Raw genomic sequence first — 279,120 nt, 5'->3', positions numbered from 1 at the left:
TTCCCTGTTGAAATTCCCTCCTCCTGTGGCCACCGCATCTCTTGGTCCCCATCCACTCCAGACCCTTCCTCTCAATCTCTTCTGTGGGCTTCTTTTCCAACATTTTTGAGCCACACTTCCCAGGATGTTCTTGCTGAGTGACCGCAGACAGGTGTGGCTCCGACATGGACAGCTGCCTGCGTCTATCAGGAGGATTTGGACTCCGCTTCAAGTACTGGCAACCTGAAAAGCAGCTGGTGGACCAAGGTGGAGGCTTTATTTTCTTAGGTGAAGGATGTTTCCAAGTTCATGCTCAACATCAACAGTGAAGGACTCACTCATGCACTGTGGGGAGGAGGAGACGGTGGGCGCAGTCTCAGCTCATGTCATGTTGCCCCTTAGCCTCAAAGAAGGCTGGGAGAGGAGGTTTTTCTACCTGGCACCTTGCCATCCTAAGCAAATGTAAGGTATTGCTAGGAAGGAAGAAGGGGACAGTAGGTGCTGGGTAGGGGCACTCTGGCAGAACTTTTTTCAAGAGTTGTCATGGTAGAGTGCATGCAAAAGGCCCTGGGTTCAATCCCCAGCACTGCAAAAAAAAAAAAAAAAAATCATAGAAAAAGTACATGGAATAAAGTTTAAAAAAAAAAGAAAAAAGATCATGAAGAGCCCACCCTGGCTTACAGGAACACTAGAGATGTTTACCACCCCGTGAAGTTGCTGGGACACAGAGACAGGCAATGCCACACCCCAGGGACATCCAAGACTTCCCTGGGCCTCCGAGTCCCCATCTCCCATTGCCATATTTCCTCCAAGTATGGCCAGGGGTCCCACTGCATGAGGAGCATGAGGAGGGGGTTACCAGGAGAGGTGCAGCAGTGGTCACTGTCATCCCCGTTTGGAGCTGCTGGTCCTGTGTCCTGGCAGGTGTTGGCTATGCGATAACCAGCAGACACTATGGGCCCTGCAGGGCTCTGTCACTATCCCGGTGTGAGAGCCTGGCACAGATTGCTTTCATTTACATTATAGTGACTATATTACTAGCACTGCTTCAGTGTTCGGGTTTCACGACCAACTTGGGCAGTGGAGGGTGCAGAACAGTGTCAGACCAGAAGAGAGAGCTGGTGCTGCAGGATGCAGGCCTGGCATGGCTCACTTTGGGTCCCGGAGGCTGTTCCGCTGCCTGATCCTAAAGAGCAAGGGGAGGGAGCAGGAGACTTCTCTGGAGCATATTCGCTGTTCATGCCACAGGGAGCCAGATGGGCTGCCGTTTTACACCTCCCCCTCATCACCTGGACGTGCCCATTCCCCACCTCTCTGCAGCCTGCCTCTCCTACACTGCTGCCTGCTGGCCACCTCCGGCTGCCTGCTGGCCAGCTCCCTCTGCTCCTCCCACAAGTGCTGCAAAGACAGCACGTTCTAATCTGGACTCTTCATCTTGTCCTCCCCTAACTTTCCGTTCTTCCTCCCATGTCGTCCTCAAAGCCAGGGAGATGTGGTTTAGCTGCTGGCGTTTATTCCCTTTAAGAGCCCAGCCTTTCCTGGCCGTCCACCCCTTCCCCCTGGGTCTCTGTGGTGCAGGGTGGAGCTCCCGGCTGGGGCCCAGTCAGTCAGCACAGCTTCAGTGATTGGCTCAGGAGTGAGCACGTGACCGAAGCTGGTCCAATCAGAGCCGCCCTCGGAACTTTCCTGGGCCTGCCCAGGCTCTTGTTTGCTTTTGTTGGATTTGAACCTGGAGGGACAGAGCTCGGGAGGTGCTGGCTGCCATCTTGAGACGCGGTGGAAGAACCACCAAGGATGGCGTCAGTACCGGGTGCCCGAGCCAACAGGGCGAGGGAACTCAGGGTGACCTGGTTTGCGGCCCTGGATCCCAGGGTGCCTGAGACCCACCCTCAGGTGTTCAAGCGTAGGAACCACTGCGCCCCCCTTTATCTCATTTGAAAGGTCAAATTGATTAGGTTTCCAGCCCCTGGGGACTAAAAGTTGCTGTGTCACTGAGGGCAGCACCATTTATTTAAGAACCCAAGGCCCACCCCTCAGCTCGCTGTCCACCCACCCAAGGGTCCGGAAACGCTCTCAGGTCTGCCACCATCTCTTTACCAGGCCCCTGTCCACTATGCCCATTGCTACTAGCTGGGTTCAGGACTGTATCCTCCCTTGCCTGAGCCATGGACGGTGACCATAAGTGGCCTCTTCAGACTTGAGGTCTCCATCTCTCCCTCCCCCCAGCCTGGTCCTTCTAAAAGCAGAGCTGTCCCTGGCACAGCGCTCACTGCTTCGCAGCTCATATGTTCAAGGAAGGACCTTGGTGGCCTTGTCTCCAGCTCAGCCTGTGGCCTCGCCTCCTGGCCCCTCCATCCAGCACCTGCATGTCCCTGATAGAGGGGAAGGTCTCACTTCTTCCCCTTCTTGGAGCCTCAGTTTTCCATTCTGTCATCTGGGGACAGAGCCTGACCTGTCTGCCTTACCAGGGTTGTTATAGGTATCAAAGGAAAAGCAACGGAGTGTGTAAAAGATCTGTTAGACCACGAAGTGCTCTTTGGAGGGGTGTCAGGATGCCATCAGTGACTCATGTTCCGAGATCTCCTGGTGTGCAACACTCCCAACCATGTTGTGAGGAATGAGGGTTCCCAGGTCCAGAGCTCTGGGAATTCATGGTCCCTGTGGGGTCCATGGGTGAGCTGACATGTTTCGATGCCCCTAAGCACACAGACTGATGCTCCAAGCAACAGTCTTTCAATTGCTGATGACAAAAACCCAACTCAAACTGGATTTAAAATGGAATTTATTGTCACAAAGAAGTAAAAAGGGCTTCAGGCCCATAGTTGCATCCAGGATTCCAAGTCAAGGGCTTGGTCTCTTTTTCTTTCTGCTTCCCTCTGCTGGATTCATGCTGAGGCAGGCTCCCCATTCCAAAAAGTGACCCCGGAAGCTCCAAGTTTCTGCCATTCTTATAGCTAGCAATCTCAATCTTTTCAGTAAAAATTTGGGAATTGAGTTTCACTAGGATTTGGGGAGATTAAAGACCCATCCTGGATCCTTCACTGTGGTGAAGGACACTAGATGGACATGAGTTCCATTTCAGTCCTGAGCTGGAATGGAGTCAGCACTGGCTGACCGGGAGTGGGGAGAGGTAGCTGAGTGGAACAGGGAGGAGGGATGGATGCCAAGAAACTAATTAAATGCCTGGGCAGGGTGAGTGGGAAACCATGAGGTTGGGGGAGTTCATCCTCGGGGTGCCTTTCCTCCTCTTTGGTGCTGTCCTCCACCAAGGCACATTCGCTCAGAGTGGCACTGAACTGCTTAGAGGTGCCCCACCTGCAGACTGTCAGTTGGGGGAAGGAGCCAGGAGGTCAGGCCCAGCTCAGCCCAGCAAGCCGGCATTACAGAATGGTGGGAGGAGGCTGCGAAGTCCTGGCCGTCCTCTGGACCCCCTCCCTGATGCCAGCTGCCTGGCTGTAGCTAATTCCAGAGGAGGGCCAGTTGGAAGACGAGGCTGAGGCAGCTGGCTGTGAGAGGAAGGGGTCCAGGTGGGGCTCAGGAAAACTGAGGGTTAGGCTGAGCTGGGTGGTAACTCACGTTGGGATCGGCTCTAACTGGACCACTTTGGCAGTGTGCCATCTGAGCCCAGACTCATGCTTAGAAGGGCCCCTTGGAGTTTAATGGTCCGCTGTTATGCCCTGAGATTCTTCATACTCTTAAACAAGAAGCCCCGATATTCATTCAGCACTAAGCTCCAAGAGTTACGTAGGTGGTTCTGGTCTCGGTCTCCCCTTCTGGGTGGGAGGTGATGGCGTGGAGGACCATGGGGTTCGCAGTAGACCCTACTGATGGCAGAAGCTGCAGGTCAGTTAGCTATTCTGGGACTCTTGGTAGGTCACCTAGAAAACTGCCCAGTGTTGCCACCGTGTCTCCTCCTCCTCCAAAGAAGCCCCTGTCCCTGGAGAAGGGGCAGAGGAGCTAGAGCTGGGACCCGCATCAAGGACACCAGATTTTCCCTTGTCGCTGTCTGTCTGGCCCCTTGCCACTCAAAGTGTGGGCCATGAATCATCAACCTGGGCGTCCACTGAGCCTGCTAGAAGTGCAGAGTCTTCACCCTCCCCCTCAGACCTACTGATCTGCATTTTAGCATAAGTCTGAGATGCTCTGAGGAACCTGCCCCAGCTTATTCCCTGGGCCTCAGCACTGGGGCATACTGCACCCAGGTGCCAATGAAAACGCAGAGCTGGAGAAATACAGGTGTACTCACTAGGTCTACCATGACAAGTATCCCAGACCCAGTGTCTTAAACAACAGAAATTGGTTTCCTCACAATTTTGTGGCAGAAGTCCAGGATCAAGGTCATGATAGGGCTGGTTTCTTCTGAGGCCTCTCTGTATGGCTGGTGGGTGCACCTTCTATCTCATGATCACGTGGGCTTCTCTCTGTTCTTCCTGGTGTCCCGATGGCCTCTTTTATGACGACTGGATGAAGGTTCCCAGGGAACCCACTTAACTTACTGACCTCTGTAAAGAGCCTATATACAAACAGTCACATTCTGAGGTTCTGGTGGTTGGGACCGCACTGTATAAATTTGGATGTACATAAACAGGATGTACATAAAAATGCGACAGAGAGCAGGATCCTTTGAGCACCTACCCTGTGCCAGGTTTGGAGCCAGGCATTCTGCAGATTTTCCTCACTTAATCTCCAAACAACTCAGACAGATCTAAGGGGAGCCAGGAACACTGTTAAGGTCCCTTTGTGTGTCCGGAAATGTATATAGGTCACTTCACTGAGTCCCCACTGAAAAGTCTCACCCTCACAGACATGGAAACTGAGGCCCAGAGATGGGGAGGATGAGCTTGAGGCTATTTAGGGCTGGAAACTGGGCTCAGGTATCTGCTCCCCAAGTTCATCTCTCTCCCTCTACCTCCGCAGTGCTCCTTGGGAATAGCCATCATACAAGTCACATGACCCGTGACATCCTAGGAATGGGAGGGTCTTTAATTGTGAAAAATAAAAAATAAAAAAAATAAAAAACAGTGGAAAACATACAAAGGCACCTGCTGTCCTGGCTCAGAAGTGCTTTTGTTTCTCTGTGTTCTCATGAGGGGTGGTCCCCAGCACAGTACCCCAGGTGCATGCAGTCTGGCCAGCTCCAGCCATGTGTTCTGGATGTCAGCCTTCACGATCGCAGCTCTGGGGACACGCATGTAACACCACAGATACGCTGAACTGGGGTCAACTCAGACTCCAGATCTTCTGTGAACAGCTGCCCAGTCTTATCAGAAGGGGCCTGACCCCTCAAGCTTCCAAGAGCAGCCTCATCCTGCTCAGTGGGACTTTTGTGTAAGAAATGAACTGCACTGGGTTCAAGCCATGATTATTTGTGTTGCTCTGCTCAGCCCTGTTGCAGCCCAACCCATGAACTTCCTCAAGGCACTTTAATTCAAAGAGGCAAGTAGAGGGTCGGGTGAACAGGAAAGCATAGAATTTGCAAAGACCCTGAAGAGAGCTTTTTTCTCTCTGCTGTTTCCCTTCTCTTTTTCCATTTCTCCCTTTTTTTCCACCCAGTCTGTAAACATTTATTGTCTTCCTCTTATCTACCTGGCTGGATACTGAGATCATTAGAGTGTACCACCTGCTGGAGAGAGAGAGAGAGAGAGAGAGAGAGAGAGAGAGAGAGAGAGAGAGAGAGAGAGAGAGAGAGAGGAAGAAAAAGAAAGAAAGGAAGGAAGGAAGAAAGAAAGAAAGAAAGAAAGAAACAACTATTCTCCAAGTCCATGTTCCAAGATCTCCGTGGAGGCCTTGACAGGTGTTGACAGATGGGTGTCACCAAAGAAGCAGCTACACTGGCCTGGGAACCCAGGAGGGCGGGAATCTGGGGGCTACCACTTGAGCTGATCCAGAATGGGTTAGAGGTTTTCAGAAAGAGACAGCAAGGAAGGACATTCCAAGCAGAGCAGATTGCGCATGCCACACCTCGGGAGTGAGCAAGAGCTTGGAGCATGGGGACCTGTGGGCTTGGGTCACCTCATTGGGCTTGGGTTGGTGGGCATGGCAGGGGAGGGTCAGGGAGGGACTGTGATGGCAGTGAGGGCTGGAAAAGGGAGCTGCTCAAGGATTTGCATTGCTGCAGAGTGCCACGCCAGAGTTCGCCTTCCTTCTGAGGAGGGCTGAGCAAGGAGAAACAACTGCTTTGCAAACAAACACCTCTTGTATTTATTTCCTCTGTTTCCTCGCATCTCCCAGCTTTTCTCCCCTGAATACGATGCCTCCTGGTTTCACTTAATTTCCACAGGAAACTAGAAAGAGCAACATCCAACAAATTCCCCCTAACTTGCTCCAGATTTCCAAGGTCAAGAATATGGCCCCTGAGGGGGGCCATCGTCAGAGGCGATGGCCTCAGAATTGGTGGGCTTGTGACAAGCTCCTTGTGGCAACAGGGTCCCCACTTCAGTTCCCTGCACACTACAGATGTTCAGCAGGGATTCTGCTGGGAGCATAATTAGTGGCTAAGGCAGCCCCTGGAGAGGGGAGCCTGGGCCTGTTCCCACGGGCTCCTGCCCAGCACGACAGTGCTCCTGAGTTTCATATTCCTGGGAGAGGGGGCGGCTGGGCAAGTCCTCCAAGTCCCCAGCTGCTGTTTCTGCGCGGAAGGCTGCCCTGGCTCTCCTCACATGGCCTTGGGACTTTGGCCTCCCAGCCATAGGGACGTTCCTTGTTTTGTTCACAGCTGCACAATCACAGGAGGCAGCTTGGAGCTGACCTAAGGACTGGCTTCTGGTTCTTGGGAAAGCAGCTCCTCTCCCTGAGCCTCAGTTTCCTCATCTGTAGGATGGCCCGGTGGCTCTAAGGTGGTACACAGACTCAGGAGATAAGCAGATGAGGCCTGAGTCCTCCCTGAGCCACTTGGTGACTGCATGGTCCTGGGCAGGTCCCTAACCTTGCTGGCCAACAAGTTCTCATCAGTCCATGAGGATGAGGGACCAGGTAGCCTCAGGTTTTAGGGCCTGGTGATGACAGGAGCATCCCCTCCACCAGGATGCTGAGGTCTTACGTCCTCTCTTATGACAAAAGAGTTTGAAGCTCTTGCCTGTGGGAACTAAGCAGGGTGAGTGCAAAAGATCCAGCCTTTACCCACTGCCCAGTCCCTGTCCCCAGTCTCCACAGAGCAAAAGAATATTCTTCTACAGTGTAACTGGTTGGCTCCTTAGAGGTCCCCAGGGCCTGTGGGATCCTGAACATGCTCTTCCCTCTCACTTATTCTGGCTCCTTGCAGACCATAAACAGTCCACGTGTGGCCTTCACGGGACCCTGCCCCAGGGGCCGCACTGAGGGCTGGTTAGGGTCAGAGTCGGGTGGGGTTTAGCTTCTCTAGAGTGTCCATCTGCTTCCCAGGCCTCCATCCAGGGGGAAAAAAGGGTGTCAGTACAGGGTAGTGTCAGTCCCCAGGACCCCCTTTGAAGGTGCTGCCTCTAGCCACTGGCCCCCCTAGGGCAGTTCCTGCCTCTTCCAGCTTTCCAATGGCTCTTTCCCCTCTTTCGAACGTGAGTGTCCCCTTGCCTCTGTCTGCGTGGCTTTCCCAACATCCCGTTGGTCTCCTGCCCTTGTCTCTCCCAGCCCCTGGCTCTGTCTCTTCAGAGAACCCACCATATTTGTGACTACACGTGAATCTTGTACTTTCCCATTTGTCACCGGCTCTTGCAGTGAGTTATAAGTGTGAGGAGGCCAGAGGTTGCAGCCTGGCCTTGCCTTGCCAAGTACAGCACCCGGAGCACAGTTGGCTCTTTATAAATAATTGTTGAATACACGAGCGAATGACTGAGTCACCACAAAGCCTGTGGGGCATATGCGAACTTTGGGGCCAACATCGTGGGTACAGACCCTGCCCTGCTCTGGGCTTTGGAGGACAAGCTATTTTCCCCCCATTCCTGGGGCAGAGGATGACCATCAGCCCCCTGGGGATGAAGCATTTCTGAGAGGTCAAGGAAGAGGAGGATTATGATGTGCCTGTTGGACTTGACCATGGAAGGTCACATGACCTTGAGCAGTTCTGAAGAAGTAGAAAACCAGGCTGCAAGGGAGTGAGCAAGGAGTCCAGGAAGTGGGACTATCGACTATCTCTAGACACCAGCCCAGGGATGGGAGGGGAGATGACATTCGCTATTTCTGGCCAAGCAGGATCACATCAAAATTAATTTGGGAAAGTTTCTGAATAATAAAAGTGATTCATCTGTGGGATGATTAGCAAAATAAGGGATCTCAAAGGCCAGTGGACTCCAACACTGCTCTCTTATTCAATTGAGGAGGTGCCTGAGGCTCAGAGAGGGGAGAGCACATGGTGGGTGAGAAACCGGCCATGTTTGAACTCAGGCTTCTGTCTGCCCAGCTCAGAGCTCTCTTTCCATATTCCATTTCTTTCTTTCCTTTGTCCTTTCTAAACAGCCTTTACTGGCTCCAGGAAATGGAAAGGATAGTTATTTTTAGTTTATTCAAAATGAAAAAAATGGGTAATGGGGTTTTCTTCCCCTGTATATCAAATCCAAAGTGCGTCTTATGTAAGAGCTCAATGGCTGAAAAATGGCTTCACAGGAGGAACAAAGATTCCTTTGAATATTAACAGCTCCAGGGGGAGCCCCCCAATTGGCCCAAAGGACTGGGCTCAGCTCTCCTCACCTCCCCGACTGAGAATGCTGGGCAGTGCTGCACGCGTGAGCGTGTGTTGTGTTTGTGCATGGGTGTGAGTGCACAGGTGAGCACACAGTGGTGCAGAGCAGGGCCCCTCAGTGGAGAGATTTCCAGGGCACCCTGAACCTGAACCTTCTCGATGCTGATTATGGTGACTCTCAGTAACTGGTGTACTTACAGCATCAGATGTGCCATCTCAGTCATTTCTAAGTGCTCAGGGCAGGAGCCTTAAGCGCGTTCACATGGGCATGCAACCACCGCCACCATCCCTTTCCGAAACTCATCTTGCAAGACTGAAGCTCAAACCATTAGCAATAATTCCCCCTTCCCGTCTCCCCCACCCCTACCACCACCATTACAGTTTCTGTCTCTGTGGGTTTGGCCACTCTGGCTCCCTCCTTTCAGTAAGTGGGGTCTCACGGCATTCCTCCTTCTGGGACGAGCTTGTCATACTTGGGGGGTGCTCTCTGTGCTCCAACCCCACCGCTAGGAACTATCTGCTGACAGGGCAAGCGTCCCTGGGAAGAAAGCACTTCACACTTTGTCGTCACTTTCTCTTTCATGCCAATCAGTGATTTCTCAGGAGCAGGTTGTGATGGGGGAGGGGTGGCCCTGATTGAAGGCCCTGTTTGACAAAGGGTGGGAAGAAGGAGAGACATTAATGACAGAGGGGTAAAATCATCCTGCCCTGCCACCACCAGCATGGAGACTTCGTGTAGAGTCCCATTCTTAGGACTCAAATGTCCCAATCCCCTAGGTGCACAAGCCATCCGCCGTGATAGTGCATGCTCTCATGCTGTCTTATTTCCTCACCACCAGAGGAACAAGGTGTGGCGTAATTGTTGACCCTCCAAGTGTTGGCTTTATGACTGATGATCACGGGCGTCAGAGGCCAGTAGCTTCCTTAGACTACAGAACAATGGACAATATATTACGGAAGGACTTGCATTCAGCTTCCTGTCTACAATGGGAGGCTTAGGTTTCAGAATCCTGGACCAATTCAATATACCACATATTCCAAAATTCAAGAGATTTCTTCTTCTATTTACTGGAGTCTTCCATATCCTACTGAGTTTTTTCGTGGTTGGAGTATTCATGAAAACAGAGCTGCTGGACTGTCTGATGGATTAAAATTCTTTTAGAGAAGAAGTCAGTGGGGACTGGATGTCTTCCTGTTGATGAACTTTTTAAAGACTGTACCCATCACCCATCCTCTACTATGAAATGTGGAAAAGAATGAAGGGCAACAGTAAAAGAAGTATCAAATGAAAGCAGGAAACATATTAAAGCATGGACCAGAACTTTCTTGGTACTGGAGACAGTTTATCACAGTATTTTTTCCTACTGACCCATCTGATGTACCAACAAAGTTAAGTGGCTTGTTTGTATTAGTTTCTCATTTCTTAAATATTTTGCACTTCTAAAATTACAATATTGGATAAAGCGATTATTTTTTACAACTCCCTTGACATTTTTTGGAGATATTTCTAATGTTCAGAAATTAATGGCTGAAAGATCCCATAAAACTCCAGAACTCTGGTCTGCTGATCAGCTTCCTTGATGGTGATCTGCCTGTGCCTTTAAACAGTGTGTGTGCTAGCATGTCATTTCATGTATGGATGCAAGACTGTTTCTGCTACAGTGAGATGTATGAAGGGAGAAATTAATGATTTTTCTAAATAAGAAAATCATCCTGCCTGAAAAAATATTGTTGGGATCATTACAAATGAACCTAAGGGACAGCCACTAGTTTCATAAGGGACTCCTGCTAAATTTATGTCTCTGGGTCTGTTGACCTCATGTCTTGCTCTTGACTTGAGTCCCTGGGGCATTGTAACTGAGAGGCCCTCTAATGACAACTAGCAATACTCATAATAACTCTCTAAAACTCGGGTTTCCATCTTCAATTTAGGATGCTCTTTTATCTCTATTATTTTATTTGATTAAAATGACAGTAGCATTTGAAATCATGCAGGTGGGGAAACTGAGGCTCAGTGGGCTGAAGGGCTGCTCAGAGCACCTGTTCACTTACTGCTTAGGGTTATAGAATCACTTGTGATGGCACCAGGTGAAGAACCCACGTCTTTAGTCCAGAGCTCTCACCCGGCTCGGCGGTGTGCTGGCATTTATTAATGTCAAATATCTAAGGGGAGCTTGCACATGCCGGGTTCTCTCCCACCTCCTGCTCAACCTCAGACCTGACCCTTCTCCAAGGGTGATGCGTCATCATCCAGATGCTCAAATTATCTGGGAGTCATCCTTGACATTTCCCTCTCTCCTCTTCCTTAGCCAATCTTCAATCAAGCCCTGGGGTTTCAAATTCCTAAGAACCACTTCTTTGCAGTTCTGGACCCTCACAGTGCAGGCCTCTCTCTCTCTCACCTGGAGCATACCTTTCCTATTCTGTTGCTTCTGTGATTTCTCAGGAAATGTGGATTTGAGCAGGTGACACAAGTTTCTGTGTTGTAGGATTTCTTAGAGCCTTTGGCGTGCTAATAATAGGGTGACTTGCCAGTGTTGGGAGTGTGCATTTGGCATGTCCCAAACCTTCTTGATCATTCCTGCACCCTGTGCTCTTTGCCTGTCCTGTCTCATCTGTTCTCCACATGGAAGCCACACAGACCTTTACCAGATGCCAAGCCCAATGTGCCCCCGCTCCCCTGCTCCTTCCATACTGGCCTTTCCGTTTCTGACATGTCCTAAGATGTATCAATTGTCCCCACCCTCCAGGTCCCCTTTGTCAGGTGGGTGCACCCACTCCTGGCCACAGCAGTGTCTGCTGCTGAATCTCACGGCACCCATTTCTGGGGAGCCATCTCACCAGGGAGGTCACAGTTCCCCAAGCTCCAATGCTTAACTTGAGGGGTGTGTTCATAAAAGATCACCCCACCCTTGCTCCAGCAGAGAAACCACTGTGCAATGCGTGCTCCCTAGCCAGCCATGCAAGGGCACAGGGGTAGACTTGCCAGGAGACCACATTCTTGCTTGGTCCCCTCCCCTGCCCTTTTCTGCCTCCCCCATTACTTGAAAGTTTTTCCACTTCCATGTGCCAGACTGTGTGTCTCAGAAACTCTACCTAAGGTAAGCGACATATCTCAGCCATCAGAGCTCCCCTAAGGGTTGTCACGCACTGGAGAGACCAAGTCTATTTCTGTGTATTACTTCATCCCCCATGCCCGATAGAGGTTCAAGATGCCACATGAAGGAAAGTTAGAAACACCACAGATATTCAGAGTGCACATGAAAAATATTTGTAAAATATGGCAGGCAGCAAGTTAATATCTAAAATATGTTAAAGTTTTTTCAAATAAGAAGAGGCAGACATCATAACACAGAAAGAGTCCACCAACAAACCACCCACACACAAAAGGAGATGAGCCTTCAGTCTTTGGGAAAGTTTGTTTCTTAAATAATAACAAATTAAAACAAAAGTGAAAGAACATTTTATTTTTCCTGACTATTGAGCTGCCAAAGGTTGACTTTTGTAAAAATATCATCATCCTAGAGAGGAGGAAAGGAGCCAGGGATTCCTATCTGTGCTGATGGGGAGATAAGTCCGCACCACCCTGACGATATGGTTCCCCAGGACGGAGTTGGTCTCTGTTTTCCCCCTCACCCCAGTGACCAGAACCCAATGCACTTGGGTACTCAACCAACGTTTCTCAAACAAATGAAAGACCAATTTGGCAATATAGATCACAAACCTTTAAGTTTTTCATATCCTTTCATTTAGTAATTCTGCTTCCTAATGAAACCCTTAGAGATCAGGACAAAGATATTTGTTTGTGTAAGAGTGTTCCTCACATTCATTTATAAACTCAGAAAACTGGAAACAACTTATGTGTCCACAGGCTGGCCACCAGTTTAATTATAGCACATCCACAAGAAAAAGTCAGATATAATTGATAAAAATGACATATTTGAAGAATATTGGGCTACACGATTATGCTATTGACAAATAATAAATGAAAGAACTTAAGACTATATACAGCATAATTTCAATTTTTTATAAAAAAATCACAATTACTAATTGTGAGTTGTTGGTTGTTTTTTTTTTTTTCAGTTTTTATTTGTTTTCTTTTTTTCCCCTAAATGTCAACATGAACAGGCATTACTTTTGTAGTCAGAAAAAAGAAGGTTTTGAAAAGAAAGCATGGCTAATCACGAAATTGAGACCAGCCAGGAAAAGTGGTAATAACTTGTAAAAGTATTTTTCTTATTAATGCTTCATAATAGATCATTTTATGATGGCTTAAAGAACACACCTCCTTATTAAATTGGCTTTATTTAGACAACAATGAAGATTAAGTTTTGTGCCATTAGAGACACTTGGGTTGTTCTCATGTTCTTAGGGTATATTTTTCCATGACCTGGAAAATCTTAAAACACTGGCTCCATTTTAAAAAATAAAATTTCGCAACTCCTTTGACTGGAATTGATTTCTCCTGTGGCTCCAGGGCCTGTAAAAGGCATTAGGATGCGACATGGCATTGACCTTTATTCTTCTCCCTGGGCAGAGAATTTCCCTATGACTGGCTCAGGATTTCCAAGAGGAAGGCAATTAAATGACGAAGTACAATTGCAGGGGTGCTCGGCTCTGGGCTTATCGTGATTAGGAGGAAGTGGATGTCTAGAGGTTCCAAATTTAGAGCATAGAAAAGAGCCAGATGTTTGAGACTATGACAAACATTAACCCATTGGAACTTTTGCACCACTGGTGCTTCTTGGTTTGTCACCTTGATGCACAGCAAAGGTGTGGATTCCTCTTCCAGGAAATCTGTCCCAGCTTCCATGTCCACAGAAGCCCATTTTCCTGCTAGTACTGGAAGGGGCCCAGGCACTCCCCTCCTGGAATCTTTGCTGGCTTCTGCAAAGCTTCCATTCTGTAATCCTGGGATCCCAAGGCTGGTGGTCCACGCTCTTCATGACCTCCCCCTGTCTCCTCTCCTGCAGTTCATCCCCACTGCCTGAGAGAGCAGCACTTAAGGCAGCAAGCTCCAGGGGCTGGACACAGACATGGCCCCTGCCTGCAGGAAAGGACAGACCAGAGCCAGTCAGGAATGCAGCACGCATGCTCTTCCCTACCTGGTAGAGGTCTGGTTTGAGGCCCAGACGGGGTTCTGACTAGCTGCATGAACTTGGAAGAGTTATGCACTGCCTCTTGGCCTCAGCCATCTCATCTGTCAAGGGGGGTGATATTGATGTTAACACTCTCAGACCCAGAAGGTGAGCTTTCCATTATTTGGTGCATGCAAAGCAGCCTGCAGGGTGCCTGCAGCGCAGTCAGTGCTTACACCATGTTGACTCCTATTTCATTTATTCATTTGCTTGGGAGAACGTCTCTGAGCTCTGACTAGGTGCTGTGCATTGTGCCAAGGGCTGCCAACCCAGATGGGGATGAAGCACAGTCCCTTTCCCTGATTCCAAGAAACTCGTATTTTAGGGATGGAGACTTAAGAGGGAACAGAACAATGCAACACAGCTCTGGCTCCTTGTTCCAGAAACCTGGTGTCCTCTCCTTGCTCCAAATATCATGCACCTGCCTGCCTTGGCTCCATGTGCCTAAAAGCCTTTCCCTCCTCCTCAGCCATTGGAAACTTTCAAAACACAGCTTAAATGTCATCAGCTGGACATGGTGAAGCCTTCCCAGACCCCTGGGCCAGAATTGTGAAGGTGCCTGTGTCCCCATGATGCTCTGCATGAGTGTGCTGACTCAGCTGCCCCTCTGTCATGGCCACCATGGGGACATCCATCTCCCAATAGACTAGGAGCTCCTCAGAGTCAGATTTTGTGCTTGACTGATCTCCATGTTCCAGTGTCCAGCACAGGGTTAAGCACACTGTAGATGCTTAAGAAGAGCTCGTTGGTTTTTCAATGGATGGAGGGATGGATAGATGCTTGGATGTCATCATAGAAGCCATTGCTGTGACATTAGTGAGGCTCCCTCTCCATCATGATATTTTATGAAAAAATTTGCACTGCTGATAGCTGGGTTCTACTAATTCCATCTGCAGCCATGAGCAAGGTGGAGGTTGCTTTGTCAGGGAGAAGTTGCCTGCTCGAAGGGCTGTCCTGAGCATGGCTTTCAAACATCAGCATTGTCAGGGGCAACCTGAAAGAGTAGGACCCTTCTGCTGATGCTGGTCTCAGGCCGTTCCATTTGCTTTTCACTGTGTGGGAGACCATTTAATTGAAAGCAAAGTTTCTGAGGCCAACGTTGCAACAGACATAATTGAATGTAAAACCACATGTGCTTTGGAAATTGGGACACAGAAATTTAATTTTAGTTTCCTCACTTATTTGTTGGGTGATCTAGGGATGGCTCCTTCTCCTCTCTGGACCTCATCCATGAGATGCTAACAGCAGGAAGGGAACAGGTTTGGTTGAACTGACTAATATCTAAGGTTCCTTCTGGCTCTGATATGCCATGCCTTTAACTTCCAGGATTGATGGAAGGCTATCTGATTCCGTCTTGCTTGAAAGTGATGTGGATGGAGTTCTGAGAGAGGTTCTCAGTCCTCCTGAGGTCAAGGTCATGGTTTAGAAATTAAAATGCTCTGAAAATCACAGATGGCCAACTCCACCCACTGAGGGTCAGCTCATTCTTGCTGAAAATTGCAAACTAAAAACAGACTTTCTCTGACTTGTGTGGGGGAGGCATAGCTAGATCTAACCTGGGTGGTGGGTGCACAAGGTGGTGCATCCTCACGGGAGGTCCATAGCTGGCACCCTCATCATAATGTGAGAGGCACGTCTTTGGCTAGCCCACTCTGGCCTTTGAGTGGGTCTTGCTCAGGTTCTGTGCCTTACTGATACCCTAAGGGGTCCCTTTAACTCACTATTTTATAGAGACCATGTCTGGGTAGTTGAGGAGAGCTGAAGGCCACTCTCAGTAGTGACTTGCAATTTATACTTTTGGAAGAAAATTGAGATATAATCCACATTCTGTAAATTTTGTTCTAATAAAGGATACAATTTAATGACTAGCTTCTAGTATATTCACAAGGATCCCTGCTGTCAAATTCCTAAATGTTTTCATCACCCAAAAGAAATCCTCTCTACTTAAGTAGTTATTTCCTATTCTATTCTCCCACCCCCAGCACTGGAGAGCCAATAAGCTACTTTCTGTTTCGGTGGATTTGCTTTTTCTGGACTTTTCATATAAATGGAATTATATAACATGTTTTATTGGGTCTGGTTTTTCTCATGTAGCACCACGTTTTCAAGGCTCATCCATGCTGACCATGTTTCTTGAACAATTAAAAACCGTATATGCTTATTGACCTTCAAATAGTGTCAGGTAGAACCACAGTTGTGAGCTGGGTGTGATCTCTCAGATCTTCCTTAGTTTGTTATTTACAGTTCAATTTTGGCCTATTCAGAACTATACACGTGTTTGAAATTAAGAGTAAGATTCATCAATTTTTTTTTTTTTTTTTGGTACTGGGGATTAAACCTGGGAGCACTTAACTACAAAACCACATCCCCAGCCCATTTTTCTTTTTTTTTTTTTGGAGACAGAATCTCAGTAAGTTGCTTATTTTTAATTTTTAATTTCACTTTTGCTGACAGGTTAAAAAGTCTCAATCACCTATACATATTTTCTTGTGATACTTTCGCAGCTTCATTTTTTAAAAACCATTTGTAGTTTAAATTCACGTGGAATTTGTGAATGGTGAAAGACAAATACCTAATTTTTGTTTTTTCTCATATGGTTGACAAGTTGCACCACCATACAATTTTTTTTTTTCTCATAGATTTAAAAACAACAGCAGTGGCATGCATTCTTTTGGATCTGTAGTTGGGATTATTTCTGGCCTTTCCTTTCTGCACTAATCGTTCAGTCTTTTATTCAGCCACTAACATACTCTTTTTTGTTTAATTTTTCCAATGATTTTAATTAAGTATACATGATAGTATAATGCGATTATGCACTTTGATATATCATACATAAATGGGGTATAATTTCTTGTTACTTTGAGACACAGTTTAATATAGTTACAATGAGTTCATATCAATACTCATTCTTTAAAATCCCTGATTATTATTACATGTATATGATTCTAACTTTGCTTTACTTGTCAATGTGATATTTTTATTTTGTATAATATGTATGATTCTCAAGGGCATGCCCCCAGTGACCTACTTCCTCCAGCCATACCTCACCTACCTACAGTTACCACCTAGTAATCCATTTACATTACTGATACATTAAATGGATTAATCCACTTATAAGGTCACAATGCTCATAATCCAATCATTGCTACATGAACTTGAATGGGATCCTGACTAATATTGCCCCTAACTTAATTTTTGTGCTTGGTTGTCTGGATCAGGATTTACAGGACAGTGTCAGTAGCATCAGTGAGAGTGGCCGTCATTCTGTCTACCGACAGTGATGGGAAAGAATGCTGCTGGTATGTCACCATATTAAGCATCCTGCTGAACTGGGTTTTACATGCGGTACATTGGTCACTTTAAGGAAATACTCTTCTTTCCTCCTCTCTTGATGACAACAGTGATCATAATGATGCTGGTGGAATGTTGAGTTTTCTCAACAGATTCTTGTCATCCATCAAAAATAATTATATGGCGCTTCTGCTTTGATATGCTGACATGATGGATCATCACCCTAACAGGTCCTTCTAGTGTTGAAACAAATGTTCACCTTCAGTTTCCTTTCTGTCTCCTCTGATTTCTTCTCTACATAGGAGCTCTGTTAGGGCTCTCAGCTGGCTCTCTCCTCAACTTTTCTTGCACCCTTTTAATCTCTTTAACTATGGCTCCTGAGTTCTGGGAGAATAGCTTACATTTGTCTTCCGACTTTTTGCTCTTTCGAGTGTGGGTCAGAAACCAAGCAGCCTCAGCATCCCCTGAGAGATTGTTCAAAAGTTCTTGGAGCCCACCCCAGACCAACAGAATTGACATCTGCATTCTAGGAAGATTCCTGGGTGATTCACATGCACAGTAAAACAAGAGAGGAGCTGGGAGAGTCTGATGGAAGGGGGAGCCTTTCTAGGTTCCCAGCCATGGTACAGACTCTGTCCCGCGACACCCAGCTTATGACAGCAGGTTGATTATTCCAGTGGGAATTTGGAAGCAGAGGCAGATCAACTCAAGGCTTTAGACCACCATCTGGGACTTGAACCTATGGGTTCCCTAGCAGAACACGAGGAAGGGCAGCCAGCCACTGTGTGTGAAGACATGAAATCAAAACAACAGTCCAAAGGTCACCAACATCTCCACTGAGCATTGTTAGTCCAAGAAAGAATCCTTCTGTTACATTTCTGAAGGGCCACCCTGTTTCTCCCAGCAGGTCTCACCCACACTCATTTCTTTGACAAATTGATAACTGATATCTACACGAAAGCCTCTTGTGGTGAGCTGACTGATAAATGAAGAGATCTGGCAGAGTGGTTTGATGTTACAAGAAACTTCTGAGGCCATTGAGGAAAGGGACATGCCCTGCCCCAGCATTGTGCCTGGGGTAGAAGGGGGTTTTCACAGACCCAATCACACGAGTCTTTCCATGTGGAGACAGATATTCTGCTAAGAGAAAATCAAACTTTTTATATCCAGTTCTCGTCAGTCATGGCAAGAAAACATCTTGAGAAGGCACAGAACGCTATGGAAATGGTTCCAAAGAAAAACAATCTTTAGGACCAATTGGCTCATTCCTTATTTATTGCCACCAAGCCCTTTATTCCCTGGAGAATGTTGAAACAATACCAGTGGGTAGCTCTCATTGCGGAGTTGGAAAACATCCTACCTTTTAAAATGGTTTTGTGAAGTTGTTGTCTCAACAGGAAATTCTTGCCATTGTCACATATTCTTCTTGTTTATTATTAGTAATAATAACTCTTTGCATCATTGTTGGCTCTAGACCTTAAAAAGCTTTTCCATACAAAGTGGCTCATTGGTCTTTCTTGACAGCCCCATGGTCTAAGCGGGGCAGGCAGGAATTGATGTGCCCACTACATAGGTGGTGGAACGGAGGCTTGGGGGAATTCCTGGACTCTCTCAAGGGCACACAGACAGCACACGGCAGCTGCCAGCTTTGACTTATATTTCCGTCCTGCAGGGGAGATTTTGAAACTCTTGCCAAGTGCCTTTGATGCTTAAGTTCCCCAGCCTAGTCATTTGGCCTTTCTGCCCTGCTTATGCACATACCAAGGATCATAATCCCTGTTCTAAGACCATCCCCAGAGTTTGATGCAAAGATGCAGTGTGTAACTTGTGGAGGTCGCCTTCTTCAGCTTGCATTCTGGTGGTTTCGAGCTCAGGCTCCCTGTGCACCGTCTGTGTGACTCTATCCCTATTAGCCACACACCTTTGTTAAACTTCCTCTGGGAATGTATGGTGGCCGGAAATAAGGCATGGATCATTTTAAATCAGGAGCAACTATTTATGTCCCCTTTTATTTCCTAAATATGATTCATCTCACCTGATGGGGAAGGGGAAGGCATCTTATGTCTGCCTCTCTGCAATCTATGCTTTGACTCATCTGTCTGTGTGGAACAATCCCATATTTCCCCCCACTGTTCTGTTTTATTTCCCAGCTCAATGCCCTTTCTCATGTTCTCTCTACTAAAATAGCCTCACTTTCCCCACCTTCTCCACCTTCCCTCCCCTTCTCATCCTTAAGGAGACCCAGATTAAAAGTGATTCCTTTGGAGCATCTTTCAGACCCAAAGTTAGAAATACCTGAGCTCATCCAGGCGCAGTGGTGCATGCCTGTGATCCCAGTGCCTAGGGAGGCTGAGGCAGGAGGATCACAACTTAAGCCTCAGCAACTTAATGAGGCCCTAAGCAACTTAGACCCTGTCTCAAAATAAAATATAAAAAGGGCTGGGGATGTTACTCAATGGTTAAACACCCCTGGGTTCCATCCCTGGTACCAAGAAAGAAAGAAAGAAAAGAAAAGAAATACCTGGGCTCTCAAGCCTCGTCAAATGTCTCTCTGCCATCCTGAGGGAGGATAGAAGAAGCAAAAATGAAAAAGGATCAAAGGAAGGGCAAGGAAAATACAACTTCTGAAAGGCTCGTGTTAAGTTCCTCATACCTTCCCTCCCAAGCCAGTTCTCTCTCACGGGTCTGTCATTTCCAAATTTCCCAGAAATTTGCAAGTCTTCAAGTTACTGGAAATAGACCCTCTTGTGAAAATTGCCCTGTGCACTGTTAGTTAGCCCAGGAATACATGTGTTTTTAGACTATATTGAGCAAAGGGAAATACAAAATCTATGACATGGGGTGCTTTTTCAGTGTTATCTATTGATCAGATAACGGAGAAGTCATCACCTAAGGATCTTGAGGATTGCTAGACCACTATAAACTCTCTTGTGATCACCAGACTCATGTAGTCCCCACGCACCTTCCCATGCCTGCCCCTCATCAAAATTTCTTTCAAAGAGGAGCCCATGAACCCCAGAAGCATCTCTTACTCTTGATATGGTGTTCTCCCTTGAATGCGTATTCCTTGTTTTCCTAAGTAAATCTCTACGCTTCAATATCTTCCCTATGGTGTTTGTCAAGGACCCCATGGTCCTGAGTTGAGGTCTCCTCTGTGGGGCCTCCTTGGACACCTCTGGTGATGGATGATACCATTGATCTATCACAGTCTGAAATGAATGTCATATAGCCCCGTGTATCCTGGGAATTTCAGCTAGGTTCAGAGTTGCTTTGGGGCAGGAATGCACACCTATTCTTCTTTATATTGCTGTAGCTTGGAAACTCCCAACCCATAAGAATTCACTAATTCCACCACCTGATGTTTCATTGGAATTTAAAAAAGAAGATATCACTTTCGTTTCTCAGTCTAGGTATTAGGAAAGTCTTAAAGGGGACTATTCAAACTAGGCACGAGTTATATGTCATAACCAGTCATTGTAAAGGACAGGAATACAACTGAACTTGATTCATTAATTCATCTCAGCTTCTGTTCCTTTATGTCTCCCAGGTGAGAACCACATCAGTGCAGAGTTGCTTTATCAACATCCTCTGTGACTTTGTCTAGGACAAGTCTGCCCAGAGGGATTCTGAGTTTTCTTTGATACCAGGACATTTTTTTCTCCAGCTCCCTTCACCATTTGGAATTTAATATTCAATGACCTAAGCTGTACATTAGAGTCACTTAGGAAACTTTAAAAAATACTGGTGTGGATTTTGCATGAAGCTCCTGTAAGCCTTTCACTGGGAATGCAGAGGGTAAAACGCAGAGTCCTGATAGGAAACGGCTACTGGAAGACAGTGAGCCCAGCAGATTCTGATAGTGTCCACTGTGCTGACAGGTGTCGAAATTGTGACTAGATACAGCTCATTGAATCCTCTGGACATTCTGATGAGACCCAAGAAAAGCCCTTTAGAATAAAGCTAGCAAAACCCAAAACCATGATGCTCCTTAAAGAAAGATAATATAATCCAGACTTTTTCCACAATTTTTTATTGGTACATTATAGTTTTACGTAATGGTGGGATTTGTTGTTACATATTCATTCATGCACACAATATAATAATATAATTTAGCCAATATCACTCCCCAGCACTCCCCCCTCCCTCCCCACCCACTCCTTGGTCCCTTTCCTCTACTGATTTGATTTTCATGAAATTCGCCCCCATCTTTGTTTTCCTTTTTCCTCTCTAGCTTCTGCATATGAGAGAAAACATACAACTCTTAACCTGAGTTTGACTTATTTCATTTAACATTGTGGTCTCTAGTTCCACCCATTTTCCTGTAAATGCCATAATTTCATTTAAGGCTGAATAAGACTCCATTGTGTATATAGACCACATTTTCTTTTCTTTTTTTCTTTTTTTTATATAGTTGTAAATGGACAACATGCCCTTATTTGTTTAGTTTTTTTTTTTTACAAAAGTTCTTTATTTAGTTGTAGATAGACACAATATCTTTATTTTTGTTTATTTATTTTTATGTGGTGCTTAGGATCGAACCCAGGGCCTCACACATGCTAGGCAAGTGCTTGTCACTGAGCTACAACCCTAGCCTCCACATTTTCTTTATCCACTCATCTATTGATGGACATCTAGGCTGGTTCCATAGTGTGGCTATTGCAAATTGTGCTCCTATAAACATGGGTGTGCATGTATCCTTGTAGTAAATGGCTTTAATTCTTCAGGATAAATACTGAGGAGTGGTGTAGCTGGGTCAAATGGTGGTTCCATGTCTAGTCTTTTGAGGAAACTAATTCATACTGATTTCCATAGTGTTTGTACTAATTCACAATCCCACAAACAGTATAAAAGTGTTCTTTTTCTCCACATCCTCTCCAGTATTTATTATTATCTGTATTCTTGATGACTGCCATTCTGACTGGTGTGAGATGAAATCACAGTGTAGTTTCGATTTGCATTTCCTTAATTGCTAATGATATTGAACTTTTTTCATGTAGTTATTGGCCAAGTATAGTTGTTCTTTTGAAAAGTGTCTGTTTAATCTATTTGCCATTTACTAATTAGTTTGTTTGATTTTTTTGGTGTAAAGTTTTTGAGTTCTTTATATATGCTAGATATTAATCCTCTGTCAGAAGAGTAGCTAGCAAAGATTTTTCTCCCATCTATAGGTTCTTTTCAAATTACTAATTGTTTCTTTTGCTGTAGTTTTTAAATTTAATACATCCCATTTACTAACTCTTGGTATTAATTCCTAAGCTTTAGGTGTCCTTTTGAGAACAAGAGCCTAAAAGCTGGAGTATTGACACTATATTTTTTCTAGGAGTTGCAAAGTTTCTGGACTAATTCCCTAAGTCTTTGATCCATTCTGAGTTGATTTTTGTGCATTGTCAGAGACACGGATCTAGTTTTATCTTTCTACATATTCTTCTGCATATTCACTCAACTACATAATCAGTTGTCCCAGCACCATTTGTTTAAAAGGCTGTCTTTTTCCAATGTATGTTTTTGGCACCTTTTTCAAGGGTCAGATGGCTGTATCTGTGTGTTTGTCTCTGTGTCTTTTATTCTGTACCACTGGTCTCTGTTTCTGTTTTTATTCCAGTACCATACACTTTTGTTATTAATGCAAGCAGTAAAAAAGAAACCAAATAGAAATTCTAGAAATTAAAAAAAAATCTGAAAAATTTAAAAATTCACTAAATTGGATGAAAACAGATTAGACATTGCAAAAAGAATGTCAAGCAATGGAAAAGGTAAGTACCATACAGTTTTTGTTATTGTAGCTCTGTAGTATAATTTGAAGTCAGGTTATTGTGATGCCTCCAACAATGCTTTTTTGGCTTAGGATTGCTTTGTCTATTCTGGGTCTTTTAATTGTCCAAATGAATTTTAGGACTATTTTTTCTAGTTCTGTGAAGAGTGTCATTGGTATTTTGGTGGGGATTGCATCAAATCTGTATATTGCTTTTGGTAGCATGGCCATTTTAACAATATTCATTCTGCCTATCCAAGAACATGAGATGTCTTTACATCTTCTGAGGTCTTCTTCAATTTTTTTCTTCAATGTTCTATAGTTGACATTGTACAGGTCTTTCATGTCCTTGGTTAGATTTATTCCGGGGTATTTTATTTTATTTTTTGAGGCTATCATGAGTGGAATTATCTTCCTGATATCCTTCTCAGCAGATTCACTGTTAGTACATAGGAAAGCTATTGATTTTTGTATGTTATACAATCCAGATTTTCAAAAGAGTATCTGCAGATATGATACAGATATAGAATTAGCATATGAGGACTTTAAAACAGCTTTATCAATGTTTATTGATTTAAAGGAAGAGATGAACATAATGGGTGAACAAATGGAGGAACCTCAACAGAGAAATGCAAGCGATAAAAAAGGAAACAAATAGAAAGTCTAGAAATAAAACAAAATATCTGAAAACTTTAAAAATTCACTAAATTGGATTAAAGCAGATTAGACACTGCAAAAAGAATGTAGAACATTGGAAAAGGTAAATATGTGGGTACATTAACAGATTTTTTTTTCTTGGTACCCCAGCCAGGTGATCCACACCATCATCAAAAGTCATGCACTATGTTGATAGTACATATCCTTGATATGAAATAGTGAGAATGGCATTTCATCTCTGTGGTTTTCCTCCCCCAAACCCATAAGCCCAGTCTAATTCTGAGAAAAACATCAGACAAATCCCAAATGAAGGAATTCCTACAAAACACCTGACTAATACTTCTCGAAATTGTCAAGGAGGACAAGGAAAAATATCAAAAACAAGGAAGGACTGAGAGATTATCAGAACAAAGAGGAACCCACAGAGACATAACAACTGAATATGATGCAATATTGGGGGTTGGAATTCTGGAACAGCAAAAGGATGTTAGGTGAGAACTGAGTAAAGAATGGACCCACGTTAAACATGATTGTAACAAATGTACCCTACTAATATAGATGTTAATGGTGAGGGAAACTGAAAGCAGGATGTAGTTAATTTCAAAATAAAAAGTTGAAGAAAATAAATAACAATAAGAACAAGTACCGTCAAGCATGCAGAGCAACTGGAACCCTCCCTCACTGCTGGTAGGAATATGAACCGGGAGAGTTTGGAAGACAGTCTGGAAGTTTCTTGCCAAGTTAGGCATAGGCTTGTCATGTAACCCAGCAATTTCGCTCTTGAGTTTTTAGCCAAGAGAAATGAAAAAACTCATATTTTTCCTGTGAATGTTATTGGGGCTTTATCAGAAGCACCACAAATGGGAAGCAACCAAAAGGCCCATTAACTACTGAATGAATAAATAAACTGTGAACGTCCACTGTGTTGGTCAGGTTTGCACATCGGTGACCAAAATACCCTACAAGAACAACTTAGAGGAGGAAAAGCTTATTTCAGCTCACAGCGGGCCGACTCCATGGTTCTGGGCCTGGGGTGAGGTCAGACATTATGGTGGAAAGGCCTGGCAGAGGGGAACGGCTCAGTCCCGACAGCCAGGAAGCCAAGGGAGAGAGACAGAGGAGTCACTGTAAAATGACCTCAACGGCACACCCCCAATAACCTACTTCAAGCCACACCCTACCTGCCCACGGTTACTACCCAGTTAATCCATTCAAGTGGATTAATCCACTGGTTAGGGTATAGCTTTCATAATCTACTCATTTCACCTCTGAACAGTTTTGGGGGGAACACATAATACCCATAATGAAATACAACTAGGCAATAAAAAAAGAGAATGAACTACATCGTACAAAACATGGGTGAATCTCAAAAGCATAATGCAAAGTAAAATCCGTAAGATACTAAAGAGTTCATACCATATTGTTTTATGTATGTGCAAGTCTAGAACAAGCAAGAGTACTAAGAAAAAACAGAGCATTTGGCTGTGTTTTGAACTCTGAGGTCTGAGGATGAAGATTGTTAGGAGAAGCCAGAAGGGAACTTTCTTTTTTTTTTTTTCTTTTTTAGTTTTCGGTGGACACAACATCTTTGTTTGTATGTGGTGCTGAGGATCAAACCTGGGCCGCACGCATGCCAGGCGAGCACGCTACCGCTTGAACCACATCCCCAGCCCCAGAAGGGAACTTTCTAAACGTCATGGAAATATTCCGTAACTTGATAGGGTTGTGGGATACATGAGGGAATGCACTGTAATTCACATCAAGATGTTTACCTAAACTATGCCTTTCAAATGTATGTGAAGGATATCTCCATTTTTGGGGAGGAGTACCAGGGATTAAACTGAGGGGCATTTGACCACAGAGCCACATCCCCAGCCTTATTTTGTATTTTATTTAGAGACAGGGTCTCACTGAGTTGCTTTGTGCCTCACTTTTGAAATCGCCATCCTCCTGCCTCAGCCTCCGAGCCGATGGAATTATAGGCATGCACCACCATGCTCCTTTGCTGGATATCTCCATTTTTTAAAGAGAAGGTCAAATGGATGATACTTGGGATTCTGATTCTAATGGTTGCAGATGTAGCTTCTGGGTTGTTTTTTGCCGCAGTCCTGCTGCAGCAAAATAACCGGGGGGTGACGAACAACTTGTGTAGATTGATACAGCAGGAGTGGAAACCGTTTATTGTAGGACAGGAGCGGTATTTATACATTCCACACAGCTTATCTTAATTAGCATAAACTAGATACATCAGTCAACCAATAAGGAATCTCCACACTTAATGGCTCGCTGGTGTTACTTCACAAACCACTCCCTCTGGCATTTTGCCAGGTGCCATTTAGACTTGTTTACAGACTCTAACAGTTTTTCTGTTTTAAGCTCCCATAGTCAGGGATAAACACCACTGCTATAGGGATTTGACAAAGGATGGGGTCCTTCATTGTTCCTGTTTGCCGTGTAGATGCTTCTTTGACTTTGATGTGTGGAACCTGGAAGTAGATGCATGGATTTACGTGCCTCCTTGATGACCAAGGGATGGATGGCTTAGCTCATTGACAAGTGCAGAGATGCCAAAAGGCCCAGGAAGAAGGTAGGAACAGCCCCCAAAGAATCCTTCCAGCTCATCCCTATCTGCTGCTTCTGAGAATGGCTCTGCTTATTCAGAGAGTGGATTGTTACATTGCCAGGAAAAGGAAACTGAGTGGGGCAGAGGAGGTTTTGTTATGGAGCAGGGCGATTCTCACTCCATATAGGATTGGGGGAGATTGTTTATTCCTCTTCTGTTGGTATCACACAGACAGTGAAGTTCCTGGATTCTGCCTGGTCTGAATCCTGATCTTGTCCTCTTGGTGACTTTACAGAGACTGTAATGACAGGGAGAAGAGGGTACATCTCTGTGCAGAGCACATGCTTTGCATTCTGCTGAGAATTTTGCTTTTCACCCTGTACTATACAATTTTCTTGTTAGCAATTTTTCCTCCTTTGAAGCTGACAAGCATCCCATTAATATTTCAGGGGGAAAAAAAGAGCTTTTCTTAAAACTCTATCCAACATTAATAAAACTGCATAACAAAAACCCAAATGATAAATTATAACAGTTATTCCATGAATGCTCTATGTTTGATATTTATTTTGGAATACATGGCCAAGGTTCTGGAAGGGTCTCATTAGTAACTAAAACTTTCACTCTTAACAATTTCATCTGGGGTGTGCTAATAAATAAATGCATGAACTTAAATCCTCCCAGTGAAATGAAGTTTGCAGGTCATCTAGCCCAGCTCCATGGAGTGCCTGAATCACTAAGTGCTGCCCAGGTTTTTGCAGCCCTCTGACAACAGGGAGCCTCTTAGAACAGCCCAATACATCTCGGAACAGTTCCTACCGAATGCTTTTCCTGGCATGGAGCCATTACCTGCCTTCTAGCTCTTAAGTACAGAGAATGTCAGAACCTGCATCCTGATGGCTTTCACAAGCCTTCACTGCAATAAGTTCAACATCTCTTGTTGATTAAGATGTGCCTCCTGTGATGGGGGTCTGTCTGGACCCCCCATACCCTGAAACACGCTGGCTTTCTCTCTCCCACCTGAGTCCTGCGTCCTGGTCCATTTGCCTTTAAATCTATTCAGATCCAACACAATTGTTGGAAGCCCAGTGGCTTAGCACTCCACTCCCTCTGCGCCTTGCCTAGGCTGAGTGCTATGCAGAGGGCAGGAGGAGGTCAGGTTTGTCTGTGTCAGAAAGAGAAGTCTTCTCCACTAAAGCCACCAGGACAAGGCAAGGCTTGATATTCTGCAGGAGAGACAGTGTCCTATCCCCACCCTCTGGACTCCTCACCATTTCCCATGCTCTGGTCTTGTACGGCTGCAACTTTGGCTAAAATAGACAAATCTGGAAGTTTTGGGCATGGTTAGGGTCGGCTGCTCACCAAATATTTGATGAATGCACTTCAGTTGACTAGGTCCCTATATTCCAATTCCCACTTTCAGGGAGCGAAACTGATTGGCCCAGGCTGGATCAGAGATCCACTCCTAGTTAAATCAGCTGTCAGCAGAAGGGGCAGGGTGACCTGGCATAAAAAGCCACACTTTCTGAGCTAAGAACAAGGAAAGTTCTATAAAATGTGAATGTGGTTGGGAATGACAGGCAGCACAGGCAACACCCAGAATACACAGGAATACATGAGCAGCATGTAAGAGCCATCCGTTGGATCCTGAAAGATGGGAGTTGTCTCCATTTATAGCAGGGGAGACAGATTAGAGGGGTGAAGTGGCCTTTCCAAGGTTTCTACTTGTTAATGGCAAGGTCAGGGTTCAATTTGAGTCTGCCTCTCTGCCTCTGTTTTTTCTCAAGTCTTTCTGGGACTCATTTACTCATCCACTTTCTTGTTTATTCAAGGAGAATTGACTCCAGCCCTGACCTTGGGCCTGGCATTGCGTGAGGCCCTGGGAACAGCAGTTGGTCACGTAGACATGCCTGGGGACCCTCTAGAGCAGAGGGGAAGGTTCTTGCCCTGCAAAAATTCATGGTTTCCTTGGGGACGGGAGACCTACCGATAACACAAGTTCAGGTGTGGTGGCATGAGATGACCCCAGGAGGGACCTATACTGCCAGGGTTGCAGGAAATGAGAGGAGCAAGATCTGTGTGAGGACTAGTGTGGCTGGAGAAGATGGAACTCCAGTAGGTGTCCAAGGAAGGGGGAGAAGGAAGGGAGGAAGGACATCAAGACAGGTAGAGTGTTGGGTTGATTCTGCCTTCTGAGCATCTTTCATGTACGTCCCACTTTTCTCTGTCCCCACTGGGCCTTCCCCTGGTCTGGTCACCCAGCGTCCCTCCTCTGGACATGGCCTGGACATGCGTCCACACTAGATCTGCCTCCTTCTTGTCTTGTTCCCCACCAATGGATTCATATGGTCACTTATTGAAATCGTAAGAGACTTCCAACACAGGGGAGATGACGCCAGGGCCAGCCAGGGGAGCCAGCGTTCTGATTCAGCGGACAAGAACATCCCGCCATGGAGCTTCAGTTCCATCTTTCACAAAGATATTGTCCTTTCATCAACGTGTCCACCCTGTTCCTTCATCCTCTCTCTCCAGAGTGAATGTCAAAGCTGATGTGATTTATTCCCCTTTCTGCTGATGCTATAGGCACAGACTCTGTGCGGTCCTCTGTGCATTTTAGTTGGTATTGGGCCTATCCGTGAGGTTCATGTCTGTGCACCTTGCTTTCCCGCCCTCACTACTCATTGTGGGTTTCAGATTGATCCTTGATACCTGGAGCAGTTCGTGGATTTACCTTCTCTCTAGTATCCCATGTCACGAGCAAACCACAGATTTCACACCCATCCCCGTGTAGATACCTCGATGGGCTGTTTCCTTCCACCCCGGCACCCTTGCACCTGGTGCTTCATGAACATCCTCACATGAGCCTCTTTAGACACAGGTAGGTGACTTTTCTAGGGTAGAAATCGATAAACAGAGTTGTTGGGTGCTGACGTCTGAATGTTTGTGCCGCCTTCAAATTCACCTGTTGAACCTTAACCTCAAGGTGGTGATGCTAGAAGGTGGTAGGATCTGTGGGAAGAAATTAGGTCACAGAGGCTCTGCCTTCATGAATGAGACGCGTGCCTTTATAAACGAGGCCCAGAGGGGACTCATCTACTCTTCTCTCCACGTGGGGATGCAGAAGAGGATGTCATCTAAGGAGGAAGCTCTCGCAGACACAGAATCGGCTGCACTTTGCATCGGGACTTCCAGCCTCAAGGACTGTGAAAGATAAATTTCTGTCCGTTGAGCTTGCAGTGTTTTGTTATAGCATCTGCATGGCCTAAGGCACTGGGGCAAAAATACACGGATCTTCAACATTATTAGGCATCATCAGAGGTGTTCAAAATGGGAATGCCAGGTTCAATGCACATCCCTTTCATAAATGTGAATATAGGAGTTGCAGTCAAGGTAGGTTAAAGAAATAAGAAGGTAGGAAGGAGACATAAAGGAAGGGCTTAAATTCAGAAGTTCCACCTACTTTCCCAGGCCAGTCACTCCCCAAGCCCATCTCTTTTCCAGTCCAGTTACTCCCAAATTCCTGGGAAATCTGTAGATCTGCCTGTGCATGTTAACTTATCCCCCAGTAAGTAGATTAAACAAAGAGAGATATGATATCTCAAGGAACCTATAACTTAGAGGACTTTCCAGCACTCTCTACAGATTAGATAATTAAGACCATGTCAGTCCCAGGATCCAGAGGTTGACCAGACCACCAGTCCCTGTGTTGAGATCACCAGACTGATGTCATTCCTGCATGCCTCCTCATACCCACCCCGACCAAACTTCCTGTAAAAGAAAAGCTGGGAACCCTCAAAGGCGTCTCTCACTCTGGAGATGGCCTGTGTTCCCCCATTTCTAGATGATCCTCTGTCTGTGCCTGATGGGTGCTGAAATTCTCCTCCATCAGGCCTGCCAAGAACCCCACTGGTCCTGAGTCTAGGTCTCCTTTCTCTCTGGGAACTCCTTGGATCCTTCTTTGGAGGAATCTCTTCTCCAGTGACACAGTGGCTCCCCATTCTCATGTCTATTTGGCATTGCCAATCTTCTTCTTCTTTTTTTTTTTAAGTCAGATTCTTCCCACCATGGCCGATAGAGAGGTCTTTCTAAAATGCACACCTGACTGCCCTGGTCCCTGCTTAGGACCACTCCCATGGGCCCTCACGGCTCTCTGTAAAATACCCAGACTTCTGTGTGGCCACAAGCTCTGTGTGAGTCAGTTCCTGCCTCCTCTGTCCCTTCCTGTACCCCAATTTGCACCAGTGCATACGCATGAGCAGGCGCGCACGCACACACACACACACACACAAAATATTGTCCAGCCAAACCAACCATGTTTATTTTCCCTAATCTACCCCCCTTCTCTTCTTGCCCGGCTTGGAATGAGCTGCTCTCCTGCCTGGGACATGCTAGCCTTCTCCTTCAGAGGTCCACCCCATCAGCCCTCAGCTTTCAGCTGGGGTCTTCACTAGGAAGCCCTGGCAGGTACCCGGCTGGAGGGAGGTGCATCTCCTCAGTGCCCAGTACCCTTCACCTGCAGCATCACCAGTCTCAGGACTCTGTTTTGTAATTGCCTGTTTCCTTGCCCCACTGGACAGTGGACACCCTGAGAGCAGGCCCTGTGTGCCAGCCTATTTACGAGGTGAATTTGTTTGATAGTGGACAGGCAGGAGGTGGGCCTGGACACAGCAGAGGCGGTGAGATGGCGAGCAGTTGAAATCAGGCTGTGCTGTCACCTCGGAACCCCAACGTCCAGGGGAAGAAACTGAGGCTTGTTGAAGCTGCTGCCCTGTCTGAGTCCCAGGTCTGGGAGAGGGAGCCGGCTGTGCCCCAGTCTCCTGACTGTGCGGTACTTAGCTGCACTGTGTGGGGAGGAGCCAGCAGAGAGGGAGAGAGCTGGGCTCCAGGGAGGGAAGGCTGTGCCAGGCAGGCGCCTCGGGATCGGGGATGCAGGAGAGGGCTTGGCCCTGCAGACGAGAGGGGCCAGGAAGGAACCCGCCCTGGGCTAGACTCGAGAGCAGGCATCGGCTCTGGCTGCCCTGGGAGCCCTCTCTGGGCAGGGACAGGCCTGTGGGAAGAAGCAGCATCTCCCTCAATGCCCAGCCCACCCAAGTGCCTCTTTCTGTGGACATCAGGCCAGCGATTTCCTCAGAACTCCTCCAGCAGCAGGGAGACCAGAGTCAAGGGCAATGGAGAAGAAATCATGGGCTAATGCAAACCAGCAGGGGCTGGCCCAGGACTCCTCCTGCCAATGGAGCTGGGGAGCACTGAGGCTGGGCCCGGAGCTGGGGCCATCAGCCATATAGGGGAGACCTCGTCGGGATCGGCAGAGCCACCCCGGTCTCTTTAACAGAATTGCTTCTGCCTCCCTTCCCCAGTCTTCCCCATCCCTTTCACATGGTATTCTAAATTCTGAAGAGAAACTTCCGGTAATGCCCCCTCCTTTCCTCAACTCATGGGGATTAACTTGCAGAAAGGAAAATGCAGGTGCTGGCCTCAGATAGTTGAGACTGGATCCATCTTGGTGAGGAAGAAAGGGAGGGAAAAGCTGGTACAGTGGCAAGTGCCTGTAGTCAGGAGGCTGAGGCAGGAGGACCACAAGTTGGAGGCCAGTCTCAGCAATGTAGTGAGACCTTGTCTTAAAATAAAAAATAAATAAAAGGGGCTGAGGGTGTAGCTCAGTGGTAGAGCATGCATGGGTTCAATTCCCAGTACAAAAACAAAACAAAACAAAACAAAAAAACAAAACAGAGAAAAGAAAAGGAGAGGAAAATAGGGCTCTGTCCCATAGGACCAGTTCAGGCCAGGCTCTGTCAATCTTGGCCTGGGTGGTCGGCTTTCCTGCAGACCAGGGTCCACTCCCTAAACATCAATGAGGGCTCTCAGCAGGTCTGAGACCCCCACCTCTGAGAGCTCCCTGCTTTGACTGCTTCCTGACTGCTTTTCCCTAGAATGCAGATGGAAAGTACTTGAAAGCCATTTCCGTTTCTGGCATTTTTCCAGAACTCTCCTGGGGAGGTGTGGGCGGGGGAGCAGTCAGCAGCCTGGACAGACTGCCGCCTTGGCTAAGGTTCTTCAAGGTAGGCAGCAGTGGGCGGGCCTTACCCTGGAGCAGGCCTCCCTCCCCCTCCCTCCCCTCCCTCCCCCTCCCTCCCCCTCCCTCCCCCTCCCTCCCTTCCTTTCTCCCCCACTTCCTCTTTTTTTTCCTTACACACACACACACACACACACACACAGACCCCCTGAGCCCACACCCTTGCTGTGCTGGACTCTCAGGCCTGGCCCACACAGAGCTCCTCCTGAGTGCCCCCGAGGACACCTCCTTGCACAGGTAGCATTTCTCTAAGCAGGGAAAGCACAGCCACATGCCAGCCCTGGCAACAGCTCACCTGTGGGGCATGTGTTGACCACCAAGCCCAGCCTCACGGGTGTGCCAAATGGGGAAAATGAAGATGCAGGTCCTTCTCTTGAAGCTGTTACAGGGTCCATGGATGGGTCTTGACCTGCAATAAGCTCTCTCACGGCCAGGACAGTCTCCTGCCCAGGGAGCAGGGTCACATCTGCTCTCTCATCTGGGCCATACAACGGCCCCGGCAGGGCTGCTGGGCAGAGGTGTTTTGCCTTTCTGGTGAGGGCACTGGAGCTCAGAGAGGTCCAAGCGTTGCTCCTAGGGATCACACCTGGAAGGCTGAGCCAGGGTCTGTCCCCTTCCACCAACAATCCTCCTTGAAGGAACTCCAGAGCTTTTAATTTAGGACAAGATCCTACATCAGCTTTTAAATTTAGAGATGAAATTAAGTGACTTGGAAGTAGACATCAGCCACAAAAGGGAAAAATTAAGGTAAAAACAAAAGTGACCATTAAATCAATAAAAATGGACTGTCCTTCTCTGGTGTCCTCCTGTCCTGTCTCTGAACTCCAAGTTGGACAGTGCTTCCTCTCCAAAGCCTTCCCTGACCCCCCGGAGCAACCCACACTAGATTGCCATTCACTCAACCGCAGGCCCCTGTGGTCCTGCTGCTGTGGGGACAGACCTGCTGGGACACAGTAGTAGCCTTAGGCAGTGAAGTCATCCTGTCAGTGACTTGAGGGGATCCTGTTCAATGTCACAGTCATGGGTCCCAAGTCTGGTGCCAAGGTTGAAGCCGTAGTCTCTGCTGGTCCAGGGAGAGGCCCACAGTGGGTGGGGAAGTGACCAGGAGAGTAGGAATGGGCACATGGAAGTTCTAGACTGGTGGGCAGCTTTGGGGAAGTCTGGTAGCCAGGGTAATCACCACAGCCTGGGGTCTGACATCAAGACTCACATCTTCTGGGGGTTAGGGTTCAGGGACTTAGGATAATCTAAGGAAATAGGTTTCGAGGCTGGGGTAGTGTTAGGAATGAGTCGAGTCTTTCCTCTGGAGGCCCAGCTTCCAGATCTTCTGGGCTAAGTCTTCTGACCATCCCAAGGGAAGGGAGGGCCCAGGATCTGGGAAGACTGGGAGCTGGGAGCTGGGAGCTGGGCAAGACATTGAACAGCCTCAATGTCTTCCCTCCCGAAAGGCAGAAGAATTGAGTGGTTAAAATACAAAGAACAAAAACACAATGTTTGATTTAGAAGTTCCCAGAACCCTGACTCTAGAGTCAAGGGGATCCCCACTTCCCTATGGAGCTTGATCACTGTGGGGGAGGAGACCACCCCTCTCTCTGTGCAGAACAACCCCATTTCTGTTCCTGCCCAGCTGCCCTGGCTCATCTCTCTGACCCCAAAGCTAGGCTGATGTCCAAAAGGTCTATTGAGAAACCAAGCTTACGTCTTACCAAACCGTTGGGATTTTACTCTCTGGGTAAAAGTGACCAGGCTATGGCCACTGTGGTTCCTTTGAAGGCATGAATCCTACCCATGGCCAGCATAAGGAGAGTGCAGGCTGTCCTGTCACCCACAGCAAGGAGCACCGGCCCTCTCATTGGCCTGCGAGCCAGCACCATGAAAAGGCCACCTTGTCATATGATTGAAGAAATGAAGAAGGAAACTAGTGGTTTACTGAGAACCTGCCGTGTCACACCTGGTCTGGGGGCTTATTGATTGTTCTGTTCACATGCAGAGGACAGCCAGAGACATACGGCATTCCAGCCTCAGTCTCTGTATGAGATACCCAGAAAGGTTGGTGTGGCCTTTTCAGAACCAGGATGGTCACACCGAGGCCTCTGGAGCTGGCCTGGCCAAAGCCCCTCCTTCATCCCAGTCTCCCAGGTTGATGTCAGTTTGACATCTGGTGTGTTGGCCCTGGGATCAAGTGAGCATCTGGTTGATAAGAGATCGATGCTGCTGTTTCTGTGAGAGGATAACCATGAATCAAACCTAGAGTTGGCCGGGGCTGTGCAGGTCTCCCTGTGGAAGGAGCCAGCCAGAGCAGAGGGCTGCAGGGCTTTGATGAACACTATCAGCTGCAAACTCCTGTGAAACAAGCAGATCACAAATCCAGAGGTTTGAATAACAGCCCCCTCTGCCAGATGGCCGCAGGAGCCTTGCCAGGGAGAAAAAATGCTCTCCCGCCCTGAATTTCCTCTTTGTTCTGGACCCTGCTCTCTCTGGACATCATCGGCCCACCCCCAGGCTGTCATGAGCCAGCCACCCAGATAGGGTCTTGGGTTCAGGAGCTTAAGGCAGTTTCCCCAGATCAGGATTTGGGGACAGGGAATCAGGCAAAGAAGCAGCTTTTTTGTCCAGTGTGAGTCACCATGGGCCGGACGAAGCCCACAGCTGTCTGCATCTGGACCTGGAATGCAGGGACAAGGAGGACACTCCCACGGAGCCCTGGACTCTCGTGGGTATAGAACAGGAAGTCATGAGCAGGGCCGCCCTGCAGGGAGCAGGCCTGCTGGATGCCTCAAGCTTCTGCAGTAAGTCTTGCTGTTTGACCCAGTGGGAGCTGAATGCTAGCTTGTTGCCACTTGGAATTGCAGCCAGGTCCTGGGTAAATGGTGGTGAGAGTGTCCTGTCAAACTCCACCTCCCTGGGGCTCTAAGGAGGGCATCCACTTAAGAGCAAGGCCACTGTGGCGCTCATGACCTTGGACAGCTTACTTGACCTCTCTGAGCCTTCTTCACTGAGTTGTAATGGAAATAATAAAGACATTACGTTTTCAATGCATGTAACACAGTATCTGGCACACACCAGTCCTTGAATAAGCACTAGTTCGTCCCTCCCTCCCTCCTAGACCTCTGGTCCAGAGCCTTTTGATACCAAGGATTTCTTTGTTACCAAAATGCCTTCGCTGATCCACGATTCAATCTTTCATTCTGGGCCTCTGATACTTGCTCTTTTTCATTTTCCCTGAGTGAGTTCCCATCTCTTCTATCATTGTTTTAGCTACTCTGTTTGCCCATATGTATTTGGATTTGCTAAGCTACCACAGGTTCTATTTGGAAGTAGGTGAGGCTGAGTATAACTGCCATGGCATTTCAGCTGATCTAACTTATGAGTTTGTTTTAGAACTTTCTTCCCCCTGCAAGATATAATGCTACTTTCAATAATTCGTCACAACAAGAAACAAATTTATTAGCAGATGTAGATTTAAAAGTGTTTAAAATGTGTGTCAGGATGGGCTGGGTTTTGCTGCAGTAACAAACAATTCCTAAAAATGAATGGCTTAAAATGGCAAAGGTTGTTTCTCACTCATGCTCAACGTCACTTGTAGGTTGCCTGGGCTTCTGTCCACACTTGTCTCTCTTAGAAACTCAAAGTATCCTTTCTGGAATGTTGTTTGTTGGTCACTGCAGAAAAGGGAGGAGAAGGTGGAGAATTACTTGGCAGCACTTCATTGCTTCTGTCCAGGAGTAACTCATCACTTCCCATTTCATAGGCCAAAGTGGGACCTATAATTCTATTGTGTGCTCAGGTGGAAAAAAAATCAGAAACAATGCACAACACTAAGGTCAACCACATATGCTTTAAAAAGAACAGAGGAAACTCTGGGCAAGCAAACACTTAGGAATCTTCCCCCACCCCCATTCACCCCTAGGGATTTGCTAGATATTTTAAAAATAGAAGATGCTCAAGCATTTACATGGGGAATTTTCCTTTGTTTCCCCCTTTAGTCTATTTCAGTGGTCCTCAATTTCCAGTGTGCATAGGAATTACATTTGACATTGCATGTCATTATATGTACAATCCTAAAAGGTTTTCAAGACATTTTGAACATAGCAGATTTCCTGTATGTGCTAAACTTAGACCTAATCATTCCCGTAGGATGTAACTCTTCAGTATTCCGTTGATGCCAGTTCCTGGCTTTAATTGTCCCAACACTTTATCTGTACTTCATTTAAAACCTGAGGGGCCATTCTGTCTCTGAATTCAATTGTAATTAATATTTACTTGATCTTTCCTATGTAATCACAATTAGAGCATAATAATCATTGATAATATGAGTTTATAACAACTAGCTTTTATCCAAAACTCTAAATCATCTTCTGCATACATTTTCTTACTTAATAATTCTCACCAGCACCCCAAGGAGTTGATTTATTAATGGAACACTTCCACTGTCAGATAGGCTAAGTGACTTGCTTAAGGACACACAATAACAATGTGTTAAAGTCAGATTTTGAGCCTATTTCTGTCTGGCATCAAATTCTATGGCTTTCCCATTATCCCAGGCAGACTTTGGATTTGAATGAGATGGTCCTGTTTGGAAAGGGAGTTTGAAGAAATGAAGTTTGCTCTGGAAATCTGTGGAAAGCACAAGAGAGAAGGCAAGGATCAGGCCCCTTAGGCCCCTCCCCCCGCTGCCATCCCTGCCAGGGATGGCATTGAGCCCAGTAGAATCCGCGGGGATTAATTGGGCACACAACATTCTAGGAGCTGGACATTCAGGAATTTCCTGCTAATTAGGCATTTATTCACGGAATAAACATTTCCTTGAAGAGCTCTTAGTAGCCGTCCGATATCATGGCCCTACCACAGTTTGGTCTCAAGAGGCAGGATGCCAGTTAGTCCAGGATACAGAACAGTGTGAAGCACACAGTCCCATGTGACTCTCGTGTGTAAGTATGTACAAGTGTAAGCGTGTGAGTTGTAAATTGTGTCTGCATGGCCTCAGTATTGGTTTAGCCTTTCTCTACTGTAAGGTCACCAGATAAAACACAGGATGCCCGGTTACATTGGAATCTCAGATGAACAACAGTTTATTTTTTGGTATAACTATGTTCCACGCAACATTTGGGATATATTTCTGCTAAAAAAGATCATTCATCTGAAATGGAAACGTAACTGGACGTCTTGTGCTTTCACTCCCTGAAACTGGCTACTGTATGCGCGTGCGTGTCCATGTCCCTGGCTCGACTTGTTTATATCCGGGGGGCCCCCGAGCATGTGTATGTTTGTGCCCATGTGTCTCTGGGTGTTTCTGGGGGTCTGTGTGCACATGAGCCTGGCTGATAAGGAGTCAGCTAACGGTTAGGAACCAACGACTCTGCCACCCGAAGCTCTTCTGCCAAAGCTGCTAGAGCAAGAGAGGTCAGGATGGCCTCGAATTGGGGCTTTCTTCCTAGCCCTGTGCCTGACATGTAATAAATGCTCTCTGGGGATTTATGGCATAAATAAATGCATGTGTGAAGGAGAGAAATGGGAACACAGGAGGAGGAGAAGAAGAGGGGAAGAGAGAAGTCTAGGAGCAGGGCTGACCCCAGTTATTTGGGGAACACTTGAGTTTGAGGTGGCAGTGGGACTTCAGGTTCTGCAGACCCCTGGCCACACGGCTAGCTCAGAAAAGAGGTCCAGGCTGGAAGAACAGGTTCAGAGAGTGTGAGTGGGTGGGAAAAGGAGCAAGCCCACAGCTGAGCAGCAAGGGTCAGATCCCTAGAGGATACAGAGAGGAAGGGGAAGGCAGTGGCCAGAAAGGAGGCCAGCAGGAGCAACATTTAAGACTGAAGGGGTTCTAAGAAGGTCAGTGGTTCTTACAGGCCTGGGAACCCCAAAGGAGCAGGTGGTTTTCAGAACTTCAAACAGGTACTGGCCAAGTGGGTTAGTCTGAAGCATGGGTACATTCTCTGGGTTCCCAACTGTGCTCCTGCAAACTCTGGATCATGGAGAAGTGGAAGAAGATGGGAAGAGGGCCCAGGACAGCTGGGGTGGGGATAGGGGAGTCCAGGGGCTCAGGGCAGCTGCTCTGTACCACTAGAACAGAAGCATGTAAATGTTTTAACAAGTGGGACAGCTGTATAGGGGCGTCCCGGTTGCCCCTGGAGACCACAGTGTTGATTTTATTCTTGGCTGTAGATCTGCGTTAAATTAGTGTCAGGCAACGAGTCAATGACAATACAGACCAAGTCCTACCAGAAGGCCTGGCATATCATAGGGACCCAATAAATGTGTTTTCCAACCTTCTTTTCAGAGAGTAAAGAAGCCTCCATCTTCCCAAAAAATCTCCTCTCCTGGGCACAAAGTTTCATTTCAGTGAATCACATTTCCTTTTTCTTGGGAAGACCTGTCTTTTCTGCCACTGAATTCCTGGGAATTTCAAAGACACCGGGGCCTGAGAGCTTGCTGTGGGTCACGGGACAGTTGGAGCCCAAGTGAACAATGGCAATCCCAGGGGACAGCTCCAGCCAGCGTCGTCCCTCTCACAGCCTCCCCTTCCTTCCGACATGGCCTTGTCATCTGTCAGGAACCCGGGGCTTCTCCTGGATCTGGCACACGGTATGCGCTGTGTAAATGTTTGCTGTGATTATTTTTGTTATTACTGTCCCTGGGCCTGGTGTTTCCTGAAACTGAATCATTTCTGGACTCCAAAGTTTATTTTATTTTATTTTATCCAAGCCTCAAGCTAACACCTCAACGGCCCTGGATTCCCAAAGCAGGGAAGACCAGTTCCAACACAATCTCTTTCCTGTGATTTTTAAACATCGCACTGCGGGGGATGGTGGGCTTGCTTCAAGAGCTCACTTAGCCTACGTAAACATTCGGTCTGTGGGTATACACAGTTCCAGTGCGCACCTTCTTCTAGGTATCGGGCCTCAGACAGGGTCTCTCGGCTGCTGTGTGTCTTTAGTCATTGACTTGTTCACCTGGTAATTCCCACTGAACTATAAACGTGGGTAGGACTTCTTGCCTGTTTTGTTCACTGTTACAAACCCAGTGACAGAACAGAACCTGTCACGTTGCAAACACTCAGTACATATTTGCTGAATGAATGAATGGGCATCTTATCTGTGCCAAAATGCCTGGAGACAGAGGTGGACACGGCCAAGTCCATGAGCTTGTGGTCTCTAGAACATGCCCACTCCATCCCGCCCCCCCCATCAACACAACTGCCCTTGAGGCAGGGGCACCCCCTGCAGTGATCAGTGGAGCCTTGTGGGAGGAGTGACACTTCCATGGGGTGTCCCAGATGAGGTGGCATCTCATCTGCCTTGACTTCAGCGTCAAGAGTCTGCGGAAGGGAAACAGAAGGAGGCAAGATCAGTGGCGGGCAAGCTTGGCACGGCAGAGGACGATCCAGCTGGCCAGGTGTGTCGGGCAGGTCACAGAGCAGAAGCTCCGGAAGAGCAGGCTCTGTGCCTCGCTAGGTCACTGTGCACAGCATCTGGCACATAGTAGGCTCTCGGTTTATTGTTGATTAACAGAATGAATGAATGAATGACATGAGAATGGAAAGAAAAGATGGGGCTAGAAGTCATTTGGGAGGTTCTTTTTGAGACTAGGATGGGTTTCTTTGCCTCCGTCCACTTTGGACTGTAGATGCTTCTGCTTGGGAGGAACCTTGGGTCCAACCTTCTCACCTCCACACCACTCCACCATGGGAGCGTGGAATTTTGACCGGGTTGATGCTTAGGGATGGAGCTCCCTCCCTCCCACATACCTGGTTCCTTCTCATATGGATCTGGCTGTTAGAACAGGCCGCCATCAGTTAACTGCACAGGAGAAGAAGGGTGGCAGAGAGACAGCTCTGAGCTTGAAGCCTGAAGACCTAGGCGTGGCTGGCTGCTGGCCCTGTGGCTGATCAGCTCTGCATGCCTGGACGGGGCAGTGTGGTCAGTGAGCACAAGCACGGTCTCTCACATTGGCCAGAACTGAAGTTCCTTGACATCTCTCTCTGTGCCTCAACTTCCTTTTCTATGAAATGGGGGTAGTAATAGTTTCCGCTTCTTAGCACTCTGGCGAGGGTTAGCTGAGTGGTACCTGCCAAATTCTTACTACCTTACTTGATAAATCAGTGCCTGCTCCGTGAAAGTTAGCGGTGGATTTCAGCATGGTCGTCTTTCTAGATCTGTTTCTTTCTCTGTGTCTTGCCTTGTGTGTCTCAGGGAGCAGGGAGAGCACAGATGGGGAGCGTCCACAGAGGTGAGGATTCGGTGCCCTTCCATCTGCGCTGGCCTCTGCTGCGGGAGACCCACCAGTCTGGCTAACCCCCCACTGGCTCCACCCCACTCAGATCCTGGGGTTTTTTCCTCCCTTTGGTAGCTGGGTTTCAGGTCCTTGACTTTGACCTACAAGACATATATTTAAAGCAGGCCTGCAAAGGAAGGCAAAGGGAAGAAGAGGAAACAGTCATGGTTCTTCCTTCATCAGCTCCTGGGAGGGCTCAGGACTCACTCTTGGCCTCTCCTGCCCTTTGGCAGAGGGGCTCGCCCTGCCTTTGAAACTACCACTTCCTTCCCTCCCGGCCTTCTCAGATCAGAGAGGTGGGGGAGGCGTGGAGGTCCTGTTCCGGGAGGCTCTGATGGGGGCTCCAGCTTTCCTCTGATGGGCGCCTCCCCTTGGGGCGCCAGCCCTGCAAGACAGGACTCCTGTGCGCCTCCTCCTGTGGTCCACCTTGGACTCCCCACAGGCCCAGCTGTGCTGACCACGCGGGGTTCTTTTAAGAGGCTTGGCTGACCGTCAGCATAGCTGAGATGTCCCAAGACCTACGGTGTCTGAACTGGAAGAAGATTTAAGATGCTCTGGGCCAGTGGTTCCTAGGGTGGGGCCCCCTAATGCAGGCATGGGGTGGGGGTGAAGGAGGCGGGGGTGGTCCTTAGGCGATTTCCAGTTCTTTCGAAAGCCTGAAAGAAATGTCTATAGCTCCTGGGGGAAGCCTCTTTCCTAAAATTACCAGGTGTCTCTCCTTTCCCCTGCGATCAGCTCAGGGTTGTCCTCTGCACCCTGGTGTCACTGGCAACAATAACAGCTTCCCGCTGAGCTTAGCATGCGGGAGAGCAGGCGAGGCCCTTGGCACACACTGCAGACTCCAGCCCATTGATTTCAATCCAGTAACATGGAGGCGTTGCTGATCTCTGTTTTGCAGGTGGAGAAACTAAGGGTCAAGGGTTTGGCACTTTACCCAAGGCCTTGCACCCAGCAGTCTGCTTTCCCTGCCCGAACCCTCATTGACTGAAGGGGGGTCTCCCCGAAGGCCAGCTGTGGGTCTGAATACCACTGAAGGGGCAAACATGTTCATCATTATTCAGGAAAGGGGATTTGGTAGGGCAATTTTGGGGTCCAAGTGTTACCTGTAGGAAGAATGATAAACGGGTGGTAGAATAGTTGAGGACCAGCCATCCGTTTTGGAGAGCTAAGGACCAGAGGGTGAGGCTCATGCGCATAGTCATCCTGTGAATTGACAACCGGGACAAGAACTTGTTCACTTCAAGTGGGCTCCTGGGGCCCGACTCCAGAGGGCCTCTGTCTAGCCAGGAAGAGGGCAGTAGTGTTCTGTGCCCAGCCGATGGCATATACCTGCAGGCCAGCCTGGCAGGATCTTTGATTCCCCCTGTCCCAGCAGGCCACTCCCTGACAAGGGTCAGACCACACATCATGACTAATTTTCCACGGGTTCCCACCTAGCTCCCACCAGCTGCACGGTGCCTTGGCCTTGCCAGACCACAAGAGCCTTTCCAAGATGACAAGGTCAGCAGTATTCGTCTTCAGCAACTCTTCCTTCACCCCTCTGTGACTTCCAATCCCATGCTGTGTGTGCACTTTATCATTTGCTTTCACATCTTGCATTTTACAGAATTCGAGACCCAATTCAGAGAATTGGATGGGTACCTTGTTCAAGGTCACACACTCAGATAAGAAATGTTGGAGACAGAGGCTGGATCTGGCTCTGCCTGTCCTGTTAACCACTGCCTGTTCAATTCACAATAGCAAGACTGTGGAACCAACCTAGATGCCCTTCAATAGATGAATGGATAAAAAAAATGTGGCGTTTATACACAATGGAGTATTACTCTGCATTAAAAAATGACAAAATCATAGAATTTACAGGGAAATGGATGGCATTAGAGCAGATTATGCTAAGTGAAGCTAGCCAATCCCTAAAAAACAAATGTCAAATGTCTTCTTTGATATAAGGAGAGTAACTAAGAACAGAGTAGGGTCGAAGAGCATGAGAAGAAGATTAACATTAAACAGGGATGAGAGGTGGGAGGGAAAGGGAGAGAGAAGGGAAATTGCATGGAAATGGAAGGAGACCCTCAGAGTTATACAAAAGTACATACAAGAGGAAGTGAGGGGAAAGGGAAAAATAATACAAGGGGGGACAAATGAATGTCAGTAGATGGGGCAGAGAGAGAAGAGGGGAGGGGAGGGGAGGGGAGGGGGGATAGTAGAGGATAGGAAAGGCAGCAGAACACAACAGACACTAGTATGGCAATATGTAAATCAATGGATGTGTAACTGATGTGATTCTGCAATCTGTATATGGGGTAAAAATGGGAGCTCATAACCCACTTGAATCAAAGTGTGAAATATGATATATCAAGAACTATGTAATGTTTTGAACAGCCAACAATAAAAAATTAAAAAAAAAAACAAAACAAAAAAAGAACTTCAGAGAGCAGCTATGGGTCAGGGGCCAAGCTGGGTCCTGCAGATAATTTTAAATATAAGTAACAGCATCACATTGACTGTCACTTTATTCCTGCAGTGACAAATACAGGCATCTAAATTAACTGTATTAACCAAGACTGCAAGCCTTCATTCTGAGAGCTCGTGACATCACATGGTAAAAGACACAGATGTTCAGTTCAGGAGTGGTTTAGGTCCCAGACCCATAACTTTCTCACTGTGACCCTGGAAGGAAAGGACTGGTCACCACCAAAACCTCTGCGTGTATACAATGGGGAGAATAGTACCTACCTTGCTTGCTATGAAAACAAGTCTGTCATATGTAAGTTTCTTTATAAAAGCTTAAGGAGCATGAATGCAACTGTTATATACAAGGACGAATCTTCATAAGCTGCTAAGGCAAGGGGAATTCACGTTTATACACCAATGATTGTTAAGTGCTTCCTAAGTCATTTACATGACTCACTCTATTCATGTAAACAAGAACTGGGTGGAGGGCTGGTACCATTATCACTCCCATTTCACAGATGAAGAAACTGGGCCAGGTGCTGTGGCACATGCTTGTAATTTCAGGAACTCAGGAAGCTGAGGCAGGAGGATCTCAAGTTCAAGGCCAGCTTCAGGAACTTAGCAAGACCCTCAGCAAATTAGCAAGACCCTGTTTCTAAATAAAAAATAAAAAGGACCGGGGTATAGCTCAGTGATAAAGTGCCCTTGGGTTCAATCCCTAGTACCATAAAACAAAAACAACAAAAGAAACAGAGACCCCCAAGATTTTAAATAACAGGTGGCAAATCACAAAAACAGGCTATGAAATTTGGTCATTTAGCACCACCAGGTAAACTTTCTCTCTCTCTCTCTCTCTTTTTTTTTTTTTTTTTTGGTACCAGGTATTGAGCCCAGGGGTACTTAACCACTGAGCCTCATAGGCAGTCCTTTTTTTCTTTTGTGTATTTTATTTAGAGACAGGGTCTCTCTAAGTTGCTTTGGGCCTCACTAAGTTGCTGAGCTGGCTTTGAACCTGCGATCCTCCTGTCTCAGCCTCCAGAGCCGCTGATGGAGCAGGTTGAGGGTGGGGTCTGAGAATATGATTTCTTAGAAGTTTCCAAGTGCTGCTGCTGGATCGGGGACCACTCTGCGCATGGCTGGCTGCAAAGAGGCTTGGCTGTGCTCTGCAGGTGTATGTTATGCTGCTGGAGAAGTGTGGAAGTGGACAGTGAGGCCAAGGCCATTTCTCCTTCAGAAACCACATAAGAGAAGATGCTTCAGGTGCCTGCCTGTGTAGGAAGGCCCTGCAGCGCCTGAATCCTTGTGGCTGTGGCCATTCAGGCCCTTTCCTAGAGTGGCCAAGGGAGGAGAGGCCATCTGTCTAGGGAGGATGCAGGGAACACATCCACAGAATGCTTCCCCGGCTCCTGTTGGTCAGCCTGTCCTTTCAGGCTTCCCACACTCCCAGATTGCAGGAAATGGTCTATGAATAGAGAGATAATGCCCAGCTTTGGAAAACAGAGAGCCCAGGCCAAGAATATGTCAATTTAGTCAAACTTAATTAAAAAATTATATTTTTGAACATAAATAAGAACATGGTGTCTGGAAGAGCAGAATCATTTCAGAAAACAGGGGTCCAGCCAAAAACAGGAGCCACAGGTAGAAGAGAGAGGAAAGTCAAGGCAAATGGTTATCCAGCCGTGGTTGAAAAGACAATGCTTTGTCCACTAAACTGCCTTTATATCTTTGTCCAAACTCAGTTGTCCATACCCAGAAGAGCCAAAGCAATGTTGAAAAAGAAGAAAAATTGGAGGACACATATTTCACGAGTTAAATTTTACTACAAATCTACAGTAATCAAGACTATGTGGTACTGGCAGAAACACAGACATTTATACCAGTGGAATAGAACTTGAGAGTCCAGAAATCAAACTTCACATTTATGATCAATAGGTTTTCTGCAGTGGTACCAAGATCATTCAATGTGCAGAAAACAAGGTCTTCAGCAAACAGTATTGAGACCATGAGATGTCCCTGTGCAAAAGGATGAAACCTGACCCTTGCCTCACCTAACAAATTAACTCATACAGTCGGAGGCCCAAACACAGGGGCTAACACTAGACAACGCAGAGAAGAAAACCTTGGTGATGCCGAATCCAGCGATGAGCCCACCTTGGGCTTATTTGGTTCTGGTTTAGCTTCTCTCAGCAGTGTTTGTAGTTTTCAATACAGGTGTTTTGCATCTTTTGCTAGATTTATATGTAAGCATTTCATATTCTTGTTATAAATGGCATTTTTTAAAATTTCATTTTCCAATTTTTGGTTTTGCTAGCATGGAGAAATAAAATTGATTTCTGCATATTGATCCAGTATCCTGAAGCCTCACTAAATACATTTATTGGCTCCAGTAGCTCCTCTGTGGATTCCACTGGATTTTCTCCATCGACTGTCTGAAGACTTTGACTCCACAGCTCTACTGAGCCGAGGCCCTTGAGATGGACGAAACCTCAAGTTACTCAATAAGTGGTAGCTGCCATGTACTGAGCACTTTTTATTTCACTTAAATTTTTTTCTTTTTCTGAACATCAACAATGTAATTTCACTACAGTTACAATTTTGGAAAATTATCTGGGCCTCAAAACCACCTCAGCCTCTCTGTCCAGCCTCTATCATCTCCCAGTGCTGTCTGCACTTCTCCCAGGACTTAGGACTTGGGCGGGGGGAAGGGTACAGGAAATAATGAAAATGTACCTGGGATGAAAGTCCTGGGGGCTGCCTGAGGATGCTCAAAGGCTGAGGTATAGCCGCCTCTCTCTACCTTGTCTCCCAAGCTCCCTGCTGCTTTCTTCATCTGGGAGATTTGAATATCCAGAGGACCTTAAGTATTTTCACACCAAATTACATCACAGTAAATATTATAAAATGCTTTCCTTTAGCTTCGTTCTAAGTGTGCATGTTAAGCTCAAGCTGTTAAAATGTGGAAAATTAAATGGGCGCCACCATCCCTTCCTGGCCACCAGCCCTCCCTCTACCCAACACTCTGGGCTAGTGCTTCTGTCCCCACAGTTCTCCAAGGCGAAGAGCAGCAGGAACGACAACAAAAAGCCATCCTAAACAAGGTGGCCAGTCCCCGCATCTCTGTGTTCCCAACCCCCAGTTTTCACAGAGGGCCCCTCAGGGGTCTGGGAGTGTGACTTTAGGATCTTCATCTGTCTCTATCCCAACTTCTTCAAAGAACTGCTTCTTGCTCTTCGGGTAGCCTTCAAGGATGGCATCAGACAGCTCTGTTGCCGCCCTCTTCCGCTCCCTCCACCCGGACAGTATTTCTGCCTCTCTCTGTAGACCTGCTCTTTCTCTTCTGGAGTCACATGGTTGGTGGCAGCTTTGATGTTCTCCCATCTCTCTAGGTAGCCAGCACACTCCTCCTTAAACTCCTGGACCTCTCTGCACCTTCCACTTTGTCAGGGCACTAGTTAACTCCATGTGGTGGCCAATCTGCTGCAAGCTCAGCACCTTGGCAGTGAGGTCAGCATCACTCATCACATCAAACTGGCTCTGATCTGCAAAATAGACCTTCTGCTTCCCCTTCATCTTCTCCTTGATCTTGCCTTGTTGGATCAGCTACTCCAGCGCCTTACCACCGCTGCCTTGCCCAGAGCATGTTCCCTCTACAGGTTCCCGAACACATCCTGGCGCTATAGGGCCGCTTCTGCTCCTGCAGGTACTTCAGGAGGATGCCCGGGGCTGAGGAGAGAGACATATGCCGGTGACATAGTGACACTCCCCCGAATCCTACCGAGCACTTTTGTAACACCAAGAACCAGGGCTAGCACAATGAAAGCTATTATTCTGTACAATTAAAATGCCCTAATTAAAAAAAGAAAGAAACATAAAGGTAAGCCTGTTATTTTAAACTACAAAACTAAATATGATTTCAAAAATCTAAACAATTATAACAACACAAAGAATCAGGGCAGAGATGGGGGTGAAAGGAGTGAGCCATATGGATGCAGAATGTAAGGGGGTAACCATGACAACCTTTGCCCCAGCCCTGCAAAGAGCACTGCTAAAGGCTTCCCTTGCATTCACTCCTGTGGACCTCAACACAGCCGCAGAGTGGTAGGGGCTGCTGTCACTCTTCCTTTACAGGTGAGGAAACGGGCTCAGAATGGTGAAGGGACTGGCCAGGCCGTGAGTGGCAGAGCTGCATCTGAAGCGGCACCTACCTATTCGTGCTGGTTGTGTATCCTTCCTCCTCTGTTCTCACCTCTGGTGAATCAGAATCACCTGGAGGGTTGGGCCCCATCTCAGAATTTCTGGACAGGACAATTTGCATTTCTACAAATTCCCGGGGGATGCTGGTCCAGGCGGATGCTTGGAGGGCCACTATACTGAAGGCTTGTTTCCTCCTCCATGAAGATGGTAAAAGTAAAAGAGAAATCTAAAAAGATGCCACCAGATCCCTCTAGCTTGTGAAAAATAAAAATTAAAAAGAAGTGGAAGCATCAATTTCTCAAGACTGGACTAAGTGCCAGCGTCACCTCCCAGTATTGGAGCCCCAGCCCCATTCCAGACGCCATCCGCAGAATCAGCAAGCGGCTGTGACTTGAATAGGGGAAGGAACTGACCATAGTGGGAAACTCTGTCAGGACTTACTCATCTGAAAAGAATGTCTGACATTTATTCTGAAAGCTGTCTTTCTGTCAACCCTCAATCCTTGTAGTTCAAAATGGTAGTTTTTCCCTACACATATTTCAATATGCTTCAAGTGCTTTCTCATTTATTCTAAGATATCTGTATCAGAGGGACATGGTACCCTCAGATTTTAAAAGACTTTGGACAAAGCCTTCTGCAAAAAAAAACCAGAGCAGGGAAAATGATCAGCACAGAACTATTCAACATGTTTTTACAGAGAGCCCAGTTAAACCAGGTGTGGCCAAATCCCCATTTTAAGCATGTGACAGCATTGCACAGTTGACCTCAGTGTCCAAGGGGCTAAATTTTCCTTTAATCTCCCAAATCTTTGACATCCTCTAAGACATCCCGCCTCCATAACCAGCTGCATCTGGCCATGGGAAAAAGCTGACTTGATTAATTCACTTCGTCTTTATTGGGAGTATTGCAAAGTCTCCATTCAGGAATTCTCCATCCTGCTATGCCTTGAAGTCTCCCAGGTAGAGTGGACTAGAGGTGACTCCAGGGCCTGCCAGAGTTCAGCACCTCTGCATCAGGGCCAGTGACTTCTTGGGGAGTCACACAGCCCTCCTCCTGGTCTTTCTGAAAAGGGCCGCACCTATTAACGATGCTGGTGCATCCAGAATGTTCCTTCCTAGAGTGAGACTTTTCCTTAGAATGGGGCACAGCTGCCTCCTGGGGCTCTAATCAGAATGGGAAAGGGACTCCTATTGGTTAAAGGTCTTCCAGGGTTCGTCTATTCCTCCCATGTTCCCAATCCCTATCCCACTATGAATCAGCCTCCTTATATCAAAGAAAATATTCAGCATTTGGTTTTTTGGGATTGGCTAACTTCACTTAACATTATCCTCTTTAACTCCATCCATTTACCTGCAAATGTCATGATTTTATTCTCTTTTATTGCTGAGTGATATTCCATTGTGTATATATGCCACATTTTTTAAATGCATTCATCTACTGAAGGGCATCTAGGTTGGCTCCACAGTTTAGCTATTGTAAATTGTGCTGCTATAAACATTGATGTGGCTGTGTCCCTGTAGTATGCTCTAGATAGGGCAGAAGGGTTGGAGGGGAAGGAAGGGGGCATGGGGTAATTAATGATAGTGGAATGTGATGATCATTACTATCCAATTTACATGTATGAAGACACAAATTGGTGTGAATATACTATGTATACAACCAGAGATATGAAAAATTGTGCTCTATATATGCAATAAGAATTGTAATGCATTCTGCTGTCATATATAAATTTTATTAAAATTACATTAGAAAAAAAAAAAAAGGTCTTCGAGGTACCAGCCTGGTTTCATCAGCTTCACCAGCCTAAGTGGAGGACACATTCAGAGAGGTGAAACAAGTTGCCCAAGGACACTCAGGTGTGAGGACAAAGCCAGGTTTTCTCCCTTCCTCCTTGGGGAAAGTGGAAGGAGTCCCTGTCACTCCACTGCTTGCTGCCTCCAGGCAAGGGTAGCCTCTTCCTTCTCATTCCCCTTTCACACATCCTTCCTGGAACCCCACTTAGTCCCACCCCTGCCCTTTCTCCAGCCTCTGGCCCCAGTGTGTCCCCAGGTTCTGCCTGCGATTCTGCCACGTGGCTTGCTAAGCTGTCTGTGCTGAAGGTGCCAGTTACACTCTAGGGGGCCTAGTGGGCTCCTAGCTCACACTCCCTGGGCTGCCTTCTTTCCTGGGGAAGAGCTGTCCCCTGGGGAAAGGGGTCCACCAAGCTACTTGCCTGCAGAGGAAATGGAAGAAGACCCCTTTAGCCCTTGGAACTATTGGAGCCTGAGCCACTGGACCTGGGCAGTGAGGTGCTTGGTGGTCTTGCTGTTCAGGAAGGGAGAGGGGAAGTCCTTAAGTGCCTTCCGCAGATGGCACATCAGGAGAGGGTACAGGAAGTAGCATGTCCAGGAGAAATTAATAACCCTGGGCAGGAAAGTGGGACCCTGGGTTTCCCTCCCAGTTATACCACCAACCAATTGATTTTGTAGGTGCAGCCTTTCTGGACTGTATGTGTGAGACAAAGCCGTGGGACTAGGGCACATTTTCTAGTTACAGGTTCATAAGGATCATGCTTCTCCAGTATCAGTGGGCGGTAGGGGACTGACCACTCCTAGTTTGCAGATCTAAGCACTGGGAGTCCCCTGCTCCAGGAAGCCTCTTGGTCTCTGGGAAAGCAGGAAGAGCTGGCCACTCTGACAGCTGCTGTCTTCTGGTATGGACATGTTTGGCATATGACAACGAGAGCCGAGACGGCAGTGGGCCAGGGGTGTTGTAGTAACCCCAGACCCTGCTGAGAATCCGGCAGGTGGACTCCCCTAGAGGCCCAGCCTACCTCTGTACTTCCTGTGGTCCTTGAAGTTGACTCCTGTGTCTGTCCTCTGCCCCTGCCCCTGTGCCTGGCCTGTGACCTGTCCATGACTTCCTCAGGTTCAGAGGCCCTCACTTGTTCAGCTAAAGGTGGGGGACAGGTCATCTCTTGTATCAACACTCCCCAGGGTACACTGTCAGGTAGAGGATGACAGAGGCCCTATTGGGCTCCTCTCTGGGACTCTGGCATCAGCTCCCCTTCCCCAGGCACTTGGCCAATAGCCACCAGGTCTTGTGCTTCCCCCCTCCCCACAGACCTGGACAGGCCTGGGCACTGGGTGACCTGCTGACAGTTGTGGCGGGGCATGCACAGTTCGGGGTGGAGCTCAGGCCCTGTTGATGCTCCTGGTCTGCACAGCACCCAGCAACCATCCTGCCCGGCAGAGTGGCTTCACGGGGCTTCTCAGTGGAGATGCACACACTGTGGAAGGGTAAGGTCTTTGTCCCAGCTGATGGCTGAGGAAACGGAGGCTCTGAGAAGTACAGAGGGCCTGGCTGGGCCCAGGACCAGCTCTCCTGCCTGTAAGGACCTGCTCAGGGTGCTAAGACCCTTGCCACTCAGACTTTCCTTGTCCCCACGTCTTCACCCGTCCTTTCCACACCACCATCAAAGCCATCCTTCCAAGGCACTGCCTGGCTTGTCCCTTCATTAAATAGCCTTGAAGGACATGGTGGTGGGGGGGGGACCCTAAACTACCCTTTATTATGGGAATTTTAAAAGAAATACAGACCAGAACAGCCTAATGCCACACCATTGCCCACAATCACCCAGCTCTTAAACCAGCTCCTTCTCTCATTTCATGCTGACCCCACCCACAGCACCCCTCTACCACACTTTTTTAAGCAAATCCTAGAAATCATACCATTTAATCTGTAAAAATGTTTATATTTATCTTTAAAAGATGAGGACTTATGAAATGCTACTGGTAGTACCTTTAACAAGACAAACAATATGAACAAAAGTCCTGAGTTCAAGTGTTCTTTTATGTCCCTTCAACATTGTCATTAGATCTCACCAGTTTCGGGGCTGGGATTGTGGCTCAGCGGTAGAGCGCTCGCCTAGCAGGACGGGACCCGGGTTTCATCTTCAGCACCACATAAACATAAAGGCATTGTGTTGTGTCCATCTACACCTAAAACAAAACAAAAAAACTCACTTGTTTGGACTAGGTCTGAAATAGTTGATTTGTTTCTTAAATTTTTTAATTTCTTTTTTAATATCTATTTTTTTCATTGTAATTGGACACAATACTTTTATTTTATTTATTAATTTTTATGTGGTGCTGAGGATCGAAATGCAGGGCCCTGCACACGCTAGGCGAGTGCTCTACCGCTGAGCCACAACCCCAGCCCTTAAATTTCTTTTAACCTCCAGATTCTTCTCCTCTATTTTTTTTTTCATTGCAATTTATTAGTTGAATAAACTGGTCATCTAGCCTGCAGAGTTAGTGTCCCCACAGTTCAGATTTTGCTGTGTGCATCCTCTGTGGTATTGGTTAACGTGTTTCTCCATGCCTTGTATATTTAAGAACACTCACCTCGCTCTGATTTGAATATGGCTTGTGCTCTCAAAAACTCATGTGGAAATTTAATCTCCATTATGAGATATAAAGATGGGACCTGATGGGACCTTTTGCAGATGACCAGAGCTCTGCCCTCATGAATAGACTAATCCATTCGTGTAGTTGATGGATGGACAGGTTTGTGGTTTATCTTGAGAGTGGATCTGCTGTGAAAGCCAGTTGGGCCAGGCAAGCACTTCCTGTCTCATCCTGAGATGCCCCGCCCCTTCTCAGCACTCTGCCAGCAAGAAGGCCATCACCAGATGTAGCCCCTTGACCTTGGACCAGAACCATAAGCCAAAATAAACCTCTTGTCTTTAAAATTCACCCTGTCTGTGCTGCTGTGCTATTAACACAGAAAGACAGACTAAGACAGTCCCAACGTCATTATCTGATTAAATTATTTTTATTCCTGCCTGTTCCCTTGTGGTTCCTGGTTACACACACATAACCTTTTTTTTTTTAATACTGTACTATAAATACATGTTTCTGTATAGAACTTTCATTGTAAACATTCTTAATAGCCACTTATTCTTCCAGAGTGATGTTAAGCCTGGATACTGTCTGACTATTTCAGGATTTGTCTTGTCTGTCACTATGATAGGTACAGTAAATCTTCCATGTCTCTGGTATAATTATTTCCTTAGGAGGGATGCCCAGGAGTGAGATTATGGGGCCCAAGTGGATGAGTGATTTTATGCATTCTATGCATATTAATGAGGTGAATCCTCAAAATGCCGACTGGTTTGCAGTCACGGGCAACGAACACACCAACCCTATCTCTGTGCTTTTATCTGCACTGGGTCACATGTCCACACTGCCCCTCCCTGCAATTTGCCCCTGATTTAATGCATGCAAAATGATCATGGGGTAGATCCAAGATGATCCCAAATTCTTTGCTGTCTCTTTCATTGAGAGGTGGAGTCTAGTTCCCCTTGAACCTGGGCTGGCCTTAGTGACTGGCTTGACCAATGGTGTATGGCAGAAGTGAGGTTCAGAGACTTTTGGTCTAGGTTGCAGGAAGCATTGCAACCGCTGCCCAGGTCTCTGGGGATGCTTGCTCCAGGGGGTAACAGCTACCACAAAAGAGACCTGGCCCTGGGGGAGACTGCAAGCTAGGAGGCCCACTGTATGGGCCAAGACCAACAGCATTCTTAAGACACTTCATAATAAAATGGGCAATTTCTCTTCTAAACTTATTCTAAACTCTTTTAATAATATTTCTTCTGCTTAAAACATGAATAGATCTATTGCTAACTTTTTAGGGATTCCAACTTTATTTTTAAAGAAAGTAGAAGATACAATAACATTAAAGAAATTTGAAAACAAGGTAAAAATCCATATGCCTACCATTCTGACATACTGACAACTATATTTCTATGTTTCCTTGCTGTTTTTACAACTCATGTGTTTAAATATTTTTCTAGACTTTTGCACCTAATATTTTATCAGAAGCCATTTGTATGATCCTTCATAAGTAGCATACCCATCATTTTTAATGGCTATAGAAATTTCTTCAGGGTTTATACTAACAACCCTTCTTCCCTTTTTCGATATTTGGGTTGATTCCAGTTTTGCACTAAGCTGCTCTTTGATGGATAGTTTTTTGCGTATGGCTTTTTCCATATTTCAGGGTATTTTCTTAGGCTAGTTTCCCAGAAGGGGATTATTGAGTCAAAGCATATGAGCATTTTTATGGCTTCAAAGTATCTTTTGAAGAGGGTAGGTGTTCCATTTCATGAGGTCCCCAAATGTAAAAGAGGAAATCTGGCTTACAAAAAAAAAATCCCCTGCTACACATATATGTTAATATTTGGGCACAGGGCTGTTCTGATAATTTTCTAAGTAGTTAAAGCATGCCCTGTGGAACTAAACAAATATAAAAAGTTGCTTCTCATTTTGTTTTCAAGGAGTCTTTTCTGAGATGATTCACACGTCTACGCTCTTCTGAGGAGTCCATGAAGTCAGCTCTGCCGTTTCCTCTTGATTCACAGACCACAGGTATCCAGGAGGAGGGGGTTCTGAGGGATTGACCCCAGTCAAGCTGCAGGACACTCATATCACTCAGTAATGTACTGGGATTTCTTCAGACTCAACTTGCTGTTACAAACTTGCATCTCCCACAGAAACCCCTGTGACTTCTTATGGAAAGTGGAGACCTCTTGAGTGGCTTTTCTTGTTTTACCTGAAAAGCAAGGCAGGAGATCCAAAAAGCTTGTGCGCTTTTCTGAGGTGGGCAGGTGACATGGAACTAGAATGGCACATGAATGTGAGGCCAGAAAACTCAAGTTCAAGTTCATGCTGTACCCCTGAACAGCGTCTGAGCTTGGGAAAGATGGCTGCCTTCCACCTGAGTCCCAGTCTCCTCACCTCTGGAATGGGATAATAGCACATGTCCCCAGGGTTCTTATGATGACCCCATGGGGTACGTGGTCAGGACACTATAAAGGTCCCTACTGTGTGGGCTGGTGAATTTTCATTTCGATCATAAGAACAGAGGCCACAGCAAAGTTAAGGTTTTATTTTGTTGGCTTGTTGGTGGGGAAACAGGAAATCTCCTGAGTCATTAGGATCAGGAGCCCTGGAGTGGTGGGGGTGGCACTGCGGGCAGGTCTGGTCTGGCTCTTCCAAGGCACCAGGGTCCTGGCAGAGGGAATATGGAAAACACTGAGTCCCCAAATCCAGGAATCAGGAAGCCTATGGTCAAGACAGGGAGGAACAACCCTGAAGGGGTGGAGGCAGCCCATGTTCTCAGACAGTGGTGTCTTTTTAACCATTCGACAGTAATGTGGTAGAAACAGGAGGAAGCAGTTGAAAGAAGAGATCAGACTTTTATGACTGCAGCCTAATTGGCCAAGGAATGGTCAAAGGGCTCTCCCCCGACCAGTGTCACAGGCCCCACCCTGGACCCTGGCTCTGTTCCTGTGCTGCTTCTGCTCTGTTAGAACCTGGCTATCCTGTGGCTGGAGGCAGGAGCCAGGCTGCCCATCTGGCACGAGGTGCCAGGCCGAGGTCAGTGAAGGAAAAAATACTCACCAACTGCGCTTTGGCTTCCTTCAGGGTCCTTGCTCCACCCGTCCACCCTCACAGGGGCTAGTTTCTCTGTCCACCATGATGCAGGAGTCTTAAAGGGGTAGGACCCACCCCTCCCCAACATGGGGAAAAGCAAATACGTGGCAGGGCCCGGGGAAGACCAGGAATTCGGGGATGCCCAACTGTTTCTCTCTCTGTTCCATCATCTGGTTTTGGGAAAGAGACCATGAAAGGTTTAGCTCACTAGAGGTCATGGGGCTTTCTCTTTAGCCCTGAGATTTTTCAAAGTCAAGCAGCACTCCTGGGAGCAGACAGTTTTCCTGGTGCGATTCCCCCACGTACCCACCACAGGACTGACCAAGGGTTTTGAAATACCTTGATATGGGTAGTTGCCAACTTGTGGGTCATGAAATCTATTGAATGAGTCTTGATCAACTTTTTTTTTTCCCTCTCTCTTTTAACAAAATGGAACAGAACAGAGTGGTGGAAAATGTCTGAGTTCATGGCATGTAGAAAGGGCAAATATTGCTACATGGAACTTTTGTTTCCGATGTGTGTGTTTATGGGATTGTATGATCAAGGGTCACGGTCAAAAAAAGATTGAAAGCTACAATCTGAGAACATTTCTCAGGGTGCACCATTGGCAACTTTGTTGGGATATTTCCTTGTTGAGTGGGCTGCATCTGACAGTGCAGAATTTAGCACCCTTGCTCGGCCAAATGCCAGTAGCATTTTCCTTCATTGGGACACAAGAAGTTCCCCTTAAGCCCATATTTCTAAATACCCCCTCAGAATGCTGCTGACCAGCTGTGAAGCCTTGAACCTGCAGGATGGAGGGTGGAAGCTACAGCTGTTGCTGTTGAAGCAGCTCTGCCTGCACTTCCCAGCTGCTTCCAACATCCAGCAGGCAGGAGGCAGGAGGGCAGGCAAGGGGTACAAAGCCGGGCTGTTCAACCAGCCACTCTCAAGAGAAAGGTGTGGCCCTGCCATCAAGGATCAGTCAGTGATGCAACGTTTATCTCTTTGGACAGATTTCACATCCTGCCTTCTCTGGCTTATCTCCAGAACGTATTTATCAACTCTTATCTTTCCAGAGACAAAAATAGCACTCACGTGTTGGGCTTCTGTAGATGCTGCACTCCTTGTTACAGACCCTGGGGGAGGGCAGCCATTGTGAGGGCACTGATGGGCGGAAGGCAGGCAGCCCACAGGTGAGGGGTTTTGCCCATGCCCTCCTCAACTGGTCTCCTGGGCAAGTCTAATAGTCCCTGGGGGATTCCTCAACTCTTATTTCTTTAAATTAAATAAAATTGCAGCAGAGAGCCTCTGATTGGTTTGGCCTTGGGATCAAGTGCAAAGGCCTTTCTACTTTTGGGGCTGCTTTCTCTCCAAAGTCTTGGATCCTAACGGTCCTAATCTAACGGAACACATTTTTTCTCCCTCTTTCAAGGGTGTGGCAAGTGGGAAAATTCATGCCAGAGCCGTCTTGGCAGTTTGTCTGAGCTGGAAGCTGCAAAGGCATCATTGTGGGGTTAGCATTGGAAACGGGAAAGTGTTCTTAGGCAAGAAATTCCAAGACAGAGTTCAGCAACCAGGTGCCACAAGAAACACAGATGTGAAACTTCAGGCCAGGGGCCACAACGCTTCAGTGTGCAAGAGAAGGACTAAATCCCGGCTCCTCAGGCCTTCCCACAGACATTCTGATTTGGTAGGTGCTGGGCAGAGACTAGGAATCTGCTTTTTACCTTCTTTCCACAAAGTGTTTGGAGGTAGGTGGGCCACCTGTTGAAATGAACCATGGCTAAACAATGCCGTCTGAAGGGTGGCACCTGGTAAGGCAGTGCTTAGCACACAGTACTTAGGACAGGTCATGAGCATGAAGCATCCATTCCCTGTTCTCCTGGTTTGTAATGGTCTTGACTCTGAACATCCCAGGACTGGACAAAGAATACTGGACCCGAGTCAGGACACTTGGCTGTGGCTTTCCCCTGGATTCACCATGACCCTGGACAAGCCCCTCCCTCCTGCTCTCCCTTTGTTTGAGCAAAATAGAGCTGGGCTTGAGGCTCTCTTGGCCAGATTTGATATTCTGTGAAGCTCCAAGTTCTCTTCAGCATTTAAGCCAGTTCTCAGGAAGCTTGCCCCGACGCTGTGCTCTGGTCTCTAGGAAGCTCAGCTGTGGCTCATCATAGCCTCCTACATGTGCAACCTTTGTTAAGTTCCACTCACCAAGACACGGAATTCAACTCAGTCGATCCCATGAGCCTCTGTTTTCACCAAGCGGCCATGCGTTTGGTCAACCCCAGTGAAAACCTTGCTGTCATTGCTGGGGACAGGGTCTCCCCACTGCTGGGCTGTAGATACCTCCAACTGAGTATGAGGCCTGATTTCCCTGGTCTGGGGCTACCTCCCCACCCCGGAAATGTTTCCCTGGGTGCTTCATCATATAGAACCTCTGGCCTCACACTCTCCTGATGGCCCTGATTCTCTCACTTCTCCATCCTAACCTCAGTTTCCCCCAAATGGAGCCTGAGATAGAGTGCTCTGTGCTACCAAGTTCCAGGCTGGGTGAGGTGGTGCATGTCTGTAATCCCAGCTGCTTGGGAGGTTGAGGCAGGAGAATCATATGAGTTCAAAGCCAGCCTTAGTGACTTGGTGAGACCCTAAGACTGTCTTCAAATAAAATATCAAAAGGGCTGGGGATGTGGCTCAGTGGTTAACCTTCTCTGGGTTCAATTCCAGGTACCAAAAAAAAAAAAAAAAAAAAGAGTCAAGTTCCAGGAAGAAGGCAGGAGGATGGGGCAGGGGAAAAGGAAGAGCAGTTAAGTATTTAATACACACATGTTCACATTCTTGTGGGACTGCCTCTTGAGAAGCTGCTTCTCAGCAGAGTTCAACTGGGGAGGAAGGGAGGGATACTCTTTATCCATCATATCCATCTCCCATTGTTCAAAAGTTTGCTGCATCTTATTTCCTTTGCGAGGGTCTTATGTGTGGACACTAAATGAACCCTGCAGCAGGTGGTGCCTCAGGATGGGTGAGAAGCCTGAAGCAGGAGGGAGAGGGAGACACCGGGTATTCCCTAAGGCACTGCCTGTGGTAGCCATGGCTGGTCAGAGGCTGTACTGATTGATCTCTGCAGCAACATCTGTCGCAAGGACGGCCACTTGAAGGTAGGTAATGTGGAGGAGACGTGAAGTGGTGCACTGGACCTGTGGATTTGCTTTCCAGTTTCTGTTACCTGCAATCCACTCTGGTGCAAAACATCAAATGGAAAAGCCCAGAAATAGACAATGCAGAAGTTTGAAATTGTGTGTTTGTCTGAGTACGGCGTTCTCCGCACTTCATCTCATCATGTAGGCTGTGTATCATCCACATCTTCACAGGAAGGAGGGGGAGTACCTTCAATAGGATATTTTGAGAGAGAGAGAGAGAGAGAGAGAGAGAGAGAGAGAGAGAGAGAGATCATATATTTTTACTACAGTAAGTTGTTATGATCTTTTTATCATTGAGTAATTGTAATCTCTTCCTATGCCTCATGTATGGATTAAAATTTTAATCATAGTTATGTATTTATAGGAAAAACAGCATATGTAGGGTTCAGTTCCATCTGCAGCTTCAGGTATTCACTGGGGGCCTTGGACTATAGCCATGTGGATGAGGCGGGACCCCTCTTTCAATTCTGTGAGAACACAATGTCCTCATCATTTTCTAAGGGGAGAGGTATAAGTTCAATAGCCAGAGTTCCTTTCAAGTTCACAGCCAACTGAAATCTCTGAACAGCAACAAAGTAAAACAAGCTACAGTTCCCTCCCTCCCAGGGTAGCTGCTCCCACCTCCTTCCCCTCCACCATTCCAGAGTGGCTTTGTTCTTGGCCAGAGCTGTGGATGATCTGTCCGGCTTGGCCAGATGAGGTGCTCTGGACTTTTGCCCCTTTAAGGGTCTGGTCTCTTAGTTTCTTTGATTGCTTCTTGTATTCATTTGCCATCAGTTATGAGATACAGGAGCATGAAGCAATACCCCAGGACCCTCCCTGGATTCTAGGCATAGCCTCTCTGCCCATGGAAAGTAGCTGCCACTGTGGCTCCTGGTGGCTCACTGTCCCCATAATACAATCACTCCTTTTTTGCCTACTTATTTATGAGGAGCCTCAAGGGACATGGGAGTGGTTATAGCTTCAAGCTTAGTGGCCTTACTTTGTCTCTTGGGAAAGTTCTGCTGGACCCCAGCAGCTCTACCCAGCAAGAGCACAAAGCTTCAGGGGATCACTGGGGGAGTGAAAGGGCTCACTCCCATCCTACCCTTTGGTTTCCAGACCCAAGTACGGTTGGCTCTTTGTATCTATGGGTTCTATGTATGAGGATTCAACCAACTTCAGATTAAAAATTTTTGGAAAAAAATTCTGTCTATAATTGAACATGTACAGACTATTTTCTGGTCATTATTCCCTAAATAGTATAGTGGAAAAACTATTTATACAGATTTTACATTGTAAATATAATTAGTATTTAAGTAAACTGGAAATGATTTAAAATATATGGGAAGATGTGCATAAATTATATGCAAATATTAAGCTGTTTTACATAAAGGACTCGAACATTCCTGGATTTTGGTATCCATGGAAGTCCTAGAACCAATCCTCCATGGATATGAAGGGACGACTATACTCTAGTTATTGGAGACACAGCCGCAAGTATTGGCATCAGCCACTGTACCTAGCCCATTCTGGAGGAGGTGCCACAACTCTGCATCAGGTTGTCCCTAAGCTGTGCCCTAGGTGAACCTTTCATAGGTCTTTCCACCATCCTACCAAGCACTAGCTATTCCTGGATGGTACATGCTCAAACCATCGGATTCCTCGGTCATTCACCCTTTATCACTCTTCCTCTGAGACAGTGTGGTATGGAAACTATGTGGGTAATGCAGGCATTCTGCAGGTCTCAGGATGGTGGCACTGGCAAAAGCACTTGGTCAGGGAAGGCAAACCATTTTTAGGTTGATGCTGATCACTCAGAACAGAATCTGAGGAAGCCAACCTGTCACCAAGTGGTGGGCGGGTCTTTCTGAGGAGTGGTGCCGTATGGAGGGCTCAGTGACAGCTCCACATATGGCAGGTTTGGTGCATTCAGCAATGTCAGCAGCTAGATCTGCTTTAGAGGGATGGGGTTCATAGTATTGGGCATTTGCTTAACATGTACCCAATGCTGTCACTGTTTAAGGCTGCTCCATGTCAGCCCTGGGGTAGCCAGGGAGAGAGACTGACTGACGTCCACGGGATGGGTCATCCTGTCCACCTCTGTGGCTCAGAGTCTTCAGTCAGCACTAGAGATGCAGAGACTAGTACATTTGGGGCTCATTTCCATAGGTCTATCCATATCACTTTTTTTTTTGGTCAGCTTTTTTGCTGCTGTGACTAAAAGATCCGACTAGAACAATTGTAGGAGGAAAAGGCTATTTTAGGGCTCCTGGTTTCAGAGGTCTCAGTCCATAGTCCATTCCTTGGGGATCCAGATGAGGCAGAAGAACATGGAGGAAGAGTGTGGTGGAGGGAAGCTGCTCACGTGATGATCAGGAAGCAGAGAGAGAGGTCTCCACTGGTCAGATACAAATATATACCCCCAAACCAACCTCAATTCCCACCTCCTCCAGCCACACCCCATCACTTCAGTTACCACTCAGTTAATCCCTATCTGGGTTAAGGCTCTTACAAACCCAACCATTTCTCCTCTGAACCTTCTTTCATTGTCTCACACGTGGGCTTTTGGGGGAGACCTCACATTCAAACCATAACACTCTTCCCTAGATTTCCTCTTCCTGTATCATCCAATGTATTCTCCAGGCCCCTGATCAACATTCAAGACCTGTGTCTATTGCTCAGACATCTACATATATCTAAATGTTCCACTCCTCCCCTCTTAAAAGAGGCTGACCAGGCACAGCACTCAGTTGTACCCAATGGAAGGAGTTCTCTTCCCCACTGTGCTTTAGGGTCACCCTGAGAGGCTGCAAAGCATCAATAGTCCATCTTCACCCAGCACCAACATATGGCACCAATCCAACTGTGACGCAGCCTGAGTTTTCGCTTCTCTGTGCACTAGTTGTAGGAAACCACCCTCCACGCCATAAGTGTGAAGTACGGGTATAAAGCAACTGATGACATGGAAGTTTGAACCACCTGTTCACATAATTTGCATGTGCCTTCTAGACCTGTTTAGGTCTGCTCTCCAATATCTAACTGGGGTAGATATACTGAGCTTCCTGCAAAACCCTTACAGTAGCAACTTGACTTGTAGTATCTGGTTAAAAAAAAAAAAAGTCAAATGGAAATCCTTGGGACTATCTCTTCCCCATGACTTCAAGATAGTAGATCAGAAACAATACCACCTCCCAGGAAGTACTTCAGAGAAGAGAGACACCACCAAGACTTAAATGGTGCAGGAGCCAAATGGATTGTGGGAGATGATAGTGGATACCATAAACTTGGCCAGATGGTAGCATAAAGTGCAGCTGGCATGCCAGATGTAATATCTTCAGTGGAATATATCAACATAGCCTTCTGCACATGGGATGCAACACCATCTGGCAAATACAACCTGAGGAAGATTTAAAAAACAATGTGCTTTTACGCCAGGGGCAATGGCACACATTTATAATCCCAGCAACTCGGGAGGCTGAGGGAGAAGGATTGCAAGTTCAAGGGCAGCCTCAGGAACTTATCGAGGCCCTAAGCAACTTAGTGAGACCCTGTCTCAAAATAAAAAATAAAAAGAGCTGAGGATGTAGTTTGGTGGTAAAATATCCCTGGGTTCAATTCCCAGTATCATAAATAAATAACAAATGCACTGTTATGTGCAAAGGACAGTAGTTCATATTCACTATTTTACCCTAGGTTATGTTATCCCCAGAATTATAATAGAGTCCATAGGGGACTTGTCCTTCTGACACACCACAGAATATAAGGCTGGTGACAGCATGCTAATTGGAGCCAGTGAGGTGGAAGTGACAGCTACCTCTGTTAAGATACTCCATTAGGATGTGTGTGTCCAAGGGTGGAAACTCCATCCCCTCCCTCATACTGGGCTACTCAGACAGCAGCATCTGGAGCAAAGTCTTAGGTGCCTGTGTTGTTTTAGGGACCACGATCCTAGGGAGCAGAGGTGAAGGGAAGGGAGGGAAAGAAAGGAAGGAGGAAGAGCCCATAAGAGGCAAGAGATGTGCGCGATGGTTTAGGAGATGCCTTAGTTTACTTTCTGGAGCACTGCATTTGAAGAGGAAGGAGGAAAATGTATTTCCTGGGTTCCACTGGCTGAGAACTTGTCCCAGGTAGTGTAACTGTGCTGCACTTCCAGGTTGCTAGCTCATGGGTGCTGAGCAGACTGAGGATGTCACACCTAAGCATCTGCAGGAGGTCCTGGGGTGGAAGTCAGGAGGTGCAATGAGGGCATAAGGCAAAGGCTGTGAACTGAGCCCGCCTGAAGTTGGTGAATGTCCAGGTAGAGTTGGTTGCAAGGAGGGAACTGGGGTTAGAATAAGTGGCCAAAGACTCTGAAGCCAGGGGATGCTGTAAGAATCTGAAATGGTCATCTCAATTTGGAGTCAAGGAGTCCACCAAGAGCACTTCCTTTGGTCAGTTTTCTTAAGAAACACTGGGAAGAAAGTGGCAATAAGAGGCAGCCATCGCATGTCTGTGTGTTTTTAAGAGCTGAGCAAGGGAGCCAAGGGCTTTGTCTACCGACTTCTGCCCAAGCTGCTGCTTGGGTGGGGATGGGAGAGGCATTAATTCCCTGGCACTCCTGGTCTGCTGTGTTGGTGGGCAGAGCAGGCTCCAGGTAAAGCTCCCAGCTCCAGACCCTCCCTGTCCACCCTCAATACCAGCTAGAAGATGGCCACCCTGCACATAAATGACTGAACAGGGTACTGACCATGGAACCCTGTCTCCTGATTTTCCTTTCCCCTGTGGATTGTTAGATTTTCAAATCCATCATCCTCTATTATGCTGAACAAATCAAGTGTCTTCAGCCTGTGGCCCTCCTTGGCATAACCGAACACATCGAGGTGTCATCAGTGCAAAAGGAAGCAGTGCCTCTGACTTATACCCCTAGGCCCCCCTGCAGAAGCTGAAATATGACTTCAGAGGCTGCTCAGCACCCCAGAGGAGCAACCTGGGAGTGCAGAGCCATTATACTCTATGGGGTGAATCTTTAGGCAGTTGTGGGTTTAAACTTCATTGTTTTCTCTTGATTATCCAAGAAACAGAAAATAAAATTCTTTGCTAATTCTAATAAATTCTTTTCTAGTCAGCTGGTGAAGTCTGTTCTCCCTTTTCTGCTCATTAAATCAGACATTAAGGCAAGCTTTGGGTATCTCCTGTGAACTTTCTCTTCACGACTCCACTGAGAAGTATTATATCCCATGAGCTGAAGAAACTCAAGTTCAGAATGACATGTACTAATTCTTGGTAACTTCTTTCCAAACCAAGTTTGGGATGCTTCTTACAGATTTCTGTGTCCATTCCAACTGCTCTGAGACAGTCTGGGGAGTGTTTTTGGATGCAGAATTTTCTGGGATGTTTGGATGGATTATAGGAAAATGGAACGGCCTATTCATTTGGTGGAGTCCGGGAAGATCTGGAACATAAAATCCCTCGTCTACACGTCTCGGTCTCACAGATTGTACTGCACCATGGTAAACAATTTAGACTAGCTTGGGTATGACATGAAGCTTCCTCTTAGCCATTTCTACAACTTCACATTGAATTGCAGGAAATCACTTAAGCCCTCACACCACTGTCTGGCAGGAGGTGCAATGCCTCGCTTGGCTTCCTGCCCCATCCCTCCCACGCCTGCAGCTGGGACCAGTTTCACCCTCTCTCTCCTTCAGCTCCCAGCCCCAGACCCTCCCTGTCCACCATCCATACCAGCTCATAATTCCCACTTCCAGGCAAAACTACAAAATGAGAACCCTTCTTGCCTATGGACATGACTGGAGGTACACGAAAGAGGTTCAAAACCAACGGTGCTAACATGCATCTATTTCTAGTCCCTTCTAGGGGAGAAATGAGTTTCAGGAACTTAGATTCCAGTGAATTAAGTATTAAATACTTAAGCAGAACCAACAAACTATGAAATGTGCACATAGGACTTTGCTGCAGGAGAAGTAAAGCAATCTGCGACCTGATCCACGTGTATCTCAGACTGATAAATTGGACCACAAATCGGGTCCACCAATTTAAATGCAGATATACTTCATTCTTCAGGTAGCATACATTATTGAGGTGGGCAGGTTTATTTCTAAATGGCATGTTTGTTTTCATACCTTTCAAGGCAGATATACTTTGTATATTAAACATGTAGAAATACGTCCTTCCCCATCTTTCTTTAAATATGACTTAGAAACGTCCCTATATCTTTCATTTACCCATTTTTAACAGGGACATGAGCTGTCAGTCTATGCCAGTTTTTTCTTTCTTATAAGCAAAGACACAGTGCAAGTGTGGCTGAATGGCAATTGATATTAGCTTTGGTGCTGGGAACCTTAGAGAGTGGTGGGGACTATGGCAAACTGAAAAGTGTGGCCTGAACTTAGGCAGCAGTCCCTAATCAATGCCAGTCAATTATCAGTGCAGGGAACCCAGGCCCCATATTGCTGTGTTTCCCAACATTTTGAAAAGAAGTAAGAAGTATGGACTTGAAAGTGTAATTTCCTAATATTACTAATTTAATTTGGAGTTTGATGCCAGGCAAATCAAATAAAACATATCTGTGGGCAACACTGGGTCCATGGCCACTAGTTTGCAGTCTCTGGTTTTAACTGTCATACAGAACTACAGAACAGCTGTGTAGTCACAGTTGATGTGGCTTTTCCCTAACAATATGGTAAAATTGTTCTAAGAAAGTCAATTGTATTCCTAATTGACAGGGTACTTTACAAGCAATAGAGAAATATACAACTAAGGAGGCCAGTTCTCTATGGTTAGTGATTGATAATAAGGTTATATCCGTCACAGAATGACCGCAAGTGGGACAGAATTAATTGAAGAAAATGCAAACAGATTTTTTTTGTTAGAATGCATTTCGCCTTCCGTTACCTCGAGGTGGGACTATTCTAGAGTTGCTTTGGCTCCAGATGCCTCAGTTTCTCAGAAGCTTTTTCTGCCTGGCTTCCTTCCCTGCTTCCCCTCCCCCAGGCCACAGCCCTGATCATCCCCAGCACCAGTAACAGAATCTAACATCCAGTGGGCATTGTCCTGGGCCAGGCACTCTGATAAACGCTGTATATTTCAGTAACACCTCCAATCTTCCCACCAACCTAGGGGGAGGGAAACTTTTCTATTCCATTTTACAGATCTGCCCATGTTTCCTGAAGTAGCAGCTAGGATTCAGTCCAGACACAGTGACCCCAACTTGTGAGCCCAAGCTCAGAATTCCTACTCTGCTGTCTCTTGTTTGTTAGAGGGTCTTTCTCTTACAGTGACAGGGACTCACTATCTTATAAGGATTTTCTCAGTGTATGTGAAACTGCAACATTCGAAGACCTTTTTCATCCTTTTTTTTTTTTTTTTTTTTTTCAAATTAGTCTCCTTCCTTGACAATCCATCACTCACTGGGTAGATGAGGCCTCTCTGGGCCTCAGTTTCTCCATCAATAAAATGGAGACAGGTGGGAAGTGGCTGGATCAGGTTTCTTCGGGCTCAATCCATAGTAAATATTCTAGGAATCCAAAATGCTGAGGGAAGGCCAACTGTTGCACGTGACCCTTCAAGTTCTTCTATATATCACGAATGTACCTCAAGAAGGCCACTCCTGGGCATCCAAATGGGTTAATGGGGTAGGTGTGACTGGTGGGGCACAACTGTCAGGAGCTCCATGCAGCTATGCGACCTCGCTCATTCGCTCTGCCTGTGAGCCTCAGTCTCCTCATCTGTCATGTAAGACCATCCCAATGATTCCGGCTTCTCTGGGTTGCTGAGACGAAAGGAAGAGCTTTGTCCGTGGGCAGCCCCAACTGGGACAGGCTTGAGGGCGGGCGAGGGGCGGCGCGTCCCACTTGCCCGGAGCAGGCGGGCGCGGGGCTGTCCTCGCAGGTTACATAAGGCCGCTGGCTGGAGGCGGTGGCAGGGAGCACGCGTCCGTGGGGGGAAAGGGGCGTGGGGAGCGCGGTGCTGCTGGGATCCCGGGGCGTGAGTGCGCCGCCGCTGCCCGAGGTAGGGCGCGGCGGAGTCGGGTTTCAGAGCGCCGGCGACTGCGGGCGCGGGCGACTCAGGGCGCGGGCGACTCAGGGCGCGGGCCCGGATCCTGCCCGCCGCCGCCGAGCGCCGCCTTTGTTCCCTGCAGGAAGGGCGAGCGCGGCGGCCAGCGCTCAGCGCCCCTCGTTCTCCGCCAAGCTCGGTCACTCTGCCCGTCCGCCGCGCTTCTTCAGGGGCTCCGCAGACACGCGCGATGGCGCCAAGGTGGGACCCGCTTCCCCGCGCCGAAGCGCCCTCCGACCAGACCGCCCGCTTCACCGAGTCTCCCTCGGCCACTTATTGCAGGAGGAATGGGCAGTGCTGGCGCGTGCTGTTGCTGCTCTCCATCTCCGCGCTCCTCTCCGCTGTCACCCAGACAGGCGCCTCGACGGGTAAGCGACTCACCCGGAGGGTGGCACTAGCTGCCTCCGCGCCCTGGGGAAGTTGGTTTGGGCGGCGGGCACGGCTGCGGTGCGCTCTTCATTCCTGGACATAAAAGGGAGTCCTTGCCACTATGCGCGCCCTGGCGGTCCTACCCGCGGCTTTCTCAGGACAGTGTGCGGGTTCTAGCCGCAAAGGCGGTCCCTGGCAGCCCCGGCGGTAGAGCACTGAAGGGGCTCCCGAGGTGTCTGATCTAGGCGTGGTCCCGCCAATCTTCGACCGAGAGGGACTTTGGAAGCAGTTTGCTAGCGCCAAGGCAACAGTTAGCCTCCGTGCACCCAGCGCACGCTCTCAGGTTGTGCGCTCTGGCTGGCTTATTGGAAAGGCAGGACGGTGCCTTTTTGTACACAGGTGCGGAAGCCTGAGCACCAACAGGGACACTTGGCGCCTTTGCAGCGCCAGAAACAACGGAACTGAATTGTTTCTCATGCTTACTTTAGCTTTTAGTTACCTAGCAGGGTTTCACATTTATTGTGGGCAGTGGCACCATGGATGATGGAAAGAGCTGTGGGCTGGAACCAGGGAACCTTGTCCCTTCTGTTCCCTGGGCTTTAGTTTCCTGATTCAGAGGTGGTTGGCTGAGCAGTGGAGTCTGAGGTTAGATGGTTAACTGGGTTGAGTCGGTTTAAGGTCAGATTGCCTGGGTGTGAATTGTGGCTCAGCTGCAACTTTGGGAATGGATTTCACCTCTCTGTGCCTCGGTTTTCTTATCTAAAAAGGAGGAATAGTTAGACGGTCCTGCCTCCTGGAGATGCCATGAGGATTCAGGGAAAAACTAGACGTAATGTGTCTTCCTTGCTGCTGGTACATGTGAGGCACACAATCAGTGGTAGAACTTCCTATCTGCTTGATAGAACTGCTTGATCCTTGCAGTAACTGTGTTTGGAAAGCAATGCAGAAGTTTTTGCAGCATTGAAATAGGCTCTAGAAGTGGCTGGTCTGAAAGCTAGAACTTGAATTCAGGTCTCCAGACTCCTAATCCTCCTTAGCCACTTCCCCAGGCATTTCAACAGGAGAATCCATCTCTCAACGTGACTTCTGACCCCTTTTGGATTTAGAGGATTAGTATACAGCCCTGATTGAATAGGGATTGAGAAGACTATGAAATAACTCCTGGTCCCCTGGTGGAGTGGATGTCCTTGGTTAACTCTTTGTATTTGAAGAAGCCTGGACAGCTCAGACTTGACTCCCAGGGAGCGAGACTCAAAGGCGATGATAGCTTTTCCTGCCAGAGCATCAAGTTTTTTTTTTTTTCCAGATCAAAGGGCAGCTGGAGCATAGTTTTGGCTTCTCGGCTCCCTGGCCCATGTTGGAACGCTGCAATTTTGCATGTGCTACAGGGCACTGCCAACTCAGTGATAGAGGGCAGCTTTTGGATTCTGTGGTCTTTTGAGAACTTTGCTGTAACTCCTACTTCCCCCAAAGGAAGAGGGTTCTGGGGAAGGGAACTGATGTTTCTTTCTCCTCCTGAGTTTGTAGCCTGGTGCCCTGATGTCAGATCAGGATTGTTTTTTCTAACTAGGAGGAAGTCCTGTTCCCATCCATAACCTAGAGAGGGAGGGCCAGCAACTCCTCAGGAGGGCCATTTACAACCAATGCTAGTCAGTGTTCCTTGTGGAATCTGAAACCAGTTCCTGGAAATGTGAACTCTCCAAAGTTTGCCGCAGTTCCATGTGGCAATGCTTACAAAACACGGTCCGTCCAGGTAGAGTGGGAACGTGTTCCTGTTTCATTCCTCCACTTCTCACGATCCCTCCAGGAGATGGGCACTGAGGACTCTTACTACTTCCGTTCTTCAGATGAACACACCAAAGTCCAAAGTCACAAGGCTTCCAAGCATCTGGGGTAGAATTGGAATGAGAGAGTGTGATTTCATTGCCCTTGCTGAATACCATCCTAGTATTCAGTTAGAGCAGATTCACAGATGGAAGGACCTTGCAGGGCCCCACAGTCTCTAGTGAACCCCATAATCAGAGTGTCCTAATTGTAGCATGAGCTCATTGCATCTGCATGGCTATTGTGCAGTCTGCTCCACCAGCTTACTGGATCTGCCGCCTGGTAGTGCTGAGAAGTTGGGTTCCATCTTATAGATGGCTTTCAGGGAGTCTATTCAGCAACACAGAGGGGGTGATGCACAGATCCCTGTACAACAGTTCAGATGGACCTTCCAGGCATTACACTAAGTGAAAGAAGCCAGGCATACACTGGGTATTGTCAGAGTCCCATTTATACAAAATTTCTAAAAGGGCAACGCTGCAGAAATGGAAACCACCAGCAGCTGCCTGGGCCAGAGACAGAAGCAGGGACTGGCTGCAAATGAGCATCAGGAACTTTCTGGAGAAATATCCTAACACTGGACTGGGGTGGTGGTTGGACAACTGTATACATTTACAAAAGTTCACCTAACAGGACAATTAAAATGAGTGAATTTCAGGGAGGGTGTACTGTGCCTCACTGAAAAAGAGTTATAGAAACAGAAGAAAGCATTTCCCCAGGTACCAGGGCACCCAGGCTCCAGCCTTGGACACACCCGGCCCACCAGGGGCCACTTGCAAGCTGCCGGCTCAGAGTGCACTGCCTCTCCTGAGTTCTGGCTGGAAAGGTCAGGTCCACCTGTATCTCTAGGTCTCCAACTCAGTTGTCCCCAGCATCCCTGAATGTCCTTGTGGGCCCAGGGTAAGTCTCCCCTGTTAGGGACAGAACACAGGCATGGGGTGATTCACAGACAATGGAGCTGTTGAAAAAAAATGGATACTCGTAAACTTCCTGTTTTTCCTTCCTCACCTCAACCCCATTTAAATTTCAAGCACTGGGAAGCTCGGGTTTCATCACACACTACCTCTGTGAACTCAGATGAGTTTCACCTGAATCTCAGTTTTCCTGTCTATAAAATGGGGAGGCAAGATTCACTCCTGTCTGTTTTCCTTCTAATTTAAAACATGGGAAAACAACAACCTTTGCCTAGTGTGAGCTCTAACTTACTCTGCATAGTTTAGTTCAACAAATACAAACTGAACACCCATTTTGCCAACCTGCATGCTGACCGGGGACAGAAAGGAGTTGGGCACAGATCTGCCCTGAGGTGCTTATAATGCATAGGCAGAAATTTAGGGTATCAGACAACAGTCCTGGAACCCTTCACATTCAACATCCATCCCATCCTGTGTGCACCCAATCCCATCCCCTTACACATTCCTGTTTAAAGAGACCTCTTGCAGTGGGGTGTCACCACATGACCCCTGTGTTCCTAATGGGTCAGGACTGGGCTACCAGACAGCATTATCCCTTCCTTTCCCTGTGAAGGCACAATGTCATTGGAACGCCTGTTATTTTGGAAGATGAGCCATGGTTGGGGAAGGGATGGTGTGGTTATAAGTAATTTGTTCCTGCCATCAAGTGCTGATATGTATAAGTTATTTGCTTCTCTTTAAAATATCAAACCATTGAGAAAAGTTCTTGCTAAAAGTACAGCTCTTTTATTATCACAGAATGAACCTAAAACCCAGGTCAGGAAGCGGGCTAGCCCCCAGGCTCTGTGAGGCCCTGTACTGAGATTTTTCCCTCCCTCCTCTCAGAGGTAAATCTCACCTTGCCATCACTTACTTGCATTTAATAAATAACTTTACTACGTAAGTATGTCTCCTTAAATTCTGAAGTTCTTTTTACTTGGTTTTAAACGTTTTACGGGAAGGATATATTCTTTGATATCTGTTTCCTTCACTGACTATTAAGATTTTGGAGATTTATTCATGTCATCGTATGTGGCTGCAGTTAGTTTATTTTCATTGTTGTATAATATTCCATTCTGTGAATACATCAAATATTTTTTAATCCATTTTTTCTCCAGCAACATTTGGGGTGTTGCCACTTTTGGCTAATGTGACAGTACGGCTGTGAACATTCTTGTTTGTCTCTGGTGCACATGTATATCAGTTCTGAACCTAGGAGGAGAGTGCTGGGTCATAGGGTGTCCATACCCTTTCACGGAGCGGCAGTACCAGTATGTTCTCTCTGTGGCTGTGCCAACACACGTGGCCACCAAGAAATGAGAGTCCCCATTCTTCACCTCCTCTCCAGTGCTTGGTCTTGGCACTGAAGTTAATTTCAGCATTTCTGGAGGGTACATACAAAAATCTTACTATACCCTTAATTTACATTTTCCTGATTATTAAGTCGATCCTATGTTAATGGACCATTTTGACATCCTAACTTACTTATTTTATGAGAGGAAATTCATGATGGAAGATTGATTATTTTAAAGTGTAAAATTCATTGGCATTTAGTGTGTTTATGCAATCACCATTTCTATCAACTTCCAAAAAACATTTTTGTCATTCCAAAAAGAAGCTGCATACCCATGAAGGAGTCACTCTCCCTCTTTGCTCTACTCCCGGCTCCCAGCAACCACGAAACTGTTTTCTGTCCTCATAGATTTGCCCAGTCTGAATATTTATACAACATGTGACCCTTATGGTCTGGCTTCTTTCACTGAGCATAACGTTTCAAGGTGAATCCATTGTGTGTGTGAGGTTTTCATTGCCATGACCAAAATATCTGACTTGGAGGAGGAAAGGTTTATTTGGACTCCCAATTTCAGGGGTTCAGTCCATGGTTGGCCAGGTGCATTGCTCTGGGCCGGAGGTGAGGCAAAGCATCATGGCAGCCAGGAAGCAGAGAGAGGGGAAAGAGGGTACAGGGAAGATGAACCCTTCCAGGTCATGCAGCCAGTGACCCACCTTCCCAACCCTGCCCACCTGCCTACAGTTACCATCTAGTTAGTCCATTCAGACTAAAATGGAGCTGGGCGTGGTGGTACATGCCAGTAATCCCAGCAGTTTGAGAGGCTGAGGCAGGAGGATCACAAATTCAAAGCTAGCCTCAGCAATTTAGTGAGGCACTTAACAACTGAGCAAGAGCCTGTCTCTAAATAAAAATATTTTTAAAAAAGGGTTGGGGGTGCTGGGGTTGTAGCTCAGTGGTAGAGCATTTACCTCTCGTGTGTGAGGCGCTGGGTTTGATCCTCAGCACCACATAAAAATAAATAAGAAAATAAAATAAAGATATTGTGTCCATCTACAACTAAAAAGTATTTTTTAAAAACGGGCTGGGGGTGTGGCTCAGTGGTTAAGTGCCCCTGGGTTCTATCCTTAGTACCAAAAAAATAAAAGTAAAAATAAAAACCCCACAAAATCAAAATGGACTAATTAGGTTACAACTTTCATAATCTCTCCTTTCACCTCTGAATACTCCTGCATTAACACAGGAGCTTTGGAGGTCACCTCATATCCGAACCTGGCCCCCGAAAGCTCCATTTCACAATGCAAAATGCATCTAGTCCATCTCCAATAGTCTCATGATCTTAACAGTTCCAGCATTGCCCAAAAGTCCGAGTCCAAAGCAAGTTACAGGCTGGGTGCCATGGTGCACATCTGAAATCCCATCAGATGGGAGGCTGAGATAGGAAGATTGCGAGTTCAAAGCCATCCTCAGCAAAAGCAAGGTGCTAAGCAACTCAGTGCGACCCTGTCTCTAAATACAATACAAAATAGGGCTGGGGATGTGGCTCAGTGGTTGGGTGCACCTGAGTTCAATCCCGGGTTCCCACCACCAAGTTACATATATCCAGTATGCAGTGGCACAGAGTAAACATTCTCAGACCAAAAGAAAAGGGAAGAGTATGAACACAGATAAAAGGGTTGGCACCAGGGAAAGACCTAAGTCCAGCTGTGCAAACAAGTCCCTTAGCTCCACATCCAGCAGCTGGGGCACATGGCATCTGATGTGAGCTCCAAAGGGCTGGGCAGCCCTGCCCCCTCCGCCTTGCCCATTGCAGCCCACATGGCCTTTGTCTTAGGCTGACTCTCCCACAGCTTTCCTTGGCAGACAGTCCATGTGGCTGGCATTTCTCAGTCCCAGGGGTCTTCACTGCAGCTTTGGCTTCCTCCTCATAGATTCACACGTTGCCTTCTCTGGGGCTTTCTGCAGGGATTCCCACCCTGCTACACTGTGCCTGGCCTCCCAGTCTAAATTGTGAAATCTAGGAGGAAGCCTCCGTGACCCCTTAACTCCAGCGTTTTCCTTCTTGCAGAACAAGCATGATGTGAACGATGCTGAGGTCTGCCACCGATTTGAGCAGTAGCTGGGCCCCCTTGGACTATGGCTGCGATGGCCTCTGAGTGCCTGGGCAGCTGAGCATAATGAAACACATCTTAGGAAAACAACTTTGTAGGCCCCCCTGTGTGAGAAGAGTGCCCTCATAGTCATTTCTCAAAGGAATTTTTACTTTACACCCTTGAGCCTGTGATGGCTGTGGTCTTGCCAATTCCTGGGATGCTCTGTCTCTATGCAAAGTATTTAGCATCACTTTAGTAGCTATAATTTCTTCACATCTTCCTTGACCCAAGTTTTACTTGTACTTTTCTGGCCAAATTGCAAGTTTTAAAAATCTGTCTGTCCTGGTTTTCACAGTGAACCTGGCCTAAAGCTGAGAGCAATATCCATGCCACTGCCTGAATACTGTGCTGCTTTGAAACCTCCTCAGCCAGATTAATTAGTCTATAATCTTTAAATTTGGCCTCATACAAAGTCTTAGGGAATAGACAAAAATGTTGAAAATGTACAGTTCCTTGCAGAATGCAACATGAATGACTTCTAGTTCAGTTTCCAAGAGTCTTCATTTGCCTGGGAAACTTCATGCGCAATCTTTACTGTCCACATTCCTACTGGTATTCTAACCTTCTGAGCTCCCACCAGAACCACCTGCTAAGCTCCGCTGACAACATATTAAGGCTTCTCCAGCCTGTGTCTCCAAACTTTTCCAAACTCCTCCCACAAACCAGTTCCAAAGATTTCTAATCTACACGACTCCTAGTCTCAGCAACAATCCCACCTCTCTATACCAGTTTCTGTGTGTTGGGTTTCAATTGTTGTGACCAAGATACTTGATAAGAACAAGTTAGAGGAGGAAAAGTTTATTTTAGCTCACGGTTTCAGAGTTTTATTTCATGGTTGGCTGGTTCTGTTGCTCTGGGCTGGAGGAATGGCAAAAGGGTGGAGGAAAGCTGCTTGTCTCCTGGTGCTCAGGAAGCAGAAAGAGAGAAGGAAGGGGCCATAGGGAAGAGGACCCCCTCCAGAACACCCCTAGTGATCCATCTTCTCCAGCCATACCCCTCCTGCCTACAGTTACTACCCGGTTAGTTCATTCAAACTTGGATGAACTGATTAGGCTACAGCTGCCACAGTCTAGTCATTTAACCTCGGAATATTTCTGTATTAACAGGATCTTTTGGGGGATGCCTCTTAACCAACCCATAGTGTCCATGTTATATCATGTATCAACGCATTGTTTCTTTTATGACTGTATAAATATTCCTTCGTTTATATATACCACATTTTGTTTTTCATTCATCCATTGATGAATATTTGGGTTGTTTGTACCATTTGGCTGTTGTGAACAGTGCTGCCATGAACATCTGTGTTCTAACATCTGCTTAAGTGCCTGTTTTTAGTTCTTTAGATAGATATGTAGGAGTGCAATTTCTGGATCACATGGTGATTTTTTTGTTTACATTTTTTTAGAAACCCCCAGACCGTTACCCGCAGTGGCCGCACCATTTTACATTTATACCAGCATTGTATGAGGCATCTCATTTTTCATGTATCACTAATACTTGGTATTTTAGAACTTTTTCATCGTTGCCATGTTAGTGCGTGTGAAGTGGCATCTCATTGTGGTTTTGCCTCTCATAACTAATGACATCAATCACCTTTTGAAGAGCTTGCTGGTCCTTTGTACATCTTCTTTGTAGAAATCCTGATTTAAACTTAGACATATGAATCAGAGCAGTTCAGAATTTTCCTGTAATAATGTCTCCTCTGGCCGTTGGCAGTCTGATAGGTGGGTAGGCGTGACACCTGAGAGCTCACATCATGGACCTTCAGTCTCCATCACCCAAAGGACATTGTCCAGCACTGAGCATGAACTTTGGCCATTTTGTCATTATTATAAACAGTGCTGCTGGGAACCTCTTCAGACAAATGGCCTTTGTTTTCTTTTTTGTTTCCTTTGGCTATACTCCTCAAATGGACTCACCAAACAACAGAGCTAGTTGGAAAGTTCTTATTTTATATTCAAATGGATCTTTGTTGATACAGGTTTAATTGTGCGACTTCCTAGTTTAATTGCCCTGTCTGGGCTATCATTGGTCCTAGGATGGAGTGCTGCAGATTCTCTCCTCCACTAATGCTGAGCCCTGCTTGATGGGGGCTCATACCAAGCCACTGGCAGGTTTCTGAAGGAGGCATGTGATGTCCAACTCCCACTCTTTGGACCGGCCAGTTTCTTTCAGAACACGCCCCTCCCCTGTCTACCTGGCAACCCCCTTTCATCCTTTGGGATGGTGTTCTAAGAAGCATTCCTCCTCTCCCCGGTTTATTGGTGCCTGCTAGTCATAGGGTTATTCAAATGGTGCAGTGACCATTGATGACTCCTGTGTCTCCAGTGTTGCATGGGAAGTTCCGTGAGGCAGGGACTGGGTCTTATCCAAATCTGAATCCCAGAAGCTAGCAAAGGGCCTGGCGCAAAGTGGGCACTCAGCAGACTTTTTCAGTGAATCAAAGAAGGGATGAATGGGTTCGTCTAGCCTGTGGTTTAATGTGCCCACTTACTACATCCTCTGCGGTGTATAAGTCATCCCAACTCTTCCACGGCTCTGCAACTGTGGAGTGACCATGGCCGAGTCATCGGAGAACATCATGGGCTTTTAGTTTTCTTTAATAGCTTAATAAGTAGGTAGGCTGGAATTTACACTACTGTTACTTTGCTCCTTATTATATTAATTGTTTAAACAACTTATTTTCTAGATTATACTCATCTTATTCCTAATAGCTTACACTTTGTCAAAGGTGGCACAGGTGGCATTAGCTAAATGCATAAGCTTGTTTTCTAGTCTTAGTGTCTATGGCTTGATTCCTTTAAAATGGACCATAGATTAAGATACAACCTGAAGTCAGTTCTTCTTCAAGGTAGTCCCCAGTAGTCTCAAAAGTACCAAATAAATGTGAACTATTTGCTCCTCATTGTTATTTATTATATCAATTTTTTAAAAAAATTTAATTTGTAGATGAACCTTTGTTTTATTTATTTATTTTGATGTGGTGCTGAGGATCGAACCCAGTGCCTCACACATGCTAGGCAAGCGCTCTACCACTGAGCCACAACCCCAGCCCCTATTATATCAATTTTTAATTTAATGATATAAACTTAATTCCATAATCCCTATATCACAAGTCACTTTCTTATGTTTGTACAATGTGCTTAAGTCCTTATAGTTTTGATGATTATTGTTTTGTATTGTGCTTTAAAGCCTGGTAAGAGGTCAGCCCTGCCTCCTTCTGCAGAATATTGATTTGTCATCATGTACTAGTGGAGGTAGGCGGGTGAGTGTTGGAAAGAGGGGGGCAATCTTACAGTAAGGCTCAGTGTAAGACATTAATGTCCACTGAGGAGAATAGATGAGCAAATAAGTCTTCAAAGTCAGAGCACAGATTATGGGGCCTGAGCTGCAGGCCATACCGGGCCCAGGGGAGCTGAGATGGTATAAGAGGTTTTGGAGGAACCATGTTTGCCAGCCGATCACCTTCCTCTGCTCCACCCCAGCTAGAGAGAGAAATAGTCTAGGGTGAGGACAGAATCTGGGAGAAAGTCCAGACTTCTTCCTGGGCACCTAAGGAGAAGACACAGTGCATCGCTCCTCATCTCCAAGAGAACCCCACTCAGCCCGGCCCTAACCAAGTCATCCCAACCCAACTCAGCCAACCCAACCCAACCCAACTCAGTTTAACCCAACCCAACCCAACCTAATCCAGTTCAATCCAGTTCACATGCTTTGCGTGCCATGGGTGATTTAATGGATTGGACAGGGCAGAAGACTCTCCTGAGGGCCCTGGTATCTCTCTCAAATGACCAAAACCCTCTGACTTCAAAGGTTGGTGAGCCCTTTCCTGGATTTGGAGAATGTGGCCAGAGTCTGACTCACAGCAAGCAGCCTGGCCTTAGGCCTCTGTAGGAGTCATCCCTTTCATTGCAGAGGGACTCAAATGTGGCCCAGCTTAAAAGTCCCATCCCATACCAACTGGGAGATCTTTTGCAACTAGCCTCCTCCTGAAGAGGACTTCTTCAGAATGCTCTGTCCCCTTCTGTGGTGTGGTTGCTTTCTTCGATATCTGTCTTCCTTCCATATTTCCTGGCTCCCTGCTCTCTCTGGGGCTCCCTGAGCGACACTGGACCCCGTGTCCACCTGGAGGGACTCACAACCCAGCAGGGAGGTAGGTGCCTCAGCTGGCTTACATGCCAGGAAGCTTGTCCCAAATGTGCATGCAAGCCTGGGCGCTGCTTGGGTAGGGACGTCCACTTCCACCCCAGATGAGGGAGATGTTAGGACATAAGTAGCCTTCAAAGGAGAAGATTCATTTTTTTAATATCATTAATTTTTTTTTTAGAAAACTAATGCACAATCACTATAAAAACCTAGGGCAAAAAATAAAGGAATTTGGAAAGATTACATATTATCCTGTAACTCAGCAATAAACAAACCCTGCTAACATTTGGTGAAATGTGTTCCATGTTTACTTTCCAGATCTAAGTACGCACATATATTAGAAGATGAATAGATCATTCTGTACATTATATTTTGACCGACTTTTCCCCTAGAAACTTCTTCTGGAACATTCAATAATCTTCTCCAATGTTCTTTGAAAGTAAAATAGTATGGCATTGTATGCTTATCCCATAACTAAATGAGTCCTCTTTGAGACCTGTTGGCCATTTCTTCTTGTTCACTGTTGTAAACCCTATAGTGATGACCATATTCTTATGGCTCTGTACTTGACCATGACCACAATTATTTCCTAGTGCAAATTCACGGCTGTTGCTTCTCTAACTCAGAAGGAGAAATGACAACAGCTGCTCCCCACTGTGGCCTTGGTGGAATGGGCCTGCAGATTCTTCCTCCCTGCACCCCTCCATTCATTTTGTGTGCACTTGGTGGTGAGGGTGGGAGGAATGAGGTTTTTTTTTTCAGGAAATTAGAATGTGAGCACTCAGTCCCAGGGACCCTGCTGGTTGTCGTCCTGGAAACACCCTGGGGACTGTGAAGGAGCCATGCCCGTGCTCTCCTCTTTAGGAGTCTATACTCACCCAAGGTGAGGTGCAGCACCCGGGGTTTTCAAGACTCCTGGCTCAATTCTCAGGTGCAGCTGGGTTGAGAACAACCCAGCCCAGTCCAGAGGCTTCCTCTTAAAGGTGGTGGTCCTGAGTCCCAGAGGTGGAGCATGCCCATCCACGTCCCAACACAGGTGGAAGACCTGGCACCCAGGGAGAGGCTTCAGGAATGTTGCTCATGCCCCTGAGCTCTGGGATTCAGGGACCTGAGTTCAAATCTCTGCTCTGCCACTTCCCTATGAGTGATCTGGGACCAGTTACCTCTCTTATCCTTTTCTTCTTAGTTGTAAAACAGGTCAGTATTTACTATTTGTGAGGATTGATGAGACGAGCATCAGGCTTGCCATTGGTGACTAGTTTTTTTTAAAAATTATTTGTTCTTTTTAAATATACATGACAATAGAGTGTATTTTGACCTATTATACATACATGGAGTATAACTTCCCATTCTTGAGGTTGAACATGTGGAGTTGCACTGGCCGTGTATTCATATATGAACATAGGAAAGTTATGTCCAATTCATTCTACTGTCTTTCCTATTCCCATCCCCCTCCCCTCCCTTCATTCCCCTTTGTCTAATCCAATGAACTTTTATTCCCTACCTCCATTGTGTGTTAGCATCTGCATATCAGAGAGAACATTCAGCCTTTGGTTTTTTGGGTTTGCCTTATTTCACTTAATGTGATAGCTTCCAGTTCATCTATTTACTAGAAAATGCCATAATTTCATTCTTCTTTAAGGCTGAGTAATATTCCATTGTGTATATGTGCCACATTTTATTTATCCATTCATCTGTTAAAGGGCACCTACATTGGTTCCATAGCTTAGCTATTGTGAATCGACCTGCTATAAACATTGATGTGGCTGTGTCACTATAGAATACTGATTTTAAGTCCTTTGGGTATATACTGAAGAGTGAGATAACAGGGTGGTTCCATTCCAAGTTTTCTGAGGAATCTCCATACTGCTTTCCATAGTGGTTGTACCAATTTGTAGTTCCACCAGCAATGTATGAGTGTAACTTTTTCCTACATCCTGGCCAATATTTATTGTTACTTGTATTCTTGATAATTGCCAATCTGACTGAGTCAGATAGAATCTCAGTGTAGTTTTAATTTGCATTTCTCTAATTGTTAGAGATGGTGAACCTTTTTTCATATATTTGTTGACCATTCATGTCTTCTTCTGTGAAGTGTCTGTTCAGTTCCTTTGACCATTTATTGATTGTATTTTTTGGCATTAAGTTCTTCGAGTGATTGGTATATCCTGGAGATTAATGCTCTATCTGAGGTGAAGGTGAAAAAGATTTTCTCCCACTCTTTGGGCTCTCTGTTCACATTCTTGATTTTTTTCTTTTGCTATGTAGAAGCTTTTTAGTTTGATACCATCCCATTTATTGATTCTTGATTTTACTTCTGTGCTTTGGGAGTTTTGTTGAGGAAGTCAGTTCCTGAGCCGACATGATGGAGCGTCGGTGACCAGTTTAATGCTTCACTCCTTCCCTGAGCCCACATCATTGTGGGTTCCTTGAGGGCAGGAGCCCTGCTTTATTTATCCATGTTTCCACAGCGTCCGACATGGCACCAAATGGACACAATGAGCATTTGAATACGTTCATGAATGAATCATTCAAAGCCTGGGACTGTGGAGATCTTAGTGAAAACCCAGCATTATGAACCCTTGGCCGTGGTGAAGCCTATGTGTGCCTCTGGCCCCCACTGGAAGACCACCCCGCAGCCATCCCCCATGGTGGCTGATGGTGGGCACAGAGGGGATGGGAGCAGGGGCTTCTATGACAGATACATTGGGAATTAGAGTATGTTTCATGAAAAAGATAATAATAGGTAAGCTTTTCCCACGCTGGGAAGTTGGAACCATTGCATCCAGTGGAACAGAGGGGCAGAGATCCCAGCTATGGCAGGCTTAACCTAAATTCATGCCGTTTGGACAACATCACACCCTGAACTCTCGAAGTCGGCTCAGCCAGCTGCTTCTCCACCTCTGGCCACAGCAGCAGTGCTGGCTAATCCTAACTTTATTGTCCAGAGAGGGACAGTGACTAGCTCAAGATCATGGTGCAAGTTGGCAGCAGAGCCAGGACTAGAGCCAGGTGTCCTGACACCCAGACCGCTGCTGTGATGCCCAGAGAGCCTCACATGGACCTAAGAAAATACCACAGATATGCTTTGTGCTAATGATATAGTGCTTTCGACATTTTAAACATACTTCAGTTATATGTAGGTAGGTACATGTTTCGAATACATGCATATCAATTATATGTATATATGTCTGTGTGTGCATTTGATATATCTAACTAACAACAGCCCAGTGAAGTGAAGTCCAGTTACAAATTGACGACAGCAGGCAGGTCTGTGTCCCGGGCTCTGTTCTCTCCACTGTACAGCCCCCGCGGTGCAGCCTCAGTCATCTTGTGCCTTCTTCAGCTGTGGTCCATGGACCAGCAGCATCCGCATCACCTGGGAACTCAGTAGAAATGCAGTGTCTCCGGCCTCACCCCCACCCCCACCCAGACCCAATAAATCAGGATCTGCGTTCTCAGGAGATCCCTGGTGATTCGCATGCATGTTGATGTTTGAACCAGCTCTGGTTATGTTGCCTCTGCTTGAAACCCTTCCCATGATAACCACCTGTGTTAGGCAGAGTAATGGCCCTCCAAGGTGTCTGCCTGCATCCCATTCCTCAGGACCTGTGACCACATCAAGCTACATGGCAAAGGGGAAGTGGGGTTACAGGTCGACTGAAGGTCGACAATCCGCCGACCTCTAAAGGGAGAATTTCCCTGGATTATCGGGTTGGGCCCAGTGCAGTCTCAAGGGTCCTTCAAGTGGAAGAGGGAGCCGAGGAGGAGGTGGGGCAGCCACAGAGAAGGGCCTGACCAGCTGGCTTTGCAGCTGGTGGAAGGGGCCAGGAGCCGAGGGGTGAGGGCAGGCTCCAGAAGCTGGAAAAAGCGAGGGAACAGATTTTTCCCTTCATGCTTCCAGAAAGCACAGTCTGTTGACATCTTGATTTTTATCCCAGAAAGACCTGTGTTGGAATTTCAGCCTCCAAAACTGTAAGATAATAAATCTGTGTTGATCTGAGCAACGGAGTGTGTGATAATTTACTATAGCAGCAATCAAAGATGAAGACAGCTCTCGAGGCAGCGTTTGGGGCCCTCGGAAGTCCCACTGAGTGCTGATCTGGCCTCCTCTCTCAGGATATCCCCTAACGCCCTGATCTCACACCAGCAGGGCCTATGGAGCCCTTCCCCTGGGCATCCAGATTCCCTATTCTCTGTATCCCCAGCACCGGGCACTGTGTCCAGCCTGTGGGCTGTAGTCAGACAATGCTTGTTGAAGGAATAACCCGTGAAACCCTGCTACATTCAGGTCACCACCAGCCCAGGAGAACTGCCCCCACCCCCGCCCTGCCCAACACCACCATGTGGTGGCCATAGGGAGGGACATGGGGCAGACTCATCTGGAGCCTGTGTTTTGACATTTTCCTTTCTCTTCTTCTACTTTGGACAAATTTATAAAACTCTCTGGCTTCAGTTTTCCTATCTGGGAAACAAAGAGGCCTGACCAAGTGAACCCTAAAATCACTGTTAGCCAGAACATTCTCGAACATCTGATCAGGTTCCATTTGCTGAATTTCGTGGCTGAGGGCTTGAACTCGGCAGTGCTCAGCCCTGGTCCCTGGTCATCCTGCTCTGAACACGTCCTTCACTGGCAGCCCATTCTTGAATTGGGACATTAAACTGCCCAACAACTGTGTATATTTGGTACAAAACAGAGGCTCCAGCTGCCCTGTCTAGTTAAAATGCCAAATTACTCACTCTCCCACAGAAAGAAAAAAGGGGGACCAAAAAAGAAACCGTTTCTCACTGCAGAGATTTTCCATGTGACACATTTTCTAATTTTACTTCAGGTTAAACTGTCTATAGTAGATGGCTCCCTTTCAGGGTCTCCCCCTCCCCTCGTTGGCCATGAGCTTCCAGTTTGAGAAGTGGAATCGTTCTGGTTTGTTGAGTACACACAAGTGTGGGCTGATACCAATTATCCCTGCACGTCTTCATTTTCTCTGCTCAAAGATGCACAGCTTAGTGGTCAGGAGTTCTTGGTTTTAAGGCTGGCCACGGGGCTCTGGCCAAGGCACTTCCGCTCTCAAGGCACACAGTCTGCAAAGGGAGGAGCAAGTTGGCTGACCCGAGACGGTGCGGCTGCGTTGGAAGAAGTGGTTGCTGGGCCATTTCTAAGGGTGGTTCTGTTTGAGATGGTACTGGGATCGTGTGCAGCTGAGTTCATGTCTGCCTGCAGCTTTGGCAGTCTGTGCACGTCGCTCTGGTGCGTGGAATGAGTGAGACATTTTTAGCACCTGTAGAGAGTACTGTAGCTTTGATTTAAAGGCACGAATTCTGCTTCTGCACTGTCTGTCACATGCAGTCCTTCCCTTCCATCCCCTGCCCCACCTGGGTTCAGTCTGTGCCAGGTCTCTCTACTGGGTTGTCTGAGCGCTTCCCTTGTTAGTAGGACCTCTTCTCTCTCTGACCTCTGGCACAACTTCCCACTGCAGTCAGAGAAGCTCATCTAAAACACAGGTCCCCACATACCTCGTCCCCTCTTCAAACCCTTCCGTGCTTTCCATTACAGCACAGAAATTTCCCCACTCTTGGGGCTGGAGTCAAGGTCTCCTCTGCTCTCACATCCCTCCCATGCCCAGGCTCCAGCCACACGAACTACTTGCTGCCTCTGGATTTACCATTTCATGTTCCAGTCTAATCCACATCCACCTCTCCCCCTTTATAGACTTGCTCCTCAAACTGGCCCCCGAACCAACAGCACACCAGCAGCACCCAAGAGCTTGTTAGGAATGGAGGGTGCCCGGTCCTGTCCCAGGCCTGCAGCACCAGAATATGGACTTAGCCACTCCTAGGTGAGGGGGTTGACCTCCTTGGTGAGCTGCAGTGCTCTGTGACCTGGGGGTGGGGAGCCAGGCAGAGCTGGTTTGGTTGTAGGCTCCCCAGGTACGAGGTGGCGACCTTGGGTGATTTACTAATCCCCTTGAAGCTTCCCTTTCTTCATCTCTAAGAGTGGGGATAATAATAATGCCTAGCTGAGACCCCCCTGAGCTCTCAGCATAGTGCCCGGCCCATGGTCAGCCCTCAGTAGCATAATGGCCACAGTCACCAGGTTCAATGTCAATGTCATCAATGCCATCCCTAGGCCCTCCTGTGGCTTTCTCAGTTTTGCTTGTACCTTTCCATTAGGGGGTCTGTCCAAGGACCAGAAGGTTAGAGTCATTGACCTTCCAGTGCAGCGAGATAAACAGCCCCAATCTGGTATGGGAAGGACTTTGCCAGGTGGGTGAGTGGGATAAAAATAATAGAATTCCAGTTTCTGGCTGTAGTAGAAATGACCGTGTTGCCTGTTACATCCAGGTTGGGTTTTCATTTGTCTATTTGTTTTACTCACTTTTACTTGATAAACATTTATTGACTGCCTACTGGTTACAAGGCAAGATGTGATGTGGTGGGCATAAATGGTGACCAAGACCAGCTTGGTTTCTGCTGTCTAAGGGGGATGGCAACACTAAATGAAGATTTGTACCAAAAACAAACAAGAAAAAACAAAACACCTCCATATATTAACTGGCAAATGGTATTGTGGGGGAGTATTGTGGGGGTTAAGAAAGCAGGGACACTCTCATCTGTACTGGGTGTCAGGAAAGTCTCCCTGAGGAGAGACATTGAAAATGATATTGGAGGGGTGAATTGATTTAGCCAGGAAAGTGGGTACGGCTGGTGGTTTGGCAGAGGAACGGATTGTTTCAGATGAGGAGCACAATGGGGAGAAGGTTAAGGAAGCAGCTCGAGAGGGGTCAGAGGTGGGGATCAATGGGACAAAAGCAAGAACTCCATACAATAGCTGCTGTCCCTCGCTTGGCCCTGGGGGCCTCGGTGCCATGGACCCCCGTGTGGTATTCACAGTCCAGGGGTGCACCAGCTGAGGATTCTGCTGAAGGACAAGACAGAGTAGGACTCTGGGTTCCACTACCTGTCCTGTTCCTCTACCTATCAGAGTGAATTGTTTCCAGGTGAGAGCAAAGGCCCCTCCTACGTATGGCTGAAGAGAAGGGAACCTGAGAGACTCAGCAAAGGTTAAGGAAGCAGAGCCCAAAGTGAGGCCAAAGCCAGCAGTAGGAGCCTCTGACCCACCCAGAGCCTGGTAGGTCAACCCAGCTGCCTGTCAAGAAGCAGCGAATGGCATGTGAGAAAGAGTTTTCAAGACCCGCCCTCTGCAGTGAGGCTCAGTCAGTCCAGGTTTCAGAGCTGCCTCTGGGTGCCATGATGGGGTTGGACCAGTGCTGATGGGATAGGACTTTTTTTATTCTTTGGTTGTCTCCGGGTCTCTGTATTGAGAACGTATATCCATAAACAATGCCGACTGCTCCTGCCAAGGAATAGGAATGAGAGCTTGGGAGGACTATGTCTGGTGGGAAGGCTTCAGATGTTTGTCCTTGGGGAGCCATTCCTTTAGAGATGGTTTCACAAGTGGGATCCAAGTGGTGCATGACCCTCCTCCTGCCCGAGCCGCTCCTTTCAAGACCTGCTTCTCAAACTGGGCCGCGCTCTCGGTTCTTGGCTGTGTGACAGCAGCCTGCAAAGAGCCACATTGTTTATTTCCTGGAGCGTCTATTTCACTCAGCGGTTGGTAAGTTGGGGTGAGGAGACCAGTAACAACTGGGGAATAGTCTAGAACGTTTTTACCTTATTAAAAGCACATATACACGCACATTATGAAGTGAAAACTGAAGCCCTTCCAAGCACTTTGATTCAATCTGCAGGCTCCTGTGGGGCTCCTTGACTGGGCTCAGGCCTGCAGGTAGAGGGACCCTCTCCGATGGTGGATGCTTTCGTGGGGATGGTGTCACCTGCAAGAGGGAGGGGACTTGTCTTTCTCTGTCCTTGGTGAATCCCCAGGACCTGTCATCCATCCGGTGCTCAATAAATACTTGCTGCCTGGGTAGCGTTGTGTATGTTGATGGCTACAAGAAGCTTGCCTTTCTCCATCTGTGTTTACCTTTCCAGGAATAAGTGCGTGGGGCTGCTCAAGATGGGAAACTTGGGTGGAATGTTAAAAATGCTGCTCATGCATATGCATGTGGGAGATGGGCAGTCTTGCTGAAGTTCAAGATTTCTAAGAATCGCCCTTTAGAGGCAGCCTCCCACCCAGTGTGGTCCGTGCTGCATAGTGGCTCCTGTGGGTGAAGGCAGAGTTCACCAGTAATGCATCCTGCACAGCTGGGTTCCCAGGCCTCACTTCTCACGGGCCTGCAAGTGCCAGCACCTTACTTCCATCAGAACCCACTGATAACTTGAGGACAGAAAATGCTGGACTTTGGGGAGCATCTGTTCCAGCTGTCCTAGATAACAGATGGGAAGATGGAGGTGCAGAGGGAACGGGGGCTTGTTGAGGTGTGTGGTTTAAGACCTGGGTCTAGGACTCTGCAGATGTCTGGTGCATCACATCACTCTGAAATTCCTGAGTACACTTAACCATAGCCGTGTTGTCACCTCTGCCCTCTTCAAGGATGGACCTGGCAGTATATGGCTAGAGATGAGCTTTGAAGTCATCAGAAGGACTTCAAAACCCAGTTCTGCCACTTACAGCTATGTGACCTGGGCGCATGCTCAGAAAGAGCATTGATTTCCTCATCTGGACAGAAGGGTGGTAGAAGTCCTGCCTCTCTGGACCCTAGAAGATGCTCAGCAAGGAATTTGGAGGAGTGATCTGGGTGGATCCTGAGAGCTACAAGTGTTGAGTCATGTGAACAGTCCCAAAGACTGGGACCTCAAACTGCTGCATTACTGGGGTGCTTTTAAATATACATCTTGGGGTTTCTGATTAGGGTGGGGGCCAGATGCCAGTATTCTAAAGCCCCTAGTGGTTCTGTTGTGCAGCCAGGATGCAGAGCTCAGTCCTAGGCAATCCACACTGTGGAAGCAGGACCACATCTCCTGTTCACCCCAAGTCTGCAGCACCAGTGGTGCCAGGCGCATGACAACCATTTGGTACTTGATAATCATTTGTAAATGAACGAACAAAGGAGCAGGATGTGCTCAGAACCTGACATTCACCTTGCACTGCAATCCTGACAACTGGTTATTGCCATCTCTGTGTCCAGATGAGAAAACCTAAGCTCAGAGAAGTTACAGAATGTGTTGAAGGTCACTTACCTAGTAAGAGTTCCAGCAGGGACTTGTTTGAGGTGATGTTGGTGCCCAATTCTGTGTCCTTTTCCAGCACCTGGCTGGGAAACATTGGTCCTCCTTGGGTCCCTCCAAGGTCACTCTCTCCCAGTTTTTAGTCTATTCCAGTAAGGAGGTGTGTCCTGGATTCTCACTTTGAAAGGTCCGATTCCCTCACTTTATTCTGGAGGCCTCAGGCTCTTCCTCCAGCAAACATTTGGAGACTGACAAGCTGCACTTTCATCTACATTAAACAGGAGTCAGCCTGTCTCAAAATAAAGACTTGAGGGTCACCATCTGTTCTAGTGGTTTCCTTAAACTCAAATCCCATTTCTGAGCCAAGTTGCAGACCTCTTTGCATAACTGAGCCAGAGATTTTGTAGGAAGATGCAGCAGTGGGTTTGATAACAATGGTGGAACAAATTTCTTACGTTGTTTGTGCTCGCCTGCTCAGCAGCATCAAGTCACCACAGGTGGGCCACAGGTACCTGCTTCAGGCTCAAGTGCCTTCATTCCTGCAGCGGGCACCCAGTACGCACCAGCGTGCACCAGGCACGGCGCGAGGTACCTTCCCATACTTCGCTTCTTAGGGGTCATGAGTGGGCGTGACTTGGAGAGTTGGGGACATGATATGCTGTGGGCAGTTGGGATACAGATATTTCCATCAGTCTGGGCCCCAGTCTTCTTATCTGGGGGCCATTGGTTCTGGTGTTTTCTGACGTTCTTCCTGGCTCTGAAGGTTACCCTGCTTCTTCATTGGCCTTGGTCAGTGTAGGCACAATTTCATGGTGACTGCTGAAGCCATGAGCTCATTCTGCCCCCGCTGCTTGTCTGCCCTGGCTGGATTCACAGGAGCACATCTGTTGGGATGCCCTGGGCAGTTCCCAGGGCAGCTCGATTTTCCCCCGGGGCATAACATGCCAAGTGCTGAGAGACTGCAGGTCGGCGTGGCTGCTCGGTTGCCAAACTCCCGCCTGCGCTCCACATTCCTAGACGCCCAGTCCCACCCTCTCCTTGGCAAGGACAGGGAAGGGGCCCAACTGCCAGGGGGCAGTCGCTTGAGGTGAAGTGGTGATTGCTCCTAAAATGGTCAGCTGGAGCCCTCCTTAGAAGTTTCCCAAGGTGCCTTATTGCCTGGAGCATAAATTTTAGTCTCCTGGGCGTGACATCTGAGTCTCCCCACTATCCGACTCATCTCCTAAGTGAAGGAGTGAATAAGAATAGAAAGGCTAGGCAGATGGTGCACGCCTATGATCCCAGCCACTTGGGAGGCTGAGTCAGGAGGATCATCACAAGCTTGAGGCCAGACTCAGCAGCTTAGTGAGGCCCTAAGCAACTTGGTGAGTTCCTGTCTTTAAATAAAAAATAAAAAGTGCTGGGGGTGTGGTTCAGTGGTAAAGTGCCCTTGGCTTCAATTCTTATGCAAAAAAGAAAATAAAGAAGAAATCAAGAAAGAATAGAAGGAGCTGGGAAGTCCCCGCCAGTTAACAGCTTATAGCCTTGAACTCCTTCATCCTCAGTGCACTCATCTGGAAGATGGAATAGCTAAAGCTCCCCCTGCCCACCCCTTATGCGCCTAAGTGCTCAGCTCAGAGCTTGGCCTGTTGCTAGTTGAGCATCTCTGTCTGTCTATCTGGACCCACAATTCCCTCCTCCCTGCTCTAATGCGGGTGGTTATCTATGGATCTCGCTTCTCCTACTCTGGAAACCGTTCCCATATTCCTGGGGGAGTGCCTTGTGCTCACCTCTCCAAGCCTTGCAGGCCCATCTCAGGTCCTACCCAGAACTTCCAGTGAGCAGGCAGCCCCTGGAGCCTTTTGCCTGTGCTTTGCTCATGGCCTCAATCTCAGGCCACCTTTTCTAAGACTCCGTATGTTGGTGTCTGTTTCCCTCCACTACGTTGAGAGCTCGTCACAGAACAAATTCCTCATCTTCTCCATCTCCCAGAGTCCTGACCAGGCCAAGTCCAGACAAGGTTGGCTCATGGATACTGGATGTGGAAAGGCCAGATTGAGACCAGGACACAGTGACAGATGGGGAGTCCACTGTGCTGTGACTGTGTTTCCAAGGGTCTAGGATCACATCAATGACAGCTGCCTTGGGACCTGTGGATATCTTAAGATATTTTATTGACCACGTAGTATCAACCATGCCAAAGAATTCAAGAAGCACCCAGGGTGTTTCACTTAGAGACGTAATGAGAGAAAGCTCCAGAATGGCAATGCCTTTTCAAGCTCCTCTCACCACTCCATGACCCTCCCACGCAGGGCCTCCATGGGGGTGGGGCCTCGCTCATGCAGGAGGACCCAGAACCTCCCTATTAGGCGGCTGGGGCCTGGAGTGTTGGCCTATCCCATCCCATCCTCCCCAGTGCCCCTAGCTCAGGCTCTAATACCCGGATAGGCCCTGAGCAGACTTCCTGGGGCCTCCAGCCAAACCTCAAGAACCTAACAGTGTGTCACAGAGAAGGGGAAGCATCTGTTATTCACATGCCCCACTGGGCCCTTGTTTCAGGGAGGGGACAGCGGAGGCGGCTGGAAGGCTGCGTGTGGAGGAGAGGCACACCCAGCTCAGTGGCGGCTAAGAGCTGGGTGTTCAAAGACCTCCTGCTTAAGGGTCAGCTAAAAGGGTAGGACTGTCGCCTCCAAAGAGTCAACGTCAGACCTCTGTGTGGCTGTTCACATCACACTAACCAAGAGAATGTTATACCCCAACGGTGGATTGGACGAGAGCAAGGCCGTGAAGTACATGTGACGCTCAGGGGTACTGAGGATTACTGTGACTGTTCCTGGCAGCCGGGAGAGTTCTTTGTGATTGCTATTAATACATGTGTTGCTCTGAGATGGGCCTAAATCAGCCTTGTCCGGAACCCATTGGTGTAAATCCATTCATTTACACAATGGGCATCATTCATTCCTCCGTTAATTCATTCATTCACTCATTCATCGAGTGCTCTGCATTCTCCAACCCTGGGTCAGGGGCCCATGGTAGAGAGCTGAGGGTGAAGCTGGGAGTTGCAGAGACAAGACAGAATGTGCTCCTGTCCCCTGAATGGCTTGCAGGCCAGAGGGAAACGCTGACAAGTGGACAGATACGAACAGAGTAGCTGGAGACTGGGCCTCTGGAGGACTAGGCGGGGGGAGTTGTTCCTGGGGAGATGATGTGACCCGTTTGTAGACACACAGAAGGTGTCCTGTGGAGAAAGGGAGGCCACCAGACGCACATTCCAGTGGCGATGTGGGCCTCCCCTGGTGTCCTCCCATTCCTGAGACTAAGGCAAAGCAAGAGGAGATTGGGGTGACTGCAGGCCTCTCCTGGAAGGTGTGGGACCATTTTGCCAAGTGTGCTACTAAGGAACACACGGGAATGGGCGCAGCACTGGTTCAGACCACAGCTTCCTTCCAACTGCACAGCCCGTGCTCAACTGCCCAGGCCCCGTGGATGGAGCTCCAAGTCCCTCTACCCACTTACCTCTAGGTATGGCCTTGGACAGGCTTCCTTACTGACCAGTGTCCTTCCCTCTCAGTAGAGGCCACTTGGCGGCCTTCCTCTGGCCCCTGGGCATTCCTATTTCCTGTCCATGGGACATCAGCCTGGCTGGAAAGTCACTTAATTGCTGGGTTGCAACCACAGGGAAGCCCCATCTTTCCTATCTAGACCTGTGTCCCTCTCTGGGTCTGTCCTCTGGTAGAAGCAGATGGAGTCCTGCCGCTGAGCGCTGGACCTGGTCTGTGCCCCCTACAGTAGTCTTCTCTGCTGCTGGCTGCCAGTCCTGCTCCATGACTGCCCGTAATTGGTGGTAGGATGGCAACTTAGCCCCAACAGCGGAACAGCCTCAAACAAGTGTGCTTCAGAGACACCTGCAGGGTTGGCTCACACAGGATGCTGGGTCTAGCCGAGTGTCTTTTATTTATTTATTTATTTTTTGGTACTGGGGTTTAGGGGTTGAAACCAGGGGCACTTAATCACTAAGCCACATCCAGCCCTTTTTTTATTTTTTTATTTTGAGACAGAGTTTTGCTAACTTGCTTAGGGCCTTGCTAACTTGACAAAGCTGGCCTCAAACTTGCAATCCTCCTGCCTCCACCTCCCATGCTGCTGGGATTACAGGTATGCACCACTGTGCCTTGCTCATTCCAGAGTATCTGATGGAAATCTGGAGAAGACCTGAAGATTTGTGTCTCCAATAAGTTCCCAGCTGCTGTTGCTGGTCCAGATCAGGCGCTTGGAGAGCCACTGGTGTCATGGATAAGCATATGGGCTGTGGGGTTTGAACCCAGGCTGTCAGGATTCAGATCCTGCCTTCTGCCACTTACTGTGTGACCTGATCTCTGTGTGCCTTATTCTCTATAAAAAAAAAAGAGGTCATAATAACACATTCTTTTGGGTTATTGTGAATATGGAATGACCCAACCTCAGTAACTCACATGCAGTAGTGCTTGGCACCCTAAGCATTCAGGGACTGTATTAGTTTCTTGGTGCTGCTATAACAAATTGCCTCGAACTGAGCAGCTTAAAACAATACTTTATTCTTGTGCAGCTGTCTGAAATCTAGGTGTCAGCAGGGCCACCCTTCCTCCTGGGGCTCCAGGGAGAAGCCATTCCTAGTAGCTTCTGGTGGCTGCCAGGCACTCTTTGGCTGTGGTTGCCTTACTCTAACATCTACCTCTGTGGGCCTGTGCCTTCTCCTCTTCTGTCACATCCCCGTGTGTTCCTTAGTAGCACAGTTGGCATTGGATTTAGGGTCCAACCAGTGAATCCAGGATAATCTCTTTATCTGAATGTCTTTAACTTTTATCTGCAGAGGCTACTGGGATAAGGTAACATCTGTGGGTTCCAGGGATTAGGGTATGGGCAAGTGTTTTGGGGCTTACCACTGAGCCCACTCTGGGAAACATGGGCTGTTATTGAATTGGTGTTTCTTCCAGCAGCTACCCAAGCTTCCAGCCTTTGAGGCAGAAAGAGAAGCTGATTTCCAGGTTCCAGTGGCTGTTTTTTACTTATGACAACTCATTCCCAGGCAGGGGCGGGAAATTCTGCTTCTGAAGCCACATTATAGCATTTCCTCCTGTTCAAATTTCACTCATCTGAGAAAACCACTCCCATCCCCGGACCCCTGACCGGAGCCCTCTGTCCATGCTGATTTTCACAGTCACAACTATATTTGATTCTCATGGCAGTCTAGCAGGGGAGGTTGTAGCCCACTTTGTTGGAGGTGAGAAGACTGAGAACCAGAGGGAAAGCTGCACGAAGCTCTTTCATAGTGATTCCGGGCAGCAGCTCACGGAGGAAATCGAATGGATGATAAGGCAACCACAACCGCTGGGATGGATGAAATGTCTGTTTGGGCTGGACCCCGTGCTCAGGGTTTTCTGTCTCTTGTCTCGGGTCTTTCTCAAAACTCTCTTCTGAAGTAGGCGGTTTATTCCGTTGTCACAAATGTAGAAACAAGACCAGAGGCTGAAGTGTCTTGTCTGAAGTTGCACAGTTTTGAAAGGCAGAGCCAGGGTTTGAATCCAGAGTTAGTTGAATCTATGATACCAGGCTGCTCAAAGATTCTCCTCTGACAACCCCTGCCCCCCAAAAAAAGATGAGATCAGTGGCTGCCCGGCGGGTCAGGACTACAGCCTCCTGTCCTCCCAGACTGCCTTGCTGTCAGCAGAGCCTGCTCTGAGATGGCAGGGAGGTGCTGAGGGTGGATGCTGGAGTCACAGGGAGACAGGGGCCAGGCAATGAGAACTGAGATGGGACCAGGGTCACCAAGAGCTGGGACCATCAGGCCACGCTTCCTGGATTTAAATTCCCTGGTTCTGAAATTGGATAGCTGTGTGTCACTGGGCAAGTTATTTAACTTCTCTGTGTCCCATTTCCTCATCTGGGAACCAGGAATGGTAGCAGTGGGGTTGTTGTGGAGAATCAGGAGCTCATCAGCATCACTTGGGGTGCTCGTGCAATGCTTGGGCCATGAGTGAACCAACTGAATCAGTATCTCAGGGCTTGGGGCCAAGGCTTCACTACTGAGAGCACTGCCCCGGGGGAGTGTGCTGTGTGGCTGGAGTTGAGAAACAGCGCTATGCAGGTGAATCCCTCTGTGCCCAGGATGGAGTGGGGGCTCAGACACATGAGCTGTGCTGTGCTCTCACTTGTGCAACCTCGAGGCTGGCATTTATTGAGCACCTGCAGATGTCAGCTGCGTGTACTCGCTTGCATGCCCTTGCTTGGGTTGTTTCCAAGGGATTGGGCTAGTAGGGCTCAACGCTTTGTGACCCCAAGTCTGATATTCTGAAGAGGAGGCCTCACCCACAAGGGAGAGAAGAGGGGGAAATGCAGAACCCCCCCCCAGAGCAGCCAAAGCCTCGTGTGTGGGGAGGGCGACCGGAGATCCCAGTCTTTCAGGGGATGGCGAGGCAGGACAGGAGCATCCCCCCCACCCCGTGTGGACCTGCCTCCAGTGCCCCAGCTTCACACCCGTACCCTGGGAGGCTTGCAGGGATTGCCAATTGTTCCTGTTTAGCAGCAGACCTGTCACTGACCCCAATATATTAAACAAGTTAGGTCTGAGTGCTTGCGTGTGAGTGTGCGCACAAGTGTCTGTGGTGTGAGTGTGTGTTGGCATGTGAGAAAGGATCCATGAACAAATGCAGGAGAGCGTGGGAGTAGATAACACGGGTGTGGCTCTGTAGTGTGCAAGTGTGTGTGTGTGTGTGTGTGTGTGTGTGTGTGTGTGTGAGAGTGCCATGAGTGGATGGGGAGTGTGAATCTGTGTATGTAAGAGTGCTGGTGTGCATGAATAGCTGTATCCATGTGTGAATGTGTGTGTATTTGTGAGTGAGAGTGTGGATCTGTATGAATGGAGTGTGTGTGTGTGTGTGTGTGTGCATGTGTGTGAGGGAACTGAGTGGCTGGGCTTCTCCCTGGTGACCTGCGTGATGCCCCCTTCTCCCCATCTCTGCCCTGGAAAATGCCCTTTGAAACCCTGCTGTCCTGATGTCCGTACCGGCCCTGCCTGCCCTCCTGGCTGGCCGTCTGGGTCCCCTTCGAATGCAGAGCCCGATGGTTTTCAGGAGCCGAGGGCTGCGGTGGCCGCTCTGGGCAGGCCTCCGTCTGTTCCCCAGCTCACGAGCCCCCACAGGCCCCCTCTCCTCCAAGCCGTTGGAAATGTGTTTTTCTCTCAGAGCCCTGAGCTGCGCCCTCCAGAGCTGGGTGGTGACTCATTTCAGTTGATGTCATCCTTGGGAGTCAAGGCCCTCAACGCACTCAAAGAGTCTTTGTTCCCCAAATGGAAAAGGAAAGTCCAGAAACGGAGAGGAGTTCATCCCAGAACTCTTCCCCATGCCCATGGCTCTCTTGCCTGCCCACACCTGCTGGACTTCATGATGCCCCTTGGTCTACATGGTCCCTGGGACAGCTCTGTACCCAGGTTCCCAGATCAGAGGTTTGGGGTCCTGCAGTAAGGCAGCAGGACCCTCTCACCCTTCCTGAGGTTCAGATGTGGCTGTTGTGCTGGGCTGACTTCCAGGACTGAGGGGTGTGTGTGTGTGTGTGTGTGTTGCGGGTGGTGAGCACCAGGTCACAGCACGAGGGAGTCATGCCTCACCATCTCCAGGCCACACTCGGCCCCTTGCTCTCTGGCTCCATGTGTCTGATTATATTCTGCTGTGGCTTACAGGTGGAGGCTGGACTGGGATGGGGTGAGTTGAGAACTTGCCCTTGCCCCGCCCCTAGTCAGCACCCAGTCACATTAACTAGGCTCAACACTATGGACCAAGTGCTTACTACACCCAGGTCCCATGCTCAGAGTCACCTCGGGTGACCCAGGTTCTATTGCTGTTTGCCACTGTGCAGGGTGGGCGTCTCCAGCAGAGATGAAATGTCTTGCTCAGGGTCACACAGCCACTCAGTGGCAGAGCCAGGCCTCCAAGTCCAGGCCTGTCTGATGCTAAAGCCCAGGGACTTAACCAAGACAGGGCATCAGAATCACAGAGGACACTCTGGTTCCAGAGGGCCAGGCAGGAGAGGCAGACTTTGGACTTTTTAAAAGCTGGGTGACTTGGCTACGTGCCTAGAACCAGAACCTTCACTCCATGTCGTCCTGCCTATTCTCTTTTGAATCCTGACTCCAATCACCTGCTAACCTTGTGGTCATAGAATGTAATTTAACTTCTCCAAGCCTCAGCTTTCTAACTGTAAAATAGGGATAACAGTGTTATCTACCCCATTAAGAGCCAAACTCAAGGATGAGCTGATCCATGGCAAGCTCTCTGAACAGTGCTTGGCATGAAGCAAGCCCACAGCAACCTTCAGCCACAGATGCTATTGTTTCTTGTCATTTGATTCATTCATAGGTCCTCTTTGTCAGGCCCCACACTGGCAACTGAGAGCTGAGTTGGCATAGTCGATGCCCAGGAACCCTTTTGGAATCAGGAGAGGACAGACAAATGAGGGTGTGCAGGTGGGAGGATGGGTGGGCTCTGGGGACACAGAGGTGGCAAGTGCACCTGAGAGAGCCACAGGGAAGGTCTGGGAGGTAGTGGGCTGGCCAGGCAGAGCCCAGCTTTGGGTCTTCAGTGTTGGCCCTGCACCAAGGCTCTGAGTGGGTTTCATTGCCTCTCTGGGACTTGATTCTCATGACTGAAAATGAGAGAATGATCTTTGCTTTGCTTCCCTCCTGGCCGAAGGAGCAGGTGAGAGGATGCTTTGGAAACTGGAAAGGGTGCTGCACAGGTGAGACCTTCTCCCAGTGCCTTCCAGCCGTTGGCCAAGGAGGCCAAGCTGCAGCCCTGGACCTCAGCTCCAGGCCCCTCTACGACATGCTCTCCTTGGCTTAGGAAGGGGTCTGAGAAAGAGAAAGAGAGCCCGAGAGTAGGAGAGCAGAGAGAGAGAGAGAGAGAGAGAGAGAGAGCGCTCACACAGTAACTTCATTGAACATGAAAATTCCTATGCTATATATGAAAACCGGAAAAGGGAAGGAGGCGTTCTAAGTTTACATGTAGAAAAATGCTCTTCTGTAATTCAGAAAAATGGGGTCTTTGATTGTTGCCCGGCCAGGTCTCCTTTCTAAGTTGGTCCAGGATTTTTCCCTGGCAAGGAAATAGTTCTTTTTCTAAGATATGCTTTGGGTGGTAGGTTTTTCTAAGAACCTCCTGCTCTGTGCTGGGTCAGACTGATGCCGTGTAGTGTGAAATGTGCTGTGTTCATTCCCCTCCGGAAGGGGGGTCAGGTAGCACCACGAGCCCCTGGAGACTCCAGCCCTGGTGGCACTGAGGTTGCTCACAGGCAGAACGTGATGACATTTTCCTGGGCATGGCATTCCCTGTCCCTGGCCAGGCCACGTTGTCCTGAGATGAGGAACTCTGTGGGGAGGGTTGGGTTTGGCCTGGTCCTCGTTGGAGTCATTCCTTCCAGGCCTGAAGGCTGTGGGCCGAAGGAACAGGCCATCCTGAGTGGCTAGAAAAACTGGGACGCAGATGGGAGATGAGGAGGATGGAGAACTGGAGGCTCTCAGACTGGCAAGGGCCTTGGGAAAACATTCAGTTCCAGGTTCTGGCTTTATAGATACTGAACCCGAGGCTTCCAGAGAAAAGCACATGGCAAACTGGTGGCAGAGTGTGCCCTGTGCCTCATGTGAGAAGCCATGCTGAGGCTGACTGTGTATGGTCCCAGAGGGCAGAGCTAGGCCCAGCTGGGTGAGTGGGAGACATGGGGAAACTGCCTTAGTTAATCAGGAGAAGGAGCTCCTCCAGCTTCAGATTGGTGGGGTCTTCAACATGGGATGGACAAGCAGACCCAGCTGACCTTTGATGAGTGTGCACGGGAGGAGACTTCCCTCTGTGTCACCATCTGTGGCTTGCTGAATTCCCAGCTTCCTGTCTCTCTAGATAGGTGAGAGGAAGGGAAGCCACATGCCAAGAGTCTGATGTAGGCACACTCAGAGTCCTCAGGGGCCACCTTTCTGGAGAAGTGTCCAAAGGGAAAGGAAAGAAGAATTTCCTGCTCCCAGGCAGGACAGCTGAGGAGGGGCAAAGGGCGGGGCTCTGGGCTTCTCCTGAGGCTCCTGGCTCACGCTGGGGAGGGTTATTGAAGACTGCCTTTCTTCCCTGGGGGCTGAGTGCAGGGAATTTCAGAGAGGCCCTGCTGAGGTTCCCAGGACAGTCACCCTATATACTTAGCCTCTGGCTCCAGCCCCAGGCCACAGCCAGCATGGGTTTTTCAGGACCTGGAGATGCAGCCCCCGGAGAGAAACATCGTGAGGCCGACTGAGGGTCCTGTGGGTTTTCCTGGGTAGGGGTGCCAGGGGAGTGGTGTGGGGAGGAGCGCCTTTGGCCTACCCAGGCATCCCACCTAGGGAAAAAAGGGCCGGGCAGGCATTTGGGTTCAAGGCCTGACTTAGCCACAGCCCACCGCATGACCTCAGACCTGCTCCCTTGGGTCCCTTCCAGACCTCTGACCATCTGTTGCTGGAATCTCGGTTCCCCAGTTTGCCCTGGCAAGTGGCAGTGCCCCTCAGCCCAGCAGAAGCCTTCCCGTGGGGGGGCGGAGGCGCAGTTCCCAGAGAGACCGCTGGGGGCCGCTGTCGCGCGGTGGCGGTCGTCCCCCTCCCTAGTGCTGGGTCGTCGGGGCTCTCCGCGCCCTCCTTGGCCCGGAGTCAGGGGGACGCTCCCTAGCCTCTTGGGTCCTTAAATGTTGACAAGCGCGAGCTCTGGGCTTGGGTCCCAGACGATCATCTGTGGGATGCAGCTTTTCAGAATTCCCTGCGGAGACAAGGCTCCAAAGCCCAGGCCAGCCCTGGGCCCAGCTTCAGGACCCCACAGATGGAAAAGCTGACCCAGCCCATTCATCGCCCGGAGGGGGAAACCGAGGCCGGATGAGGAAGGGGGGACACCAGGTGTCCGGAGCCTGTGGCAGAGAGGCGGAGAGGCCGGCATCCCGTTCTCCACCTCCTCCTCTGGCCAGGTCGCTGTTTTCCCTGTGGGAGGAGAACCTGAACCCAGCCCTGTTTGTTTCTTCATTTGCTAGGAGTCTGTTCTGGTTTCCATGGAAACTGAGTTTGGACCCTTGGGAGGAAAGTCGCACCCTGCAGGGACTGCTCAGATTTTCCTCTGCCTGGTCCACCTCTAAAGCTGTCCGATGTCTCCTCCCTGTGCCTGGGGAGGGGCCACCCTGAAATTGTCTGAACTAAAGATTCCAGGGGTTGGCGGGAGGGAGCTGGTGAAGTCCAGGTTGAGTGCATCTGTCTCCTTTCTTTGAGGCCACATTGCTGGGTGCCTGCCCCTGCCAGGCTTTTATTCGGGTCTTTAGAGGAGGGGCTGTGCCTGTGGTTGTGGGGCTCCCATGCATTGTGGTGCCCTGAGAAGCAGGGCAGGGGGGCAGGGGGGGCGGGACTCATCAATGAGAAGATGGGGGAGTGTGGTATCAATAGGAGGAATAGTGTGAGTGAAAACAAACAGGGATGGAGTGGAGACGAGGAGATGGAGCAGAGGCTTCATAGGATTTTTACCTGATGCTGAAGGTGCTAGGGGGCCTTTGAAGGCTTCGACTGCTGTCACCTAGAAGTGAGCCTGGTAGCACACGCCAGGTTCAGCTCCATAACTCCAGCACTACCAGAGGCACGTGTTGTTGGGGCTTTATTAGTGTCGTCAAATTCCTGACTTAAAGGAGTTGAACATTCCTGACTTGAATTATGTTATATATTAATGAAGTGAAAGAATAAGACTGGGATCATCTTTAGCCCCAGGAGGTATCTGAAGGTCATGAAGATACACAGAATGTCACAGAGGACTCAACTCTGAGGGTCCTTCTTGTTTAATCCTGAGCAGATGGAGAAACTGAGATCAGAGAAAGGAGCAGTTTGCCCAAGAGCACAGATAGAGTCAATGGCAGAACTGGGACTTGAACTTGAGTCCTGTCTCTCTTGCTTGAGACTCTCTCACGGCCCATGGCTGTGTGCCTCCTGGGAGATGGGAGGCAGCCTGGATCCCCAGGTGATGAATGAGCACGCAGTAATGTCGTTGTTGGGGGCAGGGTTGGAGCCTGACCTCACTGACCTTAACCAGGGCCTCGGACTCTGAACCTGAAGTTAATTCAGTTCAGCCACTCAACACTCAGGATCAGAGCCCCGGTGCTGCGGAGACAGGCAGGGGTGGCTCCCAACTCCAACACTCAAGGAGCTCCAAGGATGTTGGGGGTCTGACCCCCTATGATGTGATGTGATGCATGCTACATAGAATCAGGGCAGTGTGCTGGAAGGAGGATGTCCAGCTAACAGGAGGGGGAATCCTGGAAGGCTTATGGAGGAGGTGATGACAGTGAAGCTAGGTCTATGGAGCAGTTCCCCAGGAGGAAGGAACAGCACACACAAAAGGTTGGAGGTGGGAAAGGCTAAGATTCACTCAGCATCCTTTCAGTTTTCTGGTATGACAATTGTATGGAGAAACAGAAGATGATAATAGTGAGAGAGATGGTAGCTACCATTCGTTGGGCACTGTGTGTGCTAAGCAGTGTGCTGAACATTTTAGGTATCCTATTGTATTCAAGGCACACAGCTGTCCTATGAGGTAGGCCCTCTCCATGACAGTCTCCACCAGCAGTGTCCTCTGGCCTCCAGGTCTTGCCCCCCGCCAAGATGGCGGGCTGTCTTCCCACCAGCTGTGCTCTCCACCCTCCCCATCCTCCCCAGCACAGAGCCATCCCAGGACAAGCTCATGGCCCTAGTTGCTGGGCTTGTTTCTCTTGGCTCCCCGGCTTCTTCTTGCCTCTCTGGTGGCCGCCTGAGCAGGTGGCCCTTCTGCTGGAGGCCAAGGGGAAATGAGCCAGCAGGCCCAGGCCAGCCTGAGCAGGGGTCACTCCAGGCCAGGGGTCGCTCCTGCTCCTTGCATACTGCACCATGGGACTGTGCCTGTGGATGGAGCCAGGGTCTGGAGCTGGCGTGGGCTTCCTCTAGATCCGAGGCTCAGCTCCCTCGTTGGAGCCAGAGGAAACAAGGCCTGCGGCCCAGTGCCTGCCCACTTGTCCTCCTGGAATGTCTGGGGCCTGGGCACAGGGACAGAAGGGTCAGGAAGGCTTTGCAGACTTTAGTTTGTAAAGTTTATATCTTTATATCGAATCACAAACCAATCAGTAAAATTTGTGGAACACTTGCACTTCCCACCCGTCTTCTTTTCAGATCCCCCGTGGCCAGGAAGCCTCCACCCCAGGGCTGTATATTTGGCGAAGGGCAGAGGCTGGGCCTTAACCCTAAGAGCATTCTCCTCTGCATCCTGACTCCATTGCTCACTCTCCAGCTGGCCCAGGGCTGGTACCTGGAAGGGCCAGAGTGGCCAGGGCTGGTGGGAGAGTAGCAGCTCTGGGGATTTGTGATTCCTAGTCCCTGTCTACCCTGGCTCTTCTGTTCTAGACCTGGCTGGGTCTCCTGGTCAGGCATTTCTCTCCCTGATCATCAGCTTCCTTGTCTACAAAACAAGGATGTTGGATAAACTTTTTTTTTTTTTAACACCAACTCCTGGGAATAGGAATTCCCAGAGTTGCCACCTGTATGTGTCCTGGGCAGCCCTGGGCAGCCTTCTGAGTGGGACCCCATCAGCTCTTTCTCCACTGTGTCTCCAGAATCATCACCTGGCCCTAGAATCCCTAGGGACACCTCTTGGAAACAAGCCACAGGATGTGAACCGCAGACTCTTTTGCCCCAAGTGATCTAGGAATGTTCCAGACCCGGAGCATCCCACCAGAAAGGGGATAGGGGTTTCCCTCCTATTCTCCATAGAAGAGGCAGGAACAGGAGGAAACACTGTTTACTGGATCAGATAAGGAAAAAGAAAGCAGAGCAGTTGGTAAGGTGCTCGTGGCTTTTGTTTTTATCTGTAAACTATGGAGGAGAAAAATAAATCTCAGTAGGATATTTGCTCCCCACTTCCATTTTTTTTCTTTCTTTCTATACAAAGATGTGCTATATCCAAGTGAGCAAAACAAAAAGAATAGCTTTTTAAATTTTTAAAAGCAGACACAAGGAGTTTATGTCTTAAAATAAGCTGTTGTCTTTATTTCTCATGCCACATAGAGGGTGTAATATTGAAAAAGATGAAAGGGCATCGTTAGAAGAAAGTCGCCTATCCCGCGGCCACCAGCCCCCTCCTTGGAGACCATCTCTAGCCCATTTCTTGAGCATCCTTCTTGAGATATTCTAATACATGCACAGTCACGCATCGCTGAATGACAGGGTGCATTCTGAGAAACTCGTCCTTAGTCAGTGTTGTCCTTGTGGGAACGGCAAAGTGTGAGCTTAAATTAAGATGGCCATGATCACCAGGCAACACCATCTCAGGGGACCACCCGCCTATGTGCAGCTGGTAGTTACCCAGACTGTTGTTACACACTGTGTGACTGTATTTACATCTATTTTACACACTTACATATTTAATATATACTTTATATATCTAGGTAACTGGTAGCAATTCTCTTCTGTACCTTGTTATTTTTGTCTGTGTTTACTTAATTCTTCTTGTTGATTGCTTCATATTAATACACAAGGAGTCACATCGTTTGAAAGGCAGCATTATATTTCATTGTATGACTATATTGTAAATTATTATTTACTTAACCATTCCATGAAATGGGCATTTTAGGTGAATTTTAAACCTTACTGGGGATGGAGCTCATTGGCAGAGCTCTTGATGAGCATGGGTTCAATCCCCAGCAAATAAATAAACAAAACAACAACAATAATAATGCTTCAGTGAATATTCTTATGTGATGCATTTTATTTCCTTAATGGAACTTTGTTTAAAAATTCACAGAAGTATTAACTTGTTGGTCAAAGAATACGTGTACATTTGTAATTTTGATAAGTGTTGTCTCATTGTCTCCTCCACATTGATTTTTATGCTCCTGATAGCAATCAATAGCAGTGAATGAGACAGCCTCCTATTGCCTGTCCTTAGCAGCCTAGGATGTTATCCAACGTTATGATTTGTGCCAATCTGATAGGGAAAATGGTCTCTTTTGTAATCTTAATATATATTGTTCTCATTATTTCTTCTCAATATATGAGGTCAAATATTTCCATATATTTAAAAGCCCTGTTTATTTCTTTTACTGTGGAGAGGATCAATCACCTATTCTTTGCCTATTTTTCTGTTGGATTGCTGCTCTCTTGCTCATTCATTTGCTTTGTATATGTAGGGAAATGACAGTTTGTGGTTGTTGTTTGTTTGTTTGTTTGGTCTGATATATGTGGCAAATGCTTTTCCCAAGTTTTGGATTTTATTTGACATTGTGGAAATTATCATTAGTATTATTATTTGCTATGCATAAATTTATTTCTATATGGTCAAACTTAACCAAATTTATCAGTGCTTTAACTTATGCCTTTTGGAGTTTGGTTCTTAAAACCAAATTACTTAAAATTAATTTCTGTTTTAAAGCAAGTTGTGAGCTGGAAAGGACAAGCTTTCAGTGAGAATCACATTTGAGTTCATGGCCAATAGACCTTTCCTCTCTATTAATCTTTGGTGTTAGTGTTTTATAAAATGAGGGGACTGGGGTGGGATTGTGGCTCAGTGGTAGAGCGCTTGCCTAGCATGCGTGAGGCACTGGGTTTGATCCCGGCACCACATAAAAATAAAACAAAATAAAGGTATAAAGGTATCGTGTCCATCTACAACTGAACAAAATGTTTTTTAAAAAATGAGGGGACTGAATTTTTTCATCCATCTGTCTGTCCATCCGTCCATCCATCATTCCATCCACTTGTTCATCCATTCGTCTGCACTGGACTGGGTACTAGGAGCACAGAGATGAATACTGCGGTCCTTGTCCTCATGGTTTAAGGAACAGAGGAACAAGTGACCCAGCAGGGCCATGCAGTGTGCTGAGAGCTGTGACAGAGGACCCGAAGTGCACCCAGGGAGCCCCTAGTGCAGTTCCAGGAGAGGGCGTGGGTGTGGGAGGTGAGACGAGGATTACGGGGGGAGGGGGGGAGGCCTGGGTTGAGTCTTGAATGATGAATGGAGTTTTTCTGGCAAAATAACTGGGTCGGTGGTGTGGGCAGCAGAGGGGAAGGCGTTTGTGGTAGAAGTGGAGGACCTGTGACAGCACGGGGTGCTCCAGGGACCAAGTGGAGGCACCTTGGAGGGCAGGGAGAATGCTGGGTCCAGACCACAAAGGGTCTCAAGCCATGTGGCAGCCCTGTGAGCCCTGACCCAGAGGGCCTTGGGTAGCCACAGAAGGCTTCTAAGAAGGGCACTGATGTGTCCTCTTTTGCTGAGGAGGGAGTAATCATTTTCCTCTATTATGAAATCTTTTCCATTAAATGTATAGTACTATGAAACTGGGCACAGTGGTGCATGCCTGTAATCCCAGCAGCTCAGGAGGCTGACGCAAGAGGACCGCAAGTTCAAAGCCAGCCTCAGCAAAAGCGAGGCACTAAGCAATTCAGTGAGACTCTGTCTCTAAATAAAATATAAAATAGGGCTAGGGATGTGGCTCAGTAGTTGAGTGCCCCTGAGTTCAATCCCTGTACCAAAAAAAAAAAAAAAAAGATATATCATGAATATTTCTTCGGAACATCACCTCATTCAAAAAGTAAGTGTCATCATTGCAGTTGAAAAGCCCCACGGACCTCTCCTAAGTGGCATCTTTCTGCCTCCCTAAATGTTGGCGAGAACGTGTTGCTAGTGGGTACATAAAATGGTGCAGTTGCTCCAGAGAACAGCCCAGTGGCATTCTGTGGGGTGGCAGGTGCACATGCCCACGTCATCCAGTAATCCACCTCCAGGTGGGGAATTACCTGCACAGGTAAGCAGAAGGAGATAAGCATGAAGAAGTCTGTAGCAATATTGTTTGTAATAGTGGTGGAAAGTCATGCAATCCTTTGTAGCTTATTTATTCCATAGAATTCTGTTGTGAAACTAGAAGACCAGAGCCACGTGTGTCAACAAGGAAATACAATGTTGAGTGAAAAAAAAAAAAAAGCAAGATCCAGAAGGATACACACAGCACGCCAACACTTTTGTGAAGTTTAGAAATATGCAAAGCGGTTCACATTCTGTTAGAGACACATCCTCATGTAGTAAACACCCAAGCAAAGGATAAACGCCAAGTCCCCGAGAGTATGGCTACACTGGGACCTCAGCAGAGGGGTGGGACAGGAGGTAACACACCAGAGGATCCACTGAGTGTTTTCTTCCTTAAGAGGACTAGTGGCCATGCTTGTTCCTCATCGTAGTTTTTTTTTTATTGGTGTATTATAGTTGTACATACTGATGGGATTTGTTGTTACATACTCATAATGCACACAATACACAACATATAACTTCATAACATTTAAAAAAAATTTTTCTACATTTAGCTCAGTATTTTCCCAAGTTGTCATCTCAACACGTAATCAGTATAAAAATTACTAATGGGGTGTTTTACATTCCTTTTTCTGAATGAACTCTTTGAAATCCAATTTGCTTTTTGTACTTACTGCATCTCACAGTTAAGAGTACCTCATTTCAAGCACTCAGTAGCCACATGTGGCTAGTGGCTACCATGCTGGACAGGGCAGGACCAACACATGTTAGGGAGAGGTTTATCAGGGACCTCTGAGATTCCTTAATGAATCTGAAAGTTGGAAGAGGAGGACAACCATGATTTTACCTATATCCACTATTTTCTGAGCATGTGCCATGCATAAGCGCTTTGTATTATCTCATTTAACCCTCACAACTCTGTAAGCTAATTATGTTTTTTATGATAAAATACACATAAGCTTTTGCCATTTTAACCGTTTTTAAGTGCCTCTGATTATTCTTTGTTATTTGTATTGACAAAAACGCTTCATGATAATTGTATCTGTATGTCACACCTTTTCTGTGGGTGTTATGGGGTGGGGGTGGGACACAGTAGTAGGGTGCCTCTCTCCCCTCCTGTGGGAACATGTGTGACCTCCATGGGGAATTAGAGTTCTTGGACCCCTTGGGGATGCCGTTCCCTCCTCTTTGCTGCTCCAGGTCCTCAGCTTAGCAGGCAGACAAGCTGGAGCCCCACACAGAACCCTGCAGAGACCCCTCCTCTCAGTGAGGCTGTAGCAGTAAACCAAGAGAAACTCTGCAGCCACTGCTGCAAGACCTCTTGCTGCTCAGCTGTGCAGCCTGGTCATTTCCTCTTCCTACGCCTCAGTTCCTCATCTGTAAAATGGGACAATGGCAGTTAGCTCCCAGGCTGCTGTGGAAAGTAAAAGTAAAGACACAGTAGTTATTACTCTTTATGGGGAGCTCAAGGGCAGAGGCAGGCTCCATCTCAGCACAGAGTAGGTGACAATCCCTGCCCACCCACCTCCTGGAGTCACTGAGAAGATGTAATAAAAAAGAAAGCGTAGTGAGTGTTTATTGTGTCCCTACTGGTTTTGTCGGGGGTTGCGTGGATGGCCTGTATCTTTGGAGACCATACCCAGGTCACACAGCTAGTTAGCTGTGTCCAATAAGATCATGACAAGGTGGCAAACTAGAAACAAGCTTGATTGCACAGGTAGGGCCTGACTTGGCGGTGTCCTGAAGTGGGTTTGGTCTTTTCTGAATGTCAACCTATCCAGTCCCCAGAGGACACTCAGGGGACACTCTGGCCTCTGGCTGTAGCCCAGGTAGCCAGCAGGTAATTCTGCCCTGCCCTCTGGCTTCCAGGGCAGGACACGGCTGGACTCCGATCCTTGCACTCCCGAGGCCTCCTCCCCAGGTCGAATCCTCGGATATGGCTCTGCTTCCAAGGTCAAGCGTGTCGCTTGCCCTTCTTTGTGGCTGCAGCGGACTTGTGTACCTCTCCCTAGGACCTGCCTTCCCATCTCACTGGGGCTCCTTGGAGAGAAGCTCAGGAGTATGTGGGCCAGCCTGCAGCCTTCTCCCGGCACCATGGTTGTATGGACGAGGACTCACCTGAAGCCTTGGGGTCCTTTTCACTATAAGAGTGCTTTATCAATTCTCCCCAAAAGTTGTGGTAGTTAAGAGCACACACTCTGGGATAAGATGCTCTGGGTTTTAATCCTGCATGGACCTTACCTTGAGCAAAGGTGTTTAACTTCTATAAGCCTCAATTTTCTTGGAAGTAAAGTAGGCATAAGGGTACCTAACCCCATAGGGTTACCATGAGGATGAAATGATCTCAATTAAGTATGTGAAGCGCTTAGGGCAGCATCGGTCCAGAATGAAGAGGTGGTTCAGGGCGTGTAGACGAGATGGTGGTGGTGGTGATGATGATGGTGATGATGAAGGGTGGTGAGACAATGATGTGAATTTCAGTTGTTCTGAGATCTGGGAACACTTTACTGTGTCCTTGCTTTCCCCTCTACATCCTGAGGCACTTAAGCCTCATTCAAAACAAAACAGCTCTATCTAGTTTTACAGTGGGAAAAGAAATCCCCACATTAGCAGAGGAACATCTTGTATTCTGGCAATATTCAAGGAATTACTTATAATGTTTTCCAAGCTGCAAATCCTGACCTCTTAGTGGATGTTGAAGTCAATTTAGTAGGTTATTGTCAACATGTTTTTAATAAAAGAAAAAATAATAATTAAACAGAAGGGAAAGTATTCAAGGACCTGGCAAGTATTAGAAGCCAGTATAATGTTTTATGAAGAATATATGTTACAGATATTTATTTACCTATATTGGTCGATTTTAGGTTGCAATGTATATGCATTCCATTCCGTGGATTTTTGTAAAAAAAAAAATTTTTTTTGTTGTTGTTGTGGCAGGGACAGGGTGGGGTACTAGAGATTGAACTCAGGAGCACTGGAACACTGAGCCACATCCCCAGCCCTATTTTGTATTTTATTTAGAGACAGGGTCTCACTGAGTTGCTTAGCACTTCACTTTTGCTGAGGCTGGCTTTGAACTTGCGATCCTCCTGCCTCCACCTTCTAAGTGTCTGGGATTACAGGCATGAGCCATCGGGCTGGGCCTTATAAAAATATTTTGGAAACAATTTCCTCAGTGAAGTTTCAGTGGTTCCTGGGGAATCCCAGGTAGCTTGGGCAGTTTCCTGGTTTCCAGCATGACAGAGTGTGCAGGTCAAACTATGGCCTCTCTCTCCCTGTAGAGTTGGCCTCCCAGAGACATCTGGACCTCACGGAGCTCATTGGTGTCCCGCTGCCCTCATCTGTGTCCTTTGTCACGGGCTACAGTGGCTTTCCCGCCTACAGCTTCGGGCCTGGCGCCAACGTGGGCCGCCCGGCCAGGACCCTCATCCCGCCCACCTTCTTCAGGGACTTCGCGGTCAGTGTCACAGTGAAGCCCAGCAGCCCCAGCGGCGGAGTGCTCTTTGCCATTACCGATGCCTTCCAGAAGGTCATCTACCTGGGCCTGCGGCTCTCCGGCGTGGAGGACGGACGCCAGAGGGTCATCCTCTACTACACGGAGCCCGGCTCCCACGTGTCCCAGGAGGCTGCCGCCTTCTCCGTGCCCGTGATGACCAACAGGTGGAGCCGCTTTGCTGTGATCGTCCAGGGCGAGGAAGTGACCCTCCTGGTGGACTGCGAGGAGCACAGCCACGTCCTTTTCCAGCGGTCCTCCCGGCCTTTGGCCTTCGAGCCCAGCGCTGGGATCTTCGTGGGCAACGCAGGCGCCACTGGACTGGAAAGATTCACGGTGAGTTCAAGTCCATTCCTGCAGGTCAGGGAGGCCCGGGGACATCCATGCCCCATGCACTGGATTCTAGGTGCTATTCTTGTTTTACCCTTCTGCTCTTGAAAAGGCATGCCTGTTAGGGTGGGGGGAACCTAGGCTTGGAACCCAAATCCCTGGGCTCCAGGGCTCCCTTTTAAACTCTGCCTGCTGATTCCAGATACTATCAGATTCTCCAAGTCTCTCTGTTTTCTTATCTGAACATGGAGATAAGAAAACCTGTTTCACAGGCTTGTAGAATCAAGTGAGATATGTGGAAGCACTCTGTACATTTTCAGCCATGATCAAGAGTAAGGTTATATCTTTAAACAATTTTATCTTTGAACATCTTTGAAATTAAGTAATTTCTTCAGCGGAGGCCTAATCTAGAATACCAAAGTGAGAAGTAACTGTCTCTCCTTTTGGATCGTGTGCCCTGATACAAAACATCAACACACTGACTTTACTATTATTAGAATGAGCTTTTAGGAATAAGCCATTCTAAAAAAAAATCCCTGAGTTTTTCTGAGGATTCATTGACTCCCACAGGTATTTACTGACACCTGGTTACTGAGCCAGCAAAGGCATGGAGTGGCGTTTCTGTTTATTTGTACACAGTGGGAGGCGTTGGAGAAGGGTAAGGGCAGTTTTCACATGCCCACTTTGAGTGTCTGGTGGAGAATGAGCTGCCAGGTGGGGGAGCCGGTGAGCATAGAGGCCCAGAGGCTGCAGAGACTCTTCTGGATTGAGGCCACCCACCTGGAGGAAAGGCTTTCTGGGAAAAGGAGATGGGCTCTTCAGGGCCTGCTGCTGACAAGCTGAGCCCTGGGGACAGCTAGAAGGCTGCTGTGGTAGGCCCTGCTTGAGCACAAAGCTCTCCAAGGGCCTTTCTAGCTAAGGGAGGTTCACATTATTTTGTCCAAGAGGTAAGCTGTGCTTCTTATTCCCCATGACACAAACAATCCTGTTTCCACCAGAGTTGCTGTGGATGTGTAATTGACCCATGGTTTCCGCTTCCTTTTGCTTATCCCCAGGGTTCCATCCAGCAGCTCATCATCCACTCGGACCCCCGAACTCCAGAGGAGCTGTGCGAAGCCCAGGAATCGTCGGTGAGCCCCAGCATGCTCGGCCAGGGAGCGCCGGGGGCCCAGGCAATCCGTCATCCCCAGTGTCATGGACTCTCTGAAACCTCTCATCTTGGCAGGCGCTGCACCAAGTCCTATTTTGGGCTTTTGGCTTTATTTCACTTTTTAAAGAGCTGTAGCCATCCCTTTGGTATGGGGTTTGTGCGTCTTATAAGGTGTTAAATTCTTCCATGGCTGTGCAGTCAATGGCCTGGTTTCCAGGTTCCCTGCCAAGGAGAGTGTCAGATTCTAAAATCAGAGTTAAGAGTTTAAGATATTCTGGGTGTAAATTCCTATAAAAATGAACCTAAATTTAGATTAGTTTTATGCCTGGCAAGTGAATCAGTTCCTATGTTGGGGGTGGGGTGGGGGGGCAGGGAAAAAAGATGGCTCCCTCTCTTCCTCCTTCCTTCCCTCCAGGATTTGCTGAGCAGCAGGGTAGATAAAGGCTGGGGAGGGAAGGATAACCTGGGAACTATCTCTCTCCCCCAGCTTCTTGCACATGCTTACACACCCAGAGGCAGTGACTGAACTCAGACCCGACTCAGCATGGAGGGGGCTCAGGGAGAGAAAACAGGAGGAACTGGGAGCACATCAGGGTGAAGGCTGTCTGAGAGCCCTTCCAGGCAGACGGGACAGACGGCAGGATGCCAAAGTCAGAGGCAGGCAGCGGGAGGCGTTTCCCTAGGACTTCTGTTGCTCTCTGGGTGGTGTCACTCTCCAAACAAATCATAAGGTTGATTTCATTAATTTTGCACTAAAAAATGGAAGCAGGTATTGATGAGTTGGAAAGCCATGCAGAGGAGGAATTTGGCTGTGTCTGAATGTTTGTGCTCCTTGAGCCTGGGACCTGGCCTGGCAGTCATAGGAAGCCGGAAGAAAGGGAAGCTTACGTGTTGTCACTCATTCATCTCTGCACTGCCATTAATACTGAAGAAACAGGAACAACCCAAGAGCCCAAGAGCAAGGGTTCAGTTGCAAAATCCCAGCGCCCAGGCTGCTTGGCTGCCTTTAGGAGGCTAATTACAGAGATTAGGTAACAACAGGAAGTCTTACTTCAGGGCTAATGGTTCCTAAAGTGGGATTCCGATGACAGTCTTCCAGAGTGGGAATGAAGGAGATCTGGACAAAATGGAAGTTGACGTGTTAAGAGAGACTGAAAAGTGATGGACTTTGTCTGAGCAATGAGAAGTAGAAAGAAAGAGAATAGCTACCCACGCACAGGCACACATGTTGCCCCTTCAACTCCACCATCCCTGTGCTGCATGCATGCGCACATTTCCATGCGCATGTATCCATGTACCCTGGTGCACACGCGTCTCATAGTTCCTCTGCAAGAGTCTTGTTAGTTTCTGATTGGCCCAATTGCTATGCTCCTATGTAATGGCTCCCTTTGCAGGGCATGTGGTTTGTCTCCTCGCAGGCATCAGGAGAGGGCAGCGGGCTTCAGGACCCGGACACAGTGGCCGAGATCTTAGAGGCCGTCACTCACACTCAAGCCCCGGTGAGTATGGACTGCTGCTTCCTGTGAACTGGGTCAGCTGTTGGGGGCTGGTGCCCAGGGCCCAGGATCTGACATCTCTGCTTTCAGATCTGTGAGGTCAGTTGTGGGGTCCTCTGGGGAGGCCAGGAGGGCATTGGCCAGTGGGCGTTTGGCAACCTCCCGGTTCCCCTGTATGCGTAGCCGTGAGAGGACTGTGCAAGGCAGGCATCGTGCACTACTGTGGCCTTGGATCGCTTCTCAGCTGCCCTTCCCCAGACCGGCAACAGTGGTAGTCCTCTTTCTCCGGGTATGGCAAGAGAGAGATTTTGTGGCAGCAGGGGCACATTTCAGCCTAGTGCCTGGCTCCAGGGAAGTGGCTCTGAACGATGGCTGCTGTGGCATTTTCTAGGAGAGAGCACACACAGTTGGGCCTCCACTCCAGCTGTGAGGACTGCCAGAACACCGTGGGGCCCCACTCCTGTGAGCTGCCAAGCCACCCCAGCCCCATGGGAAGGGCTGCCCTCCTTCTGGTGCTCGACCTCTTGCCTGCTGGGAATGCCCACTGTGGCCTGTGGCCAAATTATTTTTGTGCTTAGTGACTTAGCAAGGAGCATCTTCATCACTGAGCACAGAAAGTTCTAGCAACCTCCTCTGGACTGGCTTACTTTGTGAGCTCACCTCTTATAGAAGAAACAGGGAGAGGTGTCAACGAGGCAGAGGCTGCAAACTCTAGACTTGGGGTGACAGGGATGTGGATGCTGTGGAATAGGACTGTAATTGTTAGTGCTGGAGGGACTTGTCACTTCTTGTACAGGAGTGTACAGAAAACTGCTCCTAATACAAATGGGCAAACTGAGGTCCAGAGAGGGGAAGAAATTGGCCCAAGGGTGCCTAGGTGCAGGTCTCCTGATGCCTACCCGTGCATTCCTGGCTCAGGAGGATTGTGAAAGTCTGTCCCCAGAATGGAGGTCCATTCTTGGCTAGGATTGGGGAACTTAAGGGTCCAGTGGGCCTGCCCACCTGGTGACTAGGGAGGGTGGCCACTCTGGGCAGTGTTATAATCCCCTGCACCCATCAGCCCTGGGCTGCTCTGTCCAGGACACAGGACAGCAGGGCACAGAGTGGTGGTCCCTCAGGGCTTGGAGCCTAATGCTGATCCTAGCATACCAGTCCCATTTGGAGGGAGGCCATCTCAGGCAGAGATGATAATAACCCATTTCTGGAAAGTTCTGTTTTATGATGAATAAGAATTAATATCCCTCTCCATCCTGGGGCTGCATCCAAGTCACCTCTGCCTAAGTGTGTCTGTGGTAAGGAAGGGCGTGGGGCCGGTGGAGGGGGTCTTTCAATAAAAACTCCTGCCTGAGCTGCTCACCTGCAAGTTCCTGGTCCAAGCCCCTCTCATCACCCCCTCCTGCACCCTGCCTCTCAGGCTCTGTCCTGCCTCTTCTCCATCCCTGGGCCTTTGCCAAGCTCAGGTTGTCAGGCCCTGAACTTGTCAACCCTTCTTTCTAGCCCTGTTTTCTGTAACTCTGCTCACTCTTCAAGGCCCAGCTCCCTGCAGCCATCACTCCCACCTCCATCCTGGAGATTTTATACGACAATAAAATTGACAAGTGATTTTTCTCTGGGTGTTGGTATTTAAAGTGATTATTTTCTGTTTTTTGTTTATCTCCTCATGCAGCTTTTTCGGTAACGAATATGGGATGTTGGTATATTGAAAATAAAGGTGTGCTGAGCATTTCCATGCCCTTTCAACCTCTGCATACATATGATTGTCCCCACTGGACAGAGCAGGAAGCTGAGGCTCAGTGAGGTTACGTGACTTTCCCAACATAACTTAGCGAATAAGCAGAGAGCTGGTATTTGACCCAGTTCTGACTGTAAGAATGGAATCATCAAATTATGGGGAGCCTGAGAATCTTCCCTGTTCTGATGGGTCAGAGATCCACGGTGTATACACTAGATTCTGACAATGAAGAAATATCCTTGTGTTGTTAGGATAGATAAGTGATGCTGCATTAAGACATTAACTCTGAGGTCTTAGCATCTTAACAAGGTCTGTTTCTTGTTCATATCACAATTTGGACACTGGGCCCTTCTCCTCATCCCTCCTCCCCTAGCAACCTTCTTCTTAGAAAATGATGAGACCGTTTGGATGCCAACAAGCCCTGGGTCTCACGAGCTGCGGCTGCGGCTGGGGGTGATGTGACCCTTAGGACCTGCATTGGGATTTCTGCTTGGATCTCTGAACTGCTGTTTCCAGCTGTTGAGTTTTTGTGTTTGATTTTCCTTAGTAGGTAGGGTTGGTCAGGACACTGGCTGGCGTTGGAGAAGCTGCACAGGTGCTAGAGTGTCCCTGGAAGGAAGCCATTGCGTCTTTCCTATTCATAGGCCTTCAGCAGCAGGACACACCTGGGCTTAGGCTGGTGTGGTAGTCCCAGTGCAGTGGGGCTCGTGCACTGGGCCGCTCGTTCGTTCCCGCACCCAGTGCATCTTCACTGGGCACTTCCTCTGTGCTGGCCCTCGCTTCCGGGATTATAGAACTGTGGTCCCTGTGCTCAGACCTGTGGCTGATATGAGCAGAGTCTTGCTGTGAGCTGGCGGGGATTTAGTATGATCCAATGAGCATGGCTTCAGGCCCTGGGAGGCAGGTGTGGTGATGGCCCAGGACACAGCAAGGGGGGCTCAGCTTTCTTGGCTTATTCAGCATTTTGTGGATAAGTTATTTTCTCCTCTGAAAGTCACTGTCATTTTTTTTTTTTTGAGCTTTTCTGTCAAGTCCATCCTTTTGGGTCTCATTTTTCATCCTTTCAGCCTAAAGAAGCAAAAGTGGATCCCATAAATATACCTCCAACTTCACCCTCTCCCTACGAGGACACGGAGCTTTCTGGTGAACCTATACCAGAGGAGACCCCAGAAAACACCTCCAGCGTTGTCCAGCACAGCAACCTAGAACCAGGCAAGTCTTGAGGCCCAGGGACAGGGGATGGCTTTTCACTGAGTGGTTGCTGGGTTTCCAGCCTAGGGACATTTCACACCACTGTTACAACCCGGGCCAGAGCTCTGAGGTGTGGGGACAGGGTTATTTCTAGCAGTGCTGTTCCTAATAGCAAAAACAACCCAGAGTGCCCGTCATAAAGAATGGGGGGGCAAACTCTTATGTCACTTGTATCTTTCCCAATGATGTGAAAGCTTAATGACCCAGGAATATGCTCTTGGTTTATTCCACTGAAAAAGCAGATTTCAAAACTTTGTGCTGACCTCATTATGAATATATGTTATTTATATCCATTTATGTACAGCTATGTAGATCAGTGTGGCTGTATTAGATATAACCTATGAGATGTTACAAAATGTTAGGAGCAGTTATCTCCAGTTATCTCTGGGTGTTAGGATTGTAGGTGGATTTTATTTTTCTTTGTTGGACTTCTATATTTTCTAAGTCTTCTGTAATAATATTTGTCATTACTCTTTTTTGCTTCTCCATCAGTTAATGAATGCTAGTCTAATAACTAGGTTTGGGAAGTTGGTGGTTAAGAGATCATATACAATACTGGACATAAGAAAATTGTATAGTAATTTAATAAAGTTATAGTAAAACCAAGAAGTGAGGCTGTAGCTGCGAGAGCCAGAGGGTCCTGGGACACAGCTTGAATGGAAGCCCTGCACAGGAGCCTATTTGCTGAGGGCCTGGGGCAAGGAACTGAGCATTTCCCAGCCTAGAGTCCTTAACCAAGCATGTCAGTAATACTGCCTTCCAGGTGAATGTGTCATAGAAGTGATTTTGAGTTGCAAATGCTGTTCTGGTGGACTTGCAATCCCTAAGGAAGGGGCAAGGAGCTGTCAGGGCAGAGGGCAGGGCAAGGACTCTCCTAGTTTGAGCAGGCAGAATTGGAATGGAAAGTGACCCAGAACCCAGCACAGCTCACTGTGCCCAAGATCAGCCTAACTTTTTAACCTGCCCCTCAAAGGCCAGAGGAAAACCAGGGACTGACTAAAATGTTCCTTTCAATCTTGTTTTGTAGACAACCCAGATGATGGGGAGAAGGAAACCTGCACCCTGAGCATTATCCCTAGCTAGGGAAAGCCCCCACATAGTTGTATTACCAGCTTCCACAACAACACCTACCTGGCCTCCACCCTCCCAGGGTCAGGAAAGAGGCTAAAGGCCCACGGGCCGCTTGCACAGCGCCCCCTGGTGGTCAATACAGGGAGGACACCCGCATCCCACTGGTGCCTGTGCTCTGTAGTTCAAGTTCCTGGTGGTACAGGGTCCTTTAGAGAGCCTAACACTTCCCCCACACTGTTCTGACCAGGGGGTGAGCGACCTCAGTGTGCAGAAGGATCCCGGTCTGGAGACGGGTCCTCCCAGCTTCAAGGCCCCTACTTCAGCCACTACTCTGTGAAAATTATTAGTGAAAGGTTTCATTGTGCCCATGGGAGCAAGACACATGCTCTGGTGATAGTAGGGAGGCAGAATCCTGGGATTCCTGCCCGGCTCTTCCCAGGCAGCCTGATAGTAGGATAGGTCCCTGTTAGAATTAATGACTGGCTGGGGGATTAAAGGAGGGGTGGGGGTGAGGGATGGGGTGGATAACAAGCACGCATTTACTTTAGTGTAATTTCTTTTTCTTTGCTTTAGGTCTCCATTTGTTTTTTAAATTATAAAATAAATGTGTGCATGTGGTAACAATTTAATCAATACACAGTTGTATGAGCAATAATAGTTTCCTCTTCTCCTTCCACTCCTATCCTCTTCAAGATACAAATATTAAGTACTGTGGTATAGCCAAATATCTATATAAACATATAGACACACACGTACATGTATGTTAGATAATATCATTATTATATAACATGAATGTTAAAGAATATATAATAATGATAGAACATGTATAGTCATGTATAGTTTGGGTTGTTTTTTTTTCTATATTTTACAAATACAGAACCACAATAACAATGAAAGTTTATCAGTCGCTTCCTATATGCTGTGAACTTTTCTCAATGCTTTTCTTGCATTAATTTATCAATTAATCCTGCAAACAACCCTATGAGGTGGGAAGTATTATGATCCCTCATTTGTAGGTGACCAGCTTGCATCATACGCTAAGCAATCTGCCACAGGTCACATTCCTGGTAAGTGGCAAAGCAGAATTCCTGGCTGGTGGAGGTACCAGAGCTGGTGATGGAAGCCACCAAGCAATATTACCTTATCCTCTTGTTCTGCAACTTGGTTTTTTTCTTCTTAATCTAATGTTATGCTGTTACACCTTTCCAAGTTACACCAAGCTAGCAGGTAAAGAGACAGTTTATTCTTTTCCAGCAATGAAAAATGTAGTTATTAATTACAGAATGCCTTCTTCCTGTAGGGTCAGGTGAGATCCTGAATGACACCCTGGAGGGGCTTCCTCCTGTGGATGGTGACCCCATTCCTGAGATTGGCTCAGGGAGCGGGGACTTCCCTGTCACTGAAGAAGAGGTGAGTGAATGGCAAATTTCCTTTGTAAGTCAGTGGTGAACTTTGCTTATTTCAAACCTAATGGTGACTTGGAAACCATAGAGAACCAGGAGGGTTTTAGTTGGACTGCCCCTGTCCTTGTGATATGTAGAGGCAAGATTCCCTGGGCTTCGGGGTGCACCAGGCAAGGTGGAGGAAATGCAACCCCTCTCATCCTCACACCTGCCTAGTGATGCATGCCAGGCCCTCACCATGGAACCCACCTCCCTCCTGCTCCATTGTGGAGACTCCTCAGCCCTTTGAGCCCCCTTCAAGACAGAATCACATTAACTGCAGGCGTGTCCATGCTATTGCGTGGTGATTGGTTCTTCCACCTGCAATGCCAGCAGTATTTGAAATTCTGGACACAGTAGGGTACAAAACTAAAGCAAATGTAGCTCTCTCACAATGACCCCTGCTAAAAACTAAAGTGCCAGATCATTTCTTCCCTCTCCTGGGATGAAAACTCAGACAGTTCTCATCTCTCCCAATCATCTGGTCACACTCGGATTTTCACAGGTATTTCACTTGGTCAGTCCAGGATAATATAAAAAAATTAACAAAAATACAAATAAGTTTCCCCCTTTGCAGGTGTAGGCCTGGTGCACACCAGGATCACCCAGGGAAGGAAGCACTGTCAGGGGTTTCCTCTTTATTTTCTTCTTTCTCCTCCTCACTTCCTGTGGCCCTGGAGCAGCTGCTTTTAACATCTGCAGGGTCCGCTGCACCTGGAGAGGAAGGCCCAGCTGGGGGAAATTAGGATCTGGGCCTTTGGTGGGGAAGATGCTAGGACTTTCTCTTGTGGCAGCTCTTGGGATTCCTCCGAGGTCCTCCTACAGGAGACCTAGGAGGACCAAAGTTCCACTGCTGGCCTTTAAACCTCTGCCTGGGCTTCCACACCCTTTGGATGGGCCTCTGGGTAGAGGCCATAGCTTGATGAATTTAACCAGCTCCTTTTGCAGGGATTGTATCTTGCCTGTGTCCAGTAAAACAGCTGCAGACAGATTCCCCCTCCGTCCCTGTGTCCCCCTATATCTCTTTCTCCCATTCCCTCTCCTCTGTCCCCTTTCCCTTCCCTCTCTGGATCTAGATGGTTCCCTACTTTCCCCTTTTGTCTCCCTGGAAAGCATCACACTAGTCCCTGTGTCTCCCAAATTCCAGAGAATACACATCCAGCTTGCCAGATGGTTTTGGGGAGGAGAGAAGAGGGAGAAAGAACAGCACTCTGAAAATCCTTTCCAAAGAAATTTTTCCTCTCCAGTCACTCAACTCCCCTCTCTATCAGGGAGGGAGGATGGCCTAAAACTGGTAGAACTGCTGTCCCGCCATTGTCTGTTAGCATGTCCCCATGAGTGAGGCAGCCACTTCTTTTAGCATGTGGAAGTTACCTGATGGCTGTGGAATCAGGTGGATTTGGAATTTGCAAATGGAATTGTACTTGCCCTTTGGGGCTTTAGCTGATCCTGAGTCAGAGAGAGAGAGTCTCAACTGATATCCTGTGACATCATCTTTCTTATGTGTCTTTATGGGGAGAGGATAAGTCTGCAAGGACAATATGTTATGTGAAAGAAGAGCTCTGAGGACAAGTATGTTTGGGAAATGCTCTGACTTTCCCTTCCTATAGGCCCTGAGAAGTCCTGCAGCAGGAAATCTGTCTTGGATCAGCCTTCTGTGTTTAGTATTCAAAAGCAAAAAAAATAAAATAAAATAAATAAATAAAAATAAAAAATGAAAAACTTTGAAAAATGGACATAAAACATAGCCACTTGAGGACACTGGCAGCCAGAGCCACTCTGTTTCCATTTGTCCCCTTGCTGTGTCACTTTCTTGAATTCAGCCTATGTATTGCCCAGAGGGAGCCGAGTCATGGGAAAGAGAGGACAGAGGAGTAGCTGGCCTCGATAAGGCTGAGGAGGACGCAGGTGCTGCTTGCGCATCTCTGAAGCCGTCGGGCAAAGATATTGTCCTTTTGAGTGGACTGGTGCATGTGGACAGGGGTGTCAGAAGGCCCCTGTGTCCAGGCAGAAGCATCAGAGCTAGAGCAGACTGACTCAGGAGGCAGCGATTACTCCTCACCAGAGGGGCAAAGACACTGAGTCAAGCAGGGGACCGAGGTGCCCAGCAATCTGCCCTGTCCCTGGCTTCTGCAAATCTGGGACAGGCGTGGAGCTGGGGTGGGGTCCTAGACGTGGAAGTGCCTGGGGTGAAGGAGCTGCAGAAATGCAGGCTGCTGGAGGGGAGTAGGTCGTCTGTTCTCTCCACGTGGACCAGGACCAGGGGCCCAGTGACGTGGTCTCCTGTGATGTCTGTGTTTGTAGGGGTTAGCAGCAACAGCAGCAGGAGAGGCTGAAGTGCCTGTCAGTACCACCCCAGAAGCGGAGCTCAGCAGTTCGCCCACTGGGAGATCAACCCTGCTTATGACCACCCAGGATCCCGGGGAAGAGGTCACTTCTGTGAGTAACTCAAGTGCCTGCTGTGCGCCACCTGCTATCAGGGAGGGGGTCCACCCAGTTGGAGCAGTCACTAGCCTTCCTCATCTCCCTGCAAAGTGCAGAGTAAAGCCCTGTGAGGCCAAGTCTGGGTGGCTCTGAGTAGGAGGCTGAGGTGTGGCTTGACTGATTGGGCAAGAGTTTGTGGAGGGCTGTGGCCTGCTGGCCCTGGAGTGGGGACTGAGGGTAAATAGGATGGTCCTGGTTTCTGGAAACTCAGTAGTAAGAGGTTCAAGAGCAGAAGCTGTTGTTGCTTGGTGAGCACAGAATAGGGGCCCAGAGACCAGCTTTGGGGTGAAGGAGGTAAAAGGTGAGCCCGGGAGGAAGAGAGGAAGTAGCTGGGCAGATGGGGATGGGACAGGTGTTCCGTGAAGCGGGGTGGCAGAAGCCAGGCCTGCAGCCTCGTAAAACAAAACAAGTACAGTGTGACCATGGGCCTCTGTGAGGCCTCTGAGACCATGGCAGGGCAGATTTAGGACTCCATCAAGGAGCCTGAGGGGATCCAGCAGAAGTAAGGTGCCATTGAAAGGTAGGAAACAAGGAAGAGATGTAGTCAGATTGGAAATCTGCCTTCCCAGGGGAGAAAGAATGGGGGCATTCAGCCGCCACCAAATTCTCAACATGAACCTGAGTAAGGTTGAGGGAGCAGTTTCAGAATGTGGGAGGAGTGGAGCCAGATGGCCCTGTGCTAGGAAGAGCAGGAGACAATGAGTGGTCAAGTGGTCAGTGAGTACAGATAGCTCCTTCAGCAAGAAGGCCATGGAGCCCACGGCCTGGGTTTTTACCCCCGCCCAAGGACTTCAGTACCTGTAAAGTTCTGCATTTGGGACCAGTGGCAGAGGTTGGAAGGGACCACTGGAGAGCAAGTGTCACCCGAGGGTGACATGGCACAGCTGGTTGCTAGGGTGCTGGGAGCAGGAGTCCATATTCCCACACTGATGTCACTCTGCGGGCACAGGTGCAAGGTGCCATCTTGGTTGTGTACTTGCTTGGAAGGTGCAGGAACAACAGGATGCATGTGCAAAAGGGGCCCTGTCTGATCCCTCCAGCAACAGCCCAGTGGTCCAGGGTCATGGTCCACTGCCATGGTCCCTCAGCATGCCTTTCTGTTTAGGGACTGGATAATGAAGGTTTAGCAACGACAGCAACAGGGGAGGCTGAGGTGCTCGTCAGCTCTGCTGGGGAAACAGAGGCTGGCAGCATGCCCACTGGGGAGCCGGTCCTCTCCACGTTCACCCAGGACTCTGGGGAAGACGCCACCCTGGTAAGGAGCATGAAGTGCTGGGATTAGGTACTGGCCTTCTCAGTGTGGGTCCCACACTCAGCAACTCCCCTGTGGGGAGGGGGACAGTTCTCTGACTAAATGCTCGCTCAGGGGTGGAGCTCGCTAGGTTGGGTTGGTGTGTGGCACAGCCCCGGGAGGCCAGTGGGGAGGGGAGCCAGCATGAGGGCAGTGGCCAGGTGAGAGTGGGAGAGGAGATGGAGTTGCAGCTGGTTGTCAGAAGGGGCAGCAGGGTGTCAGGGTGCAGGCAGACCAGGCCAGCAGGTGGAGGGCATAGCCAGTCCTGCACACCCACGTCTGCCTTCAGCTCCTGAAGCTGAACATAAGTCCTCCAGGCACTGGACGAGACTGTCCTGACAGTGTCCCTATAATAGATGTCTTCAGATTCTTCACTCAGTAGATTCAAAGCTAACTCCTTCTGTCCACTTCTGCATTCCCACCTCATAGGAAGTGGACCATCCATCTCTCAGTGGCCTAGTGCTGAATTCTTTTCCCCCTTCCTTACATCCACATCCCATCGAATATGGAGTCTAAGTGATTTTTCCACCTAAACCCCTTATGACCACTTCTGTCCTCCAGTGTCAGCCCCTGGACTGAATGGTGCCCCCAGTCCAGGTGATTTCTCAGGCTCCTCCCTGGCCTCTCTGGCCTCTCCAGTCCTCTCTGGGGTATCAGCCCTATGCTTGGGAACTTCCCATCATCCTGACCCACAGACATGAGCCCAGCCTTGCAGGGTCTGGCTGGCCACCCGTGCTGACCACATCTCTGGCTGGTCTCTCCCCACCTTCTTTCTTTGGCCCCTGCTTCCCACCCCCATCTTCTTCCAGTCTCTTGAGCAGATCTGTCCCTCTTGCCTCACAGCCTTCTCACACCCCTGTCTGCTGGGAAGCCTCATCTTTTCCAATGTGCTCATCTCCAACACCACTTCCTCAGGAAGGGGCCGGGGCCGTCCTTGCCCTTGGAAGGGCCCACCTGCTCACTGGTTCATGCCTGGCTCCCTAGCAGGGCACAAGCTCAGCGAGGACAAGGCTTGCAGATGCCTCCTCTTGGGTGTGCTTCACTTTTGCTTCGTGATGGGCACCAAGTGGTTGCTGAGTGAATGCATGCAGGGTGGCCAGGCCCAGGTCCATAACCCGGCCTCGAGGCCATCCACACCATGCTCCCCGGTCTGTGTCAAGCTGCTCCAGCAGCATCCAGCTCTGGTCTGCGGTCCATGCAGGGAAACTGCAGTGGGAAGATGTGCACTGTCCAGCGACAGAGCTCTCCAGGCCACTTAGCAGTTGCATGGATCATTTCCAAGAATGAAGTGGTCTCCTCCTTCTCCCCCTCCCCCACTCCTCCTTCTGATTCCCTTTCTCTCTTCCTCCCTGTTTATTCTTTAAAGACAAAGCACTTACCACAAGGCGAAAACCAGGGTCAGGTCTACCAAGTCTTAGCTTAATAGAAAGTAGGCTTGACCAGCAGGACTGTCTGAGCCCAGCTGCCTGTAGAGGTGGTGGGCTCCCGTTATTGGAGCTATGCCAGGTAAGCACCTGGCAGAGATGTGCTAGAGGGATTCCTGGGGTGAGTTTGGGACGCCCTGAGAGCCTCATTCTAACCCGAGCCCCAGGAGCCTGGAGCTTAGGTACAATTCCTGGTAAGCAAGGGGAAGGGAGTTAAAGTCAGTTGTCTGATGGCCCCCGAGGTCTCCTCCCTGCAGCATATTTGTACCCGATGCAGCAGGGGCCTGGCCATGGATGCCAGATCCTTCATGCTGGTTTCATTCCAGGGTCCAAAGGATGAAGAACATTTAACCACAGCCGCAGCTGCTTCAGAAGTGCCCCTTGTCACTTTTGAGGAAGAAGAAGCCAGTGGGGTCCCCACAGAAGGCCTGGCTACCCTTGCACCCACTGCGGCCCCTGGGCAAGTGGTCACTCCTGTAAGTGTCTTCTAGTGTCCTCTCCGGCCTGGGAGAGCGAGAGGTCAGCATCCTAGGTTGAGGTAGTTAGTGGCCTCTGCAGAGGCACATTCAGCTTCATTATGAAGGGTCTGGGGAGATGCCACCTGGGTGGGGGTGGAGTGCAGTGGCAGGAGCATGACAGAGGGGTTAGACATTGTCCCAATCTGCTGCCTCCCGGCTTTGGCCCCAAAAAAAACTGTCTCAGAGACAAGTGGTCAGCGGTAGAAAGGGTTGCAGGAAGCTAAGCCCTGAGGGAGACAGATCCCTGAAGGGCCTGTGACCTGCTGCTTCTGAGAATGTGCCCCAGGTGCGGGGCGGGGGAGGGGGGTGGTTAATGGAGGTTGTAGGTGAGAAAGTGCCTTGAAATTGAGCTAGCACCACAGAAATGGCTGTGACCACAATGCCCACAGCCACGTGGATGGGGCAGCATCACTTGACAGGCGGTTTCCTTCCAGGCACCTGGTGATGACCACTGGGCAGCAACCTCCACGGAGGAGCCCCCTGCCACGGCTGGAGGTGAGGGACCCAGCAGTGCTCCCCCTGACGGGCCACCACTCCCTGTCCCCACCGCAGCTCCTGAGAGACAAGTCACTCCTCCGGTAAGTGGCTGGGAGGTGTGACGATGTGGCTGGCAGCTCTGGCAGGGAAGAGCAGGAGCGGCCCCTGTCCTTTTTAGAGGCCGGTTCTTATTTCGGTTTGTGCATTTGTGTATTGAGGGCCTTGAATCTGGGGAGGAAAAAGCAAGAAGTAAAAATCAAGGGGACCTAGCCTCGGTCCCAGCTGCACTTTTTAATTGAAGTGAGACCTTTTTAACAGGCACTGTGGGAAGACACACACACACTGACTCTGTGACTTGGGGACTGTAGAGGGGACAGAAGCATGTCAGTGTGGGGCCCTTGAGTTCCCTTCCAGCACAAGTTTCTAGGATCCTGTGTGACCTGAAGCAATACTTTCATTTCTCTGACACTGTTTCCCGTCTGTGAAGAGGGTAGCTGTGAGGGACACTGTGTACCCACATGTGAGGTTGTCCCCAATCAAGGGCTGTAGCTTCATCTTTTAGAAATAGGAAGCCCACAGCTGGGCCTCATTTGGAGGGCATGGGGAGCAGGGAGTGAAATTACTGTTCAAAAGTGAATATATTTTTAGAGGAACCCCCCTCCCTGGTTGGTGACCAGCTTAGACACCTCAGTTCCCTAAGTGACCCTTGACTTAAGGTTCAGCCACGGCTGACCCAGAAGCTGAGGGGCTGCAGAAAGAAGGTCAAGAGAGGCCGCTGGAAGTTTAGAATCCCCTGTGGCCAAGGGTCTCTTCCGGTGGCCTGGTGCTCACTACGTAGCTTCCCAACCCTGTAGTTACAGTGTCCCTCCTGTAGTCATTGACTCAGCCTGGACACATGGCATCTCAGGGCCCTCAGTCCAGACACTCGGAGACAGAGAAGAATGTGACCTTCTTCCTGTCCCTGAGGAATTCACAGTCAGGGGGCAGGAACCGAGCTGTCTGAAGGGACGGATGGAGCACCCTGTGCCAGCATTCCCTGGTCCTATTTACCCCACGTTCTCACGGAAATCCACGTTCTGGGGAAATCCACGTTCTCTGCCCAAATCCACCTCCACTGGGCTTCTGTCTCCCAAAATATACTGTCTAAATCCCGTGAGAACTCAAGGGGAACTCAGGCAGCAGGATACGCCCTATTCCCAGCAGGAATAATCTTAAACCTTAAACCTGGAACCTAAACTGGGAACGCCCTAAACACGATTATCTTAAAACCGGGAACACCCTAATCTGCCTTGGTCCTTGAGCAAGGTCACCTACATTCAATGTCACTGCAACATGTCAGCAACATGGGGTACGCTGGCAAGGAAATTGTCTTACCTACTTGGCTAATGGCTCCCAGCATCTCCCCCCTTCTGATTAATTAAACAACAAGCAATGTGGCTTAAGGACCGTGCCTGGTAGGTTGTCCAATTCAACATATGGTTCTTACCCGTCATGGGAAAAACTGACCTTTAGGCGTCAGCCTCCTGTCTTAGGTTGATACCACTGCAATTGAATCATACCCGTCACTGACTACCGGTCCAGCATACAGCCATACTTGTGGATAGGTCTATGCACCAGTGGGGGGGTGAGGTTCTTTGCCTCACCTCTGTTGGCCCCCAAATTTGGCCTTGGTGCCAGTGGGGGAGTGAGGTTAATGTGGCTTAAGGACCGTGCCTGGTAGGTTGTCCAATTCAACATATGGTTCTTACCCGTCATCGGAAAACTGACCTTTAGGCGTCAGCCTCCTGTCTTAGGTTGATACCACTGCAATTGGATCATACCCGTCACTGACTACCGGTCCAGCATAAGCCATTGGCCCCCAAATTTTAGACCATCACTAGCAGAAGGGAGGAGGATACAGAAATGCCACGACACCAAGCCAATTGACGGCTCCTTGGGAAAAATTGCATCACTGGTGACACCATCAGCAAAGATATGCCAGCATTACCACAATTCGCTGCACCAAACGATAGTTACATAGTCCAGGCAAGTTCTGCAAGCAGTTCAAAGCGGAGGAATCTATCAATATGTCCATTTCCTCCCAAAATCCGTTTCCTCCCAAAGTAAGTTAACTCCTTGATTGAGCATTACTTGTTGAGTTATATTCATTGATGCATCAGTTTATACAGTTTACTGTGATAGCTATCATAGAAGCTGTAGTCTGGTTTTATCTTTGTCTTCACCGGCACTGGGATGGAGATAGGAATTCTGGCAATGATGCTAAAAAGACATTATCCTGAAAAGAATTATTAAATATAATGAAAAGGAAAGGTGAAAGTAAACAAACAGATCTGTTAACCTACTTTAAAAACAATCCTTAACAGCTTTTTACCTAATTTAAATTAGTAAACAAACAGATCTGTTAACCACCTTTAAAAACAATCCTTAACAGCTGTTTACATTTCCAAAGTACTTTAGGCTTATGTACATTTTTTGGATACATATGCCTTTCCGCAGCACTAAGTCCTGATGAATCCAAATTTAAAAAGTTTAGAGTAAAAAGGGTTATTTTAAGTTTATCTTGGGGTGGTATATACCCCCTTCCAATTCCCTCTTTTTGCTTTAATAAGTATGTTTTAATCTAATAGTTGTCTTAGCTTTTCTACCTGAAATACCTTACTTGAATCCTATTATCTTCTCATTTTTTTAAGCAATGCCTTTAAGATTAACTAAGCTTCTTTCCTCCATCATGAAGGCATTTTAACCACCTTCAATTTAACCTTTTAAAGCCTTTTGCAACTTACTTAGACATTTTACAACTTTTTACTTTACCACACACAGATTATCTCATCTAGAAACATTTCTTTTCTTATAACCTTCCATATTAAAATATATTTCCACATTTTGAATCTTTTTATCTCTTTTTTATTTTTTCCGCCATGAAGGTATCTCAACCACCTTCAATTTAACCTTTTAAAGCCTTCCAATTATCATCTATACTGTACTTTTAAATGTACTTTTTCACCACCTACAGCTTCACTCTTTTAAACGAGGCTTAGATTTTGTTTAAATCGCTTTAATGTTAGTTTACATGGCTGCCCTTCAACCAAAGGCTTTTTTTTTTAACTCCATTGAGAAGCTTTGTCTCAATCTGCCATGTACAAATACCTTTTTCTTCTTTCTTGCTTTCTCAAGCTTTTAAAGTAAGTCTAGTTTCCTCAAAATCTTTTAAATGGCATTTTACAACTTTTTACTTTACCACACAGAGATTATCTCATCTAGAAACATTTCTTTCTTTTTTTTAACCTTTATATTAAAATATATTTTCACATCTTGAATCTTTTTATCTCTTTTGTAGCCGTTAACCCTTTTTATAAATTCACATTTTGAAACAACTCTTATAAAATTTCTGATTTAGACAAATTACTCCACTTTAATAAGATGAAAAACTTCCATGTTTTTTATGATCCTATAATACTATAATTGAAACCCAACTGAAAATTTTTCTACTCTTTGTATATAAATTACACATGATAGAATCTTAACACTTAGTAACCTTGTTTTAACAAAGACACAGACCAAAGCAATATTAAACCTTTTTCCATTTACCAATTTAGGAAAACACACATAATGTTTAAATATATTACCTTATGGAACTTAATAAGTAAAGAGTACTTGATTTCATATTTAGTGGTTGATATTTTAACACTTTAGCTTTGTAAATTAATCAGATGTCTGTAAAAACCAAGATCTTAGACAAATGTAGTAAACAGAACTAGCCATCTCTTTCTTGTTGAAGAAAAATCCTTCTACAGGATACCATGATGGTCCCATTGATATACTTAATAACTCGTCTTTAAAAATCCATTTGCTACATTTTTGTATTTTATCAACATATGCCTTAACTGTTCTTGGTCTTACTGGGGTGCCTCCTTTCTCTAACAATTTCTCTTCCTCGGAGGCGAACAACTTCAAACCTTGAGTCAACCATTTTCCCCAGTTTGCCTGAGAAAGTTCTAGGAACAGGCAACTTGAAATAAAAACAAAATAAATCAAAACAATAACACATTGTTTTCTGAAATGTTCACCCATTCCATCTCTCTTCCTCAAGGGTGAGAAATTTCACTTACCTCTAAGCTTCAGAAGTTCCCCGCACGGGATGCCAAATGCCGCAGTCTGGCTGGGCACAAATGCCGCAGTCTGTCTGGGCACACAATCACGAGCCACCACACAGCTTGTAGATTCAAACAGCAACTCTTTATTCCCTAACTCACACCAGCCGTCTACAATCACATTCTGGGGAAATCCACGTTCTCTGCCCAAATCCACCTCCACTGGGCTTCTGTCTCCCAAAATATACTGTCTAAATCCCGTGAGAACTCAAGGGGAACTCAGGCAGCAGGATACGCCCTATTCCCAGCAGGAATAATCTTAAACCTTAAACCTGGAACCTAAACTGGGAACGCCCTAAACACGATTATCTTAAAACCAGGAACACCCTAATCTGCCTTGGTCCTTGAGCAAGGTCACCTACATTCAATGTCACTGCAACATGTCAGCAACATGGGGTACGCTGGCAAGGAAATTGTCATACCTACTTGGCTAATGGCTCCCAGCAAATGGCTCCCAGCAAGTCTTGGTGTCAGGTGAGCAGTCTCCATTCTACATACAGGAGGAGGCTCCTGGGAGGTAAAGACACCTGCCTGTTTGGCGGCCTCGAGGGGAAGTGCTGGCGTGGCCCCCAGCCTGCTGCCCGCACAGTCCCTGCTCTTGAGCTTCAGCCCCCTGTGTTCTCATCCGTGAGACCCTCAGTGGGAAGCCAGAAGGCGAGGTTCCACCCTGAGGGATGCCCTTGACTCCTAGAGGCCCAGGCCTCCTCGTCATCACTAATAAGGGAAGAAGGGGAGAAGCCACCCCAGGCTTAACCCAGCTGTGCCCCATGCACACCCAGGCAGCCTCTAGCACCACAGAGTCTGGGTCCAGGACCCCAGGGGATGATCTCAGGTGACCAATCCTGGGAGCAAGTTGGGCTACGATGCTTTTTATTTTTGGAAATCTAAAAAATTCACAAAGGGGCTTAGAATGGTCTAATTAACCCCCACGTGGCCATCCTTCAGCTGGAGCACTGACCGTTGCCGATCTTGCCTCATCTGTTCTACCCACTACCACCATCTTTTTTGCAGGGGAGGGGAGGGCTGGAGTATTTGTTTAAAATCCCAAGCATCATATCATTTAACTTGTAAATAATTCGTGCACATTGCTAAGAGATTGATCTGGACCTTTCTGTTTTGTATTGTCAAAACCCACAGTGTCGTCATCTATTAACCAGTCAACAGTGATCCCTTCATATTAACTAACACCCTGGTTATTTTTTTAAATGCCTTTTTTTCTCAAGGGCTAACCATCACATGGGGTTAACAAGTGTCCCAGGAGTCTTTTATTCTCTGATTGTCTCTTAGATTCTTTTTGCTGCTGATTTCTTGAAGAAACTGGGTTAGTTGTCCTAAATCCTTGTGTTTTCTACTTTGGGAAAGTGGCCTGGAAAGGCCGGCCACGCTGTTGGCAGTGTTGAGGATTTACTGCTTCTGGGAAACCTTGTCCACATCTGTTAATGACCATGGAAACTGCATATTAACAACTGTAAACTAACCACCATGAAACCACAACCAGAAACTTCTGTCTCAGGAATCCATTCTAAGGGAGATAGTCTGATATGTGAAGAGGCTTTGTTCACAAGGGTGTTGATCTCAGTTTTGTTTGTGGTAGAGAAAAATGGGGCATGATTTAATTAGCCAACAACAGGAGATGGAATTAAACTATATTCAAATAATGGAACATTACACAGTTATTAGTTATTACTCTTATTAATATTTAATAATGGGGAAACATGTGAAGTGAAAGAAGCTGGTTATAAACTTGGGTATATGGTGTGGCCTTAATGATTTAAAAATATTCACATGTAAACCCTGGAAGACTAGAAAACTTGGAATGGAACCACCATTTGACTCACTTATCCCACTCCTTGGCATATACCCAAAGGACTTAAAATCAGCATATTATAGTGATGCAGCCACATCAATGTTTATAGCAGCTCAATTCACAATATCCAAGCTATGGAACCAATTTAGGTGCCCTTCAACAGATGAATGGATAAAGAAAATGTGGTGTGTGTGTGTATGTATATATATATATATATATATATATATATACACACACACACACACACACACACACATAACAGAATATTACATCAGCCATAACGAAGAATGAAATTATGGTATTTGGGTAAAGCTAGAGATTACTATGTTAAGGGAAATAAGCCAATCCCAAAAAACCAAAGGCTAAATGTTCTCTCTGATATGCAGATGCTAACTCATAATAGGTGGGAGTAGAAGAGGGAGGAGGGGAGGATCACCAAACAGGACATGGCAGAGTCAGGGGAATGGAGGGGGGATGGGAATGGGAAAGCCAGTAGAATGAATCAGATACAACTTTCCTGTGTTCATGTATGGATACACAACCAGTGTAACTTCTCATCATGTACAACCACAAGAATGGGAAGTTGTACTCCATTTATGTATATGTCCAAATACAATCTACTGTCATGTACAGAACAAAAAATATTTTTAAAAATTTAAAACAATATTAACATTAAAAAAAAAGGAACCCTGGAAGGAAAAACTCTCCCTAAATATTCAGTTTGTGCCTTGAAGGGGTAGAGTTGTGGGAGGTTGTTAGGTCCTTGATACGTTTTGGAATTTTCCACCATAGGGGCTTATGATTTTTACAATCAGTTTTTTGGGGAAGCTCTAAGAAGCAGGGAATGGAGCTGGGAGAGAGAGAGAGGAGAGAAAGGGAGAAACAAATGAACACACAGCAAGTCATCCCAGCGCACAGCCGATGAGGACAGATCACCACTCCATGCCTGTGTTAGGGGCCTGTAGGAAATTGAAGTGGTTCTGAGCAGATAGTTAAAAAGCACAATAGGGGGGCTGGGGCTGGGGCTCAGTGGTAGAGCGCTTGCCTCAATGTGTGAGGCACTGGGTTCAATCCTTGGCACAACATAAAAATAAAGATTTAAAAAAAAAGGCACAATCAGGATGGTCGGCAAGACACCCCCTCAAGAACATTTTTAGGATGATTTTGAGACTCGGAGTCACTAAAGCAGTGTAGCTTAGTGGGTGAGAGGCAGCATGCCAGCCCAGGTCTGCCACATGTGTGCAGCCCGTTTCTTCACCTCTTCCTGTCTTTGCACCACACAGGGTCATAATCGAAGTACCTAACCTCTTGATTTGTCACGAGGGTTAAAAGAGTGAATATGTGGAAAACTTTGCCTAGCACAGAGTATACACTCGATAAATCAGCTGTAGAGGATGATTTTGCAGATGAGGCCCAGAGAAGATAGGGGCTTTGCTCAAGGTCACACATTTCCCAGGGGTCAAGTAGAGGTGACAGCCTCAGTCTCCGGACTCTCTGCCTTGATTTTTTTGCACTGTCCACAGTCACCATCTGGAGACATGAGCCACAGTGGTTGAAATCAAGTCATTCTGTTTCTAAGGACTGATTAGGTATTAGAATCTTTTCTAGAACACTGGGAGAACATTGCCTTTAAAATGAACTAATGTATTTGAAAATCTGTGTTGTGGAACACTAGCAAAACATGGGACTGACAGTCACCTCTGGATGACTCCAAATGTCTTCCTGGAAGTCACTTGTCAATAGGAACTGAGAGCTGTGATCTGCCCGTGGCCTCTCCATGGGCTCCCTCACGCTAGCCCAGCCCTGGCCCCTGGCTCAGGCCCAGGAGTATCATCAGCTCAGCAGCTGTATGTCCCAAAGATATTATGACCATGCTTTTGGGTTTTTTGTCTGTTTCTGTCTTTTCTTTGTTTTTTTGATGGTTTCTCAGGGCCTCACACATGCTAGGCAAGTGCTCTACCCCTAGCTATATCCCCAGCCCCTATTGTGACCAAGTTTTAACCGAATTTTCTTGTTTCAGGCTGAACGGATACATGTGGGAGGGGAAGGACAGGCCGGGCCCAAAGGAGAGCAGGTTTGTGCTGGGCGGCTCTGGAGCACTCACAGGCTCTGATCAAGGGTGTGGGGATCATGAAGATGGCAGGGGAAAGTTCTGGCCAGTTTCTTCTTACCAGCTGGTGACCTTGTCCAAGTCCTCAACCTCCATGAGCCTCCATTTCCCTATCTGTTCTGGAAGGATCCTTCCCATTCAGGTGTTCTGTGTCTAAGCTCTACCCCTGGTTTTCCTCCTGGGAGGGTGATGAGCAAATAAGAGCCCCAAGGATCATGGTCCTGGGCTTATCTCAGGGGCTGCAGGATCTCAGTGTAGTTCTTTATCAGTTCTTCAACTATAAAAGGGGGCCGTGGTGCTTACCCTAGCCCAGATAAAGTGGCTGATGTTTATGGAAATGCTATCTTATGTTGGTCACCACAGAAAGATAACAGGTTCCTCCTACTGAGATGGCTACTGGTGGGAAAGTCTTTCCGAGGGGCTGCAGCACAGTGGCCCTGGCCTGTGGTCCCAAGGAGGCCTGCTCAGGGAGCCTGCCTGGCCATGGGCGGTAATCCAGCTGCCTCTGGGGGCCCTTCCCATCTCCACGTGGCCCTGGCCTTCTGCCCCTGCTCAGCTCCCTTGGGCTGCATGGAGGTGGTCCCCAGGCAGATGGTGCCCTAGCCCTGAACCCTAGATCTTCACGTTGAGGTGGGGGAAGGGAGGCTCTGTGGATTCAGAGGACAGCAGGGCTCTGGTGGCTCTGAGGGGTGTGTCACGGCACTGATATTTGGGGTTTTCCCTGTCAGTGTTCCCACCCCTCCTCTTCTGGTCTCGGCCATTCTGGTGCCTTATTTGGCAGGGCAGCCGCTTCTCTGGGTGCTTTTTGGCAGCTGATGTGTCCTGGGCTGCAACTGTCTCCTTTTCTTTTCTCCTCCTTTCCAAATGGGTGCTTCGGTCATTCTAAAGGTATTTCCTAAGCACCAGCCCTGTGTGGGGAGCTGGGACCTGGGGATGATTCCGGCACTGTGCCTGTCCCCTAGGAGGCCAGGGGCCCAGGGAAGCAGCCTGTGAACAATAAAGACCCCTGATGGTGGCAGGGGCTGCTGGGAGTAGCAGGTGGGCAGGACAGGCGTCTGGGGATTGGGGAGGCTAGGTTGGCTGGATGCTGGGGCTCTGGTGGTGCCCAGACCAGGACTGGGGCATCCTGGTGACCAGGGCAGGCACACAGGCATGTCCACGCCGCTCTTCCCCCAACGCCTTTCCTCCCACCACCATGGCACAGGAACACAGGGATCCTGACCTCTGAGGATCAGGGTGTCCTCATGGGAAGATCGATGCCTATCTTCACTTCTGTGTAATCAGAACTTGACACCAAGCACAGTTTTCTATCCAAAGGGGTCGGTTGGAGAGGCACCTTGCTGACCATTTGTTCTCTTTTGGATGGTGCCTGGGAGGGTCTTCCCCTCTGGGGCTGCTGAACCCACCGTGAAATTCCCCATCTAGCTTGTCACACACGGTGCGCAGGGACTGCCACAGGCTGGAGTGTCTCCTAGTCAGCCCCCAGAGTACCTTCCAGTCGGGCCTCAGGGCTCTCTGCCTCTAGCAGAAGCCTGCAGTGTGCTCAGCGTCAGTGTGTGCTCAACTTCCCCTTTCCTCAGCGTCAGAATTCATTTATATCTGGTTTATGTCCCATGCCCTGAATAGTCAGAGGTCCCTCAACTCAGCACATCCCAAACTGGACTCCTCACACCTGCCCCAGTCCTGTTCTTCCCCCTGGATTCCCCATCTCGGGAATGGTGTCCTATTTATCTGGTCACCAAAAGAGAAACCAGGAAACATCCTCAAGGGGTCCTCTTCTTCCCACTGCCTACCAAGGCTGTCCTCAAGTCCCCTGAGCATCTATGTGCTACTTCTTCCTCCCCCCGGTTGAGGCCCACAGCCTCCCAACAGGTCTCCCACCTCTATCACCAGTTCCTCCTCCCACCCTCCACCATGGCTTTCCTGCACCCAGCTCTAACCCCAAACTGGCTCCTCCTTGGAGCCTCCCAGACTTGGTACACACCCATTTAATGACTGAGGGAAGCCTCCCTTGGCTCTTGCCTTCAGGAACTAGGGCCCAGGAAGTAGTTTGAAAGTTCCCTTGGCCTCTTTGGAGGCCTTTGGTGACGTCACGGAGCCAGGTCTTGTGCTGGTCTCTGGACACACAGGGAGTCTCAGGGTTGGTCCTGCCCTGGAAGGGCCCCTTGTCTGGAGGGGTCAACAGACACATGAGCGACTGACTTTAGGTCAGGGGGTCCAGGCACCAAATCGAGACTTTGGCAGAGACCGGAGGGAAGAGAGGAGGGAGAGGTAAATTCTGCTGAGAATGGGGGAGTGGGGGCTTCATGGAGGAGGCCCCTGCAGAATGAGGCCTGGAAAGATGAGTGAGGGCTGAACGGCAGGGAGGGAGGCTGAGAAAGGGGCCCCTGTGAGTGGGGGTGGGGGCCGCAAGGAGGATGGAAGCAGGAGGGAGCAGCCAAGGAAAGGGGAAGTTGGCGTCAGGTGTTCTACAGCTGCAGAATCTGAGGAAGCTCTCAGAGGTGAGGCGTCCATGGAGACTGTTGAATCCAAGCTGTGGGGATTTCTTCTCTCTTCAGGTGGGAGTGGAGGCTGAGGGCTCCGGCCTAGGCTGGGGCCTGGATGGCGGTTCTGGCTCCAGGGACCTCATGGGCAGTGAGGAGCTGTTAAGAGTAAGTGTGAAGGGACACGGTCTGGCGCCTGGGACCAGGAGGGAGGAGCGCAGGGGCGGGCAGTAGGGACCTGGCCGGCCAAGCTGAGCGCTGTTGGCAGAGTCCATGGGGCTCCTTACTCTTTTCCTCTCCTACGTGTTTGACATTTTCCACTTTGATCAGGTTCGTATGGTTTGAAGTAAGTCTGGACCTGAGTTCATATTCAGAACCTGCTATTCACCCACCTCCCCTCCTTTCCCTGGCTGCCCTCTGCAGCAGGCTGCTCCCAGCAAGTTTGCACACTGACCTTCACCTCCACCATTGGCTTTTGATCTCCCTGCCCTCATCTCACTCTGTTTAAGAAACAGATCCTCTGGCCTCCTCCCTGTCTGGATGGCATTTCACACCTTGACTTCCAGACCTTTCTTGAAGTCTTCCCTGCCCTTTGGCACCCCCACCCCTGCCTTTAGCTCTCCAGACAGCCCTTTCTCCCTCCTTGGCGCCTGTGCTCCCTGGCCCCTGCCCAAGGCTGGGCTCCACCAGTCTCTCTTAAATGGCCCCCAGGGGAGCGCCTCCCTTCTCCAGCTGCAGCTGTTGCCTCCTCCCCAGCCCCAACCTCATCCCCAGTCCTTCCCCTGAGCCCTGGGCATGGACTCCCAGTTAGAAGCTGCACTCGGCTGGACCTCTGCCCACTCCTCAGGACCACGTGACCAGGGCTGAAGAGCTCTGGACTTAGTGGATGAGTCGAGTGGGAGTCGAACGGATCTTCCAGGGGCCTGCCAGGTGGTGGGACCAGCCAACCTGTAAGAGGCTAAGAGGTCCACTTCAGGAGTTTCAAGTAGCAGGCAGTGTAGACCTCCTGGTTAATAAGAACACTCAGTTAACCAGAGCTCCTCCGGGCGCTCCGGCTAATTAGATCTCTACTGTATGAAGCACTTGGGAGAAAATGAGATTCAGTGAGCTTGGAAGGCCCTAGATTCAAATCCCGATTCTTCTACAGATTAGCTGTGTGTGTGAGTCTCCTGGTCTCACTGACCTGGCTGTCCCCATCTGCTGTGGGGACACCAAGCCCTCCATGTAGGGTCATTCTTAGGAATGAAGGGAATGTGTGAACATATATGCTCAGCTCATATTTACCCTCCCTTCACCATTTCTAACAAAATTTCTTGTTTTCTAGGGTCCTCCAGGTCCCCCAGGTCCACCAGGCTTGCCGGGGATTCCAGGAAAACCAGGAACTGATGTTTTTAATGGACCCCCTGGCTCCCCTGGAAAGGATGGAGCTGCTGGTGAACCTGGGCCCCCCGTGAGTGTCTGAAGTTCTGTCCCTGTTTCTGTGGCCATGGGGCTTCCCTTCACCAGGGAAGGGTCGGCAGATTGCAGATGTCACATTGTCTGTGACTGGGGAGAGAGCAGCCAGCTAAGGTTTGCAAGCAAAATCCTCCACATCCAAGCCATTGCTGAGACTCCAGGGAAGTAGCCCCAGGAATATCATCTTATGGACCATTTTCCTGCTCTGTCATGGCCAGTGTAGGAGGACAGACAGCTGTGAGATCTTAAAACCACAGGACCCCAGAGCTGGGCCTGGGTGGGTGCCCTGGAGAACGTCCAGGTCCAGTCCTGCTCCTGACACCCCTGCAGAGGAAGAAATCTGAGAGTGACCCAGAGAGTGAAGGATGCTGGTCCAGGTGGCACAGCCAGCAGCAGCCCAGCTGGGACCAGGACTGGCACTCTTGCCGTGACCCTGGCATAAGGACCTGGACCCACTGGCCTCACCCACCTCCCCACCCTGCCCTCCTTCCCAGGAAGGTGACTGATTGTCATTGATGTTCTGCAGGGTCCTGAGGGACGGCCTGGACCTGATGGAGCCTCTGGTGTTCCTGGGATGAAAGGGGAGAAGGTAAGGGGGAGGGAGGGGTACATTCTAACACCAGGAGCCACCAGAGCCACACTCTCCGACCCCGAATTCTGACCTTGCCTCTTCTGTGACTGATTCTCTGAAATTGCCTGCTGGTCGCTTCTGCTTTATGTCCTCATCTTGGGACTCACTGTGCCCAACTCAGCATCTCCCCTGCCCCAGTTTCGGTGAACGATGTCACCATCTACCCAGGGACCTGGACTCAGACACAGAGTCTTCTCCAGCCCTCCTTTCCCTCCCTTCCCTGCCACCAAAGGTCAGTTGCCAAGACCAACCTTTCTCTGCACCCTGATCAGACATTCTTCTCTTCTCACCCATGCTGGGCCATTGGGCTCCACATGGGTGCCCCATTCTCTGCAGCCACAGTCCATCCTCCACCTAGTGCCCTATCCACCTCCACCTAGTGGGCCCTCATCAGTGACTTCCCCATTAACTGAGAGAAATCAGTGGCTCTCTTCTGCAGGGCAAAGTCCTGATACCCTTCCCCATCTATACCAGCTGCCCCTCTAGGTCATCACCCGCTACCCCCCTCACATGGCTTCTGGCAGGAAGTAGTATATATTGACCTTCCCCTCACTGTTTCTAGGAAAGTCCTTTCTCATCCTCCAAAGTCCAGTTCAGATATAACAGTCTGCCGTTATCCTAAGGAGATACGTTCTGAGACCCCCGTAGATTCCTGAAACTATGGATAGTACTAAACCCTGTACTTACTGTGGTCTTCCTGCATATCTATGATAAAGTTTAGTTTATAAATTAGGCACAGTAAGAAATTAACAACAATAAATAATATTAGAAAAACCACATATTATAATAAAATTGATATATCCCTACTCTTAACACTTTGCGTTTATTAAGTAAAACAAGGGTTACTTGAACACAAGCACTGAGATACCATGGCAGTGGATCTGATAACCAAGATGGCGACTAAGCAACTAACGGTGGGTCTCGTATTCAGTGTGGATGTGCTGGACAAGGGGGTGACTCAAGTTCTGGGCAGGGTAGAGCTGGACAGTGCAGGATTTCATCATGCTGCTCAGAACAGGGTGCGATTTCAAACTTGTGAATTGTTTATTTCTGGAATTTTCCAATTACTGTCTTCAGACTGTGGTTGACTGGATAACTGAAACTGCAGGTAGTGAAACTGGACAGGGGAGCGGCACCGAATATCCTTTGGGAAGCTCTCCCGGCCTGTTTATGAGCAGACACATCCCTCCTTCCCCACAATATCTATGCTGCAGGGACCCTTCTTGACCAATGACAATAAAGATGTCAGCTTCCTTGTTGGGCCCCCATGCCCACCCTGCCAGGGAGCCCATAGCACTATCCCTGTACCCTTCAAAATTAGCACAGACCCCTATGAGCACTTGACGAATGAATGAAACTTCCTTCAGACACCATTTTAATCTGCCATTCTGGGTCTTGAGCCTCCCTTCCATCCCTCCTTCTCTGTCCATACGCCTGTCCTGTCTGCTGTCTGGAAGCTTCATGCTAGTGTGGGGTGTGGGGAATGGATTCCTGCCAGACAGACTTCCCCGCCTGCTTGATGAGATAAGCCATGTCCAGCAAAGAGAGGCAATAAAGATAAGGAAGCTTATACAAGGGATGTGGCCCGTGGGGCTTTTTAGGGTTGAGAAGAGAGAGGGTCCCTCCCTCCTGGGGTGGAGGTGGGGGCCTCTATGCACCCCCTCCCTCATGAATGTGGAAATGTCAACGGCCTAGACACCAACGTCAGTGAACTAAATTTTCCATTTCCATCAGCTCTCAAGTAAGTTTATTTTAATTGAAGCGCTAACCCGATTTTCATGGAAAGCACATTTCTCAGAAAAAGAAGCAACTGTTGAGCTTTAGCAAACTATTTTACACGCACCAACTGTTTCATAAGAAATGAAATTTTGCAGGAGACACCACCAACCCACACTCATCTTGCCTGGTCTTTCCCCAGCAGCCTCCCCGACCCCCACTCTGTCCGGAACTTAGCCATACCCAGCCCACATCTGCACAGAGACACAGAGGGCAGCTTTGCAATGGGGAGACTCAACAGCACCCTGGAGGAGGGGCAGGGGCAGGCTTGCCCAGGATGATTGACAGTTGGAGATCAATCCCATATTTGTTTGTTGATTTGTTCCTGAAATTGGTTCTACATCCCGATTTTTTGCACTGTGTGTTTATGATGCTTTCTGAAGGAACACAGACAGACTGAATGTAAAAGAGCAAAAATGGGCTGAAGGAAATGAGCCATCTCAGGGATGTTAAGGAATGTACCAAACAATGACACATTTGATCCTTGGCTCCTCACCAGAATGTCTGCTCTTCAGCTTGCACACCTCACTCCCTGCCCCAGCTCCTATCACACAGTTGGATGGATCCACTTGTAGGAAAGACTCTCCTCAGCCACCGTGTCATTAGCAGGCCACAGAGACCAGTCTAGGTAGTCACCCAAAGTGGAGTTCCCCGCCAAAGAATAAGGTTCAGTTTATTTAGCTGGGAATTTTAAAAATATACAGTCATTGATATCAGATATGGATGTTGTCATCCAAGTGTGGATGGTTGTTAAGAATGTATTAAATAGTGCTCAATTCAGCAGCACGTATATCAAAAACTAGAGCCATTCAGAGATTAACATGGCCCTGCGCTAGGGTGACATGCAGATTTGGCAAGTGCTTCATATTTTTAATTTATGATACTCAGGATATGTGAAGATTATCATTTTATGTTACTTTAATGAAATGATATTTAAAATGAAAAAATAGATATTCAGGGCCAACTCATGTATATTATAAATATTTTCTAAATTCTCCTACCAGGTATTTTTCATGAAATATTAATGTATTCGAATCTATTTTTAAATATTCCAATGAGGAAAATGTCACAGAAGTTTATATTACACACATAGGCGCAAAGAATGTATCAAATGTTCTATGATAGAATTGAATGTCATTGAATAATTCAATGATACAGTATTTCTTAACATGTTTTCCCCCAATTAAGATGAGGAGCTAAGTCTAAGATCTGTAGCTCAAGAAGGGGTGGGAGGGAGTGACCTGCTTCCTCAGCCGCAGAATGCTCTGGAAAGGGTGCCACAGAACTTGCTGGAGATCGTGGCCCTCTGAAAACCACCTCTCTGCTTTGTACATGGCTGATTCTGCCCTCCAGCTCTTCTAGGATTCACGGTGGTCAATTTTTGCTTCTTTCAGAATCCTTGTCATTCAGATTATTCTTCAGTCTCAGAAGGTACTAGGAAGTTGGGCAGGAAAGAGTCAAGGCTCTGAAGTATTCTTGGGTACCCAGAATTGCTGAGGAACCTTGAGCTCCAAGAATTGACATTGAGTAATTTCACTGGGCCCAAAATCACATTGTACAATCAGCTTCTGTCTTTTCTGTAGATGTCAGGGAAGTGCAATTAAATCTTTACCACCTTCTCTAAGGCTCTGGGTTTGATCTCCACCAGTACTGGGGGAAAAAAAAAAGAATGAAAAGAAAAGAAGGAGGGAGGGATCTGAGCAGGGAGCCTAGGATCCGGTAATGAGTTTAGAGCTTGTAACAACAAGTTTAAATGTTAAATGAAACATCCCAGCGTTTGCCTGGTTTCCTGCTTTCTATCTTATTTCGTCATCAGATGTGTTTGGCACATCATCTGAATGATAACAGGCCTCCATAAAACCAAACAGACCACAGGCAACAGCAGTGGACGCACAGTGCAGTGGTCAGCATTGCAAACACCATGAGCAGATCCAGCAGACGCCCACAGGGCATCCCAGATACCATCATAGAGGAAGAGATCCTCGGATCTGTTGGGTTCTTTGAAGTTCCCGTAGGCTGAGGTCTAGCGGTGTCTTTCCCCCTCCAGTTCATCCCGATGAGACAGACTTTCTGATCTGATGGTTTTACAGCGTTGCCATTCTCGAGCCGATCTCTCCACCTTTCATCCCTCCCAAACACATTTGCGGCTCTGCTAGTTGGAATTCTGGGACAGTGTGTGTCCTCACCACACAAAAACACTCTCACTAAGGAGTGAAGTAAACCTCCACCATCTCCACTTTGGAAGTATGGAGTCTTTCCTGAGCCTTTTCGTCAAAGCTCCCACTTTCCACCCTACCTGTTCACAAAAATTCCAATAAGTGGATTCTTCTATCCCCTTCCATCTCATGTTCGTCCTCGTATCTTTGAGCCAGTAGAATGGATCCAAGTGCTGTCTCTTCACCTGGTACAAGCGGAATAAGATCATTTCTGAGGCAGATAGCAGGGGCTAATATGTCTTCAAGAACTTTATTTGAAATTGCTATAAGATGCATTCTTGACTTGAAAGAAATAGGAAAAGCAATTGAAAAGACAGTTCTTCACTTGTGAACATGATTTTGAGCCGGGTCAACTGGCAGCACAGCTGTAAGGTGTTCAGAGATGGAGCCACTTGAGCCTCCGTTTCACAGTAGCCCTGGTGGCAGTTTGATTTGTTGCTGGGAAAATGCACAATGTCTGCACTCCGCTCAAGATCAGATGGTAGTAGGCAGTAGGCGATGGCCCTGCTGGTTGCACCCAAGAGAAGCAGACAGAGAAACCATAGCCTCTAGATTGGGCAGCAAAATAGGAACTCAATTATTTGAGTCATGTTTCCACCCGAGATGGAAGGTCATGTTCAGTTTCTCCCTGGCAGGGCTGGCCAAAGGGAGGTGACAGGTCTCAGCTACAGCTCTTCCTTCCCCCAGCCTTCCTCCTCCCACCTCTCCAGATAGCCAGGATGTCCCCCCTGGCCTCTGGGTCAAGGAGGCATCCAAGGTGCACCTAAAGAGTGCAGCAACTGAGGGTCACTCTCCTGTCACTCTTCCTGCCCTGGGAAGAACACAGGGAGACCGTGTTGGTTGTCCATGTATGCATGTCTTTCTGCAGAACGTAACCATGGCCTCACCTCTGTCATGAACCCCCAGAACTTCGTTTAGGCTTATCCTCAATGACAGTCCCAAAATGTCACAGCTACAAAGAACCTGAAAATTATTTAGCTCCCTGGTTTCCTAACTTCATCCTGGCAAAGTCACGGACATTGTGGAAGTGCTGTGCGGCTGTGAGGTGGAGGACAGAGCCATCCCACCTCAGGTGGTCTTTTAAATTAATTTTTAATTATACGAGAAGTTTGAGAACGCATCCTATGTTTCCCCCTTGATCATTCTTGGTGGAGGGTACTCTCTGCTCATATTTTCAGAGAGGGTCAGTTATCATCCCCAAATCTCTCAAAGTCTAGGGGCTGCATGTCAAGTTCTCGAAGCTCTCCCTTGGTTTAGAGTAGGGGAAGTACCCCTTTACCTCTCTCATGGAAGGGGTGGGGAAGGACACTGTCTCGAATGCCAAGGACCCATTCTGTGATCTCTCCTGACTTCTGGTTTATTCTCAAGGCAGGGGATGAGCTAACGGGTGAAGAATGGGGTTCACAAGCTTTGGACAGGACTGACCTAGCAGACTGCCGTCTTAGGCCATATGCTTGTCTTAGAAACACCAGCCAAACCAAGACAGAAGGGGTCCCCTTGCAGTGTCCTGTTACTGATGGGGACACAATTCTGCCCTTTCTTCTGAACATACCTAATTAAATATATCCTCATGGACGTTTGTGTTTTTCAGGGTGCAAGAGGGCCTAACGGCTCTGTTGGTGAGAAGGTAAGAGAAAGCAAGTGTCTCTTCCCACTTCCCCTTTCCTGGGGTTTGCTATTGTTGGGGTTTGGGCTGGAGCATCCAATGCAGAAATGTCACGAAGCACAGAAAAGCACACCTCAAGGAGCTGCTCAGGGAGGGCTGGTGGGGAGCTGTTTCCTCCCCCCACACACACACCTTACAAACTCATTCCTGTGGGCCCATCCGCTTCTCTCCAAGTGAAATGTCAATTAGCAAGAGAGCTGTTCCTGTGCTATTGAGCACAGATCAGAGAACACATCTGCCTAGTTGACTTCAGAGGGTGGTTTTCTGACTCAGATGTTCAAGTCCTTCCATGAGGGAATCCGGGGGCCTGTCATCAGCCTGTCCTCTTCCTTACAGGGTGACCCCGGCAGCAGAGGCTTACCAGGACCACCTGGGAAAAATGGACAAGTGGGCACCCCTGGAGTCAGGGGACCTCCAGGGCCTCCTGGCCCTCCTGGACCCCCAGGGCCTGGATGTACAACAGAACTTGGATTTGAGGTACTTTTCCCCCCTTTCTGTGGTTAAAGAATCATGTGCATTAGGGCCCACTGGAAGGACCAGCCCCCTGAATGCTAGTCCAGTTTGCCTCTGAGTTACCAGCACCCCAAACCACACTGGCATAAGAGGGTGCTCCAGAATCAGATCTGAAAATCTCATTCTTCCTCCTTCCCTAGGATACCGAAGGCTCAGGAAGTATCAGGCTGTTGAGTGAACCCAGAATCTCCGGGCCAACTGCTTCAAGTGTAGGTTGACTTTTGAAACCTTCTTATGAGGACAGTCTTGCTGTGGCACTGGAGTGTGGAGGCTCGATAATTCACCTGCCCTGTGCCTTCAGCCCCCACCTGTGCAGTGGGGAGGCTTTGCATCTTGGAAGGTGCAAACAGTTTCTCCAGCGAGAAACAGTTTTGCACAAACTATCATTTGTGAAAATTTGAAAATTGTCTTTGTCTCTTCATCTCTCCCCAACCCCCTGCCTCCCTCCCGCTACCCTACGGAAGCTTCACAGTTTGGCCCATTTCAAAACCCTGCCCTCCTGATAGGCAGCCTCTCTGCTCTGTCCATCCCTGGGAGGCACTGTCCATGTCCACTGGGATGCTCTCCCCTGGATTTCATTGGCTTTGTCCCGTGGGACCCTGAACTGAGCACCCAGGAGGGAACAGCATGGCCCTTCCTGTAGCTGAACATGCAGACTTCCCCCGTCCCCCAGATGCAGGGGGCTCTAAGACTGGAGTCGAAGGGACACTCAACTGGTGCCAAGAGCAGGCCTCTGAGTCTTCTTCTCTGAGGAATTTTTTTTCTCGCTCTGGAAGGGGCATCTGTCCCTCATCCCTTGTTCCCATTGCCTGGAGTGAAACCAGTGGGAGAGCTGAGGGTAGACAGCAAGAGTGAGGACAGGGGAGCAGGCAAAGCGAATCCAAGAAAACCAAAGAATGGGGCTGGGGTTGTGGCTCAGCGGTAGAGCGCTCGCCTGGCACGTGCAAGGCTCTGGGTTCCATCCTCAGCACCACATAAAAACAAATAAAGGAAAGGTATTGTGTCCATCTACAGCTAAAAAATAAATGTTTTAAAAAAAAGAAAACCAAAAAATGTTCATTTATCTGCCTGTTTATTTTCTCAGGGTCCCAAAGGAGAAAAAGGAGACCAGGGACCCAAGGTAAGGTCACAGATCTGTGGTGGAAGGACTTCCCAGCCTGGTTCTAGAAGCGTTATCCATGCACAATGAATTATCCCCCCACTTCTCTCCACTGTAACCAGGGTGAAAGAGGGATGGATGGAGCCAGCACTGTGGGACCCCCTGGGCCCCGGGGACCACCTGGGCGCATTGAGATCCTGTCGAGTGTGAGTATCATCCAGGGCAGAGCTTGGCTGTGTATTTTCTCCCTTTGTCTAAGGAGAGAGCAGGGTGGTCTACCACTGCAGGGTCTTGGGGTGCTGGGTATGCAGGGCACGGAGCCAGCACCTGGTGTGGGAGCCTTCACCTGCCAGCTTCCTCACCTGACTGGGCCTGCTCTAATGCTACCCCCCTCACACGCCCCGCCCCCCGAAACTTCCCTCTGGTTGGTAGCATTTGTGGTCAACTCAAAAGGCAGCCTAGGAGCATGAGAGGTATCAGGGTCTTGAGGAAGCCCCAGCTAAGCAGTTCCTGTCCTCTCCAGCCAGGTTCTGAACTTCATTGCTGATACAGGTCACATGGAAGGCTGTGGTCCATTTGTGTGGGCCGAGTGTTCTTGCTCACTAACCCTAGAGTCCACAGACTTGCCTGCCAGTCAGTGGACGTGCTTCCTAGAAGCAGGAAGACCCAAAAGAAAGAAGTGTGGTGCTCTGCTGAGCATGTCCCTATAGGTATCCCAAACTGTCATCAGAAAGGTCCCTGTACCTTCCAGGATGGGAGTAAAGGGATCAAGAGAGGCCAAGGATGACATCAGATGAGCCCCCTTCATGTCAAGGAAATGTGTTTAGATGACCCCACTGGAAAGCTCTTTGGCTGTCTGTTAAAACCAAAAATATCCATATTGCAAAATTCCACATGGAAAGATCTCCATGCTGGTGGAGGAAGTATCCCCCTCCCTTCTGACCCCCCAAAATCTGTGACATGTGGTTTTTTAGTTCATCAGTAAAATTCCCACTGCACAGCAAGGACCTGGTAACAGGTCTGTCTCCTCCACTTGCCCCCTGGGGTTATTTTTTTCTTCTTTGAGCCCCACATGGGGGAGGCTCATGGCACATGGGGAAGGCTCCATCAGCATCAGCTGAATGAAACCTTGGATGTCATCTAATTTTCTATTCCTATCATCAACCCACTGGCATAGGTATTTGGACTTACACTCCACAGTCAGTCCCATGCTGGTCATGTGAATGTAAAGATGCAGGGCCCCCAGTGCAGTCAGGACAATGGCTGTAACTCAGAGGCCAAGGAATCTAAGTGGGGGAACAAGGGAGGAAAGTTGGTTTGGGATATGAGAAGTCAAGGAAGACTTTCCGGAGGAAGTGTCTTTGGGTAGGGCCTAGAAAACGGAGAGGGATTTTACCAAGTAGACACAGAGGGCAGAACTTGCAGAGTTGAAGTGGCAACAATACCCTGAGCCAAAGCAGAGAGTAGCACTGTGTGATTTGCCTAAGACTCAGGGAGCTGATGGACAGGGGTGGCAGGCGTGGGGGTGGTTGGAGAGCCATGGGAATCTGTAGAGGAAGCTGGAATGTGGCTGGGATCAGATCATGACCCCCTTAATAGCAGACCCTCCCATTCATGCAAGACAGTGACCCTTCTGGGAGAAATAACATCAAGCTGGTGGACAGTAGAAAGACAGAAAGTCCCAAATAACTGGGAAAAGGATCGCTGGAGTTAAAAATATATATATGACTAAAAAAATCGAGTGTGGGTAAGGATGTGGGAAAATAAGTCATCTTGTGTGCTTCTGTGGAAGTGTAAATTGTACGGCCTCTTTGAACAGTTCTTTGGCAATCTGTCGAAACTAAAAATAGGCATACTACAGAATTTCCACATGGAAAGATCTCTGCACAATATGGTTGAGTGGAAAAAGCAAATTCAGGGATAAAGCCTGCTGCCATTTATGTAAAATAACCACATGAGCAAACATGCACACGCCCACCCCCCAACATTAGATGCTTCCTATGGGGATATAGACATATGTATTAACATATACATATCTATGTACATATTTAAAATTTTTAAAAGAGAGGAGGCACTCACGTGTTGTGCCATTTTAAAGTTAATTAAAAAAGAAAAGTGACAAGACGGCTCAGGGCGGTGTGGTAGGAAGCAGGAGGGATCGGTGTGATTGGCAGGGGGCTTGGGGTGTTATCAATATGTGCCTTGCTGGGTGACTTCAATGAAAGCCTCACAGTCAGAAGCAAGACAGAACACATGCCATCTTTTGTCCTCATGCTATGATATCTCTCTTTTCAGTCTTTGATCAATATCACCCATGGATCCATGAATTTATCGGACATTCCTGAGCTCATGGGGCCTCCGGTTTGTATCCGCAGCTGCTCTAGAATGAAGTCCCTACCCAAGGGCCCTGTTGAAACAATGTCGTGTTGGTTTGGGATCCTTTCGGCTCCTGAAGCATCGAGCTAGAGTATATCAGGGTAGAATGGAGAGATAACTTTGCATGTTGGAAAAGTTGCTTTCATATTAATTTGATCATGCAGAGAGTTGTGTCCACTGCAGCAGAAGTTTCTACTCCTAGGCATCAGAAATATGTGTCATAGAAGTCAAGGGATCCTAGTAACAGACAGATTGCCACCTGTGCTGTGTTCTGGGCGTGCTGTTATCTGCAGCGTCCAATTTCCAGGAAGAGCCTAGAGGGACGCATAGCTGTGTTAATGGGAACCTGGAGCACGAGGAGGGAATATGATTTGCTTCAGTCTTTCTAGTCCCCTTTTAGAGATGAGGAAATTAATGCACAAGGAAGTGACACTACTTCTGCAAGTCCACAGGGTTGGCCCATAGCACAGCAGGACCTAAGAGGAAGGAAGCTCCCTCTTCCCACCTGTACAATAAATCCCCATTGCATCTGGCAGCTGGGAAGGAGGAAAGCTCTTGCTTAGGAGCCTTGGGATTCCAGCCCTAGCTCCACCACACCCCACTCTGAGCCCCAGATCCTCTTCTCTGATAGCACTTTGCCATTTGGGGATGGCTTATAGGAGGTGAGGGAAGTGAAGCTGCTTTGTGCACTTTGGCACTACGAGTCACCATGGAAACCAAGGCTTATACCTCTGTAGCTGTACAGGGCCCAGGGCTGCTTGGGCTGTCACTGCAGCTCCCAGGGAAGTTGGCCTGTCCATCCATGCCCTGGAGAAAATAAGTCATCTTGTGTGCTTTTGTGGAAGTGTAAAATCCACTAGTTGCCCAAAGATTTCTGCAGTTATCTGAGAAGTTGTCTGCCACCAGCTTCTCCTGTGGAGTGATGTTGGTCTGTGGGTTGTCTGAATCTTCTGAACTGCATCCATATATATATATGAGGTTGGCAGAAAAAGGAAGAGGGGCCCTGGCCCCTACCATAGGACAGCACCAACTCTTGGTGTCTCAGGTCCTTTAATTGGCTGTTATAATTCTCATTCCTGCCAAGGGAAGAGAGCAATCCCCATCAGCATGAACCCACATCCTCCCAGTCCCCCAGGCTGCCTCCTGACCCACTCCTCAGAGTTTACTTGTGGAGGTCCCCATGCCGTCATCATCACCCCTAAGGATTTCAAGTGCTGAGGGACCTCACCGAGCAGGAAGCTGCAGAGTGGGGCTCTGGGTGCCCGAGTGCAGCTTCTGCCTCTAGTGCCAACTAGCTGTGTTGCTGCAGGGTTTCTTCCCTCCCAGGCTCAGCATCTTCTGCAAAATGGGGCAGTCAGACCACTAAGCCCTCCCTGGGGGACAGCTTAGGCCCTGGGAAGGTGCTGGGGCAGCGTGTTCCTGCTGGTTTTGGAAATGCTTTGTCTTTGGTGTTTTACAGGGACCGGATGGTTTGCCTGGGCTGCCCGGATTTCCAGTAAGTTTCATCTGTGCTCAGGGCTGTGCTCATTCTGTTTCTTCCACCTGGAATGACATTTTCCTCCATCTCTACATGACCAAGCTCCAGCACCATCTCTTTCATTAATTTTTGTGTCCTTGTTCTCACCTCGAAGGGTCCCCTTCTTTGAGTCTCATGGGGCTTTATTGTCACCACTCTTATGATTCTTTTCTGCCTTAAATAACGGTTATTTGTCCCCTTGTCTGTTTTGTTTGTTCTTGGCTGTTTTGCAAAAACCTTGGGGAGGGTTAGGTCCTACTCACGTCTTCTTACCCCAGAACCAACCAAAGCCTGGCTCGCCATTAATGTGAGTAGATGCTTTAGGTAGAAAAAGTTCAAGTAGATGAAGTCCCTGAAGGGACAGGATGTAGTGGTGGAAAGTGGGGGAAGGAGAACCTTGGGAAAGGATCCCAACAGTTAACAGTCCATAAGTGCCATTATGGGGCTTATACCATGGAAGAGGAAGATCCATTTCTACATCAAAAGTGATTATTTGTGTCTAAAAGTTTAAATGTGTGCTGAAGCCTGGCCCCAGGGCAGGATATGAACAATTTCTTTTAAGACCCTGCACCTTAAGTCCTAATGCTAACAGGTGACACACACCGCTTCTAGGACAAAAGAAAGAAATTTATCAAAATGTAATAGAAATTTGTTCTTCCCAGTAGAATTATAGGTCATCTCTGTTTTACTTTGGGGAACAGTTTTACATTTTCTAACGGAGCATAAACTACAGTGACACTAGCAATGCATGTCAACTAGACTTGAGAAAACAGTCAGGAGTGCCGACCACGGTATAACACCTCAGTTAGCAGAAGAGTCCAGACCTCGGCTCCACCCCAGCTTGACTGCTCCAAAAGCCAAAGCATGTTCCAGAACACACCCTCCTCTCAAGAGTGGCTGTGTGTTCTGAGGGAGCCCCAGGCTCCTCAAAAGAGCCTGTTTACCACTGTAGGGCACAAGGAGGGGACCAGATAGGCAGGATTCAGGCTACCAAGGGAAGCTCCACTGGACATATTTATATATTGGGCTTGTGAAAAGTTAACAGTCAAGTGTTGAAATGCATTTTGGAGAGGCTGTCGTGAGTCACCGTGACAGACATCCAGTATCTGGGGGACTTGAGAAGAGGTCACCTCTGGCTGGGGCATGTGGAATTTGGTTCTTCAGAGGGGTGATGCCATCCTTGCAGGGGTGGCATGAGCATGGGTACAGAAGCAGTGGGGTGGGGATGCAGGGAGGATGGGCTTGGGAGTCAGGCTATGGTGCTGGGCCCCATTTCATAGGTAGTGGGGAGCAAAAGGGTGGGAGTCATGGAGGGTGAGTGTTGGGGTGAGTGGGCAGCAGGATGGCCCAGGGGGGCAGGAGGTAAGTGGAAGCAGCTTCCTTGCTGGAAGAAACCAACATTCAGAGAAGCCCGGGACCTCTGGGCCTCCTGCCACTCAGGGTCACTTTCTCTAGACCACAATTTCTGGACCTCTTAAAAAATCTCAGAAAATCTCATAGCTAATCATGACTTCTACCTTCCTGGGGAATGGCATGCTCTATTTTTCTACTTTGGTGGGGGGGAAGTTTTTCTGATTGGTTAAAGCATTTTAACAAACAACACAATACCTTCCAATAATTCCTTCCAGGGCCCTAGAGGACCAAAAGGTGACACTGGTGTGCCTGGATTTCCAGGACTCAAAGGAGAACAGGTGAGGGGGACCAGGTGTCTGGGTGGGATCGTGCTGTGGAATTTGCTGACCATTTCCAGTGAGCTGAACATGAATGTTAGCTCTCCTCTTCTCTGAGATACAATTCACATACCATAATAATTTCTTTAAATTACATTCAGTGGTTATTAGTAGATTTGCAACATTGTGTAACTACCAGTGCTATCTAATTCTAGAACGTTTTCATCATGTCCAAAAGAAACCCTGTGTCTATTAGCAGTCACTCTTCAGCTCCTAACATTTATTATCTCAGGGTTCCTCCATGGCACAGGTTATCCATGGGGACATGAAATTGAATTTCACCATAATTTGGAAAAAGAATGCCACTCAGCACCCCCTTGAATGCAGTGGGTGGTCTATCACCTGCTGGGTGTCTTCCTTAGAATATGCATACTCCCTAGGGACGGGCTTTTCTCCAGCTCTAGAACCAGGTTAGACCTGCTATACAAATGACACTCACAGCCCTTGAGGGATCAAAGTGTGCCTAGCTCATGAATAAAACGAATGCCAATATTTAGAATTACAAGTTGGGGCCTTCTGCAGCTGGTTGACAGTCTTGGTCCACAATCTTTGGAATAAATATTTAGCATGCAGAGCACTTCCTGAGCGCTCCCCGGGTACAGAATCAGTCTTTGTACCTTCTACATTTGCCTCTTAGAATTAGCTTCCCGGGTGATTTTTATAGATGAGGGAAAGAAGTGACAGCCATAAACAGATCACAAAAATCTGGATTGAATTCTCTCATCCGCCCACTCATTTATAAATTCATTCCTCTTCCATCTACTACCCACAAAGGTGTGCTAGCACCTATACTGAGCGCAGGAGTGTGGAAATAGGACACGGGGAACAGATAGGAGAGGTGGCAGGGGGTATGTGCTAGGGGGCTTGAGCGTCCCCTAAGCCTGCCATGGGGAGCCAGCAGTGTGCTTTCCAAGAGGAGAGAGCATGACGATCTCTTTCCCTCCTCCATCTCTTTCCCTGTCTCCATGTTGCCACACAGGCCTCCACAGAGGAGGAGAGAGGCTCCGGTGTCTGTTGGGCCACATGGGTGGAGGGTTGACATGCTTGGGAGACCTTTAGAGCCACATGGGGTCAATATCTTGGGTGCTTTTGCTGCCAAGAGCCTGCAGGGAGAACAGTGCGGGGGCAGCTCTGGCTTGGAGAAGAGCCGTTCTTGCTTCCAATGCTGTTCCTGATGTGACAAGGTCAGATGGACCTGGTGACACCTAACCCTCTGCTGCTGTGAATGACGGGGACAGATGCCCCAGGTGGCCCTGCTCCAGCCATTGCAGCCCATGTGCTTCCTCTCACTTTGCCTCTAATGCTTTTGTGCCTGCTTCTTCTCGCTGCTGGCGGACTCAGGACTGCCTTTCCTCACCAGCGGAGTGGTAAGACCCAAGTATCGTGCATGGGCTTTGGGGGATGGAGGAAGAGGCTGCTCTGCTCGCTTTAGTACCACTGCCTGGCTGCTTCGAGCCCTGTTGAAAGGAGGCTTTGGTGTGGCCCAGCCCAGCTCCCCAGGGGCCAGCATCACACCTCCCAGGGAGACAGAAGGCTTCTCTACTTGGCCTTGCTCTCTGGACTTTGTCTTCTCAGGACCCTCTGGGGATAGTGGGTGGCTCTGCCGAGGGCAGGATTGAGGGTGGGATCCTTCATCCTTGCCTGTCTCCCATTTCCCCTTCTCTAACTAACATCTGGGATAGCTTTGCCTGACCAAGTAATTTTTCGCACAGAATCCTGGAATTTGGAGGCAAAGTTGGCCATGGAAACACAGGGCCCCTGTGTTGAAAGAGGCATCTAGTGTCTTTACCTTCATCTCTTTCTCAATTTCAGAAGCTTTAACAAGAATGAGGATACTTGATAGGAACAGATCTTAAGTCAAGTTGTTAGGAAGTCAAGCCACCAGATATATCAGGAGCCAGAAGTTGGGGTATCATGTGGCAAATGGTGGGCAGGACCATGCTAGGGCTGGTTCCTGGATGGTTGAGAGTGAGGGTGCAGATCGATCATAGTGGGAGCTCCGGAGGGCTATGGGAGGCTATGGCGTGTGCTGTGACACAGTAGCTCTGATGGTCAGTGGAGGGATCATGGTCACATAGGAGGCTGTTGCAATCCTCTAGTGAGAGGTAATTTGGGAGCAGTGGGGCTGGAAGGGCGTTGTGAAGGCAGGACAGAGGTGATTAATCATGGCAGCAGGCCCAAGAGGTCTTAGTGATCCACTGGGCACGATAGCAGGAACAAGTGTGACTTCACTGAAAGGCTGTCTTCATTGCAGGGTGAGAAGGGAGAGCCTGGCGCCATCCTGACGGGGGATATTCCTCTGGAAAGGCTGAAGGGGAAAAAGGTAATTATGTCACCAGGTGCTGAAGCCACCACACATCTACTTTGGCTTTCCATTTTGGTGTCTCTAACAGTGTTCCTCAGACTGACAAGTATGTATCTCCCCATTTTAGGGTGAACCTGGAATGCACGGGACCCCAGGACCCATGGTAAGCCACAGTGTCTCTCAGCTGAGTCTGGACTGGGGTATGACAAAGTTATAATACTTTCCTTACTTAGATGCAGTTGTCCCAGTGGTGAAAATATAAAGTATGTGGCAAAGCATCCACATGTTAGAAAGGCAAGCTGCAGTTGCGGAAGCTTCTCAGGACCCAGCACAGTAGCAGCCAATCCCTCTTCCCAAGTGCACTGTGGTTATTCCCTCTTGGGCCTCTCTCCTCCAGGCAGTGACTCAGGGACTCAGGATGGTCCTTGCTGTGACTCTGCCATCTTGTGGATTCCAAGTCACACCAACATCTTCCACCTGGCAGGCTGAGTTTGGGGTCAGGGAAGACTGGAAATAACAAACACCACTTTGAGTACACTCTCTTTGGCCAGAACTTAGATCCATGGGGCCTCAGACATGTAGCCATAGCTGTGTGTCCAGGAAAGAGGGGGAAGCAAATGGTGGTGAGCACTCAAGGTCATACCACAGTTGTTAATCTAAGATTGCCATTTGACAGGAAGCCCTGCTGTTTTAGTTAGGTTTTTGTTTGTTTGTTTGTTTTTTGTTTTTTTGCTGCTGTGACTAATAGACTCAACCATAAAAATTGTAGAGGAGAAAAAGTTTATTTGAGGGCTCTCAGTTTCAGAGGTCTTAGTCCATAGAAGGCTGGCTCCATTCCTTGGGGCTCCAGGTGAGGCAGAATATCATGGCAGAAGAATGGGGTGGAGGGAAGCAGCTCACATGATGATCAGGAAACAGAAAAGGTCTCCACTTGCCAGATACAAATATATAACTGGTAGCCACGCCCCCAATGAGCCACTTCCTCCAGCCACACCCATCCGCCTCCAGTTACCAGTTAGTCCCATTTAAGATTAGTTTGCTAATTAGATTAAGTCTACAACTCAATAATTTCTCCTCCAACCTTCTTGCATTGTCTCACATGTGAGCTTTTGGGGGACATCTCACATCCAAACCATAACACCCATAAAATCTCTCTGAGCTTTTTGGAATCTATCTGCTACTTGCTTGTTCTGAGCATGCCCTCTTCTCTGGGCTTGTTTGCCCATCTGTTGGAGGAAAGAGATGGGATTAAGAATAGATGGTATTTTAGGTGCTTCTGGCCTTGCTGTTCTCCCTAGAAACTGTCCAACACAGCTGGACAGTTTTCCTATTATTTCTCTCAAGGATGAGCCCTAAACTTCCTTGTCATACATTTCTTCCCTCAAAATGGAGAAAATTCAGATGGAGAACATCTGTGTGGGTCAGACACTATACTGGTCTCTCACCCGGCTGTCTCATTTCACACTCATAACCCTAAGATGTGAATAGCAGGATCCCTGTTTTATGGACAAGGAAACCAAAGCTCCAAGAGGCTAACTTGCCCACTGTCACATTGCTTTTAAGTGGCAGGCAGGGAACTTGAGGCCAGCCTCTCAGACCCTATATCCAGAATCCTTCCACTGCACCCCACTATTTCCAAGGAGCAAGCTGCCCTGGATTCTTGCAGAACTTTGTGGGCAGCAAGCAGCATCGTACATGGGGTTGTTTGATTCAAGCTGGATCTCAGCCCTGGGGACACAGGATCACATGTTTGTGTAACAGTCACGTGTCCCTGATGAATAACGCATATAATCTCCAAGGTGCATCCCTCAAAAGACCTTCTGAGTAATATCCCATTGTGAATATGTGCCACATTTTCTTTATCCATTCATCTGTTGAAGGGCACCTCGGTTGGTTCCATAGCTTGGTTGTTGTGAGTTGATCTTCTATAAACATTGATGTGGCTTTGTCACTGTAGTATGCTGATTTTAAGTACTTTGGGTATAAACTGAGGAGAGGATTAACTGGGTCGAATGGTGGTTCCATTCCAAGTTTTCTGACGAATCTCCATACTGCTTTCCATAATGGTTGTACCAATTTGCAGTCCCACCAGCAATGTATAAGTGTATCTTTTTCCCCATGTCCTCATCAACATTTATTGTTACTTGTATTCTTGATAATCACCATCCTGACTGGAGTAAGAGGAAATCTCAGTGTAGTTTTAATTTGCATTTCTCTAACTGCTGAATGTTATTCATTCATAAAGAAGAATGAAATTATGGCATTTGCCAGTAAATAGATGGAACTGGAGACTGTCATCCTAAGTGAAAAAAGTCAATCCCCAAAAATGAAAGGCCAAATGTTTTCTCTGATACGTGAATGCTAACTCATAATTAGAGGGTGAGGTAGGGAAGAATAGAAGTACTTTGGATTAGACAAAGGGGACTGAAGGGAAGGGAGTGGGAATGAGAATAGGAAAGATAGTAGAATGAACCAGACATAACTATCCTATACGCATATATGATCAATATAATGCGACATGTACAACCAGAAGAATGGGACATTATACTCCATATATGTATAATTTGTCAAAACACATTCTACTGTCACATATAACTAGTAAGAACAAATAAAAAGAAAAAAATAAAGACCTTCTGAGGCCTTTGATCCCTGAGGTCAAGGAGACCACACTGTGGAGTAGGGTAGCTGAGAGCCAAGGCAGACTGAGAGAGTCTCGTTCACTCCTGGTTAACTACTCTGTAGCCTCCAGTACCCTGGGAAATACAAACGGTAATGGGAGCCAGCAGGTGGCTGCAGATGGCATGGCGGTTGTCCCACTGAAGGCCAGCTTGCTCACAGCTTGCCAAACACAGTCAGTGAGGGCACCTTTTAATTTGCATCAAGATGCCATCTGGGCTAGCTGTGGTCCTAGTGACTAGTATAACTTCCATCTCCTTTGCAAATTCACTAGAGTCTTGTTTCTCAAAGTGTGGTCCGCATGCCACATCACCAGTGTCCCCTGGGAGCTTGTTAGACATTTGGAACCTTGGCCCCGCCCAGACATGCTGGATTTGCATTTTAATAAGACCCAGGTAGTTCCTGTGCATGTGGACATTTGGGAAGTGTTACCCTACCACCTACCAACTAAGTGACTGGTGCCGTTAACTCTTTCTCTCCACTTTTCCTTCCCTGAGAGCACTGTGAACCAGGGACTTTATGTATACCCTGTTTCAGCACAGTCTTTATTTGCTGTCTTTGGGGGAAGGGCTGGCCATGTTAATGGTGGCAGGAAGAAGGGACTTGCAGGGCTGCGGGTTTAAACCTGCCTTCCCCCGGGACAAAGAGCAGACCCAGCCACAGGAGTGGGGATGAAGCAGGTTCTAGGAAGAGGTGCATGAGTGATGGTCTCCTGGGCTGAGCAGCCTGCATCCCAGATGCTAGAAGACACGGAGATTCCTGCAGGGAGCAGGGCTGTAGCTCAAGAAGTGGACTGAGAAAGCCAGCGCTGAAATAGGGTCCGTGGGTCAGGGACTGAGCAAAGGAGAGGGGTGCCCAGCCAAGACTGGTCTTCGGGACAGGTAGGAGGAAGGCAGAAGCCAAGTGACACCAAGCAGGCCTTCTGGTGGGGGTGCAGGCCGTGTTATTCCTAGTGGGGTCTGTGGGGACCCCTGGGACACACAACCTAGGGCAGGGGTCTGAGTTCTGAGCACTGAGCCCTGAGCGACTGACCTCTTGCTGTGCAGTTAGCCCTGACAGTGAGGAGCTGGGTCCAGCATCTGGGCTGGGGCAGAGCCTGCAGGAAAGTAGAGCGAGGTGGGGGCTGAGCAAGTGCTCTCAGCCGAGGAGAGGCAGGAGACAGGAACTGGGCAGGTGGGGGCTTTGAAACCGCTCCCTGCCCGCCTTCCTCCCCTCCATGGGCCCTCCTGACCACTGCCCACAAAGTCAGGCTTCACACCTCCCGTCCCCATTTCTCCGCACCTTGAGTTTCTAATCAGGGGTTTGTTTTGCCTCTAGGGGCCCAAAGGACCACCAGGACACAAAGGAGAATTTGGCCTTCCAGGGCGACCGGTAGGTATGGGTGCTCCTCAGACTGGATGGAAGGGGGTGCGTGGCCAGGCTGGCCTGTGGGTCAGGGGGTACTAAAGTCTCCTGTGGATCTCAGGGTCGCCCAGGACTGAACGGCCTCAAGGGAGCCAAAGGAGATCGAGGGATCATGATGCCGGTGAGTGCCACAGCCACTGACCCCTCCTGTGTCACCCTGGGGGAAGAGTTGGGAGCTGGTGTCCGATGAGTGGGACTGACAGATTACGTTTCAGAAATGTTTTTCTTCTGTCTCCACTGCCGTTTACAAAGGTCCTCCCACCCAGCCCTACCCTTGGGCTCACTCTCAGGAGATCCCTGCCACCTACGACATCTCAGTGGGCCATCAGCCTCCTTGTGCAGACCCCAAAGGGAGGCCAGGAAGAAGGGGGTCTGGGTGTGCTCAGGAAAAGTGATTCCAAATTCCAGGGCTTTGACTCCAGGGTGGTGTCTTCTCTTCCCTCCTGAACACAGTCCCAGGGTGCTCATATCACTAGGGCTCAGTTGGTGCTTATGAGTGATTATCCAAGGCAGACCCGCCACTTAGGACCTCCCAAGATGGTGGATGCTGGGGGAAGCAGCAGGGTCGAGGCTCTCAGAGAAGAAAACCAGTGTGTACTGAGCACCTACTGTGTACCAGACACTGTGCAAAGTGTAAGGGCAGTGGCCCACATCATCTTGGTGATAACTAACCAGCCCATCAGACACTCTGTGGGGTCCTTGTTTTACATAGGGGGATTTTTTTTTTTCCAAAAATGTGTTTTAATACTATGTCACAAAAGAAGAAATTTCGGCTTACAAATATAAAACCTTTTTTCTACTGATTTTGAATATTCTCTTTTCCCCTTTCCTTTTTTTTTATTGTTTCTTTTTGGTTATATATAACAATAGGGTTCATTTTGACAAAATTTTTAAAAAGCATGGAATATAATTTGCTCCAGTTCAGTCGCCAGTATTTCCCTCTCCTCCTCCCTCTCCCTGTTCCCTTCCCTCTACTGGTCTTTTTGCCATTTACTTTTACTTCTTTTTTCTTTTTGGTAAGTATCTTGTGGATGTACATGGTGGTGAGATTCACTGTGGTTTATTCATATAGGTACATTAAAAGGTTAGGTTAGATTCCTTCCTCTGTTTTTTCCCTTAGCCCATCTTTTCTCCCTCCCCCAGAGCCCCTTCATCTAACCAACTGATCGACCTTCCTTTTTTTCATTTATTTTTTAGTTGTAGTTGGACACAATACTTTTATTTCACTTATTTATTTTTATATAGTGCTGAGGATCGAACCCAGGGTCTCGCACATGCGAGGCAAGCACTCTACCGCTGAGCCAAAACCCCAGCCCCTCAACCTTCTTTTTTGATGGACTCCTCCATGGTTTCCCTTTCTCACTCTCTCTCTAGAAAATACCATGATTTCATTCTTCTTTATGGTTGAGTAATACTCCATTGAGTATTTATACCACATTATCTTAATCCATTCATCTGTCACAGGGCACCTTGGTTGATATATGCCTATATCCCTATAGTATGGCAATTTTTGGTCTTTGGGATCTATACTGAGGACTTGGAGAGCTGGATCATATGGTGGATCCATTCCTAGTTTTTAAAGAAATTTCCATACTAACTAGTGCTACACCCACTATGTGTGAGCGAACCTTATCTGTTTCTCCACATCTTCGCCAATACTTATCATTATTTGTATTCTTGATAATTGCTGTTCTGACTGGAGTGAGATGAAATCTCAATGTAATTTTGATTTGCATTTCCCTGATTGCTAGAGATGTTGGACATTTTTCATGTATTTGTTGACCAATTGTGTTTCTTCTTTTGAGAATTGTCTGTTTAGTTCTTTTGCCTGTTGTTTATTAATTGGATTATTTGGGGGTTTGATGTTGAGTTTTTTGAGTTCTTTATATATTCTTGATCTTGATGTCCTATCTGAGGTGTGGGTGGCAAAGACCTTCTCCCATTCTGTCTGCTCTATCTTCACATTCTTAACTGTTTCCTTTGCTGTACAGAAATTTTTTATATTCTGTGCCCTCCTACTTACTGATTTTTGGGTTTTGTTCCTTGCACTTTAGGAGTCTTGTTAAGGAACTTGGTTCCTGTTCCAACATGTTGGAGTGTTGGACCTACATTTTCTTCTAGCAGTTGCAGAGTTTCAGGTCTAATTCCTAGGTCCTTGATCCACTTTTGTGCAGGGTGTGTGAGAGAGAGAGGCCAGTTTCATTCTTCTACATATAGATTTTCAGTTTTCCCAGCACCATTTGTTTAAAAGGCTATTTTTTCCTCCAATAAATGTTTTTGACACCTTTATCTAATATCAGATAACTGTATCCATGAGGGTTTGAGTCTGTGTCTTCTGTTCTGTTCCGTTGGTCTTCATGTCAGTTTTTGGTACCAGTACCATGCTATTTAACTCTAGTCTCTTTTGAGGTCAGGTATTGTGATACCTCTAACATCTCTCTTTTTGCCCAGGATTGCTTTGGCTATACTAGGGCTCTTAGTTTTGCAAATGAATTTCAGAGTTGCTTTTTCTAGTTCTGTGAAGAATTGGTAATTCGCTGGGGATTGAATTGAATCTGTATAAAGCTTTTGGTAGTCTGGCCACTGTGATAATATTGATTCTGCCCATCCAGGAACATGGGAGGATGGGACCTACAGAAGTTAGGGCTGCCACTGAAGGTCACCAAACCAAGAGGCAAACACAGCTCTGTGTCCATTTTGCTTCTGTGTGTATCCAACTGCCTCACTTTATGTGTTCAGAAATCCAATTTTCCTAAAGTATTAAGGGTCTGGCTCCTGCTCATCGAGCCTCCTGGAGCCGGTGAACCATGCCTCCATTTAGAGGACCAGTGCAGCCCTCCTTGCACCTGCCTGTCAGTACCCACCACCCGCTGCATGTCCTCCTCCAGGCTGGGATGAGAAGACTTTGCATGATCTTAAGGCCAGGCTGAAATTGACTGTGCTGTTCAACATGAGCTTTGTTCTTAATTTCGTCTTTCTGAGGCTCTCCTTCAGGCCCCTCCACGCTAAGGATGCACTGATAGAGAGCTGGTAGGCTTCCTATCAACTCAACACTCTCTGGGAGTCAGACTCTGAGTTCCAATCTTGGTTTGCTGTCAGTGGCTGTGTGGTCTTGAGCAGGTAGCTTCCCCTCTCTGGGCCTCCTTATCTGCATGGATCAACCAGGGACAATACTGTTGTCTTCCTGGTGGTTTGCTGGGAAGATGCAAAGAGGTCACAGATGTAGAAGTGCTCTGTGGACAGGTCCACCTATCAAGGTAGAAGTTGGTGGCTTCAGGGGACCCTTCTTTCCTTGCTTTGTGCCCAAAGCCTGGAGGAAGTGTCTTTCAGCTGCCTCTACCCTCTTAGCAGCCTCAACTCAGCAGTGGCCCTTCTTTTCTCCCTTCAGGGCCCCCCTGGTCTACCTGGTCCTCCAGGCCCCCCTGGACCACCTGGAGCTGTGGTTAACATCAAAGGGGTGAGTTGGGGTTTTGGGGGGACTTTCCCAGAGGATCAAGCAACAGGCACCAGACTGGCATGAGCTGGAATCCAGTTCCCTGACAGCCTCACCTCTCTCCTTCTATTTCCCACAGGCCGTTTTCCCAGTACCTGCCCGACCACACTGCAAAACACCCGTAAGTAGCATGTGGCCATTGCCTTCAAGGGTGGGCTTTGCACAGAGAGCAACTCAGAGAAGATCAGCCTCCGTGCTGGGCCCCTCCACCTCTGAGCATCTTCTGATGTCTTTTATCACTTATGGGTACACCCTTCAAGGATATAAGCTTTTAGTTTTCAGGGTCGTCTTGGGTGCTCACACTGGTCTTTAGTATGATCAATAAAACAGTGTCTTTTATCAGTATGATCACATTAGCTTCATGCATGGAGCAATATTAAAAAAAAAAAAAAAAACTAAAGCCAACCTGTGGTTTCTGCACTGGGAATTGGGGCTACAATCTGTAACTACCGCCTTCCATCCCTCTCAGCGATCATGTCACAGCACAGCACAGAACACAGCCCTGAGAGGCAGGGCTGATCCCTCCACTCTGTAATGAGGAAACAGAATGACTCACAGAAGCTCACTAGCTTGTCCAAGGTCTCGGGACACAATGGAGCAGGGCCCACAATTCCCATCTGACGTCCCGGGCAGCCAGTGCAGACACTGTGATTCCAAGGGGTCAGGCCCTTGCCGGGTCCCCCAGCCAGTCAGCACTCTGGGGTTTCATGCACATTATTAGGTCTTGTTTCTGTGGGGAATCCCTGGGGGTGGGCCTGGGCAGGCCTGAGTCACAGTACGATGCATGATGATTCTCTCATTCATTTGACAAATATTTATTGAGCATGTACCCAGAGCCAAGTACTCTGCTAGGCCCCAGGGGAAGCGGGTGAACAAGACAGGTGTGGTCTCTGCTCTCTGAGGTTTGCAAATGACAATTTAAAAATGTTCTTTGAAGTGGATTCATAATTGGAGGTGGTGATGAGGCTGGGCTCAGAGGCTTCAAAATGACGCGGTTTAGCTGAGTGTTTTCCCGACTTCTGTCTGTGTTTGAACTTTGAAGCATCCTAGTGTATAGTCCAGAGCCCGGGAGCTCTGGCCTGAAAGGCAGAGGATGAGATCCTACTGTATAAGGTGACAAAGAGAGTTGCTGGCTCCCAGATCCTTGTGAAGACAACCCCCAACCCAGTGTATGTTTCTATTAGTGAGAAACAGGAAGCATCAGTGCTAGAGAGTCCCTCCTGAAACCCCCCCCATGACCACCTCCTTGTCATGAAGGAGCCATCACAGCCTTCAGAGGCAGTGGGCCAGCCCCAGGTCCCTCAGCGTGTGGGTGCCGGAAGCCCCTCCCAACATACACAATTGCAGGCTTCAAGTGGGTCGGCCATGGAATAGCACTTGACCAACTGTAGAGTGCTGTGAACATGCTACTGTGATTCCCATAACCTATTCTAGGACTCTGCAGTAACCTTGGCCTTTGGGGTCATGGAGTTACTTAAGCCAAACACTGGCTTAAGGGCATTTTTGTTCGGTTGTTTATTTCATGATGGCTGGCTGGACACTATGGGGGCTGGGGCGCGGATACGTCCTCTCAGAGTGGACATTTTCAGGCAGAAGTGCTTCCTCTCATGCCCAGCGTTTTGCACGCCCTTCTGATTTCAGCCCTTGCAACGCCGTAACCATTTGCAGTTCACACCTACAGTGGGGCAACTTAGCAGCATCATCGCAAGTATCACCTGGGTGCTGCAGTCTTTATCCTTAACTTAGAAATGCTGGCAGATTCTCTCTTCCTTCCCCCCATCTTCTCTTGGTGACCCCTGAGCAGCTCATGATCCCACCCATAAGCACAGAAGAATCCTGGATCATTTTGATTCCACGTATCACCTGGGGAGAAGGTGAAGAGGGGCTGCTAAAAGACAGGCTGCAGCTGGCCCCCTCTTACCAGACAAGGGAATGTGGGACTCTGGGAAAGAGCTGTTTGCACCCTAGGGCTCTGACACTCAGAACAATTCAGAATAATCCCTGGTCTAATGAGTGTTCCATCACTGACTCTCGTTTCTGCCAGCACCAGTCCCTTATGCTCGTCCTTGGTAATGCACAATAGCAGCTCTGATGAGTGGCCAGCTTTAGGACTGGGCTTAGATGCTTGATCTCTCTGGGCGGGGGGGGGGGGGGGTCCATACTCATTGATAGAAAAGGAAGCCAAGAGGGTTCATCTGGGGCCAGACCAACATTGCCATGACTTGTCACTTGAAAACCTCAGATTTCCCCTTTGCTGAGATTTTTGGCCTGTGGATCTCAACTCTCTACCCAACCCAATTGCATGATGATTCTCCTACTGGGATTTCTGGGTGCTGAGGGCTACTGGGGAGCTCAGGGCTTTGGTGGGGTGGGGGGCGGGCCAGGGTCAAAGCAAGTTCTGTCTCACAGCATCACCTTTTCTGCCACATGCCCCCAGGACAGTGTCCCCCCGGGGTGTACACATGCCAGGGCAGGGTGCCCAGGGTCTGATCCTGTATTTCTCTCTTTCCAGGTTGGTACCACTCATCCTGGAGATTCCGAGCTCATCACCTTCCATGGTACACACTCTTTCTTCACTGTGGGCTTTTCTTTTTCTCTACTCAGCACCTTTGAAGAGGCTCCTTTGCAAGTACCCAGTGCTGGGCACTTTCAGAGGAGGTGGAGGTGTGACTGGGTGCCTGGGTGGCAGCTGAGCCAAGGCCGCAGGGTCACCTCTGCTTGGTTTTGTTAAGCATCTATTTTTCACAACGTGGCTGAGCCTCCTAGGTAGCAGGGAGCACCCCGCTGGGTCACTCATTTGTTCATCTGTTCATCAGACGTTCACTGATGCCAACCCCTTGCTTAGTGTCATCGTGTGCCCTGGGCTGAGACAGGTGAATTCTCTGCCCTTCCTGCCTCCCAGGCCCTTAGAATATGTGAGGTGAGAGCTATTATTAAAAATTAGTTGTAGCATAATACACCAAGCACTAATCAGGGAAGGACTTGGAGCGCTCAGGAGACCTTTGCTTCAGAGCATTCGTGAACACCTGCATCTCCCAGGAAGAGCTCTTTAGAAATACTGACCCTCGGGCCCCACCCTGCATCTACCTAATGAGAGCCCGCATTTCACCAGGCCTCTTGGTGTAAGTGCAAGGAAGGGTAAGGAACGCTGGCCTGGAGGGCTTGATTAGTCAATGACCACATGTTCATGGCTACCCATGGCAGCTTCTCGGGCACATCAGACAGATAGGCCAGGAGGCAGGGGCCTGGAGGTCACTCTGGTCCCCCTTGACCCCACATACTCTGAATGGCCACATCCCCCTTGTGATTGAGGAGTCTGAACACTTGTAGCTTCAACAGTAGGTCCTTCCCCACCCCCACTACTCGCCTCTGGCTTGCTCTGGTCACCCTGCCCTGACCATGTCTGACCCTCTGGTTCTCCTGCACTTCTGGTTGCTGAGTCCAGCCTATTTCCAACCTTGTTGCTCAGATCCTACGTGAGGCTCTCCTTTCCCTTGGTGCCCAGTGGACCTTGGGGAGGAAGAGGTAGAGCTGGATTTGCCTTCTCAGACCCCCACTTGTTCCTTTGTCCTGTGGGACTCCCCTGGGAGGAGGGAGGACAGAACATTCTGGACGTGCTGGTGCTGGTGGGTGAGTGGTTGTCCTTGGGCTTCCTGGTGGAGGTCACTGCTCCCTCAAGGCAAGCAGCCCTGACAGCGTAGTGAGCTCATGGTCTGTGTTAGTCCGTTCTCCGTCTCTGGATGAAATACCTGCCATGAACACCTTAGAGTGGGAAGATTTATTTTGGCTCACAGTCTCAGAGGCTTCAGTGCATGGTTGGCCAGCTGTGTTGCTTTGGGCCTGAGGTGAGGCAGAACTTCATGGCAGGAGGATGTGGTGAAGGAAAGCTTCTCAGCTTACGGTAGCTAGGAAAGAGAGAAGGAGGAGGACGAGGAGAAGACAAGGAGGAGGAAGGGGAAGAAGAAGAAAAAGAAGAGGAGGAGGAGGAGGAAAGAAGAGGAGAGGAAGAGGAAGGAGAAGAAGGAGCAGCATCCAGGGACAAAATGTAGACCACCAGTGACCTACTTCCTTCAGCTATGGCAGCCTCACCTGCCGGCTGTCCCCACCGCCTCCCAGTAGTGCACTCAGCTATCCATGGATCAGTCCGCTGTTGAGGTCATGATGCAGTCCCTTCCTCTGAACATTGTTGCATGGGGAACAAGCCTTCAACACAAGTGCCTTTGGAGGGTACTCCAGATCTAAACCATAGCACTGTCTGGTGTCACCTCTGACTACTGTCTCATCAGGGACAGTGGTGTCCCATGTCCCCACTACTCAGTCCCTCAGTCTCAGGTAGCTCCCCCAGCACAGGTAGGACCTGGGGAGATGTGGCACACCTCCCTTCTGACTCCGATCAGGCACTGTCCCACCTCTGGTGCCCCACGGGATCACTTCCCTTCCCAAGACCCCCTTCTCTGCTCCTCCCCTACCAAGAATTGAAGAGAAGGCCAGGATGTGAGGCCAGTTGTGCTGAGGCGGCCCTTCCTGTTCTGGCTGGCAGGTGCGTCATGCACAGCTGGTGTTCATTCTTCCAACTAGCACCCTAGTCCCCCTATCTGGTCTTCCCTTATCCCTCCTGGGGGATTCCTCCTCTGTTCCCCACACCTCCAGACTGCACAGGCCCAGATGAAATGAGCGTGGGAGGTTTATTAATGTTGAGTCTCAGTCTATGTTCATGAAACGGTGCAAGGGAGAGTTCTTTGTAGCCCTTGCTGGGCTCCCGTGGTACCCATTGACCTCGCCTCGATAGCAGTTATTGCATCCTGCCTGTGTTGCTATGAACTGGGTCCGCCTCCCCAGCTGTGCCGGCTTCTCAAGTTTGGGAATTGGGTGGATGCAGCTGCCTCTGCCCTTTCCATCTGTAGTGAAGGTTTTTATGCCTGCTGATTTCTCAGCAAGCCTGTGTTTGTTTGAGTAGACACTGCTAAAAGGGCTCAGTTGGAAAACTTGTCTCTGCAAGACTTTAGGTAGAATAAAGGTGATTTTCCCCTTAAATGCATGTGTGTTTGGTGGCAGGTGTTAAAGGAGAGAAAGGATCCTGGGGTCTTCCTGGCTCAAAAGGAGAAAAAGGCGACCAAGGAGCCCAAGGACCACCAGGTATTGCAACTGTTGTTCTTGGTCTTGCCTTTGACTTTTCTTCCTGAGAATTGCAGTGGCATCACAGAGTAAGGCGAAGGCCATTACCACCCTGACCATAAGCTTCTCTGAATTCTAGTAAGACCCAGTCGTTGGCCTGGCATATCCAAGATGGAACACTGTCAAGAGAAACCAGAATTCCAGTTGTTCATGTCTTATATGCAAAATGAAGTCCAGAGAGTCCCAGGGATTTGTCTGGGTGGCTGAGCCCAAACTGGGGCCATAGCCACCTCCAAGCCCAGTACCAAACCAATTAACTAAATCAATACAGGGTCACCTCCTCTAGGAAGTAACCATGTTTACCATCTGGAAGGCTCTTGTTTTGAGGATTATTTCTTTTTCAGGTCCTCCAGTGGATCCAGTGTACCTGAGACATTTTCTGAATAGCTTGAAAGTGAGTATTTTCTGCTAAGCATCTGGCCTGTTACCTCAGTCTGTTTCCCGTTGCTATAACTGAATGCCACAGATTGGGTAATGTGCAAAGAATAAAGGTTTACCCGGCTCAGTGTTGTACAGGGTTGGAAGTTAAAGAGGCTGCATCTGTCTTCTTGCTGGTCGGGACTCTGCAGAGTCCTGAGGTGGTCTAGGACACCATATAAAAATAAAATAAAACAAAGCAGGCTCACACTTTCACAACAAAGGCACTCCTAGATGATCTATTAGTCCATTAATCCAGAGCCTTCATGACCTACCTCCAGATGCCATTAATATATGATTTGGGGAATTAAATTTCCAACACATGGAAATCATAAGCGCCTGTGTTTCTAGTTTCTTGGGTTTATGTTGGAGACAGTTCACCCAGCCCTACTGAAATATTCCCACGTTCTCTCTTCCAGGGGGAGAATGGAGACAGGGGGTTCAAAGGAGAAAAAGGAGACTCTCCTGACAACTTCTTTGTGCCTGGGCCTCCGGGACTGCCAGGAAATCCAGGCCTGGTTGTGAGTAGTGAACCCTCCATGTCATCTTCCCAGGGACTTGGAGCTTTCCTGAGGCCCCCAATATGACCAGGCAGCTGGAGAGTCAAGGGTCAGTTATAGGACCACAAGCTGGAAAAAGGGCCCACTCTCCTTGCCTCTTGCTGATTGCAGGGGAGATTGGCAGAGGCCCACGGAGGGAAGGAGTGCCCCAGGCCCTGGGCAGTTAGTTACCCTCCAGGCGCCGTCCACACTACCTCACTCACGCACACGGTGAAAATTCCATTATTGGTAAATACGTCAGCTAATGGAAGCAGAATGGAAGGTGAGGGTCATGTTTATGGAGAAAAAATATTTTTGGAGAAAATATTTATTTCTACTCAAGATGGAATTTCTAGATAAACTTGGGCTTCCTAGGATAAGAGTTTTCCAGGCTACAGAGAGAAAATTAGATTCCCCCCACCCCACAACGAGAATATGACCAGATTATGAACCTTGGGGACCAGAGTATTGACTTTGGCCCCAGAACTCACTATGATGGTAGAACCAGCAAAGCTGGAGCCTGGGGTTCCACTTCTGGCTGAACCCCTACTTTGCGTTGTAGGGTCCTATCCCCTCTCTCGAAGTCCTTTCCCCTCTCGAAGCTTCATCTCTGAAGTGCAAAGGCCCAACAAGATGCTGGGGGAGGGGCTTCTGATTCCAGGGCCCTCTGGGTGCTTTCTCATGTCTTTGAACATAATGACTCTGCTGCTGCTCCTTGGGGCTTACACTGTCTGGAACTGTGCCCCTGATAGTGAATAGTGACAAGAACAGCTGGAATTCACTGACTTCTTACAAAAAAGCAATAGCCAGGACTTCTGGAGGTTAATGGTCTTTCCTCCACTACTGTGTGTGTCTGCCTTGACAGGGACAGAAAGGAGAGACTGTCGTCGGGCCCCAAGGACCCCCAGGAATTCCTGGACTGCCTGGGCCACCTGGCTTTGGAAGACCTGGTGCTCCTGGGCCACCGGGACCCCCTGGGCCCCCAGGACCTCCAGCAATCCTGGGTGCAGGTTCGTATTGTGAGTGGTGCCCTCATTCATGCTGCCCCTACCATCGTGCTCAGGGTCACCATCTGGGTAGCATGTCAGTGCCCCACCATCTGACAGAGGGCTCTTTCCTGGATGGAGCCTTCTTTCTTTTCTCTTCTAAAAACTGAGGTATAATTCACAGATCAAAACTTCACCCATTTAAAGTGCACAATTCAACGGTGTTTAATATAGTCACAAGGTTGGGCAGTCACCCCCACTGTCTGATTCTAGAACATTTCATCACAACAAAAAGAAATTTTGTACCAGTTAGCAGTTACCTGCCTCTCCCTCCAACTGTTCCCAGATCTTGGCGATCACTAATCTTTCTCTCTGGATTTGCAAGTGGAATCATACACTCTCCGGCCTTTTGTATCTGGTTTCTTTCACTTACCATAGTGATTTCAAGGTTTATCCATGTGGTAGTGTGTATTAATACTTTGCTCCTTTTTTTGACCAAATAATATTCCACTGTAGGGTATACATTGATTGGGTTTATTCATTCACCTGTTCATGGACATCTGAGTTGCTTCTGCTTTGCAGCCATGATGAATAATGCTGCTATGAATATTTGTAGACAAAGTTTTATGCATGTGTTCAGTTATCTTGGGCATATTCCTAGGAATGAAATATCTGGGTCTTGTGGTAACTCTATGTGTAATTTAAAAAAAATTTAGTTGTTGATAGAATTTTATTTTTATTTATTTATATGCGGTGCTGAGAATGGAACCCAGTGCCTCACACATGCTAGGCAAGCGCTGTACCACTGAGCTACAACCCCAGCCCCGGTGTTTAATTTTTTGAGGGATTGCCAAACCATTTCCAAAGCACCCGCAATTTTTTGCCTTCCTACCAATAGTGTATGAGGGCTCCATTTTCTCCTCTTCATGAACACTTATTATATCTTTTTATTGTAGCCATCCTAATGGGTGTTGGGTGTATCCACGGTGGTTGTGGTCTGCATTTCCCTAATAACTAATGATGTTGAGCATCTTTTCATGTACAGCAGAACCTTCCCATCTGTGTTGTCAATGCCATAGGGAGTTGACCAGCTAAGGACCAGTGTTGATCGTAACCCTCAATGTTAAAAATCTATTCATCCCTTGGAGCCTCAGTTCCTCAAAGGCAAAGTGGGTGAAATTAAAGAAAACATCCAAAATGCCAGGCATTTTGCTAATCACTTTACTACAGTGTTTTGTTGAATTATCACAACAACACTTTAAGAAAAGTACTAGCATCCCCACTTTACAGGTGAGGAAACTAACACCCAGAGGTATTAAGAAAACTTTCCAAGGTCATATAGCCAATAAGTGACATCAACAAGATTAGGACTCAAATTAGAGTATCTCCAAAGCCTACATTATTTCTACCATGCACATGGTGGAAAATAATAATATGAGTTGAGAATTCCTAATCTGAACCCCAAATCTGAAATGTTCCAAAATCTGAAATTCTGACTACTGACATAATGGTACACAAAGAAAATTCCACATCATGAAACTGTTTAATGTACAAAATTATGTAAAATATATAAATTACCTTTAGTCTCTATGTATAAGATGTACATAAAATAAATGGATTTTTTTTTTTGGTGGTGCTGGGGATTGAACCCAGGGCCTTGTGCATGTGAGGCAAGCACTTTGCCAACTGAGCTATATCCCCAGCCCCTAAATAAATGGATATTGTATTTAGACTTTGGTCCCTTCCTCAAAATATCTCATTATGTATATGCAAATACTCCAAATTAAAAAATAATCTGAAATCTGAAACACTTCTAGTTCTAAGCATTTCAGGTAAGATGCTCAACTTGTAGCAGCAGTAATATGATTAGCATGAGTGTATGATTTTTTTGTTGGTTGGGTTGGCATGAGCCAGGTGTGGTGGGAGTGCACCTGGAAGAGACCACAGTCTGGACCATAGAGATAGCTTTACACAGGAGGTGACCTGGAGGTTGGGGCTTTAACTTAGCCTTGGCTCTCTTGGTTGTAAGCCAGAAACCTGACTCAAAGTACTGCTCAAGCAAAATGAAAATGTATTCCCTCTGAAAGAGAAAATGAGCACTTGCTTCCTGGGTAGGGAAGATAAAGCACAGCCAGAACCAAGGAGGAGCCAGGATCCCTGCAAGAGTTCTCTAGCCCCCCTTGTTCAGCCCTTCTCTGTGTGCCAGTTTCACGCGCCTCACCACAGACCACATCCTCTGAGCTGAGGGAAACAAGGTCACTGACATCTTAACGGCTCCCAGTGTCAGCTAGAAATCTTGACCTTTTTCTAGTTTGAAAAGTTCCAGGTGGGGCAAGTCCCAGGGAAGGATTCTGATTGGCCCATCCTGAGCTAGGAGCCAATCATGAACCAATCACCTGTGGCCAGGAGGTAGAATCATGAGACTGTAGGTTTTTCTGGAGGAGGTAAAGGAGGGGACCTCCAGAGAAGGTGACGAGGACATTGGTCCTGCAAAGAAGGCACTGTGTGGATAAAACCAGAGGTTTTCACACAGCCTTGGGGGATGAACAGGAGCTGCAGGAGGTGGAGACAAAGGAGTGTGGGATGCAGTCTGTTGTCCACAGAGTATTACCCCAGTGGACCCCAAGACACCTTGCTGCACTGCACAAGGACTGCCCCTCTCCTAATTTTATGGCAAGTCACAGTTTAAAATACACTTTCAGGGGCTGAGGTTGTGGCTCAGTGGTAGAGGACCTGCCTAGCATGTGTGAGGCATTGGGTTTGATTCTCAGCACTGCATGTAAATAAATAAATGGGCCATCAACATCTAAAAAAGATTTTTTGAATACACTTGCATAGTCATTATCCCATGTAATCTTGCCAGAAACCCTAGAGGAAGATGGGATGGATATTATAAACTTAATTCCATGGATAAAGATACTGAAGCTCAGAGAAGAAACTTACTTGCTCAAGGTCATGCATACTAGTCGGAGGCTTGGTTGGGATCCAGATCCAAGTTCTCCTCTGACCTCTGCTCTAGACACTTGTCTGGATGTTCAAGTTCTATATTGGAATGGAAGGCTTGCTTGCAATAACCTGAAACATTGTATACAATAATTTTACTTGAACTTGCAAAAACATCCTTAACTCTGCTAAGGGTTTTGCAGATTTGGGGCAATGGGTGTGAGGAGCTGACCGGGGCTTAGAGAGGTTGAAGAACAAAGGAATAGCTGAAATAACTTTATATTGGCCTAAAACAAGGGCTTTTTGGTTGCAGAATTATGGACTCCTTAGCCTTGGTTCTCTTCGTTGTAAGCAAGGAACCTGACTCAAAGTACTGCTCGAGGATGTGCCTCAGGAATTTTTCATCCTACTAACATTTTTTGTACAATTGTGTGTGTGTGTGTGCGTGCGCGTGCACGCGCTGCAAGTAAATACATGTGTGCACCCACACTTTTTTTTTTTTTTGAGGAAGACGGAAGTAGCCTTGATCTGATTTTTAAGGCACTGTGACTCTTCAAACGCTAAGAATCCGGTCTAATGCTACATAATCTACAAAGCACATTTCTAGTCTTGTGTTGCCTCTTGTTCTTGCCAGAACCCAGTGAAGAAGAGATGCCTGTTTACGTCGCAGAGTTGAGGAAGCAGCACGGGAGGCGTGGGGGTGAGGGGTGGGGCGGTGGCTTGCTGTTTTTCCGCAGTGCTGCACAGCTGGGAAATGACGACCCAACCCCGGGCTTGGTCTCTGTCTCTTGGCCCCAAGGCCCAGGCTCCTGTTACTGCAGTACCTGGCCTCTTCCCATAGCCTAGCCCCTCTCTTCCTCTTTCTGAGCCCACTTCCTCTATTTAGAGGTCATGTGCATGTCTCTTGGGTGAAATACGTTGTATGAATGAGGATATTTTTGGATGTAAATGACAGATCATTCAACTTAAACTGGCTTTTACAAGTAACAACCAAAGGATGTATAAACCTGAAGAGTCCTAGGCATGGCTTAAACCAGGGTGACAGGGAAGACTCTCAGGTCTTCCCCAAACCAGGTTTGATTAACCTGTTACATGCAGGGTCCAGAGCACCAGGACACAGTTGCAAGATGGGGCACCTTGTGGCACTGGAGAGGGCTGTGAACACTGATTGCAGGTGATGAGCAGACCCCTGGGCCATTTTTCAGAGAGTGTGTTTTTTATAACTTCTCTTTTCTGCTTTGTTTTAGCTGTGGCCCTTCCAGGTCCGCCTGGTCCTCCAGGACAGCCAGGGCTTCCAGGATCCAGAAACTTGGTCTGTATCATTATCAGTGTGTCATCATCATTCCACTTTGGATGGGTTTACACTGCTCAGGGGGCTGGCATTCCTTTTATTTTGGAATTAACGACTCCATGGCCTTAGAATTGGTGCAATTCCACAAACAATGGAGGGTAATTTGTTATCTGTTCAGATAAATGAAATTCCAGTGGCTAGATTATTTTGCAGCTTCAAAGTTTGCTTCAAGATATGCTAAAAGGCTGTCTAGTCTTTGGCAATTTTTGAGACAGAAAAATCACCATCCCCTGTTTTCTTTTTTAACTTTTTTTTTTTTAATGTGGTGCTAAGGATCAAACCCAGTGCCTCACATGTGCTAGGCAAGTGCTCTGTCACTGACTTAAAACTCCAGCACATCCAGCCCCTGTTTTCTATCATGTATTTGATATTGTAACTACCAAGCTAGGGAAAAAACTGAGACCTAAGTGTAATTGCCCACTTGCTTGTATTTCTTATTACAAAGGAAAGTAAATTTGAAATTCATTAAGGAGTAGCATGGAAGGACACCATTTACTAATGTTAGTGCCATCAAGAAGCATGAAAACAAGTGGAAATGGCTAAACTCACTGACAATTTTGCTAATGCCCAAACCCAACAACAGAGACAACTCTGTTATATCTTTGTACTCATAGAATATTATCTTCTGTGTCGTATTTCATTTATTATAATTTGGGTTTCAAAGTAATACATGTATTTTAATCAAAAAGAATGCCTATTAGTTATTAGTAAAGCTGTAGATTTCTATATGGTACAGTCGCCTTTTTATTGAATTCAAGGCTCCTGTTTGGCTTTATAAAGAGGTCAGTTTAGCTGGGCATGGTGGCGCACACCTGTAATCCCAGTGGCTCAGGAGGCTAAGGCAGGAGGATTGTGAGTTCAAAGCCAGCCTCAGCAAAAGCAAGGCACCAAGCAACTCAGTGAGACCCTGTCTCTAAATAAAATACAAAATAGGGCTGGGGATCTGGCTCCATGGTCAAGTACTCCTGAGTTCAGTCCCCAGTACCAAAAAAAGGGGGGGTGGTCTCTCAAATTGTCCACTGTTTAATGATAACATTTTAATATTTAATGCCACATTCTAATGATAACAGCAGTGTTTGGAATTTAAAATGATCTGACAGGTCACTGCGTTCAGCAACATGAATGACATGCTGCAGAAAGCACATTTGGTCATAGAAGGGACATTCATCTATCTGAGGGACAGCACTGAGTTTTTCATTCGTGTCCGAGATGGTTGGAAAAAATTACAGGTAATTCTTAAACGCCTTTAACAAATACCCTCTAATAATAATAATCTACTCCTCTAACTACTGTTTTTCTGATTCAAAGATAGGCAGTTTCTAATTGATGTTTCATTTTCAATGTACTCTTTTCCTTTCAGCTGGGAGAACTGATCCCCATTCCTGCCGACAGCCCTCCACCCCCAGCACTTTCCAGCAATGTGAGTAGCTTCTGTGCCTTGCTGCTTGCCTCTGCATTCATTAGCAGTTCCTGAGTCCCCCTTGGTATCCAACAGCCAGCTCTCCAAACTCTAACAGCCAGCTGAGCATGCTTTAGCATCTGGTGGAAACCCAGAAGTTACCAGGTGCCAACAGAATGTTCTCATGTTCTGTTGTGCAGGGAGAACTGGCTGGAGACCTGCTGTTCCTGCCAAGCAGCTGCATCTTTCTGGGCAAGGGCCTCCCCTGTCTTAGCTTCGGTTTACTCAGTTATTGAATTGGCTAGGCATTCAGTGATTGACATAAGCTTTCATTTATTCACTGATTGGCATAAACAATCACTTATTTAATTTTTTATACTGTCTGCCTTACAATAACATGAGTAACTGACATGATTCATTTTTAAGCCCTGTTGCATTCCCATGAGGCAACTACTGCCATCTCCACTTTGCAGATGACGAGGCTTTGAAGATGTGACTTGCTCTACTAAGTGAACCTATTGGCTCTTAAGCATGGGTCCTCTGCTTCCTCGGCTCAGTGCTCTTTTAAAAAGTCTTGAGGGCATCCTCTACTTTTCTGAGGATGACTGTTTTTATTTGACCATGATACTCTCAGTTAAGAGCCAGTTAAAGACAAAGTCAGGCTCTTTAAAGTATCTTCCCAAGAAACATTGAACTTGCACCTCACTGTACTCTGAAGAACAGATTGAATGCATATTCTGAACTGTTTGTTTTCCTCTTTTATGTAACAGCCATATCAGCTCCAGCCTCCACTGAACCCTATTTTAAGTGCCAATTATGAGAATCCTGCTGTAAGTACAGTTCAAATACTGATTGTCTACATTGTGCTAGGCCTGGGCTTAGTACATAATTTTTACTATCAAGAAGCTTCTAGACCAGCAAGAGAGGCAAATAAAATAGACACAATTACAATACAGTGTAGGAGTTTGTTTGGGTGAGGCAAATACAAGATGCTGGAGTTACAAGGAAGGTCAAACATGTCCACCTAGAGGAGGTGACCATTAAAATAAGATCTAAAGGACTGTAGAGTTCAGGAGCGAGTCCAGTGGGGGAAAGAGTGGGAATTCCAGGAAAGATGCAACAGAGGGAGTCAGGGAAAGTGCTATGCATTCCTATAATTGCAAGTATTTTGGTCTGGCCAAAGGAATAATAAGAGTTCAAAGCAGAAAAGGGAGAAGTTAGTCTGTAGTCGGCTGAGAGCTAGTCATCAAAGGCCTGTAAGCCAAGATAAGGACTTTGACTTTTTTTCTGTAGCAGTGGGGAACTAGTGATGGATCTAAAGCAGGAAAGGGGAATGATAAGATTGGCATTTCAGAAATCACCCTGGTTATGTTATGCAAATGGACCAGAGAGGGTATGTGGCTCCTGTATTTTCTGAATGGGGGTCACGACAGTGAACATGTGGGAGAGTGGGCAGGCCAGAGAAACATGAAGGAGGCAGGAATGACTGGTGTGGTCACCAATTGGACGGGGTGCAGTGAGGATAGGAGAGATCAGGAATGAGGCCCAGGTTTCTGCATGGATAATCAGGTGCTCCTAGGTCCCTTCCCAGGGAACACTGGCACTGCTAGGATGAGAAACCCTCCCTCTATTCCTTGGCTGATTTAAATTAAATTGGCATCCACTTTCATTTATTCAATGATTGTCATAAACACTTATTTAATTTTTGGTACTCTCTGCCTTATAAAAACATGGGTTCATGTTCATGACGTGGTTCATCCTATAGGAGATTCATGGAACTCTCTTGCAGGAAGTATAACCAGACCTGGGGACTCTTGTTCCTGCTGTTCAATCTGCTTTACTTTCTCCACTGACCTCTTCTGCAAGAGTCCTTCCCCACCTCCCCTCCAGCCCTCTCCAATACATAGACAAAAGTTGCATGAGCTTGCATGCAGCTCTGGGTTGCTGCAACATTTGTCGTTGCTCCAAGTCTTTTGATCTTCTGGTTGCAATGTCCAACACCACATGACTCCATTCAGAGTCTTGGGAGAGATAGTCTCTGTGGTTTCTCTTGGGTCAACCTACCATTCTCAGTCCAATCAAAAGTGGCCAGGAAAATGAGGTCAAAGGCCCCACACCACTGCTTTTAGAGGGGCAGTGTCAAAGACCAGGCAGGGACTTGAAAGACACCATAAAACTGCTTCCTGCAGGGCCACTATCACCAGGGAGGAATGCACTTGAAGAAATACGGTGAGGTGCTGACAGGACACCCCAAGTAGAGATGACCAAGAGGGAGTGGGATATGAAGGTCTGAAATCTGCAGTGGGACCTGGTCCAAGTCTTGAAAGTCCTCAGTAGAACTTTGGCAACCGTTATGGGATGTAGGGCTCCTGAAAGAGAAGCCAGACGATGAAAACGACTTGGGCTATATAGACCAGGACCAAAAAGAAATCAAAGGAAGAAATATGAGAAGGAAACTGAAAAGCCATGGCCAGAGAGAAAGGAGGCCCAGCCAGGGAGTAGCCATCAGAATCAGAGGATGCAGGAGGCACATAGAAAGAACTAGAAGGTGTCCTTCAAATTTAGAAAAGCAAAGCATTTCCATAACCAACAAGATCCTCTGAGAGGTGAAGGGAGAGAGAAGGGAGCACATGTTACCCTTCAAGAGCCTCCAAAAAGTGAGGGCAGTGACTAATGGATTTTTGGGATAGTATTTTGTCACTTCAAAAGTTATGCATATTTATTGTTGTAAATGTTGACGATTTCTAGAAAGGATGAACAAAATAGTAAATTACCTATAACTTTGCCAAAACTACACCCACCCACAAAATAGTCATTACATTTTTGATTGTTGTAACATGGTTGTGTACACAAAGGTGAAAACGATTTATTACAAAAATGTTCCAGCAATTAGATAAACACATACAGGTGGGCACAAGCCCCCAGCCCCACCATTCACAAATGACCATAACGCCAGACCTCTTTTGGTGTGTCTCCTTAAAGACAGAGGAGAAAGAGGGTTTAGAGGTGTGATAGAGAAGTCCTGCACCTGTCCTGCACCTTTCTTAGGTGGCCCTTGGTAAGAGGGTAGACTTCCTCCATCAAAGCCTCTTGGGACTGCCCTTTGATGTAGCACCAGAAGCCCTCTGGGGAGAAGGTGATGCGTTTTAGACAGCTGTTTTTGTCACTGTGACCAAAATACCCAACAAGAACAACTTAGAGGAGGAAAAGCTTATTTGGGACTCACAGTTTCAGAGGTCTCAGTCCATAGACTCTGTGACTCTGGGCCCCAGGGAGGCAGCACATCATAGGGAATGGCCCAGCAGAGGAAAATTCCTCAGCTCCTGGTGGGGTCTGGAGAGAGAGAGGGGTGGGGGGAGGAGAGAGAGAGGGAGGGAGGGAGGGAGGGAGGGACCCCACAGGGAAGATGCACCCTTCCAGGCACATCCTCAGAACCCAGCCTCTTCCAATCATGCTCCACCTGCCTACAGTTGCCACCCCGTCAACCCACTTAAACTAGGATGGATTGATTTGGTCACAGCTCTCGTAATCCAATCACTTCACCTCTGACCACTCCTGCATGAACACAGGAGCTTTGAGGGGAACACTTCATTTACAAACAATAACGTGATGAGACCACAGTGCCCTCACCTTGGGTGCCAGAGAAAGAGAAAGACAGTCTAGCCAGATGGCGAGGGCATCTGAGCGCCAAGCTGTGTGTGGGGTGAGGTTTGAAGTCTGGTGACCCGGAAGTGATCATGATGAGCACCTTGTTGAAGCCCCTTCCCCATCCTAATGGTTGGGTGTGTACAGCATTAAATGCTCCTTCTGGGAGGCTGGCTGGGGAAGCCTCCTTTACCACTGGGGCCCAGTGGGGGTGGACCCCCATCTAGCATGGTGGTGAAGGCAGAGGAGGGAGGAGTACCCAGAGGCAGAGTGGGGAGGTGGCAGGGGAGAGTGGAGGCAATTGGAGGGAAATGTCCAGAGAAGGGCAAGGATTGTGTGGGCAGTCTGGGTGCTGTAGCTCAGGGCCAGCTGGCAGCTTGAAAAGCACTAGAAGGCCAGCTGGTGACACGGGTTGCTGGGACATGCAGAAGCTTTGTTCAGAACTGAAAGGTAGCACAGAAACGGGGAGAGAAACACCAGCCCCCTCCTGCCCCCCCCACGGGGCCTGTTTCATGTCCCTTGACTTATGATATTGAAAAGCATTCCCCTTCTTTGATGATTTGGGCCCCAGTTCTGCACCAGCCCTTCCCAGCTCTATGGTGCTGAGATGAAAGTTTGTCCTGATACGAGACTGAAGAGCTAGCGGGGGACGAATGTTCCTTGATCATGGAATGTATTCGGGAGGGTTTGGCAGAAAGGGCTGGGAAAGAGGGCAGCTGAGGATGCTGAGTTTGGGCAGAGGAAGTGTGGGAGGCTACAGAAGGGCTTTATTTTTGGCTGTTGAACAAGGTGGCAAGGATGTAAGGCTGGAATTGCTCTATGACCCCTACTTTCCAGAAGGTTCCATCCAAGCTAATCAGTCTTAGTATAAAGTCGCGTCCTTCCCTTCTCAGTGCCTTTCCCCTGGCCTTCATGTAGTCCACTCCAGGCCTGCCCAGGAGAAGGAAGGATGGGCAGGTAGCAGGAAGCTCTAGGGTCCAGGACAAAGGCCACATTAGAGTCCCTGTTGAAGACTGAGCTAGGGGTGAACACAGAGGTCTCAAACATGTGGTCCACAGGTTGGATGCAGATCTCAGAAGTGCTTTAAATGGTTTGAGCGACTTTGGGGTTTCTTTTCTCATTTAAGGAAAACATTTCCAGCCCAGACGGCTGTTCAGAGGGTGGAAACAGACTGCTCTGGAGTCCCTGGCTCTCCTTCCCTGGGGAGGTCCAGCTGATTGTGATTGCCATGTCGGGCAGAGAGAGACTGGGACGACCTTTGACCTGGGACTTACTTCCCATCTGAAGAAGGCTGTGGTCTTCAGGACCAGAGCTGGCCATGGACTTGGAGTTTGCCTGCAACTCTAACTGCCTATCTTCTCTCTCTCTCTCTCTCTCTCTCTCTCTTTTTTTTTTTTCCAGCTGCATTTGGTTGCTCTGAACATGCCATTTTCTGGGGACATTCGGGCTGATTTTCAGTGCTTCCAGCAGGCCAGAGCTGCAGGACTGTTGTCCACCTTCCGAGCGTTCTTATCTTCCCACTTGCAAGATCTCTCCACGGTTGTAAGGAAAGCAGAGAGATACAGCCTTCCCATAGTGAACCTCAAGGTAAAAATCAGCACTGTCCTGCTGCCTATGGATCCAGCGGTCTCCACAGGGACCAAGGCAGTTTCCATCCCATGACATCTATCATGGTTCAAAGCCCATTTCTTTTACCGATTGTCTGTGTGACTTTGGATGGTCCCCTTCCCCTCTCTGGACCTCAGTTTAACTCATATATACAGTGTTCCTTCCTGCTTGAACGGTCTGTGGCTCTTAGGGTAGACAGGAAGAAGAAGAAGAAGAACCTCCTCATTTAAATAGTTTTTTGTTGGTTGGTTTATAAAGCAGCACTTTGTATCTATTATCTGAATAATAATGAAAATGGGCATTGCTCTTTCCCAGTTTATCAGATGAGAAAACTGAGGCTCAGAGGAAGAAAGTAGTTTGTTGGAAGTCACTGTGAACTACAGTCAGCCTCCTCGACTCCTGTGCTTGGGGCTCTTAGTTCCAACCAAGGATGCTTCTTAGGGCATCTGATGAGTACCTCCAGAGCACAGATGGGGACACTGGTTCCAAGCAAAGGCACTTTGTCCTAAGCCCTGGTTTGGTGCTGTCTGAGCACCTAGGCTGTCAAAGCCTGGCAGACCTTTCACCACCCCATTTGCTGGCAAGAAGGACCTCATAGGATCCCTGAATCATTCTATGGAAATAGCTGACTCCTCTGAGGCTGCAGAGGGACAGCTCTTTTTCTGCTCACACACATCCTGATGACTAACTAGCTCTCCACAGTTCTTCAAGACACTTTGGTCCATGTAGCCCCAGTTTTCCATTTTGGAGCCTGGAGGCTGGGAACTCCCATGTGGAACTTCCATGTCTGTTGACCCAGGTCCTCTTCCACCACCTTCCCTGCTGGGGTGACTGGCATTCTTCAGTCAGTCCACTAGTCCAGGCTCTTTCATTCAGGAAGAGGACTGAGATTCGTCTCCACATCACCTTCAGTGGAAGCCCCCAGATGTCTCCCCCGAAAGCCTGGCCCAGATTTAAAGCTCAATACATATGCATACAAATTTTAAAATAACAATAAAATAAATCCGTAAGCCAGACTTTTGTTGAGGAAGAGATTTTCACGCACATATAATAAGAGAAATTGCCTCATGAATGAAATAAGACAATAGACCCAGAAGGGTCCAAGGACGAACTGTAAAAATCAAACCACATACATACATTTTTGAGTTCCTACTCCGTCTAGGCTCTGGGATTGGGGCTGGGGACCTCAGTGTGAAATGGTATGTGGGCTTTGAAGAATGAGTGAAAACTAGTCCACTTGCAAGTCAGTGGTATGTTTCATGCTTCTAATGTGCCATTTTTCATCACAGGGCCAAGTACTTTTTAATAATTGGGACTCAATTTTTTCTGGCCAAGGAGGTCAGTTCAATGCACATGTTCCAATATACTCCTTTGACGGTCGGGACGTGATGACTGATCCTTCTTGGTAAGCGGGGATGGGCCCTGTTATGTGGTACCACAGACATGCTAGGCAGCATTCTAATGGTAGGATGCCTTTATCAACTGTCCCCCTGGGTTATTGCCAAGGTCAAGCCACAGTGAGACAGCTGAGGGTTGTGGAGAAGGCCCTGTCCTTGGAGCCAGAAGACCTGGGTCCAGTACCTCAATCTGAGACCATGGGCATGGTGCTGCTGCTCTCTGAGCCTGTCAGATGGACAAGATAACCCTAGAACTGTTGTGCAGATAAAATGAATGTATGTGCAAACACATCGTGCAGTGGGCACTTAGAACATGATAAGTAATGTCATTCTTGGTGATCTTATAATTCTATACTGTGAATTACAGTCAGTCTGTGCCAACTATGTGTGCTTTTCAGATTAGAGCAACTCAGCCAGGCTTTCCTCAGTGTCTCCTCTATATCAGGGCCTGCCGGGCCTGGAAGGCACAGTAATAAATATACATGGCCCCTGTTCCAGGGCTCCCAGTCTGCAAGGGAAGACAGTCCCAAGACTACACTATGCTTGTAGAGGGATTATTGTGACTATAAACTGGAAAGACAGATGTGATGATAAGGACATAGAGGAAGCATTCATTTTCACTTAGGAGTAAGAATCCGAGAAAGCCTCCTGCAAGAGGAGGCATCACTGGGCTTTGAAAGATGAGAAGGAGTCACTGCTCTAAAAATAAAAGCAAGGCCACTCTAGACAAAGGGATCTCGTGAGCAGTGGTTCAGATTCATTTCACAAAAGATGGGTACAACTGGATTAGAGTGTGTTCAGAAGGTAAGAAAGCATCGTGAGGAGATGGAGAGGTGACCTGGCATAGACCACAGAGGGCTAAGGACTTTGAGGCCATTCACTAGACGTATGCTAACTTGCTTACGAAGACGTGTCAGTGAAAAAGTTAACATGACAAAATTACTTTTTAGGCCCCAGAAGGTCGTTTGGCACGGCTCCAACACCCATGGCGTCCGTCTTGTGGATAAATACTGTGAAGCATGGCGAACTGCGGACATGGCAGTCACAGGATTCGCCTCCCCACTGAGCACTGGGAAGATTCTGGACCAGAAAGCATATAGCTGTGCTAATAGGCTCATCGTTCTGTGTATCGAAAACAGTTTCATGACAGACGCTAGGAAGTAGTGACCTTTCAGTGATTCTTAAAAGAATTTTCCAGTTTTTCTTATGTGAAGAGTTGACACTGAAATCAAAAATGTTTAAATGTTGTAAATATTACAGGTTTTTTTTTTTTTAATTACACATTTGTTCACAACAGCAACCAAAGAAAACGTACCTCAATACACTCAAAATGGAAGACAGAAAGGACTCTGATCAAAGATAAAATCTGATCCATATATTGGTGCTAGATTCTGCAATGAACTCCGTGCAGTGTAAATACAATCCCAACAAATGTTAAGAGCAGGGTGAAAGCCAGGGGCTGGGGTATTTGCCCACTGCAACCGTCAGGAAATCATGTCCTCTTTTAACCATGGTTGTTGAGTGTAAGATGTCCTTCATGTTTTCTTACGAAGTTAGTGTTTAGAAATGTTACCCCTTTCTAAGTTATATGCAAACCAAATGCTTTATTATTTCATTTACATCCATCATTTGCAACTGCTGTTCATACAAAGAAACAGAACTGGCTCAAATGCTCCTGTTGTATTTTCTTATAGTATCAAATTTTAATGGATTTTTCCCTATAATATTATTGCCATCGTGCTGTAAGAATTTTATATTTTTACCGAGTCACATTTTAGTATGGCATCTGTTTATATAACTCTGACTTGCTGGAAAAGTTGAAGCTCTAAATTATCTGAAACTAGAAAAGAAATAGCACATAATTACTACCTTTCCCTTGGTGTCCTTCCTCCCCGTCCCCCACCACTGGTTTTACGACTTCCGTTTGGCAGTTCTTGAATCATAACTACAGCTGAAACAAACAGGTTCACAGAGATGAATTTTCTGAGAAACCGTACATCTTCGTGCTGTATACTTTGACTTTTTTTCCATGTAAGTGAACATAAAACATCTTTTCCAGGCACTTTTTTTCTGTTTGACTTTTTCTCCCTAGTTCCTTTTATTCTTCACCACTGATGCAGAAGTGACCTGGGGTGGATTTGCTAATCCTGTCACTGCCACTTGTGCTAGCCCTCAGGCTGTGATCAGAGAACTGAAGATCTTCCCATCATGCTCATCTGCCCCTGCCTGCTGTCTCTCCCACTTGTGGGGCTGGAGGCGGAAGAGCCCCAGAGTGGGAAACAGAATGGGCTGTGATTCTGCCCCAGTCCCAGTGTGTGACTGTGGACATGGCGGCCTCTGTCACAAGGAGATTGGGATGAGGCAGGCACAATATTGGCTCCAGTTACTACATATCAGACTTACGAGAGGTCCCATTTGCTTTAGTTAATAATTCTGCAAAGGAAGTATGTTGATCTGTACAAGTGAAGAAAAAAATTGCTGAAGCTCCAGAACTTACCTGGTGTGTGGTAGGGCTGGTTTCAGACCCAGCGTCTGTCTCACTCCAGTACCCAAGAGCTTCCCAAGGAACCGCAGTGCAGGGTTGCCTGTTTGCCTCCTCCCAGCTCCAAGTGTGTGACGCTGGCTCTGGTTTGACTCCTAGGAGAAACGTAGTCACCAGACAAGAGGCATGCTGGGATACTTCCTCCTATTCATCTGGACTGGCCCAGAAACTTGGCAAAGTGAATTCTCCCTCATAGTCCTTGAAATAGAAAGGAAATTGAGACAAGAGAAAAAAAAGTGGGGGCAGCCCAGAATCTCGATTTAGGGTTTTACAAATGGAGGCACAGTGAGATTCTCCCTGATGTGTCATGGAATGAAGACGGCTAGAGTTGGAACCTGGGATAGATGGTTGAGGATCAGCTCACCCATGAGAGGGGGTCATTCAGTGGGTGGTTTTGAATAAAACCCCATGGGGACAGAGGACCGGAGGCTTAGCAGGTCATGAAGTACAGCAGCCATCCATTTTAGTGACAGCCAACATGGCCTAGAGCTACTGGAAAGGCAGGTGGAATGGGATTTGGGGGTGGAGCCAGGGAGAGAGGAGACCCCCATAAAGGGCATTGAGGCTCATGAACTTGCCTCTCAGCCTTCTTCCAAACCCCCACACACACCCAGAGGGAGGCCCTAGGTCAACCTCAGCCCTGCACAGACTCAGAACCCTGTGGTTGACCCAGGGCCTTGCTATTCAAACATTTTCCTCAACCTGAGCTCTCCTGTCACATGCCAAAAGCCATAGGCCTGGTACCTTTGTGGTCACTGAGGTAAGCCACACAGGCTCCTCTGCTGTGTGGTTCACACCCTGCCCCGTCTCTGCAAGGTCTTGATCACTGAGTCTGGCCTGCTTCTTCCCCACGGCAATGCATCTGTAACACCCCCACTCCCCAGAATCTGCCTCCCTTTTCTCAAGCTTCCCCTCCAAACACCCTTTGTGTTTCACATCTGAATCTTGTCACATGACTAAAATACAATGGCGAAGGGTGCCTACACCTTCCCTCTACCCCTTTGCTTACAGTTTCGAATGCACTTATAGTTGGGAAGCTGACAAGCACTCCCGGGCGGCAGTGAAGATTTAACACAGTATTTAATGTGCGCAGGCTGGATGTCTCTTGGACTTGCTCTGAGTCCGTATTGCAGAACCCCAAGGTCTGAAGGCTGTAACCTCAAGCTTCCAAAGTCTCCTGTCCAGTGACAGAACAAGGACAAAAGTGACTACCAACTCATAATCAGGAACCAGAGCCCACAAGGAGGCAATCCTGGATGGGGCAAGGAGACCTGGAAGCTATGGGTGGTGGGGACAGAGTTTATGAAGGAGAAGGTCCAGGAGAATTCCCTGCCAACCTGGATTTAGCCACATGGTATAGCCTAAAGCAGAACTAGGAAAACAAGAAAAATAGACCACAGGAGCCTGCCTTGAATTTCCCGTATTCTCTGGACCTTATGTGGCCTGCAGTGTCACGACTCTTGGAGGGATGTATGTAAAAAAAATTCTGGGAACTGTCAGCAACCCAGTATAGCTGAGTCTTAGATGAGATGGTTTGTTTTAACCAATGAAGGAAATACCCTCAAATTAACAAATCAAAAGAAGGAAGAGGAGAAGAAGGAGCAGAAGAAGGAAAAGAATGTATTATCTCCAGGGTGGGGGATACAGAGACTCAAGCAGTGTGGTCATTTTGTCTATCTGAGTGCGTGTCTGCCTACCTGCCTGTCTCTCTGCCTTGTTTGCTTCTGCTTTTGTCAGTATCTGATTCCTTCCCTCCGACAGAGGACAAGATTCCTTCAGGGGTGTCAGGGGTGATTGCAAGCTGTTCCCCGCATATCTTACCCCACCACCCCAGAGAGTGGCTGCAGAGGAAAGGGAAGGCTTCCCCTCCCCTCTGGGATTGCATCAATTCCTGGAAAGGACCTCTATTGGTCCCATTTGTGCTGTATGCCCAGGACTGATTGGCAGCTGCACTAGAAAGAAGAAATAACATCTCTGTCCAAAATGCATGGAGGTTTCAGTGACCAGAAAACAGAGCACAGAAAGTTGAGAAGATTAAAAAAACAAACAAACAAAAAACCAGATTTCTATCACACCCAGCAACAGGGAAGGATTGAATATGAGGGAAGTCCTGATAGAATGATAGACAGGGGTGAGGTCATGCCTCACCCTTAGACTTTAGAGCACTTAGACTGGTAGGGCATCCATGCTTTCATCTGGAGTTACAAAGATAAGTGATGTCCCCACTTTTTAAAACCGCCACACCCATTATAATGCCACAGTTCATTTCAAATCTCTTGTGTATTCACCCTTTTCCTCTGCTCCCAACTCCTCAGAACCCCTACATTAGGGACAGGCATACATGCACAGTCCTTGCCCAACCTAACATCAGGAGAAGGGCCTTTCTGGTTACCTCTCGAGCTCCTGGATCCCCAGAACACAGGACACACAATCTCCTCAAAGCTCTTCAGTAGCCACTGGCTGTTTTCTCCCTTTTCCTTGTACTAAAACTCACATGGTTGTGGAGGGTAGAGAGGTCTTCATCTGGGTTTGAATTTTGGCTCTGCCACCTGTTAGCCACATAATCATAGGTGAGTTACCAAAAATCTCCAAGTAACCGAAAACAATCCCTTACTCTCAACCCTTCTCTGCAGCTCAGTGTCTTCATCTGTAAAATAGGGACAGTCATGGAAGCTGCTTTTCCTTTGAGCTGACTTCCTAGAAGCATTGGGAATAAGGTTTTGGTTCTCAGTAAACACCTCATCAGCATCACCACCTTGGCCTATCCAGGTGTCCCCCAGAAGGCGCTGAGTGGTTCCTTCTCCAGCCTTGTTAGATGGTATCTTCCAGTCTGCCCAGTTTTCTGTCCATCTCCAAGCCAAGGGTTGTGACTCAACATGTCCTCAATGGTACCTGCTGGTGGTGAATATCCACTGTCCCAAGTCCCACCCCAGCTGGCCTGCACCTCTGCTCACCCTCCATAATCCACCATCTAAATTCTTTTCATGTGGCCCAGTAGAGTTCCAAGACTCAGTCCTGATAGCAGGGCTAAATTCCTTCTGAATGACAAGTGCATCTACCACAGTGATGCTAAATAGATTTGTCCCCCTGCAAAAGTCTGCTCAGAGCCATGAGTTCCAGGAGGAGGCAGACTGCCCTGTTATCTGATATGTTGGTCCAAGGAAATTGTTTACCTTCTTCTCTTTCTGGACTTACTCCTTTCCCTCCTTCATTTTCTCAGTAAATGACACTACCATCCAGTAAGGGGCCCAAAAGTCAGTTATTTACTCATTCATTTGATAAATATCTTAATATCTATCTTTATCTTTAATTGACTTAGTCTTATGCCACAGTCTGGCTGGGCACAAATGCCGCAGTCTGGCTGGGCACACAATCACGAGCCACCACACAGCTTGTAGATTAAAACAGCAACTCTTTATTCCCGAACTCACACCAGCCGTCTACAATCACGTTCTGGGGAAATCCACGTTCTCTTCCCAAATCCACCTTCTCTCCCAAATTCACCTCCACTGGGCTTCTATCTCCAAAATATACTGTCTGAATCCCGTGAGAACTCAAGGGGAACTCAGGCAGCAGGATACGCCCTATTCCCAGCAGGAATAATCTTAAACCTTAAACCTGGAACCTAAACTGGGAACGCCCTAAACAAGATTATCTTAAAACCGGGAACACCCTAATCTGCCTTGGTCCTTGAGCAAGGTTAAGTACATTCAATGTCACTGCAACATGGGGTACGCTGGCAAGGAAATTGTCATACTTACTTGGCTAATGGCTCCCAGCATCTCCCCCCTTCTGATTAATTAAACAACAAGCAATGTGGCTTAAGGACCGTGCCTGGTAGGTTGTCCAATTCAACATATGGTTCTTACCCGTCATCGGAAAACTGACCTTTAGGCGTCAGCCTCCTGTCTTAGGTTGATACCACTGCAATTGAATCATACCCGTCACTGACTACCGGTCCAGCATACAGCCATACTTGTGGATAGGTCTATGCACCAGTGGGGGGGTGAGGTTCTTTGCCTCACCTCTGTTGGCCCCCAAATTTGGCCTTGGTGCCAGTGGGGGAGTGAGGTTAATGTGGCTTATGGACCGTGCCTGGTAGGTTGTCCAATTCAACATATGGTTCTTACCCGTCATCGGAAAACTGACCTTTAGGCGTCAGCCTCCTGTCTTAGGTTGATACCACTGCAATTGGATCACACCCGTCACTGACTACCGGTCCAGCATAAGCCATTGGCCCCCAAATTTTAGACCATCACTAGCAGAAGGGAGGAGGATACAGAAATGCCACGACACCAAGCCAATTGACGGCTCCTTGGGAAAAATTGCATCACTGGTGACACCATCAGCAAAGATATGTCAGCACTACCACAATTAACATGGGGTGCGCTGGCAAGGAAATAAAAATTGCATCACTAGTGACACCATCAGCAAAGATATGCCAGCATTACCACAATTCGCTGCACCAAACGATAGTTACATAGTCCAGGCAAGTTCTGCAAGCAGTTCAAAGCAGAGGAATCTATCAATATGTCCATTTCTTCCCAAAATCCATTTCCTCCCAAAGTAAGTTGACTCTTTGATTGAGCATTACTTGTTGAGTTCTTCACCGGCACTGGGATGGAGATAGGAATTCTGGCAATGATGCTAAAGAGACATTATCCTGAAAAGAATTATTAAATATAATGAAAAGGAAAGGTGAAAGTAAACAAACAGATCTGTTAACCTACTTTAGAAACAATCCTTAACAGCTTTTTACCTAATTTAAATTAGTAAACAAACAGATCTGTTAACCACCTTTAAAAACAATCCTTAACAGCTGTTTACCTAATTTAAATTAAACCATTTAAATCACGTGAATAAAAAAAAATAATAATAATTCGGATCCATTTTTTCATGAGCGCTCCTCATATAAGAAATATGGACATACGCACATACAGACATACAACACAAAACACAAGAGTGTACACAAACGTACAACACATAAGAAAATAGTAAAGGCCTTGTAGCTTTACCTAGGTGAAATCTCCATTGCAATGTTTAAAAACTCCACAGTCAAAAAATAAAACTGATCAGAAAAACATTAACTTAGGTTTGTATGAGCTCAAAAAATAAAAATAGAACCTTATGATGTGGAAAAATGCAATAATAAAATAGCTATTGAAAAAAGCATCCTGGTTAATCACTGTCGCAGATGTAAGAATGGCCAAGCTGGAGTTCTGGATATCAGCTGTTATGGATTTGAGTCAAATCATCTTCTTTTCGATCTGTAGAAACTGTTTTAGTTAATCTCTCTGGAATCCAAATGGGCTGCTGTTCTCCCTGTGGAAAAACACAAACAGACCCCCGACTCCAGACAATCACTGGGTCAGGACCTTTCCATTGTCCTGTTAGAATATCTTTCCAAAGTACTTTAGGCTTATGTACATTTTTTGGATACATATGCCTTTCCGCAGCACTAAGTCCTTATGAATCCAAATTTAAAAAGTTTAGTGTAAAAAGGGTTATTTTAAGTTTATCTTTGGGGCATATATACCCCTTAAAGATCATCTTCTAGTTTTCCTTTAAGGTTAGTACATTCACCCTTAGTTGCTTTTTTTTTCCTCCTAGTTTTTTTTTTTTTTTTCCTATTTTGTGGGTTTAAAATTCTTGTCTTCCTACATTTTTTTATCTTTCTACATCTTCTTTATCTTTTCTTTTTAACTTTCTATACTTCTGTCTTTAAAGTTTTTCACTTTAAATTTTTAATCTTCTTTATCTAAATATCTTTTATCCTATTATCTTCCCATTTTTTTAAAGTAATGCCTTTAAGATTAAGCTTCTTTCCTCCATCATGAAGGCATTTTAACCACCTTCAATTTAACCTTTTAAAGCCTTTTAATTATCATCTATACTGTACTTTTAAATGTACTTTTTTACCACCTACAACTTCACTCTTTTAAACGAGGCTTAGATTCTGTTTAAATTGCTTTAATGTTAGTTTACATGGCTGCCCTTCAACCAAAGGCTTTTTTTTTTTAACTCCATTAAGAAGCTTTGTCTCAATCTGCCATGTACAAATACCTTTTTCTTCTTTCTTCCTTTCTCAAGCTTTTAAATTAAGTCTAGTTTCCTCAAAATCTTTTTAAATGGCATTTACAACTTTTTGCTTTACCACACAGAGATTATCTCATCTAGAAACATTTCTTTTTCCTTTAACCTTTTATATTAAAATATATTTCCACATCTTGAATCTTTTTCTCTCTTTTTTAACCGTTAACCCTTTTTATAAATTCACATTTTGAAACAACTCTTATAAAATTTCTGATTTAGACAAATTACTCCACTTTAATAAGATGAAAGACTTTCATGTTTTTTATGATACTATAATACTATAATTGAAACCCAACTGAAAATTTTTTACTCTTTGTATATAAATTACACATGATAGAATCTTAACACTTAGTAACCTTGTTTTAGCAAAGACACAGACACAAAGCAATATTAAACCTTTTTCCATTTACCAATTTATGAAAACACACATAATGTTTAAATATATTACCTTATGGAACTTAATAAGTAAAGAGTGGTTGCTGTTTCAACATTTTAGCTTTGTAAATTAATCAGAACTTTGTAGAAACCAAGATCTTAGACAAGTGTAGCAAACAGAACTAGCCCTCTCTTTCTTGTTGAAGAAAAATCTTTCTACAGGATACCATGATGGTCCCATTGATATACTTAATAACTTGTCTTTAAAAAGCCATTGGCTACATTTTTGTATTGTATCAACATATGCCCTAATTGTTCTTGGTCTCACTGGGGTGCCTCCTTCCTCTAACAATTTCTCTTGCTCGGAGGCGAACAAATTCAAACCTTGAGTCACCCATTTTCCCCAGTTTGCCTGAGAAAGTTCTAGGAACAGGCAACTTGAAATAAAAACAAATTAAATCAAAACAATAACACATTGTTTTTTGAAATGTTCACCCATTCTTTCTCTCTTCCTCAGGGGTGAGAAATTTCACTTACCTCTAAGCTTCAGAAGTTCCCCGTACGAGCCGCCAAATGCCGCAGTCTGGCTGGGCACACAATCACGAGCCACCACACAGCTTGTAGATTAAAACAGCAACTCTTTATTCCCGAACTCACACCAGCCGTCTACAATCACGTTCTGGGGAAATCCACGTTCTCTTCCCAAATCCACCTTCTCTCCCAAATTCACCTCCACTGGGCTTCTATCTCCAAAATATACTGTCTGAATCCCGTGAGAACTCAAGGGGAACTCAGGCAGCAGGATACGCCCTATTCCCAGCAGGAATAATCTTAAACCTTAAACCTGGAACCTAAACTGGGAACGCCCTAAACAAGATTATCTTAAAACCGGGAACACCCTAATCTGCCTTGGTCCTTGAGCAAGGTTAAGTACATTCAATGTCACTGCAACATGGGGTACGCTGGCAAGGAAATTGTCATACTTACTTGGCTAATGGCTCCCAGCAGTCTTACACATATTTATGGAGACAATGACATTTTATTACGTGGATACAATATGTGATGATCAGATCAGGGTAATTGGCATACCACATCCCTAGCCCTTTTTTATATTTTATTTAGAAATAAGGTCTTGCTGAGTTGCTTAGAGCCTTGCTAAGTTGTTGAGGTTGGCTTTGAACTCGTGATCCTCCTGCCTCAGCTTCCCAAGTCCGTGGGATTATGGGCGTGCACCACCGTGCCCAGACATTTATCATTTCTTTGTGCTTGGAATATTCAAAATCCTGTCTACTAGCAGTTCACTCAATGAATATGGACTGAGTGCCTCTTAGTAGTAACAATGACAACAAATCCCAAAATAAGTGCTAGAGAGTCCAGCAAAGTTGGGATATTTCCACGATAACCACTTTGATATTTTCTTTTTTTGTACCAGAGATCGAATGGAGTCAGGGGGAGGCTTAACCACTGAGCCACATCCCCAGTCCGTTTTTATTTTTTATTTTGAGACAGGGCCTTGCTAAGTTGCTTAGGGCCCCTCTAAGTTACTGAGTTTGGCCTTGAACTTGAGATCCTCTTACCTCAGCATCCAGAGCCACTGTGAGTACACACCAGGCCCACTTTGATTTTTTAATGAACTAAGACATCCTAGGGCACTCTCACTTTGCTGCATGTGGTGGTCTTCCTGAGAGAGAAGGTGGTACTGGCTCTTTCCCACCTGTGTGGCTTGCTCTGCAGCTCACACCTCCCTGCTTATCTCCTGGGCTCCTGCTTCTCTGTTCCACATGGTGCTCCACACCAGGAGCCTGCCACACTCCATCAGTTTTGATTTGGGTTCCCCTTTAGATGGGGATTCCTTTGCAAGCAGTTTAAGTGGGAGGAGATCCCAGTGAGACAGTGAAGGAAAGACAGAAGTAAAGTGTGCATCTCATTAACACTGTGGGTGACTAACTCATACCTTTCTCTGAGGAACTCTGGGATCAATGTATTTTTCCAACACAAGGGACAAGGGTGTTGCGGTACTTCTACACCAGCCCTCATCAGTCATTGAAAAGCAGGAAAGGGCAGGACACTGCCTGCAGTTCCAGTCTGCTACTCACTGGCAGATGGGCTCAGGTTGTCTGAGAATACTCTCAGTTCCAATTTGGAGGTCTATGGGTCGTGCTCCCCTGAGCCTGCTGCTTCAGGCTTAATCTAACAGGAAACCACCCAGGTCTCAAGATAATAGTTTAAACTTAACAGCGACTTCCTCAGATCTTACTGAGATAAGGAGGAGGAGGGGAGGAGGAGGAGGAGAAGAGGGAGGGGGCAGAGGAGAGGGGAGAGGAGGAGGAGGAGAGGGGGGAGCAGGAGGAGGAGAGGGGGGAGGAGGAAGAGGAGGAGAGAAGACAACCTGTAATGCCTCTGTTAAAAAAGGAAGAAGATCGCCAACTAAGCAGAAACCTTGAGGGCTTTTGGGGTCCTATGAACTTGGTATGATGATATCCCACAACCACAGCAAAGAGGCCTGTGTGCGGCTGTGTTGTGACTTGTGGACTGCACCAGCAGGGGTTGAAGTCAATGATAAGTTGAGGAAGAGCTGGGACCCTCACAGACACTGTACCACTGCTGACAATACCTGAAGAGCTGCCGGTCTTGTCTGCGCAGGCTCCATATTTATGAACAATCATAAATAGCAGCAAGCACATCCAAGGAGGTCGAGCAGCCTCAAAATGGGAACTGGCAGATGGACAGAGTCAATGACTTCTATTTAAAAAGAATCATGACAGCAAATAATAGAGAACTTCTTAAAATTCACATTTGAATTTTCTATGAAGTTTCAGAAGGTAAAAGAAGCAGGAAATGGGATACTAGGAGAAGAAAATAAAAATTAAAAAATGTCTGCATGCTTACCAAAATAAAATAGAATTGCAGCATCTGTGCAATTGCAACCTGACTTCGTGAATTCTTAGAAAAAATCAGAAGCATTGATATGATCCTCTCATGCTTGCCTGTGTCAAAACACAGACAAAAAGATAACATCATGAGATCAAAGACAAAGGAGATGGATAGATATGATGTTCCACTATTGTTATAATAGGAGTCATAGAGTAAGAAAGAAGAATGCAAGGAAGTATCTATTAAATAATGAAACAAAAATTTCCCAAGTTGGAGAAGGAGCTTTATCTATGGATTGAAATTGTTCACTGAATCCTGGGAGAATTGTTGCCAAAAAATCCACCCAAAGACATAACTGGTAGAATTTCAAAGGTAAAGTAAAAATCTTACAAGCTTCTACACAGAAAGCAATTCAGACTGGAACTGGAATTCACACTTGAAATAATAAAAATTGATGATGGACCAATGAATAAGTAATCCTGTTGATTAAGAAAATGTTAAAATTCCACAGCTCACCCCATTCTTATATCAGAACAAAAGAGAGATACTTTCATGAATGGTGAGACTCAAAATCACAGCATCCAGGTACTAAGAAACAAACTTTGTGGAAAAATTATAACCAAATGGAAATTAACAAAGAACTAAGACCCAACAAAGTAGAGGACATCATAACATACTAGAAATCTAATAAGAAACAATGCCTGAATATTTTATAGATATGTACAAACTGATGTATCCCATCCCATTGTATAGTATGTGTTCAACATCTAAATTGAAGTGGTTGTTATCTTAACAGTTATACATTTATTTTAACATGTTATAAAAATTCAGGCAGACACCAAATCCATAATTTCACATTCATTTTTATGTAATATGCAGTTAAAGTAAGTACTTAAGTTTTTTAAAAAAGTATTAGTTGAAAGAAAAATATTAGGTAACTGTATAAATTATGTTAAGATAGTAGTAAATGACTAAATTTTGGTAAATGTTAAACTGAATAATTGTCAATAATGCTGTTGTAGAGTATGTTCCAGACCTTACCAAATTGTGATGATAAAACAGATTCATGCTTCTTTTAAAATCTAAATTAAGGGACTGGGGCTGGGGCTCAGGGGTAGAGAGAGCAATCGCCTAGCACATGTGAGCACTGGATTCGATCCTCAGCACCACAAAAATAAATAAAATAAAGGTACAACTGAAAAACAAAACAAAACAAAACAAATCCCTTTAAAAAAATCTAAATTCAAAGTTTGAAACCCCTGGGGTATGAAATTAGTATGAAGTCCAGTCACTCAAAAATTCTTCCTTCAAATATTCTGGAGTTGTGATTTGGTCAGCTTTTTCATTGTTTTAACCAAAAGACCTGACAAGACCAATGTTAGAGATGTTCAAGTTTGTTTGGTGCTCACAGTTTCAGAGGTCTCAGTCATAGATGGCTAGCTCATTGCTCTGCCTGGAGGTGAGGCAGAACATCATGGCAGAAGAGAATGGTGGAGGAAACCAGCTCAGGACATGGTCTTCAGGAAGGAGAGAGAGAGAGAGAGAGAGAGAGAGAGAGAGAGAGAGAGAGAGAGAGAGAGAGAGAGAGAAACTCCCTCAACAAGTGCCGCAGTCTGGCTGGGCACAAATGCCGCAGTCTGGCTGGGCACACAATCACGAGCCACCACACAGCTTGTAGATTCAAACAGCAACTCTTTATTCCCGAACTCACACCAGCCGTCTACAATCACGTTCTGGGGAAATCCACGTTCTCTTCCCAAATCCTCCTTCTCTCCCAAATTCACCTCCACTGGGCTTCTATCTCCAAAATATACTGTCTGAATCCCGTGAGAACTCAAGGGGAACTCAGGCAGCAGGATACGCCCTATTCCCAGCAGGAATAATCTTAAACCTTAAACCTGGAACCTAAACTGGGAACGCCCTAAACAAGATTATCTTAAAACCGGGAACACCCTAATCTGCCTTGGTCCTTGAGCAAGGTTAAGTACATTCAATGTCACTGCAACATGGGGTACGCTGGCAAGGAAATTGTCATACTTACTTGGCTAATGGCTCCCAGCATCTCCCCCCTTCTGATTAATTAAACAACAAGCAATGTGGCTTAAGGACCGTGCCTGGTAGGTTGTCCAATTCAACATATGGTTCTTACCCGTCATCGGAAAACTGACCTTTAGGCGTCAGCCTCCTGTCTTAGGTTGATACCACTGCAATTGAATCATACCCGTCACTGACTACCGGTCCAGCATACAGCCATACTTGTGGATAGGTCTATGCACCAGTGGGGGGGTGAGGTTCTTTGCCTCACCTCTGTTGGCCCCCAAATTTGGCCTTGGTGCCAGTGGGGGAGTGAGGTTAATGTGGCTTATGGACCGTGCCTGGTAGGTTGTCCAATTCAACATATGGTTCTTACCCGTCATCGGAAAACTGACCTTTAGGCGTCAGCCTCCTGTCTTAGGTTGATACCACTGCAATTGGATCATACCCGTCACTGACTACCGGTCCAGCATAAGCCATTGGCCCCCAAATTTTAGACCATCACTAGCAGAAGGGAGGAGGATACAGAAATGCCACGACACCAAGCCAATTGACGGCTCCTTGGGAAAAATTGCATCACTGGTGACACCATCAAACGATAGTTACATAGTCCAGGCAAGTTCTGCAAGCAGTTCAAAGCGGAGGAATCTATCAATATGTCCACTTCCTCCCAAAATCTGTCTTCTCCCAAAGTAAGTTGACTCTTTGATTGAGCATTACTTGTTGAGTTCTTCACCGGCACTGGGATGGAGATAGGAATTCTGGCAATGATGCTAAAGAGACATTATCCTGAAAAGAATTATTAAATATAATGAAAAGTAAAGGTGAAAGTAAACAAACAGATCTGTTAACCTACTTTAAAAACAATCCTTAACAGCTTTTTACCTAATTTAAATTAGTAAACAAACAGATCTGTTAACCACCTTTAAAAACAATCCTTAACAGCTGTTTACCTAATTTAAATTAAACCATTTAAATCACGTGAATAAAAAAATAATAATAATTCGGATCCATTTTTTCATGAGCGCTCCTCATACAAGAAATATGGACATACGCACATACAGACATACAACACAAAACACAAGAGTGTACACTTGTAGCTTTACCTAGGTGAAATCTCCATTGCAATGTTTAAAAACTCCACAGTCAAAAAATAAAACTGATCAGAAAAACATTAACCTAGGTTTGTATGAGCTCAAAAAATAAAAATAGAACCTTATGATGTGGAAAAATGCAATAATAAAATAGCTATTGAAAAAAGCATCCTGGTTAATCACTGTCGCAGATGTAAGAATGGCCAAGCTGGAGTTCTGGATATCAGCTGTTATGGATTTGAGTCAAATCATCTTCTTTTCGATCTGTAGAAACTGTTTTAGTTAATCTCTCTGGAATCCAAATGGGCTGCTGTTCTCCCTGTGGAAAAACACAAACAGACCCCCGACTCCAGACAATCACTGGGTCAGGACCTTTCCATTGTCCTGTTAGAATATCTTTCCAAAGTACTTTAGGCTTATGTACATTTTTTGGATACATATGCCTTTCCGCAGCACTAAGTCCTGATGAATCCAAATTTAAAAAGTTTAGAGTAAAAAGCGTTATTTTAAGTTTATCTTTGGGGGATATATACCCCCTTCCAATTCCCTCTTTTTGCTTTAATAAGTATGTTTTAATAGTTTGATGAGCTCTTTCAACTATGCCTTGTCCCTGTGGATTGTATGGGATTCCTGTTATATGAGTAATACCAAATGATGAGCAAAATTGTTTAAAAGAGGTAGAGGTATAGCCAGGACCATTATCGGTTTTTAACTGTTTAGGAACGCCCACAGTGGCAAAATTTTGTAAGCAATGAGCTATAACATCTTTAGTTTTTTCTCCGGCATGAAGGGAGCCCATCAAAAATCCAGAAGAAGTATCGACTGTAACGTGTAAATATTTTAATTTTCCAAATTCTGGCAAGTGTGTGACGTCCATCTGCCAAATATGGTTAGGTATCAGTCCTCTAGGATTGACTCCAAGATTAACTTGTGGTAAAAATGTCACACAATTTTGACATTGTTTTATTATATGTCTGGCTTGTTCCTTAGTTATTTTAAAACGCTTTTGTAAAGTATTAGCATTAACATGAAACCTTTTATGAAAATTTGTAGCTTCTTCAAATGTAGAGAAAATATGTATGTCATGTGTAGTTTTATCTGCTAAATCATTGCCTAAACTAAGGGCTCCAGGCAATCCTGTATGTGCCCTAATATGTCCTATAAAGAATGGATCTTTTCTGTCCCAGATTAGACTTTGTATAGTGGAAAACAAAGAGAAAACAGTAGAAGAAGGGGAAATCCTACCAGCATCTTCAAGAGATACTATAGCATTAACTACATACTGACTATCAGAAAATAAATTAAATACAGAATCTTTAAACATCACAAAAGCTTGTAATACTGCATTAAGCTCTACCTTTTGAGCTGATTGTTTGGGTACTAAAAATGTAAAAGTTTGATCAGGGGTAACTACTGCTGCTGTACCATTATTTGACCCATCAGTGAATATATTTGGAGCATTCATGATAGGTGTTTTTCTTGTCATTTTAGGAAAAACTACAGGATGCTTAGACCAAAAAGACAACAAAGGATTAGATGGTAAATGATTATCAAATGAAACATTAGATTTACACATGATTATTGCCCAAGTATTTAACTCATTAGCTAACTCATCAATTTGATCCATAGTATATGGAGTAATAATTTTATTGGGAGAAATTCCAAACACTCCCTTCGCTGCTTTTATTCCTTTGAGTATTAATTGTCCTACAGCCTCAGGATACCTAGTAAGAATAGTGTTAGGAGAATAAGGTAAATGTATCCACAATAATGGACCTTCTTGCCAAAATACTCCTGTAGGAATATTTTTTGTTGGTAGTACAATAAATAATAAAGGCAAACTTATATCAATTCTATCCAAATGTATGTTTTCCATATATGTTTCAATAATTTTTAATGCCTTTCTTGCTTTAGGAGTTAACATGCGGGGTGAATTTGGATCTGATGGACCTTTTAGAATATCAAATAAAGGTCCCAATTCTCCTGTTGGTATACCTAGATAAGGCCTTATCCAATTTATGTCTCCCAATAACTTTTGAAAGTCGTTAAGTGATTTGAGTTGATCTACTCGTATTTGAATTTTTGGTGGACGGACCATGGTTGAGGATAGTAGAACTCCTAAATAATTAATTGGAAAATTTAATTGTACTTTATCTATTGCTATCTCTAGATTATAATTTTTTAATAAGTTTGTAAGTGTGGCATAACATTCCAGCAATATGTTTTTATCTTTATGTGCCAATAATACATCATCCATATAGTGAAATATTTGTAGTTCAGGATTTTGATTTCTAAGTGGCTGGATTGCTTTGTTAACATATATTTGACACATAGTTGGACTGTTAGCCATCCCTTGAGGGAGTACTTTCCATTCATATCTCTGATCAGGACCTTCATGATTTAATGCAGGGATAGTAAATGCAAAACGTGGACTATCCTTGGGATGAATTGGAATTGAAAAAAAACAATCTTTAATATCTATAGCTAAAACATGCCAAGTTTTTGGCAAAGCAGACAATTGAGGAATCCCTGATTGAGCAGGTCCCATAATAACCATCTCATTATTAATGGCTCTTAAATCTTGCAATAATCTCCATTTACCAGACTTCTTTTTGATGACAAAAATGGGAGTATTATGGGGAGATATGGAAGGTTGTATATGTCCTTCCACTAATTGTTGTTTGACCAGATCATGGGCTACTTGTATCTTTTCTTTAGTCAGGGGCCACTGAGGAACCCACACTGGTCTTTCTGATTTCCAAGTAATTTTGATTGTCTCAGTGGCCCTTTCTGAAAATCCAACCCATGTCTGTCTGTTCCTTGATCTATTTGTACTGGTGCTGCTATACCTTGCCCTTGTTTTCCTAATCTTTTTTCTTTCCTAAAGCCTTGTCTAGCTCTAGTAGTGGGCACATTAGGATTGATATTATTTGTTAACGTCAAACCTAATTGATCTAGGACATCTCGTCCCCATAAATTTATAGGAAGATGATCCAATACATATGGCTGTATAGTTCCTTCACATCCTTCAGGATCCTTCCAATCTAATATCATAGAACTTCTATGGGGATTAGTCGCCACTCCTAGGCCTCGAAGCGTTTGAGTGGCTTGTTGTAATGGCCAATGTTTTGGCCATTCTTGACGAGATATGATGCTAAGGTCAGCTCCTGTGTCCAGTAGCCCATTAAACTCATGACCTTGAATATTTAGTTTTAGCATTGGGCGAGAATCTAAATTTAAAGACAACATAGCCCAATCTACACCTGTGGAGCCTAATCCCCTGGAACCTCTTTCTACACTATGACTAGGAAATTTATTATGTAGGCTGGGTATTATTAACAACTGTGCTATTCTATCTCCAGGTGAAATTACTGATATACCTCTTGGAGAACTAGCTATAATTTTTATTTCACCTACATAATCGGGATCAATTACCCCAGGACTTATCATAAGTCCTTTTAATGTAGATGAACTACGTCCCAGTAATAAGCCTACTGTTCCTTGGGGAAGAGGTCCTTTTACTCCTGTGGGAATGATTTGAACTCCCATCTCTGGAGTTAATACTGCTCTGGCAGAGGCACAGATGTCCAACCCTGCGCTCCCTCGGGTTTGTCTGATGAGGGATTTAATGGACAATGTGTCCTGGGCACTACCCTGATGGTGTTGCTGGGATCCTCCACTGCCCCGTATATTTGTGGTTGTGGGCCCCGGAGCATTGGGCCCCCCTGTCCGTTTTTTGGCAATGGAGCCTGATGCCTTTCTCCACGATATCTTGGATAAATACCTGGTCTTTGTCCGTTTTTTGATAAGGGAGTACCTTCTATGGTGGTTTGAGAACGGCATTCATTAGCCCAATGTCTCCCTCTACGGCATCGTGGGCAAATACCTGGTATTCTATTCCTTTGATACCTACTTTTGTTAAACCCTCCTCCTATGGGGCAATTCCTTTTAAAATGTCCTGTTTGTTCACAATCATAGCATGTTTTTGGCCTGGCATCTAAAGCCTGTTGTACTGCAGCTGCCAAGACTTGCCCTTGTTCATTAATATCTCTACATAATTTAATATATGTGTTTAAATCTTCATGTCTCCATGGTCTAATAACCTCTCTGCAGCAACGATTTGCTTGGTCATAAGCCAGTTGTTTTATTAATGGCATTGCTTGTTCTGTATCCCCAAAAATTTTGGCAGCCGTTTGAATTAGCCTATCTACAAAGTCAGCGTAAGGTTCATTAGCTCTCTGTATTACCTTAGATAGCTGACCTTGTAAATCTCCATGTCCTTGTAAAGTCTTCCATGCCCTAACTGCGTCTGCAGCAATTTGTGCATATATAGCAGGATCATATTCAATTTGTTGCCGTTGACCCTCATAAGGTCCTTTTCCTAACAACATATCTAGATTTCTTTGAGGGTAACCGGCTGCTGCATTTCGCCTAGCTGTCTCCGCGCAAAATTCCTCATTGGCAACCTTCCATAACAAATATTGTCCTCCATTTAGTACAGATTTACACATGCTAGCCCAATCTGCTGGCGTCATGTCCAAGTTAGTAATGGACTCAACCATGCTTACCGTGAAGGGAGCTTGGGGACCATAGGTTGTTACAGCCTCCTTTAACTGCTTCACTGTTTTAAAATCTAAAGCACGGTGAATTCGCTGCCCTCCTGCCTGTTCAAGTACAGGGCATGCTAATCTTTGAGGTCCTGTCTCAGGATCCCATTTATCAACTACGGGGTTTGAGGGCCACTTAGCTGTCTCCATCGGTGGGGCTGTTGGTTGAATTACGCCCTCTTGTGATAAAATGGAGTTAGTAACAGCCTCCTGTTGTGGCCTTTTTCCTAACAACCCCTTTTCCTTTAAATTTTCTTCCTCTGTCTGACTAGCTCGAGAGACCTTCTCTTTTGCTTGATCTAAAATGTCTTTCTCCATGGTCTGAACCTCTAACAATTTACTTAACATCTTTTCAGTTTGTTTTTTACTAATTTCTAATCTACTATAAAGATAACGCAACCCAATAAGATAGCACAAAACAAAGCCGAAACTGAATGAAACAAAAACGGAATAAAAAATCGTTGTATCAATTTTCTCTTCCTCAGGGCCGACAAACTTCAAACCTTTAGTCAACCATTTTTTCCAGTTTGCCTGAGAAATTTCTAGGGATAGGCAGCTTGAAACAAAAACAAGATAAATCAAAACAATAACACATTGTTTTTTGAGTTGGTCACCCATTCTTTCGCTCTTCCTCAGGGGCGAGCAATTTCACTTACCTCCAAGCTTCAGAAGTTCCCCGTACAAGCCACCAAATGCCACAGTCTGGCTGGGCACAAATGCCGCAGTCTGGCTGGGCACACAATCACGAGCCACCACACAGCTTGTAGATTCAAACAGCAACTCTTTATTCCCGAACTCACACCAGCCGTCTACAATCACGTTCTGGGGAAATCCACGTTCTCTTCCCAAATCCTCCTTCTCTCCCAAATTCACCTCCACTGGGCTTCTATCTCCAAAATATACTGTCTGAATCCCGTGAGAACTCAAGGGGAACTCAGGCAGCAGGATACGCCCTATTCCCAGCAGGAATAATCTTAAACCTTAAACCTGGAACCTAAACTGGGAACGCCCTAAACAAGATTATCTTAAAACCGGGAACACCCTAATCTGCCTTGGTCCTTGAGCAAGGTTAAGTACATTCAATGTCACTGCAACATGGGGTACGCTGGCAAGGAAATTGTCATACTTACTTGGCTAATGGCTCCCAGCAAACAAGAACGAAATGTTAGCCCCAAAGGCATGCCTCCAGTGACCCACCTCCTAGAGTTCCCCTACCTGCCTACAGTTACCATCCAATTAATCCATTCAAGTGGATTAATGCACTATTAGGTTAAGGCTCTCCTAACCCACTTATTTCACTTCTGAATGTTCTGGTATTGTCTCTCCCATGAACTTTTGGGACACCTTATATGGAAACCATAACAGGTTGCTAATATTTGCTCAGGAACGAACTAACAGGAGATGGAGGAGTACCCCTGTGACCAGACAGTGGAAAGCTGGTGCTGCTGAGAACCCTGCTGAAGTCCTGGTAGTCTTAAAGATATGGGTTCTGACATGCTTGAGCCACTTCAAAGCGTTCCTCTGAACGTCCTGCTACCCAAACCACCCCAGCTACCTCTGATACAGGTCTTTGCCAATTGATGTCCCAATACTTAATCGTTAGGTTCAAAGAGGCTACTTCTCATGGTGTCACTCTCATTCAAGGAGCCCACAGCAAAACTGCCTGGTCTCAGTGTCCAAACTCTTAAATTCTATGGCGTCTTCTCTGGTCTCTGAACTGCGGTTATCTTCAGGACATCCCAACCAGCAGGAGAAGAGCTGGCATGGAAGCTCCACCACCAACCTTACTGTGTGTCCACATCAAGCCCTTCCCAGACTGTGGTGATGAATGTCTTGGTGTCCCATGGAGCACAGCCTGAGTCAAGGTCTGGTACAGGAGGCAAGAGTGAGGAAATAGCAAGAGTGAACCAGAGAAAGAGGACAAGTCCATCTATGGACATATTATTGAGGTCACAACTGTCAGCAGTGGGCATTCAATTATGATGGGACCTCAGAGAAGTGTGCAGAATATCTCCCAAAGCGTCCACTTGATGAACAGGGCCCTGAAGCATTTGCAGGTTGTCCCCAGAGTATCAACCTCCCTGCACTTCTGCACTGGCACTGGGAGAAAGACCAGTGGTGAGTCTTGAGGTAGAATATCAGCAACCAGAGGAGACTCAGAACTGTTTTGTCACTGCTATGGCTGACATCAGAGCTCGGCCAAAGGGGCATGAGGCATATATAGGAGGCACCTAACTATAATCCCATTTAGCAACCAGCCTCCATTCTCATCAAGCCCCTATTCTGTTCTAAACAATAATTCCACCTTATCTGTATTTCCCTTTCTATCATTTCAGTTACTCAGGGTCCACTGAAGTCCAAAAATATTAAATGGAAAATTCCAGAACAAAAAATTCCTAAGTTTTAAATTGTGCTCCATTCTGCACTGTGTTATGAAATCTCACACTATTCCCCTCCATCCTTCCTGGGATGTGCATCATGCCTTTGTCCAGCATATCTGTGCTGTATATACTATATACCCACTAGTCATTTAGGAGCTATTCCGGTTATCAGATCAACTACCACAGTATTTCAGGGTTTTTGTAACTTAAAAATGGCCCCAAAACACAGGAGACCTCTGTCACACCTGGAAGACAGGCTTCTGGCAAAAGAAAGAAAAACACACACATATAAAATTATAATGAAAAAGATATAAACCACAGAAACAGAAGGCATTTTAAAATATAAAGAATTCTATATACAATTTACAAATTCAGATTTTAAAATATCGAGACAATGGATAATGTGTTATAAAAATGTGATGATCAAAATTGATCCAAAAATAAATTAAAAACCTGAGTATTTTACTAACCATGTATGAAATTTAAAGGAATATCAAAAATCTCCTCACCTGACAATGAATTCCAACATCATGTATAAGATGTGTATGTATACAGCAATGATACATTTTTAAAAGCAAATTAATTAAATACATAAAGCAGTTAAAACAAAAACCTAGTGGTAAAACACTATCTATTAATGATATTATACTGTTATATATATTTTATGTAAATAAAATTTATTAAAAAATATTTCCTCACCTTACATACACAAATACTCTGCATTCTTTGCTGGTTTTATGGGTGGGATAGGAGTCATTTCTCCTAGAAGGGAGGATGCTACAGAAACAATATAAAAGTGTGGGCAAAGTGAAAATAAAAGATATCATTGCATTCCACTCTTGGGTGTTCAACAGACAACACACACACACACACACAGTTCCACATACACAATTTCAAGAATGCTCTAACTCACCGACAAGAAAAATGCACTCACTTTCTTCTTAGGGGTTGACAAGCAAAGTGATATCCAGCTATCTCATCCAGCTTCAAGCCCAGAGTCTTGAAGTGGTGTCAATTCCAATCAATCAGGTCCTAATGATGGTCTGTCAATTATCAATAATTTATTGAGCACAGATATACACAAAACTGCAGCAACTGCCCTTGAAGATCTTATATTCCAGTAGCAGGAACACATAATAAACATGCAAACAAATAAATAGATGAGGTGAACTCAGGTCATACTGAAATCCGCTAAAAGAAGACAGGTGACAGGGTTGAGTGTAATGGGAGCAGGGGAGCTACTTCACCTGCAGAGACACTTCTGAAGAGTTGACATTTAAATTGATCTCACCTTTTGATACTCTTGATGACATCTTAAGTTGTTGTTGGTTTACTAAGACATCTGGATTAAGGTATAAGTATAAAACTATTTGATTTCTTGTAACTGTTGTTCCCAACTCTGCTCTCTATGGCATAGTCCCTTATTGCACAGACCCGTATAGACCTCCAGGGAAGTGAAGGTCCAATAAAAAAACAGAAGGCACTTTAAGTAATTGAAACAGAGGGAATTCAATGCAGACAATTAATTACATGGTTTATGGAAAAGCCAATAAATGAACTGAGGACAGAAAGTCTATCCCAGGTATTATCAAGAGGGGAAAGTGAAGGAGAAAGTGTTACAGGAGCCCGAGGCTAGAATCAAAGACCAAGAGTCGGATGGTGTTAGGCCTGGAGACAGGAAGGAGGAAGAGCCCACAGCTAGAAATACCACTGAGACAGAGTGGGTGGAGGAGAAGTATCTGGATTCTCTATTTCCTTCTGTATCTAGTTCCTTGCCTGCCTTGGACCATGTAGCCAGTAGTCAGCTGACCCAGAGCTTGGGAAACACAGTCCCTGCCAGAGTAGGGTGGAGAGGAGAGGGGCACAGAGCCCCAGGACAGACACAGGAAGGTTGCATAACTTCCGTTAATGAAAGTCCATCCACCTAAGTCTTCAGTCTACTTCCAGCTGTTCTCTCTTCTCTGCCCTCAACTGAGATCCTGACTCCAATGAAGATGGAAAGGAGGGTGATCCAGGCCTGGGATCCGCCTGCCACTTCCTCTTCCAGGCCCAGTTCTTCCCTCGTATTTTGTTTGGTGACGGGTCACCCCTCACCACAGACATTGCAGTCCCCGCAGGGCAGAAGTTTCTTACCTAGTTCCTGTCCTTCTCCACTTCCCAGTCATCTCAGGAACTTTAGGAAGGCGGGAAGGGGGACAGCTGGTAGGATAAATCTGACGCCCTTCAGTAAGCAAGGCCTGGGGTAGGGGGGTGACATGGTGGGCAGCTCTCTTGAGAAGGGGGCATACTTTAAGAGTTCTATTGCCCCACCTCTGGGCTTTAGCTGGAATTCCCAGCTAACAGGGAAATCCCAGAGAACATCCTGTTATGTTTGAACAATGCAAAGGAGGCAGGCTCACAGAGATCTGGGCAAAGAGTGTCCCAGGAAGATGAGACAGCAAATGTGAGACCTTGAGGGGCAAAGTAACCAGGTGTGACTAAGCAGCAAAAGGAAGTCATAGGAGCAGGGACAAGAGTAAATGACGAGAAACTGACAAGCAGGCAGATAAAGAGCATGGGTTCTTCAGATTTTATGTCTGCTTCTTTGAGAGACTGCTAGAGAGAGTTTCTACAATTTAACTGATTTTTTTTTTTGAGACAGCAGATTAGATAACTGAATGTCTTATTATGGCATTTTTCCCCTATCAGTAAACACAAAACCCATATTGACTCTTCATATACCCCAAGAGTCTCACAAACACATGTTCCCCTCCTGCAACTCAATGAATTTAATTACTGAGATACATACACCTGTCTACATGTTAGTTCTCTGCAGATCTATTAGGTTTAGTAGTATGTGAACTTGTTTTGGGAAAACCACTCTGACTTCTGGGTGTTGCCGAGACTAGGGAGCAAAGGGAGTAGTTATGGCAGGGGTGCAGTGATTTAGCTGAGAGCTACCGATGTCCTGGGCTGGGGCTGAGGCAGAGGAGGTGGAGAGGAGCCGACAGATCCAGATGAACTCAGGCGGAGGAGCCCTGCCCAAAGTCTGTTATGTGAGATTCCTGGGGTTTCAGCCTGGCTGGCTGCCTGGACAGTGATGCTATTTCCTGGTGTGGGGATGACTCCATAATGAGATTTGTTTATGATTCTTTGTTTTCTTCGTTTTTCTAGCCCCAAGTAGAGTATCTGCCCCTTAGCAGTTGCTCACTAAATATATGATGAATAAATGAGAAGGCTTTTGGATGGATCAGGTTACAGATGAGAAACCTGATGGACATACTCATGTGCTTCTTGCCACTTATGACTCAGTGATACATTGGACCACTCTATGTGTATTTGCCAAATTTCTATTTTAAAATGGGGGAAGAGTTGGGAATGTTGCTCAGGGGTAGAGCACTTGCCTCATAGGCATGAGGCCCTGGGTTCCATTCCCATCACTGCAAAACAAAACTAAAATAAAATAAAAGAAACACATCAGCACATATAAATATATAAATAAACACATCCAGCGTAAATAAAAGGGGAGAGGGAAACATGTCCAGTTGTTACCAGCCAAGAACCTCTACGCTTTCCTTCTGGATAGGGTCAGCAAAATGCTCTTTGCTGGCAGAGGAGCAAGCTCTTCCTGTCCACCTATGGGTCTTGCCCATGGGACACATGGGAGAATCCACTGAGCAGCTGAAAATGGGCCCCACCCCTGAGTGACTTCTGCTGTTCCCCACAGGCCCAGAGGAGTGTGTCCACTCCCCAGCCAATCAGCTCTGAGTGACAAGGAGGGTCCACACCAGCCCTGGGCTGAGTTCCAGTCAATGCTGCTTCACCACGGTGCTCCTCCATACTCCAGCTTCCTGTCACCAATGGGTGCTTTTGCAATTCTTTAAGGAAAAAATCATCAAACCCTTAGCACTCTTGGGGTCTATTGCAAATAGAGGGAATCTCTCTTTTTCCACCTGCTGCTCTCCCCTGCTTTTAAACAGCCTGGCTTTGATGGAAATATCCTTTCTGATAGTTCCTCATTAAAGGACACAGGAAATGGCCAACACACTTCAACCTCCCCACATCTTTTGACCTCAGACCTCTCGAAGCAGCTGGTACAGCCTGCCTGGCAGTTCACTATCACTGGGCTGCCAGCTTCTCCACCCAGAAGGGAGGAGACTCCTCCTAGCTCCTCCCACCTGGCATTAGCCACTGGAGTTACCTACAAGTCCCTGTGTGCAAGTACTAACTTCTGTATTATTTAGGTTTCCTTAATTACGGGACAGAGTTCCAAGTAAAATTAGTTCTCCTAAAAAAATAAGAGTTACTGATTCTTGTTAAAAAAAAAGGAGGGGTATACCTGGCCTGGGCATCCAGATCAGCATATAATATTGTCAAATCCTTCTCCTCCCCCTCTCACCCCTCTCCCTCCATTGCTGCTTCAACTTCTCTCTGTGCTTGGGCCTCGTGATCTCTTACTTCCCTGTCTGCACCCTGGCAAGGACAGGCACGGGAAGCGTGGCCCTGAGAAGCTCCTGGCTCATATTATTAGCTCAGTTCTGCCAAAGCAGTAAGAGGGCTTCTCTCTCCTCTCCCTGCTTGCCTGGACACAAATCCAGCTGATTGGCCCAGCTTTGATCAGTGTCCTCATTCAGTCTTGGTGGCTGGATGTGATACTATATTTGGTTTTTGTCCATGCTTCCTGGGTTGTAAGTCCCTCCCTACGTCAGGCCAGAGAGGCTAGAATTTCTCTTCCCCAAAGCAGGTCAGATGCTGGAATCTTCCTGTGAGTTACTGGCTTGGAGCTGGCTATAAAGATATCCTCTGACCTTTCTTGTCTGATAGTAAGCCCCCCATTTGAGGAGGGGTCCTTACCGTGCCCTCCAGGAAGGAATGCTGCATAGAGACCAAGAAGAATCTGAACAGAAGGGACTTGCTGAACAGGTGGGGGTTCCTAGAGGTGACACTCCCAGAGAGGGCATGGGATCTCTGTGTCCCTTTCTTCGTACCTCTCCCTTCATACACATCCCATCATCTGCATCCTTTTTAGTATCCTTTGTAATAAACTAGTAAACGTAAGTATTTCCCTGACTTCTGTGAGCCACTCTAGCAAATGACTCAAACTGAAGAAGGGGGTTATGGGAACCTCAGTACATTGCCGGATGTCAGAAGCCCAGGTAAAATGACTTAGGGCTTGCAACTAGCACCTGAAGGGAAGGGGGTTGGTTTTGGGGACTGAGCCTTCAACCTGTGGGGCCTCAACATTATCTCCAGATAGATAGCGTCAGAACAGAACTGGATTAGAGGACACCCAAACAGTGTCTTCTGCAAAATTAAATGCTTACTTGCTGATGGAGAGAAATCCCCACCCCTTTGGGGGGTACAGAAGTGATCTCTGTAGTAAGCACATAGTAGGAGAAATTGAGTGTGCATCAGAGGCTTGTTTTCCGTGGCAACCACAGGCCAGGCATGGTCCGGCCCAGGTCTCTGTATTCTGGCAGCAGGAATCTGTGATTGGCAGCCGAGACTCCCCAGGGGAGGAGCAAGTCTACACAGGAGGGTGAGGATGGTATGAGAGAGAAGCTGGGTAGGCAGACAAGACAGATCCCCTTGTGGCAAGTCAGATGGAAGGCAAACAGTGAGTGTTCAGAGGCTGCTTTTTGTTTTCTTTTCTAACTGAAACAAGAAAACGGAGCTGGTGGACTGGGATTGCAGGACATGAACACAAACATCTTCCTTTGTGAAGAAATGAACTGAGGGGGAAATGGCGGGGTCAGTCCTTCCCAGTCCAGGGGGCTCAGAGGCTCTGGGAGAAGGAGGCCTTTCCAGGTGATGACTCAGTGTGGCCTGTCACGCCTTCCCCAGTCCTGTGCCATCCAATTCGCCAAAGCCAAATAAATAGGAAGTGTGGCAGACAGATTCTTTTTAGTAGCAGTACGCTTGGGTTTGTTTTCACGGGCATGAGGCCACTGGAAAGCAATTATTTTCCCTTGCTTCTTTGCCGCATCAGAGAATGGAGCAATTTTAAAGGGCAATTTCAAACAAGCAATATTGTAGCCTACGAAATGGATGGGTGTAGGGACTGCCAAGCCGGCTGGGCTAAAATGTCATGACTCGTTCTGCTCGTAGTCTTTATGATTGAGTCTTAGTGTGCCAGACCTTGACATCATAGCCAACCCTCTCACACTCCAGAGAAGGAAACTGTAGCCCGGAGATGGGCATGGAGCACTTAAAGGGCCCCATGAGTTACCGGCAGAGTGAGGACTACCGATGAGGTCTTTTAAATTGCTGGACAGGATCTTGTCATCAAGTCCCTCAATGATGCTTAATTAAGTCAATAAAGGGGCATCTGCTGCGAATTTGCTTCGAAATGTCCTTGAAAGCAGTTGATGGGAAATTCCTACCTGGTACTGAATTGAATTCACTCCTGGCTGCCAAAAATTTCTCTCCAAAGCTACAGAGATGTAAAGATGTGGCTCTGTCCTGCTTTAAGCATAGGGGTTTTGAATTCAGCCACCAAGGTCATCCCTTTGCTGATAGTCCTTTGCTTTCCTGGTTTCTGAATTCCTATGGTCTGGAGTTTTCGTACCAAGGAGACTGCTTGACCTGTGGTTCTTAGAATCTTTGGTGCCCTCTGGATTTCCCCATCTGGTCTGCTAGGCTGCGCCGCTCAAGTCTGGCCCCCATGTTCCTCCCTCAGCACAGTGAGGCCAGAAGGTCATTTGCTCCTCCACATCCCCCAGGGCTCTGTCCCTGCAACCTGACTCTTGCAGAATGCCCTTTGGCTGCTCCCTGTGTTGAGCCAGCTGGGGGCAGGGAGATGGGAGGGAGGAGAGTGAGCTCAGGTACATATTGCCCAATTCCCTCTCTGTGGGACCTCCTAGGGCTGGATGTGTCCCTCCATTGAAAACCACACCTCCTGTCAAGTGGCTCCGCCCTTCACAGAACTCTGTCTGCTGGTCCCAGTAATTGTCCCTCCCCTCACCTGTTAGGTCATGGGCTGATACAGCACCCACAGAGCCCAGTGCTCTGGTGAGTCCTGTGGGGTTCTGGATTCTCCCTTGTGGCTTCTCCACACCCCGCTATCCCTTTCAAAGACAATCCCTTTTTTAAACTCACCTGAAATTACCTGATTTGAATGTGCCACCTGTGCAGCTGGGACTCTGGCTGGTAAACTACGTGGCTCCATCCTAGGTCTCAGTCTCCCACAGTCTCTGGGACGATATTCTGTCCCAAGAGGGGGACTCTTCAGAGCCTACTTTTCGGAGTCAATGTGTCTATAAGGTTCTTGAATGTGGACTCCTATATCCTAATAAGTTCTTACCTTATTCCTGAGAAGGAGCCTCTAAAAACTTATAGCCGAACCCCTCACAGAGATGGCCAGGAGCCAGGAAATCAGACTCTGAGCAAAGAGGTTGCAGAGCTGTGCTGGCTGGCTGGCTAGCCCCATGTCTCATGCAGCAGAGGGAAAAGGACAGGGTCTGGTGATCTTGAAAGAGCATCTACCTGGTATCAGAAGTAGATGGTTCTTGTGCTTCTTCCTGGGCACAGGGAAAGGATCTATGTCCATGCTTAGTCCCAGCACTAAGAAGGAGCAGCACCCCACTGAGGGCTTCAAGGAAGGTAAAACTCAGTACTTTACTAGTCCTCTCCCCCATAACCCCTGAGTTCAAAGTCCTCATCTCCCCAAGTCTAGTCATCAGGCCGAAAGTTCCTGTTCTGAGAATTGAGCTATTCAGCAATAGCCAGTGTGGTCGTCGTCTTTATTTCTATCCCTCATCGTGCTAGACACAAAATATGTTAGATTGGGAATAATTTACAGTCACTTACAACCTGCTTGTTTCAGACTGCCACTTGAGCACAAAACTGTGTGGGATAGCAGTTTTGCAGAAGTAATAGACAGTTAGTTGCAAAGATACCCAAAGTGATAATATTATCTCACATTTTTTGCAGTGTTTCACAGTTTGTCAGACATTTTCTCATGCATTATGTATACCAGTTGACGCTCATAATAAACCTATTATATATGTGTATATGCATATCATATATAATATACATATGTAACAGATACACATCCATGTGTATGTGTGTGCGAGTATAAATGTATAGAAAGAACGAGTCTTCAACAAATAAAACGACTTACCCAAGGTCATGTAATCAGCCAGAATCCAATACCTCTTGGTATTTGATGTGATCTCATTGTGTAATATATTGGTTGTGATGATATCTGCCTTCTACTCGAGTCTGTGAGATCATCAAGCACAGAGTTCACGGCCTATTAAATTGTCATACATACCGACAGGTGTGCATATGTGTGTACCATACTTCTTAAATGGCTGGTGCATACTGAAACGCCTGGTCGTGTATTTCACCACTTAAACTAGGAAACTAAAGGCTACTGTTACTGTGGAAGCTTCTCTCCACTCTTCTCTGTGTCTTGATTTCTCAATCCCTTAAGCACTATTCTGAATTTTGTCTTTATTGTGTGAATTCATTCTTAAAAACATATTATTCACCTCTGTATGTCATTTAGCTTTTTATAAGTGGGTACATGGCTTATTTATCCTCACCTGTCCCCCCTGTATACCAGTTGACACTAATAATAAACCTATTATATGCCCTTCACCTACACAATTTTACACATAGTAGGTCCTCGGGCTAGCCTGGTTCTGGCATGAAAAAATAGAATCTGCCTGCTCACTGTCATTTTCAGGGTGTCAAAACAGTCTGGTTACAGGGTAGAGCTGAGTTTTGGTTAAAAAAGTCATGGGGACAAAACACACTGGAGCATGCATCTATATTGTGTGCCCAGGCCGCTGCTCCAGGGGTCCTTTGGGGCACAGATGGAATCTAGTCAGATGAAGTCCTAATGAGCTGCCCTACTACTCGAAGCTGCTGCAGTCCCATTTGGAACTCCAAAAATCTCTTTCAAGTTCTCTCTTCTGAGTCCCTAGTGACAGTCTCCATCCACTCCTGTCCCCTTAATAACCCTCCATTAATCCAACCTCCACTTCTTTACACATTTCCCTCTCAAATTCCTGGACCACATTTTACCACCATTGCAAAAATGCAAGTAGTTTATTCAAACTTTACAAATAGCATTTTTAGAGGCTTGCATGGAGTTCAGTGATAGAGTGCCTGCCTAGAATGCACAAGGCCCTAGGTTCAATCCCCAGCATGCCCCCCAACACACACACACATACACACACATGTTGGCATTTTTCAAACTGTGGCTCATGGTCCATTTGTAAGTTATAAACTCAATTCAATGGGCTCAGACTAGAATTCTTTTAAAAGTAGAATTGGGCATGACCTTGTCAAGTAGCCAAGGTTACAAAATATAGGAATGTGTTCCCAGTAGCAAAGGAGAAAAAATATTTTGTGAAAATGTATTTTTGGTGTGTGTGTGTGTGTTTGTGTGTGTGTGTTTGTGTGTGTGTGTGTGTGTGTGTGTGTATCCTAGGCCACAGTATAAAATGTTTTTATTACTATGGATTGTGTTCAAAACTTGTTTTCAAGCCACTGCCCAAGTGGAATCTTGCAGAATGCTGGCTGCTCACTCACAGGGCTCTGATCTCTCCCCTGTGGTAGGAGAGTCCATGGTTTGGATGGGCTGGAGGAGTGGCCATGAATGAACCAAACCAGTGACCACAGTCTCAACTCCACTGCCACCGTGATTGGTTTAGGGATGGGCACTAATTCTAGACCTTAGATCAACTAGGACATGTCATTCCCTGACCACAGTGAGGGGGTGAGGGCACATGACCCAATTGATCTAGAGATTCAACTTCCAGGGATTCCAACAAAATCCTTTCACAGGCCTGGAAATCTTACAAATATATGCTTTGGCGAATCCCAATCTGGTCGAGACACAAAAGGGCTATTCACTGTCTACCCCACCCCCACCCCGACCAGAAATTGCTGGGGAAGGAGAAGGTCAGATCCCCAACCAGATAAGACACAAGGTAATTTCCAAGTGACATCATTAGTAACCCACTTATAAAATTCATGGTTTTGCTGCCCCAAGATAGCTCTCTTGGTGACCACAATCCCCTCTCAAGCTCTGGGTCCCCTTTAAGCAGTAGTTTATATATTTTTTTTAAAATGTGGGTTTTCAGAAGGCTGAATTCCTAGAGAAGCAGAGATTTGGGAGTCATCAGCAGGTCTGTCCCGGGCAGCAGGTCTGTCTGGTTGTCCAGGGAGAGATATAAGCCAAATAAAGATGGCCTGAGGAGCGCTAATGCTTAACAGAAGAAAGATCAGGCAGAGAAAAGACCTGACTGCCTGTTGCACTATGGTGGGCACAAACAGGACAGCCTTCCCTCCTGCTCCCCTCTGGCAGACTGCCAAGACCTGGTTTCCATTCCCTTGCCAGACTCCAGACAGGGTAGTGGGAGAAGGAGAGGGAGAAGGCCCACTAGGCCAACTAGATATATATTTTATTTGGAATGGGCCATGATCTCTCTGGAAGGAAGAAGACATCCAGGAAAGAGGATGGGGGTGGGGTGGGGGTGGGCATAGACCACATTTGCAGAGAAAATTAAATGCAAACCCTTCCGATATCATTAAAAGTTTTCTTTTCAACCAAAGTTTAAATGACTTTTGGTGTTTAGAGAGGAGTCTGACTGCTGTTTCTTTGGATGAAACATTATAATGAGAGGGCATAGGAGGTGGTTGGCCATGTTAGAGTTAACAATACTAAGACAGATAATTAATTGTAGGTGGCCCTCTCCCTCAGTGATCTGTGAGCTTCTGGAAGGGAGAGAGAGAGAAGGATACAGGAGGTGATCTACTAATGTTTGAGGGAGGAAAGAAGAAGGGATGCAGCAAAGAACTCATGCTTTATTTAGTCCTGTCCCTCCACGGGTATCTGCCCTTTCCCACTAAACCTTGTTCTTAAAGGCCAAGAGAGAGAAAGCAGTGCATCCAGGGAATATTGATTCCACACTGGCTTTTTGTTGGAATCATAAGGAAAGAATTCACCTAAAAAGTAATATGGAGTCCAGTCAGAATGACACTTATCAAGAATACAAGTAAGAATGAATGTTGATGAGGATGTGGGAGAAAAGGTATACTATATATTGCTGATGGGACTGCAATTTGGTGCAACCACTTTGGAAAGCAGTATAAAGATTCCTCAGAAAACTTGGAATGGAACCACCATTTGATCCAGTTATCCTACACCCGGGTATATACCCAAAGAACTTAAAATTAATTCGGTGATGCAGCCACACCAATGTTTATAGCAGCTCAATTCACAGTAGCTAAGCTATGGAACCAATTTAGGTGCCCTTCAACAGAAGAATGGATAAATTGTGGTATATATCCACAATGGAATATTACTCAGCCATAAAGAAGAATGAAATTATGCCATTTGCCACTAAATGGGTAGAACTAGAGATTATTATGCTAAGTGAAATAAGTCCCCCAAAACCAAAGGCCAAATGTTCTCTCTGATATGCAGATGCTAACACATAATGAGGGGGGAGGGAAGAATAGAAGTTCAGTGGATTATACAATGGGAATGAAGGGAAGGGAGGAAGGGATGAAAGAGAAGGGAGGGAGGATGAGAATAGGAAAGACAGTAGAATAAATTGAACATAGCTTTCCTGTGTTCATATACGAATACACCACAGTGAAACTCCACACCATGGGATCCTAATTAGAACTCCACAGAAATGAGATCCTAATTAGAATAAGTCATACTCCATACATGTGTAATATGTCAAGATATTCTCTACTGTCTTATATATATCTAAAAAGTATAAATTTTAAAAATAAAAAAGAAGTAATATGGAGTCCTCTATAAATGGAATTCTAAAATCGGCATAGAGCAGAACCTTCCAAAAGCTCAGACACCCATTCTGTAAAGTTAGTGGACTTTGGGGGATTTCTTCTTCCGTTTCCCTTAACTTTGCAGTTAAATTCCTTTGGAAAGCACCTAACTATCTCAACTATCTATCTTAGTGCAAATAAGGAAGGGGTTGGAGTTACATTCTAGGGCACAAGGGAAGAGCCAGGGACTACACTTCATTGGGGCTGTGAATAATGACCGGCAGGCAAAGTTGGGGGTGTTGCATGGTCTACCTCACATGAGCAGGACTCATCCATTGCTCAGGCTCTGTGAAATCTCTCCTAAAAATGCATCCTGGCCTCCGTACTTGACTCATGTGAGATATTTCCCAGAGTCCAGCTTCTCTAGCCACATGAGTTGTCAGTGTAGCTCAGCTATGGTGCCTTGGAGATGCTGGAACTTTTAAGAACAATCCCGCTTCCTTTTATTCTCAGGATCCAATGATGTGGGGCCTCTGGGCCTCTCGGCTCTTTCCTGGAAATGCCACATGGCTCCTTATGATGGGCTTATTTGCTCTGGCTATCATGAGTCCTCAGATCTTCCCTTTGGGCTCTTGTTTGGTCCAATGCGTTTCTGGGCTGAGTCCCCCGTGCAGAGCACTACAGATAAAAGGGCCATTGACCCTATTGGAGATTGTAGTTCAGGGAGCTGTCAAGGGGCCAAAATAAGAGATCACAGGACCTCAATGCCCCATCAATGAGGGTTGTTTTAGAGCTAGATCCTGGGATTAAGAGACGCAGTAGCTGAGACATGGAGGATGGTTGATTGGGAGGAGGGTGGTAATCCTTTCTGCCTGAGAGCACTCTCTTTTCCCATCAGGGATAGTGACAATCAACAGCTATTGCTCTCTGTCTGAGAAACATCCCTTCTGGTAACTGGAACCTGGTGACAGTTCCTTGGGGAACAACTTTTTTTGACTTCTCCTTAATCGCCAGTGCTGTATGGGTCTGGTGGGGCTGCCGATCACAGTGCCCCATCTGTTCTGGCCTCCCTCCAGCAGAGGCAGGCACTCGAGGAGGATTAGCCAATCACAGCAGCACCCTGAGATTCCGGCTGCAGGAGCTGATACCAGGCCACGGTTCTCAGCATTAGGCAGCACTGCATGCTGCACCCCATCATTGGAAATGGGGAGCAGGCATTTTTATTTTTGTGGTGGTGGTTGAACAGTTTTGGAAGCACTTCTGGCATTTAGTGGCCAGGGGTGCTGAACATCAGCATAACCCAGGACAGTGGTAAAGAATTGTCCCACTCAAGAGATTACTGGCTTCTCTATGGAGAAACCCTGACCCTAAGAATGGAAAGAGTCTGTCCCTGGGATTTTATTTAAGAATGTCTGGCAAGAGTGTCCTCTTCCCTTGAGTTCCCCAGCTGGGGTGAGCCCAAAGCCACTCTGGCCAACCCCTCCCACCCACAAGGGATGCAAGAAAATGTCTGGGGCTGGGGCTGAGGCTCAGTGGCAGAGCGCTTGCCTTACACACGTGAAGCACTGGGTTCAATCCTCAGCACAACATAAAAATAAATAAACAGAATAAAGATATGTGTCCATCTAGAAGTGAAAAAAAAATAGAAAATGTCTGAAGGAGAGAGCAAGGCCACTCCAAGAAAGGCTGAAGGGGCGATGGTGAGGCACAAGGGAGCTGGTGACATCATCTGCCCTTGTCTTTTTCTGTTATGACAGCCAATTTTTTTTTTTTTCTTAAGCACTCTTGATTCAGGTTTGTTTCTTTTGTAACCTAAAGAATCCTGGCCTAGAATTTAGGCCTAGAATCTGATGCTTCAAGAAGTGATGCTCTTCTTCCCTGGGACAGAGGGAAGGGACCCAGGTTTTAGAAAGCAGCCTTAACCCCATTCTTCCCCCACCTCCCTTTGTACTTTCTAAAAATAGAGAAAACTGTCCAGAAGAGGCCAGACTAGAAGTCAGGGTCTCAGCTCAAACAGCCTGCCTGCCATTAATTAAGTCAAATCTAAGCTCCTGTCTCTGGGATGGAGATGTGACCGTGTCCTTATTACTCCATCTTGCACTGGACCAATGCTGAGATACATGAAGGCCTAGGTTCAGGTCATGGGAACTTGTGAGCTGGCAGGGCCTCTTGGCTGCCTGATCCTGTTGATTTGGCTTTGAAGTGGGATGTGCCAATAGAACTAGGAACTCAAGACACAAACAGAAGGGCAGAGAATTTCCGGGGTGCTGAGACTCGTCCCCTTTCTTGCTGGCTTTTCCAGGTGAGGTTATATGTCAGCTCTCTGAGAGGTCCAATTTCCTCTGCAGACCATCAAGGGCAGTTGGCATCCCTCTTGGGCCTGGAGCATTCTTAGAGGCTCCTTGTGGCCAGGACACCATGATCAGATGAAGATGGGATCTTTTGTCCTTCCTCTGTTAGGCAGGAAGGATTTCTAGAAGGCTGGGACTTGCCTGACTTAGGGGAGGTGGGGAATCTGCTCACCTTTAAGTTTCCTTGATACAGAACGGCTGGCCACACCTAGACCCTCATCATGTCCACTCTTCACCTCTCACCACCTTCCCACTTCCTACCCCCATTGCACAGACAAACTTGAAGTCACTGTCAAAAAAATTATTTTTTTGGTGCAGCAGAATGCAGGCTTAACTACTGTGGGTATGAAAGGGAGTCAGGAAAAAAAAAAAGCTATCTGGCCACACAGTACAGAAAAGTTCTGCTTCTGAGGTTCTCTCCACTTCTCTAAATTCTAGCATGTTCTCTCCAGCACTTTCTCCTCCTCTCTTTTTCAAGCAGATATCTCCAAATGTTTGAGTTACTTTGGGAGAGTCTTTTTAGTGTTTCTGAATATTTTGTTTAATTTTCACTTGAACCAAGGATTTGCTCTCTACTGTCTCTGCTTCTAAGGGATTCCTTGAGTTTTCTTAACTTATGATCAGTTTTGAAAACATCCCACAAATACTGGAAATTGGAAGGGGGCTCTGTCCACATAAGAGTGTATTCGTGGGTGCAGACTTAGTCTTGGTTGTTATCCTTGCTTATTTTTTAACTGCTTGACTAGCCAAATAGAGCTGATTATATCTCTGTGGTTCTGCTGTGCTTCTGTTAAATCCAGTCATCAAAAGAGGACACTGCTGTTTGTATAATTCTGAATGTGCATGTGAATGTGTGTGTGTCTGTGTTCATAAAATTGAATTTGTGCTGGTCTCTGGCAAAGAGGCCACAGAGGCAAGCACTCTGTGTCTCGTGGTCTCCCCTCACCCCTTTTTCTTTGTGCTTTTTTCAGAACATGTCATTAAAGGGAAATTTGAGCCAGAGGAAGGGACAGTGGCAACCTATTGAAAACCTTCAATTTGTTTGGACCACAAGCAAATCTTTCCGATTGGACCAGGAGAAAGGCCAAGCTCCACCGGAAACCATGCAACAGTATGGGGCAGACGAATACAGAGGGAAGGTGGAGGATTTTAGTGGGGCAAGGCCTCTAGTCGGGCAGGCTGGAAACAAGGGAAGACTGGTAGGTGACAGGCAGCCAGGCAGTTCTGGAGTCTCTAACAAGGAAGCAAGATATTTTAATAGAGAGTAGCCCGCAGGTTCTTGAAAAGCAGAGAGACAACTTCATTAAGAAGGTGGTCTGTACAGAGAAAACACTCATCCTCTGGGCTGGGTTTGGGCCTGAAATTTCTGTCTTGGAAGTAGAAATGATAAGAGGGAGGCTGGGCCTGACCGGGAAGAATTGACAACACAAGGGACACCCGTGTGGGTAGGGGCCTAAGACCTAAGCCTAGTCACCAGCTGTGTCCTGGGGAGATTGTGTCCAGGAAAGGAGGCTGGGATGGCTCAGAATATCCAGGATCCGAAGGCAGGACTGGGAACTGCAGAGCCACGGACTGCAGCTGTGGACCACCTCTTAGGGCCAGAGGGAAGATGCTCAAACTGCTGGTCCCCAACCCTAACTCAGAGGGGCCAGGAAGCCCACATCTCACTGTAGATCTCTAATGGAGTAGGGAGGGTGATGACGCTGGATGTGTCTCCAGGGAAAACGAGGAAAGCAGCAGCAAGTAGGAACAGCTTAATGGACCTCAGTCCTTGACAGATCAACCAGGCAAAAAAGAAGCAAGGATTAACTCCCAGGATTAAGTGCACTTAAACACACACACAGACACACATGCCCCCACACACAGATTCACACATAGAATCTACTTCCATTTTCTACTTTCCATTGGACATTGATAAAACTAAACTTAAATTAAGAAAGAAATGAATTTCCTAAAGCAAATAAATGTTTATCCACAGGTAATATTCTTTATCCACAGTGTGTTTAAAATTTGACATTCATGACAAAAGTGTATGTGAAAACAAAACAATACAAAACCCCAAACCAAAGAAAATAAAACATTTTCCTGAAGCGAGCATTTGGGGGAACCAGCTTGAAGACAGGAGTGGGGGTAGACAGTCTGTGGGCATATTTCTAATGTTAGAGAGGCACAGCAACAATGCCAGAAGCTGACTTTCTCTGGTACTCTATTTGCAAAATAGCTTTTGTTTCGATCCTCTTGGATCTCTATAGTAGTTAAAAATGTGTTATGCTGTAACAGTGAGCCTGCTAGTGATTTTTAATTTGTATAATGCAGGAAGTCAGGTAGTAGGAGTTTTTTTTTCCTGGGAATTAGTAGATTGGACCTCCTCTGAAAACACAACAAACAAAACCCACAAATAAACAGACCAGTGAAACTGCAGGGGAAATGTATTGCTAACTGCGTTTATGAATTGGCAAGAGAGTAAGAGATTCTCAGGCCAAAAACCTAAGTGAAAGAAGGAATTCAGCAGAGCATATTGAGCGCTGCAGCTGGCTGTTGCTTTGAGGGTATTTATGGAACCAGATGAACTTGAGCTTCTGTTGTGAGGTCTCAGAGGGCACGAGGAATCAGGAGGCAATGATCAGGGCCATCCAAGGCCCCTGCCTACTTCCTCCCCTACAGATGGAACCCCAAAAATCTACACCCCCAGTGAAAGGATGAAGCAGAAATAACTACTAACCTCGTCAACCCTCAGGAGGTTGCAAGAATCTATGTGCTGAACCAAAAAGGAAAAATAATGTCATCGCTGAGAATTTACAACAAGTTATCTGTCCCTTTTGTAGTTTGAAGCTCAAATTCATATTGCCTATGTGTTCCAAACAACAAAGAAATGAAAAAAATTCAAGCCAATAATGTGATTTAGAGTAATTAGAGACTGGTGGTTGTCCAGGTGGCAAAACCCAAATGCAAAGCCTGGATAGAAAAACTTATTTTTATATGAGATCTCAGAGAATTTTCACAAATAAAATCTCAAGGAAAATAAGCAGCTTTCAGTAAAAAGTAACTGTAGTTATGAACAGGCACTGAGAATGACAAACGACAGCAGAAATAAGCCTACAAGAATTCAAATACTATCATCACACACATAGTTATTAGGAAATAACTATGATTGCTAGGCTGTTTTTTTTTAAAAAAGATCAAACTGAACAAGATAAGTTGGAAATCTGGAACTTGGGAATTAAAATTAAATCTTCATGGAGAAAAAGAGAAGATAAAATTTAACAATCAACTTCATTTAAAATTTTATTTATAGGATAAAAACTTACCGAGAAATAGCTTTGACAAATATTATGAAATTCTTCTACTTATAAAGCTACAAAACATTGTTGAGAGAAATTAAATACTAGAATAAATGAAGAAATATACCATACTCATGGATGAAAAGATTTAATATTGTAAAAATATAAATCATCCCCAAATTTACTCATAGATTCAATATAATTGCAATAAAAATCCTAGCAGGCTTTTTTTTATTAGAAAAATTAAAAACTATCACTGAAATTTACCTGGGACTATAAGTATTTGAGAATAGGCCAAATAATGTTGATGACAAAGAAGAACCAAGTTGGAGAATCTCCTCTAAGACTTACCATAATGTACAGTAATCAAGACTGTGACACTAAGATAGGCAATAGATCAGTGGAAAAGAAAAGGAAGTCCAGAAATAGACCCATAGATACACAAATGATTTTTGACAAAGGCACCAGTGTAATTCAATGGGAGAAAGGAAAGTTTTTTTTCAATAAATCATGCTGGATTAACAGAAATGTTAATATAAGAAGAGCTGAATTCAGGCTTCACTTTTTACATAAGAGTTAATTCAAGATAGCTTTTTAAGGGCTTAAATGTAAAAGCTAAAAATATACAACAGAGGAACACGTAGGAAGACATCCTTGTGATTGTAAATACTCTTTATATATTTGTCAAAACCCATCAAATTTATAGTACCAAGAGTGAACCCAGGGCTGGGTTGTAGCTCAGTGATAGAGCTCTTGCCTAGCATGTGTGAGGCCCTTAGTACCACATAAAGATAAATAAATAAAATAAAGGTATTGTATCCATCTAAACTACAAAAAATATATATTTTTTAAAAAAGTGAACCCAAATGTAAACTGTGTCAATGTAGGCTCGTCCGTTGTAATGAATGGACCATTTTGGTACTGGAAGTCAGTATAGGGGAGGCTGTGTGTGGGTAGAGGGCAGGAGATATATAGGAATGCTATATAATTTTGACTCAGCTTTACTGTGAACCTAAAACTGCTCTAAAAAATAAAAATAAAAACAAATAAACAACAAAATCAACCCAGAAGAAAACATCGATTGCCTATGAAGAAGAAACCACTAGACTATTACTTGATTTCACCTCAATAATGGAGGCAGAGACAATGAAATGCTATCTTCAATTGTTGAAAGAAAACAATTACCAACCTAGAATTATATCTGGTAAAAACATTGTTCAAAAATAAAGGTTACATAAACCATTTTCTAACATTTTAAACACCAAGATTGTTTGCCTCTAGTAGACTCCCACCAAAGGAAATTTGAAAGAATATACTTCAGGCAAAATGAAAGTGATTTGAGATGGCAAGTCTGAGAGGTAAAAAGAAAGTTCCAAAGAAAGTGGTAGAAAAGTATTTGCAAAAGTGGACAAACCTATTTCTCTCTTGATATCCATGCCTCTTTGCAATGTGGATTTTCAGTTCCTTTTATTAAAAAAATGGAGCCTGTTTCCCAATTGAATAGAAAAAAGCAAACTCCATTGCAGTTTCTGCTATAGTCTCACTCCACTCAGATCACTACTGATACCAGATGTGTTTGGGGTTTCTCCACACACCTGGCAACTCTTGGGTTCTGCAGCAAATACCAGCTGGGTGTCCTTGAATTCAATTATAATTCTGCATTATCTACTGGGAGATAGAATTAGACCCTACAGGTCAAGGGCTCAGTCCCCACCAATTTACCCTCTTCCTTCTGACACACCAGCTATAAATTAGGGTCTCTAAGCACCCTCCTTTGCTAGAGCAGCTCACAGAATTCATGTATATTCACGTATGTTTCTCACAGAGAAACATGTATGTTTACCACTTTGTTATAAGGATATTTCAAAAGATACTGAAAAAGAGACACATAGGCCCAGGTGTGAGGGAAGGATTGTCACTTCCATGTAGAGCACCACCCTCCAGGAGTCTATGTATTTAGCTATCAGAAGATCTCTGAATCCTGTCTTATGGGAGTTTTTAATAGAAACTTCATTATATAGGCATGATTGATGCATGAACAACTATGTCAAAAATGTAATTGGACAAAAAGGGAATGATCCAATGTTAATAATCTGGGTGGGAAAACTCAACAAGGCCTATCTGTTCAGATTCTGCAGCATTCCTTCATGGGGGTGATGGGTAGGACCCTTTCTCCAATGCAGTCTAATGATCTGCTATCAAGCAAGGTAGGCCAGGGAATTTCATTATGGCCAGTTCCAAGACAGAAAGATTAGTGTCTATGACCAGCTTCATGGAAGAGAAATTCTATGGCCTACCTTGGGAAGCCAGAAATTCTATGGCCTACCTTGGGGAGCCAGGAACCATGAATAAAACCCAAAATATATATGCATCATAATATTACCCCCCAAATTTGGGCTTGGTTCAATTCATGCCCCAAACAAACAGCAGGGTGTGGTAGAAATGAACCTAATGATGTGATGGTTCTAAATCTAAGACTCTAGAGGTCTTGCACACTTTCTCTCATTATCTTGGACCTCTGGACTGCCTTGTTAGCAAGCCCAAGCTAGCCTGCTGGAGGATGAAACACCACCTGGAGGCGCTGATCTAGACCATCACCCCAGTTAACCTGTCACCTGACAGCAGATTCCTGGGAGAGCTCAGCTGAGATCAGCTTAAATTGGCCTAGACCAGAGAAAGTGCTTAGCCTACCCACAGTCTCATGAGAAATAATACATGGTTACTACTTTAAGCTACAAACTTTTGGAGTAGACTGTTATACAGTTAAGAGTACCAAGATATTAGCAATAGCTTATATATTGGTATAAATTAATAATAACTTGTAGGTTAAAATAGAAATACAATATACAATAATAATGTCCACACCTGTAATAATATATAGAATGGACCTATGGCTAGAGGCAAAATGTTCCAAGGTTAAAAAATATAAGAGCTTTAGTTTTCTCACATAGTAAGAAATAATTTCAGAACTGGTTCAGTTGTTCCAGGAATATATAAGAACCCAGCCTCTCTTTTTCTCTCCACTATCCCTAGTTTCTGATGTCACCCTTATATTTAGAAGAGGCTATTGTTATCTCTAGGCATTGCAACTGTGTTCTAGGCAGAAAAAAAGTGAAAATGAGATGAGTCTGTTTCTTTTTTTATGGGGAAACAAACTTTACTTTGTAGAAAGTAAACTTCTGTTTGTGCCTGGTGGGCCACACCTGTAATCCCAGCTACTTGAGAGGCTGAGGCAGGAGGATCACAAGTTCAAAGCCAGCCTCAGCAACTTAGCTTAGTGAGATCCTGTCTCAAAATAAAATTGAAGAAAGAAAGGGGCTGAGACTGTAAGTCAGTGGCAAAGCACTTGTCTAGCATGTGTGAGCCCCAAGTTCAATCCCTAGTACTGTGATAATAATAATAATAATAATAATAACAACAACAACAAAACTAACATATTTCCAGCCATGAGCATACCTAGGTGCAAAAGCCTGTGGGAAATTGAGATTTTTTTTCTTTAACCTGGGTGAATTGCTTTCCTGAAAGAAATTAGTATCTGCTATAAAGCAAATGTTGGAATTAATACAGATTAGGCAACTAGTAGCCTCTGCTCTCTATTTTGGAGAAAGCATCTTACTTGAGGGAATAATCCAGAAGAAAAAGCAATAATATACTCAGCATAAAGATTGAGAGGAAGCATTGTTCAGGGGACAAGGAATTGGAGGGAGTCTTCTAGTTCTAGCTCCATAGCTGACTTGCTGGGGGATGATTCTCAGTTTCTTCCCCCTTGAAATTAAGTCATTGGAGTCAACAACCTCTGAGCTTTTTTGAGAACTTATGGAGACAGTGAAGGAATTAACATTTATGATGAATTTCTTATGTGCAATAGCTTATTTAGACCTCACAACACAAACATGCGTAGGTGTCATTATCCCACTTTATACTACAGAATGCTGAATCTCAAAGAGCTCAAGTAGCATTCATAGATCCAGATCTTGTGAGTGGCAGAGTCAGAATTCCAATCAGAATTTCCAAGCCTTCAAAGCCCTAGGCTCCTTTCCATGGCCTAAGCTTTCTCCAAAGGCAAACAGGCTCATTCATTTTTATTTACTGAATTTTAAATAAACCAGTGTCTTTTGAAGCGAATCTGGGCCAGGTGTAGCAGAATCACTCAGGGTGGAATGACAGTGTGTGTGGGGTGTGGGGTGTGGGTTAGGGGTGGGGGGCTAGTGTTCATTACAAATGCAGATTCCCACACTGCCTCCTGAGGAACTGAAGCTGACTTTCTAGGTCTAGCCCCAGGAATCTGCAGTAGAAAAAGCTCTATAGGTAATTTGGAGACACTTTAAAGTTGAAGAACCATGATTTTAAACTTACAATTTATTGTTCCATTCTAGCATAGCTTATTTATGGATCTGTGGCTCATGGAAATTTCCTTCTAATATCAGGAAGATAAAATTTAAAAATAGTCTGTTTCTCCTTCCTGTTCCTCAGTTTTCTATTGAGCACACTTGATTCCATGGAAAATGTTAAGGACCTGGAGGTGTGTCATAGAAGAGATCCTCACACTGATTAACATAGGATCTGTAAGGCAAAGGCAAGGATTAATATGAACTTAGATGCTGATTGGAATCACACAGAGCTGGAAAGGGGATGGGCAAAGGAAATGGCATTAACTAAATATTTACTATGTTCCAGACACTGTTCCAGACACATTACGTCATTTAAGGGACCCAAGACATGTGATTCAATCTCTTTTATTTATAAATGGGGTAGGTACTATTATTTTTTACATTTTAGAGATGGCTAGAGAAAAGCAATCACTTTCTGAGATGAAGCATTCATGCGTACAATAAAAATCTCTTGAGGTTTTATATCATGTAAACCACTGAGAACAGAACAGCAAAAAGGCAGTGTAAAAACCTCAGGTGTGACAAGGTCCGTCAAGCCTCCATTGAAGCCCCTGGAACTAGAGGCCGTCTCTTTGGACAGGGTGAGTCTGAGCCAAGGAGAGCTTGCTGCTGGTGGGCCTGGAGCCCCAGATAGCAGGCTGTAGGCCTCCAAGTTGCAGGAGATGCAGGCTGGGAATGGTTAACTCACTTGTTCACACAAATGTCCTAGCGTGAGGAGAATAGAGCAGGTCTCAGACCCCAGATCCAGTCCCTGAAGGAAGTCCCTCAGATAACTTGCTCAACGAGCAGCTCTACAGTAATTTACCAATCGATACTGGAGGCTGGTTGATTCCTACCAAGCTTTATTTAATTTCTAGTTCAAATCACACACAAAATAAAATTTTTTCCTTAAAAGGTTCTGCGGAAAAATGTTCTCTGTGCTATGGAACAGCCTCCTTGGCTGTGTTTGTGTCTGAAGAAAGGACTAGTCTGACAGGAAGAATTACAAATCTGGAGCTCATTTTGGCGTCCCAGAGGGAAGGTGGGTGGAGCGTCTCACAGTAAATTAGGAATTCAGAATGAAAACGTAGTGCAGTTTATTTGGGTTTTTAGTGACACCTCAGAATTATTACACAGGCGTGTCGGAGACAACTCAAAGTAATGATGACTGCTCCCCCTCCGCCCCGCCGGGGAGCTGGGTGCTAAGTAAGGGAATCCCTCTCCTTCGTGGGATGGGGTGAGGGACCCTCGGGTTCCAACCTGAAGTAGGTGTTAGAAGAAGGCAAGAGAGCGGCTTGGCTCCCCGTGTGGGTTTGTTCTGGAGAGAAGAGGGAGGCTACTCGGGGGTGTGTCTGAGCTCAGGATCTGGATTCTGAAGGTTTGGGGGCCTGGAATTTGGGGAGAGAGGCCAGGTTTGGGGTGGACACTAAGAGTAGTAAGAAATAGGTGCCTGGGTCGTATATGAATGACCCTGAGGAAGAGTCTTGGCGGAGATCTGTTGAAAGTTGAGGCATAGGTCTGGGGAGGGGAAGTTGGAGTAGATGCAGGGGCTGACCATAGAGCCGATCTGGGTGGCGCGTGTTGGGGGTTTGCTGATGCAGGGCTGTGAATGGGGGGGTCATGGTGCAGTTGGAGGTGAAAGAAAAGAGCGTCAAGTGGCCACAGTCTTTTTCCGAAGCAACTCACACAGAGACCCACCCATCGGCTCGGCCCCGCGCTAAGAGGGCTGAAGGCTCTGCCGGCCAGGGGCTGGCTAGACCCTGCCCCCACTCGCCTCCGAAGCCGGGAGCCGGGAGCAGCTCGGGCTAGGGCAGGGGTCTGGCAGCACGGCCCCCGGGAGTGCAGGGGCGTGCCCAGAGGCTGGCGCCCGCGGCTCCACATTGGCTGTCTGACGGGCCCGCGGGCGGGGCTCCGGGCCGGGTCCCGCTCGGGCGCTCTCAGCCGGCGGGAGGCGGGGCCGGCGGGAGCCCGGCAGCCAATGGGCGCGCGTCCCCGGAGCAGTTACAAAGGGCCGGAGCGAGGCCGCCGCGGCGGCGGGGGAGGTGGGGCGAGGCGAGGCTTGCTGAGGCGAAGCGGCGGCCGGGCCGGGCCGGGCCACAGGCGGTGGCGGCGGGACCATGGAGGCGGGAGCCGCTGCTCCGCGTCGCCAGCTGCTTCTCCTCGTGCTGGCAGCGGCCGCCACGTTGCTCCCGAGGGCGACGGGTGAGCGGCGGCGGGCAGGCGGGCGGCCTCGGGGCGCGCGGGCCGGGCCCGGCCTCTGGCTCGCTTCTGCTCTTTCTCAAACATGGCGCGGGGCCGGGGGCGCAGGTGGCGGTGCTGGGCCCTGGCAGCGGCCGCCACGCGAGCCGCAGGCGGGCGGGAGCGTGGGTCGGAGCGCGGCGGACGTGCCCGGCAGCCCGAGGCCGCCCCACTTGGGGCTTCCCGGGGGCGGTGGCGTCGGGAGGAGCCGTCCGAGGTCTGGGGCTGTGCCCTGGAGAGTGAGTGGGCGAGGGCCGGAGGTGTGAGGCTGGCGGGCACTGGCCGAACCGCTGCTGCCCTCCCGCTCTGACACCGTGTGGCTTTGCACTGGGCACCCCAGCCCCAGGCGGGTCGGGGCTGCCAGGGCCCGGGCGGGGTTGGGGTCGGCGGCGGCTTCCCGGCCCGGGTGTGGGCTCTGAGCCCGAAGGGCGTCCCAGGGCGGTGGGAGGGGGGCGCCCTGTAGCCCAGACCCCCGGCTCGGCTGTGCTGCCCTGGGCTTTGGCGCCGGCCCGGGCCAATCCTGCGGAAAGGGCTGCTTCTCCAGCCAGGGGGTGGTGGAAGGGGAGCTGCGAAGCTTTGTGTGAGGAGGCACGAAGATGCGCGGAATGTTTCTTCTTTTCGTGCGTCTGGAAGTGTTGAAGTGAGTCCAGTAACCAGAAGGCTACGGATTGTTTTCGTAGTAGAAACTTGAACGTTTGCTCACTCGGCAGGGTTTGGAATGTTTGAATGGGAATGACTCTGTGAATTGATCAAATGCTCTCATTTCCTCGAAGGAACATTGCTTGTGATGTTCCTTTTAATCAGTCACAGTATTTTAGAACCAGAAGTCTGTGTGACTAGTTTTCAAGGGAGAATGCTTGCGCGGCTTTCCAAAATATGAAATCGGGTAGTAATAAATGGTTGTCATCTACTCTGGCGAGGGTAGGAGTGAAAAACTTTTGTTAGCGACCGAACTAAAATATAGAGTCTCAACATTAGCAACTAAAATAGAGCAAAAGTACATTTCTGTTTCTGAAATCGGGTAGCAAATGTTGGAAAAAACAATCTCTTAAGACTGGAGATGCCAATTATTATTAATACTAATAGCTACTGTTTATTGAGATTATTATTTTGTAAATGCGTAAGGAACACCAAAGTACATTGATTCCCACAGCCAAACCATCAGGGCTAGTGGCTTTTGCCCCATTTTATTGTAGATGTGAAAACTGAGGTGCAAGGCAAGTATTTACCAAGTGTTCAAGTTAGAATTTGCACTTACTGTTCACTATTTCCAAAATCTATACTCCTGATATATACACCAAATTAGCATAGCCCATTTTAATTTTTCAATCATCTGATAGGCAGTTGATTTTATTACTCACTTTTTTATTTTGCCTCCACAATTTGAGTATCAAATTGGCTTTTCTCTGATTCCTCGCACATTCTTGAGTCCCTTTACACAGGTCTGCATTAGAGGAAACAATTGTGCTTTTGACCTTGGCATAAGGAGGAAGGCAGGATGACTGTGTGAATAAGTGGGAGAATTAATGTAATTATTCATCAAACAAAATAATATTTCAGTACTACTACTTGAAGAATACTTCACTCTTTTCCACCTACAAGTGTTTGTGGATTTAAGAAACAGTGTTGGGTTTAATTGGATGTTCAAAATATTTCTCCATCCAATCCCAGGAGGAATTCACAGCCTACGTGGGCACACATACAGTATAAAGTTGTTGTAAATGCTTATGTTACTTGAAGCCCAGACTACCTCCTCTGATCTGGTTAAGTTGATATTTCAGTTCTTCACTCTATACATTCTGAAGAAGTGCACTTTTTTTTTTTTTTAAATAATTTAGCTTCCCTGTTTAAGACTTGCTATCATTCCTTATTGTTTGAGGATCACTTTTGTATTTCTTTGCCCAGCTTCTGGTCTTTCCAACATAAATTGCTGTAGGGAAATTGGTTTATTGTCCCTGTTACACAGTTTAGTACCACGATATCTACATACATATCCCATGTGAGAATGCTGTTTACTTCCTTTATACCTAAAACTCAACTCTGCTGCCTTTTTTGACTTGTTGCCATCCGCTTAGTTCTGCCTGTTATCACCCACATCTAGTTGCTTTCCAGTGTTTCTCTTTTCTAGGCTTTTCCATGGGCTATTGCCAAGCTAATCTTCCTGTATCATCCTGTACAAATTTATAGGATATCCCATTTGTAGTCAGCACCTAGAGCAAACCTTGAGGCTTCTGATTGGGTCATCTTAGCGAATCCAATCAGAAATCTCACTTCTCACAACTGCAAACCCTCAGTTCCAGTAATCTCTATTTTCCCACTAACTCCAGATTGTTGAGCCTTTTCACTACATATTTAATTTGCATCTTTTGTGGAGCATGAGGAGAGTATTTTCAGTCTTTACTTCCTATACTGGTTTAGTTCTCTTTGAGCTCTTTACTTCCTTGAACCCTATAGCACTTAAAGCTTGTGCTGTCCATTTCTGCCATCTTGCACTGTTATTTAACTGCATTGGTGTATTTTAGGTACCCAGAGGGCAAGAGTCACACCTTTTCTTTCTTTCATGTCCTCAGAACCTAGTACTGTGTTTTATATCCTGTTCTGCATAAATACTTGTTGATTAAATGAATTCCATTTGAGCAGTCCTACTATTTTATGCTAGTATAGGTTATGCAATATTAATTTATGATTCTCTGTATGTAACCAGGAAATGTTATATAGTGTGATGAAAGAAGCAGTTATTTGATTTGGTTATTAGTCCCCAATTCACCTCTACTTTTGCAGAAAATGGGTGATAACCTATTTTGCCTAAATCACATGGTTGTGAAGATCAGATGAGAAGCTGTGTGCATATTTGAGTTTCAGGATACTCTTTTGTATTGTTAGTAGTAATTAGGACTGATGTTCAATCAGCAATTCCCATTGGGTCACTTATGTTTTGATTGGGTAAATATCCTTTCTGATTGATTTTTTTACCCTTGTAGTGCCAATTATTACATATTTTTAATTCCGCTCCTGTATAGAAGCATTAGTATTCAAAGAGTGAAATAGTGTAGGTTGAGTGTCAGAGGAAGCCTTCCTGGACACTGTGGGACTTAAACTGGCTTTGAAGTGTGGCTAGAATTCAGATAGGCAGACAGTAGGATTTGATGAGTATTAAAGTTCTTTAAGTTATATCCCCCACTGACCTGGGCCCTACTTTAGGACAGGAAATAAAAGCTTTTATTGACTGACTGACAAGTTACTCTTTAGTAATAGGTTTCTTATTCTGTACTGTAGGGTTTGGATGTATTAACCTCTATTCCCCCCCTCCCCCACCCCCAACCCCAATCCTAAAAACTACAGTAAATGGTTGGAAACAAAACAGAAAGGTAACATAGATAGGCTGAGTGATGGAAAATAACATGATGAGATGTCCGCCAGGCTTTCTAATGGTAAAGTCAAAGGTGTATCATCACTTCTGTTTACAGGTGCAAAAATACAACTCAGATTCAGTGAATTCCTCAGGGTTGCACAAGGGTAGGACTTGGCCAGGAACAATGCTTTTCTGATTCCAAATCTTGAAAATGTGAAGAACTCAAAGATGGAGGAGGAATAGGATTAGTGGGATGACCTCCCTAAGTGAAACTGGTCTTGAATTTCTCAGAATTTATGAAAAGTGAGTTCTGAAAAAAAAAAAAAAAAGTGAGTTCTGCAGTTGGGAGGGAGGGAGAATGATTATAGGTTAAAAGTTTTCAAAGGAAAGGTCAGGGTTTTTTTTCTTTTTTTTTTTTTTTCTTTTTATTGCTGATAAAAGGACACCTGGTATAGTGATTACTGATTGAGAAAAGTGAGTTTGTAGTAGTTTGGAAGACAATCTTGGGTTAAGTAGTATAATTGAGTTAGGCTGGATCTGAACAACCTTGGTTAGATTAGAATTTTAGTTGATATCCTTTGCTGTTGGAATTGCATAAGGGAATTGTTGTGATCAAACTAATCATGTGGAAGATAAATCTTGTTCTTGTTGCGGCAGGGGGGTGCTAATGTGGGGGTGACCCTTGCTGAAAGGTTCTAGGTCTGGTTGAAAGTTATCCAGATTCTACACCATTCTTGTAATGCCTTTATATTGCATCAGATATGCTCATGTATAATTGAAGTGAGTTTTGAAAATGCTGTTACCCTACGAATGGCCCTTTTGATATAAGAGCATATCTCTTTAGACCACAGAGCCCCCTGCAGATGTTGGCTGACCACATTCCTTTTGCTGTTCTTTTTGGTCATGTCTTACATAATGCAGCGTCCTCTGAACAGATGGACTGTGGTTTGATAGCATGTGATTGGGTCACATCTTTGCTTCCTGCTTCTGGAATTAAGGGCAGATGCTGGCATGTCTCTCAGGGATTTTTATGTTTTGTCTCATAGAACTAGCTCCAGGAAATTTTCTCAAATTTATGATCTATCTTGACCCAACCAAATTCTTAATTCATAGGCTATTATTTAATGCCTTTCTTAATTGCATTTTCTCAATGACAAATCTAAGCAGTTGCCACAAACATTAAAATTTGCTGCCATTCTGAATTGTATACATAGTTGTGTGGTTTGCTTTCAGCCCAGATATTACAGGTAGATTTTATTAGATGTCTGGTGCTTGCTTATCTTCAGCATGAACTTAAAATTGGTTGACTTGTCAGTTTTCTCCTTTTGGACATCCCTTATCAAGCACTAACAGGGTACATATGATTAGGTTTTGGGGTCCAATTTTATAGATCATGTTTGGCCTTTTATAAAACTGCTTGCTCATTTTGGCAACATGAAATAATTTCTAACTTTAGTAAGAATGACTTGCAGGCTGTGTACACATGGGTTGCTTTGACATTTCTTGAAAGAATATAATAATGTGCCAGCCATTCTACCTGCCTTATCTCATTTAATTCTCATAACCAACCCTGAATGGTAGTTGTGTAGTAACATACAAATTTTTTACTTACGTGCTGATTAATTCCCAAAAGATTATTTTTAAGCCCTATTGTTTCCAGGTCCGGGTGACCAGAAGATATCTGTGTTTTTCTGTTTTGTTTTTAAATCGAGAACCATTTACTGATCTTTTTATGTGTATATCTTCGTTTTGATGACATTGATTCTAACCATTCTTTTCAACTCTCTTTAACAATTACCAAAGATGTTAGTATTTTGTCTTTCATCCTTTGATCATAAATGTATGAAAGGAAGACCCTTCTTGAATTAGAACAATTGTAGACTAACAATAGTCCAAACTCTGAAACTCAAATGATTGTTTGTTACCATTAACTCCATTTGCCTGGATAATCAGAGTTGACCAGAGGAGTTTGTTCGTATTGGGACCTATTTTCTATCTATGAACGTTTATAAATAGAAGAGCATCTGGTTTCCATTTGACAAACAAGGAAACTGAGGTCATGCTGTTAATCAATGGAGCAGCCTGCATGTAAGCACTTCAGGGTAAGTGCTCTTTTGCATTTATTGTGCTGCTTTTTTTTTTTATACAGTAAATATATTGTTAGAGCTACTTCAGCAGGAAGGATGTCTTCTTTCAGCCATGGGAATTTGCTTCAGCTTGTCTTAATTGCAGTTTGGCTCTTTTGCAATGGCAGTTTACTCAGGTGTTTGCCATCTTTGACCTTATATTTTAAGATAATTTGAATTTCACTGATGAATTTCACTAATGATAGTTGATCGCTTATTTTTATCAATTTATATATGTTCATAGAAAACTTTGCTTGTGTAAGTAACACAAGCATGGAACTAGAAATTTGAACTACGGGGGAAAAATCTGTTATTAACAGTTTATCTTTTCCTGTCCCTGTGCATTTTTTTTTTAAGTAAAAATCATTCCACTTCAGCAGTTAAGCAAAGCTAATAAAAGTGGTTTTTTTTTTTTTAATGATGCTGAGGTTGTAGCTCAGTGGCAGAGTGTATGTTTAGCATGTACAAGACCTTGAGTTCAAATCTTAGCACAAAAAGAATTTTTAAAAAAGTGTTTTAATAATGAGCAACATGATGGGAAGTATTAAAAAAGATGAAACTGACTTGCTTTTAAGAAATAGCCTGGGCTTGGGGTTTAGCTCAGTGATAGTTATGTGTGTGAGACTCTGGGTTTAATCCCAGTACAGGGCAGGGGGTGGAGAGGAGAAGAAGAAAAAAAGAAAGAGAAAAGAAATTCAAGGTTGGAGGAATATAGTATATTCAGACTCAGTAATAGCAACTATGAGGACTACTTTACAGAAATGGTATGGGATTTGATCTCTGTGCCTTGCAGCATGGCAGGGTTTGGAGTGGATGACATCTGGAAGGGAAGTGTTCCTAGGCTGGGGAAGATGACATGTGTGGAGAAGTAACATGTTGCCTTTCAAGAATTTTAAAGAAAGAGTGAAAAGGTCATGATATAAAAAGGTAGGGTGAGAGAATTATCGGCCTTGAAAATTAGGCAGGTTGTTTAGTATGGAAAAAAAAATGTTTTCTTGTATGCCAGAGGAAATGGAGCAGAGGGGAGTTACCTAGGGAGGTTTGGGAGTTGTTTTGAAGGCATCTGGAATGGAGTAGAAGTGTGGCTCTGTGGCATTTCAAACATCAGAGGAGTTGATCTGTTCTTTGCATGCATGCTCTTATTCCCCCACATAATCTCCATGGCCTCCTCCCTCATGACTTGCAAGTCTTTGTTCACATGTCACCTTTTTCTCAGTGATGTTTACCCTGACTACTTTAAAAAAAATTGTTATTATCTACTCTGCTTTTCTGTTGTAACCCTTCCTTCTGATATCAGTATTTACTTACCATGTATACTTTCTTACTATGGTTATTGTTTCCTACTAAAATATAAACTTCATGAAAGCAGATACCTTTATTTTGTTCACTAATGTATTTCAAGTGCATAGAAAGTGCCTGGTGCATCATAGGCATGAGTAGATGTCTGTTAAATGGCAGTGGATCTCAGCTTTAAAAAGATAGTGCAGAGGGCTGGGGATGTGGCTCAAGCGGTAGCGCGCTCGCCTGGCATGTTCGGGGCGCTGGGTTCGATCCTTAGCACCACATAAAAATAAAATAAAGATGTGTCCACCGAAAACTAAAAAATAAATATTAAAAAAAAAAAAAAAGATAGTGCAGAAATCGGGGCTTGTGGTTCAGTGGTAGAGCACTTGCCTGGCGCTGAGTTCAATCCTCAGCACCACATAAAAACAAATAAATAAAATAAAGGTATTGTGTTCATCTACAACTAAAAAAAAAAATTAAAAAAAAAGATAGTGCAGAAATTAAGAAGGACATCATAAAAGGAAAAAAGTGAAGTTTTTACACCTGGAAGATGTCTTTAATAAGAAATTTGGTGAGAGAAGGATTAAAGGGAAATTAATTCTGGCTTGAGCGTGTTGAGTTAGAGGTAAAGGTAGTCAAAGGAATTGTTCAGTTGTCAATGAAGGTAAAAGACTGGATCCTGTTTGGAAAAGGGAGAGAACCTAGGCAAAGAGAGGACTTATCAGTATTTCCCTTTCACCTTATTCTCTTTTTCTTTTGGATTCCAGTGGCCCAAAAGACCACCTTACATGGTGTATTTTAATCCCGAAGTCCTAGTTTGGGTCTGGGAGCTCTGCTCAGCTCACCACAGTGTTCTTTCCTCCTAGGTTGCAGGTCCATGTTTTGTGTTTTCCCCCTAACTCCATAACACCAAAGCAGTATGTATTCAAAACATGATCTTTTGGTTGTACTAAAGTGAGTAAAATGTAGGTCTCTTGGGAATCTGCTCTAGTGTCTACTAAGATAGAACATGGGAAGTTTTCTGTTTGGAGGATGAGTTTATACTACTGGTCAGGTTGTAATTGCAGTGTTATAGATGTCACCTTAATTATGGCTTAGAGTTCTCTGATGGCTCTCTTATTAAATGAGTTTCCTGCTACTGTTTTGTTCCATGAGCCAAACACTGGTCCCATTGTAGCTCTAGAACATCTTTAATTTTCTGTTCAGATTGATCCAATCAAAGTTTGCTTTCTTTCCAGTTTTGAAGGCAGATTCAATTCATGTGACTTGGTTCCCAGCAATTTAATATAATCTTTGTTTATCAGAATAGGTGTCAAGGAGGATAACTCCTAACTTACATGGCCCTTGTAAAGATAGTATACAGCGATGTTTATGAAGTTCCTAGCACAAGCCTGACAACTGTTGGTATTAGATAAGTGAGAATTATATATTTAAATGAATAGAAGACTGACTTTTGGGAGAATTAGAAATGATTGGTAGTGAAAGACAAATTTCAGCTCAATGTGAAAAAGGTCTTTCTATCAAAAGTAGCTGTCATAAAAAATGGAACGTTATAAGAGAGTTTGTTAACTGTCATTGGAAATATCCAGATAAAAGCTAGATAATCTCTCTGAGAAGTTGTAGAAAAAAACTTGCATTGGGTAGTAGATTGGATTTGATTATGTTTAAGCTCTGTTTCTACTTCAGAATTTTGTACTTTTAGGTATAATCCCAATTTACTTGTTTACTATTGAACATACAGGCTAACCCAGGATTCACGGTTTTAAAATAAGCACTATCTTGTAATTTTCTTGTTGTATGATAAAAATTTACTTACTGATTGGCTCATGTTCCAGTCATTTTCCAGAAAAGGATTTAGTAAGCTTGAAATAAAAAAATCGATAATACCAAAACTGTGACCACAAAAGGTAAGAACAAGTCAGTAAAAGGAGAAGAAATTATCTATAATTTTAACTGAGGAAAGCTTTGACAATTTAGACTTAACTTTTACTTTTCTAGCAGCAAGGGCAAATAAGGAAACTTGATAGTTTACATAGTTCTCATTGCCTGTTATTGAGAATTCATGAGGAGCCTGCCACTTTGATTAAGAAACGCCAAGATTGCAACCCTCAGAGAATCTCTAAGTGGGTTATGAGATATCACTGGACCTGGCAGTGTTAATTCTCAGGCTTGGTTTCTTTCTTTCTTTTTTTTATTTTTTATGTACTGGGGTTGAACGCAGGCGTGCTCTACCACTGAGATACATCCCCAGCTCTTTTAATTTTTTTTTTTAAACTGTTATGCTGAGTTGCTGAGGCTGGCCTCAAACCTGACATCCTCTTGCCTCAGCCTCTTTAGTCACTGGAATTACTGGTATATGCCACCATTCCTGCTTCAGGCTTTCTTTTTAACATGTGTTGAGGGTCTGGTTTAGTACTACTGCCACCGTCTTTCTTGTCCAGTTTAAACTTCTGATTCAAGTGTGAACACTAGTCTTTCTCTCATGCCAATGGAACAGCTGATGTAAGGCTAGGATATTTAAATCAAGCTTTGCTAAAAGCTAGGGCATAATGAATAGAGAGCAACATGAAACTATTTAGCCTGGCTTACAAAGCATTTTCCTAATGTTCTTATCTTTTTGACCTATTTCCATTTGGCAGACATCATCAGAGTACTACCACCAAAGATGAACAGAGTCAGACGTTTACCTTTCTTCACACAGGCCCAAGTAGGCCAGGTCTAGAGTGTTTTTGCTTGGGTTTCCTGCTTAAAGAGCTGTGTCATTTCTGGCTGATGAATGTTGGGAATAATGACTTTAGGAGAAACCACACTTAATCAGAGAGTGTGGTCCTACCGTACCAGTCTCACAGTAACCCTATATTAATATAAAAGATACCCACATGCATTTGCATCAGAGGCATTCTTTGGTTAGAGGCATTCTGATTTGGGGGCAGAAAAACAAGCTTCCTGTACTTCGGTAGAATCTGTTGTAGAAGTCTTTGTATAGGACCATTTGGAAATAAAGTGAACGATTTGTTTTTATCACTTCATGATTCATAAGGATTTACTTTCCTTATTCTGGCTACTTTAAATCTGTTCTAGCGTTTCCTTGTTCTCACTGACTCAACAAGGAAAGGACTGAACCTTCCTATTTTTGTTGACATGCTTCAGGGTAACCATTCCATCTAGATTTCCTAGGTGTGAACCTCACTGATTACATAATAGTGTATATTTATAGTTCTAGGACACCTTGTGCAGGCATCCTATTACATTTCTACAATATAAGATTCTTAAATATGCATTGAAGTACAAACAGGTTCCATGAGAAAAACAAAACTGGCTCTTTTTTTTTTTTACTAGAAGCAAGAACTAATATACATATTTGTGAGCTCTGAACATGGAGGATATCTCATATACCTGAAGAGGAGGAACATGGAGATAGAAAAGCAGAAATCGTGGACTTTCATTTGTGTATATACACACACGTGCACACAAACACACAAAATATGTATGGTTTTTTTTTTTTTTTTTGGCTTGATGTATTCATTCCCAAATTGAACTATAATGTGCTCTAATTGAGGGTCTTTGTTTAGCACATGGCTGTTGATTTGAGTATTCTCCAATTGAGAAACTGACATTTTAATTTTGTTATTCAGTGTGCAACAGATTTAAATAAAAACAACAAGATGGTCTATTGTAGATTTCCTTCAACAATAATTATATGTAATTATTTTGCCAAAATAAACAAGTTAAAGTAGTTTTACTTATTTCATCTCATTTCACATTTGGTGAAAAAAAATAAAAATAAAAATATATATCCCAGAGGCAAGTTTGCTTGTGTTTCTCAATGAGAGAAAATAAATTCTGATTCCACATCCCACCAAAGCATTGTAAAATTAGTCTTGATACTGAAAATGTAATGTAGCGCTGCAGATTGCTTTCCTATTTCTTTTTTCATTATTTTTCTCTCCTCCTTACTTTCATTCTTTGCCCTCTTATTTTTTTATCCATGTATAAACTTGAATCTTTATGTTCTCAACACTCATTTTCCCCATGATTACAATTATTTCTTCTCCTTTATCTTTTTTAAAAAAGGCTACATAAATATTCTTCAAGCTAGATTGCTAGATTTCATCATTTAAGTTTTGTCAGATGTAGTTTACCCTTACTAAGGTAATCAGTTAAGAGTAGTATGTGGGCTATGTGCTCCTCCCTATTTGACAGACAGCCACATATTCTTGGGTAGAGCCAGCTGTGTCCCTGAGACATGGTGGTAAAGGTTGGTGAAATGGATTTGGCTATATTGGGCACTTGGTTATCCAACTCCAACAAAGTGGGTATTGTTTGCCATTGATGGCCCCTTCATTGACCTCAGCTACGTGGTTTACTTGTTCCAGTATGATTCCACACATAACAAGTTCAATGGCACTATCAAGACAAAGAACTGGAAGCTTGTCATCGATGGAAAACCCATCTCCATCTTTTAGGAGCAAGATACTGGGGTGATGCTGATGTTGAATATGTTGTGGAATCTGATGGTGTCTTCACTACCATGAAGAAGGCTGGGGCTTACTTGAAGGTTGGAGCTAAAAGGGTCATTGTTTCTGCCTTTTCTGCTGATGCCCCCAGGTCTTCTAAGGTTGAGAAGTACAGCTCCCTCAAATTTGTTTGCAGTGCTTCGTGTACCACTGTATAGCACCTCTGGCTAAGGCATGACAATCTTGGAATCATAGAGGGCCTTATGACCATAGTCCCTCTGGTAAACTGACATGATGCCATGGGGCTTCCCAGAATATCATCAGGGCATCCACTCATGCTATCAGGGCTATAAGGTCATCCTTAAGGTGAATGGGAAGCTCACTGGCATGGCCTTCAGAGTGCCTGACCCCAGTGTGTTTGTCACGGATCTGATGTGCTGTTTGGAAAAAGCTGCCAAAAATGATATCAAGAAGGTGGTGAAGTGGGCATTGGAGGTCCTCCTAAAGAACATCCTAGACTACACCAAGAACCAGATTGTCTCCTGCAACTTTACAATGACACCTACTCTTCCACCTTTGATGCTGAGGCTGAAAATACCTCTCATGCTACTTCAGCAACATTCTTGGGTTAACCCTTTTTAAACAATCATATTGCTAGAAAACTGCATGAGAGAAAGCTCCTGTGAATGTTCATGTGCCTATAGTGTACGTTGTGTTCTATCAGTGTTGCTTCCTACAGCTGTCTGAAGGCCAGTTCTGATTTTCTGTCCAACATCTAGAACATGAACTGGCACGTTGTAGGAGCTCAAAGAAATACTTGTTAAATGAATGCATAAACAAAATTTTAAGCATTTTATTAGATGTTGGACACTGATTCATTTTAGCCCTCAAATAATCTTCATTTAGCCCATAAATCTTCTGTGACTGAGCTATTATAAATTTAGGAAGTAAGTTGAAGAAATTTAGGCTCAAATAAGTGACTTCCTAAGGATTACTTAGCATATGACTGGGAAAGATAGGAGTCAAACTAAGTCTTTGTCTCTGAATTCCATGGACTTTAATCACTATATTCTTAATAACAAGGGGTCAAATTAAAATCTAATAAGGAACTATACAAAAGTATGTTTAGATTGGGGAAAAATAAGAAATTTAGTTATTGTTTTAACACGCACTGGTAGAAATAGAAGTTTCCCATTTCTTTTTAAGGCCTTGGGTAACATTAAGTGCACACATCTGCTTTCTGTGTTAACACACCACTCTCAACTCATTGAAGTGAAACAAAAATAAAAGAAAGGTCACTTGACAGAACCACAATCATAATTATACCATATTCAGTTTTAATTCCTACCCTTCCTGTTCAGTTAATAATGTGTCCATTTTCCTATCCTTAAACATGCTGTTAGAATATCAGTTTTGATGTTCATATAGTCTTCCATTTATGATTGTATCATAATTTATTCTGTCATCATTTTGTCATTCATACAGGTTTTCCATCATAAAATTGTAACAGACATTTGTGTGCTTATATTTTTGCTCTCATCTATTATTCAAATTCTAAGGATAAGAATGAATAGATTAAAAGGGATAAACTTTTAAAAAGCTTTTAGTGAATATTGGCAGATTATTTTCTAGAAAGAACATAAATTTTGAAATTAGTGTAAAATGGCTATACTCCATATAGTGAGTATGCTGAGTTACAGTTTTGAAGGAGCGAGGGGAAAAGGATGAAGCATGGACAGGCATTTTAATTTTTTTTTTTTTTATAACTTCAGTAGGTATAATATACTCAAGTGTTTCCAAGCTCACAACACATTTTTCAAAAGTATAAGTGAGTGTGTAATAAAGTCTCTTCCCACTCCCATCTTCTAGGCACCCAGTACCTTTCCTGGGAAACGAGGTTACCTATTTTTTTTGTACCTTCATAGGGAGATAATTTGTAGTGTACAGTATTTAAGCCAGTATCTTTCTCTCTGTCTTCTTTCCTTCCTTCCTCCCTTCTTCTTCTTCTTTTTTTTTTTTTAAAGAACTGATGTTGCCACATATCAAATACACTGTTCTACACAATGGTTTTTCACTTAATACATATTAGGTGAAACAGTCTACATTGCTACATATAATATCATCTTTTCTTTTTTGATAAATAACTGCATGGTCTTCCATAGTAGAATCATCATTTTACTTTCCCAGTTCTATTGATAGATACATAGTAAAGGTTAGAAACAATGTAATGTAAAAAATTAGGAAATTAATAACAGAATATAAGCTGTGTATATAATATGTACGTTTCTTCTGGTTCAGATTGTTTATTCATTTGTTATTTGGAACATGTCCTATTGCTCTCCATTTATATGAAGGGAAAGTTTTTTCTCTAGTGAGATCTATTACATTGAATGGGCTTGAGGGAGAGGTACCAATGGGGGAATTTTGGGTAGTTGAAAGGAGAGCACTGATAGGAAAAGAACTTCAAAATGAAAGGTGGTAACAAATGAAAGAAAATTTGTTTCTTGCCATTGGACAGCCTATTCTTAGCAAACAAATTTTGCTTCACTGTTTATTGAGGATCCTGGTGGTAACAACTACCTGCATGCCAATGGAATATTCTGCCAATGTTTATTTAAGAAACACTGGATTTATCCTATGTACCAAATAATGAACAAAAACCTAAAGATACAGATGTGCAAAAAAAGCACTCAGTCCTCACCCTGAAGAATCTCACATTTGGAGTTTAGTAGATTAGCAGTTAAAAAAAATGAGGGGTATTGTTATAATTGTAGCATCTTGAAGGTGTGAACCTACATTAAATTGGTTGTAAAATGAAAGCTTGGGTGTATGACTTGATATAACTTGTAAAATAGTAGTCTTGCTAAACTTACGAGTGTCAAATTTTAGACCAACCTGTCATTCAGTGCAGGTGATTCCTGTTTTAGGAAACAAAACTTACTATATCTTGATGTCATTGTTTAGGTTGTTTTTGTACTTTTACCACGTCCCCAACCTTTTAAAAATATTTTATTTAGAGACAAGGTCTCACTGAATTGCTTAGGGCCTCAGCCTCATGATCTGCTGGGATTACAGTTGTATACCAATACGTGTGGTGTGGTTTAGTGTTATAGTAAGATAAATGGACTTGGTTGCTACATCTATAAAATGAGGTATTTGTTTCCATAGCTAGGATAACTTTCAGTTCCTACTTTAATTATTTGATTTTCTGAGTGATATGGCAGATTTATATTCAAGGAACACTAAATATTTATCATATTGAACGTTTGTGGGATTTTGTACCCTGTTTTCCCTACCATCCTGGATACAGTTAACTGTAAATTGTCTATTCTCTTAAAATTTGTTGTTAAATCAGTTTCCCAAGTCAGCTAAGCAGATCTTTTATCTAGTACTTGTGTATTTTATTTTATTTTGAACTTAAATGAGAGCCTTTGTATTAGTCCCCTCTGTTAAGTCTCATCTTGCCATTGGACAGTCTATTCTTAGTACTATTTTCTTCAATATCATTTAACATTACATTAGCTAATTCCATGGACTGTAGGAGATCAGAAAATGAAAGTATTGTAGAAAAAAATAGTGGTTGGGAATCCAGGAGTGCCTCCATTCTTCTGAGATATGGATAAATATAATTTATCTGTGAAGATAATATTTTTGTTCTGAAGTCCTAAATTTGGTGTCAAAGAATCATTTAGATTAGATTGCTCTTTGTTTTGGCAAGCTCACTTTGACATTACTGCTGCAGGGTAACCCCAAGAGGGTTGAGCTGAGAAGAATCAATGAATGCTTGAGAGAGTAGGTAGTCAGGATTTTAGCATTGTCTACACAGATAAGCAGCATATTGAAAAAAGAAAAAGAATCTACATGATTCTTTAGCTGATGGAAGAGAGCCAAGAAAGAGGAAAGGTTTCCTTGAGAGAGGGGCGCAGCCTTGGGAGTGGAGAAAAGGGGGAAGGAAGATGACTCAGGAGAATGGCACAGAAGAATAGGTTAGATGATAGAAGAGATTGACGTCAGTACCTGAAAAGATTTGTTATACCTTCTGACTTTTCCTTTCACCTTTGCCAACAGTGGTGCAGTCTGCTTTTAACTGTAGCTCGGTGAACTGAGTAAAGGACTTATTTAGGTCTTTCACGTGTCTGTTGGTGCATATTTGTAATATGTGGGAATGCACTCACTGCAAAGTAAAGTATGATTATGCACTAGTGGTCAGGGCAAGGGATTCAGAGATTATCACCTGCAAAGTCAGAATGGTGGAAATATTGGATTGCTATCTTTGATCAGAGAAATCTTGATCCCTGTATTCCTTTGTAGCTGCTGAGCTACCAGCAAGAAGGAGCCTACGGTTTTGTTAATCATGGTATTGGTGGAGTAATGCCGCATTTGGTTTTGAATATTTTGGCTTTTCATTAAAAGGTAAGCCTAGCAGAGGATTTTCTGGAGGCAGTTATATATGAATTTGGAGCACAGGTGAAAGGCCAGGAAGTTCAGAGATGTAGATTTGAGATGTAGTAAAGGGCTGAGAGCACAATAAGTTCAGGAAGTGTAATGTCATGTCAACTAATAAAGGAAGGGTGTCACTGTGTTTCATATCCTAGGACATTATTTAGAAAAGAACATTGAATTCAGCCAGAAGGTCATCCTCAGAGAATTTCAGAGAGATATTTCAGAAGAGTTTTGGATTGGGGAGAATAAGTGATGGAAGGATAGAGAGGGCAATTAGCAAGAGTTGGAAAAGGAAAGTGTTTTCATAAAAAGAGGGCAGATTGGGTAGACACTTTCACTTTAGGCCTGGGAAGACAAGGTTTTTGATGCACATTTTTTATTTCTTTGGCAAGGGTGATAGAAATGTCTGCTTCATGTACTATACAAATCTCTCTGTCTCTTCACTTCTCTTGACAGGTGGGCTTGTGAATCAATCCTTGGTAGTCCTGAAGGTATAGAAGTAATAGTGCTTCCTTGTGTCACCTCCACACATTTTGAAATGAGATAACTATGGTCATCCTTTTCAACTTAGGATTTATCACTCTGATTTATTTTAATAATACAATAAAGATAACCCTAATAATGGTCCTGCTGTTTCTTTGTATAATTATCACATGCTAGGTAATAATTTATTTAACATGCTAGGTGTTTGGTTTCTGGTAGTCCTTCACATCACACCAACATCTACAGACTTTGAAAACTCTGATTTATTCTGCAATATTTGGAAATTTCATTGCTGGTATTTGGATTTCCTGGCAAGGGACTGATGCTTTTCTGTGAACATAAAAGCTTTTCCTTTTAGTACTGAATGTAGTGAAATCTTTATGCAGACCTTTTTTATTCCAATCAGTTATACATGACAGTAAGAAAGCTTTTCTATTCATTGTATACAAATAGAGCAGAATTTTTTACTTCTCTGATTTTACATGAAGTACAGTCATACCATTCGTGCAATCATACATATACCTAGGGTAATGATGGCTGTCTCATTTTGCCATCTTTCCTACCCCTTTCCCCCTCCCCCCTCCCTTTGACCCATCCAAAGTTCCTTCATTCATTTGATGTCCTCCACCCCCCAATTATAGATTAGCATCCACTTACCAGAGAAACATTTGGCCCCTGTTTTTTTGGTATTTGCTTATTTCACTTAGCATGATGTTCTCCAGCTCCATCCATTTACCTGCAAATGCCATAATTTTATTCTCTTTTAATGCTGAGTAATATTCTATTGTGTAATATTCCATTGTGTTTCTTTATCCATTCATTTATTGAAGGGAATCTAGATTGGTTCCACAGGTTAGCAATTGTAAATTGTGCTGCCATAAAATGCTGTTTTTAAGTCCTTTGGGTATATACCAAGGGGTAGGATAGCTGGGTCAAATGGTGGTTCCATTCCAAGTTTTCTAAGGAATATCCATACTGTTTTCTAGATTGGTTGTATCAATTTTCGGTCCCATCAGCAATGTATGTGTGTATGCAGACCTTTTAATAAGGTCTTAAGTCTTGAGACTTTAACTTAAGTTGAATTTTAGTTGCAGAAGAGCTACCTATGCAGACTTAATTATAAAGTGATGGTTAAATGAATAACACCTTCTGTGCATAGCCAAATTTGCACATGGATAGGTTGCTACAGCTCCTTCTGTCTTGCCTGTCTGTTGAGGAAACTGGAGTTTCCCTTTGATCTTTATTGTGAGGTGTATCCAGATTTCAAAAATGTTGAAGTATGAGGAAATGTGCATCTCAGAATTAAGAAAGCCATGTCTACTGGTAGAAATTAGAGCATAGAAGCAAAGTTGGGCAGTATAGTATAAAGGTATGAGGTAAGGAATTGAATTCTAGGGGTCTAAGGAGGAAACTGTCCTTGATCTACCAGGGAGCCTTTAAAGTTTAGAGTTACTTAGTATAGGGATATCAGGACAGAAAGTATTCACATGTATTTCATTCATGTTCATGATGATAATCCACTGGGAATTCACATCCACCTGTAATCTGCATAGAATATCATTATAGATCATTTTGGAAGTCAAGTTTTGTTTTCTTCATTCATAATACAACAAAATTGAATTACAACTAGTTGATCTTCAAGGTTTCATGTGATTCTGTCAATCTAGGATTCTACAGTGGAATTTTAGGTACCACTTTTTTGAAGAAGTATTTTATTGTTGGTGGGTTTTTATCATATGGTAATTCTGTGTATTTACATAATAATTTATGTTAGTTTCAAAGTGTGTTAATGTATAGTATCTCATTTGGTGATCTCAATAAGATGATGAACTAGGTTATGAAGGTATGTTCATTTTGCTGATGAAATGAAACCATTATGTTTAGCATCTTGGATAGTTATTTAAACTTGATGAACTTACTTGGATTCTAACCATTAAGGATGAAATCCTGCCACTGAGAGAAAACAAATAAAAAACCCAAAACAAAGCCACCCTCAAAACAAACAAAAACAACCCAGTCAGAATTTCTTGCTTATAAGTATCCACCTAGCTGATTGTACATATTCTCTAAGTTCCAGCTTGAATGCCCTGTGCTGCTTTTCTTGATACATTTTCTACCTCAGCAGAATTGAAGTACTTTATTTTCCTTTGTACTCTGAGTTTTAATGATCTATTTAGTGTTTTACTCATCCACACCAATGAACTACTTATGTGCAGATAACTTTGTTGTCCATCCCTACACCCCATATTAGCTCATGTAGTTCCTGGCACTTAGAGATGCTCAATGAATAATTGCTGAAATAATGAAAAAGTCAAATTGGTGATGGTGTTGCACAGTGGGAAAATGAACTTTGGCTCTGGGTATGGTGGGAAGGAGACATCATTTTACATTTCTTTTAGATGAAATATTGCTCTATGCATGCATTTAAAAATTAAAACAAAAACCTAGTTTAATAAAAGATTGAGGTGTAGCCAGGGGTCAAGATCTTTTAGTAAAATTAATTTGAATTTTTAAGAAATGGGTATTAAAGTTCATGTGTTCATGGAAATCTTTAAATTCCTGTTTTAATTTTTCTCTAAACTGTTTTGCCATGTCACATAACAATAATTTTGTATTTAATTGAGAGTGGCAAAACAGAATTTTAAAATTCCCTGAAGAGATAAATTTGTGTTGTATGATGTTTATGTTTGTCTAGTGACCTGTTCTTATTGAAAGAGTAGTTAAGAGAAGCACTTTTTTTCAGTGCACTTTTTCATGTTTACCATAATATAATGATTTCTTTGAAAGAAAAAGTACTGAATGTATTTTTCATGATGTTACGTAAATTGTATAGACATGAAACTAGATACAACCCCTTATGTTTCTGTCTCATTTACCACTATAAATCAAATCTGCAAATTAAATACAAAGACAACTATAAAAAAACTCAAATTAATTCAGTTATTCAGTGTGACAGATGATGTTTAGGTTTCACAGTAGAAAATGAATAGCCTTAGGTCTGATTCCACTTTAAATCTGTTTCAGTATTTTAACTTCAGTGATAATAAAAGCTGCAAGTGCCTATTCTCATCAGTAATGTTGTGTAAGATGATACTAATGACTTTAGGGCTTTGTTGGTAAGTTCAGAATAATGAGATTTGATACCTAACCAAAACACTTGCCAGCAAACATTCCTTAAAATAGCAGTTTTAATGAGTTCTCAGCTGTTTTGTTCACTGGTATATAAGGTTAACAATATTATATTATTGAAATCTTCATTAAATGGTTTTCTAAACCAATTAATTATTGCCAGAAATGAGAATAGAGAAATGTCATCCTATACTTCACATCACATTCACTACTAATGAACTTTTGCGGATTGAACTACAAAGTTAAGAATCATGATTTCCATATATTATAGTGCATACATAGTATTGGCTGTTAGGCTTTTGGATTTTGGTTATGCCATGCCTATATTGCCAGATGCTTCTATGATTCAAATTCCCTATATTTTTTATTGTTACAATCATTGTGAAATTTTTCTCTGTGTAAAGTTTGTCACAAAGACATTTGACCCAAATGAGATCTTCACACAGCTACAGAAGCAACAGTAAAAGCTTAGTGACAGTGCTTGTTTAGCCAGTGGCTATTTATGATCCAGAACATCCAGAATGTTTATTATTATTTTTAGATTATCTTTGAAATGAAAATATTTTTTTTAAATGTGCACACAACTCTTAAACTCCTTTTCCCATTATGTTTGTGACCTCTTGAATCCGAAACATTGTTTTAGCAAATATTTTTCTGATACTTACCTAGGGATCCAGAATTGAAAGACATGAATAACAACAAAATATGGCCCTTCTTAAGGTAATGAGAGGTACTTTAACAGCAAACATAAATAGATTGATTTGCACTCATCTTCAAGGTATGCAGAGGAATGTGGGAACATATTGAAAGGATCTACAAGTTATCTGAAGGCAAGAGGTATAGAGCATATTTGGAGAAGATCTTGTTTGAATAGAATCTTAAGGATGAGAGACAGAAGAGAGGGGTCTAAACTTGGTTGAGAGAGTACGTGTAAAGATCAAGGTCAAGAACTAGTGATCATCATAATAGTTAAGAGTTTTACCCTAGTAAGTTTTGATTGTTAGACAAAGTATTTATTTAGCTCTTATTTACACAAGGGCAGCCATGGTGGTCTTTGAATACTAGAAGATATTCATGACCGTGTTTTAGATGTAGCAGTTACCACATTGTATTATAATTTTCTCCTTAGTCATTGGAATTCTTTGAGGACTACAGCTGTGAGTTATTAATTTTTTGTACTAAGTTTTTGGTAGAGTAACCAGTAAAGGTAATAATTAGACTGCATAGGTGTGGGAAGCGCTCGCTGAATGACTGGCATTCTCCTTCCCGGGACTGGAGAGCTCTGTCGGGATTGGAGAGCTCTGTCGGTTACTTTCGTAGGGACCTGGATATTTCCCCGATCCTCGAAGTAGCAGAATGTGTCTTCAGACATAGGCGTGCCTTTCTGCAGCCCCATGGGTCGAATTACTCTCACCTGTCCTTGTAACCCTGCCCCTCCTGACCTTTTTTGGATGGAACTTTCTAAGAATGAAGGACCACCCAATAAAAGCTCACTTCCGAACGCGCGTTCTCTCTCTTGCCAGCCTCTTGTGACTTTCCTCACTCTCCCATTTGGGGAGCTTGAGTCTGAGAGCAGAGGAGCCATCTTGAAGCTTGACTTAAAGTGTGTGTCTGTGTTTTATTTGGTGTCCCAGGAAATTCACACAAGCGACCTTAAGTTTAGCTGTCCACGCTGGCCCAGGGTGGCAGGTGGCGCCTGAACAGGGACCGCTCATAGGTGAATTTCCAGGTTGATTGAGAGTGCGCTATAGACATTTAGTGGACAGTGAATTTTTTGAAGGGTAACGGAGGAAGCAGAAAGTTTTAGAGCCAAGAACGTTAAAGAATTATCATGGGCAGTTCCATGTCTTCAGATAAAGAAATGTATTTAACAATTCTGGAGACGATAATCACCCAGAGAGGAAAACAAGTGAAAAGGAGCCACCTAGCCCAGTTCCTAAAAATGGTTAGCAAGGTGTGCCCATGGTTTTGTCAGCAAGATTTACTGGGTTTATGAACTTGGGAGAAACTAGATAGGAAACTATATAAAGGGTGTCTCTCTGCCAAGCTGTCTGGAACTAGAGGGTCTGGACTGCGTTAGAAATGTGTGTCTCTTTGATGACCTAGATCAAGACCAGTGGTCCCCCGAAGACCTATTAAAAGGACTTCAAAAGCAGTTAGGAGTTTGGAGCAAGAGGCTGCTTTGAAAAGGTTTTCTCTTTCCCTATCGGAATTGAGGGTGGAATCACTTTTCACTCACAACTGCAGCTTGGGAGTCATAAACAAGCTGCCTTGAGGCAAGACCTAAAATCAAAGGCTCAGTCTCCATTGAGCCAGGCAGACTCAGCAGCTCAGAGGAGCGCCAAAGGGCGTGTTTCAGAGAGGAGAGTAGTCCCGACTGGATTTCTGTGAGGCAAATTCAAAATGGAGAGTAACAAAATGGACTGGAAACAGATGAAAAAGAGTCACAGTCTGAGGGCACTCAATCCATAGATGAGGAAGAAATAGAGGAAGTTATGCTAGATTATGTTTAGCTGGGCCGGCACCCGCCATCCAAATTCGACTGCTCTCCTCTGGGAGAATAAGGTTCAGTCATTTCTCTGAACTGGCAGTTGCCATGTTTATGCCATTATAACGTGGGCTTAGAAGAGTACAGAAAGTGGAGGAAAACATTACAGGTTTTCAGCTTTTTCCAGATTCATGAGCAGAAAAACCAGTGTGTTTATGTGCATGCTGTAGTTCCCTTTAAAACTCTAAAAGAACTCAAAAAACGCTTGGGGTACCTATGGCCGTAACTTGCCATTTGTTTAAAGCCTGGTCAGTTCGTTGTGTCAAGAGCCTTTACCCCCAAATGACTGGATCTCAACGGCAAAGGCTTGTCTCTCTCTGGGTGACTACCTCTTCTAGCAGTCCCACTGGACTGATTTTGTACCGATCGGGCTGAGAGAAACAGGAAACGAAATCTTGAAGCTCCTTTACAAATGTTAACGGAACTGGAGAATTTGCGGACCTGGAGAGACAGTTAAACTATGATTTAGCAATTCATGATCAGATTACTGCGTGTGCCACAAAAGCTTGGCTGAAAATTTCTTCCCAAGATCAATAAAATAAACAGGGCTCAAAGAACAATTCTTCCATTTCGTAGCGTGCCTGTACCAGGCAGCTAACAGATCAGTCGAGGATTCGAATGCTTCCCAATTCATAGTTAAACAGCTAGCATTTGAAAATGCCAATAAAGTTTGTCAGGACATCCTCTGACCTCATCAGAAAAAAGGGACAGTCTCAGAATTTATTTGCCTTTGTGTGGAAGTTGGCCCCACACAATTACAAGGTTTTAAGCTCACTGCTGTTTTAAAGCAGGTACTTCAGCCCTAATCCTAGAGATGCCATTCTAGCCGGTAGTATTTTAATTGTGGGAGGACCAGACATTGGGCGCAAGACTGTGAATCTCAGCACAACAGGACAGAAGCATTTCCCAGTTCATGCCAGCAGCATTACAGATCAAAATGCCACATGGCAAGGGGAAATGGAACTGATATGGTGGCAGCCCGCCTCCATTTTTGCCTTCACTTCCGCCTCTTTTGGTGCCCAAAACCAGAAGTCGGGGCCTTCCCCAGGCCCACCAAATAAAGGGCAGAGGAGGAGCTAGAGTCTCAGGCTTTGATGTCATCACAACTGACCGGGGTGGATCATCCTTATTACTGGTCAGCTCCACCCAGACTGTACTTTTATGACCAGCCATGGTAATAGATTTAGCACCTGAAATGGGACCACAGCGAGTTCCTACTGGAGTCTGTGGGCCATTATCCCCAGGTACTGTAGGCGTAATTTGGGGATGAAATAATTTTAAAGAGCAATCCAGGTAATACCAAGAGTTGTTGATCCAGATTTTAGAGATGAGCTAACAATCACTGTAAAATCAGAATATGCTATTAGGCTCTCTACTGAAGACTGCTAACACAATTAGTACTTTTACCCTGTCGTTCCGTGAACAGCCTACTTAAAACCTTAACTTCCGGGTCCCCGCATCGAGCGTATTGGGCTCAATTAGTCCAGCAGGAGCGCCCCCTACTGGAACTTAAAATCGATCATAAAAAATTTTGAGGAATCTTAGATACTGGAGTAGATAAATCTGTTTTATCTCACTGATTTTGGCCTAAAACCTGACCTTTGCCTACTGCGCCAGCCAATTTAGAAGGCAGGGCCGATTTCTCAGCCTGCCCAGAGTGCCCAGTATCTTCGCTAGGAAGATGGAGATGGAAATACTGGAATTTTTAAGCCTTATGTTTTGGACACACTAATTGAAGGACATACAATCTGTCCTCAAACTTATGGGGAAGAGATATCCTAAGCAGTTTAGCATTATTATTAGAAACTCCAAATTCTCTATCAGGTCATTTAAAGAACTTAATCAAGGGTCTACTCCTAGGGAAATTGAGAGAAACTTACAGGACGAATACCTACTTATGACCCAGTCTCCTCTACAGATTAATTAATGCACCCAGCCAAAATTTTTGGTAGGGGCCCTCACCTTTTCTCTGACCCAAAAGACAACAGAAAAAGTCAATTGGCTCACGGAAGAGCCAATCTGGGTTAGTCAGTGGTCCCTAACAGGGAAAAAAACTTAAAATAGCCCATATGTTAATTGAGGAACAGCTTCAAGCTGGTCATGTAGAGCCTATGGTCAGCCCTTGGAGCACACCCATCTTTGTAATTAAGAAAAAAATCTGGCAATTGGAGATTATTAGAGCTATTGACCGTGTTATAGAGCCCATGGGAGCATTATAATATGGGCTTCCTTCTCTAACAGGTAACTCTTTAAATTATAATTTGATAGTAGTAGATCTAAAAGATTGTTTTTTTCTCTATACCTTTGCACCCAGATGACTGTAAAAAGTTTGCCTTGAGTGTCCCGGCAATTAATTTTAAAGAACCAGTCAAAAGGTATTGCTGGGGGCTGGGGGCTGGGGATGTGGCTCAAGCGGTAGTGCACTTGCCTGGCATGCGTGCGGCCCGGGTTCAATCCTCAGCACCACATACAAACAAAAAGATGTTGTGTCCGCCGAGAACTAAAAAGTAAATATTTAAAAAATTCTCTCTCTCTAAAAAAAAAGGTATTGCTGGAAAGTGTTGCCTCAGGGAATGTGTAACAGTCCTACTCTGTGTCAAAATTTTGTGGCACAGGCTATCGTACCTGTGAGGAAAAAATTCCCTGATGTATATATTATTCATTTTATAGATGACATACTTTTAGCTCATGCTAATTCAGATGTACTTTAAAAAACTTTTGCCCAATTAGAGACTTTACTTACAGCAATGGGTTTGTGCATTGCACCTCAGAAGGTGCAACAGATATCTCCTTTTCAATATTTAGGTCATGTAATTGAAGGACATAAAATCTGTCCTCAGAACTTACAAATAAGAATCAAGGAGTTACACACCCTTAATGATTTTCAAAAATTATTAGGAGCTATTAATTGGCTGAGGCCATCTTTAAAGGTAACTACTTCAGATTTAAGTCCTTTATTCTAGATATTATAGGGAGATCCTTCTCCAACTTCTCATCAGCTCATAGCAGAGGTGAGAGCGGCTTTAAGGGATGTTGAAATTGCTATTAAAAATGTTCAGCTTACTAGAATTAATCCACAAGAGCCTATATGTTTATTGATATTTCCAACTGTTCATGCTCCTACAGGGGTGATACAGCAAACATTGGGAATTATTGAGTGGATTCATTTAGCCCACTCTCCTCAAAACTCATTAACTCCTTTTCATGATTTTATTGCTCAATTAGTGATAAAGGGCAGAACAAGAGTTTTACAACTAGTTGGATCAGAACCTAATGTTATAATCATTCCACTTTCTGCTTAACAGAATGATTGGCTCTTTCAAACTTCTAATTTATGGCAAGTAGCTTTAACTGATTTTCCTGATCAGATAGAGAGTCATTATCCTCATGATAAAATTATTCAATTTGCATTAATAATGCCATTTATTTTTCCAAGGATTGTATGTGCTTAACCAATAAATGGTGCACTGACAGTATTCACTGATGCTCAAGTTCAGGTAAAGCAGGTTTTTATAGTCATGTTCATCAGAGGTAATACAAACCTCATATGCTTCTGCCCAGTGAGCAGAACTACAAGCTCTCATTTGTGCTTTAAGTTATTTTACAAATGAGCCCATTAATATTTATTCTGACAGCTTATATGCAGTTGGAAAATATTGAAACTTCAATTATTGTATATACATCATCACAAGAGTTACTCAATTTGTTTCATATCCTACAGAGGACAATGCAAATGCGAAAGCACTGATGTTTTTATAGGCCACATATGGGCCCTCACTAATCTTCCAGGGCCTATAATATCAGGTAATGATAATATTGATAACTTAGTTGCTGTTTGTCAGCAAATGTCTTTATATGACTGGGCACAAGCTTTGCATTCTTTACATCATCAAAATGCTTCTAGCTTACGTAAAAAATTTACCAGAGAACAAGCTCATCAAATTGTACATCATGGCCTCCAGTATGTTTTATACGCTCCATCTTTAAATCCCCGTGGATTAAAACCAAATCAATTATGACAAATGGATGTAACTCATATTCCTCAATTTGGTAAACAATGCTATGTTTATGTAATTGTAGATACATCTTTGCTACTGCCCGTACAAAAGAAAATATTGAACATGTTATTTCTCATTGTTTAGCTGCTTTTTCAGCATTAGGATGTCCTTTACAGATTAAAACTGATACTGCATCAGCTTATGTAAGCTTCTTTTCAACAGTTTTGCCAAGAGTTTCGGATTAATCATAAAACAGGTATTCCTTATAATCTTCAAGTTCAAACCATTGTAGAATGAGCTCATTTATCTACAATTACAAAAACTAAATGAACTCATTTAACTACAGTTACAAAAACTAAAAGGGGGAGATAGGATTATGACTCCCCCAAATAACCTCAATCATGTTCTGTTTCTTTTAAATTTTCTAAATTGTGACTCAGAAGATCACACTGCAGCTAGCAACACATGTCTTCCATAGCAACAGGCCCTTTAGGCCGAGTTTGGTGGAAGGATTTACAGACTGGTCAATGGAAAGGACCAGATCCAGTAATTATGTAGGGCAGAGGTCATGCTTGTATTTTTCCAGAAGGTGCTTTTCATCCTATTTGGGTACCTGAACATGCCGCCAGACATAGAGGACTTAGAACCAAGATTCAAAGGACTGAAGATCCACCCAGAGAAGACTTCCCTCAAAAAGAAGAAACCTCAAAAGAAGAGAAGAAGAGTGATGACCCTGAGAAACCGAATGAGGAAGCTAATCCCGTGGAAGGACCTGAAGAAATTGATGCTGTGGGCTACACGAATGATTCAACAGCAAGGGAAAGTTAAAATTCCAACAATGATGCTTGCTGCAGTAATAGCTCTATTGAGCTGTCAAGTATAAGGGAATCAGGGAGAGAATTATTGAACATATTTTCCAGATCTACCTCTAGTACACCCAGCATTGTGGACTGGAGAATCCATCCTGGTATTTACTAATGACTCACGGGAGGATTTACAGACATTCATATTACTCCCAATCATGTGACTGGATTTAATTATTCTGGCTATAGTGCCCAATTACCTTTGCGTTGGTCCCACAATAAACATGCTGGCTGTCTAAAAGTATCATTTGAGGAAAAGACAGCAATTGGGAGACCTAGACCAACTAATCGTACTGGTAATGGAGATATAAAACCTTTTATCAGATCAGTTATTAAAATGGGACTTTCTCATAACAAACCAGTCATCTCAGCAGAACGTCCATGAATACCTCATTCCTCCTAACCATTCTGCGATAGAAATTGGCACCTTTCCTAAGTGGATGGATTGTATAAATACTTTTCCAGTAAAACATAAGGTGTCTAGAAATAGTGGGTATATTTTGGACTGGTCTCCTAAAATCGAAAAAAGGCAGTTGTGCAAAAGTACTGCCATAATGACTCCTGGAGGATTTGTTAGCAACATCTTGACCTTCATTGAAGGTAGCATTCAGAAAGATGTTTGGCGCTTAATTGCTGCCTCAGTATTCTTACATTTTACTAACAGACCTTTACCAGATTTTGTAGGCAAGAACTATAAGGAAGGTTCTTGCTATGGCTTAGAGCCTGTGTTCAATCTCCTTACGTTTTAATTACTGGAAATATAAAAGTTGAATGGAAAGATGATAGATATCTTGTAACATGTGGTAAATGTAATTTAACTAACTGTATCACCAGATATAATAGAGAAAAAGGAATGCCGATATTCCATCAGCCCTCTTTTGTCTTATTGCCAGCTAATATTTCAGAGGCATGGTAAGCTGATGCTGGTTTTCAAGTCTTAACAACAGCTAGTGAGACCTAAACGTGCTCTTGGACTCATAATAGTGGGAGTTGTTGCCTTGGTTTCTTTTTTTGCTTCAACGGTCACAGCTTTGGTGGCCATATCCCAAAATATTCAATATGCAAATTTTCTTAATAATTTGGCTCAGAATACTGAGCCAAATAAATATTGATGAAAGTATTGAGACTAAGCTAAGTGTCTTAGAGGCTACTGTCATAAATATTGGTAATGAACTTTCGGTTTGAAATTCAAGGAAAGACTTAAATGTCACGCTAGCTATAAGTATGTATGTGTTACTGCTGCCAAATACAGGGCTTCCCAATGAGATTGGGAGAAGGTTAAAAACCATTTGTTGGGTATTTGGCAAATTAATAATAACAGCTTGGATCTTTTGGAGCTCCATCATCATATTCAAAATATATAAAAAAGCAAGATTGATTTTTTCGGATCCTACTTCTTTTGCCAATCAAATATTAAAAGAATTAAACGGCTCTAACCCTGGAAACACTTTTAAACATTCATCATGGTATATTCTTGTATTGTTCTCTTTGCTACTAATTCTCTTTGGTAGGATGGTGAGCCTTCAAAGCAAGGATTCGGGGACTCAAAAAAGTGACCCATCATCTGCTTTTTCAAAGAAAAAAGCGGGGATATGTTGGAAGCCCTCCTTGAATGACTGGCATTCTCCTTCCCGGGATCAGAGAGACTCTGTCGGTGACTTTCATAGTGACCTGGATATTGCCCTGATCCTTGAAGTAGCAGAATGTGTCTTCAGACATAGGCGTGTCTTTCTGCAGTCCCATGGGTCGAATTACTCTCACCTGTCCTTGTAACCCTGCCCTTCCTGACCTTTTTTGGATGGAACTTTCTAAGAATGAGGGTCCCCCCAATAAAAGCACATCTGAACGTGCTCTCTGTCTCTCTTGCCAGCCTCTCGTGACTTTCCTCACTCTCCCATTTGGGGAGCTTGAGGCTGAGAGAGGAGGAGCCGACCTGAAGCTTGATTTAAAAGTAAAGTGTGTGTCTGTGTTTTATTTGGTGACCCAGGAAATTCACACGAGCGACCTTAAGTTAAGCTGCTTGCACTGGTTGAGGGCGGCACTTAGGTTGAACAGCTACTTGTGAGCAAGGAGGAGTCGGGAGAAGATGATAACAGTATTGGTGGTTTTAATCGTTTGTGGATAACAGATCCCTTTGTGAATTCTGTTGAAAGCTATAGACTTTCTGCTTGTAAATGCAAATATATACGATATTTGGTCTTATAGTTAATGGATTTATGTACTTCAGAAGCTGGACCATGAATTCCCAGCTCAGAATCCCTCCTTAGAAAATTATATCCAGGGACTTTATACTCACCAGCAAACATTATCCTGAAAGTCAGCTGTCTCTTAACTTAGGTTATGATCGTGTCTCTTGTAGTCTTCTTGAGTTCCCTTCAGACTTGGGAAGACTTAAGTCAAATAGGTGTCTATGAAGAAAAAGAACTTTTTAAAAAAATAATGGTTATAGTAATACTGCTCTTGTCTGTAAAGGTAGTAGACAAGTGTGGTAATTATACCAGCAGTCAAGAAACAACTGCTTGAGGAGAACCTGTCATTCATGAGTTTGAGTTTAGCAAGGCAGTTGGGAGTCCCAACTCGGGCATTATGATTTCACAGAACTCAGAAAAGTTATTATCATCATGGCTATGGTTTGTTACAGTGAAATGATATAGGTTAAAATTAGCAAAGGGGAAAGGCATCTAGGGTGCAGTCCAGGTTCCATGTGTCTATCATGGTAGAGTAGATGATAGAATAGACAAATGGCCTTCTTTCTCTCAACAGTAACACAGGACAGTGTGTGTAAAATGTTGCCAACCAAGGCAGCTCACCTGAGCTTCTATGACCAGGGGTTTTATTGGAGGGTCTGTCATGTAGGTTTATAGTCTGTGTGACTTGACTTCAACTACTCAGACTTCACTGCCCTTCCAACTCCAACATCAAAGAGAGGTATTCACTATAAATCACATTGTTAGTATAAACTATCTGATCAAATTGGTACTGAAGGCCCCAGGCAAACAGAAGCATTGTTATCAGGGAGAATATTCCAGAGGCTAGGAAGCCCATCTCCCAGGAACCAGTCAAGGCTAGTCCTGAAGATAGGGCTTTGTTGGAAATGTGCAGGGTTTGAGCAGCTTGGCCTGCTGAGTTAACTCCTATACTGTAAGTTAGTCATTCAGGGAGTTAGCATTCTCCTGGCCTGCCTATCTGCCTAGCCAGTATATACCTGGTCTCATCTTAGATGGCCATTCCCCATATCTGGACTTTTTCTTTTCCCTTGCCAATGAGTATGAAGAAAGTTTGATTGGACTTAAGGACACATCTGTGCCTTATAATTTCATGAGAACATGGTGAGATGTAAGTGCCCATTCTGTTGTTCATTCAACAAGCATTGTTTGATGCTGTGTAACATGTATAGTGCTAGATGATAGAGTTACAGAAATGATTAACAGATCTCTGGCTTCAAGGAATTTATAGTTTCATATGGGGAAGAAAAACAAATAGCCATTGTGGTAAGCAATGTGTATCTTGGGGAGCACTTAAGAGAGCATGATTTAGTGTGTGTAGGTGTCTGTGTATATGGGAAGGTGTTGGTGGTAATTAGACTTCCCTAAAGGGGTCATTACTGGAGTTGAACTGTGAAGATTAAATAAATGTAAGTAGACATTGAACTTGTGTTTCTCCAGTTATTTATGTAACGAGGTTGCCTGTAAGTGTGGAGCATATTTGAATTGTTGCTTGACTTTACTGAGAGAGAATACCCCCATCCTAGCTGGAAGATAAATGTCTTTCTGAGGGTTTACACGAAGATGAATAAAGAGTACCTGACTCAATATGAATCTATTTCCATTATTCCATTACCATAAATCCACTGAAATGGCATTTCCAACCCACAGTGGTGTTGGTTATTTCACACATTTGGTCCCCAGGGGGGAGATATATATATATATATATATATATATATATATATATATATATATATATATATATATATATATATATATATATATATGAATGCAGCTGGGGACTAAGAACAGGTATTTAAAATTCAAAAATTTTAAATTAAAAATTTAAATGCACTTTGTTTCAAATAAGAGGGCAATGTTTTATGAAATTTTGCTTAACATTTTTTATGTTTGATTAAACATAAACATTTTTAGAAAAAGCCTGGACCCAAACTTTATTTCCTTGGGCTTCTATGTGTATGTGGCTCTCAACAGACTTTGGAAGGTCTAAGGGCAAAAGGTTGTTTTTGAATAGTGCATTGAAATTATGTAATAAAAAGATTGAGAATATAATAATAGTGTAAATGTCAAATAATTTTAAGCTGTTAATCTTGAGATTTATTTTCCTAATAGGATCTTGTTTTTTCCCCCCCTAGCACTACAGTGTTTCTGCCACCTCTGTACAAAAGATAATTTTACCTGTGTGACAGATGGGCTTTGCTTTGTCTCTGTCACGGAGACCACAGACAAAGTTATACATAATAGCATGTGTATAGCTGAAATTGACCTAATTCCTCGAGATAGACCATTTGTATGTGCACCTTCTTCAAAAACTGGGTCTGTTACTACAACATATTGTTGCAATCAGGACCACTGCAATAAAATAGAGCTCCCAACTACTGGTAAGTTGTTGTATTCTTTTTTTCTGGCTACTACTAAGAAAGCTCTTAAATTCTATGATTGCAGAGAAATTCCTTCAGAAACTGAACGGAGTTATATAAATTGTCCCACACAACTTGTTTTAAGGTAGAAGCAAGAAGTGACTTTTTCATAGTTGTAGTGTTGTAAGAATAGCCAAGATCCTGAATCCTGGATACATGTGTTGTTAGAGAAGATTGTTTCAGTGAGATTTGTTATGCCTAAAAGGGTAGTCTCTTAAAAGCAAATTCTGACACGTCCCAAAGTAGCAGTTTGTCCTCACAGTTTCCCCACCTTGTGCTCAGAATAATTTCTTCTTTGTGTAATGCGCTTGCCTGTAAAAGCAATAAACAGATGGTTAATGGGCAGGAATTGAGAATAGCACTTAATAGTCTAGATGTTTTCATTTTGTAATTTCACCTTGTTTTATGATCTTTGTGTATAAGTTAAGTGTACATGATTTCTAGGTTTTTGGTATTACCCATAGTTTATATTTTAAAATGTCCTGGTAGAGTCAGCAATTTGACTCTTAAGATTGGATTGATTTTGAAGTTTTGGGTTAAGATGGAACTTTGACTACATATATTTTAAACATTTTACCACTTTCCTCAAATTCCTTTGTAATAATCAAAGGAATATAAAAATGGGGGGAACTTACATGAATGCTAGCAGAATTAATGGAAGAATGCCACTTAAAATGCCAACACTTGTGAGGAATTTCTTCATTTATAAACAAATGACACCAGACTAGTGAAGAATGGACATACCATATAATAAGGACGTGAGTGAAAGGACCTTTTTGCAAAATCCCACTGGAAACTTAAGCTGAGGGACTAGACTTCAGGGGCAAACTCCTTCCTTCTTTTAGGGAGCCTCTGGTTCCATTGCTTAAAGTCAGACCTCAGTGTTCACTTTTAACTCAGTTGGTCCAAGCTATATACTGATTAAAGTAGGAAACAAGGCTGCAGTTCAGAAGAAAGAGGGAGCCCTCCTCCTGGTTTTAGCAAGGTAGCGCAGCACCCTGTGATAGCACTGTCAGCCTATAATGTCTTTATATAGGCACCTGCAATTCTAAAATGGCAAAGAAAGTGATAATTCCCAAATTTCCCATTTCTGTTGCTTGAACTTTGAACACCTGAATAGAAATTTTAAAAACCTTAGGTAATCACCTAATTTTTAATTCTAAATATTCACAAACTCCTCATTTTCAACTCAAAATAATCAAAGTAAAAAATTATCAAATGAAAGGGTGCAGTGGTTCAAATAAGTGGATTGAACTGGATAAGTTAGAATAGATGTAATCCTATGAAATAAGCTTCCAGTTGTTAGGGAAGAACTTTTAGACAGCCCAATGTCTGTTTTTATTTTGTTCACTACAAAATGAGAACATCTCATAGTTATTAAAAGATTGTTTTCAGAGAAAAGCTCAGTTGATGGATGCTTTTAAAAATGCAATATTGGGAGTCAACAGCAGACTGGATGCTGTGATTTTATAGCTGAGCTGGAGAAATTGTTACAATTCAGAGGAAAAAGACAGTTGGTGAGCAATTTAAGAGAGATGGGGAACAGTTCTAGGTGACACAGTATGCTTATTAGAATTCCAGAAAATGACATGAGAGCAGAAAGAAGAGAGAAAAATGTCAGGTAAGATTAATGAAAAAATAATTATTCAAATACAAATAATTTTAAAAGTATCATTTTTAAGAATGAAAAATCTATAAGCATTTAGTGCATGTAAATACTGGTTACCCATAAAAGGAAAAAACTGTTTGGACTTTCTGCTTTTTTAAATATCAAGAAGGCAGTGGAACATTCTGTATTGATTGTCAGAATTCTTGAATAAGCCCAGATTTTTTTGTGTGTGTACAAAGGCAAGAGCCATCTTTGGATAATTATTAAATGTATAAGGATCTAAATATTATTCCTAAAAGAAATTATTAGAAATAGTATTTGATATAAGAAATTAATCCAGTTGAAGATCTGAAGAATAGATAAGATGTGATATGAAAAGAAATGGTAGTGAGCAGTGAACCAGTCAGGCTCAGGATTCATGTGGTTCTGAAACAATGCAAAATGTTAATTATTGAGAAAATAAATGATCTGGAATTTAAAGTTCAGATGGTTAAAATAGGGAAAAATATATATGTATATAAACCATTGAAAAACAAAGGCCTTAAAAAATTGTTGAAGCCAGCTCTGCATGCCTGTAATCCCAGCAGTGTGGGACGCTGAGGCAGGAGTTCAAAGCCAGCTTCAGCATTGTATCGAAGGCCCTAAGCAACTTAGCCAAAATAAAGCATAAAAAAGGGCTGGAGATGTGGCTCAGTTATTAAGCACCCCTGAGTTTAATCCCTGGTATTAAAAAAAAAAAATTATTACATGTTGAAGACACTTGTACTAAAATGTGAACTGTTTTGAGATGGTGAAGTGATAATTTTTTTTCACTTTTTTGTATTTATGCATTTTTTTCCCTCTGCTATCAGCATGTACTAGTCAAGCACGTACTAGACAAGCCAAAAACACTTACGGGGGTTGGGGAATGGGGCTGAGGATGTAGCTCAGGGGTAGAACACTTGCCTTCCATACCCAAGGCCCTGGGTTCAGTCCTGTACTGAGAAAAACAAACAAGCAAGCAAAAACATTCTAAAAGACAGAGTGCAAGTTGTTTTAGGTTATTGATTCCTTTATTAGTGATCTGAGGTGACACATGGGGGAGATCCTAGGATTTTGGTGATAGTTGGCCTTGTGATTTAGATGATGGCTGGAGAATACGGGAAGAGTGAGAAGGTGTTGACAGTGCTTGAGATCATGAAAGGAGGTGGGAAGACAATGGGAGAAGACTGAATCTCTACTCCTGGATTTGAGCCTGATGAGTGGCTATGATGACCTATGACTAAGTGGAGGCAGTAGCTAATTGTAGGAAATGAGGAGGGTGAGGAAAATGTAGGTGCTGCCTCTACATTGTTATTTGTTGTTGTTGATGTTTATTTCACTTGAGACCCTTTTTCAGTAAAGCAGCCTCCTGGCCTTGGTCCCGTCGAGCTGGCAGCTGTCATTGCTGGACCAGTCTGCTTCGTCTGCATCTCACTCATGTTGATGGTCTATATCTGCCATAACCGCACTGTCATTCACCATCGAGTGCCAAATGAAGAGGATCCTTCATTAGATCGCCCTTTTATTTCAGAGGGTACTACATTAAAAGATTTAATTTATGATATGACAACATCAGGGTCTGGATCAGGTAATGTAATTGTTTCTCCTTTTTCCTAAAATGTCTTCTTTGCTATTGTTTTTTTTATTAGTTATATATAACATTAGTCTTTTAAAACTTAACTTGTGGGCTGGGAATGTGGCTCAAGTGGTAGCGCCCTCGCCTGGCATGCGCGGGGTGCTAGGTTCGATCCTCAGCACCACATAAAAATAAAATAAAGATGTTGTGTCCACCGAAAACTAAAAAATAAATATTAAAAAAAAAATTCTCTCTCTCTCTCTCAAAAAAAAAAAAAAAAAAAAAAAACAACTTTTATTTATTACATGGCTAAGCCATTTTCCTTGGTTTATTAAAACAAATAGTATTTCTAGGGCAAACAGTATTTCTAGGTTTTTAATTTATTTTTTAATTTTTTAGTACCAGAGATTGAACCCAGAGGTACTTAACCACTGAGCCACATCTCCAGCTTTTTTTATGTTTTATTTAGAGAGAGGGTATCGTTAAGTTGCCTAGGACCTCATTAAATCTCTGAGGCTGGCTTTGAACTCACAATCCTCCTACTTTGGCAGTCAGCACTCCCCATCCGTCGCCCCCTAGCCATTGAGATTACAGCCATGTGCCAACATGCAGCTAGTATTCCAGGTTTGATCCTATGTAAAGCCGATATAAAGACCTTTAAGCTTGTTCTTACTGTGGGTAGTTTAATATAAACAAATTGGAGCTTGCTTTTACTGTTGAAACAAGACAGTAAGTCAGCTCCACAATTGTATAACTTCTAAAGCATTCTCGCTATATAATCTCATTTGCTTCTCATTACTCTGTGAGATAGAAAGGATAGGGACAACTGTACTACAGATAATGCTAAAGTTCAAAGATGTTTAAATGATCCGCTCCTTATTCTATTCAGGACTATTTGGCAGCTTTAGTTTTGTATTTGAAAGTAGGCATGACTAAACTTGGCACATGCTTGGAACTAGGAAGGTTATTTGCTATTTTAACAATAGATGAAATTGCTGTTCTTTAACTCATTTCTGGTTTTTCATTAAACTAATGAATTTTAAGTCTTTTTTTCCCCCAGAAGAATGTCTAACCACCTTATTTACTTAATATGCTTTATGGATCCATGACCCTTGTCATGTTTGCTTTTATTAGGTTGTTTTGGTTGATTTTTGTGGGATAAGAAATTGCCAGAATCATCCTGAGGTAGATTTTAAAAATACTTTACTTTTAAAGGGATGGGGAATTATCTTTTACTTTTTCTTACTCATGGTTTGGAAGGAGACTGAGAGAGGAACACCCCTATACCCTACAATTTGGGATTTTGATACTTGGTGGGAATCAATAGATCTAGATTGCAGTAGAAGATTTGTCATTGATTGGCTCGATGACCTTGGTTAAACCCTATTTTTTCTTTGGGCTTCTGTTTCCTCATCAGAAATATGAAACATATGCCATTGTTAAAAATACTTAAACTATTTTTTAGGACTTTTAAATGTGATATACTCTTTGAAAACTGTAAGTCAACTCTATATAAGGGCTAAAGTCATGGAAAAAGTGAAAATCTGAAAATATACATAATGAAAAATTAGTAATTTTATGACCAAGTGATAATAAGGAACATTAAAGCAGAAGTGACTGAGGAAGATAGCTCTGAAGCATAAAAATCACATTAATGGAAAGTTCATATAGTGACAAATGTCTGTGTTTTAAGAAAACAAATATGTATGGTATGAATATCTGTTCATTCATTTAAGTAACACAAGGAAATTAATTCCACCTGAAGCCTTCTGTAGAATTTAGCCTTACATATTCAGTAGACAAGTTCTTTCTCTGACTGCTAAAACAGGCTTGTACAGGAACCATGAGAGGTTGAACTGAGAAGGAGCAGCCGTAGTACAGAAGATAATGAAAATCTCTGCATAAGAAGCCGGAGACAAAAGGGTATTTTAGGGCTTCCCTAGGGTTTCTCATTGATTCTTAGTTTAAAGTTCAAAAGGTTCCCAGAGAAAATTTTTCTCACAGATTATTCTGGTCCAAAACTATGCTAAGGACCAAAGTCACAGAAATCAGGGTGGCCTGTATTTTTATTGCCAAACTTACACCTAGGGTCATGAAGCCCCTTATGTCCACAAGCCCACCTAAACAATTTTAGGGCATTGCTGTATGGATGGCAGTTGATTTCTGAATAAGAATATATGTGTTTACCTTTTAAAATGTAGACAGGAGCCAAGAGTAGAATTATTCTTTTTTACATTTTGTATGTATTTCTAAGTTCATCAAGGACCACAGCTCTCTGTTGTCCAAAAGCTGCTCTTTCTCCTTTCCAGACTTCCCTTGTAAAGTGTTTTAGGCTGTTAGCTGATGTCACATGCTTGAGTTATTTTATCTTTAAAATGAAAGTGATGAATTCTGCATAGTACATGGCATTGGGCTGTTGTGAAGTTCAGATGGGACAAGATGTTTGTGTAAAAGCATTTGGCAAATTTAGAGCTATGTCCAAATGACAGCATGTGCTGACAACATGTAGAAGAAAATTCTGATATACAGCATCAATTTGTAACATTATACCCCAAAAAGAAAAACCTCTAAACAAAAAGAACTTAGTTTAAGACTTTTCTCATGATAGTTTATTGTTAGCTAAATTGTTTCTGAACTTATCTAAGCAGAAACCATCTTCTATTGAATGATAGCAGAAAAGGCCGTCTTTCCTTTATATTCATTAGGAAGCCTCATTGCTACCTTATGCATAAGACTCATGCCTGTGAATAAGTAAAATATCTATTCATAAATTCTATTTTAGTTCTTTCACTTCTTGAGGAACAAGTTAAAACTAAGCATTCCTTATTTTGAATTCACATGTCTATTACTCAGTACCATGATCATATTTGAGGAAAAACCTTATCTCTACCTGTTACAGACTTTAATTTTAACTTGGGAACTATAGGGAAGACAGCAAAGAATTGGGTTGTAGTAGCTCTAACGTTGAAGATAAATTAATCCCTTTTATATTAGTTTTTGTTTTTTAACTTTTTAGATGAAGATGGACACACGACCTTTATTTATTTATATTTTATGTGGTGCTGAGAAACGAATCCAGTGCCTCATTCATGGTAGGCAAAAGCTTACCAATGAGCTATAGCCCTAGCCCCTTGTTGCATTAGTTTTAATCACAGGTTATACATGGACTCATTCTTAAACTGTAATGAAATTATAAAGCAGTGCCAGTTTTTGAAGGAGTGAATGTCTTACACAGTGGTCATTAGGTCTTTTGCATGCTTAAGATCTCTTGAAATATGTGCATACTGTCCATTTCTTATTTCCATTGTTGACTGTATGTACAGCTTTTCTGGAATGTTTTCCCTATTGATGCTTCCTCTCAAGCAGTTTTAAAGGTACAGAAGAGTAAAACAAAGAGTATAGAGATCTAAAATAGGCCTGTTTATTTTTATCTTTAGAAGAAAATCATTAAATAAAAATTCTCAAGTATTCATGCAGGTTATGGTAACCCAATATGGATAACATGGCTGACCTACATTTGGGTTTTAATTTTAATTCTCTATCTAGTGATGAAGGGAAAGACAATAAACTTCTCTTATCGTGTGCTACTTTCTTCACTATACACTTACATAAGCCCCTAAATCTGTGATGCATTTTCAAACGTGGTGTTTTTTTTTTCTTTTTTATTACTTGCCTATGTAACTTCCAGATTATCCTCTGAAACTTTTTAGTATACTTGAATACATGATGCAGCCCTATACAAGACTTGGATAAAATGTAATAAGTTAGTACTTAACATGTTGTATGTATTAAACAACGTGTAGTAATTAGGAGTTAATTGTTTATAGAACAAAAGAGCTCCTTAATTTTAAATAAGAATTTGTCACAGATCTGTTTTTAACTAGCAGTCTCATTGTACATAAAAGTAATTATTTATAATTACACTGCCAATTGCTTTGCAGTAAGAAAAGGAAAGAGTTATATGAGAAATGCACAGATGAAAAGAGAAGATTTTCTGATCCCCTAAAGACTTTAACATTTAGATTTATGAGCATTTCACACCAGGGAACATAAGGATAGATAATTTTTTACTGTCATTGAGTTAATTTGACCTAGTAAGTGGCTCTGAGTATAATTTATAAATGACACTAATTTATGCATACATTGATTGTATAAATAAAATACTAGCATAAAACATGGTGAACTCTGGTATTTTACTTGTTAATGTCAGTATAACTTAGAATCTGACAGTTATTTAGTGAACTGGGGATATGTTATTAAGTGATTATGCCAGATACAGAGTTGTTTAAATGTTGTAGGTAGGTACTTAATTCTTTTAAATGAAATTAGTATGGTGATATCTAAAATTATATATTTTGGAATAAGACAAGGTTAATTAGTGAAAACATAAATGTCCCATTATCAAGGTAAGTTCCTTGGTATCATTCATTCAGATTCTAGGTTGCCTAAGTCATCAGTTCCTAGCAAGTAAATTATTTGCCTTGAAATGATTTCTGTGATAATTTCTACTGATTTATTAAAAGTTAAGTCAGCGGGCTGGGGTTGTGGCTCAGCAATAAAGTGCTCGCCCTAGCACTAAAAAATAAATATTTAAAAAAAGTTAAGTCAAAATTTATTTTTCTTTTGTTCACATCCTTTCTCCTCCCATCAGTAAAATCATTACCAAATTCATGCTTCTTCTTTTTTTTTTTTTATTAAACATTTATTTTTTAGGTGTAGTTGGACACAATGCCTTTATTTTATTTATTTATTTATATGTGGTGCTGAGGATTTAACCCAAGGCCTCACATTTGCTGGGTGAGCGCTCTACCACTGAGCTACAACCCCAGCCCACTAAGTTCATCCTTCCAAAATAAAATTTTAACTTATTCCCTGTACTCCCACCCCACCTCTGCATTTCTGGCACCCTTTTCAGACATGTTTAATAAGTCCTCTTTTATCCATAGCCCTCATTGGTCATTGTGATCCTGGCCTTTACTACTGTTCATTTCCTGGCTCTTATGTTCTCTTGCACTGCTCTTCCACATATATCCTCTCTGATTAAACAAGCTGGTTCCCAAAATAGTCATTATTAATTCCCTTCCTCTGACTTTGCTTGCATACTCCTCCTACCCAACCACCGTACTTCCTTCTCTCTCCTTTGGTCCTGTCCCTTCTGCAAATGACAGTCAAAATTCAGCTTATTTTATAAAACCAATCCCGACCCTGTCGGCAGGAGTTTTCTGGATTCTTTTATTGTATTTATTATCTTATTTTCCACTTTTCATGGATTATTTTTTTGCCAACATAGTCTGTAAATCTAGTGAGGTTTTAAGCTTCTTAAAGGTACCTGTCTGGGCCACATCTTTAGTTTCATGATGTTTGAAACACATTGTTGACTGTTTTGCATACCATTTATTTTGTCTTTAGGTTTACCATTGCTTGTTCAGAGAACAATTGCAAGAACTATTGTGTTACAAGAAAGTATCGGCAAAGGTCGATTTGGAGAAGTTTGGCGAGGAAAGTGGCGGGGAGAAGAAGTTGCCGTTAAGATATTCTCCTCCAGAGAAGAACGTTCATGGTTCCGCGAGGCAGAAATTTATCAAACTGTAATGTTGCGCCATGAAAACATCCTGGGATTTATAGCAGCAGACAATAAAGGTCAGTAAAATTTGCTTATCCTTATGTTAATTATAATAAAGTCTATATAAGTCTTTTTCCAGATATGACTGCAAAACATTGTCAAATTAGGTGAGAAATAGATGTTTATCATATAGATGAGACCTATTAAGTCAAATACAATTTTATGACAACATGTTTCAAAATGTATAGAAGGTTTATAAAATATATAGTCTATCAAAGAAAGCCATATACTTTGGTTATTTTAGTTCTGGACAGTTAGTTGATTATAGTCATAATGTAGAAAAAATTTACAAATTTTGATTGCTTAAAATTTTGAGTAGGATAGGGATCAACTACTTGTTTCCTTTTAATTTCTTCTTGACTGGTATGGACAAGTCAATATAGACCAGTGACCTCATTTATAGGAGGAGTAAATATAACTTCTTGATGTATCCTATTGTCTAAGTTGTGTGGGGCAAGATTGGTCAACTTTTTAAGTAAACTTAATTAAACAGAAATGGTTTCTACCAAATTCCCTCACTTCTGGTGACCATGTGGACATTTTCTTGACCCTGTAGTGTGGGTACTGAGGAAGTTTTATCAGTGGAGTCAGGATGAGTGATTACATTAGCAGGGACCTCACTTTGCTTCTCCCACTTTCTTGGCTTCAGTACCCACAATTCCTACTTTTACAGCTTCTGTCAAAAGACTTCTGTTACAACTCAACTCTCAACCGTCCTAAACCTCAATCAAGTGTATTTTCCAGCTTTCCTGTTTTTTTTTTTGTTTTTGTTTTAAATGCTATCATTGTCTTTTGTGGCTTGGCCAGACCTGTGGTCATCTTTTCCTTCTTTCCTGTCCCCACCTCCCCCCGTTTTTTTTAAGCAGTATTTATTTCTTTAAAATATTGGCAGTGTATATTCTCAATTGGTAGTTATGAGTGATTTCTGTGATTTTTTTTTTTTTGCTTCTTTGTATTTTCAAATTTATTTACAACAAGCATATGTTGTTTTGTCTTTTTAAAATTTTATTTATAGAACACTTTTAACATTTCAGAAAAGTGAAGCACAGTATATTAATTCCCCATCAACCAACTTCAACAATTATTAACTTACTGCCAATCCTTGATTTCTGATGCTACCTACTTTCCCCTGATCAAATTGCGTGAAGCCAGTCCCAGATAATATATCTTTTCATCCATAAACATTTTCAATTCATATCTTTAAATTATGAGAAATCTACTATTGTACTTTTTAGAAAAAAGTAATGTCATCAAATATCATTTCTGGTTCAAATATGTAGTTACCTCCTAAAAACAACAACAACAAAACCCCCACAATAGTTTATTCAGATAGGATCCCAAGTTCACGTATTGTCACATTGGGTTGATATTTCTTATACATCCCTTAAAATCCTTAGGTTTCCCCATCTTTTTTTTTTTCCTTGCAGTTGGTTGAAGAAACTGGGTTGTTTGTCCTGTGGGCTTACTATCATATTCTGTAATTTGGTGATTGAATTTCTGTAGTGTCTGTTAACTACTCTACATAAAACTGGCAATTAGATTTTGAATCTAATTAAGGCTTTATTGGTTTCCCCAAAATACATATCAGGTATATTATATACTTCCTATTGTATCACATCAGGAGGCATATAATGTTTGATAATGATAGGGACAGTGATGGATGTAAGCAGTGATTATTAGTGGCTATTATTCAGTATCAATTAATTTTAAAACAAAATAAGTTGACAAAAGCAGTAATCATAATCTGACCAGATCCTTAGTTTTTATTGTCGTCTGCCTTTGACCCTAATATTTAGCTCCTTCCATATATACACACACACACACACACACACACACACACATATACATACACACACACACACTCATACTGGGGATTGAACCCAAGGGCACTTGACCCCTGAGCCACATCCCCAGCCTATTTTATATTTTATTTAGAGACAGGGTCTTGCTAAGTTGCGTAGAACCTCGCTAAGTTTCGAGGCTAGCTTTGAACTTGCAATTTTCCTGCTTCAGCCTTCTGAGCCCCTGGGATTACAGGTGTGTGCCACCATGTCTGGCCTCCCCCACCCTTAAAACAACTTTCTCTTTATTATATTGTCTGACTTTCTTAGTTTATTCTTATATCTTAATAGTTGTTTCCTTCTCTCAAAGTCTTACTCTCCTTACTGATTCATAAGACAAATAGTAGTTAATTACTGCTATAAAGGACTTACTTACATTCATGGTTTCAAAGTCTATCATAGTAGTGACTCTTTAAATCTTCATTTTGAAGCTTAAGCCTGTTGGACATGTTTCAAGTTGCAAACACATGAGCACAAATTGCTGGGGCTGCTATGCCTTGAACTTTTCTTTTCCTGTTGAAGTGGATGCTGTCACCTGGTGGTCACCATGGGAAGTAGCTGACCCTACTGGCTCTTCCCTTCTTTCCCCTCTTTTCCCCTTCTTTCTTTTTTGTCAGGGTTTAATGGTCTTTGTTCAGAACCTAGCCTTTCCACCCCAATTCCCTTTTTCTTTTTCTTCAACCTCCTAATTCAGTTAATTCCACCTGAGACTGCTCTTTCTATGCACAGCCTCTTCCATAACCTTCCTTCTGCCTCTGGTTAGTTACCTCAGAAAATCTCCCCTTTTCATCTACCAGTGTTCCTCTATTTCTTGTGTTTGTGAGTCTTTCAGAATTCAGTTATAGTTAATGGCATGCTGGTGATATGCCTTTATCAAGGAAAAGAACAGACATAAGTTTGGATAGTCAGTTTATAGTTTTTAAAGAATAAGTTAATCAAAAACTAGTATCATGAATCTCTTAAGTCCTTTTAAAGCTGAAAAATCCTCTCCAAAATCTGGGGCGTTCCCATCTCCTTCCTTAATCTCTTTTCATTAATATTGCTTTTCAGAAAGTAACAATCTTCAAAATAAAGAAGTTATTTTATATCAATTTGGCGCATTTTCTTCTTGCCATAATTTGTAGGGGACAAAATAGCACATTTTAAGCTCTCATGTGCCAAGCAATATACTAATTGCTTTAAAAAAAAAAAAAGTAGTACTGTGTTCTGGTTTTTTTAGTCTTTTTAGCACAAAGTACCATATTATTCTTGTATAAAAGTAAATAGAGAGGCCCATTGGTTAAGAAACTTGTTTGAGGTTGTGTAATGGATAATAGACAGGCCCTAGATTTCTAGCCCAGGTCAGAATGACTCAAGGGTTTGTCTTTTATTGAACTGTACTGTGTTTTAAAAGTTGTAAAGCTTTTTGTTTTGTTTTCCTTCATGATTTGATCAAATATACAACTTTCCAGTTACTTCCAGGTTAAATAACTCTTATGGGATAGTCTAACCTAGGAGCCACCTAGTATTAATCTGTTCCTGTGAAAAAACACATTTTCACATCCATGTTCAGCTTACAAAAGAACTCCTGGAATCCACATTCCTAACTGTTCAGGTTTAAAATCACTTTGTGTATTTCGTTCAGTCCCAACCTTTTCAGTTTTCCTCTTCCTGACATTTTAATTTTCATCTGAGCTTCCTGTGTTTCAGAGGTACCACTCATTTTGTTTTTCTAAGCCAGCAACCTTGGAGCCATAATCATATTGTCTGGCATTTTTGTGAAATATATACTCTGTTCTGTCACTAAAGCTATGTCTCTTCTCACTGAAACTTATTTCAGTTTTGTTTTATACTATTTTTTTTCCCACTGTGGCCACACGGGGCTTACATTGCTTTTCATCTCCTTCCCTCACTATTGCCCTCCTTTTTTCCTTCCAGAAATAGCCATTGAACATCTAATCTGATCCAAGTATTCTTCTAGGTACGTAAGAGTTCCAGCTCTGCAACTTGCTTGTATAGACTCAAGAAAGTCACCACCTGTGTCTCTTAAATGAGATTAATTATCCTTGCCTTATCTCAAGAGTAGGGAACTTAAAGAGTGTGTATGTGAAAGCACATGACAAGCTGAATATACAGGAAATACAAACCTGAGGTGGCATGATATTGCAATTGTATGGTTCAGAATTAAGAATAAAAGGTAGTAATTTTATATTTTAAAGTTTTTGAGTAAATCTCAAATGTTCTAGAGCCAACTGAAACACGTTATTCTGTTTTGCAGATAATGGTACATGGACTCAGCTCTGGCTGGTGTCAGATTATCATGAGCATGGATCCCTTTTTGATTACTTGAACAGATATACAGTTACTGTGGAAGGAATGATCAAACTTGCTCTGTCCACAGCAAGTGGTCTTGCCCATCTTCACATGGAGATTGTTGGTACCCAAGGTAACTCTTCAAACAGTTTAATGTCTATTTAAAACTAGAAGTCGGCCTAACTGAAGATATTTGAAATGAAGTTTTAGATGAGAAATCCTTTTCTGTTAGAAATCTCAGAGTTAGGAAATTTGTTTAGAGATTCTCTACTCATTTTAACAACACTGATATTTTTTAAGTTCTTAAAGGTAGCATTCAGTTTTTGTTTTTTTGGGGGGGTTACCAGGGATTGAACTCAGGGGCACTTGACCACTGAGCCACATCCCCAGCCCTATTTTTTGTATTTTACTTAGAGACAGGGACTCACTGAGTTGCTTATTAGCACTTCACTTTTGCTGAAGCTGGCTTTGAACTCGTGATCTTCCTGTCTCAACCTCCCATGCCGCTTCGATTATAGGCATGCACCACTGCACCCAGAAGCATTCAGTTTTATTTACAATTTTTGAGGATCTTAGTTCTAGAATTCAAGCCTCAGAATATATTCTTTTATGTAGTATCAAATGGAATATGAAAGTGCTTTTTAAACACCAACATGCTATATACATTGTATCTGGCCATCTAATAATTATATTTGATCCTTAGATTAGGAGACTGAATGAGATAGTTTAATAGTTGACAAATTAAATACTAAGTTTTAGTTAGGAAGTTTCACTCCTCCCTCAAATCTTAAAACAACCTGTTCCTTATTATATTCTGTGAGCCTAGACTTTCTTTGTTTTTCTTATTTCTCAAAGCTGTACTCTTCTTACTGATTTGTATGAAGGCTCTAAGTCTATAAAAAATAACTTTATGTCATGGTATTTGTGTCCTGTAGGCTATCAGAGGCTGATAGAGCTCTGTGCTCAAGCTGCCACCCATTCACTACCTGGTGGCTTGCCTACTCTTCTGTTCGCATCTCTGCCAGCCCCATCTGTGTAATTACTGATTGTAACAACTTTTTGAGTTATAATTCACACATCCCACAGTTTTGCCCATTTAAAGTGTACAATTCATTGGTTTTTAAAGTACTCACACAGTTGTGCAGCCATCACCACAACCATTTACTACATCTTCATCACCCTGTAAAGAAACCCTGTCCGCTATTAGCAGTCTTTCTCTTTTAAACCCCAAACTCCTTAGTCTTAGCACTCATCTGCTTTCTGTCTCTATAGATTTGCTTATTCTGGGCATTAGTATATAGATGGAGTCTTATAATATGTGGTCTTTTGGGAATGTCGTTTTTTACACTTAGCATGTTTTCAAGGTTCACCTGTATTATAGCATATATCAGTATTTCATTCATTTTTATGACTAATATTCCATTGTATGGATATATCACATTTTGTGTGTTCATGATGAACTTTTGGGTTGTGTCTGATTTGGACTATAATAAATAATAATATAGTGACCGTTAGTGTAAAAATTTTTATGTAGATGCATTTTTTAGTTATCTTGGGTAGGACTTGAATAGCTGAATCATATGGTAACTACTTAATGGCTTGAGAAACTGCCAGACTGTTTTTCCTCCACTATTCTATCTTATTCCTACCATCAGGGTTCTGGATTTTCCACATTGTAATGATTGTTTTTTAATAGCACCTTTTCTAGTAGTTGGTATTAAAGATAGCATATTTAGTATTGTATTCTTTCCAGGAATGGAATGATAGGCATATGATCTACATGTTTGGTTCCTGAACTAGAAGAGCAATTTATAGACTGTAGTTCTCGTAAAGAATGCACAAGATACCAACAAACTGACAACTTTTTTCACAACCCCAGTCTTTGAATTGATAGACTTTTATTGTTTGAGTATCAATTTTTGGAGCTTATTATTGTCTCCATTTCCTTTAAAGAAATGTAATTCCAACCAACTTTGGGTATAATGCTTCAGTTGAGGTTATTTAATACTCCCCTGAGTATGGCAGGTGATGGGACAGAAATGCTTTCATACTGGGCAGAAGGAGACGCTTTTGGTATTACTTCTTAAGCAGTCATTTTTAATTTTTGGGTTATTCAGGAAAACCAGCTATTGCTCATAGAGATTTGAAATCAAAGAATATCTTGGTGAAGAAGAATGGAACATGCTGTATTGCAGACTTAGGACTGGCAGTAAGACATGATTCAGCCACAGATACAATTGATATTGCTCCAAACCACAGAGTGGGAACAAAAAGGTATACTTGTGAATAAATGATATTTAATATCTCCTGAAATCTATTTCTTTTCCATCTCCTTATTTGTATATACGTGTCTTTTTTGAAACTGGAACTTGTACTTATTAGATTGCCCACAGGTAAGTCTCATGGTCTTACCTTCTCTGAAGCCAATGTCACCTGACTTTAAAATGATGCCTGGGGATGAAAGGCAGCCCTTTCTGAAAATATCATTAGTTATGTTAATTATAATAATGGTAGCTAATGTTTATGGGGTACCTACTATGTGGCAATCATCTTAATAGGTATTTTACACATATTGCCTCATTCAATGCCCTCAAATGAGGTGCTGTAGCTATATGCCTTTCTCTCTTCCTTAGAACTTTTTGCATGTACTGTTTCCTAGAACATACTTTCCCTGACTGTTTCCTTAACTTACACCCTTCCTTTCTCACAGGAAGCCTTTTCTAGTCCTCACTACTCTTAGGTGTCCCTGATAAGGGCACTCATAGCCCTTACCTCATTAAGTTGTAACTATTGTTTTTTTTTTCTTTTGTCTATATGTAACATTGGATTGTAAGCTTCTTGAGAGCAGTCTTGTATCCCCAGCATCCATCACGCTACCTAGTATGTGGTAGGTCCTTAATAAATATTTGTTGAGTTCATGAGTTCTCAAAAGAACCTAATTTGGTAGGCACCATTACCATTAGTTCAGAGGTGGGGAAACCACCTCCTGGAAGTTATGTGACCAACTTCATGTATATGGTAAGCTAAAGAGCTGAGATTTTTGCCCCAAAAGCCCTTCCTCTATATATGACATCATGTTGTCACAAATGTTTCTTCAAAACTATTGCCTTGACCTTGAAGAGAGCTAGCAGTTTTAGTCTATCTAAATTGTACTTATGATTTCTAGATTCATAGAGGGTATTCAGAACCCTCTCCTAGGTAAGTGGTTGCTATAAGCCTTCACGGGTCTGATCTGTAACTTTGACAGGGCTTTTGAAACTTTAGAACCCTGTACGGTAGCATCAGTATGAAGACTGCCATTCATTTCTGTTATTTTGTTTCCTGGAGTATGTCCCTACCCTTTTCATCTTCTTTTAGTGAGTAGACTTCCAGATAAAAATACATATTCCCGGGGTTGGGGATGTGGCTCAAGCGGTAGTGCGTTCGCCTGTAGTGCATGTGGCCCGGGTTCGATCCTCAGTACCACATACAAAGATGTCGTATCCGCCAAAAACTAAAAAAAAAATTAAAAAAAAATACATATTCCCTATACAGTATACAAGGTGGTGTATATTAGTGTATTTATTAAGTCATACCTATTATATGTGTGTCTTCCACTAGAAGCCAAAATCAGAAGACAGATAGCATGAAACTGCAGTTTCAGCATTTTGTGGGATTTAGTTGACATCATTAATTTGCAAACCAGTGCAGATATTTAATATTTTTCTTGAGTCTAGTATGATCTCAGTTATGTAATATTGTGTGTATGTGTTTTTGTATAGAGAGAGGTCTGAAATAATCTTCATCTAAACATTTACACTGTGGTAGGAAGGAGATGAGGTTTTGCACTTGGTACTTTGTTTACTTAGGGAAATTTTTATAAATGTGAATCATTTTTAAAAGCAGAACTTTGCTAAAGAGGGGAAAAATTAATAATGAGTTTGTTTTACTATTTTATTCTCAGGGATAAAAGAAAATGTGTGAAACTGTTAAAAAATGATGTTGCTACCCTTCAATAAAATGAAATGTCAATTTCTTTTTTAGGTACATGGCCCCTGAAGTTCTAGATGATTCCATAAATATGAAACATTTTGAATCCTTCAAACGTGCTGACATCTATGCAATGGGCTTAGTGTTCTGGGAAATTGCTCGACGATGTTCCATTGGTGGTAAATTGCTCTCCCTTCTCCCAACAGTTTGTCATGAACAGAAGTTGTTCAAGAATTGCCTTCTTTTTTATTGAATGAAATTCTGTAGTCAACAATCTGATAGGTGATCACTGAGAGTACCAGAGCAAACAAAGAAGGTAAAACCTGGACCGAGGGGAATGACATGGCATGCCAGTGCCCAGCTTTACCCTAGTATCTTCCTTTTCCTGTTTCTATTTGAATTTTGGGAAGCATCAGAACCCAACCCCTTGTTATCCTGGACTGTAATATTTAGAACGGGGAATGGCTTGGGAGGCCACCCAAAGAAGCTGTTTCTAGCATGTATCTGGATCATGTATCTGGATTTTCCTTGAGATTATGGTTATTTTTTCCAGCTTGATCACTGGAGATAAATGGTAATGCAGTTGCTATCATGTTACATTAATTTTTAGAGTAATATAATTTTAACTTTTAGGTTTCACTTTAGATTAAACAGTTGTTACTGTTTATGCAAGAAATAATCTCTTAGACTTGGGGGTCCAGGCTTGACTAAGACCTAGGAGGACCTGAGGTCTTTGTGGCAGTGAGGGACAGAGTATGTCTTGGTATTATAGCAAATAGGACATGTTATTTAAAGATGAAAGTAGCTTATACTTCATGCTTGCCTTGTAGAATTCATATCTTACTGAGAGAGTAGTACCTGTACCCAGTAAGATACTGTGTCCTCATAGAATGAAATCTCATTTAATATACAGTACAGTTATAGGGGAAAATGTTAATCTAGTCATCATGGCTCATAGTTAAGCATCATTAAAAATGTCCTTTGCCAATCTCACAGCAGTGTTGAATTTCAAGGTATGGGCTCAGTTCTCAGGGAGGTGAATTGTTGATGCATGTATGGATTTAAGGTAGAGTAAACTGTGAGCCTTATTCTACATACCTGATTTAGTAATGGGAAACTGTTACAGACATCTTAGGAGAGACTTCTAATGGTTTGGCATTAGCTGAATAAATTCTTAAAAATAGACTTTTTTTTTTTGCCCATATAGGAATTCATGAAGATTACCAGCTGCCTTATTATGATCTTGTACCTTCTGATCCGTCAGTTGAAGAAATGAGAAAAGTAGTTTGTGAACAGAAATTAAGGCCAAATATTCCAAACAGATGGCAGAGCTGTGAAGTGAGTATTGATTTTTAATATAAGGCCCTTTTCTAAACTGCTTCTGCTTAGTAAGTGGAAATTTGCTACTTTTCTTTAAGGAAAGCAGACAAGAATTCTCTTTTCTTTTTTTCATAATAGTTAGACCATGGGTAAAAATAGAATAATTTGGTTTTCTGTTTTCAATTTTAAACACATTTAAAAAGACCATGGAGTACTGCAGTAGCCACGAGCCTATCAGAACATTGTTAGATCTGCCAAATGAAGGAAGGCACCTGCTTTTTAAATGAATGCCTCCTTTTAGCCAGGGCAGCCAAGAATATTGCTTTGAGTACGGGACAAGAATTAAGAGACCTGGATTCTAGAGAAGCCTGCTCCTGTTTCATAGTTGGACTTTGGGCAGGCCAGTTCGCTTCCCTGGACCTGAACGTCCCTTTGTAAAATGGGGAACTTGGATGAGGGGATTGCAAAGCAGCTTCAGAAGAATTTGCATTTTGGTCATCTGCTTGCCCAGATGACTAGGACTTTGGGGAAAATGGCTTCCATCAGTGTCAGAGCCTCTCGTCTTCAGCTATTACAAAAAGTTTGAAATGTTTTCTTAGTTGTAAATTTAAAGAACTCATGCTACAAATTGTGTTGAATATCTTCAAAATTGATAGCCATTACTGTTGTGATATTAGTGAAGCAGGGCATAGCTTTCCAGGTTTGAAGTTGTAGAGCTTAGGAAGAATAAAAAGCTGGTTACTTCATTGGCTAATTTTACATCTTAGAATAATGTGGGACTGCACATAGCCTCTGTTATCAAAAGAAAGTGCTATCTCCAACAAAATGATATGTCCAGCCCAGAAAAGAGTTGGTTTTTGACATAGTTTAACAAATGAGTTTTTTTTTAAAATTGCTTCTGGGTACTGCAAATTATAGACTAGATGTATTCATACACTCTAATAATTAGAGTGAGTATTATTAAATGATTTTTAAGTATGAAGAAAAGTCAGTTAATATTAACACATAATTTACATTTACTATCACATCAACTAAATCAATATGATCACTGTCATTTTAATTTTTTTCTTGATTTCTTTAGCTATCGGTGTACTTATTGCTAGTTCAATCCTTTACTTTTCTGAGTTTTACAAATTTCTTCTTGATAGTTTCATTTCAAGAAAGTGAAACTCGGGCTGGGGATGTGGCTCAAGTGGTAGCGCGCTCGCCTGGTATGCGTGTGGCCCGGGTTCGATCCTCACCACCACATACAAACAAAGATGTTGTGTCTGCCGAAAACTGAAAAATAAATATTGAAATTCTCTCTCTCTCTCTCTCTCTCTCTTTAAAAAAGAAAGTGAAACTCATTCTCTTTGCAGTCTGGACTGGTTGCTCTCAAGACCCAACTGTGCTGCTTTCGTCTTGGGATAACCCTCATTTTTCATATTGGAAATCCCTTTGCCTTTTATATTGAATCCTGCTTCCTGGATCTCATGTCTTCCTATTTTTGGTTTATTCATTTACTCTGTTCTTTGAGGTCTCTGTTCAAATGTTGCCTTGTCAGGGAGACATTATCTTTCTACCTATTTAAAGTAGCACCCTCCTTTCTGACATTTTATCTCTAAATTATTTCTTTCCTTAGCACTTACTACTATCTGACTGGCCACGTATTTTATAGTAGTTTGTTATGTGGTTTGGCTCCCTAGATTGTAAACTGCTTTAGGACAAGGGTTTTGTCTATCTGTTCACTGCTATATTCCTAGCATCTAAAAATGGTATCTGGTGTATAGTAGGTATTCATTAAATATTTTTTGAGTATGTGCTGGCACATGGTCCCTTTTAATCTGGAAATAGTTGTTCTTTTCTAGGAAAAGTTCGTGAGGTTGCTTTCTCCTATTTTCCTTTCTTCTGTTTCTTTAGTTTTCATTACTTGAATGTTAGACCTCCTGAAGAAACCCTCTCATTTTCTTTCTGAATTTCTCATTCATCAGTTGAGTCTTTTTTTTTTCCTTCTTTGTGTCCTGGGAAGTTTATCAGGTTCATCTTCCAGTTCTTCCATTCTGTTATTATATTTATGCTCTTATATTTTAATTTCCAGGAGCACTCATTTATTCTCTGAATGTTCCTCCTGTTCATTAGTAGACATTAGAGGAAAACATCTAATATGAAGTACCGGGAAACACTGGGGAGGATGTAAAGCAATTTTGAGTAAAGAGACTATGGAGAAAAAATAAAGTGTGAAGCCAATCAAAAACAACTATCAATGATAGATACAATATCAGTATTTTATCTTTTTGAGGATAATAATAATTTTGTTTTTGTTTTTTTTTTTCGGTACTGGAAATTTAACCTACTTCATGCATGCAGGGCAAGCTCTCTATCACTGAGCTACATTCCCAGCCCCTAATGATTGATTTTTTTTTAATATATTCTCTCTCTCTCTCTCTCTCTCTCCAGTTTGTTTTCTCTAAGTTGCTTTTTTTGTTTGTCTGTTTCAGTTTCTCCATTTCATGTTACTTTCCTCAAATGTATGATCATACTTCTTTCATGTTTAAAAAGGGATAGGAAACTGTACATGTGAATGGAGCTTATTCACTGCTCTTTAGGTGATCTCACTGGGTTGCTTCCTTGGGAAATTATTGATTCTGTCTCTTTAGGTCTTTCTTCTTAAGCTACACAGATTTCCAGAAAAGATTCTTGCAATCTCCTGCATGGAAGAATTTGTACATAGGGACTACCCATGTTTCTGGGAGGAAGCTTATGGTCTTAGCATTCAGTATGTTTCCAGTATGAAACTTCTGCCTTCCATGTTCCTCAAGCTGGAAATCTGTTTTTTTTTCTCTCAGATTTAAAACAAAATAAAACAAAACATAGGCAATACCTCTAGTTTTCTGCTGGAGTAGAGGTGGGCAGCCACCTGCCCAGGTTATGGGGGATGGAGCAGGTACCTGGGTTCTAACACTTTGAACTAATCCTCCCCCTGCCTTTTTTTTTTTTTTTTTTTTTAATCCTGAACTTCATCCTAGAGGTATTTCATGCAATGAACATGCAGTGAATTTCTCAATTTTGGGGAGACTCTGGGTGAGTCAAGTTCCTGCTTTGCCTTCTGGAGCACTGGTTTAGGATTCAGCCTTTTTAGATCTACCAAGTAGTTATCCCTTGCCCATCTGCTTTCCAACTGTTGGCATCAGTACCCTATAGATAGAAACTTAGGACATTTTCATTCATTTTCTATTACAAATAATGCCCTCCAAAACTTGTACATATGTCATTTCAAAGGAGATTTTGTAGGTAAAGATGCCTTTCCTGGCCAAGTGTGGTAGTGCGTGCCTGTAATCCCAGCTTCTTAGGGGGCTGAGGCAGGAGGATCATAAATTTAAGACTAGCCTGGGCAAATTAGCAAGACCCTTGTTTCAAGAAATTAAAAAGAGGCTGGGGATGTAGCTCAATGGTAGAATGCTTGCCTAACATGTGCAAGGCCTTGGGTGCCGTCCCCACTGACCAAGTAAGTAAATAAATAACTGATCTAGATGGATGGAAAAGTGGTGCACGCATTAATTATTTTTCTTATATTTTTTTCTTAGGCCTTGAGAGTGATGGCTAAAATCATGAGAGAATGTTGGTATGCCAATGGAGCAGCTAGGCTGACAGCCTTACGGATTAAGAAGACATTGTCACAACTCAGTCAACAGGAAGGCATCAAAATGTAATTCTACAGCTTTGCCTGAACTCTGCTTTTTTCTTCAGATCTGCTCCTGGGTTCTCGTTTGGGAGGTCAATTGTTCTACCTCACTGAGAGGGAACGGAAGGATATTGCTTCCTTTTGCAACAGTATATAAGATTGATTAAAAACTTCCCAGGATTCTTTGGACCCAGGAAACAGCCACGTGGGTCCTTTCTGTGCACTATGAACGATTCTTTCCCAGGACAGTTATAAAATGTTGTGTAGTCTATCTTTATTTTTGATTAACAAAACTTGTTTTTTTTTTTTTAAAGAATATTGCTGGTCTTAACTTTAGGTAACTCTGCTATGCTGAAGATCATATGTAAGGTTAAAGGAACTGGATTGTTGGGTTATATGAAACATTTCTTATTTTTAAAGAAAGTGATTTACTCCTGGTTAGTACATTCTCAGAGGATTCTGAACCACTAAAGAGTTTCCTTGATTCAGACTTTGAATGTACTGTTCTATAATTTTTCAGGATCTTAAAACTAATACTTATAAAACTCTTGAGTCTAAAAATGACCTCATATAGGGATGAGGAACATAATTTATGCAATTGTATTTTGTACACTGTTGTTCTTTCACATATTCAGAACATTACATGCCTTCAAAAGGGATTGTACTATACCAGTAAGTGCCACTTCTATGTCTTTCAAATGGAAATGAGTAGAATTGCTTAAAGTTTGTTTGTTAAATCCTATAGTGTTTGAATTTAAAAAGTTTATTTATCTGGGTAACCCAAACCTTTTCTATTTTGTTTTTTGGAAGGGTTTTTGTGATATGTCATTGGGTATTCCATTTTGAAAATGCCTTCTCCTACCAAAATGTGCTTGAACCACTAAAGAAATGCAGTGTCATGAAATCAGTTGTTCCATGGTCATGTTGGAGTAATCTCACCTCTAGCTTTTGCAGTTGAGTTGTGTGGTCTGAGTGTACTTTAAACATTCAAGCGGCACTCGAGATGCTCACAGTGCTTTAACTTAATCTTGATAGCATTCAGACTCATTTTCTATAAGGGAAAGTTTGTCTAGCTCTTGTGAGAAGTTGTGTGGTATTCTGTAAGCCATTTTGTTCTTTATTTGATCAAAGACAGTGTTATTTTTTTAAGAAATGATTACATTTAAATTAGAATATGGTTGATGTTAAATAATAGACCTTTTTCTAGGAAGGCAAATGTAGTTAATAATTTGAATAGACAACAGATGGGTACAACAATCACATTTGTTTTGTAGGTGTAAGTGTTCAGTGGATTCCTGTTTTTGTGAGGTTAGAGTTAGTGTAGATTGGAGGTCTCGCTACACTTTGAGGAAGGCAGCTTTTAATTCAGTCTTTCCTTATCTCATACGTGCAGATATTGCAACTGCTCAATTTACATGGTTATATAATGAATTCAGTGCACCTTGATATTGGGAGAGCTGATAACTAATGGACACTGAGTAGGTTTTCCATTTACAGATGTTTTCAGTCAAATTAAATGTTTAAAGTAAACTTTTCATGGTCTTCTCAAGTGAAGTTGGAACTATCTTGTAACAACTGGTTTTTACTTTTAGTACTGTAAAGTCTCTTTGTAGGGATTTTACAGTTTGCAGAGTCTTTCTTATCACTGTGATCTTATTCTGAGGGGGGAAATCTATCTCATAGCTAAGAGGGGAACTGACCTTGTAGTGCTGTCCCTGAGAAGAGGGTCACAATAACCTTCACAGTATTTTGGTCAGAAAGATTGTGGTTATTTACACTGAATGAGTTGCATTCTGATAATGTCTTCTCCTTATACATAGAATAAATTTGAAAGACTATTTGGTCTTAAAACCAAAGTAATTTTAGAATGAATGACATATTCCATAGGAACTTAGTGTAAATTTCATGTGTTTAAAAACATCCCGGGGAAAATGTGCTTAGAGGCTAATACTTTGACCACAAATTTGAGGGTTTTTTCCTGTAGTTACTATGATTTTATTGAAGTAAATGAATAATTTTGAGAGGTTTGTTTTTATAGTTGAGTTATATTACCTGTTTAATATTCTCTAGCTCTATGATCAGGTACTAGGTTTTCTTGTTTTTGTTTTTGTCTTGGCCTTTTCTAAGCTTACAAGATCTGCTTTATGAAATCCAGGGACCAACGCATTTTATCACAAAACTATTTTTATATAATTTTAAGAATGTACCAAAAGTTGTTTGAATTAAAGTTGTAATACATGATTTCTCACTTTCAAATAAGATAATCAACTTTTAGTAAAGATAACATCAAAAATTGAGTCATACTGTTCTTGCCTAAGTGGATAAAATGTACTTTTGATGAATCAGGGAATTTTTTTTTAAAGTTGAAATTTAGTTCTAAATTGAGTTTACATATTACTGCAGCTAATTTCTTTTTTGCCTAGGGACAGCTTGATGAACCCCAATTAAGTAATATTGAAAATGAAAGTAATATTAAAAGATGAGATAGGTCATAACTTCAGATAAATTTGGCTGGAGTAATACTTGTGTCATTTAGAAACATAGTCCTTTGTTTATACTGCCTGTGCTAAATGTTCACCCTCCAAGATTTAGCAGGCTAAAAAATATCTTCTAGAAAATCACTTGCCCACATCATCTTGTCAGTACCTTGAGGAGTGAGAGTGGGAAAGAATGACATAATGGGGCGTCGACATCCCTGGTCCTTCCTCCCTATCTTCAGTTCTCTTTCTTCTAGCCTGCCTTCCTGCTGGCCACTGCTCCCTACCCTTTTGACTGGAGAGTCGCTTTTGAGACCTGGAGTGAGGTGGTTGATGAAAGTTGTGGAACATACTTCCATTTCCTTGAGTCACTGGATGTGGCAGGGATGAGTGGATGAGGCTTAGGATATTCCTGCATTAATTTTAGCTAAGTAGAGTGACAGCAAGGTGGCAGCTGTGACAGTGGGAGTTGTGCCAGAAACAGTGGCCACTCATGTCCCTTGTAGGACAGTAAAGCCTGAAGAGCCGAGCCTGTAATTCTGCTGTAACAATAGTGCTCAAGAAGTGCCTTGAGTCAGTGAACAGTGCCACACCATTAAGAAATCCAGATTTCACTTCTTACTGTAAAATTTAAGTGGTCACTTGGCCAATTTGAAGTCCATGGGTGAGTTGCTTTTTTTCCCCCTCATGTTTGAGAAGTGTCAGAGACTTTTTGTAAAACAAATGAAAAAGTGCTGATTAACATGCACAACAAAATTAGTATCCCATTAGCTATCAAAAGGTTGTTTTTATCCATGTACCGAAGAATGATTGTAAATCAACTGTTTTGTTTCTTGATTGTCACAGTGTTCTGGCTCCAAATGGTGGATACTCCAAATAAGGTTCTGTTACAGCAAGGCAGAAAATATTCAGTTATTTTGAGATCCTAAAGAATAGGATAACTCCACACATGTATTGCACCTTCTGTGTTTTGGAATGCAAGAATACTTGTGGGCCCTCTCTCTGGGAATGCTGGACTCCCTAAGACACCATGAGGACTGTCAGTACACTATTTTCAGTCCCATTATGCAATCTTATTTTTAAATGGAAACTTTTAAAAATATGATTAATAACATTCAACCTGTTACTTAAAATTTATGAACTTCAGTGAATTTGTTTTTATTTTTAACAAGATTTGTGAATTAAATATCATGAACCGTGTTTTGATAACTCTTTTTTCACGTTGTGCCAATGGAATAGGGTGTTTTATATTTCTTTATATGTCAAGGAGATGCTTCAAAATGTCAATTGCTTTAAACTTAAATTACCTCTCAAGAGACCAAGGTACATTTACCTCATTGTGTATATAATGTTTAATATTTGTCAGAGCATTCTCCAGGTTTGCAGTTTTATTTCTATAAAGTATGGGTATTATGTTGCTAAATTCAAATTGTACTGTATTGTTTATATTTGTACCCCAAATAACATCATCTGTACTTTTTGTTTTCTGTATTTTATTGTATTTGTGCAGAATTCTTTTGACTTTATCAGTGTAGTCTCTGCGCTTTCAGATATGTACAGAAATGTCCATATAAATTTTCATTTAAGTTGAATGATTTTGAAAAGCCTGTAAAGAGGAGAGAAAACATAAACTGCATTTCCCCATAAGTTTTTTAATATTGTATATTGTATTTGTAGTAATATTCCAAATGAACTGTAAATAGAAAATAGAAGAGTGAAGCTTAAGTCCTAACACTACAGTAGAAAATGAAAGCAATGCAAATAAATTACTTTTTTTCCCAAGTGCCGGTGGCTGCAGTCTTTTTGGAAGCTTGGGATGAATAAGCTTCCAAGCTCATTCAGTTTGTTTTTTCAAAATGCATTCAATTTCCTGAAGTTGCAGGACTGGGATGTCCCATTTCCTTGCTGTCTGTTGCCTCTTAGAGGCTCCCTCCTCCATCCCTAAAGCCAGTTGCAGTTGGTTGAGTCCTTCACACATTTCCTTTCTCTGATCACCCTTTGGCCTCATCTCTCCTCTG

At 44.9% G+C, this 279,120-nt stretch overlaps 2 protein-coding genes, 1 non-coding gene and 3 pseudogenes across 6 annotated transcripts; 5 read left to right on the top strand and 1 right to left on the bottom strand.

The window, feature by feature from the left end:
- Positions 1-9,351: 9,351 nt before the first annotated feature.
- Positions 9,352-9,780, top strand: LOC124101283 (oligosaccharyltransferase complex subunit OSTC-like; annotated as a pseudogene).
- A 36,046-nt stretch (positions 9,781-45,826) lies between these two features.
- On the bottom strand, positions 45,827-46,541 carry LOC124101258 (homologous-pairing protein 2 homolog; annotated as a pseudogene).
- Positions 46,542-65,708: 19,167 nt separating this feature from the next.
- Col15a1 (collagen type XV alpha 1 chain) lies at positions 65,709-177,474 on the top strand. Of its 2 annotated transcripts, XM_046457355.2 has the most exons (40): positions 65,710-66,078; positions 105,668-106,215; positions 107,265-107,339; positions 108,778-108,858; positions 111,655-111,799; positions 114,210-114,319; positions 116,656-116,790; positions 117,941-118,090; positions 119,877-120,026; positions 120,503-120,646; positions 128,524-128,577; positions 131,172-131,264; positions 132,421-132,546; positions 133,078-133,140; positions 138,766-138,801; positions 139,177-139,317; positions 139,494-139,562; positions 140,438-140,473; positions 140,575-140,658; positions 142,748-142,813; positions 144,288-144,323; positions 145,973-146,035; positions 148,329-148,397; positions 148,507-148,542; positions 152,373-152,426; positions 152,521-152,580; positions 155,848-155,916; positions 156,032-156,073; positions 158,465-158,510; positions 161,008-161,088; positions 161,472-161,521; positions 161,964-162,065; positions 162,949-163,093; positions 167,260-167,324; positions 168,464-168,592; positions 168,724-168,783; positions 169,533-169,592; positions 173,809-173,994; positions 175,305-175,420; positions 176,363-177,474. In XM_046457355.2, exons 1-40 carry the CDS (start codon positions 65,901-65,903, stop codon positions 176,574-176,576), a joined length of 4,167 nt encoding a protein of 1,388 aa, XP_046313311.1. In that variant the 5' UTR covers positions 65,710-65,900; the 3' UTR covers positions 176,577-177,474. The 2 variants fall into 2 exon arrangements, with proteins under 2 accessions (XP_046313312.1, XP_046313311.1); XM_046457356.2 differs by lacking the exon at positions 139,494-139,562 and having other exon boundaries at positions 65,709-66,078.
- On the top strand, positions 135,727-135,830 carry LOC124101462 (U6 spliceosomal RNA). The gene has a single exon (XR_006854613.1). It is a non-coding gene; the product is annotated as a U6 spliceosomal RNA (small nuclear RNA).
- A 43,725-nt stretch (positions 177,475-221,199) lies between the features above and the next one.
- Positions 221,200-278,884, top strand: Tgfbr1 (transforming growth factor beta receptor 1). Of its 3 annotated transcripts, none has more exons than XM_046457307.1 (9): positions 221,200-221,349; positions 252,429-252,674; positions 255,701-255,931; positions 261,329-261,559; positions 265,641-265,808; positions 267,793-267,949; positions 269,699-269,823; positions 270,852-270,982; positions 274,528-278,884. In XM_046457307.1, exons 1-9 carry the CDS (start codon positions 221,265-221,267, stop codon positions 274,651-274,653), a joined length of 1,500 nt encoding a protein of 499 aa, XP_046313263.1. In that variant the 5' UTR covers positions 221,200-221,264; the 3' UTR covers positions 274,654-278,884. The 3 variants fall into 3 exon arrangements, with proteins under 3 accessions (XP_046313263.1, XP_046313262.1, XP_058434027.1); XM_046457306.1 differs by having other exon boundaries at positions 255,689-255,931; XM_058578044.1 differs by lacking the exon at positions 221,200-221,349 and adding an exon at positions 221,853-226,839 and having other exon boundaries at positions 255,689-255,931.
- On the top strand, positions 232,404-234,621 carry LOC124101425 (glyceraldehyde-3-phosphate dehydrogenase-like; annotated as a pseudogene).
- Positions 278,885-279,120: the final 236 nt, after the last annotated feature.

Source organism: Marmota monax, unplaced genomic scaffold (assembly GCF_021218885.2).
Source record: "Marmota monax isolate L192 unplaced genomic scaffold, Marmota_monax_Labrador192_F-V1.1 WCK01_AAM20220418_F8-fsc00069, whole genome shotgun sequence".
Classification (NCBI taxonomy): domain Eukaryota; kingdom Metazoa; phylum Chordata; class Mammalia; order Rodentia; family Sciuridae; genus Marmota; species Marmota monax.
Note: the sequence above shows the minus strand (reverse complement) of the source record. Positions and strands in the feature narration are given on the sequence as shown.

Coding starts and splice junctions, on each gene's coding strand:
- Col15a1 (XM_046457355.2), top strand. CDS start 65,901: ATGGCGCCAAGGTGGGACCCGCTTCCCCGCGCCGAAGCGCCCTCCGAC. Junction 146,036..148,328: donor CAGGACTCAAAGGAGAACAG/GTGAGGGGGACC, acceptor TCTTCATTGCAG/GGTGAGAAGGGAGAGCCTGG. Junction 152,581..155,847: donor ATCGAGGGATCATGATGCCG/GTGAGTGCCACA, acceptor TTCTCCCTTCAG/GGCCCCCCTGGTCTACCTGG.
- Tgfbr1 (XM_046457306.1), top strand. CDS start 221,265: ATGGAGGCGGGAGCCGCTGCTCCGCGTCGCCAGCTGCTTCTCCTCGTG. Junction 255,932..261,328: donor AACATCAGGGTCTGGATCAG/GTAATGTAATTG, acceptor TTTTGTCTTTAG/GTTTACCATTGCTTGTTCAG. Junction 261,560..265,640: donor TATAGCAGCAGACAATAAAG/GTCAGTAAAATT, acceptor TCTGTTTTGCAG/ATAATGGTACATGGACTCAG.